The following is a 288,358-nucleotide window of genomic DNA, read 5'->3' as shown; positions in this document are numbered from 1 at the left end:
ACCGTCTCCAGAGGCATCAAGAAAGCAGGGAATTCAAGGGCTCAGCAGGTACAACTGCTTGGTTGCTTCTTGCTCCTGGGGGTGTTGGGGGAGGTTGGAGGGAGTCTCCTTTGGTTCCGCAGTCTGAAACCAGAACCGTTAAAAGATAAACTCAGGTATATTAAAATTTTAAGAGTTTATAAGAGCAAAAATCGAATGGAATTTGGCAACATCAAACCAGAAGTGGTTAGGAATGCTCCACTGCAGGAGCTCAGGGAGAGGCTTTTCTAGAGAAAAATCGGGAGAAATGTAAGAAAATTATTGATTGGGTACAGTTTAAAGCCTTGTTTCCTGTTTGTGATTGGCTGTGTTTAGTATTTTGATTTCATAACATTAAGGCATTTACAGGGTTAGATTTGGGTTTGGTTACATGGGCCACCATGGCATTAGGGCCACACCATCTAATGGTTTGCTGTTTTAATTAATTTAACACTTCTCATTTATAGGTTCAGGATTTTGGATTTTATCGCAAGTCCAATGGGTATCAGGCAAGGATCTGTTGCCAACGATATCTCTAATGCAAGTTATTTAGGTTTATAAGGACTTTGTTGTTGTTGGAGCAGTAGCTCGTTAAGCAACCATTTGAGGGCTTAGACGAGGTTGTTTGTGAGCTATTTCACACTCTTCTGATTTATATTGGGGTACTCAATGCCCTCTTGCACTAGAATACTTTGTAATTTTCTTCAGAAATGTCTATACTATGACTGTGTCCATTTCCAGTAGGCACTATATCTTGGTTAAGAAACTCTTTATGAATTTCCATGTTTTCTTCTGCCAAGAGCTGAACTAAACAAGATGTATTTTGAGCCACTGGCCAATAGTATGCAAAAAAGTTCTTTTTTTTGATATAAGTTTGCTAGCTAGAATGGCTTTGAAGGAGAAAGACCTCTTTACCCTTCAGAAGTGACAGGAAAATCAAGCTGTTCCTCAGAATTGGCTCATCCACCTGTGACTCTGACATGATTATATGAAGTGATATTAATGCAGGTTTTGTAATTCAGTTCATTGTTTCTTGTCCACTGCGATGAGGAAGTTGATCTGTTCTTCTGTTCCAGCTCTTCCCCTTCACAGCAAGTAAATCAAAGGAGAGGAGGGAGTTGGGGGGCGGTGTGATGAAGACCTGAGGGTGAGGGTTTCAAGGTGACATTCTCCAGAAAGAATGAAGAATTACGCCAACCAGTCGAAACACATTGTGGAGTTTGAATTTAGATTAGAATTTTTTTCTTTATGTCTTTTTGCTCCAGTTTCTTCTTTTAATTCTCCTTTAAAAATGTGTTATAGTACAAATTAGATTTTAAAACTCCACCTTTGTCCTAGCTGAATTGATAGGTTAAGGAATGCTTCCAGATCTCAGACCTAAATGAGTAAGGGAATGGCTTATCCCTAAATGGCAAGCCAGTAAGGAGGGCCCTCTTTGGAAAGCCCAGTCACAAGAAAGTTGATATGAAGTGGAAACCAGGAGTTTTTCTAGAAGAATAATCCTTGGGCTTCCCTGGTGGCGCAGTGGTTGAAAGTCCACCTGCCGATGCAGGGGACACGGCTTCGTGTCCCGGTCTGGGAAGATTCCACATGCCGCGGAGCGGCTGGGCCCGTGAGCCATGGCCGCTGAGCCTGCGCATCCGGAGCCTGTGCTCCGCAACGGGAGAGGCCACAACAGTGAGAGGCCCGCGAACCGCAAAAAAAAAAGAAAAAAAAAAAAAGAAAAAAAAATCCTTTAACCTTCTGCCCATAAAATATATATATATTATTTAGTTTTTACAGTGTTGTAGGGATTTTCCAGCTACTGCTAATAGTGAGGGAACAGATTTAGTCTCTGGACTAAATTGCAACATAGTTTCAGATTCCAGAAGAACCAGGGTTCCCGCCATGGATTGCCAAAATATCCATCTACAGCTTAGCTTCTGTTTAGATGATCATTCCTGTGTCTCTTAGATACTCTTCTTCCTGATCTTGGGAAAGCTGCCCAATTCCATCTGTGTTTCTATCTGGATATTATTTTCTTGTTATCATATACTAATATATAATTCAACTGGATTTTGCTGTTTAATAGAAAGAACACTAGACCAGGAATAAAGAGCTGTGGTTTAAAAGAAATGGTAACAGAACAATGTAAAGTCCTCTTACTTTGTAACTATTTAGCTTTTAAAATTATTTAAACTGCTACAAAATTATTCATAGTACTTTCATTCTTAATTACTTTTCTTAACAAGCTGCAACAGCTGCTGTAAAAATTCTGGAATCATCTTTGAGTAAATAAAACAACACATAGTAAGGATCACAATTTTTTTAAATAAAAGAAATAATAATGTAATAATAACTAACAGTTATTGCTTATTTGTTATGTGTCTGGGATTGTGATAAATGGTTTACATGGGCAGTTGAAAATAAATGAAATGTTAAGTAAGCAACACACTAGATATATATGATAATATTCAGTTTGGTTACAGAATAAAATATAAAATAAAATTATCTATGGCAATCATTAGTGTGTTTTGTTTTTAGGCATAAGTGGGAAGTATTTCAGACAATTTTTACAGCTAAGCCGAGTAACTCAGTAGGAGAAGTGTGCCTTTATTATTACTACTTTTTGTCAAGCCTAAGCATCTGAATGTCTTACTTTCACTAGAAAGCAGCTGGGCATTGCAAGACCAGTGTATTTACTATCATAGATACATAACACAGCTGAGTCATGCCCTTCATTCAGAAGCCCCAGGGAACATGGTGCTATATAATGGGGTGGAATGAGAAGCAGGGAGGAGAGGAAGCATAACTTCTTTAGAGGTATGAAGCCAAGATTCTTAAGAGGCCAGAGTAGTTTTCTCATTTTTTTAAGTTTCTTTCTGTACCTCCTTTCAATTGAAAAGAATTGAGGTCATAAACACTTTTTTCCCTTTCTATTTTCGTTATTGACTTTACATAAACATGGAGTAAGTTACTGACAAAAACACTCTGGACTTTGTCATCCCAGATCAACTCTATCGTTCAATTAAAACTCTGCACACAGGAAAGTAATTTGGATTAATAAGCAAGTGGGACAGATGTTTGTGCTAGCTCATATTTCAGCAGATAGGACACCTCCAAAATCATCATCATCATCACTATTATAGCTTTGGGTTTGTACATTCTGGGTTCTAAAATCTTGACAGCAAGAGTAAGGTAACATTGTCCCAGCCCCAAATATGGAGGAGTTCTATAACTGAGGACTTTGAAATACAATTAAAGAATTCTTCTCTTTTGCATGGCCTAAATTCTGCAAATGCTCTTCTATGCGTCTTCATATTCTGTTCTTCTGCATTCAGATGATTCTTTGTACTGAAAAGAAATTAACCATATATATGTACATCCTTAGTGTTCAGAATTCACTGTACATATCCAGGTGTATATGTGCAGTGTCCCTCTATTTGCCCCCTCTGTCTCTCTTTCTCCCTGTGTGTGTTGACCACTGCCTGCACCATTTAAAATGCACTTCTCTTCCCAAAAAGAGTGTATTATTCATGGAGATCTCAAATGAAAAAGTTCCTTCCATTGGACAGAAATGTGCATAGAATATCTTCCTTTGGCTGAAACAGTTTAGAATTGTTATTGTTTAACCATTTTATAGCCCATAACATGTTAGGGATGTATGCTTATTTAGTACATCTTCCCTATATTCTTGTTTATTTTTCATTCTGTTGTACTTTGTGAATCTTATTTTTTTCCTAGTTTTCTTTTTAACAGCTTTATTGAGATATAATTCATATATCATTCACTCATTTAAAGTATACAATTCAATGGTTTTTAAATCTATTCACAGAGCTGTGCAACCATCACCAAAATCAAATTTAAAGCATTTCCATTATCCCAAAAAGAAACCCCATACTCAGTGACAGTCCTTAGACCCCATTTCACCCAAACTCCACAACCCCCTTATAAGCCACCTCAAATCTTTTTTGGTGGGACTAAGTCTAGAAATGTGTCACTTCTATGCTCCAGCCCAATTTATATGTGCCTGTTCTAGGTTGAATATGTTTCCCCCAATTTTATATATTGAAGTCTGAACCCCTAGTACCTCAGATGTGACCTTCTTTGGAGAGGGGGTCTTTACAGAGGAAATCATGAGGCCATTAGAGTGGGCCATAATCCAATATGACTAGAGTCCCTATGAAAAGGGGAAATTTGGTCATAGACGTTCATAGAGGGAACATGTCTTATGAAGAAGAAGGCCGAGGTCAGGGTGATGCTTCTACATGCCAAGGATGCCAATCCTTATCACCAACAGAAGCTGCAGGAGGGACACGGAACAGAGTTTTCTCTCACAGCCCTCAGAAGGAACCGACCCTGCCAACATTTTGATTTTGGGCTTCTAGCCTGCAGAACTGTACCAATAAATTTCTGTTGTTTAAGCCACCCAGTTGTGGAATTTTGTTATATCATCCCTAGGAAACTAATACAGCATCTCTAGTGAAACAACTGTCTTGTTAACTGCAGATTTTTTTTCTTTGGCATTTCTGCTCTATACTGAAGTAGGCATTCATCAGGAGAAGTAAATTTGCTTGTCACATACTTTACTCTGTGGTAGTTTTGTAAGGGATACAAAATATAACATGATTCCTGACTTAAAATATGAAATTTTTTAATCAAATATCTATTGAGTGCCAGATGTAATTATGTAACAGGAACTCAGTCAGGATATGATCTCACAGTGGTGAGCACAAGAGCTGGTGACCCCTACTCTCATGGAGGAAATAGTTTGGAAGATGGCAGTGGGGTGAAGCATTAAGAACATATGCAAGACAAAATAATTGCACGTTATTATAAATAGTTTTAAGGAAAATCACATTTTTATAATAGTAATTTCAATGTATACAAATATGTGATCATGGCCAAGTAGGAAAGAAACAACTGTGCAGAGAGGAGGGAACAGTGATCATCCTTGCTGTGAGATGGTCTGGGAAGCCCTCCAAGGGAGGGCATTTGAGCTCAGCTTACACAGATCAGTTGACTTTGATAGAGGGTAGGGGGAGACCCCATTTACAGTGATGTACACTTGATTACATATGATTCCCAATATGGGAATAAGCATGAATCTCTGGGTCACTAGTAGTCCACTTGTCTGGAACATAAAGAAATAGAATAAGCAGAATGATATGGTAATCATAGCTATTATTATTTTTTAATGCTTACTAAGTGCCAGGTACTGAAACAAAGGTTTACGTTATCTTATTTACATTCACATTTTTTATGAGGTGGCCTGTAGTTGTCCCAGTTTACAGATGAGGATGTTGAAGTTTGCTCAACCATTGCTTTGAACTCATGTTATCATACCACACAACACACCACCAAGACTGATTCATAGGAAAAGCTGTGATTTGGAATGAGGTCTCTAACTCCAACAAACTGTTTATTCCATGAAAGAGGACTGTATCCCCACATACAGTCAGAGGATGGGTTGCAGGCATGTTTTAGAATACTTTGTATTCCCAGCTAAAGACTGCAAAGTTTATTTTAAAATAAACAAAGGGAGAAATAGAACTTTGGCAAAGTAGTTACATGAACTGAAATGTGTTTTAGTATATACATGCTAAAACGTTGAAGCAGGAAGAAATTGGGGAATATAGAATCCCTTAGCCCTTAATAAAGGGAAGATCCAGATGAGAAACACAGATGTATTATTAGGATGGCTTAATGTGCACAAGAAGCATCTGAGGTGCCTCTTAATAATCCTTCTTTCCAGGCACTACCCCAGGGGAGTGTTGATGTGAGGAAGCTTGAGACAATATTCTGTTCTCACTCAGCCCAAAGGTTAGGGAAGCAATGTGAGCCAAACTTCCCCCTTCACAGCAAGCCTTTGGCCTGCAGGGAGCAGAATTCATTCATCTTTTCATTCCTTTTCCCATTAGGACCTGAGATCTTGCTCATAATAAGCATGTGGATGAATTGAATTGAACTGTCGGAGCGAAAGACTTGTCAAAGAAGAATCATTAGGATTGTTTGAATTGAAAAAGAGAACAAATTCAAGAAAACACGATTTGTAAGTCTGGAAGAGGGAACACGTGGGCGTACAGGGATGCTTATATGTGACCAACAAAACAAAATTAAATGAAATCTCTAGCCTATTATATCTGAGTGATCTGCTGCTTAGGGTGCGTGATTAAGTTCCTAGCAGGTTTTATGTCTGTTGGGTACTTTTCCTCTACAGACTCTGAAAGCACTTCGAAGAGGCTGCGTCACCATTAGGAGGCAATATAGAGCACCATTTGATTAGAGCCTCCTGCTCTGGAAACACGCAGGCAGCGTTCTTTCTGATGAGTGCCAGAGAGGAAGCAGAGAACAGTTTCTGTCCATTGAAATAGCAGGAAGATATGTAGGGAAGCACAATATTGTTTTCTGAGTTGGAAATTGGCTAGAACATAGACATGTGAGTGCCCATCTTCTCTAAAACACGCTGGATTCCAATACATATGAATGGGGTGAAACATTAAAATAAATGGCAGGCTCTTTAGTATATCTTTAGATACTAAAGCCCTTATTTATGAAGTCCTCATTTATTGACCTGAAGGTAGTTGGCATTCCAATAAATATCTGTTGAAATAAAAATATCAATAACAAATTTAGGGCATACATGCTCTTAAGAGGTAGCTGGCTTGTTTCTAATACCTCTTCTGTTGCTGGACCTAGATGTAGAAAGGTTGTCTGTCCTTCTTTCTCCTAGTTGACACTTCCAGATCATTTTCCTTCTGTTCTCCTTAAAACTCCCCCAGCATAATGCTCATATCATTAGATTATGTTACTTATTACTCTTATTTATTGCCTTAAGATTGTATCATATATGTCTTTACAGCACTCCTGTGTGTCATATAAGTTTTTCTAACACTCCTGTCATAACTCATGATAAATGTCCATGGATTAAATTTCCAAAATCCTGACCTCTCCTTCAGAGAACTTCCATTCTACTTCAGCTACTCAGGTCCTTGGTTGTACCCTAGAATAATCCGTAGTTAGCTCCTCTGTCCTGCTGCCACCACATCAACTAACCTGTTCTATCTGCACATGAGTATTCTCTCTGCACATGAGTATTCTCTCTTCTTTCATGCTACTAGGAATGAACTAACCATGATCCTATATGCTAATACTTGTACACTGGGTCTCACTCCCTTTCACTTCAGCAATTAGACTCTCTCTCTCTTCTTTTATGCAATATTACTCTGTCTCAACCAGACCATTACCAAAATCATGCAAACATACTATAATATCTTTTTTTTAAAAAAACCTTCTTTAAATAATCTGCAACTACTACTTGATTTCTCTGCTTCCCTATGTATCAGAATTCCTTGAAAGAGGTTTCTTTTACTCATTCTGTCCCCTCTCTCTCTTCCAGTTCTGTCTTGAATCTACTCCAAAAGGTCTCCACAATAAACAAAAAGTAGGCCTTCTCAAGATTATGAAAGACTTCCATTGTGCTAAAATCATTGGTAAACTCTCAGTCTTTGTCTTAATTAATTTCTCCATAGCTTTGAAAAAAAATTTTTTTATTGAAGTATAGTTGATTTACAGTGTTGGGTTAGTTTCTGGTACACAGCAAAGTGATTCAGTTATACATATACATATTCTTTTCCATATAGGTTTTTACAAGATATTGAATATAGTTCCCTGTGCTAAACAGTAGGTCCTTTTTAGTTATTTACTTTATATACAGTAGTATATATGTTAATCCCATCCTCGTAATTTATCCCTACCCCGCTTTCCCCTTTGGTAACCATAGTTTGTTTTCTATATCTGTGAGTCTGTTTCTGTTTTGTAAATAAGTTCATTTGTATCATATTTTAGATTCCACATATATGTAATATCATATGATATTTGTCTTTGTCTGACTTACTTCATTTAGTATGATAATCTCTAGGTCAATCCATGTTCCTGAAAATGGCACTATTTTATTCTTTTTTATAGCCATGTAGTATTCATATATATATGTATGCTACATCTTCTTCATCCATTCATCTATCGGTGGACATTTGTGTTGCTTCCCTGTCTTGGCTATTGTAAATAGTGCTACTATGAACATTGGGGTGCATGTATCTCTTTGAATTACAGTTTTCTCCAAATATATGCTCAGGAGTGGGATTGCTGGATCATATAATAGTTCTATTTTTAGTTTTTGAAAGAACCTCTGTACTGTTCTCAATAGTGGCTGCACCATTTTACATTCCTACCAACAGTGTAGAAGGGTTCCCTTTTCTTCACACACTCTCCAGCATTTACTGTTTGTAGTCTTTTTAATGATGGCCATTCTGATTGGTGTGAGGTGATACCTCACTGCAGTCTTTATTTGCATTTCTCTGATTATTAGTGATGTTGAGCATCTTTTCAAGTGCCTATTGTCCATCTGTATATCTTCTTTGGAGAAATGCCTATTTAGATCATCTGTCCATTTTTTGATTGGGTTGTGGATGACTCTTTCCTTGAAATGCTTTCTTCACTTGGCTTCTGGAAGCTTCCCTCTCAGTTCTCCTATTCCCCTTGGTTGTTTCTTCTAGCTCCCATTGTTGACTCTTCTCATCTCTCCACTGGGGTTCACTGGGGTTTGGTTCTTAGATCCCTTCTCTTCTGTATCAACACTCATTCCCAAGGTGATATCATCCACTCTTATGGCTTTAAATATTATCTGTACGTTGATGATGTTCAAATGTTCTTTCCCCTGAACTTAAGATTCTATTCAACTGCTACTGGACATCCTCACTTGCAAAGTTAATAGACATCTCAAATTTAATACATCCTAAGTTGGACTCTTGATACCAGCTCCTCCAAGCCTGATCTTTCTGTACATTTCCCTATCTCATTTAACGTCAACTTTTTCCAGTTGCTTAAGCAACTTGGAGTCACCGCCCCTTCCCAAGTGACTTTTCTCTTTTTCTCATACATATTCGATCCATCAATCAATACTGTTAATTATACCTTCAAAATGTATAAATAATCTAATTATTCCTCTCCCAAGGCCAACTCTTCCAGGTGGCCCTGATCTGGTTCCTGGGTAAATACGATACTCTACTTTTGGTGTCTCTGATTCAGCGCTTGCCTCCCTCCTATGGTCTGTTCTGAACATAGCAGCTAGGTCAGATTGGGTAATGTCACCCTTGAACCCTAAACTCTACAGTGGTTTCCCACCATCCTCCTTACAATGGCCAACAGACCTGCGTGATCTGGCCACCATTTTTTTCTTCAGACCTAACTTATCCTTCTCTTTTCAGGCCTCATTCATTAATCACACTGTCCTCCTTGGTGTTCTTCACACTCAACGCGTGCTTCCAACACAGAGTTTTATTGTGCCCTTTACTTGGAGCACTTTCCCCCAAATACCCACGTCTCCCTCCATAACCTCCCTCAGGTCTTTGCTAAAATGTCAGTTTCTCAGGGAGGCTTTCCATAACCACCATATTTAAAATTATACTCCTCCCAGCACTATCTATCCTCCATCCCTCATCAATTTTTCCTAATAATATTTATAGCCATCTGACTTACAATATATTTTACTTATTTATTTATTGACTTTTCTCCCCTCTAGAATGTAAGTAAAATGAGGGCCTGGCTTTTGTTTACTGTTCTATCTCTAGCACCACGGAGAATATCTGATACATAGTAGGCACTCAGTAAATAACACTTGAGTGTCTCAAAGTCAGACAACTCTGGTTTCTGTCCCCCAGCTCCTCTACTTACCAGATACAGAAATAAGAAATATTGAGAACACTAGGAACACCCCTGTGTTATTGACCAGAAACAGTAACATACTCTTTTTCCCTACAAGGACCAAGTTGATCAATACTGAAGAAATATCAGTGACATTCATACTCATGAAATTAAATTTAATAAAAATATATTTGGATGCTAGATGCTTTTTGATAGATTTGAGAGAATGAATTGAGACCTTTTGCTTTTTAAGTCAAGTGGACTTCCAACCCCTTTTCAGAATTAAGTTAAAAAGGTCTCATTTTCTCTGAAGGTTTCCTGACTTCCCAGTCAGTCACTCCTTCCTCATCATCCTTTCATCAGCATATTTTTACATATCTTAATTTTAGCCCTTATCACATTTATTATAGTTCCCTGTAACGAGTTTATTTCTCCAATAGGCAGTGAGGTTCCTGAAGAAAGGGGTAATAGATATCTACCTTTGCTAGAACTGTTTCTGTCATGTAGTAAGTTCTCTTAGGTCTTTCTGAATAGATTATGTAATTTAGGTTCAGATGGCGCAATACTGGCAACAATTCACTGTTATTAAAAAGAAAATTACTATAAAACAGAGCTTTGTTTATAGACATATTAATAAGAGGGGATCAATGAAAGACTATCTTCAAAAATTTTAACATACTTTCCAAATTTTGGACTTAATAACCCTAGAAAAATGTTAATAAACATAAATACAAAAGTACTTTATTTTTATTATTCCTATATTTTGTATTACCCTGATTTAGACACCAGATGTCACTAGGAGACTGTGGTCCATGTCACTCTGTAAACAAGAAGGAAACAAAGGCTTGACATTGTAACATGAAGCAAAATCTAGTTCCTTGTAGAAACTCATCTGAATGTAAATCCTAGTAGCTGTAATATTTTATTTTTGACCTGATTTTGACATAATCTAGGTTAGAATAAAGAACACTGGACTGGGAATCAGAATCTTGGGTTTTAGCTCCAACTCTGACATTTTCTTTCTTTTTTTAATCAAGATTTTAAGACTTTTCTTTAATTTTTGAATTTTATTTAATATTTTTTTATACAGCAGGTTCTTATTAGTCATCCATTTTATACACATCAGTGTATACGTGTCAATCCCAGTTGCCCAATTCATCACACCACTAACCCCACCCACCAATGGCTTTCCCTCCTTGATATCCATACGTTTGTTCTCTACATCTGTGTCTCATTTTCTGCCCTGCAAACCAGTTTATCTGTACTATTTTTCTAGGTTCCACATATATGCGTTAATATACGATATTTGTTTTTCTCTTTCTAACTTACTTCACTCTGTATGACAGTCTCTAGATCCATCCACATCTCAACAAATGACCCAATATCATTCCTTTATATGGCTGAGTAATATTCCATTGTATATATGTACCACATCTTTATCCATTCATCTGGTGATGGGCATTTAGGTTGCTTCCCTGACCTGGTTATTGTAAATAGTGCTGCAATGATCATTGGGATGCATGTGTCTTTTTGAATTATGGTGTTCTCTGGATATATGCCTAGTACTGAGATTGCTGGATCATATGGTAATTCTATTTTTAGATTTTTAAGGAACCTCCATACTGTTCTCCATAGTGGCTGTATCAATTTACATTCCCACCAAAAGTGAAAGAGGGTTCCCTTTTCTCCACACCCTCTCCACCATTTGTTGTTTGTAGATTTTCTGATGATGGCCATTCTGACTGGTGTGAGGTGATACCTCATTGTACTTTTGATTTGCATTTGTCTAATAATTAGTGATTTTGAGCAGCTTCTTGGCCATCTGTATGTCTTCTTTGGAGAAATGTCTATTTAGGTCTTCTGCCCATTTTTGGATTGGGTTGTTTGTTTTCTTAATATTGAGCTGCATGAGCTGTTTATATATTTTGGAGTTTAATCCTTTGTCCATTGATTTGTTTGCAAATATTTTCTCCCATTCTGAGGGTTGTCTTTTCGTCTTGTTTATGGTTTCATTTGCTGTGCAAAAGCTTTGAAGGTTCATTAGGTCCCATTTGTTTATTTTTATTTTTATTTCCATGACTCTAGGAGGTGGATCAAAAAAGATCTTGCTGTGATTTATGTCAAAGAGTGTTCTTCCTATGTTTTCCACTAAGAGTTTTATAGTGTCCAGTCTTACATTTAGGTCTTGAATCCATTTTGAGTTTATTTTTGTGTATGGTGTTAGGGAGTATTCTAATTTCATTCTTTTACATGTAGTTGTCCAGTTTCCCAGCACCATTTATTGAAGAGACTGTCTTTTCTCCATTGTATATCCTTGCCTCCTTTGTCATAGATTAGTTGACCAAAGGTGTGTGGCTTTATCTCTGGGCTTTCTATCTTGTTCCATTGATCTATGTTTCTGTTTTTGTGCCAGTACCATATTGTCTTGATTACTGTAGCTTTGTAGTATAGTCTGAAAACAGGGAGTGTGATTCCTCCAGCTCCGTTTTTTTCCCTCAAGATTGCTTTGGCTATTCGGAGTCTTTTGTGTCTCTGTACAAATTTTAAGATTTTTTGTTCTAGTTCCGTAAAGAATGGAATTGGTAATTTGATAGGGATTGCATTGAATCTGCAGATTTCTTTGGGTAGTATAGTCATTTTCACAATATTGATTCTTCCAATCCAAGAACATGGTATATCTCTCCATCTGTTGGTATAATCTTTAACTTCTTTCATCAGTGTCTTATAGTTTTCTGCATACAGGTCTTTTGTCTCCTTAGATAGGTTTATTCCTAGGTATTTTATTTTTATTGCAATGGTAAATGGGAGTGTTTCCTTAATTTCTCTTTCAGATTTTTCATCATTAGTGTATAGGAATGCAAGAGATTTCTGTGCATTAATTTTGTGTCCTGCAACTTTACCAAATTCATTGATTAGCTCTAGTAGTTTTCTGGTGGCATCTTTAGGATTCTCTATGTATAGTATCATGTCATCTGTAAACAGTGACAGTTTTACTTCTTCTTTTACAATTTGTATTCCTCTTATTTCTTTTTCTTCTCTGATTGCCATGGCTAGGACTTCCAAAACTATGTTGAATAATAGTGGTGAGAGTGGACATCCTTGTCTTGCTCCTGGTCTTAGAGGAAATGCTTTCAGTTTTTCACCATTGAGAATGATGTTTGCTGTGGGTTTGCGGTATATGGCCTTTATTATGTTGAGGTAGGTTCCCTCTATGCCCACTTTCTGGAGAGTTTTTATCATAAATCGGTGTTGAATTTTGTCAAAAGCTTTTTCTGCATCTATTGAGATGATCATATGGTTTTTCTTTTTCAATTTGTTAATATGGTGTATCACATTGATTGATTTGCATATATTGAAGAATCCTTGCATCCCTGGGATAAATCCCACTTGATCATGGTGTATGATCCTTTTAATGTGTTGTTGGATCCTGTTTGCTAGTATTTTATAGGATTTTTGCATCTATATTCATCAGTCATATTGGTCTGTAATTTTCTTTTTTGTAGTATCTTTGTCTGGTTTTGGTATCAGGGTGATGGTGGCCTCATAGAATGATATTGGGAGTGTTCCTTCCTCTGCAATTTTTTGGAAGAGTTTGGGAAGGATGGGTGTTAGCTCTTCTCTAAATGTTTGATAGAATTCACCTGTGAAGCCATCTGGTACTGGACATTTGTTTGTTGGAAGGTTTTTAATCACAGTTTCAATTTCATTACTTGTGATTGGTCTTTCATATTTTCTATTTCTTCCTGGTTTAATCTTGGAAGGTTATACCTTTCTAAGAATTTGTCCATTTCTTCCAGGTTGTCCATTTTATTGGCATAGAGTTGCTTGTAGTAGTCTCATAAGATGCTTTGATTTCTGTGGTGTCTGTTGTAACTTCTCCTTTTTCATTTCTAATTTTATTGATTTGAGTCCTCTCCCTCTTTTTCTTGATGAGTCTGGCTAATAGTTTATCAATTTTGTTTATCTTCTCAAAGAACCAGATTTTAGTTTCATTGATCTTTGTTATTGTTTTCTTTGTTTCTATTTTATTTCCTTCTGCTCTGATCTTTATGATTTCTTTCCTTCTGCTAACTTTGGGTTTTGTTTGTTCTTCTTGCTCTAGTTCCTTTAGGTGTAATGTTTGATTATTTATTTGAGATATTTCTTCTTTCTTGAGGTAGGTTTGTATAGCTATAAACTTTACTCTTGGAACTGCTTTTGCTGCATCCCATAGGTTTTGGATCATCGTGCTTTCATTGTCATTTGTCTCTTGGTATTTTTTGATTTCCTCTTTGATTTCTTCACTGATCTCTTGGTTATTTAATAAAGTAGTGTTTAGCCTCCATATGTTTGTGTTTGTTACGGTTTTTTCCCTGTAATTGATTTGTAATCTCATAGCGTTGTGGTCAGAAAAGATGGTTGATATGATTTCAATTTTCTGAAATTTACTGAGGCTTGATTTGTGACCCAGGATGTGATATATCCTGGAGAATGTTCCATGCACACTTGAGAAGAAAGTGTAATCTGCTGTTTTTGATGGAATGTCCTATAAATATCAATGAAATCTATCTGTTCTATTGTGTCATTTAAAGCTTCTGTTTCCTTATTTATTTTTATTTTGCATGATCTGTCCATTGGTGTAAGTGAGGTGTTAAAGTCCCCCACTATTATTGTGTTCCTGTTGATTTCCTCTTTTAGAGCTGTTAGCCGTTGCCTTATGTATTGAGGTCCTCCTATGTTGGGTGCATATATATTTATAATTGCTATATCTTCTTCGATTGATCCCTTGATCATTATGTAGTGTCCTTCCTTGTCTCTTGTAACATTCTTTATTTTAAAGTCATTTTATCTGATATGAGTATTGCTACTCCAGCTTTCTCTTGATTTCCATTTGCATGGAATATTTTCTTCCATCCCCTCACTTTCAGTCAGTATGTGTCCCTAGGTCTGAAGTGGGTCTCTTGGAGACAGCATATATATGGGTATTGTTTTTGTATCCATTCAGCAAGCCTGTGTCTTTTGGTTGGAGCATTTAATCCATTCATGTTTAAGGTAATTATCGATATGTATGTTCCTATGACCATTTTCTTAATTGTTTTGTGTTTGTTTTCGTAGGTCCTTTTCTTGTCTTGTATTTCCCACTTAGAAAAGTTCCTTTAGCATTTGTTGTAGAGCTGGTTTGGTGATGTTGAACTCTCTTAGCTTTTGCTTGTCTGTAAAGCTTTTGATTTCTCCATCGAATCTGAATGAGATCTTTGCCGGGTAGAGTAATCTTGACTATAGGTTCTTCCCTTTCATCACTTTAAATATATCATGCCACTCCCTTCTGGCTTGTAGAGTTTCTGCTGAGAAATCAGCTGTTTACCTTATGGGAGTTCCCTTGTATGTTATTTGTCGTTTTTCCCTTGCTGCTTTCAATAAGTTTTCTTTGTCTTTAATTTTTGCTAATTTGATTACTATGTGTCTCGGGGTGTTTCTCCTTGGGTTTATCCTGTATGGGACTCTCTGTGCCTCCTGGACTTGGGTGGCTATTTCCTTTACCATGTTAGGGAAATTTTTGAGTATAATCTCTTCCAATATTTTCTCGGGTCCTTTCTCTCTCTCTTCTCCTTCTGGGACCCCTATAATACGAATGTTGTTGCATTTAATGTTGTCCCTGTGGTCTCTTAGGCTGTCTTCATTGCTTTTCATTCTTTTTCCTTTATTCTGTTCCACAGCAGTGAACAGTGAATTCCACCATTCTCTCTTCCAGGTCACTGATCCGTTCTGCCTCAGTTATTCTGCTATTGATTCCTTCTAGTGTAGTTTTCAGTTCAGTTATTGTATTGTCCATCTCTGTTTTTTTGTTCTTTAATTCTTCTAGGTCTTTTTAAACATTTCTCGCATTTTCTTGATCTTTGTCTCCATTCTTTTTCCGAGGTCCTGGATCATCTTCACTATCATTATTCTGAATTCTTTTTCTGGAAGGTTGCCTATCTCCACTCATTTAGTTGTTTTTCTGGGATCTTATCTTGTTCCTTCATCTGGTACATAGACCTCTGCCTTTTCATCTTATCTATTTTTCTGTGAATGTGGTTTTTGTTCCACAGGCTGCAGGATTGTAGTTCTTCTCGCTTCTGCTGTCTGTCCTCTGGTGGATGAGGCTATCTAAGAGGATTGTGCAAGTTTCCTGGTGGGAGGGACTAGTCTCTGGCATTTTCTAGTTCTTTGACTAACTGGTAAGTTTCTTCACCTTTCTGATCTCTGAAAGCTTTCTCATCTGAAAATAAGGATAGCAAAAGAAGATGATCCCCATAAACACTTCAGCTCTAACTTCTGATGATTTTATTCCCTCCTCTTGCTACTCCTTAGGGCATAGAAAGGAGTTCCCCCCCTCCAGTGATGACTGGGAAGTCAGCTCACATGAGAATTCTGGGTACATTTTTCACACTCAATTTTATTCTAAATGAGGGCTTTCATGGATTGTGACCTACTGTGAAGCTGGAAAACCTTCAGGTTCTCATTGCCACACCATCTCCAGATGTTGGTTGACATGTGTGAAATTCCTTTTCCCTCTAGAGAATGTTCCATTTTTATTATAAAAATGTTGCACAAAATTTGTTTAAGATGTCAATATGTAAATATGATACTTTTAGCAACAGTCATTTTGGGGGTTTCATTCTCACTGGGAAATGAATTATGTACCTTAGGTATTTCTGAATACTAATCTGAATATTCTTTCTCTTTGTTACCAGTTCTCTGTTCTTGCCTACCCATCCACCTACCTAAAACTCATACAGATTAATCTTTTATTTAAGGTGTTACAAGCAGCCTGCAATCACAAACCACTTGTAGAAGACTCAGACACTGTTGTTGTATGAGTGCCTCATTTATCTCTTTTTGTGAATATTTATGCATTGGTTGATATACACATTTCATACGGTTCTTTTTTTTTAAACATCTTTATTGGAGTATAATTGCTTCACAGTGGTGTGTTAGTTTCTGCTTTACAACAAAGTGAATCAGCTATACATATATGTATATCTCCATATCTCCTCCCTCTTGTGTCTCCCTCCCACCCTCCCTATCCCACCCCTCTAGGTGGACACAAAGCACCGAGCTGATCTCCCTGTGCTATGCAGCTGCTTTCTACTAGCTATCTATTTACATTTGGTAGTTCTTTTGATGGTGGGGGTCCAGCAGTCTCAAACCATTCCTTTGTAATTCTTTTACTATGGATTAAGCCATATAGTAGTATCTTTGAGAATAACCTCAATTAGAGGGAGCCCTTAACACTTAGAGCCAATAATCCACTACCCAATATACATGAACCAAGTTTACAAATGTTTTTGTAGAATTTATTCATTCCTGAAACTTATGTTGAGTATTTACTAAGCGCTTTGCACTGTTGATGGTCTGAGATTTAGACAACAAATAGTACATCGGGTAGCCTGGGCACAGCACGAATAGGTATGGACACAGCAAAGTGATGGACGTTGCAGTGGAGTTATGTCAGTGGGCAGTGGGGGGCTAGAGGAAGGCAAACCTAAGCCGTCTGGGGGAGCCCAAGAAGGCTTCACAAAGATTTACAAAGTTACCCTTGATCTGCATTTCAAAGAAAAAGTCAGCAAGTTTGGATGGGAGGTTGGGAGAGTATTTCAGGCAAAGGGGGCAGCAGAGGCAAAGAAACAGAGACACAGAACTGTATATTAAACTGGAGAACTGCCTGTGTGTGGTTTGTGCTTATTTGTTAGTGAGGGGGTGATACACTGGGAGGTGAGACTGAATTAACGTCACCCAATTGATTTCTCTTTGAAACTTATAAAATGTTCTCTTGCCTCTCCCTCTTCATGTATTTTGATAACTTTTCAAGGGTCAGTTCAAGTGTTTCTTAGAGAACTATTCTTCGTGATCTTTGTTTCAGTGAGTCATTGCTACTCTTTATTTATATGTTGGTGGTTTGACAGGTACATGGGCTCTTGCCTCAGCTAGACAGTTCCCCTGGGTCATGTTTGTACTTAGCAGTCACATTGAAATGTTATTATTCAATATATAGAGGATGGAAGGAAGAAAAGAAGAGAAGAACAGAGGGAGGGAGGAAACAATGGAGAATTCTACCTACTGTACTTCCTTAGCAGCATCATATGAGGTAATGTATGAAATGTTCCATCCAATTCGGGGGGTTTCCAGGTCCCCGAGGTTGAGTACCCGTGTCTTGTTCTGCCTGACAGCCTAGGACTGATCTATTTGCAGACTTTTAGTGCTCTGGTTGCTCAAAACAACATCACATGGCTCTGTGCAAAGTACAGTGCCCATGGGTTTATGGAGGCATATATGCCAAAGTTGAGAGTCTGACTGAAAACTTAGCAGTCCTCTGTGGTGTCTTACAGTACTTTGCATTTTGAAAGAAACTCATGACATAGCTATATGGAGCTATATGGAGTTTGGTTGTCATGGTTATTGTAAACTTCCATGAGTGTCTCATATTGTGTTATTCATATGCAGGTTATTTATACAGTCATTCTACCCACTATTCTTAAAAGCTGATATGATTTAAAGATAACACTGAATCTTTACGGTTCTCTTTCATTCTTGTATCTGCAATAAAAGCCAGATGCACTAGCATCTGTTTTCCTTTGTTAATGCCAAATGTGACTTCCAAAAGTCAGCTTTCTTTTGACTTTTTTCCTCAAATCATACTTTAGGGCTTCAAGAAAACATGGAGGCCACCAAACCAATACTCACTCTTTACAGCTGAGGAAACAACTCCAAGCTCACATGGTGTTAGTGGAAGAATGCTAAGTCTTCTTGTTTATATGTCTTTTCAGATAAATCATATTATACTTGAAAGTAGAGTCATTTTAAAAATTTGGTTTAGTTCAGAAAGTTTTCATGAAGTATGAAGTTGCTTGATATATAATAATTATTTATATTGTTACAATTTGTTTTATTTTATCTATCATAATTCATCCAATCATTATAAGCTTACTTTACAAAGTAATTCCACATTAATCATTTTGTTGTGTCTCATTCATACTCATTTGAAGAACACAGGTAAATATAACTCTATTATTAATCTCATGTCCCAGATGATCACATTGAAGTTCAAGGATTTGTGGCCTCACTCATGTCACATAGCTAGTAAAAGTAGGTGCCAATATATAAATACAGGTCTTCTGACTCCAAGCTTACTCCAATCCACCAAAAGTAAATCAAAGTATTAATTGTCTACAGAAAGTAAACTTGAAGAAATAGGTTAGTCAGTTTTAAGCTATTTCTTTGCTTGGAAGCAGAGGTGATAATTTTCATTCTCTTTAAAGCACTTGTTGATGGTGAAACTGGACACTTCCTGTGTCTCCTGAATTGAAATTTCATTATTTAATTTGAAGTATTAATTTGAAGTATTGTTAATCCTCAAGACATTAGATACAGTCAAGACATTAGATACAGTCATGTTTACGCATAATTTTGTAAGCTTAGTTCAGAGTTAGATGTAACATAATTGTTTTTAGGTTCTCTGTGCTAATGCTTCTATCCATCAGAACAGATAATCGAGGAGTCCTCTATATGTATCATATGCATGGACTTCTTCAAATTATCAACATGGCACTTAGCTTTCTTACCTTGGAAATCTCTTAGTTCTTTTACAATATTGCAACAGTACAACTTCCAGAGGAAAATGTAATTTTGATCATTTTGTGTTTTTATGAAGAAATGATTATTATTAAATGTTGGTTCTATTTATGTTGAGTTACTGTTAAAATGCCATATAGTGACTATTTAATTATATGCTACATCCTCTTAAAAACACTTGAAAATAGGATCACATATGCTATAGATTAATAATATATAAGTACATATATATTACTTATATATTATTTATATATTTCTTCAACCACGGTTGAAGAAAAATCAACTGTGGTTGAAGAATGATGCATGATGCTTGAAAAAGAGAACAAAGAAGGAAAATTTCCCCCAATTCAGCATTTTTTATTCTTCTACAATCATATTCTTTTCTAAATCAAGAGATTCTTGGAATTTGTATTATTGAATACTTTTTTTTTAAGCTGAGGAAACTACAGATCTAAGTGTTTTGCCAAAAATCACACAGTCAATTGGTAGCAGCACCAAAACCAGAACATAGTTATTTTTCAACTATGTGCCAGAATCCCCCCAGCACCTGACTTCCTTAATAATGTATTACTTAATAATTTAATTTCACTTGAACTTCTCCTTTTCAATCCCCAGAGTAGATTATATTATAAAAAAGAGGAAGTTCTGAAAGAATATATTTATGATCAAATTTTAATTTTCCTTTTTTATATAGCATTTAGCAGTGTGCTCATCCAATGTGCATTGCAAATAACTATCATAAATATTGTAAACACCTGATTAAACTTTCTCTTTTATCACTCCATACAAAGACATAGGTGGGGGACCCATGCGAGCATCTTCCCACACCATGGTTAGATTATTGGCTAGTACAACTCTGAGCCCTTCTCCCCACTCCCAATCATTCCCAGCCACCATATCCTATGCTTTTCCAATCCAGCTGACCAGACCATCTTCCTAAAGTCTTTTAAGTTCTCAGAACAAAATCCTCAGTGATTCATTTCAAGAAACATTAAATCTAAATTTCTCTAACAAGGTTCTACAAATCTAAATCTATTCACTAGTATTGTGATGGAGAGGGAAGGTATGCATGAGGCAATTTTTTTTCACTTCTTATTTTTAAAATAATTTTTATTGGAGTATAGTTGTATAGTGTAATACAGTTGCTTTACACTGTATTAGTTTATAGTGTAATACAGTTGCTTTACACTGTATTAGTTTCTACTGTACAGCAAAGTGAATCTGCTGTAGGTATACATATATCACCTCTTTTTTGGATTTCCTTCCCATTTAGGTCACCACAGAACACTGAGTAGAGTTCCCTGAGCTATACAGTAGGTTCTCATTAGTTATCTATTTTATACTTAGTATCAATAGTGTATATATGTGAATCCAAATCTCACTTCTTTTTAAAAGTTTTATTGAAATATATATAGTTGATTTACAATGTTGTGTTACTTTCCAGTATACAGCAAAGTGGTTCAGCTGTATAGATAGATAGATAGATAGACAGATAGATAGATAGATATAAAAATATATATATTCCTTTTTTACATTCTCTTCCATTATAGGTTATTACAAATTATTGCATATAGTTCCCTATGCTGTACAGTAGGTCCTTGTAGTTTATCTATTTTATATATAGTAATGTGTATATTTTAATCCAAAACTCCCAATTTATCCTTTCCTCCCCTCCCCTTTGGTAACCGCAAGTTTTTGCTATGTCTGAGTCTATTTCTGTTTTGAAAATAAGTTCATTTGTATCATTTTTTAATATTCCACATATAAGTGATATCATATGATATTTGTCTTTCTCTGTGTGACTTACTTCACTTAGTATGATAATCTCTAGGTCCATCCATGTTGCTGCAAATGGCATTATTTCATTCTTTTTATGGCTGAGTAGTATTCCACTGTATATATGTACCACATCTTCTTTATCTATTCCTCTGTCAATGGACAGAGGTTGCTTCCACGTGTGTGAGGCAATTTTTAAAATTTTAAGCTGTGGAGGAGTAAGAACTGCTTGTGTGTAGGGGGCATTGATCTTAATATTGAAGTCAGAGGCATAATCAATGAGGACAGGGGGCAATCAGAAGCAACAGAGGCAAGAGGCAGTCTTTTCCTCAGAGAAGAAGCTTGAGCTGTCAGAACACTCCTCTTGGAGGAAAAAAAGCACAGGTGGAGGCTCCCAAGAGCTCTTTTCCCTATAGTGACGAGGCCACCTGGCAGTTCCTGAGGACTGGGACCCTGACACCTCAGTCACATGCAGTTGCGCCAAGTAAAATGCACACTTTACCTTTCTTCTTAATCTCCAGAATTTTCCTGAACAAGTTTCACTGAATTCTTGATCTGTAACAGTTTTAGGCTGTTTGAAAATTTTCTCTTGATCTGCGTACTTCTTAATGCAACATTAAGTAGAAGCCACCCCAGTTCGGTCTTTTACCGTGAGACCAAACATACCTTTTTTAGGTACTTGTTGGGATGGTTCTTTGAACAAGTCAAAAAAGAAGGATGCTCTCTGAGGTTATGAAGACAGTGCAAGTGTGTCAGGGACAGACTTAGAATGAACACGCTGTGGCATTCTGAACTAAATTCAAGGCGATCTCTATTCAAAGGCACTTTAAGAATTATGCATGACAATCAATTGTAACGTAAAAGGAATCTCTTAACACTTCTGCTAATAATTATTTTATCTAAAATTAAAATAAAACATGATTTAGGTTTATTCATATTTACACAAATGTATATGTTAATATCACATATGTATAATATGTACTTCCAATGTATGAACACATATGGATGAATGTATATATTCAGTGAATATACATATTGTTCATATATTGGAAATACATTCGCCAAAATTTCCACTGATGGGTTGAAGCATTGAGGAAGTTTGAAAACTGTTGCTCTAGCCCTTCTCCTCATCTGCTTATGAAACCTGAGGAGCTATTCACCTCAGTATTTTGCAATGACACAAGTAGGTTAGAGATGAATTTGTTTATCCCCCCAGAATAGCTATAAATGTCGTTGTAAAGACAATGTGGGTTTGCTGTAATCAGTGAAACTGAGGGAGCAAAGAGAGGATACTAAAATGTCTTGCTTTTGTCCTAGAATGTTGTCAATAGACAACAACAATTTTTTAAAAAGCAAAAACTGAGGCCCAGAGAGGTTTATTAAATTGCTTAAGATGACAGATCTTATTACAAGCAAAGTAAGCATTTGAATTCAGGACTATTTGTCTTTAAATCTTGCCTCTTGCTATAAGAACTTGCTGCATTTGCTCTTTTCTTTATATTATTCTAGGACATCATGGCCTTTTTCTCCATCCTTTCCTTTATCCAAATTCTCTTTATCCTTCAAGACTCAGCCCCCATTCTCTATGAAGCTTTTACTGATGATTCCAGTGCTTATTAATCAATCTCTTTTCCAAACTCCCGGTGTGAGCTTCATTTACTGAGGGTTTACTCTGTGTCAGATACACAGACATTTAAAAGTATCTCCTCACATATCATTATGAGTCATTGTGATAGGCAGAATAATGGCTCCCAAAGATGTCCCCACCCTAATCCCTGGAACCTATGAATATGTTACATGGCAAAAGGAATTTGCAAATTAAGGTGATGGACCTTAAAAAAGAGGGGTTATCCTGGATTATTTGGCTGGGCCCAGTCTAATCACATGAGCCCTTAAAAGTGGAAAAAGAAGACACTAAAGGCAATCAGAGGTGTGACAGAAGATGCAGGAGAGATCCACAGCATGAAAGGGACGTGACCCACTGTTAGTATCTTTGAAGACAGAATAAGGGGGCCACACACCAAGGAATATATCTGGTGTCTAGAACCTGGGAGCAGCCCTCAAATGACAGCAAAGGAAAGAAGACCCTAGTCCTACAACTGTAAGAATCTGAATTCTGCCCATATCCTGAATGAGCAGGAATGCATTCTCCCTTAGAGCTTTTAGAAAGGAATGCAGGCTTGTGGACACTTTGATTTCCACCTGGTGGGATCCGGAGCCCAGAATCCAGCCAAGCCCACCTGGGCTTTTGACCTAGATAACTGTGAGATAATAAATGTGTGTTGTCTTACGTTGCTAAATTTGTATAATTTGTTACAGCAGTAGAAAACCAATACAGTTGTTACCTACAATTTCCAAGTAAAAATTTGAGCCATAGAAGAGTTATGCTCACACAACTCCCAAGTGTCTGAACTGACTCAAATATACTCTACTTCCTCTTGAATGGGCATGTTACATAGTCTCTTCTACTCTCTACTCAAGCGAGAGAACCATATCTTAAATATTTTATGCATCTATCTTCTCTATATTACCTGCTGTAGTCTTGGACACACAGACATTCTAGAGGGTGGACATTTGATGAGCTTTCCAGATGCCCCATCAGTGAAGGACTCAATACCCTGACAGCTGAGAGGGTTGTCAGTCGTGACCGTGAATCACAAGCCCCTTCAGAGATCATCCCAGCTATGGCGCCACCTTGCCCAAACACACACTCTTTGCGGGGTGGCCCATGTGAAATCTCTAGTACATGTCAGGGCATGAAGATCTGGCTGTGTTGACCCAAGTTGGGACAATGCTGGAGGACCCTTATAACTACAGAGCTCCCCATGGGGTCAGCTGTGACTGTTGTTAAGTTTACCTTGCATATCCATTTCTCCCTACCCCATCCTGTTTCCATCTCCTTCCTTCCACAGACCCATAGGTGTGGATCCCAAGGGTACTTTTTACTAAACATTTTGCAAGTTAATCTGCTTCTCAGAATCTGCTTCCCAGGGAAACTAACCTGTGACATCTAACTTTTGGTTGGTTAGCATATCTAAATGTTAGATAAAGTTTATTTTACCTATTAATTTAGGTAAAATATTAGCTCCTTGCCACAAATTTCCAAAGTGTGCAGAAGACCTATTGGAATTGTTCTTGTAACTTCTATCCCTCATTTGATGAATTTGAGGGCTGCAGGTGGCAAATTTTATAAATAGCTTCACGTTGGTTAGTGTTTTAATATGCACGTGTAATATAAAGTAGGGTGCAATATAAGAAACGAGGCAGTATTCTTACACGAGGCATGCATCAGGCACTAGAGGGATAGAGGTACATTAGCATGCTTAAACAAAAGCCACAAATTTCATGATAAGCTGGGAGAATTATATAGAAAATTGATGAATACCTACCCTATTTTCCTCCCTGCCTCTGCAGCCTTGCTGCCATGTTCCTGGCCTGTGAGTTAATTTACTTGGGAGTGTTAAAACAAAAAGAGGTTCTTCAGCTGTGACTTTATTCTTTCTTTTAGAAATCACCAAAGCCGGGCTTCCCTGGTGGCACAGTGGTTGAGAGTCCGCCTGCCGATGCAGGGGACACAGGTTCGTGCCCCGGTCCGGGAAGATCCCACATGCCGCGGAGCGGCTGGGCCCATGAGCCATGGCTGCTGAGCCTGCGCATCCAGAGCCTGTGCTCTGCAATGGGAGAGGCCACAACAGTGAGAGGCCCGTGTACTGCAAAAAAAAAAATCACCAAAGCCATCTTCCTGGTACCCATGATGAGTTCTCTCACCTCCTGGCCTTTGTACTTGTTCTATGATCTCTGTACCTCCTGCCTTCCAGGAATTCACTGGCCACAAGGTAGCCTTCTGCTGTTTTCCAGTAACCTTATGTGCTCTTAAAATTTGTGGTCCAGAAGTGAAACCCTCTTAAGTGTCATAGCTTGAGATAACTGCTTCTTTTATTCTCGTTGTTGTAATCTTTGTTTCTCCCTCTACCATTTTTTAAGAGTCCCCGTTAAATTCCCTTGGGAACATTTCTTCTCACCATCTCTTCAAGGGCCTCTCTTTCCTATAGTACAACTTTATTAGATATTTTATATAAGTTTTCCCCTGGAGTATTGCAGTTCATCATTAGGCTTTTATTACATTCAGTTTCTATTGGTATTCATTTCATCTACTTTTACCAGTGTTTTATGCCACAAAAAATCGTACTAAGCATAGTGATCTTTTTAACTCTAAGAACTCCAAGGTAGCATTGGAATGGGTGACAGGCTTAGAGTCCGTGAAGAAGAACTTTTAACAACATATAGGTCTTTGATGCAGTGGTGAGCACTTGTCCCATTTTACAATAAGGATGGAGAATCCTCAGACCTCAAGTCAAAGTCCACATTTAAATCCTAACTCTCAGCTCCCTAGGATGCATACAGACATCCTTGCCCTTTGAACACAATGCTTCCCATAATAGTTGTTTTGCAGTGAATGCACATTTCCTGGGGAATTGAGGTTGCTTGCTAGCTAGCCTTCTAATGCCTTCTACAATAAGTACATCTTCATGGGCAAAGTTTTTGCCTTTTGTTTCCAGTGTCGAAGCACAGGCAGGACTGTAAGTCATCAGGATAGCATCCTAAAAGCACCTCTGTTTCTTCCTGTTGGCATCATATCCCAGCAGACTAAATTTTATCTGTTGTTTCATCTTATACTTGGCAAATCCATTCTGCAAATGATATATCTCAACCGGAGCCAAACACAAGCAATCAAACTCAGACATATATTCTTAATTCCACTTCACCCCTTGATACAGCCATTTTGGCCAGATTTACACTGTGATGAATGTCTGCTTGTGTTCTGTTTGTTTGCCATTGTCTCAGTTATCTACAACTTTAAGATTCATTAAATTATCTTTTGCTTATTTCTCCTGTTCACCTGTATGCAGTCTATGTTTCACTCATTTCCTGATAACATCTCTACAAATATTTTACTTCAAATTGCCATGGATAAATTTGGTCAGTGGCCTTATTGCATCTATCAAATTCTCTTCCCACTCTTCATGCTCCAGCTCCCTTTCCATGGATAAATTGAATGCAACAGGCATGAGCTACTGAGTACAGGTGCTGCTGACATGCTGGAATCCTGGAGGCACCAAGCTGGCGCCCGGTATAGTCTTCAAAGACAATGACCTGAAGTTGAGCTGCATTTCTCACGGAGGAGTGGGGAGAGTACCTCTCTCTTAATTTTAGTATGACCGTTCCACATGACCATAAAACATTTATGTTTGTTTCTCAATAATTTACAAAGTTTATAGTGAAATAGCTCTTTTAGTGTTTTACTTATACCACGTCTTAGCAAAACTATGAGTCCATAGGACATTGAACGAGAGACGAATCTGAGAGTGAAACTAATCTAAGTGTAGATAGCTAACAGTCAAAATGTTTCTTGATGGAGTTCAATTTGGATTAATAGTCAGCAAAACCTGTTTGCTTAGGTCTCTCCTTTATGATAAGCTCAGTCTAGCCCCACTCCTAAGGGAAACTAGCTGAAATTCATGAATTGAAAGTTAGGGGTAGAGCATGGAGGAGATCTGGATGGAAAGTGACCTTGGAGGAAGTCATAGGAGCCTGAGAAGAAGGACAGATAGAGGGGTGGTATGAGTAGAGACCCAGAATCATCATCAAGAGACTGCCAAGTACATTTCAGTCACCAGTGCTCACAGCTCCATGGATGCCAGAGAAAGCTTGTAGTCCTATGCTTGTGACCATTTGCAGAGGTACTGCACATCACCTATGTGAGGTTCCGTGTTAGCTGATCTCAGAACTCTTAGACAGGATAGCCCATCATCACCTACTTGCTCCAAGTCTGAGAACCTTCCAGGAGAGTTGCTGATCAGCCAGAAGATTTGTTGAGTACACCTGAGCTACCTGTGCTGTGGCTACTCCTCTCTTAACTGTCCAGGACACTCCTAAGCCCTGGAAACAGAGCATGGTGTCCTTGAACAGTAGTGGTTTGGAAAGGTATTCCCATTCCACCGTCAGCACTAGTATGTGGAAAGAACATGACTGTAATTAAAATGAAGTCCATTACACAAATATTATTTACAAATTCTAACTCTTCCTGAAGCAACTAAGAGCATTACATTTGCTTTGAATTTTGAAAGATTAAGATTTGTTCTCACCAACGTGCATCATGTTCTATTTGAACTGACAATTTTAGCGTTGGCTTTAATCTTGTTTGAATCTGAAGTGGGGTTTCTTTCAACCTTACCCTCACTGAAAGGAGAAAAATATGACCGTAAAAGCAAGTGTAGCACTTTTGTGTTTATCTGATTACCATGTCAATGTACAAGAAATCAAAGAGTGTGGCAAATCAAATACAACATAAGGCAGATTAAGTTTTTATTACAATTTAATTTCTTGGCAATAGTTGTTTCTCCCTGGAGAGTTACAGTCTGCCATTTAAGACTTAATCTAATGCTTTTATAAATCTTCTCTTCCTTCTTTCCTTCTTTAGTTCTTTTTTCTTTCTTCCTCCCTCCCTCCCTTCTCCCTTTCTTCCTTCCTTCCTTCCTTCCTTCCTTCCTTCCTTTCTTTCTTTCTTTCTTTCTTTCTTTCTTTCTTTCTTTCTTTCTTTCTTTCTTTCTTTTGCTTTCTTTCTTCCTCTCTTTCTTTCTTTCTCTCTTTCTCTCTTTCTATCTTTCTTCCAAATATGACTGCTTGCTGGACAATGCAAGTGACACCCTTGAGCTTAACTATGGTCATTACTCTAGTTCTTGTTAGCCTGAAATGCAGAATACTTAAATGAAAATTTTTACTTATTTTCAATATCCTCAAGAAGCCCCCTCCATTAATTCACTTGTTGTACAAACATTGATTTTGTACCTACTTTGCATCACACTTGCAAAAGGTGCTGAGGATACACAGTGAGTAGGGCATAGACTATGGTATCAAACAGCCCATAGTCTGTTGGGGGCTAGGAACATGGATGATAATAGGCTATGTCTGTGCAGTCCTAAGAGGATGGCCTTGTTGGGTTTGTAGTAGTTACTAAATAAATGTTTATTACATGGATGTTACTGAAAGATTTAGTTGCTACCATTTATCACCATCACCCATCCCAACTCTGTGAATGTGAGTACGCCCAGTTCACTTTCAGACTGTTTTAGTGGTGAAATTTTCCTTTGCCTTGTCAGTACCATCTCCCACATGGGACTCTCTGACCTTATTTGCTGCCCTTAGTAAATGTCTCAGTATGAGACCATTGCTCGAAGCAAATAGGAAAAGGCTGTCTTTTCTTTATTTGTCCCTTTTAAACTTACTGACTTCTGATTTGAGGATTTATTCGAGTATGTAGATAATAGGTTAGAAAATTAGTATATCTCTTTTTTGATGTAGGTCTGGTTTTTTTTTTTTTTTGCACAGGCTCCGGACGTGCAGGCTCAGCGGCCATGGCTCACAGGCCCAGCCGCTCCGCGGCATGTGGGATCCTCCCGGACCGGGGCACGAACCCGTGTCCCCTGCATTGGCAGGGGGACTCTCAACCACTGCGCCACCAGGGAAGCCCGGTCTGTTGGTTTTTAACTTTAAAAAGTTGGTAACATATAGGCTAATATATTAGTCTTCAGTCAAAAAAGGCAAAAGAAAGGAAAATTAAGTCAATTTTTATTCTTTTCAGAGTGCATTCACACATGTAAGCTAGGGTATTCTCAACAACCCCCATGGCACTGTGGACCAGAAAGAGCCTGGAAAAAGGGAAAAAGCACTGGGCCAGGTCTTGTCTCAGCTCTGCCTTTAATTAGCTCTGGGAGCAACAATTGTTATATGTAAAATAGAGCAGACCTACTTCCATTCACCAAATTACATCTGTTTGTGCAAGCTTAGCCAAGTTACTAAAATTCTGTGTGAACTGGTTTCCTCCTATGTAAAATAGGGATACTATTACCACTGTCACACATTTTCTGGGAAAATACTCTTATTTAAAATATATAAAGTATTTAGACTAATGCCTGACACATATTGCTATTGCCATGTTAATCATTATTATTTCCTTTCTATTAACGTAGATGGGGAATCTGGAATTAGAGAAAATCGCCTTCATTTTCTATAGCCTTTCACGTGCAGGCGTGTTGTCATGGGTTGGTTTCCAAGGTGCTAACTTTGGGACAGAGTTTAGTGCACAGCGTTTTAGTAGGAAGTGCCCTTATGATCAAGACCTGTGGAAAGGAAGGAGATAAAGCAGGACTGGGCAGGAGTCAAACTGCAATGCAGACCTGGTAAGATCCCTGACAAATTCTACGGGTAGCTCCAGAGCTTAAACGGCCTATCAAAATGCTCCCCTTTGGGACACAATGGTTGTGCCATTACAACCCCAACTCCTGTAGTCATTGGATTTTTGTTGCCCCAAAAATGACTGTGCTAGGGAGAGTCTCTGGTCTGCGCACTTCCCAAAGGGACTGACTTCTTCTACCCACTTTGTAGAAGTCTGTCTACAGACAGCACTCCCAGAAATGAGGGCACACATCCTTCCTTGAAGGAAGTCTGGATGGTTTATCCCTGTGTCCATCACATGTACTAACAGAGTCCAAGCAGAGAGGCAATGCAGGGTAGAGACAATGGCATTGACTCTGGTGCCAGATTTAGAAACTTACTATATGCCAGTTACTTAATTTTTCTGTGTCTCTCTCCCTTAGCTGAAAAATGTAGATGATAAAACCTATCTGATAGGCTGTTGTGATAGTAAATGAATATTTATAATTATACCTAACAGTCTATTCAATATGTTAGCTGCATTCTGCAGAAATGTATTCTGCATTTCAACATTCTGCATTTTCCCAGACAAATTTTGTCCTGTTTTCAAATCAATTAAAAACACCTATTCTAATTTTTGTTTAGAAAATGGAGTTACCGTAGTTTCTCTGTATATTTGCTTTAAATTTCATTCTTATATTTTACACTAACCCCATTTACTTTCTCTACAGCCAGTTGGAAGCCCAAGATCTCTTCCTTGGACCACTACAGTATCTCACATTTGGATCTTACAGCTACAGTATCTCACATTTACTCTGTAGCATAACATGTAAAATGTGACAGCTCCACACCAAGCCAATCTTTTGATATTTTCTTACATTTCAAAAAAGTCATCATTTCCTAGCTTTAATATTACCTGTATATATCATTAATATAAGGGTGGAAAAGGATATGTATATTCAGCATTTCTCTCAAAATCCAGTCCCTTAGTAACTCAGCCATTGGTTTTCTAGAATGTGTGTCACCCAGATGTGTGACACTACATTTCAGCTCTGTTTCAGTAGACTCCAGATGCAAACATGCCCTGAAAACTCTTATAGAGTCCAAGCTTATACTACTCACCACATGGCAGGCCAATAATGCAAGAGGCGAGGTGTTGGGGCAAGGAATAGCGACTTTATTCAGAAAGCTGTCAGGCCAAGAAGATGGCAGACTAGTGTCCCAAAGAACCCTTTTACCCAGGTTAGAATTCAGACTTCTTTAATACTAGAAGGAAAGGGGATGTGGCTGGTTGTTGCAAACTTCTTGGTGCTGGCCAGACCCTGGAGGTGTTAAGGTAATCCTTTGTTCTCCAATCTGTCCATGAGGGTCTGGTCACCATGTTCCTGTAAATCTCCCAACAAGGCAAATGTTATTTTCTGTTCTGCAACTTTTTAACTCTATATGAATGGAAAGTGTTAACATGTTTAAAAGTCAAGCCTGGGAGGCAGAGCCTTGAGAATGGGCTATCATGTACATTTCAGGCTAAAGGCAATATTCTTTTACAGAGATGCAGAGCCAGCATGACTAAGCACAAGCAACAGAGCACAAAGGTTAGAGCTAAAGGAATAGATACAGTATGGAGTCAGGTTTGTTCCTCTTTTTTTTTTTAATTTTTATTTTATTAGGTTTGTTCTCCTCTGTTACAAAACCAACAGTTGTAAATCAGTCTTTTCAGAAAGTAGGGTGAGACAATGTGATCACAGTTTGGACTTTGTTTTAAAAAAAATATCCAGGGAAATTTACTCTAGGTTTATAAAATAAATATCCCTGAGTTTATACTGATACATATAAATGATTGAATAAGTAAACAAAGGGAGGGCATAGACTAATCTCTCATGCAGAAGAATTCCAAATAATTTATGTAGATACTCCACTTTCAAGGAGGTGAAGCAAAACTCCCTATTCCTTAAGTACTGGGTGGGCATAGTAATATTTTTTCAAAAAGTTCCATATGGAAATGAGGAAAAAGAGGAACTTTACAAAGGAAAAATCTGACAAACGCTACTTTGGCCAGGTGATCAAGGTTAACATCAATAGTGATTAGTCATGTTTATAGTATGTATCCTTGATGTGATGTGATAAAAATGGTACTTCACTTCTACGATCTTCATCTCTAAGAACCATATAAGTCTTCTGATTATGATGAAAACATCAGTAAAACCTCAGTTGAGGTACATTATACAAAATACCTGACCAATATTCCTCAAAATAGTCAAAGTCATAAAAAAAAAATAGTCTGAGAAACTATCACAACCGAGAGGATCCTAAGGAGACATAATGGCTAAATGCTATATGACTTCCTGGATAAGATCCTGGAACAGAATATGAATACTGGGTAAAATCTAAGGAAATCTGAATAAAGTATGGGCTTTAGTTAATAATAATGTAATACAGCTTCCGTAGTTATGACAAATGTACCATATGAATATATGATGTTAACAGAAGGGGAAACTGGATGTGGGTGTGTTGAATTCTCTGTACTACCTTCACAACTTTTCTATAAATCTAAAAATATTCTAAGATAGGAAGTTTAATAAAAAATAAATTGAAGTCCTCCAAAACATTTGTTTACAAGAGCATTCTCTCATCTGTCCTTTTGTTCTTACCAGTCCTTACAATTCCCCCTACCATGCTCCTTACTTATGGTTAATGAGCACATTTCCTTTCCCAGTGATCTTGGCCTTGGGCCCATGACTTGACCTGGCTAATGGAAATGAGCAGAATGTGCATTCATGGTGTGGCTCAGTCCCTCTAACTCTGCGCTTCCACCATTAAAACAGTCAGTCCCAGATAGTGGTTACTCCATTTACATGCCTTCTAGAATGAGAAAACAGGTGGAGCTAAACTGAGCTGAGCCAAGCCAAGCTGTGTGTCATTCATGAGAGCTGCAGCCATATCATAGTCTTCAGGCAACCTAAGAAATAAATGTTTGTTGTCATAAACCACTGAGATAATGGGAATATTAGTTACTACAACAAAAGTAGGTTAGTATACTTGCAGATATCTTTCAAATAATATTCAGTTCTTGTACTGTGTCCTTCATGAAGCCTTCCCTAATTGTTCCATGATTCATCTATGATTTACAGATTTAGTAAATAAAAAGAGGACTTAATGCATTTTAAAAATGTGTATAGACTAACTTGATTATAATCTCTTTAAAGCAAGTCTCAATCTTATTCATACAGTCATAGATTGAGCAATATATATTGGACCCCTAATGTCCCAGGCACTTTATTAGGCTTTGGAGATATAATGGTGTATGAATATAAATAAGAGCCCTACACTTTTCAAGCTTTTAAGCTACCAGAGGGGACAGAAGTTAAATAAATCATCACAATAATAAATGCAAAACTGCAGTTCTAACCAGTGCTATTTAAAGATACCAGTGCATGTTCTTCTGAGGATCTATATATGGGAGATTTGAACAAGTCTTAATTGCAAGGCAAGGAAAGTTTTCCTTGACAGTGAGTTAAGAGGTAGAATGGCCAAGCCTCTAAACAACCCATGTATAGAAGTAGTCAGTGTGGCTGGAGAAGAAAGAATGAAATTGGTGTGAAATGAGATTGGAGAGGTAGATGGGAGACAAACATAGCATCTCTACCCCTAACACTAACCCCAGTGTCACACACTTAGTATGTGCTCAACAAATAATGATGATCATATATGGCTTGATACAGGCTAGCTAAACTTTTTTTTTAATTGAAATATAGTTGACGTATTCATTTCAGGTGTACAACATAATGATTTGACATTTATATACATTGCAAAATGGTCACCACAATAAGTCTAGTTACTATAAAGCTAGTTCAACTTTTTAACAGACATACTGAATGCCTGTGGCCAGATGATGGAAGTGCAAATGTGAGTCAGACATGGCCCTTATCTACAAGGAGTTCATATGCTAGAGGCTATAATAATCCAGTATCCATCAGCTATAGTTGAGTTCTATGTGACAAAAAAGCCAGAGCCAACTGACTGATTGCTTTATTGACTTATAAAATCAAAATACATGTTCAACAACTAAGCTACAGGAAGGACAAGAATATAGCTAGTCTTCGAAAAACCTGGAGCTAGAAACTCAAATGCTTCCAGGATTTTTTGTGTCCTTTGTTCTTTCACCTTAGACTAGCTTTCTCTACTTTAGGATATAGTGCTATCTTCAGTTTGTTAGTTCTACATTTCCTGACTTCAGACATAGAAAGAGATATTCTAAAACTCTTTTTGGTTGAGCTTGGCCCAGTGACCCATCCTTGGACCAATCAATCAGAATTTGGGTAACAAAATCATGTAAAATCAAGGTCATTAAAACCATGTGAAAGGAAGAAATCCTGACACACAGGGCAACACAGATGAATCTCAAAAAGTTTACGGAAAGTGAAAGAAACTAGGCACAAAAAAAAACCCTGTATATTATATGATTTCCCTTATATGAAAGGCTGGGAAAGGCAAAACTATAGTGAGGAAAAGAAGATAAATGGTTGCCAGAAATGGGGGGAAGAGATTGAATACAAAGAAACGTGAAGGAAATGTTGGGGTGATAGAAATATTTAATATCATGATTTTGGTGGCAGTTGCACCAATAGCTTTAGCAAAACTCTTTATATTCTTAAAATTGGTAAATTTTACTGTACATTAATGATATCACAATAAAGCTAATTTTTAAAAAGCAATAAGAACATGTGGATGGGTGACAAGCAGTTCCAAGAGAGAAGATGTCGGACTGAAAATACCAACAATATCCACCAAAAATACAGTTTGGTAAGTGGTGTGCCAATATCGAAACAAAGAGCTATGGTGGGGGCATTGAGTGAGCGTATTAATTTATATACAAGTGAAGAGGTCTCAAATGTTTGCTTTATCTGTGATTAAGAACAAGAGTAGAAGGAGGCTGTTCCCATGAAGATTCCTAGATATTTGAAGTTCTGCAAAGTAGGCATTTCAAATAATGTAATTAGTTTTTTAAAATGTGTGTACGGGGAAGGACATGGTGGGGGAATGGAAAGTGAAATGGTTTGGAGAGCCAGAAGGGAAGAAGATAGAATGAACTGAATAAGAGAATTTCTATCCTATGAAGAGGAAGAAAGACTGAACATTCTCAGGCAAAAAGGAATGAAGAAACCTGTTCCTTTCTATAAAAGAAGACCAGAAAATGAGAAGGCAGAGTTGTAGTGTAAAAGACTCCAAAGCTACAAACTAGTTCTTTTTCTTCCAGTTTTATTAAGATATAATTGACTTACAGCACTGTATAAATTTAAGGTGTACAGCATAATATTTGACTCACATACATCATGAAATCATTACCATTGTAAGTTTAGTGAATACTCATCATTTCATACAGATACAAAATTTACTAAAGGAAAACGTTAATTTTTTCCTTGTGATGAGAACTCTCAGGATTTATTCTCTTAACAACTTTCGTATTTAATATACAACAGTGTTAATTATATTAATCATGTTGTACATTACATCCCTAGTACTTATTTATTTTATAACTGGATGTTTGTACATTTTGACCACCTTCATCACCATACAAAGATATTACATTGTTAAGATATTACATTATTATTGACTATATTCTCCAAACTGTACACTTTATCCTTGTGACTCATTTATTTTGTAACTGGAAGTTTGTAGCTCTTAATTTTCCTCATCGATATTCACCCACCCTCTTCCCCACTTCCCCTCTGGAAACCACCATTTTGTTCTCTGTATCTACAATTCTGTTTCTTTTGTTTTTTAGATTCCACATGTAAGTCAAATAATACAGTGTTTCACTTTCTCTGTCTGGCTTATTTCACTTTGCACAATACCCTCTAGGTTCATCCATGATGTTGCAAATGGTAAAATTTCCTTTTTCAGGGCAGAGTAATATTCCATTATATATATATGTATGTGTGTATGCATGTATATGTGATATATATATATATATTACATCTTCTTTATCTAATCATCTATCAGTGGGACTTAGGTTGCTTCCATATCTTAGCTATTGTGAATAATTTTGCAACAAACATAGGGGTGCATATATCTCTTTGAATTAGTGTGTTTGTTTTCTTCAGGTAAATAGCCAGGAGTGGAATTGCTGGATCATATAGCAGTTCTATTTTTATATTTTTGAGGAATATCCATACTGTTTTTTATAGTGACTACACCAAATTACTGACCCATCAATAGTACACAAAAATTCCCATCCCTACACATACTCCCCACCACTTGTTATTTGTTGTTTTTGATAACAGCCATTCTGACAGGTGTGAGGTGATATCTCATTGTGGTTTTGATTTGTGTTTCCCATAATTAGTGATATTGTGCATCTTTTCATGTGTGTGTTGCCCATCTGAATGTCTTCTCTGGAAAAATATCTATTCAGGTCCTCTGCTAATTTTTAATCAGTTTTTCTTTTTTTTTTGCTTTTTTTGAGGTTAATTTGTATGAGTTTTTGGTATATTTTAGATATTAACCCCTTATTGGGTATACTGTTTGCAAATATTTTTTCCCACTCAGTAGGCAGCCTTTTTTTTCCACTGTGCAAAAACTTTTTGGTTTGATGTAGTCCTATTTGTTTATTTTTGCCTTTGTGTTTATTACCTGAGGAGACAAATCCAAAAAAAATATTGCCAAGACTGAAGTCAAAGCTTGTATGTTTTCTTCTAGGAGTTTTACAGTTTCAGGTCTTATATTTATGTCTTTAATCCATTTTGAGTTTATTTTTGTATATGGTGTGAGAAAGTTATCCAGTCTGATTATTTTACACAAAGCTGTCCACTTTATCTAACACCATTTATTAAAGAGACTGTCTTTTCCCCACTGTGTATTCTTGCTTCCCTTGTCATAGATTAATTGACCATATAAAAGTACATTCATTTCTGGGCTTTCCATTCTGTTCCATGGATCTACTGTCTGTTTTCGTACCGTTTTGATTACTGTAGCATCGTAGTATGGATTGAAATCAGGGAGTGTGATACTTCCAGCTTTGTTCTACTTTCTCAAGATTGGGCTATTCAGGATCTTTTGTGTTTTCATACAAATTTTAGAATTATTTGTTCTTGTTTTGTGAAAAATGCCATTGGTATTTGAACAGGAATGGCATTGAATCTGTAAATTGCCTTGGGTACTATGTTCATTTTAACAAATTAAGTCTTCCAATTCATGAACATGGCATATTTTTCCATCTGTTTGTGTCATCTTCAATTTCTTCCATCTGTGTCTTTAGCTTTTCAAGTACAAGTATTTTACGTCTTTACTTAGATTTATTCCTAGGTACTTTATTACTTTTGATGCAATTGTAAATGAGATTGTTTTCTTAATTTCTCTTTCAGATAACTTATTGTTAGTGTATAGAAATGCAACAGGGGCTTCCCTGGTGGCGCAGTGGTTGAGAGTCCGCCTGCCGATGCAGGGGACACGGGTTCGTGCCCCGGTCTGGGAAGATCCCACATGCCGCGGAGCGGCTGGGCCCGTGAGCCATGGCTGCTGAGCCTGCGCGTTTGGAGCCTGTGCTCCGCAACGGGAGAGGCCACAGCAGTGAGAGGCCTGCGTACTGGAAAAAAAAAAAAAAGAAATGCAACAGATTTCTGTATATTAATTTTGCATTCTGCAACTTTAATGAACTCATTAATGAGTTCTAATAGTTTTTTGGTGTCATCTTTAGGAATTTCTATATAGAGTATCATGTCATCAGCACACAGTGACAGTTTTACTTCTTCCTGTCCAATTTGAATGTCTTTTATGTCTTTTTCTTGTCTGATTGTTGTGGCTAGGGCTTCCAGTACTATGTTGAATAAAAGTGATGAGAATGGACATCCTTGTATTGTTCCTGATCTTAAAGGAAATGCTTTCAGCTTTTCACCATTGCATATGATGTTGGCTGTGGGTTTGTCATATATGGTTTTTATTATATTCAGGTATGTTTGAGAATTTTTATCATAAATAGATATTGAATGTTTTTAAAAGTTTTTTTCTGCCATAAAGTAGTTTTTTACAGGAAAGCCAATATTTTCCTTCTAACTCTAACCATACCCCCCAACTTTATGACTGTTAGCATAAAATGATTGCTATTGGGTTCTGCCTCATTTATTTACTTAATTTTCACCGTACTTAAAAATCAGCCAGAGAGTAGCAGTGACTTTCTTCTTAGAGTTACAAACATTCCAGCAATTAACTCAAACTTCCAATTTATGGCTAACACTTCTTTTCTTTCCTTGCTTAGGGAATGCCCTTTCTCATTAGGCATCAAGTGTCTAGTAGGGGCATTGCACAGCCGGGAAGTGAGCTCTATAGCCAGGGTGAAATTGTTGAATTTTGCTATTCCTGCACTGTTTGTGGTAGTAAATTAAGCTTGACATTTTTGTCTTTTAATTTTTTTGGACTTTGCTGCACTTTAGTAAAATTGTGTGGTGTGATTTAATGAGCTCTGGTGCAGGAATAAAAATACGGACTGTACCAGTGCTCATTTTTTTCATTCAATAGATATTTATGGAGCACTTACTGTGTCCCAGGCACTGCTAGGCATACAGTATAGTGGTGAAAAATGCCTACCCTCATGAAGCTCATAGGCTAGCAGGCTAACAACTGGGTAGACAAATTATACATATATAAGCCAAGAGCTATGTTTGTGCAAGTACAGGGAACTGCAAGAACTGATGGCAGTAGCAGCTAACAGTGGAAGGTGTTAGAAAGGCAGTTTAAATAGGTAAGAAGATTTCCTGTTGAAGTTAAAATTAAGAGATGAAAAGGAGCACACCAAGGGGGAAGAGTTAGAAAGCCTGGAGATGAGGGAAACCATCATCTTAAGAACCTGAAAGATGCTTACAGTTTGAAGGGTATATCTAAGAGAATAAAGTAGGTAAACTTTGAGAGACTACCTGGAATTAGATTATGATAAATCTTATGATTCAACTAAAGCAGATTAAACTTTACACTAAAGGTATTTAGTTCCTTTAATTAGGGTCACTAATTTCTTTAATTTCCTTGGGCTTAAATTTGCTCATTTGTACTTTGGAGGTTGTATTAGAAATACATTATTTGTTTGCCTAGTATTTCTTTCCTTGAAAACTTAATCCTTCCTTATGCAACCACTCCCTTCCCCAGCCACAGGCATATAACCACATGGCAGTCAAAGTGCCTCATCCTTTTGGATATAGTGACTGATTCAGAGATGAGAACCGGACCCAAGCAAGGCCACTTGGAGACTATGAAATTTGATATGTGCGTGTAAGAAGAGCTTTTGGAGGAAAGCTATAGTATGGGCTAAGGACTGCTGCAGTGGCCATATATTTTAACCAATGGAGAGTGAACATGAACCCAAAACACAAAAGAAAGCACTGAAGGGAAGGAAGGAGAATTACATCCCTAAAAGGTCCTGGCTCCAGCCATGCTTGAAGCAGCTACAATTCTTGGACTTCCTAGTTTTATGAACCAATTACCTTCCTTTTTGTTCTCAAAGTACTTTGATTTCCTTGAAATTAAAATATTCTTGATTAACACAGAGTTGATTCTGTCTGCTTTCAAGCAAGGCTATTGGGAGGATAAACTTTTAAAATAATATAAGAATAAATTGTAAACTCTAAAGAGTACCTGAGTCATAATTACACATTTAACACAAGTTCATTTGCCCATGGAGAAATAATTTTTAAATAATTATTTCCACTAAATAGGGCTCTTCTTGGAATAAACACACAGTAATAGACTTTTGCATATGCTATGATTTGGAATCATAAGTGTTTCTGTGTTGGGCTTAGTTCTGAACACTGTTTGTGTTTGTTTGTTTTTACTAGTAAATGAAGCCAGCAAGTATTATGCTTATTCAAGCGCTTATGGCCAAATATATTTAACTACTCAGGAAAAAATTGTTTCTACTCGAACAATGAGTTTTAATAGACTGGGGCATTATTTTTCTTTAGTACAATTGTGGTAATAAAGCTGGAAATATGTTTCACAGCCGAGCTTCCTCAGAGTTATTTATAATGGTTTGATTGCAAACTTGACTCCCTCTGTTTCCTGCTTCTTTCTTTGTGAATGAATTAGGGGATTCCCTGGTAGTACAGTGTATTTACTCTCCCCATTTGCTATCTTACCTCCTCTTTCAAATATTTCAAACTCTCCTTGCCAGTGCATCAGGAAAAAAACTGTTTATTTTGCTCCTCAAATGGTATATTATTGCTTTTATCATATTCTGGGATGCTCACAGTACCTTCCTGAGACTCAAAGGCAAATGTGCCAGCTTTTCCAGTCATTCTGATGACATTGTTAGGAAACAGGTTGATAAACTATGGCTGAATCATTCACTGTGCCAGATGTTCCTGGCAATTTTTCTTATACGAAAATATATCTGATATATTCCAGAAATGGAAATTACCCACAGTTTTTCAGTATCTGATGTATTTTTACCAGGTATTTCTTCAGTAAGCTACTTGAATGGAATGAGTTAAATAATAACAGCATTGGTTTTTCACACAAAAGTTTGGAATATTCCCTTCAGACACAAAAGTATTTTTTTCTCATTCTCCCTTGTTAGAAATTCACCACAGTGGTGAGGCTGAATGTTTCTTTTAAGGGCTTATTACATACATTCTGAGAAGTCAAAGGAAAAATGACAATTTACAAAGCAAACTGTACTATGATTTGCATAACAATCTGTACTAAATCATAGTATGCAACACACACAAGCCCAAATTGATTTAACATCACCATAGACCCATATGTTCCAAAATAAGACCACAGATGAATTGGCTTACCCTATCTCTAAACTCACATATTTCAAAAAGAAGACCACTGACGGTCAGCAATTTGCCTTGTTTATAAATTCTGACCGATCCCTGCCCAGACCAGGCTTATTAACTTCTGTTCTAAAAGCACTACGTCTATCTATCTCCTTCTCTCCTAAATCCTATAAGTACCTTTCTCTAAATTTTCCCTTTTGAGAGCTACAGATACTCTTGCTAATGTTGTGCTCAGCAAGCTTAATAAATTCAGCTTTGTGTGATCAACAGTTATCCCTGGTGATCTTTATATGGGGGATTGGATCATTCATACACAGTGACATTATTTTCCTCATCATCCATCGTGATACCCACACTGTGCTCATTGCTCCTAGAATTTAAATCCTTGTAATGAGGGATGTAACATTTACTCCTCTCCTATTAGTTAATGGAAAGGCATCTGAAAGGAGGTGGAGACCAGGGACTTATTCTTGTTCAAACTCCATATTCCTTTATTGAAGTCAATCAAAACCAGGTGGTAAACAATTCTTTTAAGTAATGACCCTGGTTCTACAGAAATTATAAAAGAGCCTCAAAAGACAATGATGTACTCATGTGCTCTCAACAAGCAAGCACTAGCTTCCGCTGTTGTTGCTGTTGTTTCTTAGAGCATGCTCCCAAGGTTGGAACAAAGGAGAAATGTGCAGAGACTACATGAAGGGGGCCCAGGACAGCTATGCAAGCAGTTGCAACTTGCTTTGATCAGCACATAAAATCTTCTTGCTGTGAATTACTATCCTTTTCAATATAAATAACATGCCACCTCCACCATGACTTGTGGGGTTGGGCTACATGTTTGTTAGGTCCTTTCCAAACTCAAGTGCCCTGGAGGTCATAAAAATTGCAAAGTTGGTAAACTTTGACTTTAATGATTTTTCAGCTCATCTTTTTTATTTCCCACTCTCTTCACATTGGTTCTGTTTTGCTACTCTTCACCACTGTTCACTGATGTTCTTAGAGTTTTCCTGTTGTCCTCATTTGCCCAGGATCTTTATTTTAGGCCTGCATCCAAGAGCAAAACATCATTCTCATTCATGTGATGTTATTTCCTGTGTTGGAACTAAAACAATCAGAATGAAGTTTTAATATTTGAAGTTTATAACTCTAATATTTGAAGGCATAATTGATTTTATCATGATATTCCTGAAAGAAACAATCACTGAATCAAGGAATGGATGTTGGTATTCCATGTATCATCTCTATAGCAGTGACCTACTTTTCATTTGCATCAGGTCAGCCCTGTGCAATAGTATTTTCTTATTTACATGATGAGCACATCAAGGATGCCATCAAACATTATGTCTTTCAATCTATTCCCCATCAGGCATTTGTCAGCCATTATAGTCAAAAACTGCATATAAAATTAACTGACTTATAATGAACATAATTAAGTGCTAAACTATGTATTTTACATGTATTTTATCTCATTAAATTCAAGTAACTGGGAGAGAACGTATTTATAACCCCCATTTTCCAGGTTTTAAGAGGTTAAGTAAATTGCTCAATGTCACACATTGAGTAACTGTTGGACTTTGCTCTCAAGAAGCTTTCAATCTGGCTGAGTAAATAACGATAGTCATGGAACAGTTACACAATAACATGAGTACAAAAGACATGCCACATGACATTACCTTATTAAATGCCCCCTAACCAATTTGTGAAATTTAAATTTCCTGAATTTAAAGAAAGGAGAGATCCTGATGAAATGGACTCTAGTTAGAAAGTTTCCTAAAGGAGATGGATAATTACACTGGAGTTCAAAATATGTGCAATGGCAGAATGTTTTGTGAGGACAGAAGTTGTGTCAAGTAGAGGAACAATAATTTGGATAGTCAAATTACCAAGTAAAGTTTCAATAGCTAGTGAGGTCATGAATGGGGAATGGAGAGGGGGGAAATCAGGAATGAATAGCTATCAGTGTTAAGGGAGGTGAAAAGTATAATTTTCAGCCACACTATCCCTTCTCTCCAGGAGCCACTTGGAGCTATAAAGAGATTGGCAGCTCAGGTTTATTCTAGTGGAATTTATTTGTACCTGCCTGAAGAGTTGCAAGAGCCATATTTTGAAATAGAGAGAATTTAGAAGGATGTTCTGGCAACTTCCAAACATCAAGCAGAATCATTTGTTTATGAGTTCGTCAATATGTTTGTTGATTGCTTTTTTCGGTCTTTTGAGAGGTAACAAAATGGAAATATGTATAGTTGGGAGTGCAAGAAAGAAAAATAAATATATGGCTATATATGGATATGGTAAATGAGAAGAAAACATATTTATAAGTGGATCTCAGACTGTGGATCCTGAACTGTGCTAAATTTTTTCCTTACTTATTTTTAATCCTTACAACAACTGTAAGAAGTTGGTGTTATTTACCTTTTTTTTTTTTTTCCAGAGAGGGAAGCTGAGCTTTAGGAAAGTTTAATACCTAGCTCAAAGTCATATAGTTACTAAGGAATAATGTCTTTATTTTAGCCAGATCTCGTTGATCTCTAAGTACATGCATTCTGATCAAATGAATCTCATCAAAAACAAAAACGCAAAATTTTAGTGAGCAAGCATCCTTGGGAAATTTAAAAGACAAAATATTCAGATAATAATTAGTGTTTCAATTATATATTGCTGTGTAACATACCACCCAATACTTAGTGCGTGAAAATGACAACTTTTAATTACTCTTCATTATTCTGTGTTAACTGGGCTGAGCTGGTTGGTTCTTCTGCCATACTATACCAGATGTCAGCTAGTTCTACAGTCATCTGGAGGCACTGCTAAGCTAGAATGTCCAAGACAATTCACTTAAATGGCTGCATTTGCTGTTGGCTGTTGTCTTGGATCTCAGATGAAGATGAGGCTGCTGCCCAGACTATCATGATTCTCTTTCACACAGCCTCTCCATGTGGCGTGGACTTCTCACAGCATGGTAGCTGGTTCCAAGAGGGAGCATCCAAGTGCTCAAAAGTATAAGTTGTAGATCTCTTTAGATTCAGTCTTGATATTTCCACAGGGCTTCTACTGCCAAATTCTATTGGTCAAAACAAGTTATTGGGTCAGCCTAAACTAAAGAGGTAGAGAAAGAAATTCCACCTCTCAAAAAACGTGGCCAGGGATTTGGGGGCACGTTTAATCAACTACAACTAAATTGTTTGTTGTGATAATGGAAGTGGGACCCCTCTGCAACTACATGTTTCTAGTTAATTTTTTTTTTTTACATCTTTATTGGAGTATAATTGCTTTACAATGGTGTGTTAGTTTCTGATTTATAACAAAGTGAATCAGTTATACATATACATATGTTCTCATATCTCTTCCCTCCTGCGTCTCCCTCACTCCCACCCTCCCTATCCTACCCCTCCAGGTGGTCACAAAGCACCGAGCTGATCTCCCTGTGCTATGCAGCTGCTTCCCACTAGCTATCTACCTTACGTTTGGTACTGTATATATGTCCATGCCTCTCTCTCGCTTTGTCCCAGCTTACCCTTCCCCCTCCCCATATCCTCAAGTCCATTCTCTAGTAGGTCTGTGTCTTTATTCTTGTCTTACCCCTAGGTTCTTCATGACATTTTTTTTTCTTAAATTCCATATACATGTGTTAGCATATGGTATTTGTCTTTCTCTTTTGACTTACTTCACTCTGTATGACAGACTCTAGGTCTATCCACCTCATTACAAATAGCTCAATTTCGTTTCTTTTTATGGCTGAGTAATATTCCATTGTATATATGTGCCACATCTTTATCCATTCATCCAATGATGGACACTTAGGTTGTTTCCATCTCTGGGCTATTGTAAATAGAGCTGTAATGAACATTTTGGTACATGACTCTTTTTGAATTATGTGTGTCTATATATTCAGCCATTGATATTATAATGTTTACTCTATGTGGGTAGGAGCACAGCACCTGTTTTCACAGCACTGTATTTATTCTTGATGCTTAATAAATGTAGTTGACTTGCCCATGGATTCAACTGATGCGGACTGTTGTAAAAATAAATGCTGCTCAAGAGAGTTCTCCCTCCCACCCTCAGGTGACCTCCTAAGCAAAAGTAAACAGAATGAAATCAGCCAACCATTTTATTTCACAAAGATCACTGTCTAGTTATGGCAAGCAACAGCCTTTTAGTTAGTATCCTCAGTGCAGAAATCTGCAGCCTAAACCCAGGTGAAAATTTTATTCTGCCTTGACCTATCTCAGGGACAGGCAACCACTTGCTGAAGAAGCATGTTCTTATTATTAATTAGTAATTTATTATTGCATGGTTGCAAAGGAACCTTATGACCTGTTGAGACTTAAAATGGGCACAATCATCAATGTTTCTGTCATTTCAGAATAGGAAACAATTTTAGTCTAAAGTGTGTGTTTTCTGGAATGTATTTCTAAATACTTCTTTTTTTAACAACATTTTTGAAAGCCATGTTAAAAATAAAACTTTTCGCCTAAAATAATTACTTTTCCCAAACATTGACACTTAAGTAGTGTCTACTACACAATTAACATTTGTTATATTTTGCTATAAACATAAATTTATTTGAATCAGAAAAGGTCAAGCAACAAAAGTTTAAACTCAATTCTTTCAATTTTAACAAGATTGTATATTTTTGTTAAATGTGGTATATGTTTGGCAGAGTAAAAGCAAATGATTGTTTATTCACTACTGAGAAAGTAATTATAATCATGTGGAATCATATGATAGGAACAGGAAGCATGAGAGTAGATACAAGAAATAACAAGGAAAGCATTTGTTATGCTTTTTCATAAATCAGAGGGCGTGTTGCAATGAGAAAAATAAAGTTACTGATGATTGCTTTTTTTTTTTTTTTTCCCCCGTACGCGGGCTTCTCACTGTTGTGGCCTCTCCCGTTTCAGAGCACAGGCTCCGGACGTGCAGGCTCAGCGGCCATGGCTCACAGGCCCAGCCGCTCTGCGGCATGTGGGATCTTCCTGGACCGGGGCACGAACCCGTGTTCCCTGCATCGGCAGGCGGACTCTCAACCACTGCGCCACCAGGGAAGCCCTGATGATTGTATTTTAATGTTAAAAATCATTATAAAGTATATTAAAAATGTAGCTATATGTTCAAAATCTAAAATTAACGCACATCCAGGGATTTATTTCCCTGGTGGTCCAGTGGGTAAGACTCTGCACTCCCAATGCAGGGGGCCTGGGTTCAATCCCTGGACGGGAAAATAGATTCCGCTGGCATGCCGCAACTGAGACCTGGAGCAGCCAAGATAAATAAATAAATATTAAAAAAATAAAAGTAATGCATATCCACAAAAAGAGAAAAACCTAAAAGTAGAGTTATTTATATTGATATACATATATAGGGATATTTTGGTACAAATCAATATAAATGTATTCTACTGTTTGATAAACAAAGTTGGACACATAGAAATAGTTTTAACTATTTAACTATTCAACTAATTATTAATTTCTTACTTTTTGATCTTCTTTATCTAAATCCTTTACAGTCTCCTTTGCTAGATGCTAGGTCCTTTTTCTCCCCAACTTGTGTTCCAGGTGTCTGTCTTCACATCACCCATTCTCACCAAAAGGTAAGTCCTTTTAACTCTTGACTCTCAGAATCTCTGTCTCTGGAAATCCTCTCTTTAGTATCTGGAATTTCAAAATTAATTTAATTAAAAAAATTTAATTTCAAAATTTAATTAAAAAAATTTAATTTCAAAATTAAGCACATTATCTTCTCCCCAAAAATGTGCTTTTTCTCCTTAATCAATTTACCCCTATAATGGCATCACCACTTTAACAGTCTTCTCAGACAGAAATCTGAGTCATCAAGATGCCTCTATTCTTCTCCTTTCCATACTCCTGCATACATTTCTAAATTCTCATAATTCAACTTCCAGTATTTTTCTTGAATGTATTCTTTTTGCACTGACCCCGTATGGTTTCAGGCATTTATTCAGTCTTTTTCCTCAACTCTTCGTATATCTCCCTTGTCTCCCTGCTCCCAAACTTTGTCATTTCCAGTGTCTTGGGAGCGTCCTCCTTCTAAAACATACACCAAACCATAAAACCCTATAACATATCTCCATTTCCTACAGAAAACTATCCAAATTCCACAGAAGTCACTCAAGATTCTTGAAGATATTCCTTCTGCCTAAATGATAGTTTCACCTCCCAGTTCTGTGTTCTCTAGCAGTAGAAGACCGTGCAGGTTGAGGTATATTTCCACACCTTTGCACATGGTGTGTCTTCTTCCTGAAATGTCCCTTAAAATTGTCTTCTACCTAGTCAATTTCAAATTGTTCTTTAAGATTAAGCTGAATTGTTGCTTCATCTGTAAGGATTCCTGTTTAAAAAGTTAATAATTTTCTCCCATTTGTTACCATGTTACCTTGTGTTTTCCTTTATTATTGCATTATGTTGTTTTGTATTTATTTGATTGTATGCAAGCTTTCACCACCAACTAACCTCAATTTTTTGAGGAAAAGGTTTGTTTCTTATCAATCTTTGTATTCTCAGGGCCCAAAATAAGGCCTGATGTACACTAACCTCCGAGTGAGTTTATCTTAAATGAGTTAAGTGCATTCTCCTGCATAATGTGCTTTGGAGCTTGACAAAGCTATATTCAAATCTCATTCTGACACTTAGTTGAATGACTTTTAATTAATTTTTCACCATCACATTTCCTTCATGTGAAGATAATGGTATCTACCTCACAGAGTTGTGAGAATTGACATTAAATAATGCATTTGAAATACTTAGCACAGTGTCTGACACTTAATAAGTACTCAATAAATGATGCCTGCTACTCTTATAGGGCTTAAGTTGAATAGGAGAGGAAGTAGAGACCAATGGAATACAATAGTCTGGGATAAAATTGAGGGATAAGGGGATGAGAGCGTAACCAGACTGCATGGAACTTTTGGTAGCAATAAAAGAGGGAGAGAACTGGAGGAAAATGAAGTCGTAGTGAGAGAGTGGAATGTCATAGTTTAGTATTCTGCTGTAGAGCATTTCACTGTGATGAAAAGATCCAAGATACAGTCATAAGTAAAGGTAGAGGAAATGGATTGTAAGTAAGGATAATCAAAGTTATGATACACAAGGAATTAAATGACATGATATTAAATTCTTGCCTTCAGAAATTTGGATAGTAAAAGATTGCCAGGGAAATCAAAGCCAGTGTTGTCTGAAACCTCAGGTGATGCCAGAAACTTGACAGTGCAATATTTGGCTAGTCAACAATGGTGAAGCTTTGGTTGGGATCACAAGCTTGGGGACGTGAGAGGATAGAGGCGGTGCCACCAGAAATAACTTAAAAACCCCTAGGCCACAAGGCCTTGCATGTCCCAAAGGTTACTAGACTACAAACAAATAATGAAACAACTCATTGCATATGAGTAAGCTCCCATTTCATTTCACAGTATAGTATTCTAGAGTCAGATTGACAGATCAATAGATCAATAAATCAATAGATAGATAGAATGAGATAAATAGAAGTATATATCCATTTATATGTACACATACCTGTCTGTCTGTCTGTCTGTCTATCCATCTATCTATCTATCATCGTTAGTCATGTATTTTTAGGTAGAGAATTTTGTTTTGGACATTTTAACTGCTGAATTTGTTGAACTACACACTGCTACTTAGAAAAATGAAAACAAGACTGTGCTATTTAAAATATAAAATACACATTACTTCCCTATAAGTGGTTACCTCAGTCAGCTTAAGACTGTCCATCGTTAACTGACATGCAAACCACTGAACCGCATGTGAATTAAATTACCAAAACTCAGCAGTATATTCATTATTGGTGCCATACACTTTCAATTTTATTTATTTACCACAGGTTTCAGACCACTGTTACTACATTGTAATAATATTTGTTAATGTGGTAGAGTAAAAAGTAATATAAATCAGGGCTTCCCTGGTGGCGCAGTGGTTGAGAGTCCGACTGCCGATGCAGGGGACACGGGTTCGTGCCCTGGTCCGGGAAGATGCCGTGGAGTGGCTGGGCCCGTGAGCCATGGTCGCTGGGCCTGCACGTCCGGAGCCTGTGCTCCGCAATGGGAGAGACCACAACAGTGAGAGGCCCGCGTACCACAAAAAAAAAAAAAAAAAGTAATATAAGTCAATTTAAAAGGCTAATTACCTATGGCGTGAAACTGATAACAATAGAAAATAAATATATATCCATCAAATGTATCTATAAACATAGAGAATGTGTCAAGGGCAGCAAATTTAAATCCAAAGTTACAAAACACAGTGAATAACCTTGGAATGATGCATAAAGATTCACATTTAATATTCACTTAGGGCCTAGATAATACTAGAAGAGAAAATGACAATACAATGTGATAAGCAATGATAGAAGTAGGAATAAAGTCCTGCCCAAGGGAATGAAAGAGAAAGGCTTCACATAATTTTACATTTTTGTCCGAAGAAGAATGAGTAAGAATTCACTACCCCAAAGAAGATGCAGTGTTTGGCTTACATTATGTCTGCCATAAAGACACCAGAAGAAAAGGAAGAATGCAAAAGTCAGGTTATTTTTCAAAGGCATTGCTGATTTTGAACTCTGACTCAATTCCAAATATACATTCTGCTCTGTGTTGATACAAATATGTATTTATTCATCTTTCCTTCATGTATTCCTTTATCTTATTTTTAAAACAGTATTTATTGAAACCCTGCTGTGTGCAAAGCACAGCAGTAGGTTCTGGGTAAACAAAGATGCAACCCTTAAGAATGCTCACTCAGGTGGGGAGACAGACAATTGAGGGACCAAAGCAATACCTGAGGTAATGCCACAACAGAGATGGGGAGAGGGCTAGTGATAGTACAAAAGTCATCAGCGTAACTCAGGGGAAAGTCTTCACTATGGAGGAGGCAACTTATTACAACAAATTCATTATAATATTATTTCTATTAGAAACTATTTTATGTTCCTCTCAGGATAAAGTTTTGCTATTAAAAAGGCTACCAGCAAAAGATGTCAAAAGAAATTTTCTGTTTGCTGCAACAGGAATAGATGCAGTCAAGTTTTTCAGATAGATTGCCTAGTACCTCAATGTGGGAAAGGAATTAGCTTAGCTAATCAGTTTATTTTAAAAAGGTTATAAGTTTACTGCAGTTATTCTATTCAAAAAGGAAATTATTGCTGACTTCTAAAGTCTCTTCCAACCCTGATGGTCTGTTAGTTAATAACCATTGGAAATGTTAAAAATAAACAATATTAAGTTTCACCTGAGTTTATGCAGTGCTGAGGACAACCTTTCTCAGACATCAGAATATGTTATATTAAAACTACCTCTGATTTCTCTAAGACCTTTTGTCATATTTTAAAAAGCAATTAGCTTCAAGTACACATTTTCTGATCATGTTTAAGCCAACTGACTTGTCATTTAATATTGCTATGCTAGTTTGATAAAGCATAAAAAAGAAGTGTTATTTTGCGTATGTATTTTTAAATTTAGCGGGGTTATTTTGTGTGTTTTTAAATTAAAAATAAAGACTGCTTTCATGTTATATTCAGTAACATCTTGGGAGCTGCTTGTATATGGCTCAGTTATTTATAGCAGTCTGGGACCAGACCAAGAAAAAAGTCTTCCTATATAGGAGCAGAGGCACTGAGGATAGAAACTGAGTGACAGGCGCTGAGGGGAAGGGCAGTCTAGAGGACAGAGTGTAGGATTCAGAGAAGTGCCCTGAAAGTGGGGGTGGGGAGAACCTTTAAGTAGCAACATTTAGATTTCCAGAAGAATCTCCTGAAGAACACCTGTCAGCAGGTGACTCTCTGGATTCCAGGCACTGGCCTGAGTTTCAAGGTTGAACTCTAACTTCCAGCAGGGACCTTGGAGGAGAAAGGCCACAATCTCAGAGAAGCTGGGGTCTGAGACATGTGACAAAAGCTTTTCAGGCACAAGGAACCATCCAAGGGTCCAGTTACCAGGTCCAGTATATTGAAAGGATGCTAGATTTAAAGAAAAGCAGCGGTTGGCTTATTAGGTGGTTAGTCTACCTTTGAACCATGACCTTTCCATTCCTTCTGTTGCCTCTTTCCTATCTACTCCTGCTGTCTAACAAAGGAGGTTAGAGGAAGAGCCCAATCAGAAGTAGTAAATCAATGGTTATTTGGATCAACTCAGACTTGATTATTTTAAAACCAATACTTCTAGGGTTCTTAAAATTATTTTTTAAATGATTAATAGAAGTACCATTCAATTATTCTTTAGTAAGCATTTATAGAATTTACACTGTGTACCAGTTATGTATTAAGTGCTGAAAATAACAAGATGAATAAAATGACATCTGCTTTTGAGGATCTTATGGTCTAAAGGGCAAATAGACATGAAAATATATAATGCAGTAACATAAATTTTATTATCGCAAAAGAGATGAAACATTCATTTTTCTGAAGGGTATCTTCTTGCTCAGAAACTTTCAATATCTTCAATATCTCCCCCCATCAAATTTCTAACTGAATGAAGGACTAACATTCACTTTTCCATGTCAGAGCCCTGTAACAGGGAAGAAATTGTATTGTATTACAAGTTAATCACTGAAGGGATGTTGCCTATAAGCTAAAATTACACATAATAGCCCATCTCTGGGAACCCTGCTTCCCAGGATATGAGCATTAAGCTAAAATGCCTTTGTTTAGCTCACAGGAAACATCCTGATCAGGCCCACCTGTGAATGACTGCAGGAAGGAAAAAATGAACACATCCCATCCAGAGGCAGACAGGAACCAGGACATGTTTGACTTTACCCCTTCCCCTTTTAGTAAGAAAGAAGCCTGAATTCCAACTCAGGGAAGATGGCTCTTTGGGACACTAGTCCACCATCTTCTCCATTTGCTGGCTTTTCAGATAAAGTCTCCATTCCCTGCCCCAACACCATGTCTCTTGATTTATTGGTCTGTTGCACAGCGAGCAAGCAGTATGAGCTTGGATTTGGTAAGAGCAACACAGGACTAACCCTTATCCATAATTTCCATAAAAATTCTCCTTTCCACTCTGTATTCAGATCCCTGTGATCTAACCAAACTGAATCAACTGTCAATCCTTGGACATGACTTACTCTTTTCTGTACCTCCATCTGTGTGAAAATCCTTTCTACCTTGAAGTTCCACTTTTTCCCTCTCCATCTTTCAAATTCATTTAAGCCCATTGAAAATATTGCCTTCTCCACAGAGACATTTCTGAATTTTCTAGACAGAGGCAATTTCTTCTTAGTTAAATAAGCACAATAAACTCCATGTTTCACACTTATTACTTATAAACATTAAGCACTGACTAGAGTTACACTTGAATTATCTCCGTGCCATTCCATATTATCATTGGACTATATTTAAGGATTCAGAGCAGGAACTGTATGTTGTTGTCTTATTTTGTACCTACCTTACAGTGTCTAACCCACAACCCAATGTACGATACGCACCCAAAAAATACCGTAAATTCCTGAATATAATATAATCCCCCCAATAGCGTAAGCCTCCATATTCCGAATGGGAGTTTTACAAATGAAAGGGTTTTACCCAAGACAAATATACATTTATTTATCATATATGAGATAGTCTAATAGCTAGTTGTTTTGCTCTAGTTATTAAATTAGTTACACTTACATATTTCAATCACATTTTGTTCAAACAATATAATATTTAAGAAATAGCACAATCTTTCTCTCTCACATTATGTGAAAAAATATACTCAGACTCTTACATGAATCCATCTTACATGAGTCCATCATGGAATCTTCATCTTTTACATTTATAAACATCATCATTATTTTCCAGGATATAACAACTTCACTGGAATCTAAGAATTTTTAAAATATGTGGTTTTATGGTCTCTGGGAATTTTATTTCAAACAGCAGAATCCATTTGCATATTTTGTAAATAGTCATTTTTTCATTTGATCTGTGGTGGTATACTCATGATCTCTACAACATTGGCATCTGCTATATTTTTTAAATTAATAGACTAGTTTTTGAGTAGTTTTACATTTACAGAAAAATTGAACAGAAAGTGCAGAGTTCCATACTCCCCCCTCACTCCCTCCAGTTTCCCTATTATTAACATCTGGCATTAGTGTGATAATTTTGTGACAGTTAATAAGCCAATATTGATACGTCATTACTAACTAAAGTCAACAGTTTACGTTTGGGTTCATCCTTGTGTTGTACATTCTGTGAGTTTTTGACAAATGTATAATGACCTGTGTCTATAATTATAGTATTATTCAGGATAGTTTCACTGTCCTAAAAAAAACCCTGTGCTCCGTATATTCATCCCTTCCTTCTTCCCCTCCCACCCCTGAACCCTTGCCAACCACTGATCTCTTTTCTTCTCTCTATAGTTTTGTCTTTTCCAGAATGTCATATAGTTGGAATCGTAGAGTATGTAACCTTTTCAGATTGGCTTATTTCACTTAGCAATATGCATTTAAAGTTCTATGCTTTTTCATGACATCACAGCTCATTTCTTTTTAGTGCTAAATGATATTCCATTGCATGTTAAGTACAAGCTTTTTATTCAACTATTGAAGGGCATCTTGTTTGCTTCCAAATTTTAGCAATTATGAATAAAGCAGCTATAAACAATGTGGGTGCAGGTTTTTGTGTGGATATAAGTTTTCACTGTATTGTTTCTAAAGGAAGCTTTGTATATATCAACATGTAATATATACAATTTTGAGATCATACTTCCAGAAATAATTACTGAATTTGATTTAATTGTGTTTACATTTTTAAAAAATATTTCCCTTTGATTCAGTAAGTCTATGGAGCCAACACTGACTGACTGAGGTTGTTTGAAGCTATGGCATCTTCACCTTAGAGTCAGACAGCTTTGGGCTTGTTAGCTGATTGTACTATTTACAAGCCATGTGATCTTGTATAAGAAAACCTTCCTGTATGTCAGTTTACCTAACTGTAAAATGCCAATATCAGTACCTATATTTCACGGTTGTTGAGAATATCAATTGTAGTAAATAAATGGCAGCTATATTTATTAGCAATAATTTAAGTAATAATTTGGAACATGAGGCACATGAAAAAATTCCAGCATATTTGTCAAAAAGAGCAGGCTTGGGACATTCAACTGTGAAAATCAGTGTGGGTCACAAAAACTCATTTTCCAGAGCCCCAAGAATACATATGGTATTGCGTAATTAAGATGTCCAAGTGTCACGAAGCAAATTCCCACAAAACTAACAGATATGCATTAATACATAATCTCAAACTTAGTTTCCATCAGAAATGTGCAATTTACAGATTACAAAATCATACATACTCCTCAGAGTATTATATATTCTTAGGAAAGTAATTCTCCTGGATTTGTTTTTAAGTAACTTACTGATATGTGGACATTTTTAAAAACTGATATGTGAATTTAGTTCATAAATTATTTCATTCCTATACTTCCAAACATATTATAATCTAATTGTAAAGGTTAATATCTACATAGTGACATACTGAGAGAAAATTCTGTATCATAGAATGGAAAAAGTTTGTGCTCTCTGGTCATAATGAGCTGGAACTGAATCTCAGCTCAGTGATTTACTAGCTGTATAAATTTGGTAATTGATTTAATCTTTCTGAGTCTCAATTTCCTCATACCTAAAATTGAGATAATACTTCTTATCTTTCTGGGTTATCTCATGAATGACAATAATATTTGTAAAGTTCCTGATTCATAATAAGTGATCTTCAAATAGTAATTCTTGCTTGGATCTCTTTTATCTAAATCCTTTATCCCAGCCTTTCCAGCATTCTCTTTTTCAGTAAGATATGTAAGTGGCTTAAGAAAATTGGCTCATACAATAGATTTTTTAAAAATCTAATTTTCTTGTATATCCTGTGACTTAATCTTCTAAATCTATCTTATATAGCATCACTCAGAATTAAATAAATAAGAAGAGATTATCAAAGCTCAGAATTGTTTTTATGTGATTTAAACTTAAATTATTTAAATTTATCTTTCCCTTCAGTAGAACTTTCCCCCCTTGGCAGCAAAGTTGACTGCAAGTAATTGCTATGTTTTACATCTTACAATTTGACCCCTAGAAAGAGTTACTAACTGCTGCTATATCTGGTTCTAAGTCCAAACATTTCAGAGAAGAGAATCATTTGGTCAGCTTGGATCATGTGCCTAAAACAAGACCAACAATTGTGGCCAAAGATACAGATGTGTATGAACATGGAGAATTCATAGACTTATAGACTGTTGGAACAACAAGACATATTAAATGTTACTTTTCTAATGACTTTTTATTTTATAGGTTAGTCAACTGTGACAATAAATGTTTGGAGACTTTCCCAAGTGACAAAACCCAGATTGGAATAAGGATCCAGTGGTTTTCTGATACTTAAAGGTATTAAAGGGACAATGAAAATAGATGAAGAGGACGGAAAGGTAAAGAAGGAAAAGGACAGGAGAGAAGGAGGAAGAGGGGGGAAAGAAGGAAGGAAGGCTGAAAGACAGGGGAAAAGGAAAGAACCGCTATAATCATATTGATGGAAGGAGTGGGAGAAACCGTTTATGATATACATGCCTGGGTGTTGGGAAGCAAATGCCATATTTTCCCTTTATAGCTACCTGCAACTGTAGGCAATGAACAATGCCTTACATGGTATGTACAGCAAGTAGAATCAATAAATGTTTCCATTTAGTCTAAATTGTCATGTTTGTCCTTATTTTTTCTCAATTTTGCAGTAGATGTGCTTCTCCATTTTAACTTTTCACTCATCTTCTCTTTTATCTTAATATAGATCTGCAGGTTGCTGCTCATAAAACTGGTTCTTGGGTGAAACAAACTCTTGTACCATCACAGAGAGGGAAAACATTATTTGGTTCTGCCCAGTTTGGGAAGTCAGTGTAAAATATAACCCTTATTACAATACACTTCAATTCCTTAACAAGCACTTAGCTTCATTAGAAATGTAAATTTCAGTTATTGCTATTAATATCTTTAGTGACTTGTTGGCACTAGGTAATTACTTGAGTTATTCAAACACTGCCATAGAAACACTATGTTCTGTCTTCACCAAGGCTTACCTCTAAACATACGGACCTCTGAGATAGCACTATTTATGTATTGTGGTATTTTCCTTGGAGCTATTTGAGTATGGTGAATGATTTATTTATTAAAACTGACTTTTTGCCTGCTAAGTCCAAGGCAGGTACTTAAAAGTGCAAAGAAAAATAAAATAACTCTTAGGCAACTAGTCTAATTATGAGAAAAAGACTTATAAAAGGTATTTATTGATATTTTATAGTAGCATGCTAAATATTTTGAAACAAACTTCTGTCATAAAATAACAAAAATGTTGAAAAAATGACATATTCTTAAAGTTACCAGATAGCTAATAAAATAATAATCCTAGCATCAACCTCTGAAAGAAAACAGAAATCCAGAGAGAAACCTGGTTTTTTGAATTGCTTCTGCTCTGTGGGCATCTGCCAATCTAATATAGGTGTCTGACAGGTTGAGCAGTACTTTTGGAAGCCAGTGTTACCAAATAAGGTGGCCCTGATAAGTCCCCTGTGATTGGGGCTGGAATCAGAGGGGATACACTCTAGGTCTAAGGATGCATCAGAAGTAAAACAGCTAGTTTGAGTCCTTTGGGTGGCCAAGAAAATTTCAGTTCCTGAAACTCGGTTAAAGCAACAGCAATGATAAAATATGCAGGTAAATCTAAGTGAATGTTGAATGTGTAAAACATTAATATATTGTCTCATGGGGATTAAAATATATAATTAAAATAAATGAAAAAAGCATATAAGTTGAATGGGGAGGTGTTCTAAGGTGCTTGCATTGCCTGGGAAGAGGGTAACTATCAATTAACTCAAGTACACATTATAACATCAGTAAAACTACTAAACTGTAGTAAAAGAGGATTAAATAGAATTAATTTAGGGGAAAATAGAGGATAAACCTAATCCAAAAGAAGTCAAGAAAAGACAGAAAAAAGCATAAGACTAGGTAGGACAAATAGAAAATGTGGAGCAAGATTGTAGATATAAACCCAAATATAAAAGGAATATTGACTGTAAATAGACTATGTAACTAAGAGACAGTTGTTATCTGCCTGGATGAAAACAAAACTCAATTATATTCTGTTCAAAGAGATATATGTAAAAAAATACAGATACATTGAATGGGAAAAGATAGGAAAAAGATATAAAAGGCTTGATTTCATCGGCATATATAAAACACAACAACAGAATAAGACTTACAGAATGTAATTCTGCAGAAGGCACATTGTTTTTATTCCCACAAGGAGCACTTAACAGCAATTAACCATGTACTGGCAATAAAGCATACTCATCAAATTCAAAGGATTGAAATCATACAGATATGTTTTCTGGCCACAATTCATAGAAGGTAGAGATCCTTAGCAAAAATAAATCAAAATAAGCAGTAAAACAAAACAAAAATTTTTAAACCTTTAAAAAATTCCCATATGGGGGGCTTCCCTGGTGGCGCAGTGGTTGAGCGTCCGCCTGCCGATGCAGGGGACACGGGTTCGTGCCCCAGTCCGGGAGGATCCCACATGCCGCAGAGTGGCTGGGCCCGTGAGCCATGGCCCCTGAGCCTGCGCGTCTGGAGCCTGTGCTCCGCAATGGGAGAGGCCACAACAGTGAGAGGCCTGCGTACCGCAAAAAAAAAAAAAAAAAAATTCCCATATGTACAGAAATTAAGCAATACACTCCCAAATAACTCATGGGACTAAAGATAAATCAAAATAGACACAAGAAAATATTTTTGAATGGCATTATAATGAAACTACTATACATTATCCTGTGGCATATAGATAAAACAGTGTCTCCAGACAATTTTATAGCTTTGAGTGCATATTTCAAAAAATAGAAAAGATTGATAAAACAATGAGCTAATCAATCCTCAATAAATTAGAAAAGTAACCAAAAGATTAAAAAAAGGAGGTATATAATAATAAAAAAAGAGCAGAAATTACTGAAACAAGAAAAATATATAATAAAGAAAACAAACAAAACTAAAAGATAGTTATTTACAAAGAGTAATAAATTGATAAACTCTAAATGAGACTGATGAAGGAAAAAAAAAGCACCAATAATCAAAATCAGGGATGAAAAGTGGTCATTAATACTATTCTGCAGACCTAAAAAGATAAGGGAAGAGTCTTGAACAACTTTATGAAAAATATTTCAAAATTTAGATGAAATAGACAAATTCTTTTAAAAGATACAGCATTCCAACTGACACAAGGAAAAAAATGAAAATATCCTCACGGTTTTATATTTATTAAAGCAATCCAATCCATAATTAAATAACCTTGCTACATCTCAGTGCAAGAACAAACTGAAAATGGAACAGAAGAGAGAGTCCAGAAATATAACGTCATCTGATTTTTGAAAAACAAACACTGGGCTATAGTGGAAAAAGATGGTCTTTAAAATAAGTGGTGCTGGATCAATTGGAGAGCCATTTGGATAAAATATATTTATTTTGGGCCTATCTCACACCATATACAAAATTTTTTTCTAGTTAGATAGAAGAGTTAAAAGTGAAGGTAAGCCATATATGGTCTAGGCTGTGGTCTGAAGGTTTGTGTCCCCCCAAAATTCAAGTTGAAATCTTAATGTATGTGATGGCATTATAAGGTGATGCATTAAGGAGATGATTAGGTCTTAAACATAAAGCCCTCATGAATGGGATTAGTGCTTTTATGAAAGACATTCCACAGAGAGCCCTAGGCCCTTCCAACATGTAAGGATAAAACCGCAAGTCTGAGACCCAGAAGAGGCCCCACACCTGACCATGCTAGCATCCTGATCTTGGACTTCCAGGCTCCAGAACTATGAGAAATAAATTTCTGTTTTTTATAAGCTATGCAGCCTGTGGTATTTTGTTATAGCAGCCCAAGTCAACTAAGACAATATCCACAGGCAATTCAAAATATGAAAAATACTTAATCTCATTAATCACCATGAAAATGCAAATTTAAATCACCATGAGATAGTGCTCTGCACCTATCAGAATAGCTACACTGAATACTCTCTAGCAATGAGAATAAACAGTGCACAAAATATGTGTATAAAACATGGAAAAATATGGAGTAATCTCATGAACATAATTAAGCAAAGATGCTGGACCAAAAAAAAGAGTACAGAATCTGTGATTAAATTATATAAAATTAAAGCAAATTTAATCTATGATTTTAGAGGTCAGGATAGGGATTAACTCTCCATCCCCTCTAGTATAAGGTAATGACTGCAGGGAGTATTGAGCTACACACATTGGACTGAACTTTTTGGACATGTATATTTTTTTAGGTTCATAGCACATTAAGAGGAAGGCACAGTGACTTCCCATACACCTCCCACCGGGACACACCCATTGCCTCCCCCATTAGCAACATTCCCCTTCTAAGCGGTATGTTTTTTACAATTGATAAACCTACATTGACACACAATAGTCATCCCAAGACAACAGTTTGCCTTAGCTTTCACTCTTGGTGTTGTACATTCCTTGGGTTTAATTAATTTGCTAACAGAGCTCCAGAATTCAGAGAAATATTTTACCTATTAGATTACTGGTTTATCATAAAAGGGTATAACTCAGAAACAGTCAGATGGAAGAGATTCATAAGGCAAGGGATGTGGGAAATGGCATGGAGCTTCATTGTCTGCTCCAGGTGTGCCAGTCTCCCCACATCTCCATGTGTTCACCAACGAAAAAGCTCTCTGAACCCTGTCATTTGGGGATTTCATGGAAGTTTCATTACATAGCTGAGGGTGATTAAATCATTGGTCGTTGCCCATTCATTCAACCTTCAGAGGTGGAGTGAGGGAGGTGGTTGCGACTGACAGCTCCAACGCTTTTTAATTTAACCCAAGGAAAACCCCTGATCTACAGCTAGTTAGTCAGAAGTATAGGTAACAACCTGGGCTTGCAATTGCCATCTGAAGGGGGTGGAGGAGGGTCCTGTAGGACTGAATCCTTAACCTGTGGAATGTGATGCTGTCTCCAGGTACAGAGTGTCAGAATTGAGTTGAATTCCTAGACATCCTGCTGGTGTGGGATTCCACTTTTCCCCCACAAACACACAGTGTGGAATTGGGTTCAGAAACGAAAAAAGAATGGGTGATAAGAAATGTGTGTTTCAGGCTGTGTAAAACTGTTACACAGGAAAGAATCAACCCACTATGTAAACTGGGAGAGAAAATAAGAAAAATAATCCAAAAAGTCTCTGATTTGAAATTAGGCAGCAAACCCAAATTACCAAACACCTTAGGTAATGAATGTTGGAGGACAGGATCAAGATGGTGAAGTAGGAAGACCCTGAACATACATCATCCCATGGGCACACCAAAATTACAACTACTTACAGAGCAACTATCTATGAGAATGACCTAAAGACTAGCAGAAAGAATTTTCCACCACTAAAGATATAAAGATGGAGCCACAACAAGATGAGTAGGAGGGGTGTAGATGTGGTGTGGTCAGCACCCCCACCCTGGGGTCAGTGACCCAAAAATGAGAGAGATATTAACCTCAGAGTTCCTTCCTGAGGAATGGAAGGTCCAAGTCCCACATCAATCTCCCCAGCTCAGGGGTCTGCCCTTGGAAGATGAGCTGTAGGAACATCTAGCTTTGACAACCAGGGGGGCTTATATTTGGGAGAGCCAGAGGATTATAGGAAACAGATTCTGCTCTTAAGGGACACACACAAAATCACACACTCCCAGTCCCAGTAGAGGTGGTAGTTTGAGAGGTGCCTAGGTCAGACATGCTTGCAGATCTTGGAGCCCCTCCTGGAGAGGTAGGAGGCAGCTGAAACTTCCCTGAGGGGTGGAGATGCTCATGGAAGCCATTTTTGTGTTCTGGATCTACCACCCTGACACTGGCACTGGAAAGCAAGCACTATTTTGGAATCCTCCCTCTAGCCTATTAGCACCAGGAGGCTTGCCCTGCCCAAGACTGGGAAGTGGGAAGAAATAGAATATATTAACAGACCAATTACCAGTAATGAAATTGAATGAGTAATTTAAAAGCCTCTTAACAAACAAAAGTCCAGGAACAGACAGCTTCACAGGTAAATTCTACCAAACGTTTAAAGAGTTAACACCTCTTTCTCAAAGTATTCCAAAAAAATGAAGAGGAAGGTATGATTCTGAACTCATTCTAGGAAGCCAGCATCATCATGACGCCAAAACCAGACAAAGATATCCACCTCAAAAAAATTATAGGCCAGTATCACTGGTGAGCATGGATGCAAAAATCCTAAACAAAATATTAGCCAAACAAATTCAACAATACATTAAAAGGATAATACACTGTGATCAAATGGGATTTATCCCAGGGATGGAAGTATGGTTTAATATCTGAAAATCAATCAGTGTTAAACACATTAACAAAAAAGCTTTTGAGAAAATTCAACATCCATTTATGATAAAAACTCTCAATAAAGTGGGTAAAGAGGGAACATACCTCAACATAATAAAGGCCATTTATGAAAAGTCCACAGCTAACTTCATACTCAAAGGTGAAAATTTGAAAGTATTTCCTCTAAGATCAGGAACAAGACAAGGATGCCTATTCTCTCTATTTTTACTTAACATAGTGTTGGAAGTCCTAACCACAGGAATCAGGCAAGAAAAAGAAATAAAAGAAATCCAAATTGGAAAGGAAGAGTAAAACTGTCACTGTTTGCAGAAGATATGATAGAAAATTCTAACGATGACACCAAAAAAACTATTAGAACTCATCAATAAATTCAGTAAAGTTTCAGGATACAAAATTAATATACAGGGGCTTCCCTGGTGCCGCAGCGGTTGAGAGTCCGCCTGCCGATGCAGGGGACGCGGGTTCGTGCCCGGGTCTGGGAAGATCCCACATGCCGCAGAGCGGCTGGGCCCGTGAGCCATGACCGCTGGGCCTGCGCGTCCGGAGCCTGTGCTCCGCAGCAGGAGAGGCCGCAGCAGTGAGAGGCCCACATACTGCAAAAAGAAAAAAAAAAAAAATTAATATACAGAAACCTGTTGCATTTCTATACACTAACAATGAACTATAAGAAAGAGAATTTAAGAAAATAATTCCATTTACAATTGCATAAAAAACAATAAAATACCTAGGAATGGAATAAACCTAACTAAGGAGGTACAAGACCTGTACTCAGAAAGCTATGAGACAATGATGAAAGAAATTGAAGACAACACAAACAAATGGAAAGATATACCATGATCATGGATTGGAAGACTTAATAGTGTTAAAATGACCATAGTACCCAAGGCTATATACAGATTCAATGTCATTTCTGTTCAAATACCAATGACATGCCTCACAGAACTAGAACAAACAATTCTAAAATTTGTATGGAAACTTAAAAGACCCCAAACAGACAAAACGATCTTGAGAAAGAACAAAGCTGCAGGTATCATGTTCCCTGATTTCAAACTATACTACAAAGCTACAGTCATCAAAACAGTGTGCTATTGACACAAAAACAGAAATGTAGATCAATGGAAGAGGATAGAAAGCCCAGAGATAAACCCATGTGCCTATCATCACCTAATCTATAAAAAAGGAGTCAAGAATATACAATGGGAAAAAGACAGTTTCTTCAATGAATGATATTGGGACAACTGGACAGTTATGTGCAAAAGAATCAAACTGGACTGCTTCCTCAGACCATGTACAAAAATAAATTCAAAATGTATGAAAAACTTAAATGTAAGATCTAAAGCCATAAAACTTCTAGATGAAAACAGGCAGTATGCCCTTTGACATTGGTCTTGGTAAGGTTTTTGGGATATGTCTCCCCAGGCAAGGGAAATAAGGGCAAAAATAAACAAATGGGACTATGTCCAACTAAAAAGCTTTTGCACAATGAAGAAAACTATCAACAAAATGAAAAGGCAGTCTACTGTATGGAAGAAAATATTTGCAATTAATCCAAAATGTGCAAAAGAACTCATACATCTCAACATGAAAAAAAAACCTGATTATAAAAAGGGCAGAGAGGTCCTGAATAGACATTTTCCCAAAGAAGACATATAGATGGCCAACAGGCACATAAAAGAATGCTCAACATCACAAATTATCAGGGAAATGCAAATCAAAATATCATCTCACATGTGTCAGAATGGGTCTTATCAAAAAGACAACAAATAGGGCCTTCCCTCGTGGAGCAGTGGTTGAGAATCTGCCTGCTAATGCACGGGACACGGGTTCAAGCCCTGGTCTGGGAGGATCCCACATGCCGCAGAGCAACTAGGCCCGTGAGCCACAACTACTGAGCCTGTGTGTCTGGAGCCTGTGCTCTGCAACAAGAGAGGCCGAGATAGTGAGAGGCCCGCACACCGCGATGAAGAGGGGCCCCTGCTTGCCACAACTAGAGAAAAGCCCTCATACAGAAACAAAGACCCAACACAGCAAAAATAAATTAAATAAATTAATAAACTCCTACCCCCAACATCAAAAAAAAAAAAAAAAAGGACAACAAATAACAAGTGTTGGTGGAGATGTGGAGAAAAGTAAACGCTGGTGCACTGTTAGTGGGGATGTAAATTGGTGCAGTCACTATGAAAAATAACATGGAAATTCCTCAAAATATCTAAAATAGAACTACCATATGATCCAGCAATTCCACTCCTAGGTATTTATCTGAAGAAAACAAAAACACTAATTCAAAAAGATATCTGTACCCCTATGTTCTTTGAAGCATTATTTATAATAGCCAAGATATGGAAGCAACCTAAGGGCCCAGCAACTGAATGGTTAAAGAAGTGGTATATGTGTGTATATACAATGGAATATTACTCTGTCATTAAAAAAGACAAATTGTGTCCTTTTGTGACAACATGGATGGATCTATAGCGTATAGAAATAGGTAAGGAAGATTAAGAGGTACAAACTTCCAGTTGGAAAATAAATGTCATGGGTATGAAATGTACATTGTAGGGAATATAGTCAATAATTAGGTAACATCTTTGAATGGTGACATTGCATCTAGACTTATCATGATGATCATTTTGAATGTATAGAAATATTGAATCACTACGTTGTGTAGCAGGAAGTAACATAGTGTTGTTGGTTAACTATACTTCAAAAACAAACGAAGAAAAAACTCATAGAAAAAGATCAGATTTTTGGTTACCAGAGGTAGGGGGGAGGGGGAATTGAATGAAGACAGTCAAAAAGTACAAATTTCCAGTTATAAAATAAATATTAGGGATGTAATGTACAACATGATAAATATAATTGACGCTGCTGTATGTTATATATGAAAGTTATTAAGAGAGTAAATCCTGAGAGTTCTCATCACAGGGGAAATTTTTTTCTCTATTTATTTAATTCTTTTATCTATATGAGATGATGGATGTTTACTAAACTTATATGGTAATCATTTCATGATACATGTAAGTCAAATCTTAATGTGGACACCTTAAACTTGTACAGGGCTGTATGTCAATTATATCTCAATAAAACTGGAAGAAAAAAAAGAAAATATTGGAACGGCAAAAATATACACAAGAGAGACCAAATGAAGTTGGAGTTGAGACTTAGAGGGAGAGTTAGTGATGAAGCTGGAGTACATCAATCTCTCAAGGAGTCACTGCTCAAGCTCAGAACCTAGAAACCAGGCCAAAACTCAGAGTAGCACAAAATCTCCCTCCCATACACAAACTATCTCTTCCATTTTCCTAAAGAGTAAAAACTTGTGGTAATTTAGCAGGAAGGTATTTTAGGTTGTTACCAGAGATATCAAAAGCTGAACAAAATTAAGGTAAATCGTTTGACTTTACACAGCTCCTCTTTATGCTGACAGCCTCTTTTCATTCTCTTGTTTTCCTAAATCTCATCCAGATCCCTAGTTTCTACCACCCTCCCAGACTAACAACCTTATCACGGCCTTTCTCTTTCCCCTACCCCACCATGACTGTGTCTCCACAATTTTCTATTTGAATGAAATTCTTACTAGCGTTAAATCTATTACTTGCTTTTCATTCCTCCTCACTGCCTCTAAAAAAAAATTTCCACTGAATTTGAGTCTAACAAGTTATCTTTTACAATATTTACAAAGAATAATGAATAATTCAAGATCGGAATTTAGGTTTTGAGTCCTAGTCCAGCATTCTTTCCATTAAAGTGAACTTTTATTTTTCAGTTGAGTTTGCTCACAAATGAGTTTGATACATGGCTTCTTATACTTTTTTCTCATGAAAACAAATGGACTAGAAGGCAGTGTGTTGATGTGTAAATTCAAGTTGGTTATTGGAAGCCCAGCATGGGAGGACTGTCAGCTTCTGCCAAGGCAAGCACACTGGCTGTAGCTTAGCAATCTTCCTTGTGAAAATGTCTATGGTTTGCATGAAGGTGAATTAAACTAAAGTCTGCAAACCTGGGAATTACTATGTTGAGGTCTTGATTAAATTTTCACAACCTCCTCCATCCCTACATATATTACGTGTAAAGACATAAAATTAGACAGTTGCCAAAAAGTCAATTTATTACTTATTCTTTTGTGTCAGAGCAAGGAATGAATAATCAATTCAATACTACCATTTTGCAACCAGTAATGTCATTGTCTTTCCAGGAATTAATTTCTCTCCATGGCTATCTTTATGACTCTAGTTTCAGTCCCAATGTTCAAGTACATGTGAAAGTTTGCCGAGCTTATATCATGTCTCTAACTGATAGAGTGGAAGTGTAGCATGCAGGCACACTAAACTTCAAAATGATCTTTGTTTGTTCACAATGATCTTTGTTACAAACCAGAGGTCTAACTACTTATCTATTCATTGTAATTTGTTTTCAATCTCTAGCCCTTCACTTCATTTCATTTTATTAGTTCTTTCTTTACTTCTAAGACTATCCTTCTCTAGATTCTTCTCAAGGTTATTGTCAGTGGTGTATTCATTACTCATTTCTTTGACTAGAAGCCATTAGTGCCTTCCTAGCTGTATCTGACTGCTTCAAGATTAACACTTTCACTTGATATGCTACTTAGATGGCCCTGGACTAATTTCTCTATCCATTAATTTATTCAAAAAGTATGTATTAAGGTTCAACTTTGTTCTAGGAACCATGCTAGCTGAAAACGGTGTATGGAAAATAAAACATGGGAGCACTTCAGAAAAGATTATGTTCTCATGATAAAGACAGAATCATAAACAAATAAATAAATCATAGGTGAAAAGTACCATAATAGCACTAATGTCACAGGATTATGTATGAAGGAGTATTCCATTCTACAGGGGATATCAGGAAGGGCTTCATAAAAAAATTCCTCTTTGAGCTGGGCCTTAACAGATGATAAGGAACAAACCATAGTTCCATGTGCTTAACTCTTAGACTTCATGAGGGTAAAAAACAGGGTTAGAAATTGAGACCAAGTTTTTATGAATCTTATTAATGATATTAAGTACTTTAGACTGGAGGTAATAGGATGAAATCAATGGATTTTAATCAAAGAGGAGAGAAATATGGACAGCTTATTCATGTTGGCATTGATGGGTGGTATAGATGGGAAGAGGCCCAGATTATAGATAGCGAGATTTGTTAGCTGTAAAGGAAGACAGTCCAGAATCTCTGCAGGTTAGAACTAGATAGAAAATGAGCTTTGGCTCAGTTTCCCTGGAGATCGTTTTCTATTTGGAGTTGTCTTACTTCAGTTACTGCTGCTACCACCAGGCTGGCTTCTCTGTTTTTAATTCCTTACCCCAGACGCAGACAAAGACCTCTTTCCTTTTTCCTTCCTTCACAACAGCTGAGATAATATGGAACTTTCAAAGAGTCTTTGCTAAGTATCAAGAAATAGTCTATACTAAAATTAGCATACTCCTGGGTTTTTGAGTTCTATTCTATCTGCTGTCTTGAGATACCTGTATTAGCCCCAGAGGACAAAAACAAATGGACGATCCCCTAGCCTGAAATTTTTTTCTTACTTACTCTTTTCTAGGTAAAGGAATTCACTGAGAAATGGCACATGAAAGAAAATACAGAGCATGAGAGCATATCTGTGGAAGAGGAAGAAATAATACTCAGTCCCACTGAGGGGTTTCTATAACCGAAACACCACTGCCACTGTCATTTGGCATTTGTGATGCTAGAAGGCCCAGAAGCCCACTGCTTCCCTATAAGAATATTGCCCTCCGCCACAGCTTTTTTCAGAAGATTAAATGTCCTACATGCTACCATTTCACATTGCTCATATATACCAGTGATAAATTCCTAGGACAGTGTAGTCAGTGGTGGAATCAGGGAGAGGTTGGAGAGAGGGAAATTATTAACGAGGCTATTTTAATGATTTATGTGTGAGGTTGGTAAAGTCCTAAGCTCCTGAACTTGACTAGTGATAACGAAAAAAGATAAGAGAAGAGGGAAGGGGAGGGAGGACAGAAGAGAGACTAGATGGATATAAGAATTTCGTAAGGAGTTATTGATTAGCTGAGTGCTTGAGTGGGTAGAGAAGGAGAAGGTTGGGGACAAGGAGTGGATTGCCTACAATGGTCTTTCATTCTTCCAAGATTTTATTTGAATTGTTCCTTGAGACACCTTTCTAAGTTCTCTACCCCAGCCACTGGAATTTTATATTCTGCTTCCCACATGAAATCTTCTGTGGAATTTAGTCATGGGCAAGTTTCCTAAGGTCCCATTCTTTCCTTTGACCCTTTCTAATTTCCCCCAAGCCACAGCTGTTTTTTTACTTTTCAGTTATATTTCTCATGTGCACTTACGTCGGCATTGTTATTGTTTTCACCAGACTTTATAAAGAGGAATATTTCCAATTAATTGAACATTAAGAATATTTAGCATGTAAGTGACTATAGTTGCTTATTAATTAATGTTTTTGTTGAGGATGTTCTAATGCCCAGAGGTTTTTGGGAGTAACTCTTTTTTTCTCAATCACACTCACCTTGTTGTTTCTCTAACAAAATGGGCACTGCCTCAGTTCAGAGCATTTGTACTTTTTCCTTCTGCCTGGAATGTTCTTCCCTCAAACATCTACGTGGCTCATTCCTTCATAATCTCCAAAATCAGCTTGTTCCTGACCACTTTATATAAAATAGCAAAGGCCACTTCTCACCCTCCTGCCACTCTCAATCCTGCTTTGTCCTGCTGTTTTTCTCCATAACACTTATCACCATTTGATGTTCTTTACAGTCACTTATTTTTTACAGTCAGTCTCTTCCACTAGAATGTAAGCTCCACAAAGATAAGGATTTTGTTTTCTTCACTGCTGTACCTTTCCAGCACCAAGGACAGTGTCTGGTACAGGGTAGATAGATAGTTATCAAGCAAATGAATAAAGAATATGTCTATAAAATGTATGCTGTATAACAGAGATTGTAACAACATTGTAAATCAACTATACTTCAGTAAAAAATTAAAAATAAAAAAGAATACATCTATAAAATGTAGAGGAAAGAATTTCACATGAAGAAACTGAAGCCTAGAGAAATTAATCAACGTAATGAATATAACATGAGTAACATTAGCAATTATTACTCTCACTATCATTATTTTAGTTTCATTTTTAAGAACCTATGTTTTGACATCCACATTAGCTCCAATCATCACAGCAATGCTGCAAGATGGATATCTGGGAGAACTACATAGATTGTACTAATGGGTGGAGAAATAATCTTCTGACAAAATAGTGATTTGTTATACTTGGACAGACTCCATGCTTCCTAGCTATTTACCTGCTGGGTTGCACTCTGTCTGCCTGTGTCCCTTTGCTTTCTTCCACCTTCTGCTTGCATACTGAAGCAGCACAGAATGTCACTGTAGCTTTACCTATTGATTAAATGTATTTTAATTCTTTATGAAATGGTCATCAGAGGTATTGAGAGTAGGCTAGAACAAATTTTAAAAGACAGGTAGTGTATTAGTTTCCTAGGGCTACTGTAACAAGGTACCACAAACCAGGTGACTTAAAACAACAGAAATGTATTGCCTCATAGTCCTGGAGAATAGAACTCAAATGTATCAGAATTAAAGGTCCAAAATCAGTGTATTGAGGGCCATGCTCCCTCTGAAACTGTAGGAGAGAATCCTTCCTTGTTTCTTCCTAACTTCTGATGGTGGCAGTCAATCCTTGGCCTTCCTTAGCTTGCAATTATTTCTCTCAGTCTCTGTCTCTGTGATCACGTTGTATTCTCCCTATGTCTTTATCATCATGTGGCCATCATCTCTGTAGGTAACTGTGTCCAAATTTCCCTTTCCTATATGGACACCACTCATATTGAATTAGGGCCATCCTAATCGACCTTATCTGAGTTCAATTACATGCAAAGACCCTATTTCCAAATAAGGTCATATTCACAGATACCAGGGGTTGGGACTCCAACATATCTTTTGGGGGAAAAAAATTCAACCCATAACAGCTGGGGAGCATCCGCATGGTAGGATTGCTAATAATGGGCTTAATACACGGAACTCTTTCTCAATTCAGACATTTCCCGTATATTGTCTCCTTTGTCTGCATCACTTTTGTGCCCACTCTTGGCTTGCATTCCAGTTGTGTGCTGCAGCCAGCTCATACCAGCTCATGAGAGGCCCTTTGTAAATTTTCAGGAGTCAGTTCCTAAAAATAGCAATTATTAAATATTACATTATATAAACTTACTAAACTTACAATTAATTCAATTTAAAACAGAGGCAATAAATTCTCAAAACTGATAATTTTCTAATTATTTTGCTACATTTGACTGTTATTTATGTTTTTTCAGTGACTTACATCTGTTAAATCTGCATATTAGAAACATAAAATAATGGTGTTCATATCTCTTCCAAAGTCCACATTCAGTGACATCAGCTTGGTAGTTTGAAATTGGCCACAGTGGGAGTATTTATAACACAGAAAGCTATTAATGCTACAAATTAGGGTTTCTATGTTCCATGCAAAGTCGGCTGTTAAACGCTTACTGATATCACTAAGTCCTATAATTCCTATACTTCTTTTAGGCCTTGTCTTCATTTTCTCAGACTGGCTTTCCATAGCATTCATCTAAGTTAGGCTCCTTCCTCCAATTATTCTCACTTTCTCAGTTCCTTTTTCTATTCCTCATTTGTTATTGTCTGTATGATATACGCTTAGGTGAGAGGTTCCTAGAATGTAGTAAATTTATTCTAATCATAGAATCTGGAAATAGATGAAAGGAATGTAAATTAGCCCGTGGCATCAAAACCTAGTTGCCATGTGTCCCTGGGAATCCTTGGGTGACCTCAATGTAAGGAGCTGCATGAAATGAAGGTGGGCTAACCATAGGCATTAGAACAATAAATACCTTCTCTGAAAGGATAGATCATCACACCTGAGGTACACTTGGGCTCCTACTGAACCCAGGTGATAATGTAGGGACGGCAGAGGAGGTAAGCATTATTGCTGGCTTCCAGGTAAGTACCTACTAAGTACCTACTTGTAGGCAGCATCGTCTTTAGTTAGGGAGCAATTTATTCCAAACCAGACTTAGTTACCAAAAACCCAGACTCAGAAAGTATGATAGAAGAGAAAGAGCAGGGGTCTTGAAAGTAGAAGCACTAAGATATTAAAATCAACTCTCCATTTACTAAGTGGCCTTCAGAAAGTTACTTCAGCTCTTCACAGCTTGATTTCCTTATCTCTTAAATGGGGGTAACCAGAAAAATCTCATGGGGTGGCAGAGTCACTGCTAACCTTTAAGGAAGTTTTCTGTGAATTAGTAAACATCAACCCACTCTGAGCTGATACACTTCCTCTGGTTAGTGGCTTGACAAGGTGATGCCCTTTTTTCGAACAAAATAGGTATCTCCTCTTTCCAATAGTCATAGTCAGGGTACGAGACCACTAACTCCAAATACAGGAAGCAAACTGCACAACCATTCATCATAGTCCTGGGGTTGAGGTAAAGATTAAACAAGATCATATATTAACCTGAGCTTTGTCTGAAACAGAAATCTGTCACATCTCTAAAAACTCCCTCCTCCCCTTTGTTCCTCTCCTACCTCCCCCTGTGGCAAGTATCAAGTTGGATTTTCAAGTCAGATTTCCTTGCCCTTAGAGACAGAAATGTCAACCCTTTTTTTTCTACAAAAGTCTCTGCTTCGGAACCTGAACGGGATAACTGAGAGTCATGTATCCTACTTTCAAGTAGGTTCCCCCTCCCCTAAAGAATAGCTCCCAGAGTGTTCTCTGCTTTCAGGGGTATCCCGGCTAGATGTTGTGGGAGACTAAGTTCAAGTAGCATGAAATACAGACTACCTTTCTGCATGTGCCAATAAACTTAGTCAGTCCCAGCTGCAGAAAAAGAAGGAGTAAAACCTATTTTTTCTTGTTCCTTAAATTATGTCAGTACTTGGCAGTTGTTTATGTTTAAAGAGTCAACAGAAGGCAGGCAAGGGACCAGGGAACGTGATAAGTGTTTAAAGGATGTGATTTACTACTCAGAGATGTGTCAATGATGCAGCACGAAAGTCTTCCAGGAGAAAAGATTTCTTTAGAGATGTAATTAATTGACCTGGCTTGGGTCTCTTCCTTCCCAGAGAAGTAGTCGTCAGTGAAGTGCTTCCAACACTACCCTGGCTGTAATTGTTATTCAAGTTTATGCTGCAAAGTCATTTTCACTTAAGAATTCTAGCATTCACCACTGAAAAATTCATAGGTTAGGCTTTTGTATTGCCACACACCTTGGGATTGATCCTCAGAATTAAGAAGCAATTACAGCCAGCAATTATTTTAAACATTTGTTTTCAGAAATGAATTTTTCCCATGCTTGTCAGAATTGACTCAGAGTTCTTTGTCAATTTAATCTTTGTTAGCAGCATTAAAAACTTAAATGTGCAGGCATAAGCAAGTCATTACTCCACATCTGAACTCTAGAGAACTACTGGTTGTCATGGTAATGTGACTGCACGTTTGAAGTTAGCATTGGCAACCTCATATTTTCATTAAAATATCATGCACATTTGCATGAACTCCTGCCCAGAGCATTGTTACTGTGTTTGGTTCTTCCCCCACCCGCATTGTCCCATAATAGTGCCAAGAGATTTCATATTTCAAAGCCAAGCTTGTTAGAGTTCACTGCATTTATTATTGATCTGTCTCGAATGGAAGTTGAGCTGTATTGAAAGCTCAACGTATATGAATAGAGAGCTGACTAAATATATATATATAGTTAATCCTGCCAATTACTCGTCTCCTGAACCCCATTTTTTTAATGAATGGTTTTAATTAATTTCTTTATCTTGCCTCCCCCCCAATATTAGAATGTTTTCCTTCAAATTTCTCCCTCTGGACTTGTAAAGTTGCTATTACTCTTGAAGATGTACGTTTCTTTTCTCTTTTCAACCCCTCATCCCCATGCTTTCCTCCCAGGACCTCCATCGTGTTCCTTTTAGCTTAGGGCTATGCTCATACTTATTCATCCATTTGTTCATTTTGTTTATTTAGTTGATAAATATTTAGTCTATGTTAACTATATGGTAGGCTAGCTGCTGGGTCTAAGGTACACAAGGGCAATAATTAGTTAATAAGAGATATAAGCTTTTGCTGACTGTCCTATTCTTGATTAAAAAGCCTGTGTATTTCAGAGATGACAGCTATCTTTCACAAAGGTTTTTAGCACACAAATTTTTTGTTGAGTCCTACAGATTATCAAATAATGTGTTTACTTTTTGTTCCCACATCATTATTTAAACATTCTTTTGTTGAGCTAAAGTCTTGAATAAATAAACCAACCACTAGAAGTGTCAGGGCAGTATGAGTATGGTAATATGCAGATTATAATGCCTATTAAATAGTATATAATACATATCTACTCCCTCTACTTACACACACACACACACACACACACACACACATTCACACACTAAAGCCAAGACAAGACTCCTTATCAATAATTGAAACATTTTATTTTGGAGAATCTTATAGAACTTCTATAAGATGCCTCATTGTACTTCTGTACGTACCTCTGTTCGTCCTGTCCCTTACACTTGGCATGTCTTTCCCGTCCCAAATTCCCACAGAATACCTGGAGAATAGCTTGTCTTTAAAAATTCTATTCAAGTATCACTTCTTCTTTCAAGGGTTTTATAATGATAACAGGAACTAAAAGGGTAATAAATAATACTAAAAACATTTTTAGAACTCTAGAGATAGATTTCAGCACATACACACTTATACATACATGTATATGATGTATTAATATAAAGAATGTATTGGGGTGTAAACTGTATTTGTTGTCATGGTTTGGGTTTAAAACAAGTTTGACAATGCAGTATTATATAATACATGTAGAGCATTTCACATGATACACACAGGAAGAGAACACAGTTTGCCACAAAATACTATGACAGGAGAGTTTCAAGGATGGGTTGATTAATGGTGTGAAATACAGCAGAGAACAAAAGAGGGTGAAATCAGAGAGGAGGTTATTGTTTTAAAAATAATTAACTTGTAAAAAAATCAAAGGTGATCTACAAAACATGACTTAGTCTGCAAAATATCTATTGTTAATAACATATACAGTAACGATGCTTTATAGTGCCAGATGACAGTAAAAAATATAAAGAAAAACTATACATGTAAAGAAACAGACAAGATGATTTCTACACAGAAATTACAATAAACAATGAACAGCAGCTCTATCCCTTTAAGTATGTTCTTTAAAAGGAAATAAACTACTTACATTATGTATATAATGTAAGACAAAAACAGTCTTGGAACTTGGGACACATAAAACCTTTATGAGACTCCCTTTGTTTTTGCTGTCTGATATGAATTGAAACTTTGGTTGAATTCCCAGTGGGGGAGGTGAGTCTGGAGGTAAGCTTTATGGTTTCTCCAGCAGGTGTCTGTAGACTACAAACACAGCAGTGGTTCCAATTCACCATGTATCTGCTGCAGCTACCATTCCACCCACATTTTCATTAGAATACCGGAGTTTAGTGAAGGTTCTTAAGCTGTTCAAGTAATTAGTCTCCAAGTGTCTGGAGGAAGTGGAATGGGAGGGCAAAGCATGAGAATCAGGGTAGGTAGACAGAGAAATCTTACAACATTAGAGGGAAAGCCTCACTTCCTGGCCTCACTGTGAGAGTCCCAGTGCACCTTCCTTGTGCTCCCAGAGCCCTGATCTCTTCTCCACACCCTCCAGACATTAGTTCTTTTTTGCTACTAAATTCCACCTCTTTGCATTTTCTCTAGAATCAGTCATGCGTTCCTACAAAAATTATGTATGCTTATTCTCCCTCTATCTCATCTAGTGTCTTGCAAAATGATCAACTGCCAGAAGTTAAATTTCTAAGCTTTTTTGTCTGCTTAGTTACTTTTGCTCTGTGGAAGGGTAACCATGTCTCTTTGTTCATAACTCCCCCGCCCCTGTCCTGTGGGGATAGGGTGATGAGAAAGACCCGTATATTCTTGGTCCCATGCATGTAGTGGTGCAGAGGAATACTGGGAATTTTTTGCTATATACTATAGTTGTACTCCCCCAGATGTGACTCTCAATCATGGCTGTGTATTAAGGGAAGCTTTAAACAATATCCATGTCTAAGCCCATCTCAAACCAATTAAATTAGAGGGTGGGTTCCAAATATCATTTGTTTGTCCGTTTGATCATTTTCTTTCTAAGCTGCTCAGGTCATTCTAAGAAGTTGCTTTGACACTACTCTGGAGAAGGAAAAAGCTAAATGGTATTAGTTCTTCCCCTCACAGAGTTTATAGTCTAGGTGAGTGGCACAGGCAATGAATAAACACATAAAATGGGAAGACAGACCAGGAAGATGTAAACTAAGCTAGGGTGCTAGTAATAAGCTCTCGAAGACAAGTTAAGCAGGGACCTAAAGGAAGAATGAAATAGTTTTAGCACAGTAGAAGCTAAAAAAATATTTGTTGAAATGCATTGAGATACATTTAACCAAATCAGTGCCTCTGCCTGGGCCAGAAATTTTAGAAACGTAGTCCTAATATTATGAAACAGTCTGCAGTATTAGAAAAATGGCAATTATGATTTCTTTTTTATTTTCAAAATAATGCATCTATAAATTCATAAATGAAAGCATAGAAATACATAAAATGAAAAGGAATGGATTTCCCTTCTCCTTTCCTCTCCAGCCACACTCTCTGGAGGCAATTATTTTTAAGCATTTCTAATTTTATTTCTCTTAGTGGTCATCTCTATTGTGCTTAATAAAATGTTTCTAGTTCTATTTCTTGATATATTAATTCAGATGGTATCTATTTACTTTACACAATGGAAAGTGAGTTGTTAACTAACTCATGCTGCCATCTTACATCTGACTGTTTTTGATAATTGTATTACTATATATCATAATTCTTCAACTACTTATATAAATTCTTATACTAAATCCTATCTCTTTTTCAGTGTTTTTGAGGTAAATTGACAAAAAATGTGTATATTTAAGGTATACAGTTTGATGTTAGATATACATTGTAAAATATTCATCACAATCAAATTAATAAACATATCCATCACCTCACATAGATATCATTTTCTTATCTTTTCTTTCTTTTTTTTGTGATGAGAATACTTAAGATCTATCTTTTTAGCAAATTTCAAGTATGCAATACAGTATTGTTACGTATAGTCACGTTGCTGTACATTCGATCACCAGAACATCATCTATTTCACTCCTATAAAATAATAAGCCACAGGGATGTAATATACAGCATGAAGAATATGGTCATGTAATAACTATGTATGAGAACAGATGGCTACTAGGTTTATTGTGGTGATCATTTTATAATGTATGCAAATATCAAATCATTAAGTAGCACACCTGAAAGTAACATAATATTGCTCATCAACTGTATTTCAATAAAAAAATTAAGCTCACTTATGATAAGCTGGAGGAGAAAAAAGGAAATATATGCCTATCTTTAGTACAATTCCTTATATAATAGAATATGTGTAAGGGTGTTTATAAGTATTATATAATAATACAATTCAAGGGATATTTTCCCTGAAAATATGAGTATGCTTTTTAAATTGACATCTTATTACATATTTTCATGCCCAATATGAAAAAATCAAATAATATATTCAGTAGGTCATAATGTTTGCATAACATTATTTTAGAACACTGTAAAAATAAAGCAACTCCCAGTTTTGACTAAGGACGTTGGCTGACATTTTACTTCCAACGTGTTACATTCTGTCTTTATATTTTTAAACAATGGCAAAAATTCAGAATATGAAGGGCCAAGCTGCTCTTGTTGGCTCTGGATATGCCTTGCTTTTTTTGGGTTTCAGTCAAATATTTGACACCAGTTCAGTTTACTTTTAGATTGTTAATTTCAGAAGTAGACATAATCCCATTTATGTAGTTTAGATGTACATCTCCAAGTTCTTCAAGAACTATGTCATTGTTTGCAAAATGAAGATTTGCACAACACACCCTTCTCATTCATAATGGTAATGGTATGGAAGAAAGAACAAGGTTTTAAGTCAGAATGCCTGGATTTCAGTTCTTGCTTTATACCTTTTAATCTTAGGCAATTGACTTAAACTGTCCCAGTCTTATTTCCTTAAGGGAAAAATGAGGATGGTAATACCCATCCTATGCTAGCTATAGGATCTAGCTAATCAAAATCTGAACCATAATCTGAGTCATAATGATAATCATAATGAGGAGGAGGAAGAAAAAAGTAGTAGTTATTGAAGAAGGAGGAATAGTAGTAGAAATAGTGCTAATAGGGCAAGATGTGATGTGAATAGTATTTACAGTAACATTTATTGAATTGCTTTTGACGTACCAGGTATTATTTAAAGTATTAGAATGTCTAAAGCGATTTAATCCTTGGAACAATCCTACAACACTAGATCTTTAGCTAACTGTGGTGGGAGTGGAAAAAGGAGGCAAGGGAGAGAGATCATGAATTATTATGAAACTGCAAAGGTAGAGAAGGATAAGATCAAGAAAAACTGCCAAGAACATTGGACTTTATTGAGTGTGTGACAGGGTTCTGTCCAAGGTGATTAAGCAGGACAGTGATGTGATTAGATAGATAATTCCTGGAACAGCCGGAATGCAGCTTAGTCAAGTTTTCCAGATAAGAAAAAGTTCAGGTCTGAACTAAGAGACTGTAATGTGTTCCTTTTCACTCTGATCTTTCATCTTTGAAAATTAATCTTCCTCCATGTCTGGAATAAATATGTTCTTCTTTTTTCTATTGATTTTTCAATGTTTTTTTTAGAAAAAAGTATCTGTAATATATTATGATGTAGTAGGGCTATGCTTTTTTATATGGCTGCTATCTAGTTTCTAAAAAAATTTGTTAAAATTGTTAATTTAGAGTCTCTTTAAATACTGTACTATTTAGTTAAAATTTTGTTTAAATTCTATCTTATCCATCTCTTTATCTTCAGATATTATTAGCACAGTGCCTACTCCTGGAAGATAAGAAAAAGAGAGATAGAGAGAGAGAGAGAGAGAAGTGGGAAAGTAAAAAGTAGAAAGGAAAGGAGGAAAGGCTGATCATGATAATAAATTACCTTAAGGATCTGATGAAGATTTGTGTTACAGCATCTGGTGGTTCATCGTTATTTAGATCCTTTTTGACAGCAGTAGAAAAAAAAATCATTTCTCCCTCCTTTAGTGGATAAACTAATGCTGTTTATTGGACAATTATTTCGTTTTGGGTATCACTCCAAAGTTGGTAAGAACCCCCTTGGAGAACTTACTTATGTATCTCTTTACTCAGGTATTTAGGTGAAAGGCAGGTGAAGAGCAAATAGTCAAATAACTAAAACCCCAAATGGTGTAGGATAATTAGTTACAATAAAATTTAAGAATACTATGTTTATAATTTTGTCTGTAACATCTGTATTCATTTAAAAGATGGCTCAAAGACAGTAGAAAAATGCTAACATTTCTTGTTGTTGGGTGCTGAGATTGAATAATTCTTGTATTTGTTTCTTTTTCCCCCTGCAATGTGTTCACATGACTTTGACAAAGAAAAATGTAACAAAAATAAAAATAAAAATATTCTAGGGCTAAAAGATCAAACTCTTGCAAAGAGAGCTCGATTTAAGTCACTTTTCAGTTTTATAAAATTAGATTCTAAATTCAACACATTCGAGCTGGGAAGGAGTTAAAATCCAAGATCATACTTAAAGACCTCTCTCTCAGAATTAGTAGTTATCAGCCCCTCCTATGCACAAGCAGGCATAATGCAAACACCTCTATGTGCAAAATATGGTGGAACTGAACCAAAAACGATAGAAGTATACTATGAAGAAAATCCAGTAAGGACAGCCAAACTTGCCAAAACACCATGTCCCAAATGTTCATCTAGCTCAAGTATATTTCCAGGCAAGATTCCTGGGCACCCAACCTACTGGGTAAAAATATTCAAAAGAGCAGAATCTGGGAGAACTCTGAGACTATTCTAAGCTAATTTCCTTTTCTAACAAGACTTTCACTAACTCAGAGAATTAGATCTATCCCTAGGGAGAAAGCTCTGGAAAGAGCTGAACAGAGAAACCTGAACCAAGTCCTATTGGATGGGGTACAGGACAAAACAAGATTCTGCGGGAAATCTGACTATTATGAGAATGAACCACATCAGTGATGGTGTGTGTGGTGTGGAGATGGTGGTTGTTTGTTGAAGAGGAGGGGCAGTGGAAAGGAAGATGGGGAGAGCAAGGAGAAAAATCAAGTCTGTAGACTGTGCCAGTACAGATAAAGAGGAATTAGGAAACACTAAATCAGAAAGGTAAGGTCTATGCTTATGCCCAGAACAAAAGCCATTCTTCGGAACAGTTAGGAAAGAGTCATCCTGTCTAATCTAATCACAGAGCAGTGTCACTGAGAGTGAACATGACCAATGTGTTTTTGGAGAATTAAGAAAAGGATAAAAACAAGTTGAGACTTGGAGTACGTGAGAAAATGGAATTAAATCTGCCTCTTTGTAATAAGGACTTTGTTCTATTTGTCCTCCCAACATAGTTGGGCAGCTGGAGACAAGACAGACACTGTGAGGTGAGTCAAGTGATACAATCAGACATCACCATGGGGGCCTGTGCTGGGGAAGGGTGTGGAGAGTGGTCGGAAAGAGCAACCTGGGATGATCAAAAGGAAGGAGTTAGGACAAGCTATCTAGAATTCACAACCTTTAGAGCAAACACTAGTCAGGAATTTGTGAAGAAAAGTGGTTCCCGAGACTATGTGCAGGAATTTGTAACCTGGGGGCTGTGTTCAGAAATGGGGCTCTGGTTCTTGGGAGTTCAGTTAGTCATTGTAATTAACGTTCGTTTTTATAACAAAGAATTCCCAAATCTTAACCACTTAATGGAAACGAATTTTATTTCTCACTCACAGTGAACCGGTTGGAAGCAGCTCTAACAGCTCTACTGAGCAGCTTTTCTCCAAATAATGACTTAGGGAACTGGGGCACCAGGTAATTTTTTCTGAATCTCCAGTCTGAGTGAGATATTCCTACCTGTGTCACCTTAGCACGGGGGTTTTCCCTTTATAGTAGCACCAGCCTGCACTGTCGTATCTCTGTAAGATTTCTCCCACTAGACTATGAACCCTTAAAGGCAGCAGTTATATCTTTAGTTTGTGTTTTTGGTAATCAAAGATATTTGAGGGGGAAAAAAGAAAGGAGGAGAAAGGAAAGGAAGGAAAAGAAGGAAAACTCTTTTAAAGGAAGATTATATAGCAATTACATAGAAAACCAATTTAAGGAATTCACGTAGATGGCAATGACACTTATTAGCAATAAGGTCAGAACTGTGACGAGTAAGAAAAAAATACCATTTACTGAGTGGCTACTATTTGTCAGACACTGTGTTTAGCACATTACATAGTTCTTTTCTAGTCCATAAAACCATAATTTGAGATACATCGTATTATCTCCATTTTTAAAAAGCTAAGGTTTAGTGAGAGTAAGTCATTTTTTCAAAATCGCTCAGGCAGCTGGCATCTGCGATTCAAATTCAGGTCTGGTCTACCCAAAGTCTGTGCAAGTCTTAATGTTGATTCTTTTGAATTAATGCTCTAGGAGAGCGGTTCCCAACCTTTTTGGCACCAGGGACTGGTTTTGTGGAAGACAATTTTCCACAGACCGGGAGAGGGAGGATGGTTTCAGGATGATTCAAGCCATGATTACATTTATTGTGCACTTTATTTCTATTATTATTACATTGTAATATATAATGAAATAATTGTACAACTCACCGTAAAGCAGAATCAGTGGGAGCCCTGAGCTTGTTTTCCTGCAGCTAGATGGTCCCATCTGAGGGTGATGGGAGACAGTGACACCCTAAGTGTGTTGCTTATGTCCAGTCTCCTCCGTGACCTCATTTTGGTTGCTGTCACTGCAGAAACCCTGCTTCACAAAGATAGGATGTTGGAAATGGAAGCAGCCTTTTCAGTGCTTTGGTGGCCATCTCAGGATATTCTGCACTGACTTTAATCCAGAATGTATGGAGATTTGAAGTTGTCTCAAACATACTTTCAAGGCCACTGTCATTTGCGACCTCAAGCAGTTGATCCTCTTCTAGCACAGAGTCGATTCACCTGGCTTATTCACAAATGGGTCACGGATCCATTCCTTCCCAGTTCGGGGATCTTTTGTGGTTGGGAAGTAATGCTCAAACTCTTTTGAAAGCTGAGATAGGTGATCATGCCCCAGCTGGGAGAAAGAAGGCCCCGGCTCAGTCTCTTTCAAAATCTCTGCTAATGTTTGAAACATGTAAAAAATCCCAGTGTTCACTAGTCACCCCCATAATTCCAGTTTGGCTTTGAATGCAGCCACTTTATCTGCCGACTTGAACACAGTTGTCGTTCTCCCCTGAAGTGACAGATTGAGTTCGTTGAGCAGGTTGAATATGTCACACAAATAAGCACATTTTGCGACCCATTCTGTATCACTGAAATGTGCTGTCAGTGGTGACTGTTTTTCTAAAAGAAATCTCTGGAGCAGCTCTCGTAACTCAAAAACTCTGGCCAGTGATCTACCTTTAGAAAGCCATCTCACTTCTGTGTATAAGAGAAGAGGTGTGTGCTCTGTGCCTATCTCCTCACAGAGCTGCGTGAACAGACATGAGTTAAGGGCATATATTTCAATGTGGTTGATAATTTTAAAACATTGTTAAGTTCAGGTGACACTTTTTGGCTGACCAGCATTTCTCTATGGATGACACAGTGCGTAGACTCACATTCAGAAGCGACCTCTTTGACCCGAGTAGTGAAACCAGAAAGCTGTCCGGTCACGGCAGCCGCTCTGTCTATGCATATACCGACACACAATGACCAGTTCAGTTTTCCTGATATGTAATCATTCAAAGACTTGAATAGTTTTGCAGCTAGGGTGTTGGTTGGCAACAAAAGTGCACATAACATATCCTCATGCACACCCTCCTGAAAAATATATCACACAAAAACAAGCATTGTTGCCTTGTTGTCAACATAGGTAGACTCGTCAACCTGGATTGTCTATCATGGTGACTCATTAATCCTCTCTAACAATTGTGCCTCAATATCCTCTGCTATTTCATCAATTTGTCTAGTTATGGCGCTAGCCGAAAAAGGAACATGTGCCACCTTTTGAACTGCAGCCTCTCCTAAAAGTTGTCCTTAGCAGCAGGCAGGATCAACTCTTCACCAGTAGTGAAGGGCTTCTTAGCTTCAGCAATGCAGTTAGCCACTAAGAATGATGCTCTCAGGGCAGACACATTTGATGAAGTGGTGGCCTTCAATAATTGCTTCTGTTCTTCGTGTTCACGTTTTCTTTTTCTTTTGAAAAACTCCAAAGGCTCGTCTTTTAATGCAGGGTGCTTGGTCTCCATGTGGCGAAGCAGTTTTGAAGGTTTCATGGCTTTGTTGGATAGCTGGTCACCACGTGTTATACAAAGCGGGCTTGGAGGGCTTCCCTGGTGGCGCAGTGGTTGAGAGTACGCCTGCCGATGCAGAGAACGCGGGTTCGTGCCCCGGTCCGGGAGGATCCCGCATACCGCGGAGCGGCTGGGCCCGTGAGCCATAGCCGCTGAGCCTGCGCGTCCGGAGCCTGTGCTCTGCAACGGGAGAGAGGCCACAGCAGTGAGAGGCCCGCGTACCGCAAAAAAAAAAAAAAAAAACCCGAAACAAAGCGGGCTTGGAGAATGTGAATCACCTGTTGCAATGAACCCGTAATTTAAGTAACATTCCTGGTATTTTCTTTTAAATGCAGCTTTCTTTTTCTGGCAGTCTTAGAGTATTCTGCTGTCTCAACATTGGGTCTTTCCCCCTTTTCAAAGAAGCTCTCCAGCGACGTTTGTTTTTTTACTCATTTTGTCTAGGGTTAGCTTGTGGGCTTACCAAAACTGTGACTGAGACAAATGTGCAGTGGGGGAAAGAGGCGCGGAAGGAAGTAGTAAATAAAATAATGGGCGGGCCACGTGTGGACTAAAATAAGTGTCGGGTTCTGACTTAAAGCCTGACAGCAGATGCAGCTGTACAATTGAAGTGCATCAACTCACTTGTCACTATAAAGCCTGACACCAGATGCAGCTTAATTGTCATTTGCCACTCGGTTTTGACATGAATCTGCAAGCAATTGATTTATTATGGTGTCTGTGTAGTCAAACCTCTCTGCTAATGATAATCTGTATTTGTAGCCGTTCCCCAGCACTAGTATCACTGCCTCAGCTCCACCTCAGATCAACAGGCATTAGATTCTCATAAGGAGTGCACAACCTAGATCCCTCCAATACACAGTTCACAGTAGGGTTTGTGTTCTGAGAATCTAATGCTGTCGCTGATCTGACAGGAGGTGGAGCTCAGGCGGTAATGTGAGTGATGGAGAGCGGCTGTAAATAAAGATGAAGCTTCGCTTGCTTGCCGGCCACTCACCTCCTGCTGCACAGCCTGTCTCCTAACAGGCCATGGACCGGTACCGGTCCATGGTCAGGGGGTTGGGAACCCCTGCTCTAATATCTTAAAATCAGTGTTGCCTGGAAAGAGGTTTGGTCCTCGGTATGTGGGTGGGGCTAAATGTGTGGCCTCAGGGGTCTCATAGAGAAATGCAGAGTTAGAGGTTTACCCAGATCTTTGTAAGAAAAGATTTAAGCCCCTAGGGGCAACTTGATCTTTGAGGTCAGTAAAATGTTGCCTGTTTATCCTCTTGATGAAAATCAACTCTGGCATGTTTGGTATTAGAACTTTTGGATTGCAATAAAGAAAGTCAGCTGGAGCTAACTTAAGCAAAACAGGACAACAAATTATGGTGGAACAAAGGGATGACGTCATGGAACCCAACGGGAAGAGTGCAGCTGGGCCCCAGGAAGGACTGGGATTGGGTGCTGGAAATAGAAACTATTGAAAGCCCAGGCAGCAATCTCTCTTTCTCACTTTTACTTCTCTTTGTACGTATGTTTCTTCTTTTTCTCTACAGTTTGGCATCCTCTGCTTCCCAGTCTACAAAGCCACATGTCACTCTTAATTTTACCTCTTGGTCATTAATTTCACTTCTTTGTCATTCAAAAAGCCAGAGGAGGGACCCCAGTTAGCTCAACTTGTATCAGGTATCTACTCATGAACGAATAAACTCTGACCAAGAAGGAAAGAAGTGGTATATATGAAGTAAAGAATTGAATGGTAGTCTAAAAAAAATAGTTTTCTAGAAGAACCAGTATCGATTAAATATGAATGTGTGTGTAGTAGAGGAAGTGAGGGGGAGGTAATTAAGGATTCTTTGTGTGCTAGACTGACACTCTGCAGGGTGTACTACATTGACCATGCCTATAGCCTCTGGCTGAAAAGAATATGGGATTTGGAGCCAAGCAGATCTAAATTTGAGTATTATCTCAGCAACTCATATAACTTTGTACAGATCATTTTAGCTCTATACTTTTTAGTTTTTACTTATAATATTGGGTTTATAACTCATATTTTCATAATTACTGTGATGTTTGACAATACAGTATGTGAAATAACTAGCATATAGTGGGTGCTCAAAACAGATATTTGCCATTGTTAGTTCTTCTCTTATATTTTCATTTCTTTTGTGTGTTCTAGCTATATGAAAGTGAGCTCCATCATCCCCAGAGGAGATAGGTTTTATAACAATAGGCTTTATAACACCTATCCCAAGAACATGGGAGCCCTTGTGCTATAAATGTTTTCCCCACAGGTTTCTTTATCATGTCCAATATTTGTACATTGTATCTAATTTGGTAAAGAACTCTGATTTATTTTCCAGTCTTGGATATATTTACCAATGAAAGATTTCCAATATGTCATTGAAAAAATGAAAGCATTAAACTGTCTGGAGACAGGATTTTAAAGTTTGTATATTCCCTCTTGTCACAGTTTATCTTTTATAAAGTGATTGGTGGTTGATATTTTGTGTTCTGTTCTTTTTATAGGTCCTTCAAGAATCTTGAGTTTGTAAACATCTCAGGAGTTACTCTGGAATGAACATGAAATAAAGTATCCGAAGATCGTATTTGTGGCTTTTAACAAATAATCCTTGGCTTCAGGACTGTCTAGGATCTGTTCCCAGGTATTTTACCTGCTTAAATGTCTTCTAATATTATTGTTTATTTGGTACACTGAAGGTTCATACATTCAGTCTGCTTTTCCTGATTTCCCCAATGCATTCCTTTTTTTTTTTTTTTGTCACCTCTTGCAGTGACACTGGTTTTAGTTAACTTGATTATGGTTGTAAATTGAATATATTTGTACTTTCCTGTTCCTACCTTAAAGCCATCCTCATCACAAAGTCACTTAAAAAAAAAACTACTTCTAAAAACCCTTGAAAAGAATGTAAATCTTTACTGAGGGTCTCTTGAGAAAACTGAGAAAGGTGTTAGATGGAACATCAAACACAAAACTTTCAAAAGCACAGTAATAAATACCATACATACATTTTTTGATAGTATGGAGATAAAAATATCAGTCTCTCAAATGTATATGTGTATATATATATATATATATATATATATATATATATACATACACATACACATATACATGATATTATAGAGAAAGAGACCAAAATTCACAGAAACATGCTCAATGTCATATAATTAGGAAATAGCAAAATAGGATTCCAACTCAGGTCTGTATGATTCAAAACTCCATGTTCTTAATCACTATATATAGTTCATACTCACATTCAAATATGAAAAGGTGTAGAAAATATTTACTGCCTTTTAATTTTACTCTAGAGATTCCCTTACAAAGGAAATTTCCTTTCCCCAAACACCTTCATCAGCTCTGGAGGCATCAGGAGGCCCTAAGTACTCAGTTGACTGCAACTGAGGCTTCAGAGAGGAAGAAATATATTGTGTGCTGAATATTCCTATTTGGAAGAATTTTTCACACACCAGTTTCTGGCTCCATGCATTTCAAACCTTTTTTTTCTCCACTGTGCACATTTCTACCAAAGTTAGAGTAAGATCACATCGTAGTCCCTGCGCTTGTACCTTCAGGTCACAAAGTTGGGTATATTGACACAGTAGACAGAGGAATAGTCCTACAACAGGAGAGCTTACAATAAATTAACTATAAATGAAAGTGAACTACTAAGGTATTTACTGCTAAATTCCAACCATATGAATCCTCAAATCAATGTTACCTTAGTTAGTTGGAAGACATTGATGAAAGAAATTGAACATGACATAAATGGTAAGATATACTGTACTCATGGATTGGAAGAATTAATATTCTTAGAATGACCACATGTTCCAAGGCAATATACACATTCAATGCAATTGCTATCAAAATACCAATGGCATTTTTCACAGAACTAGAACAATTAATTCTAAAATTTGCATGGAAAAACAAAAGACCCTGAATAGCCAAAATAATCTTGAGATAAAGAACAAAGCTAGAGGTAACACACTCCTTCATTTCAAACTATTCTACAAAGCTACAGTAAAAAAGACAATATGGTACTGGCACAGATACAGACACATAGATCAATGGAACAGAATAGGGAGTCCAGAAATAAACTCATGCTTCTATGTTCAATTAATCTGCAAAAAAGCAAGACTATACAATAGAGAAAAGACAACCTCTTCAATATACGGTGTTGTGAAAACTGGGCAACTACATGTGAATGATTCAAACTGGACTTCTTTGTCACACCATGCACAAAAATAAACTCAAAATGAGTTAAAGATTTAAGTGTAAGACTTGAAACCATAAAACTTCTAGAAGAAAAAAAAAAAGAAAACATAGACAGTACACTCTTTAACATCAGTCTTAGCAAGATTTTTTTGGATCTATCTCCTCAAGCTGGGGAAAAAACCCCAAAAATAAACAAATGGGACTACATCAAACTCAAAAGCTTTTGTACAGTGAAGGAAACTATTAACAAAACAATAAGGAAGCCTACTGAATGGGAGAATATATTTGCAAATGATATATTTGATAAGGGGTTTATATCCAAAATATACAAAGAGCTCATACAAATCAATGTCAAAAAAACTAAAAATCCAATCAAAAAATGGGTGGAAGACCTGAATAGACATTTTTTAAAGAAAACATAAAAATAGGCTATGGGCACATGAAAAGATGTTTAACATCACTAATCATCAGGGAAATGCAAATCAAAACCACAATGAGATATTACCTCACACCTGTCAGAATGGGTATCATTAAAAAGACAACAAATAACAAGTGTAAGTGAGGATATGGATGAAAATTTACAATCCCACCCTTGTGTGCTCTTGGTGGGATTATAAATTGTTACTGCCACTGTGGGAATCAGTATGCCTATTCCTCAAAAAATTAAAAGTAGAACTCCCGTATGATCCAGAAATTTCATTTCTGGATACTTAACAGTCCCCCACCAAAAAACCCACTAATTTGAGAAGACATATATACCCCTATATTCATTGAAGCATTATTTACAATAGTCAAGACATGGAAACAACCTAAGTGTCCACATATACGTGAATTGATAAAGAAGGTGTGGTGTATATATATGTATACAAACACACACACACAATGGAATATTACTCAGTCATAAGAAAAAATCAAATCTTGCCATTTGTGACAACATGGATGGATCTAGAGGGTATTATGCTAAGTGAAATTAGTCAGACAGAGAAAGACAAATATGTTTGATCTCACTTATATGTGGAATGTAAAGAACAAAAGAAATAAACAAACAAAACAAAATGAAAACAGACTCACAGATACATGGAACAAATGGGTGGCTGCCAGAGGGAAGAGAATTGTGGGGGGCGGGGAGGGGCAAAAGAGGCAAAGAGGAGTAAAAGGTACAAGCCTCAGTTATAAAATAAATAAATCATGGGTATGTAATTTATAGCATAAGGAATATGACCAATAATCTTGTAATAACTTTGTATGGAAACATAGTTACTAGACTTATTGTGGTGATCATTTCACGAGGCACACAAATGTTAAATCATTATGTAGCACACCTGAAACTAACATAATATTGTATGTTAACTATATTTCAATTTTTAAAAATTAGAAAATTAAAAAGTTAAAAATAAAATTTCAATAGTATTACTAAAAAATGTTAATTTTTCTCAGATTGATCCAACGTTTCAACTAGATCAAAATTACAGTAGTAGCAAGATTTTCTGGAGAGAAATTGACAAGCAGATTCTAAAATTTATATGGAAGTTCAAAGGACCCACATCAGTCAAAAATTTTAAAAAAGAAAACACAAAGCTGAAGGATTTATACAATTTGATTTCAAGACTTACAAATATATATTAGTCAAGACAATGTGATATTGGTATAGAGTTCAATGGAAAAGAATAGATGGTATCCGAAATAGACTCACATATGTATGGTAAATTTCTGACAAAGATGCCAATATAAATGAATGGGGAAAGAGAGCCTTTTAAATAAATGGTGCTAGAATAACTGAATATTTCTGTGGGAAAAAAATGAACATCAATCTTTACCACATACCATATAGAAAAGATCAAATTGAAATGGATTTTATACATGAATGTGGAGTCTAAGATATAAAATTTATAGAATAATATGTAAGAATAATCCTTGAAACCTTATAGTAAGTATATCTTATCTAGCAAACAAAAATTATAAGTTCCCAAAACTGATAAATTTAACTTTAACAAAATTTAAAACATTTGCTCCTCAAAGACACCATTAAGGAAAACAAAGTACAAATTGTAAAAAAAAAATTTATAGAACATATATCTCATGAAGGACTTTTATCTGCAATACATGAAGAACTCTTTCAACACATTAAGACAAACAGCACATTATAAAAATGGGAAAAATATTTTAAGTGATGCTTTACAAAAGAAGATTTTAAATGGTTAATAAGCACATAAAAAGTACTCAACTTCAGGGAAATGCAAATTAGGACCAAAATGAAATACCTATGGATATAGCCATTAGGATGGCTAAAATTTTTTAAAATAAAAATACTATATATTTGCTAGATATAGAGTATATAAAGCTTTTATTCACTGCTGTTGCAACTGGAAAACCATTTGGCTTATGAAGTTTTTTATAAAGTTAAATATACATCTATAATATTATCCAGCTATTCCACAGGTAGACATTTAACCAAGAGAATAAAAAGATATGTGCACATAGGGATTTGTACACAAATGTTCATAAATTTTTGTTTGTAATAGTTCCAAACTGGAAACTAGGACTAATCTAAATATCGAGCCAAAGGTGATTATATTAAAAATGCAGTATATCCATATGACAGGCTACTCAGTAATTAAAAAGGACAAATTTCCTATACAGGTAGCAATATGTATTAATTATAAACTGATTATGCTGAATTAAAGAACCAGGCACAAAAGAATGTGATTTTATTCATATTCTTTTTGAATATAAAAGCATGCATATTCAGTATAAGAATACAAAAATTTATATTCAATATAAAAATATAGAAGTTTGCATATAAGAAATTATAAAATATTCTATCATGAGAGAAATAAGGTTAGTGATTGACTAGGGCCAGGCATTGAAGCAATTCATAAATGGCATAAAAGAAATATATGGTGTAATGAAAATGTTCTATATGTTGCTTGTGATAGTGATTGCATGAGTAGATAAATCCATTAATTTTCATTGGAATGTGCACTTAAAATGGATACATTTTACTGTACATAACGTGCACTTCAACATGTTAAGTAAGCAAATCTTACATAAGAATGTGAGGCAGTTCTCTGCAATGATCTGAAAGCCAGAGGAAATCAGATAAATTTTCTGAGCCTTGGGTTTTTTCACTTTTAATATAGATTAAATTAGACATATTTCATTGAAATAAATGATATAGCATAAGTAAACATTTATACTTAATAGCTAATGAGTCCTTGTTAATTTCTTTCCCCTTAGGTTCTTTTAAATAATTGTATCTCTTGCCTTTAATAAGTATCCTGTCAAATACTGTTCAGGAAAAAAATACTTAGAACTTGAACCTACTTGACCTTTTTAGTCACTAGGCCTTAAACAGTGCTCTGCTTTGTGTTTAAGGTTAACAAATTTTCAGAAATACTTTTTGGGGTTTTGGGTTTTTTTTCACTTTTTCTCTTTTTTTAAATTGAAGTACAGTTGATTTACAATGTTGTGCTAATTACTGCTGTACAGCAAAGTGATACAGTTATTTATATATACATATATATATATATATATATATATACACACACACATTTTTTTAATGTTCTTTTCCATTATGGTTTATCACTGAATATTGAATACTGCTGCTTGTGCTATACAGTAGGACCTTGTTGTTTGTCTATTCTATCAATATATATACCAGTTTGCATCTGCTAATCTCAAACTCCCAATCCACCCCTCTCCCATCTCCCTCCCCCATGACAACCACCAGCCTATTCTCTATGCCTGTGATTCTGTTTCTGTTTTGTAGATAGGTTCATTTGTGTCATATTTTAGATTCCACATATAAGTGATATCATATGGTGTTTTTCCTTCTCTTTCTGATTTACTTCACTTAGTATGATAATCTCTGTTACATCCATACTTTGATTTTTATATTCTCATTTATGTCTCTTCTCTCATCATGGGGGTGTCTTTTGTCCTTCTTTGTGTTTATCAATATGCCTGCCACATGACAGTCACTACTTTCTCATACTGGGTCTAATCTATTTTTTACAGGTAATCCATGCACATAATTTAGTTAAGCTCATTATAAGTGATGCTAATATAAAAAGACATGAAACTCTGAGTGAGGCTTTCCTGTTACCCAAGAGCACAAGTTCCAGAGACATCTAGTTTACTTTCTTGAAAGACTGTTTTTCTTTTTCCTACTTTCTGGGTAATTGGTTGTTGAGAAGTACCCTGTGATAAACTGGATAAACTACCATGGATTGATTCTACTTTCCTTAGTAGATATTATTGTTACATTCAAGAAAATTAGGAATTTACTTCTACTTTGTGGAAAACATTTAAAAAAATCCTTCAATCAATTTCTTAAGTAGTTTTAATGGTTCTCATTCAAAAGCTCTAATAATTTCATCTCATTTTTTAGTATTTTTCAAACATTTTCATCCCCCATTTTATTTATAGAATTCAAACCATTCTTTTACATCTGGTATGTGTGTTTATGTTTGCTGATGGGGTTATGTAACAAAATGTTATTAAATGCTAGACATTTACAGGAATTATTAGTATGTTTCTTTTTAAATCAGTAAATATTTATCAAGCACTGACATGACAGTATGTACTTTTACATGTAGCAAAGGGGAAAATAAGGCTTTTTACCAATTTTTTTTTCTCAAATCCTCAGGGCAACAACCGTAGGGTATAAGTCTTTTCTCTACTCAGAATCACCCTTCTATTAGAGAGCTACCCCTTCCTCAACATTTCCCAATTCTAAAGATGTCATCAGTCACAATGCGCTGTCTGTAGTAGTCCTGTTCCTTATTTCAGGATTTGGTAAGTGACATTGTTGGCCACTACGTAGCTCTTCATAAATCTCTTCTTTCAGGAGTGCTTCCCCTTGTCTTTTGAATATCAGTTGATATGCCACAGCTTCTTTGCAGATATCTTGATTTCCTTAGTTGGAGGAAATTTCCTCTTTTAAAATGATAAAAATTTGTATAGGTCACATTTTATGTCAGTTTTTACTTCTTATCCAATGTTTCATTTACCTACATTTTATCTTCTGTTCAAAACCATAATCACCTTAAAATTAGGGTGTTTTTTTGTTGTTGCAGCATCTCTCCATAGAACATAGCACAGTTTTATATAGAAGATATCATTTGCCTTGAAAAACTTTCCCTAATTTCCTGAAAACGAAGTGAAGTGATTTTCTTTTGTGCTTTTACAATACTTTGCATTTATTCAAGTGATAGCACTTCTTATAAGGTTCAAAGTTTTTCTGTTGGCCTGTCTCCCTTATTTCTTTATAATTTAATTGAAAACTTGAAATGTGTTGATTACTATTTCATATCCACAGCCTAACCCAGTACCTAGGAACATAACAGACACTTAGTATTTACTGAATTAATGAAAAAATGCAATGCAGTGTAATCCTATGTAAGGACTACAAGATATTCTTTACAACCTTATAATTTTAAAAATTTACTCCAATACTTGTCTTTTTGGTAACGTTTTAGATCATAATCACAGGTGGATCTTTAAGTGGAAAATTATTTGAATGACAAATTAGAAAACTATAAAAAACGGAATATATATTATGTGTCATCTTGTTGAGCCTCCTTGCTTAGCCATTGAGAGCACTGATGCCCTGTTGCCTAGTGAAATACTCCATGTCACACAGTTCATTAAGGACAGAGCTTCTCATTTATTTTTCCATTTCTTCCTTTATCATACTGTACAGCTTTTTGTTTAGTATTGGATTATCCAATTTGGCAAAAATACTGGGCAGGGATTTCAGGTTTTTGTTTCTTAGTGGAGGGAATGCTGCTGTGGACTCTTTTCTGTTACCAGGGATAGAGGGATAGAGTTAACCCAGACCAAAATGCCTTTGACATCATCTTGCAAGGAACATCAAGATGGCTACTACATATATATATATATATATATATATATATATATATATATATATTTTAAATATATATATATATGAGAACCATTAAGATAGAATCTCAAAATAATCATATTATTTTAGTTTGTGTAGCCACTAGTTCTGATTATGTTTTCTTCTGATTTTACTGTTTTTATCAACAGCAAGTAACATTTTTGCCCCCAACTCCCATCCCACTGATTTTCCATAATCATTATAAGAACTTTGATAATTGAATTCTTGTGATTATTTTCTATAGATGTCCAGAAAACATTTCCAAATTTTACTGGTATGAATTTATGATCTGCTCCTATTAAAGCACAAGGAGTTTGTTCTTATTAAATTCTTGTCTCTTCCCCAAAAGACTTGTCTTTTTTCTTATTTCCATTTTTTACTTATTCCTAACTGAAAATTCTTATGTGTGTCTCAACTTCCATGTTGCTTTTCTTTCAATGTTAAAAAAAAAAACAAAAAAAACCTTAACTCTATTTAGCCAGTTCATTTAATCTTTATTATTTGGGGATTTTAAATCCAATGTGATTTAAAGTCAAAAGATTCTATACTATTGATGTTTGCTGGAATTGCTTCATTAAGACTAGAGATAATTTTTTTTTTTTTTTTTTTTTGCGATACGCGGGCCTCCCACTGCTGTGGCCTCTCCCGCCGTGGAGCAACAGGCTCAGCGGCCGTGGCTCACGGGCGCAGCCGCTCAGCGGCATGTGAGATCCTTCCGGACCGGGGCACGAACTCGCGTCCCCTGCACCGGCAGGCGGACCCTCAACCACTGCGCCACCAGGGAAGCCCAAGACTAGAGATAATTTTAACTTCACGTTTTATAAATAGTTTGCCAGCGATTTTATTTTATTCACTCGGTCAATATGTATTCAGCGCCTATTATGTTCCAGCCATTGTGCTGGGTGCTGGTCATACAGTGGTGCACAAAACAAACATAATGCTAATTCTTTGATGCTTATATCCTCATGAAAACAATATATATATTGACGTAATTATAAGGCAGATAAGCACTAAAATAACATACAAATGCTTTCAAAGCACATAAAAGAAGGAACAGAAGGATTACTTGGTCAGGTAATACTTAACCAGACATCAATACATTGATGTGGTCAACCAAATAATTTGAAAACTTGATGAACAACTGGAGTTGTACTTAGCAAATACATAAATTTTATAAACTGAGTCAAATATTAAAAATAATTATTTAAATTCTTAAACATTACAAAAAACAAAAGCCACTGGAGTTTAAAAAAACAGCAGCTGAAAAGGACAAGAAAGTCAAGTTTTTTGGCAGAGGGCATTCCCCAACTCATACACAAATATTCATAGCAGTTTTTTTCATTCTAACCAAAACTTAGAAGCAAACCAAATGTCCCTTAACAGGTAATGCATGAAAAATGTTATGTTATTCACATACAAGAGAAAAAAAACAACAAAAACAAATGAACTATCGGTACATGGAGGAGCACAGATGAATTTTAAAAATAGCATGCTGATCCAAAGAACAGGAACAGAAGAAAATATGCTGAATTATTCAATATATATGACACCTTAGAACAGGCAAAACTGATGTATAGATGTATTCAAGAAATGCAAGTTTGATTTATCATACGAAAATCAATCAATGTAATATACACATCACCTTAATAGAATAAAGAACAAAAGCTATGTGACACATCACAATAGACACAGAGAAGCATTTGGCAAAGTCCATCACCCCATCATGATAAAACAAAACACAGCACAAAACAAACAAACAAACAAATGAACAAACCAATTTATCAACAGTTTAGGGATAAAGGGAACTGCCTTAACCTGACTAAGGGCACCTATAAAAAACTCACAGTTAACATCAAGAGAAAGACTGAATGCCCTCCCCCTAAGATTAAGACTATGAAAAGGTTGCCTGGTCTTGCCACCTTTGATAAACATTGTACTACAGTTTCTAATCAGGGAAAAAACAAAGAAATAAAATGCATACAAATTGTGCTGGAAGAAGGAAAACTATCTCTTTTTGCAGATACATGATCATGCATATAGGAAATCCTAAGGAATTCACATAAAAATTATTATAGCTAATAAATGGGTTCAGGAAGTTTGCATGGTAAAGTATCACTGTATAAATATCAATTAAAATTCCATACACTAGCAATGAATAATCTGAAAATGAAATGAAGAAATCAATTCCATTTACAATAGCATCCTAAAAATAAGATACTTAGAAATAAATTTTACAAAGCACACTTGTATACTAAAAATTATAAAACATTGTTGAAAGAAATTAAAGAAAATCTAAATAAATAGAAAGATATTCCATGTTCAAGCATCAGAAGACTTAATATTTTTAAGATGACAATATGCTCCAAATTGATTTACAGATTTAATGTGATCTGTATGAAAATCTCAGCTGGTATTTTTTGCAGAAAATGACAATCTGATCATAAAATTCATATAGCAATGAAAGGGACCTATTATAGTCAAGACAATTTTGGAAGAGAACAAAACTGGGGGCCTCATACTTTCTGAATTTAAATCAAGATAATGTGGTACTGCCGTAAGGAGAGACATATAGATAAATTCACTAGAAATGATAGTCTGGAAATAAATTTATGGGCAGTTGATTTTTAACAAGATTGCCAAGAAAAATTAATGGGGAAAGAATATTCTTTTCAAGAAATAGTGTGAAGACATCTGGCTACCTACACACAAAAGAATGAAGTTGGTCCTCTTGCTTATACCATACACAAAATTTAATTCAAATGAACCATAGACCTAAATCTAAGAGTTAAGGTTATAAAAACTCTTTGAAAATAGGAGTAAATCTCCATGACCTTGAGTTAGACAATGGTTTTGTAGACATGACATCAAAAGCACAAGTGGTAAACATGTACACGTGTATACATACGTACATAAACATACATATATACATAAATTGAACTATATTAAATTAAAAACAAATGATCCTATCAAGAAAGCAAAAAGACAGCCCACTTAAAATATCTGATAAGGGACTGATGTCCAGAATATATAAAGAAATTGTACAATTCAATAATAAAGACAACTAACTCTATTAAAAATGAATTTGAATAGATATTTTTCCAAAGAAAATGTACAAATGACCAAGAATCATATGCATGGATACTCAACATTATTATACATTAAAGAAACGCAGAAGAGATTTCACATTCTGTTGGATGACTATAATAAAACAGACAGATAGCAATGTGTTGGCAAGGATGTGGAAAATTGGGACCTTCATACCTTGTTGGTGGGAATGAAGTGGTGTAGTCACTTTGGAAATAGTTACAGCAGTTACTCAAAATATTAAACAGAGTTATTGTATTATCCAGGTACCACTATAGGTATCTATCATTAATTTTGGGAAATTCACAGTCATTAATGCTTCAAATTATTTCTACTATTCTTTTCTCCCTTTTTTCTCCTTCTAGTATTCCCATTACATGTATGTTACACAATTATAATTGTCCCACAGGGCTCAGATATTCTGTTCTGTCTTTTTCACTTTTTTTTCCTCTTTGCATTTCAGTTTGGAAATCTCTATTAACACTTCTTCAAGCCCATTGATTTTCTCTTTGACCATGTCCAGTGTATTAATGAGCTCATCAAAACCATTCCTCATTTTTGTTACAGTGTTTTTGATTTATAGCATTTCCTTTTCATTCCTTCTTACTTTCTATTTCTCCACTTATACTGCCCATCTGTTCTTGCATGTGTCTACTTTCTCCATTAGCACCCTAGCATTTAATCATAGTGGTTTTAAATTCTCAGTCTGATAATTCTAATATCCCTGCCTTATCTGAGTCGGGTTCTGAGGCTTGCTCTGTCTCTGCAAAAATTTTTTTTTCTCTGTTAGTATGTTCTGTAATTTTTGGTTGAAAGCCAGACGTGATGAACTGGGTAAAAGTAACTGAATTAAATAACATTTAGTATGAGGTTTTATGTTTATCTGCCTACGGATTAGACTATGTTTACCGTTTGCTGTAGCTGTAGATGTCAGAGGTTAAAATTTTCACAGGTGTCCTTGTTATTGTCTCCCTATTATCTTTGGGTTTCCCTAGAGACTTCTCAAATAAAACCCGGGACTTGCAGTTCTTTTAGCTGTATTCCCTGTTATTATGCAGGAACCATATGATGCTGTGGTAAGGTATAGGGGGAAGATAAGCCTTCCATAGCCTATGGTTTGGTCTCAGTCTTTTAGTAAGCCTGTGCCCCTAGGCTGTGACTTTCACAAGTACTTTTCAGTCCCCCGCACCTTTAATTGAGACAGGAAGGAAGGCTATAGAGGACTAGTGTTGGATATTTGCCAGCTTCATGTCGAAGGGCAGAGTAGGCTTCAGTTGGGTATGTCCCTTCCCGAAGTCGCTTAGGCTCTGGTAAAATCCCAGTTGGTTAGGCTCTTGTAAAACAGTTTCTTTTGAGGGCTGGTCTTGTTAAGAACAGAATTCTCCAGGAGTATTTCAAAAAGGCAACTTTCCCCCTCCCCCTGCTAGAAGTGTGAGGAAGCGTTTTCCTTCATTGTGAGAACTTCTCAAGACTTCTGGAGGTAAAATTTACCCAAGTGGGGGAATCCCTTTAAGACTAGGACCTCCTGAAGTTTTTAACTTTCTGACTTGTCTACCCTGAGCCTCTAGCAATTTAACAATTACAGTTTAGGTTTACCCACTCTGGTACCAGTTCACAGAGATTTCAGCTCATGGGTTTCTGCTCCACTGAACTGTGATTCTCTATATCTACCTGCCTGTCCCTCCAATTTTGGAGTTAGTTGTTTGCCCTGAGACCTCAGTTCTCCAATGGATGCAAAAAGAGTTGTTAATTTTTTGTTTGTTCAGCATTTTTCTTGTTGTGTGGAGAGAAGTGACAACTTCCAAACTCCTTACATGATGGACAGGAAACTGTAAGTCCCACTCTAAGTATTATACCCTAAGAGAAACAAAACATGTATGAATGTTCATAGCAGAATTATTCATAATGGTCAAAAAGTGGAAACATGTCAAATGTCTAACAAATAATGAATGGATAAATAAAGTGTGATACATCTATACAGTAAAATAATTCACAGTAAAAAGGAATGTAGAACTGATGCATACCACAACATGGGTGAATTTTCATTTATGGTAAGTGAAATAAGCTTATCCCAAAAGACCATATATTGTATGATTCCATTTAGATGAAATGTGCAGAGTAAGTAAAAAGTAAACTAGTGTTTATTGAGGCCTGGGGGTGGGCAGGCTGGGGAAAGAGTAAAGATAGGGACTAATTCTTAATAGGTATGGGATTTCTTTTTTTCTTCTTTTTTTTTTTTTTGCTGTATGCGGGCTTCTCACTGTTGTGGCCTCTCCTGTTGCGGAGCACAGGCTCCGGACGCTCAGGCTCAGCAGCCATGGCTCACGGGCCCAGCTGCTCCACGGCATGTGGGATCTTCCTGGACTGGGGCACAGACTCGCGTCCCCTGCATTGGCAGGTGGACTCTCAACCGCTGCGCCATCAGGGAAGAGCCCTGGGATTTCTTTTTGAAGTGATAAAAATGTCCTAAAAATGTCCTAAAATGTCCTAAAAATGGAGTGTTATAATTGTGGCACAACTCTGTGAATATACTAAAGATGTTGAATTGCATGCTTTAAACAGCTGAATTTATGGTTATGTATTATATTCAATAAATATGCAAATTTTTAAAAAGTAAAACCATCTTAATGACTTCCTGGAACCAGGAGCAGAGGAGGATTGACTGCAAAAAGACATGAGGAAACTTATGAGGATGCTACTAATATCCTGCAACTATTATGCTGGAAATATCTTAATTGCGGTGATGGTCCCATGGGTGTATATATTTACCACAGCTCATTGAACTGTACTATTAAGAGAGTGGATGCAGTTTATTGAACATAAATTATATCCTAATAAATTTAATTTTTAAAAACCTTTCGAGTAGCAGAAAAAATTGAATATGTTGGCAGAAACACAGATTTATACCATGGCATATTTATTTAGTGATCTTGGGCAGATTACTTACCCACTTTGTACTTGTTTTCTCCTCTGTAAAATAGGGAAACTATACCTCACAGAATTGTTCTGATGATTAAATAAAATAAAAATTTTAAAGTGCCTCATTTATTTTATGTCAACTAGGAGGGACTTACAAATTGTATTTTTTTCCCTAAGAATGTCAGTTTGTATTTCAGGACAATTTATTTTTAAACAGCATTCAAGTAATTGCAAAAATTAAGATCTTTAATCAGGTTCTTTGTATGATGATGGATGTTAATGCATCTTATTGTGGTGATCATTTCCCAATATATACAAATATTGAATCATATGTTGTACACATGAAACTAATATAATGTTATATGTCAACTATATCTCAATAAAAAAAGCCTAGAAGTTCTAACTTAAAATGAACTGCTTTAACGACTGAAAATGCATGGAATTTCCCTGCCTGACATCATAAACTTTGTATTCTTCAGAAAATATGTAATTGAGTTATGGAAGCCTTAAACATATGACTTGACAGTGATATTCTTACCAAGAAGTTTTTCAATTTCCCATATGCAATGACTAATGAATTTCTTAATAAAAATGATCATATTGAAACCACAGCGAAGTTTGAATAGCATCAATACAAATCATTATATTGAGGGTTTTTATAAAGTCTCCAGCTTCTTGGATAAGGAAAGTAATGAGAAATTCCGTCTGGTATTTTTAAAAATAATTAACATGTGGTACCACCTATGCCTTACATATCACCAAAATATCAGCCTATACTTTGTGATCAGTCATTTGTATACACTGCAGGGAATGCTGCAAGGATCTAGGGTCTCTTGAACCAACCCTCTGAAAATTATAGTTTTTGTGATCCAAATGACCTGTGAAAAATCAATATCACCTAAGGGAAGGTAATATTACCTGCCACTATGATTCTTAGACCTTACTCTAATGAAGAAGTTTTTAACATTTTTGACTTAGAAACGGAGACAAGGAAACCATGGACTTTCTCTGTAGTAAAATGTACTTAGACACACTTGAAAGTTTTGCTCAGAATTTCAGGAGGTTTATGGACTTGATGAAGCTAATCCATGACCCATCACGTTAAAAAATCCTGTTATAAAGAAATTTGAGCATCATTTTCTCTAAAGATAGCCTTTAGGTTGGACAAAATATCTGTTCTGCAGTCTTAAATCTATGGCACATAAATACGTAATCATCCAGAATTTAAATAGGGATTTATAATGTCTGAAAAACCTACATTTCTTTTGCAGGCTACTTTATTTATTCAGCTGACTGCATTGCAAACATTGTTTTGCTTATGTTTGAAAAATTATAAACAGATCCCTTAATTTCTGTGGCATGTCATTGTGAAATCTCACTAGAGAGATGAAGCTAGAGAGCTTTTCATTGTTTTGAATTTTGTTCTGTGTTTGGTTTTCAATGAGATTTGAAGTCAAGTTTTCCAGGGGACCCAGTGAGTTAAGACAAAGCTCTTTTGGAATTCCTTTCATCAGTGTGGTAATATAATAACAGAGTTTCACAAATATTCCTCTGAAGATTTCAGTAAATTCATTTATTCAATATATTTTCAATGTCAAGTATGTTCTGGGCACTTTGCTAGATGCTGGTCATGCAGTGGTGCACAAGTCAGGACAGACCCCTACCCTAATGGTACTTGAGACCTACTGTGTAGCACAGGGAACTATAATCAATATTTTATAATAACCTATAAGAGAAAGGAATCTGATGGCACCTGCATATCTGTGGTGCCTATATACAGACCAGAACTGCAAGTGTGATTAGTGGGAAGGAATCATAGAATGATTTAGAAACACATGGTAGGTTAGGAAAAGATTCAATGGTCAAGGGGTGTTTCACTTGAGATTAAAATGAACATATTGGTTTAATCAAGAAGAAATAATGCAATATATAATGAGATCCTACAAAATATCAAGTAAAACATTTCTTTTTAAAAGTGCTCTGTTGAGCTCAGTGTCAAGCTCAGCAGTAAAAACACCCACTAATGATGTTTATAATCTCCAAACGAAGAAGATTGGTGGTCTTAGTGAGAAGATGTTCCTTTAATACGTTTATGAGTTCATTAAACTGTGATGATCTTAAGAGAAGTAGGGTCTGTTTGGAAACAAGTCTGAGGTATGTGTGGACCCCATGGAAAACCTGGAGAGTGGGTCTTCTCTTTGGAAAACTTTACTTTGTCCAAATAAATGTAAGCCTCAGAGAATATGAATACTGGAGAATACTGTAAGTGGTTCTAAATCCTTAAATTGTGCTCCAAAGAAGCACTTTTAGGAAGGCTCTACTCCAGCTTCAACGTTGATCAAATTCAGTATTATTTGAGAGAGGACTGTTTTCTGATACACAGGTATTTGTAAACAGGAGCCTGCCCATGATGTTTGCAATTAGACAGGCTGAAAAGGACTAGCCTTAAACAATAACCCTTACTTAGGGAGTTTATACCAGAAAAACCTTCCCCAAACTCTGCACTAAAAGGCGATGTGGACTCCAAAAGAGCCTTGGTATCATCGCTGCATACTAACATAACACAAATAGTTATTTCTAGAAAAAAAATAATGCTACGTCAAATAATCCAAAAATGTTTACCTGGGACCAGTGAAGCAGCAGCAGCAGAAGGACTGTATTAAAATTAGATGAGACTTTATCTACCCTGAGATACTGAAGGGAGTGAACTACAAACCCAAAGAGAGGCAATCACTTATTGATTTCTTTTAGGAGTGAACAAAGTTTAAATCCTGGAGTAGAAGTTTTGCAAGTTAAGCACTTCCTGGATCCAAGTCAGTATTCCTCAAATAATATGCCTACACAGCATGTAAACTAGACGCATCTTACTGCTAAGATGGAAAAATGATCCTTTTTCAGAAAAATGTATCAAACATTTCAGGCTTATGTAATGTTCTTATTTTTTCATTTTCTCTGAATTTTTCTTAAACTGTTGGCGTCTGCTATTATATATCAACACTATACTCAAGTATAAAACAACATCTGATTCAGTACAAAACTACATGGTTTGATAGCAGTTAAACATACAATCTTTCATGTTCTTTTGTAGGAAGTACTATGATTTGGGGGCACTCTCCCATCTGCACAATTTTGAGAAGCATTGAGCTGTAGTAGTCTCTGTCTATCACACTCATAGGCAAAATGCGATCCCAGGTATATGGAAGAACATTCTGTAGCCTTCACATTTTTGTCTAGGGTGAGTTTGCCTACGTTCAGCCTAGGCAAATAGAAGCTACATCCTGAGATATTTTTTATCTCTCAACAGCAAACATAGGCTTTTTGCTCTGCATGATTTATGAGGAATGTTCCTTGTCTTTTTCCCTAAGTATCTCAAATGGTCATTCTATGTAGAATCGTAATGAGGAGGGCGCCTCCTAGGATAAACCTGAGGGTGTGATCACTTTGGCAAGCCTGGCCATCTCTATCCCAGCTAGAGTCCCAATAGGTGCATTGCAGGTGGCTCTTCATGCCTTCTGATTAAACCAAGGGTCCACAGGTTCCTAGGAAGAAAGCAGAAAGCTGTCTTTCTATTTACCGCTCTGTAGATTCTAATCATCTCCGTTACAGGAAGTTGTGGCATTTCTACTACCAATCACCCACAGGTCATCTCTCTGATTTATGAGGCCAGCAGAGTCTACCATAATGGAGGTAGAGAATTGTTTGTCAGTGTTGTTCATCTTTATACAGAGTAACATCAGAGAAGGGCTGTTGGTTAAAATCAGGAGACACTGACAGATCCGTGGATTAGTTCTCCCTCAGTCCCCGAACAAAAGTGTGCCCTTGGACAGGTTACTGAACGTTGCTTAGTCTAAAATGGTTCACTTTCTGTCCCAGCAGATCCTTTCTCCATGCTTTCAAGGCTGACTCTGACTGATACATTATTTCTTCAGATATGTTGTAAGATTTAGTTTACATTCAGTAACAAACACAGTTCCAGAGGTCATGATGGTTCTCCAGGGTGGTTTTGCACACTTCTATCCTGAATCGTTATGTATTTGCTTTACAGTTGCTACTCATTTCCCTAGTGTGTGAATTCTCCATCCCCCACCCCACTTTTATCTCCATCTAATGCAAGTTGGGTCTCCTGGATAGGCAGAGCCAGCACTAGGCAGAAGGATTTTGTCTGGCTTTGTCATTCCAGACAATCGGTGCTTCTACAAGAACGATTACAAATGGCATTTGGGGCTGGGCAAGGCAGGCAGCCCACACTGACCCCTGACATTATATGACACTGACCTTTTGTTCCTTTGTAGTCAATTTTTATTGGAGATTGAGACTATTTTCAATTAATTGTGCTAGTTAATGTCTAAGAGACACTATCTGTTATATTAGTAATCAAGATACATTGTTTCTTTTATACTTCCATTATCTTTTGGTCATGTAATTCTGTTGGAAGAAAGAAAGTAATTAGGTTTGCTCAGAATGATTTATTCTTTATAAATATATTCTGCTTATTGTTTCTGATTCTATTATTTCTTTTATTGAGGAGCAGAATCATGTCATTCATCATTTTAAAAAAATAAAAGCAGTATAAGAGACATATTTTCATAAAGTCCTCAGTGACATCGTGATCTGAATTTGGATCTGAATTTTGCTTCTTGAATAATATGAAAACACTAAATTTTTCCTGTATGCTGGATCTTTCTGTCTGGAAGTTTGGATATGGTAAGTATTAGAGAGCTCATAGTTGAGTTCAGTAGAAGTAAGCTCCTAGAGGGAATTATTTCTCTCCCAAGAATAGCAATGATGGGACTTTAAAAAAAAAAATGATTTCTTAGAAAAATCACAGTTAATTCAAAGGTCAAAGAATCTAAATAACTTGAAAATAAAATCCAATGGATTTTATTGGAAACCCTATGCAGTCATACAACCCTGGGTTTAAATAACAACGTTACTTTGTTGCTTTCTGAATTCCTCAAGTGGCTTAACATTTCACAGCCGCAGTTTTTCTGTCTATAAAATAGGGGTAATAATAGCTACCTTACAGAATGTTGTGAGTATTGTATAATACAGCATCTATAACAGGCCTGGCATGGTGCCTGGTAGATTGTTGATATTAGTTTCCTGTCCTCACTCCCTGACTTCACCCTCATAAATCTTTCCCAAAAAATGTCCCTACTTCGTCAGTCTCTGGTCAAGTCTGAGAGAATGGGAATCTTATGACATGTCATTGGTCATATGATTATGTCTGTTTCAGTAGTTGGAATCTGGTTCAGTCCTAGGTGTATAACAATCATAACAATCATTTTTAAAATATACATTACTACCTCTGTTTTCTCAACATGAGTAATCTTAGGGAGGCTAAAGAAAACAATGGTTCAGAGGTGCTGATGACTAAAGTTACCATCAGGTGTATTTGCAAGCTCTGGGCTGTCTGCCCCCAGGCCAGCCAGAGAGCAGCACTTTTCAGAGAGATAGCGCTCACTCATGGGACATATCACATCTGTAGTACAGACATGCCAACTGTGTGACCTTGGGCAAGTCACTTTTGAGCCTCGTTTTGTTCTTCTACATAATGAAGGTTTGGACTGGTGGCCTATAAAACTGCATGTTATTAAGATTCTTATATCTAACAGTATCTTCGGGGTTAGGGAAAAGTTAATTTGTATATCAATAGTTATTGCATTGTACCATTTTAAAAGCATGCTTATGTGATCTCCCTGGCTTTATACATTCTAAATGAGTGGGTGCTTAGAATAAAAATAAATCTCCTTCTATATAAACTATGAAGGCAGATACAAGGTTTGAACTGGTTTAAGTGAGAGAGAATGCTTAACTATTTGGATTTTATTTTCAAGTTATTTAGATTCTTTGACCTTTGAATTAACTGTGATTTTTCTAAGAAATCATTTTTTTTTTTAAAGTCCCATCATTGCTATTCTTGGGAGAGAAATAATTCCCTCTAGGAGCTTACTTCTACTGAACTCAACTATGAGCTCTCTAATACTTACCATGTGCAAAACACTAACTTGAGCACTGCAGAAAATGAGAGAAGAGTAAATTAAAGTAACTGCAATAAAGCAGACTGTTACATAAGAGACATTCAAAGTGAGGTAGGCCCATCCGTTTAGATACTGATTTGCAGAGAGGGATAGATTTGAGGATGACTTTTAACACAAAGTCACCTATATACCTATACACACATCTTTAATCTCCTTGTAATACATATACAGGCATACCTCGAAGGTATTGTAGGTTTGGTTCCAGCCCACCGCAATAAAGCGACTATCTTAATAAAGTGAGTCACATGAATTTTTTGGTTTCCCAGTGCATGTAACAGTTATGTTTACGCTATAGTACAGTTTATCAACTGTGCAATGGCACTGTTTCTGGAAAAACAATGTACATATCTTAACGTAAAAAAATGCTTTGTTACAAAAAATGCTGACCATCATCTGAGCCTTCAAAAGTCAGAATAATTTTGTTGGTGGAGGGTCTTGCCTCCATGTTGATGGCTGCTGACTGATCAAGGTGGTGGTTACTGAAGGTTGGGGTGGCCATGACAGTTTCTTAAAATAAAGCAAAAATGAAGTTTGCCACATTGATTAACTTTTCCTTCCACAAACGATTTCTCTGTAGTGTGCAATGCAGTTTAACAGCATTTTACCCACATTAGAACTTCTTTCAAAATTGCAGTCAATCTCCTCAAACCTCGACACTGCTTTATCAACTAAGTTTATGTAATATTCTAAACCCTTGGTTGTCATTTCAACAATCTTTGCAGCATCTTCACCAGGAGTAGATTCCATCTCAAGAAACCACATTATTTGCTCAACCATAAGAGACAACTCCTCATCTGTTCAACTTTTACCATGAGATTGCAGCAATTCAGTGACATCTTCAGGCTCCACTTCTAACTCTAGTTCTCCTGCTATTCTCACCACATCTGCAGTTAGTTCCTCCACTGAAGTCTTGAATCCCTCAGTCATCCATGAGGGTTGGAATCAACTTCTTCCAAACCCCTGTTCATGCTGATATTTTGATATCTTCCCATAAATCACAAATGTTCTTAATGGCATCTAGAATGGTGAGTCATTTCCAGAAGGTTTTCAAGTTACTTTGCTCAGATCCATCGGAGGAATCACTATGTATGGCAGCCATAGCCTTATGAAATATAAGTCTTAAATAACAAGACTTGAAGGTCCAAATTACTCTTTGATCCATGGGCTGCAGAATGGATGTTGTGTTAGCGGCACGAAACCAACATTAATCTCACTGTCCATCTCCATCAGAGCTCTTGGGTGATGAGGTGCATTGTCAATGAGCAGTAATATTTTGAAAGCAATCTTTTTTTCTGAGCAGTAGGTCTCAACAGAGGCTTAAAATATGCAGTAAATCATGTTGTAAACAGATGTACCAACATCCAAGCTTTGTTGTTTCATTTACAGAGCACAGCAGAGTAGATTTAGCATAATTCTTAAGGGTTCTAGGATTTTCAGCATAGTAAATGAATACTGGCTTCAACTTAAATCACCTAACAGGAGAGGCAGTATGTCCTTTGAAGCTTTAAAGCCAGGCATTGAATTTTCCTCTCTAGCTATGAAAGTCTTAGATGGAATGTTCTTCCAACAGAAGGTTGTTTCATCTACATTGAAAATCTGTTGTTTAGTGTAGCCACCTTCATTAATTATTCTAACTACAATTTCTGGATAACTTGCTTCAACTTCTACATTAGCACTTGCTGCTTCACCTTGCACTTTGATGTTATGGAGATGGATTCTTTCCTTAAACCTTATGCACTAATAACTTCTGCCTGCTTCAAATTTTTCTTCTGTAGCTTCCTCATGTTTCTCAGCCTTCATAGAATTTAAGAGTTAGGGCCTTGCTCTGGATTAGGCTTTGGTTTAAGGGAATGTTGTGGCTGGTTTGATCTTCTATTCAGACCACTAAACCTTTCTGCATATCAGCAGTAAGGCTATTTTGTTTTCTCACCATTTGAGTGTTCACTAGAGTAGTATTTTAAATTTCCTTCAAGAACATTTTCTTTGCAATCACAACTTGGCTAGTTGGTGCAAGAGGCCTAGTTTTAGGCCTTTCTTGGCTTTTGACATGCCTTCTTCCCTAAGCTTAATCATTTATAGGTTTTGGTTTAAATGAGTGATGTGCAACTCTTCCTTTCACTTGAACACTTAGAGGTCATCCTAGAGTGATTAGTTGGCCTAATTTAAATATTGTTGTGTCTCAGAATATAGAAAGGTTAAAGAAGAGGAGGAAAGATGCAGGAACGGCCTGTCAGTGAAGCAGTCAGAACACACACAATTTTTATTGATAAAATTTGCCATCTTACACTGGCGTCAGAGGTCAGATCCCAGGGAGAGGATTGGGGCTGGCTGTGTGAACACAGCCTGAAGGAGGGTAGTGAGCCACAGCTAGCCAGGAGGGAGTCCAGGAGAAAGTCTGGACCTGCCTAAGGGGCAAGAGACCATTGTTTCAGGGTACATGAGGAGAGGGGATTCAGAGCACAGCCTAAAAGAGCTCCAAAAAGGGGTACGAGCTGTGGCTATTAGTGCGGACATCAGAGACAGGCATGAAACTCTAAGGCTACTGCTGCAGCCACCAAGAAGCCTATGTGCAAGGACAGATCACTATCCACACTTCCCCTCCCGTGAGCCTGTGCAGCCCGCCACTGCTAGGGTCCCTTGATCCAGGGACAGCTTCCCTGGGAGAACACACGGCACGCCTCAGGCTATTGCAACATCATGCTGCCCTCTGCAGCCGCAGGCTTACCCCACATTCTGTACCCCTCCTTCCCCCTGACCTGAGTGAGCCAGAGCCCCTTAATCAGCCGCTCGTTTAACCTCATCCTATCTGAGCGAAGAGCAGACACCCTCAGGGGATCTACATGCAGAGGCGGGGCCAGATCCAAAGTTGAACACCAGAAGCTGTGTGAACAAAGAATAGAAAGTGAAATTTCTCCCAGTAGCCTCAGGAGCAGCGGATTAAAGCTCCACAATGAACTTGATGTACCTGCACCTCTGGAATACCTGAATAGACAACGAATCATCCCAAACTGAGGTGGTGCACTTTGGGAGCAACTGTAGACTTCGAGTTTGCTTTCGGCATCTAATTTGTTTCTGGTTTCATGTTTATCTTACTTTAGTATTTAGAGTTTATTATCATTGGTAGATTTGTTTATTGTTTTGGTTGCTCTCTTCCTTTTTTTAATATATAGATATACATATATTTCCTTCTTCTCTTTTTATGAGTGTGTATGTGTATGCTTCTTTGTGTGATTTTGTCTGTATAGCTTTGCTTTTACCATTTGTCCTAGGGTCCTGTCTTTCCAGGTTTTTTTTTAATTTTTGTATAGTTTTTAGCACTTGTTACCATTACTGGATATGTTTTTTGGTTTGGTTGCTCTCTTCTTTCTTTTTTTCTTTCTTTCTTTTCTCTTTTTTTAATTACTTTTTAATTTTTTTATTTTTAATACTTTAAAATATTTTTATTTTAATAACTTTATTTTATCTTCTCTTTCCTTCTTTCTTTCTTTCCTTCCTTCTTTCTTTCTTTCCTCCCTTCTTTCTTTATTTCTCTCTCTCTCTCTGTCTCTCTCTCTCTTTCTTTCTTTCTTTCTCCCTTTTCTTCTGAGCAATGTGGCTGAGACGGTCTTCATGCTCCGGCCGGGTGTCAGGCCTGTGTCTCTGAGGTGGGAGAGCCAAGTTCAGGACATTGGTCCACCAGAGACCTCCCAGCTCCATGTAATATAAAATGGCAAAAGCTCTCCCAGAGATCTCCATCTCAACACTAAGACCCAGCTCCACTCAATGACCAGCAGGATACAGTGCTGGACACCCTATGCCAAACAACTAGCAAGACAGAAACACAACCTCACCCATCAGCAGAGAGGCTGCCTAAAATCATAATAAGGTCACAAACACCCCAAAACACACCACCAGATGCGGTCCTGCCCACAAGAAAGACAAGATCCAGCCTCAACCACCAGAACACAGGCACCAATCCCCTCCACCAGGAAGCCTACACAACCCACGGAACCAACCTTAGCCATTGGGGGCAGACACCAAAAACAACAGGAACTACGAACCTGCAGCATGCAAAAAGGAGACCCCCAAACAGAGTAAGTTAAGCAAAATGAGAAGACAGAGAAACACACAGCAGATGAAGGAGCAAGGTAAAAACCCACCAGACCTAACAAATAAAGAGGAAATAGGCAGTCTACCTGAAAAAGAATTCAGATTAATGATAGCAAAGATGATCCAAAATCTTGAAAATAGAATGGAGAAAATACAAGAAATGTTTAACAAGGACCTAGAAGAACTAAAGAGCAAACAAACAATGATGAACAACACAATAAATGAAATTAAAAATTCTATAGAAGGAATCAATAGCAGAATAACTGAGGCAGAAGAACAGATAAGTGACCTGGAAGATAAAATAGTGGAAATAACTAACACAGAGCAGAATATAGGAAAAAGAATGCAAAAAATTGAGGACAGTCTCAGAGACCTCTGGGACAACATTAAAGGCACCAACATTCGAATTATAGGTGTCCTAGAAGATGAAGAGAAAAAGAAACGGACTGAGAAAATATTTGAAGAGATTATACTTGAAAACTTCCCTAATATGGGAAAGGAAATAGTCAAGTGCAGGAAGTGCAGAGAGTCCCATATAGGATAAATCCAAGGAGAAACACGCCAAGACACATATTAATCAAACTATCAAAAATTAAAGACAAAATATTAAAAGCAGCAAGGGAAAAGCAACAAATAACATATAAGGGAATCCCCATAAGGTTAACAGCTGATCTTTCAGCAGAAACTCCGCAAGCCAGAAGGGAGTGGCAGGACATATTTAAAGTGATGAAAGGGAAAAACTACAATCAAGGTTACTCTATCCAGCAAGGATCTCATTCAGATTTGATGGAGAAATTAAAATCTTTACAGACAACAAAAGCTAAGAGAATTAAGCACCACCAAAACAGCTTTACAAAAAATGCTAAAGGAACTTCTCTAGGCAAGAAACACAAGAGAAGGAAAAGACCTACAATAACAAACCCAAAACAATTAAGAAAATGGGAATAGGAACATTCATATTGATAATTACCTTAAATGTAAATGGATTAAATGCTCCAACCCCAAGATATAGACTGGCTAAATTGACGCAAAAACAAGACCCGTATATATGTTGTCTACGAGAGACCCACTTCAGACCTAGGGACACATACAGACTGAAACTGAGGGGATGGAAAAAGATATTACATGCAAATGGAAATCAAAAAAAGCTGGAGTAGCAATTCTCATATCAGACAAAATAGAATAAAAAATAAAGACTATTACAAGAGACAAAGAAGGACACTACATAATGATCAAAGGATCGATCCAAGAAGAAGATATAACAATTGTAAATATTTATGCACCCAACATAGGAGCACATCAATACATAAGGCAAATACTAACAGCCATAAAAGGGGAAATTGACAGTAATATTCATGGTAGGGGACTTTAACACCCCACTTTCAGCAATGGACAGATCATCCAAAATGAAAATAAATAAGGAAACACAAGCTTTAAATGACACATTAAACAAGATGGACTTAATTGATATTTGTAGGACATTCCATCCAAAAACAGCAGAATATTCTTTCTCCTCAAATGCTCATGGAACATTCTCCAGGATAGATAGGATCACAAATCAAGCCTTGATAAATTTAAGAAAATTGAAATGGTATCAAGTATCATTTCTGACCAAAACGCTATGAGAGTAGATATCAATTACAGGAAAAAATCTGTAAAAAATACAAACACGTGGAGGCTAAACAATACACTACTTAATAACCAAGAGATCACTGGAGAAATCAAAGAGGAAATCAAAGAATACCTAGAAACAAATGTCAATGAAAACACGATGACCCAAAACCGATGTGACGCAGCAAAAACACTTCTAAGAGGGAAGTTTACAGCAATACAATACTACCTCAAGAAATGAGAAACACCCCAAATAAACAACCTAACCTTACACCTAAAGATATTAGAGGAAGAAGAACAAAATAACCACAAAGTTAGCAGAAGGATAGAAATCATAAAGATCAGGTCAGAAATAAATGAAAAAGAAATGAAGGAAACAATGGCAAAGATCAATAAAACTAAAAGCTGGTTCTTTGGGAAGGTAAACAAAATTGATAAGCCATTAGCCAGACTCATCAAGAAAAAAGCGAGAAGACTCAAATCAATAGAATTAGAAATGAAAAAAGAGAAGTGACATCTGACACTGCAGAAATACGAAGGATCATGAGACATTACTACAAGCAACCCTATGCCAATAAAATGGACAACCTGGAAGAAATGCACAAATTCTGAGAAAAACACAGCCTTCTGAGACTGAACCAAGAAGAAATAGAAAATATAAACAGACTAATCACAAGCACTGAAATTGAAACTGTGATTACAAATCTTCCAACAAACAAAAGCCCAGGACCAGATGGCTTCACAGATGAATTTTATTAAACATTTGCAGAAGAGGTAACACCTATTCTTCTCAAAGTTTTTCAAAATATAGCAAATAGAGGAACACTCCCAAACTCATTCGATGAGGACACCATCACCCTGATGCCAAAATCAGACAAAGATACCACACAAAAAAAGAAAAGTACAGGCCAATATCACTGATGAACATAGATGTAAAAATCCTCAACAAAATACTAGCAAATGCAATCCAACAGCACATTAAAAGGATCATACACCATGATCAAGTGGGGTTTATTCCAGGAATGCAAGGATTCTTCAATATACACAAATCAATCAAACCATATTAACAAACTGAAGGAGAAAAACCATATGATCATCTCAATAAATGCAGAAAAAGCTTTCAACAAAATTCAGCACCGATTTATAGTAAAAACCCTCCAGAAAGGAGGCATAGAGGGAACTTACCTCAACATAATAAAGGCCACAGCCAACATCAGTCTCAATGGTGAAAAACTGAAAACATTTCCTCTAAGATCAGTAACAAGACAAGGTTGTTCACTCTCTCCACTATTATTCAACATAGTTTTGGGAGTTTTAGCCACAGCAATCAGAGAAGAAAAAGAAATAAAAGGAATCCAGGGGCTTCCCTGGTGGCGTAGTGGTTGAGAGTCTGCCTGCTGATGCACAGGACACGGGGTTTGTGTCCCGGTCCAGGAAGATCCCACATGCCGTGGAGCGGCTGAGCCCGTGAGCCATGGCCACTGGGCCTGTGCATCTGGAGCCTGTGCTCCGCAACAGGAGAGACCACAACAGTGAGAGGCCCACATACCACCAAAAAAAAAAAAAAAAAAGAAAGAAAGAAAAAGGAATCCAAATCAGAAAAGAAGAAGTAAGTATCATGTCATCTGTTTGCAGAAAAAAAGAAGAAGTATCATGTCATCTGTTTGCAGATGACATGATACTCTACATAGAGAATCCTAAAGATGCTACCAGAAAACTACTAGAGCTAATCAATGAATCTGGTAAAGTAGCAGGATACAAAATTAATGCACAGAAATCTCTAGCATTCCTATACAATAATGATGAAAAATCTGAAAGAGAAATTAATGATACACTCCCATTTACCACTGCAACAAAAAGAATAAAATAACTAGGAATAAACCTACCTAAGGAGACAAAAGACCTGTATGCAGAAAACTGTAAGACACTGATGAAAGAAATTAAAGATGATACAAACAGATGGAGAGAGATACCATGTTCTTGGATTGGAGGAATCAATATTGTGAAAATGACTGTGCTACCCAAAGCAATCTACAGATTCAATGCAATCCCTATCAGACTACCAATAGCATTTTTCACAGAACTAGAACAAAAATTTTCACAATTTGTATGGAAACACAAAAGACCCCAAATAGCCAAAGCAATCCTGAGAAAGAAAAATAGAGCTGGAGCAATCGGCTCCTGGACTTCAGACTATACTACAAAGCTAGAGTAATCAACACAGTATGGCACTGGCACAAAAACAGAAATATAGATCAATGGAACAGGATAGAAAGCCCAGAGATAAACCCATGCACATAAGGCCACCTTATTTTTGATAAAGAATGCAAGAATATACAATGGAGAAAAGACTGCCTCTTCAATAAGTGGTGCTGGGAAAACTGGACAACTACATTTAAAGGAATGAAATTAGAACACTCCCTAAAACCATACACAAAAATAAATTCAAAATGGATTAAAGATCTACATGTAACACCAGACACTATAAAACTCTTAGAGGCAAATATAGGCAGAACACTCTATGACATAAGTCACAGCAAGGTCCTTTTTGACCCACTTCCTAGAGAAATGTAAATAAAAACAAAAATAAACAAATGGAACCTAATGAAATTTAAAAGCTTTTGCCCAGCAAAGGAAACCATAAACAAGACGAAAGGACAACCCTCAGAATGGGAGAAAATATTTGCAAATGAAGCAACTGGCAAAGGATTAATCTCCAAAATTGACAAGCAGCTCATGCAGCTCAATATCAAAACAACAAACCACCCAATCCAAAAATGGGCAGAAGACTTAAACAGACATTTCTCCAAAGAAGATATACAAATTGCCAACAAATGCATGAAATGATGCTCCACATCACTAATCATTAGAGAAATGCAAATCAAAACTACAATGAGATATCATCTCACACTGGTCAGAATGGCCATCATCAAAAAATCTACAAACAATAAATGCTGGAGAGGGTGTGGAGAAAAGGGAACCCTCTTGCACTGTTGGTGGGAATGTAAATTGATACAGCCACTATGGAGAAGAGTATGGAGGTTCCTTAAAAATCTAAAAGGAGAACTACCATACAACCCAGCAATCCCACTACTGGGCATATACGCTGAGAAAACCATAATTCAAAAAGAGTCATGTACCACAATGTTCATTACAGCTCTGTTTACAATAGGCAGGACATGGAAGCAACCTAAGAGTCCATTGACATATGAATGGATAAATAAGATGTCACACATATATACAGTGGAATATTACTCAGCAATAAAAAGATACGAAATTGATTTATTTGTAATGAGGTAGATGGATCTAGAGTCTGTCATATTGAGTGTAGTAAGTCAGAAAGAGAAAAACTAATACTGTATGCTAACACATATATATGGAATCTAAAAAAAAAAAAAAGCGGTTCTTAAGAACCTATGGGCAGGACAGGAATAAAACGTAGATGTAGAGAATGAACTTGAGGATACAGGGAGGGGGACGAGTAAGCTGGACAAAGTGAGGGAGTTGCATGGACATATATACACTATCAAATGTAAAATAGATAGCTAGTGGGAAGCAGTTGCATAGCACAGGGAGATCAGCTCTGTGCTTTGTGACCACCTAGAGGGGTGGGATAGGAGGGTGGGAGGGAGACACAAGAGGGAGGAGATATGGGGATATATATATATGTATAGCTGATTCACTCTGTTATAAAGCAGAAACTAATACACCATTGTAAAGCAATTATACTCCAATAAAAATGTTAAAAAATTTTGCCATCTTATATGGGCATGGTTCATGTGCCTCAAAACAAATACAATAGTAACATCACAGATCACCGTAACCAAAAAAAAAAAGAATAATAATGAAAAAAGTTTGATGTGTAGTAGTATTTCATTGATGTTTTACATATGTTATAAACTTCACACTACATTTTTCATATTTTTGTTCAAAGTATCCATTTATATTTTAAGGAGTTTTAAATAATATGAAAAAATTTTTATACTTACCCACAGAGTTCTCATTTCTAATGTTTATTATTCTTTGATATAGACATAATTCCAACTGGTATCATTTTTCTTCTGCCTGAAGGCCTCCAGTAACATTTACTGTAGTGTGGGTCTGATAGTGATAAATTCTTTCAGCTTTTGTGTATCTGAGTAAGTATCTATTTCACCTTTATTTATGAAAGGTATATTTGCTAGGTATAGTCTTGCATGCCTGGGTATTTTATATTAGATGCTAGACATTTTATTTTACCTTATTTGATGTTGGACAGTTTTATATTTTTCAGAGGATTTTTTTCAAGGTCACAGTTAAATTACATGGAAATAGTGATCCTTTTGTAGATTGATTTTGTCTTGTACTGTGGAGCAACACGGTATTTAATCTAAGGCTAATCCACAACTGATCCTTCTGTGTACTCTACTCAAAATCTTGTGTATTACATATTTTCCAGGCTGATTTTTGGGAAGAGGCACTATTCCTGGCTCTGTTTGACCAGTGGATATCGTTCCCTTTTATCTTTTTGTAGTTCTTTTCCCATTCTCATGTGGTTTCTTTACATGCATATACTGATGAGTACTCGAGGGTGGCCTCTGCAGATTTCTGTAATTCTCTATTTGTGCATCTTCTCTTCTATGTGAAACCCCTTGGTCCCCCAGACTCTCAGTTTCATCCTGTCAATTCAAGAAGTCTCTTGGGCTCCATCTGTATCCTCACTCCCCACACCTCAACCTAGAAACTTTCTGAAGAGAATGGCTGAGGCAATCATAAGATTGACCTTGCATTGTTTCCCACTTTTAGGGATCTCTACCCTTCATCACCTGGTGTCCAATATCTTGAAAGCATTGTCTCATATTTTATCTGGTTTTTCAGTTGACTCAACAGGAAAGCTAATTCTATTCCTTGTTTCACCATTTTGGCTGGAAGCAAAAGTGCAATGAATTGTATTTTAATATTTTTATGCTAATTACAAATGGCGACCCTATTTGTAGAACTGGTAATCAGTCAAGTTTTTGTTGCACTAGTAAGTTATCCAGTTTCAAGATCCCTCTGCTTTCCTAACTTTACGCTTCCATCAAATAACACAACATGCTCCCTCTCTTCACTGAACATTCCTTCCAGCTGTCTCCTCAGTAGGTGAACTCTAGCCATATTAACATGCTAACCCTGAGACCTCTCCCATGCTACCCTCTCTTTCTGGAATATCCTGAATCAAAATCTTCACCTAACTAAATTCTACTTAGTCTCAGCTTAAATATCAGGTTTTTAGAGAGGCCTTTCCTGACACTTGCTTCCCATTATTCCCATACTATTCTTGATCAAGCATTTTCATTTTTATTATGATCTATGCCATTTCTAATTTTATTTGTTTACTCATTTAACAGTTATCTGTCTCATTTGAGTTTAATCTTTGTCTACCCAGTGGTTTTTGTTTGTCTTCCCCCCTTGTGGTCCCAGTTCTCTTAAGGTACTTTATATCTAGCAGGGAAGACAAACATTAACAATTCTAACCTAAAAAGCACCGTGAAGGAAAAAATTAAGGCGAGACAGGAGTTTATCATGAGGGAACTTAATCTTCCTGTGTTAGGCTTTTCTGAGAGAGTAGTAGTTAATCTAAAAGACCTAAAAGATGAGTAACAGCTAGTAAAGAGTGACTGAAGACAGGAAGAAAGAATTCCTATACTTAGCCTGGGGAAAAGAGGCTTGTGGAAGCAAGCTGGGCATAGAAGGAAAGTGATATGCAATATTTCTACCTTGTTATGTTTGAACTCTTGCCATGTCAAAGAGAAATTAATCATAGTCTCTATTGTTCTGAAGTTCAGAGATAAGACAAGGGAATTAAGATGATAATTAAAGTCGGGATTTTGACACAATATCAGTAAGATCTTTCTAACATCTGGAAATGTCCAAACCAACTGTCTTTAAAATGTAATAAATTCTCTGAAATTTGAGGTGCTCAAAGATTGTATGATCATTGTTTAAAGGTATACATAAGCATAGCTTTGCAGTAGTTCCAAATGTAATATTCTAATCACAAGTACCCTGAAATACAATTTATGCTGGGACTCAGACTAGCAGTTGAATTTATTCATTCATTTATTTGACAATTATAACAAATACCTCCTAGACACCAAGTATTGTTCTAGGGACTAAGTGAACAGAGGCATTTAAAATAAGTCTGGACCCCATCCTTAAACCTGTAATCTAGGAAGTATCAGTCCAGATATAATGGCAAGGCTTCACATTCAATATTCCTCATTTGAGCACTGTTCTGAAACATCATTGTGTTGCTCAGGGTGGCTAGTATAAAGCTTTCCTTGAATGGAAGGACAGTTTATAAATGAATGTTAGATTTAACTATCTCTCCCATGCCTGTTCTTCTGTCTGGAACTTTTCCTTAGAACTCCTTTTACCTTACTAACTAGTACTTACCCTGTAAGACTCAGCTCACATGTCACGTCCTTCAGAAAGTATTCATTGAACAACTGTCAATACTCCTAGCAAATACTTTAGTGTTTTCTCCTCCTTGGTCACTGCTGTTCCAGGACAAATGGTCATCCTGGGCAGGATGATTTGGCATCACTTCAAAATAAGCTCTAATTTTTTGTTAAACTTTTGTTTAAGGCTAGGAGAGACTGAGCGCTTCATGAGGCAAGAGTAAAGGCAGAAGATGCTTCTCTTATCCAGTGGTGTCCTTTTCCATTTCATTGCCACCCTTACTATGTCCACCAACTGGTCAGTTACACTGCTCAAAACTGCTCTAAGTAGAAAAACTAATTCTGTAATCCTCTGACCACAACCTCCATTGTTTTGGAGATTAGCTTCCTAGTTATTTATATTACATCTCTTCTGCTATCCAGAATTCTATAGTATCCAGTTAATTGTCCTATTTTTTCTTTATTCATCAGCCTCCTCTTCTTCACTTATATACATGACATACATTCTTTAGTCCCCTGTTTCAAGCACTTTTGCCATCTCTAGATTTCCTTGCCCCTTTGCCCAGAAAAAAACGTCACACTTGAGTTAATACAATTCTCTCCCTGGGTTAATGGCTCCATGTTCCTGAAATTCATTTAACTACAACTGCACAATGAAGCAGAGAGGTTGTTTTATGATTCAAGACTACCTATTTTAACTGTCTCAACAGGGACTGGCAGTATTCCTGTGTTTCTCTCATTAGCTGTCTTTCCTACTTTCTAAAACTACTATTTTAAACCTTCTCTATTCGCTTCAAACCTCTGATCTTTTGCCTCACTTCCAGCAGGTAAAAATTTTTCTATTTTGCAGAAAAAAATGGAAGCCATCATAGGGAGACCACTTCAACTTCCTGTTTCCAACTTTATATATCTTCCTGTGTCTTTACCATCTTTTCCTCCTTCCCTTCTGTTAAAGGATGTATCCTTTCTCCAATTAAACTCTACCTGTGTTATGGATCTCCTACTCTTCTATCTTTTTAGAAACACTTCCTATCAACTAGCTTCTTAATTTCTTCTTCTTTTTTTTTGGTACCACCTACCTTATATTGGATCCTTACATTGCCATTTAAACATATCCTGCCATCATTAAAAAAAAAACAAAAATCCCTGAAATTTATCACCTCTTTCAGCTACTGTCCAAATCTCTTTTCAGCACTTTATAGCTAATTATCTGAAAAGGTACCCATCTCCATTTCTTATCTTCAATTAATTTCTCAGTTTATTCACTTTTGTTTTCTACTACCCAACCCAGACTACTCCTCTGAGCACTCCAATGACCCCTGTGTCAATTATATTAGTAGGTACTTTCAGTCCTCACTTTATTTGACTTTTCTGCAGCTCTTCATATAAGTGATTGTACACTGTTTCTAGAAATACCATCTTACTTTGGCTTCTTGACACTAAGTGCTTCTATCCCACCTCTACCCCCACCACCTCTGCTACTTCTCTTATCACTTCTCCATTTCCTTGGTTTTTCTTCCTCTTTTCTATGAGTCTTATATGTTAAATATCTTCAGTGCTCTGTCCTGGGCTTTTTCCCATTCCCTTTCCCTCCTTCTCTCTTCTCTCTTTTCTTGTTATGTTTTCTACCTTGAAAACTTAATCCACTCTCATCATTTTAAATACCATATGTGTTATATGGAATCTAAAAAAAAAAAAAAAAAGGTTCTGACGAACCTAGGAGCAGGACAGGAATAAAGACGCAGACATAGAGAATGGACTTGAGGACACAGGGAGGGGGAAGGGTAAGCTGGGATGAAGTGAGAGAGTGGCATGGACATATATACGCTACCAAATGTAAAGTAGATATCCAGTGGGAAGCAGCTGCATCGCACAGGGAGATCAGCTCGGTGCTTTGTGGCCACCTAGAGGGGTGGAATAGGGAGGGTGGGAGGGAGACTCAAGAGGGAGGGGATGTGGGGATATATGTATACATATAGCTGATTCACTTTGTTACACAGCAGAAACTGACACAACATTGTAAGGCAATTATATTCCAATAAAAATGTTAAAAAATTAATTAATAAATGAATACCATATGCGTGTTAACTGCTCACTTTATAATACATAAAACAATATATATTATATATCCCAAAAATGTCTATTAATATTTAGACCTCTGTATCCAAATGCTATTCAACATTTTCTTTACGTACTGCATAGCCAGCACAGACTCATTATTCCAAATTGAAATCCTGATTCCTCCCTTCTCCACAGTGATCATTTCTCTGGTGTAATCTAGTTTAGTATACGTTATCCACATCTGCTGGCTGCTGAAGGCTGAGAATACAGTATGACCTTTGAAATCTCATGCTTCTTCAATACCAATATCCAAATTAATCACAATTTTGGTAGTTCCTAGCTTCTAAATATATCAAAAATCTATTCATTTATTTCCACGTAAACTATAAAATCCCTGTTAAATTCACCATCATCTCTCACTTATCTGCTACAGTAGCCTCTGACTGGTCTTCTCATATCCACAATTGCCACTTCCAGTATTCCTCAATGATAGAGTAATATTTTAAAAGCAAATCTGATCAGATTGCATCCTTACTTAAAATCCTTCTATCTCTTTCTGTATGTCTTTGTAGAGTCCAAAATTCATACTATGCTTATCTTTAAGGCTCCAAGTGACCTGACCTTGCCTCCAACTCCAATCTTATTTTGTACCACTTTGTTCTCACTCTGTTTGCTCCAGCAACACTGGTTTACTTTCAGCAGCTTAATTGGATGGAGAACTCTCTTCCATCACAGGGATTTGCTCATGCTATTTCCTCTGTCTGTACTTCCCCTCTAATCCCCCTCCTTTTTGCCTGGCTATTATCCTTCAGGTATCAGCTTAAATACTTCTTAATCAGAGAAGATTCCCTAGCACTCTAGACTAAAGTAAGTTTGTTTATCTTATATCTTACATTATTGTCTACCTTTCTCGGTAGAACTTCCCACAAATGCAATTAATTATTTAGTGTTATAATTATGTGTATATTTTTCTATCCACTTCACTGTAAGTTCCAGAAGGATAGAGATCATGTCTGTCTTAGTCCTTTATCTTCAGCTTTGGTATAACGTGGTATCTAACACAAAATATATTAATGTATTTCGGAGGAGTTTTTAATGTTACAGGATAGACTGGGAAATTTATAGAATCAAAAAACTCTAAAACCAGAAAATACCTTAGTAATCATCTAGCCCATCCTGCTAATCTTATATATTAAGAATATAAAGCTTGGAAAGGTTAAATTACTCATCCAAAGCCTTCTAACTACAAATTCACTGCTCTGTCCAGAATATTAGACAGCCTTCCTAACATAACATTTTCAGTTTCACAATCTGATGTTTTTACTTACTGAGGAAAACAGTACAACATCTAATACTAATGAGCTTGAAGGAGGAAATACAATTTGGTAATAATCAAAGAAATGAGCATCACTTTTCCTTCTACTGTGTTGAATATTATGGCCCAGTTATATTATTCCAGTGTTCTCCACACATATTTCTTATTTATATTCTGTTAGAGACCATATTAATGAGTGTTGCCACTCAGATAATTATCACAAATTGAATTGGCTGCTTTTCTTATTTGAATTAAGTCTGTGTGGGAGAGATTATTTGAGGACTTATTTCTGTGTGACCTCATAATTTTTTGGAATACTGCAGTGTAGTATGGAATTTGCCACTGAAAATTTGGCTGTGGGTCTACAAAAATATAAAAAGGAAGTTTTAAATCTTCTGCTAACAAAGCACATCTCCACAATTACCAAATACTTAGCCTACTGTTGTTGTTTCTGAATTTGCTGTTAAAATAAATGATTAGAATTTTATAGGACAGATAAATAGGGATCAAGGGCATTTTTCATTTAGATAGGACAGATAACATGAGTAATATAATTCAATTCAAATCTAGTACAGGGTTAGACACTAGGGAAACAAGTTCAATTAACAGGTAAAGGAGGCAGAATTAACATTCGTTTAAAAAGCTGTTTGAATCATACAACCGTTCTTACTTTGCTATTGTCATTATGTGAATTATTTAATTAATAAATGAAAGCAATGTGTGTTATCATGTCAGGCAATGGGATAAATATTAGGAATATGAAGATTAAGATGCAGTCCCTTACTTATCAATAAATTAAGGTGTAATAGAAACATTTAGAATGTTAATATGGCTGTGTTTCTCAATATCAAAAATATTCCTCCATTATCAATCCATATTTTTACAATCCAATTATAACACTTAGGGTATAGACTAAGCTACTGTAACAAAAACACAGTGAGTTCATCAAGGTGGTAATTTTTTTTCTCTCTCATATAGGAGTCCATCCAATCTTGGTTAGCAAAGATTTTGCTCCAGGAGGTCATTCAGGGGCCAAGTCTCTCCTGTTGGGTTACTCAACTATCTCTTAGAGTATGGTCCTCATTCTCCTCGTAAAAGACAGTTCATAGTTCATCATCCATTTTGTTCTAGTTCTGAGAAAGGGGAAAGAGAGAGGAAATGAAAGGTAAGTGATTTCCTATTTAGTGAATGTGACTAGAGTTTTAACACATTACTTCTACGAACATCAAGTTGTCCAAAACTTAGTCACATGCTCTCTCCTACCTCAAAGGTAAGCTGGGAAATGCAGTCTCTTGCTGGACAGTTCAATGTTTGGATAAAAGCCTGGAGGTTCTGTTATTAAGTGGAATAGGGGAGAATGAATATCCATGGACAATTAGCAGTCTCTGTCTCAATTTTCTCTTTTAGTCACCCAGGTATCTATGCACCCTCGTCTTTCCTCACAAATATACTCAAACCTTCTACTACAAGGGAGCCCACCTAAAATCCTATCCAGTAACTGCAAGCAACTGAAAATCCACAACCATAGGTAGTCTTTTGTATCAGGTTCTGGAAGTGGCTCCTTGTAATCTGATAACCCATCAACTAAACACAACTCATATGTCTTCTCTAACTCCGATATACAATGATAGAATAGAAACAGGATAACTGAATTTAATACACCCCAGTTGTGATACCCTGAGAAGGATCACAACATCACTTGTGGAAATTCCAGTCAAGAACACACACAAAGGAATATTATTCAGCCATAAAAAAGAATGAAATTCTGACATGTACTACAAAGTGGATGAACATTGCTAAGGTTGAATTATGCTAAGTGATGTTATGAATGAATTATGCTAAGTGAAATAAGCCAGACACAAAAGGACAATTATTGTATGAGTCCACTTATATGAGGTACTTAGAATAGTCAAATTCAGAGAGAAAGGAAGTAGAATGGTTGTTACCAGGTTCTGAGGAGAGGGGAATAGAGAGGTATTGTTTAGTAGGTACAGAATTTCAGTTCAGGAAGATAAAAACGTTCAGGGGATGGATGGTGGTAATGTTTGCACAACAATGTGAAGGTACTTAATGCCACTGAATTGTACACTTAAGAATGGTTAAAATGGTACATTTGTGTTATATATATTTTACCACAATGAATTTTTTAATTAAAAAAGGAAGAAAGAAAACCATCCTTTCAGAAATGTATAAAATGGAAAGCTCACAGTAGTTTTTGTCCGTAGCAGATATTAAATTATCCTGGGCAGGAACTGCGAAAGCTTCTTGCAAGTGGAGTAGGTTCCTTGGTTAATTCATCTGCCAGCCCTGAAGTGTCTCCCCTGTTCATTGGCCCCTGAAGCTTTGCTTTTGTGCGTGGTGGGGAGGTTTTTCCCTGTCCACTATCTATATCAGAAAGCAGCAAGAAAGAGTGTGCTCCACTTAGGGCAGCTTTAGGAGACTGAGTATTGCATTAGAAATTTAACAATCATAGGCTCTTGTACACCAGGCTTGTGGTTTCTTTGGTAATGAAATTCCCTCAAAACCTTAGTAGAGAAATGAAAACACTAACTCAAAAAGATATCTGCACCCTCATATTCATAGCAGCATTATTTACAACAGCCAAGACATGGAAGCAACCTAAGTGTCCATTGACAGATGAATAGATGAAGAAGTTGTGGTATATAGATACAATGAAATATTATTCAGTCATGAAAAAGCAAGGAAATCCTGCCATTTGACATAACATGGATGGATCTTGATGGTGTTATGCTAAGTGAAGCAAGTCAGAGAGAGAAAAACAAATACTGTATGTGATCTCATTTATACATGAAATCTAAACAAAACCAAAACACGCACAAAAAACAAGCTCGTAGAAAACTCATAGGTGGGGGGGGGCAGTGAGGATGAAGAGTGCTCATTGGCTGAAGGTGGTCAAAAGGTACAAACTCCCTGTTAGAAGATAAATCAGTACCAGGGATATAAGTATGACATGATAAATATTATTAACTCTGCTGTATGTTATATATGAAAGTTGCCAAGAGAGTAAATCCTGAGTTCTCATCACACACACACAATTTTTTTTTTGCTTTTTCTTTTTATTGTATCTATATGAGGTGATGGGTGCTAATAAACTTATTTTAGTAATTATTTCAAAATATACAATAGTAAAGCCATTATGCTGTACACCTTAAACTTATACAGTGATGAATGTCAATTACATCTCAGTAAAACTGGAAAAACACAAGAAAAATGTCAGTTAGGTGTTTTGTTTCTAGACAGTTCCATGTGGAATAGCCACACTCGAAGACGTCTGCTGGACAAATTTCTGTAGAGCCTATAGACACTATTTAAAAATTTTATTGTCTCCTTTGCTCTGCTCAGCTCTCTTTCTCTTAACTTAATGTCAGCCACCCTAATGCCATCTGAAACTAAAGTCTTGGCAAGTTGGTTGGGAAGCTAATACTCTTAAACTTATCTTTGCCCCGTGGCTGGCTCTAATGAAAATGTTATGTCATGCTCTTTGAGGAATAGAAGCAGTTGACTTTTCCAACCCTGTAGGGTCCCAAATGAATGGCACTTTAATTCATTAAAGTGCAGGTCAAGGGTAGAAAGACTCTCCATTAGTAGAGCTCTATTCTCTTTCATCTCAATCTGCAAATGGGCCATTTCTTGTCTAACTTTATCACATGTCTCTTGTAGCACTTTGCTAAAAATTCCAAGCAGCAGCCAACATGCACCAAAAATCTGATATCCTTTTAGCCTATTCCTCTAGAGCTACAAGCTTGGTAGTAATGTGGTCTGTTTCCAAGTTAGCTTGTATTTTCTAATGGCATAACAAAGGGCACTTCTTTCTAGCCTGGATATCTCTTCACCTACTATGCAACTTGCTAAACTAATGCCACATATTTTGATTTTTATAACGATGGTGTCCCACTTCCAGGAGCCAATTTCTATAAAAATAGTGTACAAGCCAAGCAGATGTAACCTAAACTATAGTGTGTCAGAATTTTATTTCTTTCTCTCACAACAATCAAGAAGCAAGCTATATAGGCGGGCAGCTGTGACTCACCTACAAGGTAATCAAGATTCTTAATATCTTATTTCTTCGTTATCGTTCAAAGTGTTATCCTTACCTTCATTATTTGAAGTGTATTTCCAGCTGTAGGAAAGGGGAAAAAAGAAAGTGGAGTGAAAGCAATTTCCTTTGTGATAGGGATGTACACATTCCTTCTGCTCACCTCACATTTGCAGAAACATAGTACCTACTACTAGCTGCAAGAGAGGCTGAGACATGTAATTGCTAGCTGGGTGGGTTTGATCCAACTGAAAATCAGGGTTATTTATTATGAAAATGAAGATGAGGAGAATAGTGGAAGATTTGCCAACCCTGCCACTCCAATGAAATCCATTGATATGGAAATATTTGGGTAGCAAGTAATTGCGTCACAGTTCAGTAATTGAACATATGTAAATAACTGAGCATATGTAAATCTGAACTAAGGACTATGAAAGACCAGTGGAGGCATAGTGCTGTCTTCAGGGGGAATCTGATTCAAAAGAGGCTCCAGATAAAGAACTGATAGAACTTGGAGAAAAAGGGAAAAAGGAATTAAGGATGTAAACCTTTCCTCTTCACCAAAAGTTCCAACTGTAGAACATGAATCTGGCACCCCAAGATGTCAGATCATTATGCTTTTTAACATTTGATCCCATACAATATTTTTCCAAGCTATTGATTACTTCTAATCAGCTAGGCTATGCATAATTGCATATGGACATAGAGACATTTAAGTTGCTTTGTCAGTATAAGCAAGAGTGAGTCACTAGGTGAGTATGAGAATAAGAACAAGAAATGCTTTTGAAATTTCCAGCCTCAGATATTTGGAGAGTAGGAAAAGAGTTTGTCTGAAGGTTAAATTACATGGAAAGTTGTTGAGGAGGAAGAAAAGACAAAAGTCAATTTGTTTTTCTTTCATGTTCCTGAACTTGTTTTCCATCAAGTCTAGCATAAAATCTTTGTTACTGTCAACTGAAAAAAAAATGCACAACCTAAAAGTTGGGAATTATGTTTTATTCAGCGGATTTTCTGAGGAATTAAGCCCAGAAGACAGGCTCTCAGATCACTCTGAGGGACTGCTCCAAAGAGGTAAGGGAGGAGCTGGGATATATAGGAGTTCACAAACACAAAAAAACCCAGGTAGCTGAACATCAAAAGACTACTGCTAATTAAAGAAAACCAGGCATCTCAAGTTAATGAACTTAGTGCTTTTCTCTGTATGGGAAGATGAAAGAGTTGGGCTTATTGAAATCATTACTTTGATATGCACCCCTAACTATCTAGGGACTGTATCCTTCTTTTCTCCATCCTAAATCCTCTCAGGGTGCACAGTGGCTACTGGCTTGATGGCCACCACATCCTTTGTTTACTGAAATGGCAGACAACATTTTTCATCCACATTATACTCTGGGCAAATAGAATAAAATTTTGTGAGTGCTGATTTTCCATTTGGAAAATAACCTAAACTGTTACTGCATGCTAGAGTTTCATCACTGATTCATTCACTAAATATATTTTGAGCTCTTACCATACACCAGGATTTAGGTAATGAAGAAAAATTTCCTGTTTTCACAGTGCTCACAGTTTTAGTTGGAGAAACAACCCAGAAAATACATCAACAAATTCAGCCTGATAACTACTCTGAGAGAGGGCTACACACAGTGGACACAGGCTCACAAAGAAGAGGTTCCTGATCCCGCTGGGAGAAATCCATGTGAGCCTCTAAGAAGGAAGGATTCTCATCTTGAGTCTGGAGACTAAGTGAGTATCACTAGGTCTGGTATGCCAGGAAGCAAGAATAGCACGCACACATGGATGAGACTGTGAGTAAAGAGGATATATTTGGGCAAGAGAAAGAATTAGAGAAGTATGAAATCCCATGTCAGTGTACAAAGGAAAATAGTGTGTAAAGATTATTGGAAGAGAAGTTGGGAAATTTATTCTCCTCCGGGCTTTCATTTCTTTCCCTCAAAATAATTACTGAGAACCTACTCATGTTTCAAGCCCAGGGAAATAAGAATGAGTAAAACGGAAATGTACCTGCCTTTGGGGAGTTCACATTTTATGAGAGAAATAGACATTAATCAAATAAACTCATGAAACAATATATAAATACAGGCTGTCAGGCTGTGCAATGGCCCAGGGGTAGGGGTTGATGGGGGAGGCTGGTGAGCTCAAAGGGCTGAGAAAAGGGTTTCAATCTCCTCTCTAACAAATTAAATGGAAGTTATGATGCTCTCCAAAGCCTTTCCTGTTCTGATGTTTTTTATGACTCTAAAACTCATATTATTTAACATGGATTGCAATAGTTACGGCTTAAGATTTTTATAATATGTTTAGAAAGTGAAGTGAGACTAGGAAAGAAGTCCAATCTTATTTCCTTAGCATTTTAAAGCTGTTTGAGGGTGCAACCAGAAACATGCAAGCAGGTGTTAAGATAATTTTTTTTTGGCCTCCTGGGACACTTCTATTTAAAACTTTAAGAACAATAAAATAACGCAAAAATCCAGGAACTATTCTGTTAATGGCTGCATTCAGGAAATGCCACACAATAAAAAGACAAATAATATAAATAATAGACAAACCCATCCTTTGAGAATGTGTACTGTCTTAGCAGCACATTGGTAAATTCCTACACACCTCAGATTATTGGGGGGAGTTGCCAACCATGGCTCCATTTGGGGTCTAAAGCTTTACAGCTCAGAATGCAGGGAAATTCTAGTTCAACAATGGCTCCATGGTGTAGAGGAGGAGCGTGGGTATTGGCTTCTGGGAATCTACTACTTAATGCCTCTGAGACCTTGGGCAAATTTGTTACTGTCCATGTGCTTCAAATTCCTCGTGTATAAAATTAGGATGAAGGCAAGAATGGGCCTACCTATCTTACAGAATAGATCTGAGGATAAAATAATGAAAAATAATCAGAGAGGGGAGAGAGAGAGGGGAGAGGAAAGGTAATGAGTTTCTGTAGAAGCTGAAGGTAATCAGTATTTCTTACAGTTATTTTTGTGTTAAAAGGAAATTTTCTTTAATGAGCACAGCAATGGTAATTTTGTTTATTTGTTTGTTTTTCATTTAAAACATTGTCCTTACTAGCAGTAAAATTTGCATAGTCTGTGTTGGTTTCCATTTAGTTTTTGCTTTTTGAAATTTTATTTGTCTATGATATTCAGAAGTTTGGAAAAGGGTTCTATGTAGGGCAATTCCGAACCAAAGTTCATTATCATTCAGTTTTATTCAACAAACTTTTATTGAGCCTCTTCAGTCTGGCATTCTTAAATTGCCTTCACATTCGCAAGCCTTATTTTCCAACAAAGTATCTGATCCTTGAGGGTTTCAGCTTCTTCAGTATTTCTCAGGGAATTGACCCAGCTGTGTGAGTGCATGGTAGACATTCCTAAAGGCCTGAATCAGAAGATGGTCTACACTTGTTTTTGTGTAGAAATGACAATGAGTCACTGTCTGGAACTTGTCCCCAGGCTTGTGAATGTTAAGCCTTTGGGCCATTTCTTGCTGGTTCCCTGGGGGCCCTTCTTCCTTGCCAAGGGTCCCGGGGATAAAGTGTAGCTTCCTTTTCTCTTTAATATGGCCGTCAGCTATTCACAACTTTAGGATTCTTTTGCCCACTTTACCAGTTATGCTGCATACTGGGACAGAGTTTTCCTACTTTCTTCTTTTCTGTTTGTAAGAAAAACACACAGGCTCTTTTCCATTTTTGAGTTTAATACTAATAACTCCTGATAATCAGATATGGAATAACCAAAATACTAAACTCAGTCTAAGTCACAAAGGTTAAGAAAGCTTGCTGAGTTCTCTCTGGCATGGTTCCTGGTCTATAATTTTTGACTTCTTGACAGAAAAACTTAGTAAAAGTTCCAACTTTTATGTCTTAAGGTGAATTTCCTCAAAAATCCTTCTCTCAGGCTGGGAAATCAGGGAAAGAAAATTAACATCACTTAAGTAACTTTAGGTACTAGAGTGGTCTGAATAATGACCACCCAGATATATCACATCTTAATCCCATGAACCTGTAAATATTACTTCTTATATAAGGCAAAAAGAGTTTTGCAGGTATAATTAAGTTAAGGCCCTTGACGTAGGGTGATTATCTTAGACTATCTGTTGATCCCTAAATACGATCACAGGAGTCCTTATAAGAGAGAGGCAGAGGGTAATTTGACATACACACAATGGAAGAGGCGAGGCCACGTGATCACTGAGGCAGAGAGCGGAGGGATGCAGCCATAAATCAGGGTACGCCAGCATCCAGCAGAATTGGGAAGAGGCAAGGAACAGATTCTCCCCAAGACTCTCTGAAGGGTTTGGGGCCCTGTCAACACCTTGATTTTGACCCAATCACCTGATTTGGGATTTCTGACCTCCAGAACTGTGAGAAAATACATTTCTGTTGTTCAAATCCACTAAATTTGTGACAGTTACCCCAACCCCAGGAAGCTAATATAGGTACTCACTTGTCCCAGCTGCATATCCTGTGACTAGTGGTATAGGTGACACCCATAGCAAGAGTTCCTGCCCTGTTGGTTCTTTTCTGGTAGTTAATTATCGAGCTAAGCAGAAACTTTTCTTACATTATTGGAAAGTTACATTTGAGAAACTGGAGTTTGAGAGAGGCACAAAAAGAAGGATAATATACTTAACTGTTATTCATTCATATATCAAACATTCTGAAGTTCCTACTATGTAACAATCTTTTTCCAAAGTCCTGGAATAAAAATTAAATAAGATAAGATCCCTGTCCTTGAAGAGGTCAGTTGATGAGGGGAATTAGACACACACACTCACATGCATACAACTAAAATAATATGTGGAAAATGGAGTAATGATCATGTGTTTGGAGTATTATAAACACATTGAAGAATGCAGACTACAGGATGAGTCTGTGTGAGCATAGAGGTGAGGTGGGCCAGGGAAAGCTTCATGGCAAAGGTGCGCCTCTGAGCTGATACATAAAGAAGCCAACTAATGAAGCAGACCAAAGGGGGAAACTTTTATCATTTTTTCCCCATGGATTTCATATTTTGAGGGACACTGTCTACCAAAAAACAAAGCTTCTGTATTTAGTAAGTAATAAATAATAGACCAAGAACATCTCAAACTTCCAAACAGAGTTTGTAATCAATGTAGGATGATCACTACTATTTTAACATTATTTTGGCCAAGAGCAAAGGTATTTGTCGTTTGATTTTTTCCTGTGAAGTTTTTTCCTGGTAAAAGTGTGATTTTTATTCTTGTTGTTGTTGTTGCTATGATGTTTGGAATACTGATACAGTTACAGGATTCTCTCTTCATTACTTTCAAGGACAGCGTTCCTTATCTTGGGAAAGACAGTATCTACTTGCACTAAACAGTAGGGCCTAGAGAAAATTCTATTGAAAAGAACCTCATTAATGAGAGTTCCTGCACAACATGGCAATAGCTCTGTCCCCTGGGGATAGCTTGCAGTACTGTATCCTTGTAAGGCAACATAAACAGTTAGGACCTAGTCCCCTTTTACAGAGCTCCTATAAAATAATAGTGATAAATATAATAATCAATGTTTGTATAGCATTCTATCATGGTACAAAAGAGTTCAGAAAAGGATCTGATTATGGGTTTTTTTGAACTATAAGCAAAAGCCTGTTTTGTCATCTCAGACAGATTTCTCTTCTCTTTTAATTTATTGTTTTTCATCTTTATTGCGATGTTCGTATTCTTCCAGTTAACATAATGTTTTTCCAGCTTTGTTGAGATATAATTGACATGCAACATTGTCTAAGTTTAAAGTATACGTCATGTTGATTTGATCCATTTATATATGGGGAAATAATTATCATCTGAGCTTTAGCTAACACCTCTATCACCTCACATAGCTACATAGCTACCATTTGTGTGTGTGTGTGTGTGTGTGTGTGTGTGTGTAGAGAACATTTAAGATTTATTCACTAAGCTACTTTCAAGTATATAATACAATATGGTTAACTATAGTCACCATGCTGTGTATTAGATCTCCCCAAACTATCCATCTTATAATTGGAAGTTAGTACCTTTAAACCAACGTCTGCCCATTCTCCCCACCTGCTCAGGCAAGTTTCTTAATCTCTTTTAGCTTCGGTTTCCTCAACTCTGGAGTAAGGGCACTGACATCCACATGTAGAGCTGTTATGAGAATGAAGTGAGATTCTGTACATGAAGTACCCAGGACAGTGACTGATACAGTAAGTACATAGTAAGAGCTGGATCCATTATTTTTGTCTTTTTTTTTTTTTTTTTGGAAGTAGTTAAACTTAAAAAAAAATTGTCTTTTATTCTACTGTTCTTCAGTTGCTTCCCTCCTCTCAACTCATGAGAAGAACCAGACCATTGTGCCAGAATCTCCCCACCTCCCATCGATTGAAATTGTGGCTGGAGGATGGTTTCTTAGGGGGGAATTTGAGGAACACCAGCGTGTCTCAGAATTTGACCTGCCTCCAGTGGTGACACCCCTGGGTACTCCCTGTGCTCTTTTTCTTGTCCTCAGGTATCACATGGTCAATAAGAACAGGGTGTTATTCATAAATAATACACTCCCTAGCCCCAGAAAGATCTGAGGCAGTTTTCAGGTTTAGATCATGCATGAAACAGGAACGTCGTATGTCAAAGAGATGGCAGGACTATTAGAGCACTTTGTGAATTCTAACTGGGATTTGATACTGATTTATTCGTGTTTTGAACTGGGGGTTGCAGTCATTAATCAGTTCACGAAATTGAGGTAAGTACACTGCATGTAGTAAAGGAAGTATGATTTTTATGAAATTATACATTATATATTATAATTTAATATAATTATATATCATAGCACGTGTTGTAAAATGTATTTCACTAAAATAAAAGAGAGGTTGAAAGCCATGAGATTAGGCTACTAGTGGTTTACTTTTTCTGCCACTTATTAGTTGCTAGAGTTGAGAAAGTTCCTGATTTAACAAACATTTATCCAACACTTACTTTGCGTTGGACATTCTTTCACATGCATGATTTTTTGTTTTTTCCCTAATACTGATATGTTGCAGTGTAGGCTAGGTAGCCTGTGAACATTCCACGCTTTAATCACCCTTCACCGGGCCTCTGGTACAAGTTTGAGAGGATTCTTATTACTTAACAGACTCTGATACTAGGTAGTAAAACACACATTTCTAAATAGAGTGAATCTGAGCTTCCCTAGAGCCCCTGAGAATTACGTCAGTTTTAACCATTAACTCCCCTGGACTCTTTATTTTTTTTTATTATTATTTTTTCCTAAAATAATGGGTTTATGAGATGTAATTCACATACCATAAAATTCACGTTTAAAGTGTACAATTTAGTGATTTATAGTACATTCACAAAGTTGTGCAATCATTACCACTGTCTAATTCTCCGCAGGACTCTTTATTCAGAAGTTTCTTATAAGCTTTGCATCGGTGTTAGGGATGGGGGGTAGGAAGGGGTAGGTAGAGGGAGGCTTTAGGTAAGGGTTGTGACGGGGGCGTTTGCTTGGGGGTGGGATGAGTTGCTGAGGATGGGCGGGAGAAGGGGGACGCTAGTACACAAAAGACAATTTCCGGCTCAAATTTCCTTACCAAGGCTTTCAGAGAGGAACCTTTGGGGGTGGGGGGAACGCCAGTGCAAAAGGACTAGGTGTGTGTGTGTGTGTCCAAGGGTGCAGCGAGGGTGTCCACTCTATGTCTGAGTACCAGTCTCCACATCTTGGTGGGTCTTTCGGAGCGGGGCAGGCCGGGCTGAGGCTGCTGGGGGACGCCTCCTAGATCCAAGCCCAGGACATCCTGCACTGCGGTAGCCACAGCAACAGGCTCGCCCCCAGACAAAGGGGCCGGCTCGGCGGGGCGGACTCGCGCAGCCGGGGAGCGCGCGCTCGGCGCAGGGGGTCCTGGCGGCCGGAGGGCGCAGCGCAGACCCCACGAGGGCCGAGTCCGCGGCGCTCGGGAGACCCGGTACCGGGGCGCATACCCCGCCCGGCCTGGCGCGGCGCCGGCGCCGGGCTTCCATTCAGTCTTTGACCCTCCGTCCCCACCCTGCCCCCCCCGCAGGCCGCACGCACCACTGTAGCCGCTGCCCCGGCGGCCGCCGCTGCTTGTCGGGCTGGCGGGCGGAGAGCGCGGCGCGGCGGGGCCGGCGGCATGGCTGTGTCCTGGAGGAGCTGGCTGGCCAACGAAGGGGTTAAACACCTCTGCCTGGTAGGATGGCGGGCGAGGCTCTCCCGGCGTTTTGTCTCTGGGACAGCGATTTTGATTCATTCTCTGAGCGAGCGCGGGTGGGGAGCTGGAAGTTTTGCCTCTAACGCAAACATTCTCAACTAACAAAAACTTTCTGCCGGGAATACCTGGAGATAATAACCATCCGCTTCCTCCCTTCCTCCAAGTGCTGGGCAAATTTCCTACACTTTTGATGGGAGAGCGGATGTGGAGGAAGGGAGAAGAGATCGCTGTTAGTGAACACAGCTTTTTCCTTAACCATTTAAACATCCCCCCCCCCGCCTTTTGCACTTTTTCCAGATTGCTTCTGTTGGTCTTATTTTATACAGCAAAGTCCTATTTTTCATTATCTATTGTTCATACAATTGATATTTTTGAAGTTTAACAATATGCAACGCCCGGGACGTGGTGATGTCGCTCATTTCTTAGTCTCATTTTGTCCTGCAAGGGGATAACTGCGATCTTCAGGAGACCTGTTTGCATCCCAGATGCTTAATCTCAGGTGTGCAGGGGCTGAGTGAGGTCAGATAGGTTTTCCTCTGAGTGGTTTTCAGCTTGCTGGTAAATTGAGAATCCTCTCCAAAGCCTTTCCTATTCTGATGTTTTTTATGACTTTAAAACTCATATTATTTAACATGGATTGCAATAGTTATGGCTTAAGATTTTTATGATATGTTTAGAAAGTGAGTGTGGGAAAGACCATTTAAGGCCTTTAGGAATGTCTACCGTGCACTCACACAGCTGGGTCAATTCCCTGAGAAATACTGAAGAAGCTGAAACCCTCAAGGATCAGATACTTTGTTGGAAAATAAGGCTTGCTAATGTGAAGGCAATTTAAGAATGCCAGACTGAAGGGGCTCAATAAAAGTTTGTTGAATAAAACTGAATGATAATGAACTTTGGTTCGGAATTGCCCTACATAGAACCCTTTTCCAAACTTCTGAATATCATAGACAAATAAAATTTCAAAAAGCAAAAACTAAATGGAAACCAACACAGACTATGCAAATTTTACTGCTAGTAAGGACAATGTTTTAGATGAAAAATAAACAAAAATACCATTGCTGTGCTCATTAAAGAAAATTTCCTTTTAACACAAAAATAACTGTAAGAAATACTGATTACCTTCAGCTTCTACAGAAACTCATTACCTTTCCTCTCCCCTCTCTCTCTCCCCTCTCTGATTATTTTTCATTATTTTATCCTCAGATCTATTCTGTAAGATAGGTAGGCCCATTCTTGCCTTCATCCTAATTTTATACATGAGGAATTTGAAGCACATGGACAGTAACAGATTTGCCCAAGGTCTCAGAGGCATTAAGTAGTAGATTCCCAGAAGCCAATACCCACGCTCCTCCTCTACACCATGGAGCCATTGTTGAACTAGAATTTCCCTGCATTCTGAGCTGTAAAGCTTTAGACCCCAAATGGAGCCATGGTTGGCAACTCCCCCCAATAATCTGAGGTGTGTAGGAATTTACCAATGTGCTGCTAAGACAGTACACATTCTCAAAGGATGGGTTTGTCTATTATTTGTCTTTTTATTGTGTGGCATTTCCTGAATGCAGCCATTAACAGAATAGTTCCTGGATGTTTGCGTTATTTTATTGTTCTTAAAGTTTTAAATAGAAGTGTCCCAGGAGGCCAAAAAGAATTATCTTAACACCTGCTTGCATGTTTCTGGTTGCACCCTCAAACAGCTTTGAAATGCTAAGGAAATAAGATTGGACTTCTTTCCTAGTCTCACTTCACTTTCTAAACATATTATAAAAATCTTAAGCTGTAACTATTACAATCCATGTTAAATAATATGAGTTTTAGAGTCATAAAAAACATCAGAACAGGAAAGGCTTTGGAGAGCATCATAACTTCCATTTAATTTGTTAGAGAGGAGATTGAAACCCTTTTCTCAGCCCTTTGAGCTCACCAGCCTCCCCTATCAACCCCTACCCCTGGGCCATTGCACAGCCTGATAGCCTGTATTTATATATTTTTTCATGAGTTTATTTGATTAATGTCTATTTCTCTCATAAAATGTGAACTCCCCAAAGGCAGGTACATTTCTGTTTCTGCTCATTCTTATTTCCCTGGGCTTGAAACATGAGTAGGTTCTCAGTAATTATTTTGAGGGAAAGAAATGAAAGCCTGAGGAGAATAAATTTCCCAAGTTCTCTTCCAATAATACTTTGTTGCAATGACTAATTGAGGTTCCATTGAAAGTACTGTGTCCAATGAATGTACTTGAGGTGTCCATTCATCAGGTAATGTTTATTTTTAATTTTTTTCTCTCACCCTTCGTATGATTTAGCTTATCTGGCTGTCCCTGAATGTCCTGCTTTTCTGGAAAACCTTCCTGCTGTATAACCAAGGGCCAGAGTATCACTACCTCCACCAGATGTTGGGGGTAAGTGGGACTTGGTTGACCTGTGGAATGGCTTTAATGTGGGCAGAGGATGCTACAAAGCTTGGTCAGTTTTTACATTCATTAAAGAAACACCAGGAGTGTTGTTCATTTCAGAAACATTTGTTACTGTCTAAAGTGGTCAAGTTTTCATGATTTATCATTTATACCGGTCCAAGTTAAAACGTCTGACTCTTTTAAGAGCCAAAGATAGTATCTTCTAAAGTGAACTGTTGGGCTAGCAGTATCTGAGAAAAGTGCTACTCCTTGCCAGCTGCAAAGAGTCCTGAGGTCTCCTTCACTTGGAGGACCAACCCATGACAGGATTTTAGTTTTTACTAAATCAAGACTTCAGCCCGCCCATCAACTTACAGAGAATTTCTGCACTGTTTCCTTTTACTGTCAGTTCTCACAAAGTATGTGTCTAAGGCGGTTTTTCACTTCTGGGCATTTCTCAGCGGCTTGCCCTAGGTTAACTGCTGCTTGTGGTTCCAGTGCTCTGGTGTAATAGGAGAACGATATAGTGCAAAACTTTTCTCCAATTTATCTCAGGTCGATATTTTTCTTTTCTCCATTCCATGATGTTTCTGTTCTTATTCTTCCTCTCCTTCCCCTTCCTACTTGTCTCCTGAACAAAAGGCAGTGGCACTGAGGACATCTTACTTTGTACAATACAAGGAGACAGCTTTTTCTAAGCAAAAGCAAAAAATATAAAACATATTGAAAAATCTTAGGGCATCTGAAAAAGCAGATTTTGTCATTCCTTTTCACTGGGGAAGAAAATACATTCTAAATAGGAGATGCATTTTTTTTTCATGGTTTAATGACTATTTAAAATTCTGACTAGTTCAGATGAATTTAGTGGAGCCAGCCTTCCATTTCCTGCTTTACAGTTATAGATCTCATTTATCTTTAAACCTCAGCTCCTATAGTAGTGCTTGGCACATATTAAGATTGCAATAAATTGAGGCTGAATTAATTGATGTATATTTCATTTTATACAGTAAGGTACTATCTTCAATATCTGTTGTTCACACAGTTGATATTTTTAAAGTTTAACAACTGTTTTTTTAAAGAATTTTTTTTAGAGCTGTTTAAAGTTCACAGTAAAATTGAGGGGAAGGCACAGAGATTTCCCATATGTTCTCCTATCCCCACACATGCATAAGTCTCCCATTATCAACCTTCCACACCAGAGTGATACATTTGTTACAATTTGATGACCTACATTGACACATCATAATCACCCAACATCTGTATTTTCAACTGATGGACTGATAAACATAGCCTCAAAGATTAAACTCATTTTATTGCAGATTCCTAAATCTGAACATTTCTTTCTTTTGTCCAACCACCCTGACATCCAGCCATCCAGAAAACTGTCATGAAACCTTTACTTTTCAAATGGGCACATAGAGAGTAACACCTCCCCTTTGCCCTCAGGTTGCTTACAATCTAATGGAAACTCCAACAACTAATTCAATAAACAAGTTAAGAAAAAATTTTCTCTAAGGAACACAGGAAGGTTTACTGGCCTATCATGTTACTTTGTTTCCTAAACATTCCCCCTTAGGTATAAATTAGCAAACATGAGGTTTTTCAGTGGGAGCTATATCTGACCTATTATATAACTTATGAACAACTTGGAGAAAACTCTTGAGAGTTACGATGGTAAAATTTGCCTTTAAAAAATGGTAAATCTTGATCAGGACGTAGTTGTAATAATATAAAATCTAAGCCTAGACAACTTGGAATGTCATAATTGAACTTTGGATTTCAGCTCTATGACATTGTATAAGCTAAAATGATAACTTATTGAAAAATTAATTATGTTGGAAACCAACAAGTTTTTTTTTATGAGTTTGGATGCTGTGTAACAGCTTCAAATTTATTTTGGTGACAAGTCAGATATGAAGAATACACACACACACACACACATATAACCCAACTAATTAAAAAAATATATGTTTCACCTCTCTCTACCTCATCCCACTTCAAACTACTTCAGTGGTTTTGTTTGAATAATATGACAGGCTAGTGAGGTTCAATGGTGAGGCCTACAGAATAGCTGGCACATAGTAGGGGCTCAATAAATATTAATCAGTTGAATGAAGACAAAAGTGATAAAAGGACTCAATGGAAGACTATGAGTAAAAAATGAAAGAGGCAGACTGAAGGAGAGAAAGGTCATTGTAAATTAGTTTTCATGGAAACATAAGAATGATCATAGTTGAGTTGACCCTCAACCCATCAAGTCAGGAGTCAACATTTTATGAAGAGTCATAGTGGAAAGGAATAGCTTTTCTTCTTGGCATCATGGCGGAGGAAGAAAGATGACTTACAAAGTCTCACTTTTCAGTAATCACCTATCTGAATTTTCTAGTCATTAATTTATCTACACCATTTGGAATAGATATCATCTGTACTTTTACTGAAAAAGGAACTCTATCTATAGTTTGACTATTGTTTAATGAAGGAGTATTTAATTTTATTTGTCATTGGCTTATCTTTTCTAATCTTTTGATGATTGTGGCATTGTTGCATAGTATAAGAATTTGCGGGCATTTTTCAAATTGCAAAGAAATACAGTAGAACGATGAGATATAATTAATTTTAAAATAAATATTGCAGGCTCCCATGTTTTACATGTTTAATAACTATATATTATGAACTTAATGCCTTAGAGCAGTTTTTTAGAGCCTACCAAGCACTCACAAGAACATGGTCCCACCATGATAGAACTGTAGGAATCCTGAAAAGGACATAGGTACTCTGATATTATAAGTCCTTTTTAGGTAAATTTTAAGTTCATAAAAATTATGATGGTATTTCTGGAAATGAATTTGATTGCTACCACTTTAAAACACAAATGGAAACAGTACTTCCATTTGTTGAACATTTTGATAATAGCCTTTAGTCTAAGGTTGCTGTTATGCATCTGTAAAATGTAAGGTAATAATAAAGTTGTACTAGTCTTATAGGAATAAAGGGTCCACAGGATATAGCTCATTTGCAGGAAGACATAGACATTCAGAAGCAGTAAATTCTTTGTAGTGGTCTGAAATCTCTGCTTTCTATTGAAAGATGATTTATTCAACTGTTTATTTATACTGATGATATACTAGTCACTTTACAAATGCTGTGTTTGAGCTAGGAAACTATTCTTCCCATTTGCACCTGGGGAAGTATAGGCTGAGGAATCTGAATGAATGATTTGATAAGGTTCCTTTGGGTGGTCAGTGTCAAAGCTAGGATTTGAATGCAGTGCTCTCTGGCCTTTTGCTTTTCCCTCATACTACACAGATTTTCTAAACCACTTCACTGGCCCATCTCAGATATTTCTGTTACTGGTTAGTATTACTCTTTATCAGTGCTGCCCAATAGATATATAATGTGAGTCATATGTAATTTAAAATTTTCCAGTAGTAATTCAAAAAAGTAAGAAGCCAGTGGCATTTAACTTTAACAATATATTTTATTTAAAATAATATATCCAAAGTACTGTAATAGATTGAAGCATTCAACATGTGGTTAGTATTTTTTAAAACTATTACTGAGATAGTTTACATTATTTTTGCCTGTTCTTGAAGTACAGTGTACATTTTACACTTATGTACATCACAATTCAGTCACTAAATTTTCATCAGAAATACTTGACCTGTGTTTAAATTTCATAAAATTTTACAGATGAAAACGTGTATTCACATACCCAAGTTGTTCCAAACATATTTAAAGATTTTCCTATAACACAAATGAATATCAGCTTTTAAATTTGAATTAAGGGACTTACCTGGCAGTCCAGTGATTAAGACTTCGTCTTCCAATACAGGGGGTTCGGGTTCAATCCCTGGTCAGGGAGCTAAGATACCACATGCCTGGCAGCCAAAACACCAAAGCATAAAACAGAAGCGATATTGTAACAAATTCAATAAAGACTTTAAAAATCGTCCATATGAAAAAAATCTTCAAAAAAAATTTAAATTAATGAAATCAATGAACCTAACAGTTCAGCTCTTTTGTGGCCCTAGACACATTTCACATGCTGCATAGCCATGTGTGGTTAGTGGGTACCATTTTGGACAGTATATGTGTTGGCTGTGGTGGGGGGAGATTTTCCTACCTTCATGGCCAAATGCATTTATCGTTTTGCTTTAAGGCAAGCAACTAGTCACCCATCAGCCCAATAAAAAGACATCAGCATATGGGTAGTCCTCTTGTTCCCTCTCTCCTGAACAGGATTTAATATTGGGTAGGAAGTTGTGCACTCTAGTTATTGGCATATAACTATAAAAATATCTCTGGCTTCTCCCTAATCTTCCTAGCTTTCTGGGGTGGGAGCCTTTGAGAATGAAGGTAAAATTCAGAACTGGAGTATCCATTTTTATTACTAGTAGCCTTGGTGACTGTTCTCAGACCAAAATTAAAGGTTAAGGGAAAAGAAGATCTTAAATGATGGAAGATAAAATAATGTTGGGATTTAATATGTCTTAGTAGGAGTTTTCATCAGAATTGTTTTTTCCCAGACTAGGCTGACCCAGGCCTGGAGGCAACATGGTCACGGCTGGTTTATGCCTGAGTTAATGTGCTAATCAGACTGTGCACTTCCTAGGAGATGTTTAATTATGACATGCTGTGAATATTGGAATCTTAAAATTAGCTAAGAGGGAAAAAAAAGTGTTTTGAGGAAAGCCAAAACAAACACCCAAACAAACAAACCAAACAATAACTTTCCTCACTTTCCCATAAGATGTTTTAAACAAAGGACTCCATTGATTACTTAAGTTGAAATCTGTGTTGATTTATTTATTTTCAAAGAATGGAAAATGTACTTAGTACTTTAATAGCAAATACTAATGTGTTGTGACAGACTCTGAGAAATTCATTTTCCTAAATTTTTTGAAAAGTTGGGGCAATTTAACTCAGGATACTATCTATAGTATAGAAGCCTTCATATTCATGTTCACCTATTTCTGAGTTCTATTTCTGACATTTGAACAATTAAAGGATATAATTTAATTGATACAAACATTTTAATTTGCAAAGAGAATGCATTTTATGGTACCAGATTCAATTAGTCTTTGTTTTATATATTTTTCCCCAAAGCTAATATTTGGGGAAGAAAAACCTAGTTTTTCTCACGGTGCCATGATGAGAATTTAATTTTTTTTTTTTGCTTTATCTCACAATTATTATTTTAGATCTGCTACATGGTCATGAGGATCTTTTCTTTCTTGTTTTTAAACTCTTATTGAGATACCTATGTTGACTGGTATCTCAGTAAGAAGTTGTGAAGCAGAAAGTTGTGAGCATTGAGGTTTTTTTCTAATCTTACAATGATGATCTTTCTTTGGTCAATCATTATGCTTCAAGTGATTTAGAAACATTAACAATTTACCCTCTCAAGAGTCCTAAGACTTGTATCATAATTAACATTTTTCAGAGACAGAAGTCTGATGTCATGTGAGTTTCTTAAGGGTGGAGATTGGAGTCTCTGGACAAACAGACCTAGGATTTTAAGTCACTGTTGGTTTTACAGCTGGCCTAGGCAGCTTTAATTTTGCTGAGAAGGAATATATGCCTCCTGTATGCCTCCTGTCATTTTCAGAAAAGGCTTGATCATTAACTCTTTCCTTCTATTGCACAGAATATTGTGGTTTCAATTCAGAGGATGCTTTTAAATAAGTTGGTTTTGTTTGTTTATTTGTGTTTATTCTTAACATTCTGCTATTGAAAACAATTTACTTCTTGTTTATTGACAGGTGAAATGAGTTACATTACATGATGCAACCATTATGTACTTAATCCATTTACAATAGAGACTCATATAATTTTACACTTGAAAGAGAGCTTTGTAATCTTTACTTAGATTTCTTCCTCATTTTCCCAAATAGAAAAATGAGGTTGAAGTGATTTGCTCATTATTACTCACTCGATTAGTGGCTTGGTCACTATCCTGGTTCATTGCTCCTCTCAGTCCAATATTCAGCCTGTTATAATGAACAGCTCTATAGATATATGCAAGACACATTAAACGCCATACTCTGTAGACCACTAGTTTTTCATCTTATGTGAAATGATATTTAAAGATGTTGAGCAATTCAAGAAGTTATGAAAAATTATTGATTTACACCCAAGATAACATATATTTCCAGTATTACAGTTGTTTTTGACAAATTGTTAAGGATTATGAAATTTATTTTTATTTAAATTTTTTCTGATTCTATGATGTTTGGCACAATTTTAGCACAATGATTAACCTCTTTGTTATATTCACCTAAATACCCAATGTATAATTCTCTTTTATCAATACCATCCAAAATAGCATAGAATTGGAACTTGGCATTAATTTCTTAGATTTTCAAATCTACTTCCTTCATTTCCTTATTAATAGTATCAATAGCAGATTGCATTCATTGAGGACTAAGTACCAGGTATTACTCTAAGAGTTTTGCTTGGATTAATTTAATCTTTTCACCCATCCTATGGAGTAGATATTTTTAATTCTTAATTTTCCAGCTAAGAAATTGAATTAAAGAAGCTCTGTAACTTGCTAGTGAGTGACAGAGCCAGATCTCTAGCCCAAACATCCTGATTCTAGAACTTGTACTCTTAACCATTGGGCTCTTCTGCCTCTAGGCAACATTAGTATTACTGTAGGCTGAACCATATGTAATTGTCATTTTGATAGAAGAAAAATAATCCAAGGGATTCCCTGGTGGTGCAAGGGATTCCCTGGTGGTGCAGTGGTTGAGAGTCCGCCTGCCGATGCAGGGAACACGGGTTTGTGCCCTGGTCCGGGAAGAACCCACATGCCGCGGAGTGGCTGGGCCCGTGAGCCGTGGCCGCTGAGCCTGCGCTTCCGGAGCCTGTGCTCCACAACGGGAGAGGCCCGCGTACCGCAAAAAAAAAAAAAAAAAAAAAAAAAAAAAAAAATCCAATATCAGCCATTGATGTGATTCAACCTAATAACAACTATAACCATTTGTAAATCACATATTATGTACCAGACACAGTCATTTCTTTGCTCTTTTATAATCTCATTTAATCCTTACATATTTAATTTAATCCTTATAATAACCCTGGAGGATAAGAATGATCACTTTACAGAACTGAGAAACAGATTCTGAGTGGTTAGGTAACTTCCCCCAGGTCACATAACTAACAACTGGAGAAGCCCAATTTGAGCCCACATTTGTCTCATACTAAGACCACACCCTCAATCACGCTGCTCCTCCAAGGAGGTTCTGAGACACAGAGGGTTAGAGCCTGGAATTTTCTACTCTTATCCAAGGTTCTTATGCATCCCACCACGGTGGCTCTGGGTAAGACTGTTTGTATGTATGTTTGTGTGTTTTTGTATTAATAAGTAAAGATAAGAATATAGTGTATAGATTATTCTTAAACCTGAAGCAGACTTATATACCTCATCCTAACTGATTCCTACTGCATTAATTTGCTCAGGCTTCCATAACAAAGGACCACAGACTGGGTGGCTTTAACAACAGAAATTTATTTCCTCATAATCCTGGAGGCTGTATGCTTTTTCCTAGGGATCACCCAACCTGAGGGAATGAAGCTTGTAGAACTGCAGAATGTTATAGGCACCTTAGGTATTGTTCTAGTTCATTTATCTCATTCGATAGACAGATTTAGTATTGGGAAATGCCTTCTTTATGGACTCAGTGCAAAGTTGAATGTGGACAGTAGTTCTTCAAACTCTAGTCAGTGTTTCTAGTTCATCATGCTAAGCATTGTGTTGATCATAAAATTGACTTTAAAAATGCCTAGGTAATTCTATGGAGGAAAATCAATCATCCTTAATCCCTTATTGACAATATCATAAGCTTTGGAGCTATATGGATATGAGTTTGAACCCTGGCTCAGGCATTTATCTCCCTTTATGATTTTGGCAAATTACTTCTCTGAGACTAAGTTTAAGTCATCTTCCTCTTAGGTTAGTTGTGAAGATTCCCTGAGAAAATGCAAGTGAAATGTTTAGCACTTGGTGCATATGTGCTTAGCAAAAGATAGCATTACTATAAATATTAAGTAATATTAGTTAGCATTAATGGTATTAATACTATTAATAGTAAATAGTAATAGAAATTATTTATGCTTATCAATGAAAATATTAAAAGGAATTCAGAGAAATATAAAGATGGAAGGAATTTGCTGAGCAAATGGCAGATGGCATTAAGACAGAGACTTTTCCTTTCCTTTGATTGGCCTCTGGCTGACCCCCAATCCTTGTGGACAAAGGAAGCCTGTCAGTTGCTATTTGTAATTGGCACAAAATTTGTAGCAACTTGGTTATGATTGCTGAGTGGAATTTTATCTTGAGGTAGAACGCATTTTATTCAGAAAAGCTTATATTAATCTTCATTGAATTTTGGAGTCTTCAGCAGATAAACAGGGTAATAATGCCTATTTCACAAGATTACTGTGAACCTTAAAGACAATTAAAAGAAGTAACCTCAATAATATCTAGAGCCAACATTCACTGAAATGTTCTCATGGGCCAGACATGATAAATTCTTTATACATTCAGTGTCAGAGTCCTGACTAGTCTACAAGGTAGGTTCTATTACAAAAGAGGCAGGTAAAGCACAGAAATTATAAATAATTTGCTCATGGATTAAAGTACCTTGCACAAAGCCTATGATGTAATGAGTTCCAAAAATGCCAGCTTTCCTCTTTCCTTCCCTTTTCTCTCATCCTTCATATTCATATACAGCAATTCACTTAACTGTTCTGTACTCCCATTAAAACAGGATGAAATGATCCCACTTATCTCAGAGTGTTGTACTGAGGATTAGGTATGACTTAACAGGCAACTACTCTGAAGAATTGAAAGCATCACAGTTGTAAAACATAATGGTTATTATTAGATATTGTTTCTGTCTCCTATTCATTCCTGCCAGCTTTTAAGGCTCCAGCCATTGGTACTCTAACAGAGCTCCTTTGGGACTCGTAAAGGACAGTTTGGACAAAGAAATGAGATTTCCTTTTCATGACAGAAAAGCAACAAGTGGCCCTTAACATCTAATATGCTTTACTCCAGTATTGATTATTGAAGTGGGATCTTAAAGGGCTGTGACATGTTGTAATTAATAATTGCCAAGGCGTGAACTAAGAGTGAGACTTTAGTATAAGAGTAAATTACCTAAAGGCAGAGTGAGCCTACCTTACTTCTTAGTATCCATGTCTTAATGCAGCTTTGTGATGTGATAAATGTCGATGTAATAAATAGTCTTGTGAAATGTAGTTTCTTTTCAGTTCTGGCAATGGGATTAAAGAAAAAGTAGATAAAGAAGAAGATGGTTATTCCATGATCAGTAGAATTTGTTTACATTTTTAGAAGCTGGAAGGTTGAATTTGACAATGACTCCTATCTATGGATAGATGAATCCAACACAGATTTTATAGGGAGAAGTTGCATGCTTTGATGATTTTCATGGATTTGGAAATTGTTAAAGTCTCCAGACGCATATCAGGAATCCCAGAGGTCTGACATAGTTTAAGGCAAGAAGAGATGAATGATGTACACATCTTATACACCTGAGATTTTTAAAAAAATAGGTACATCAACGCCAAGATAAATTTAAGAAATGATTTATGGCAAATGCCTTTCTGACTATGGTCATTTTTCCTATGATAGTGTTATCAAAACAAGCTTCTAAACAAGTCCCCCCCCCCGCCGCTATACTTTTGGTTCTCTTTGTTGACTTCCATTCCCCCAGTATACCCTCTGTTATGCGCCTTTCAATTAGCATTTTATCCTGAGTGAACTCCCTGTCGCCCCACCTCATATAGGAACATGATTTCAAGGATGCCCTAAGAAGAGACAGTTGTGGAGCAAGAAAATAAGAACTGTCTATTGAAAATACTGATGAGATAGGGTGATGAGAGAGTTTTTAGTTCTCACTGATTTTCCTTGGCCTAGTTACTTTTGTTAAGTTACTTTGAGCCTTTGAGCTTTGTTAATTCTCTTGGTTTGAAAAGCACAGGCTCCAAAGCACATTTGTAAAGTGCTTAGAGTTATGCAAACATAGGTGAAGATACATTTTTCTTTTTTCTTTTTCCATAGCTCAGAATATCTAAAGGGAAAACCAAGCAAATATCATCAGTGGTCTATACTAATGGATTCCAACTGGAAAAAAAAATGACTCATATTAAACCACAAGAATGTAGAGCTTCAGTAAGGAAGTTCTTCTCCCATCTGAGAAATGGCATTTGTTGTTGGGCATTCTCTGTATTACGTTTGTTACCTACAATAGAATTTTCTGGGGTTAGGGCCTTAGCTTGGACTATGTAGAACCCATCATTGAACTGTTCAGTTATTTTGATCTTGTTTGTACATTTTTTAAAACTTAAGAGAGTGATAAATGAGTCAAATGAAAATCTTGGAAAAGTTTAGTTTCCTGGATCATAATGGATCTACAAGGTTTCCTTAACTTTGGTTTGCCTGAAGAAAACTAGTCTTAGACTTGTACTGGTTTTAAAGCTTGAGTGTGTCATGCTTAAAGAAGAAAATATACTTTGTTCAACCCACAAATTTTATATATATGAAATTTAATTTGTTAAAGTCTTGTGTGACATTCATTCTAATTCTTATGAAAACCAAGTGCCTGCTATTGCTTTTTCCTAGCACAGAGCGACTATTAGCTTAAATTTCAAATAAAAAGTAATATCTGTAAAAATTTCAGAGTATCAATGGCAAAAGTATAATGTAGTGAAAAGAACATGGATTTTGTGGACAAATTGACCCAAGTTGAAATCTTGACTTTACCTCTCAATAACTGTATCTTTATTGAAATCTTCAAAACCTAGTTTCCTCAATTTTAAATTGAGAATTATATTATTAGATTGAACTACATGAAAATTTCAATATTGAAACATTTTGACTTACAAAAATGGCAATTTGGCATAATTTAACCTCGTTTCTCTCTTTTAGGATTATTATTATTATTTTGAGGGGAGGATTAAGTAAGATGAAAAAGAAATCAGTGTGAAGACCACAGATTGTGTTACTTCCCTTCTTTCTAATGGCAAGTTATAGTAGACAAATTCATGACAATGCTAGACTCATTTCTTTCAGGAAACACTGTTGAAGTTAAGAATGTTTTGATATTGCAATCTCCTTGTAAATGTTTGCTAATGACTAAAAGTTTCCAGTAACTAAGAGAAGTGTTAAGGCCTAATTTTGTGCAATGTATAAATTCTGAAGTATTTAAAAAGATAGTTTGCAAATTATAGTATACATTTTTTCTTCATTATGGTTTCAGAAATATTTAAGCTCACAATTAATTGCTTTTCAATTGGCAGTAGTTTTCAAATTTTAGCTCCAAATTTCTTGGCCTTTTTTAAACTTTCCATCAAGGAAACCAAAGTTTGAAGTTCACATGAAGAGAACAAATTTTATAGGACACTAGCAGTGAATCCTCTCTGTAAAAACAAAGGAGTTAGAAAACTATGTTTCTGATGTTAGGTACAGAGTGTTTAAACATGTACCTCAGTTCACAGCACACTGTCTTCATGGGTCTGTGCAAGGCCCCTGTTTGCTTTCTTCACCATTTGTTTGGCAAATTTTTTTTTTTTTTTGCGGTACGCGGGCCTCTCACTGCTGTGGCCTCTCCCGTTGCGGAGCATAGGCTCCGGACACGCAGGCTCAGCGGCCATGGCTCACGGGCCTAGCCGCTCCGTGGCATGTGGGATCTTCCCGGACCAGGGCACGAACCCGTGTTCCCTCCATCGGCAGGCAGACTCTCAACCACTGTGCCACCAGGGAAGCCCTATTTGGCAAATTTTTTTAATAATGTGAAGACATGTATCATTCTATATTGAATGCTGATGACACAGAATTAGAAACTTCACTTCTAAGAGATAACCAACTGTATATATAAAATCTATGTCAATTTCTCTATCTATATTTATGCCTGTATATGTAGATAAACATTTATATGCATATATATTATTAATTCAAAAATATGTCACAGATATTATTATTTCATTTCCATTACACAAGTTTAATTTATCTTATTTTTAATGGCTACATAGTATCCCATAATGTGTATGATAATTTGTTTTATATTTCTCCACTGTTGGCCTTTTTAGTTCTATTCTTTGTATCACAGATTGTACTGCAGTGAGTATCTTAGAAATTTACCCTTGGTTTGCTATTTTCCTTTTTTATGAAAGTCCAAGATGTGATATTTTGGTCTTATTTAATGTTAGTTTTTTAGGGAAAAAAGGTTAAACTTTATTTACATCTTCTCTCTTATACCAATATATCATCTTGTATTTGATTTAATGTATTGTTCTACCAGCAGATGAGCTAGTATGGCCACTGTAAGTTGACCAATTAAACACTGAAGACTTTGTCAGAAGTGTCTAATACTTAAATATGTGTGTATCAGAATGTTTAAGTAAATGGTCTGTAACAAATGATCTATCCATCCAGTCCATCTTTACTTTACCTACTCTGTTAGGTATTTGGGCCATTTTAATGCATCTGGAGTTCTTACTCTTAGAATTGATAACTTCTTGGAGACAGTGTATATATATATATATATCTTTATATTTATACATATATATTTTTTTTCTTCAAAGAAAGACTGGAAGACAGTGAACTTGATTCAAACTTGGAAGTTATGGTTGAAAGATGCTGAGTTAGCTAACAGTGCTAGTATTTCAAAGACAAAGATAGAACTTAAAGACACTTTTATAGTTTCAATTAAAAATGTTATTAACTAACAGGATTGAGTTCGGCAGTTATAAAATAGATATGTTTAAAAGTAGGTTATGCTTGACAGACGTGCGAGAGAAATCTTAATTTTGAATATCCTATATTCAATATATGAGTTTTAATACATGCCATTATGGATATTCTGATTAAAATTCTAACCAAGTGAATGGGTACTATTGCTATGAGTATTGTTTCCTTCCAAAAATTACTCCATATGCTCAGGTTACTAGTATATCTGTTTTGGCTTCCAAATTTTAGGAGGAATATTGAGAAATTGAAAGTGGTGTGAAGATGAAGAAGAAAGATACAAGAATGATTGTTTCTGATGAAGAGTAGCTTAGAGGTGGCTAAATACTCAGTAATTGTGATTAGATATGCTGGACCTGTGATGTAGGAGAAACAAGGCCTTTCTCAGCTTTTTAGCCAACCAATCTCTGCAAAATACATTTCACTCCTCAGTGCTTTCCCCTGTGCATGGATCATTTCTGTAGGAGGAGGAAAATGTAACAATGACGTGCAATCAAATGCTCTGTAACTCTTGAGGCCCTTGTTGTTGGGCCTTAGAAAGGAGTAGAGGAAAAGGGATAGGTGTGAATATCCACAGGGATGTCATAGATGAATTTTAAAAATTCCATTTTAATAATGTTTGTCAGCTAAAGAGGTCAGATAATTTTTACTTTATATGTTTTTACCTTTTAGAACAATTCCATGAGGGAAAGTAGAGGACATTTTTATTACTGTTCTGTTAAATTTTTCAGTGCTAGGTTTTGGAGACAAGTGACCTTGGTAGAGGTCACAGGTGTTAGCTGTGGTAAGAATTTCATACCTTTTAATCTGGTGACTGTTCAGTAGACAGCATTGCCTTTAGAAACCTATGAACGTGTTCATATGCAGTTCTGACTGCCATTTATATTGAAGTTTAACTTTTTCAGACAGACACATAGTCTAGAAGTGAATCTCTTCTGCTCTCTGGGCTTTTGGTACAGGAAAGACTCGGTAGACAAAATCAGGACAGAACTATACCATCTATCCATCTTGCTTTCATCTCTCTCTGTAATAGCTACATTTCCTTCCAATTCATAATAGATGTCTAAGAAAAGACCAAATTCCCACTGAAAATGAAAGAAAGTTCATTTCTAGAAAAGGTAGAAGGAAGGATGGTGACATATAAAAGGGAAGATTTGAGTTAAGCATAAGGATATCTGGATAAAGTGTCAGGATGGACATTCGACTTTTGGTGGTCCCTTGAGCTATATGGAAAAAATTTTTCCCCCAGCTTCCTTCTTTGGAACTGATAGCTTCTTTTAGAGACACTGTTTTTTTTAAAAAAACCAGTTTATAGATGGGAAGAAAGGTCAACTTGAGTCAAAAATTACATCATAGTTAAAAGTCTCCAGGGCAGTTAGTTGACGGAAACCAGCTAGGATCATTTGGAATGAATTACAGTTTTTTATTATGGCATGAAGGGACATTCTTGAGCTTTTGGATATACCCCAAGAGCACTGAATTGGTAGTCTATATTGGGATTATGTTAAAAAATAATTACTCCAATTACTATTAACGACTTTCTGGTTGCTCATGACATGTTATTCATTATTGTTTCCGTACGAAACCTTATCAAAATAGTTAGGTAATCCACTTTTGAAGTAGCCCTTCGTTGAAAGGTCATTTTTTTATTCTTAAGTGCAATCTTGCCCCCATGGAATGCTCATCATATTCTATATTCATATCCTTATCATAATATATTAATGGTACAAACTAAACATTTAAATTAGAACCACAGTTTTGATTTATAGATAGAGGAAAAATAAATTGTTCTGATTTTCTGCCATGAACCCTTTTGGTTACTATAAAGACAATTAAAAAATTCCTACCATTGCCTTGGAACTCATATAGACTACTTTATGGGGTTCTCTCTTCTTTTTTTTTTTTGCGGTACGCGGGCCTCTCACTGTTGCGGCCTCTCCGGTTGTGGAGCACAGGCTCCGGACGCGCAGGCTCAGCGGCCATGGCTCACGGGCCCAGCCGCTCCGCGGCATGTGGGATCTTCCCGGACCAGGGCACGAACCCGTGTCCCCTACATCAGCAGGCGGACTCTCAACCACTGCACCACCAGGGAAGCCCAGGGTTGTCTCTTCTTGCTCCTGTATTTGCCTCATGACCACTTTCTTTGGCTTTCACTGCTAAAGGAATATTTTCCCCAAGGAGTATTTTTTTGAAATAATTTTCTTTAGTATTGACCATGCGTTTTTGAGGTTCCCAAGGGTAAGAGGCAGTTTGGGCTTGTCCACTTACTATGCTGCCACTTGCTAGCTTTGTGGGGGAGATAAGGATATGATAAATAGGTAAACCATTACAATATAGTGGGTTAAGTGTTCCAGAGGAGGTATGGTGAAAGGCAGGAGGGAAGCTTTGAGAAAGATGTTCCAAATTTTTCAGGATATTTGAAAAAGGGAAAAATTTGGAGGTGTAAATGAGGATACTGTCGGGGATGTGGCCCTAGCAAGGCCTAAGAGAGTAAATGACCCCGGGCTGAGACTTGAAGAATAATAAAGAGTTCATCTGGTAGTTAGCACAGAAGTGGGTGGAAGAGGTGGAAAGCCATCACAAAGCGAAGGAATGGCCACAGCATGAGCTGTGGGTCGGCGACTGAGACACGCAGGGAAAGCTTGGAAGAGCTGGTCTGGATAATGCATCCAGGAGCTGAACTGAGTCATAGAATAGAAAGTATAGCTGACTGGCCTTATGGCATCATCAATTTGGCTTATTTACAGGCTTCTAATACAAGGTGGATTGAAAAGAAGGTTGGACTAGGTGACTTATCCAGTCTTATCAGAGAGCTAGAGTGTCCCTGAGGGTTTCCTTCAAACTGGGTGTTGCTCAGTTCCATACAGTTGATCCCAGTCTCTAGAAGGGTGGGTGCTGGGGGCGTGGAGGTAGAGTTGATATCCTGGGAGATGTGGTGTGCAGGAAAGAGCAGGTCCTGTGCTCTGGTCCTGGATGTTAACCAGATCTCTTTTGGTTTTGATTCTTTTTTCCTTTATTTCCAAAATGAGGGCATTGAAGGATCCTCTCAGAGGCACACTCATTCATCATCCGCCATATACTTATTGCACACCTACTAGTTACCTAGAGCTCTCTTTGTCTTCTTTAGATACAGTTGAGTGGAATAAAGCTCAGCTCCCATAGCTCCAACTATAACGAGAGGTGAGGATGAAAAGACAGGCTTGGAAAGAGTGATTTTCAGGAAACCATGCCATAAGAGCATTTAAATTCTGTAACTAGACCTAATTTGTGGATGGCCAGGGACCAGGATGATAGCTTCTATTTACTTCTTACTATATGCTGAGTACTACACTTAGTATATATATATTCATTTAATACCATTACCCTTTGGGGTGATTATTTTCATTTTATAGATGAGGAAAATGAGACAGAAAGGGTAAGAAAATTACCTAAGGCCGCACAACGAATAGAAGTGCTTAAAACTCAGGTTTGTCTGACTTCAAAGTGGATTCTAAAACAGTGATGGCCAAGCCTGCTTGTACCTCCTGAGGGCCCCACTCCAGATCTAAGGAATCAGAATTTCAGGAAGTACAACAGAGATATGTTTATTTTTAAATAGTCCATCAAGTGAATTCAATGTGTAGTTAGATTATGGAAATCTTAGGTAAAGATTTACACAAAATGACAGGAAAACCTACTGTTTGGATAAGAGGCTAAGCAACTGAAAGAGTAAGAAAGTATTATGGTTTGGAAAGAGTTATATAAGGCATCTGAATTCACATCTCTTGTTTGGAGAGTGACCTGTCCTGTTCTGTTCTCAGGGAAGTAACAGCAAAAGGATAAATGGAGGCCTGGGTTCTAGTCCTTTGTGTCTTTACGAACTAACAGTGCAAATAGAGGCAAAATGGTTGGCCTGGATGATATGCAAGGCCTCATGAAAGAGCTAAGTTCTATGATTATAAAATATGTAAGAATTAGGTGTTGAATTGGCTTCATTTGGTTTGATTAAAAATATTTCCTTGGAGGAAAAGAGTCCATAAAATTGACCTTAATGAATACAAATTTACATACTTTTTGACAAACGCAAAATGCCAAATCACAATATAAAATCTTTAATAAACCTCTATGATAACATTTATTTTAATTTTTTCCTGGAAATGACTAATTGTTGACCCACCAAGAGGTAGCTAGAAAACGGACCAATTATTAAAGCTTACTATTAATACTACTCTGGCCTTTTCAAATCCCGTTGAACACCAGTTTTGCATAGATATTTACATGTAGAATGTCATTTTATATTGCCCTAAAATTGCTGAGTTGAGAGCAAAATGTTCATTTGAAAGTTAATTTACCAGAAAAAGTAGTTTTCAAGTCCTCTCTAGAGTCAACTATTTTAAAAGAATTTTGTTACAATTTAATAGCTTTGTCAAGAACTTGGATGAAGATGAGGAAACGTGAATTTGTAAAATATTCAGCTAAGGTAAAATTGGGAAGGAAAAGTATCAAAATACGGCATTCACACCCAGTATAACATAATGGACTGACACCAATAAATTCTTACATTTATGTACCTGCTCTCTCACACCTCTCTTTCTTTGTTGCTTGATAGCAAGTCATGTGAGAAAATTGTTGCAAACACAAGATGAGCCATTATGCCGCATGGTTGCCCCACAATATAACACTGTCTTAGAATCAGCAGGCCTTGGACGGTGTCCTTGGTGAGGGAGAGCATGATCGTAAATACTGAATTCTGGTGAATGGGGAAAGGTCACTGAGATGATGTGGGAGTCTTAAATGTATATCAAGAATTTTAGAGGCCTAAAGAATTGTGTTTAGCCTGAAGGAAACAAGATTGAGCTAGGAAACCATCCTACTTTTACCTTCAGTTTTTTAATGTCTATTTAGGAATATTGTTATCCAGAGTAGCCTGGTGGGTAGAAGTTACAGAGACACGGATTTCATGTAAGTGTAAGAAAACAAAATAGAAGTTCTTGACAGTAGAACAGTCTACTGTCTCTGGACACATTCAGCAGAGGGTGGGTTACCTTTGGTCAGGGCTGTTATAGAGGAGGTTAGTCACTGGGTGGACGGTGGGATGTGGGTTAGACCCTTTTAGTTCTCCAATCTTAGATGTATATGTTTTAGGAAATTATTTAGCAAAATAAATTTACTGATAAATAAATATTTAGTTGAAACTGAATCCCTTCTATATGTAAGGCTCAGATATAATTACCATAAAATGTAGTCCCTGTCTCAAACAAAATTTCACTTCTGTGATGATTAACTACACAGAGGATTGTCATTGCCCAAATTATGTCCTTCCAACTTGTTCTCCACACTTCATTCAGAGTTATCATTACCAAATACTAATCGCTTCTTACCACCTCCCTACTCAAAACACAGTGCTCTGCATTGACTTTAGGATAAAGATGCACATTCTTAATATGACCTACCAAGTCCATCAAGGTCTAGCCCTACCTGCTTTTCCGGTTTTATGTTGTACTCTCCTCCACTTCCAATCCAGCCATATTGGCCTACTATTAATTTCTCGTGTATACACCAGGCTCCCATTTGCCACACATCCATTCTCATGCTGTTTTTTTCTGCACAAATGTCCTTCTCATTCCTAGATGACTCCTGCTCACCCTCCAGATCTCAGTTCACTTTTCACTTATCAAGGAAGCCTTCCTGACCTTCCTATTTAGATTGCATTTCCTGTTAGCCATGCTCATACTCTGTATTTCTCATTCACAGCATTGGTCACTGTGTATTGGTTACAATTTACATTTGATTATGTAGCTATTTGATTAATATCTGTTTCCCCTACTAAAATATAACATCCTAAGGAAGAAGACATTTTTTGTTTTTAGTTCACTATTGAACTCCTGGTGCCTTGTGATATGTGCATATCATAATAAATATATCTTGAATGAATAATGTAAGTGGAATAGATAACACTTACTATGGAAGCACAGAAGAGACCATTTAGAGAAAGGATGTGATACAGTGACCGTAATCAATAAATTAATTTTATATAGTGCTTGCATTTTTTAGACCAGTTTTACTTTTCACAGAAGTCTTGCAAGCTAGGATTATTATATCATATCATATTAATTTTATGGATAAGAAAATTTTATTCCCCTCAACTTTACGGATAAGGACAGTTAACTAGCCCAAGAAGAATAGTTATTAGGTAACAGATTTAATATTAAAAAAAAAGTGTTCGAGATTTTAAGAAAATGACCATGCAATTGTTATACCCAGATATTACATTCTTTTATAACTTGCTTTAAATGGCATACTTTCTTATAGGACTGGCTTCGTTCAGGCTGCTACAACAAAATACCATAGACTGGGTGGCTTAAACAACAAACATTTATTTCTTTCGGTTTTGGAGGCTGGGAAGTCCAAAATCAAGGTGCCAGCAGAGTTGGTGTCTGTTGAGAGCCCTTTTCCTGGTTTGCAGATGGCTGCCTTCTTGCTGTATCCTCATGTGGAGGAGACAGAGCAAGCTCCGGTCTCTTCCTCTTCTTAATAAGGGTGCTAATCCCATCATGGGGCTCTACTCTTATGATCTTATCTTAAGCTAATTACCTCCCAAAGGCTCCACCTCCAAATACCATCACGTTAGGTTTTCAACATATGAATTTGGGGGAATGCAAACCTTCAGTCCATAGCAAGGACCAAACTGTGTATTATTTATACATATTCATCTAAAATAGACTTATAGCTTAAAAAATTACGCTTGGAATTTTCAGTTAATTATGTTTGAGACCTTCACAGGTAAGAGGTGAAAGTAACGCTGCCATCTAGTGATAACTAACCTGAATGAGATTTGAAAACTAGAGTAGCAGGTTGAGCTCTCTAGGAATGGTAGAACACGTCATCCACATAGAATGGGCTGGGCACATAACATAGGCAGTCATTTCTTTTTAGTGAACATTTGAAGTAGCTGATTCTTATGAAGGTCATGAATTAATAATGACTAAATAAAACAAATCTTAGCTGTAGACTATTACCCATCTAGTAAGTAGATAAAATGGTTTCCTATGATTGTGTCACTTAACTGAGATCTGTCTCCATTTCCTTACCCTCTTGACTGCTTCTGAATGAGGGAGTTTTGTACTCTGATAACCTAATAAAAAGAATTTTTCATCTTGGTTTAAAGAGCTAAATATATTCAGGAATAAATATATATGAGGAAATGAGTCCTTGGTAGAATTTCCAGTTAGATGTTGCAGCATCATAAGGAAGAAGTGGAATGCCAAAATAAACTCCATTCATCCTAACAGGACACTTAAAGCCACTTTGAATTAAATTACTGTATGAGTTAATGTAAACACAGCAATAAAACACTTCCAGCCGTGCAATAAATGGCTAGAAAATGCAAAAATATAAGAATGCTCTTTAAAGCACTAAACTGCAAAGATAATTTGGATAATTTATTTGTAGCTCTTAAGCCCTGAACGTATATGGTAGAATTTAGCTGATGTATTTTAAGTGAGTTATTGTCCTAGTACATTAAAATTACAAATAAAATTATTATCCAAAATCCCTGGAGCTAAAATTTTCTTGTTACATGCAGATGCCATATCAAAAAGATATAATTATTCCTTCTCTGGAGGCCTAAACAACAAAACCTATCACTTTGAAATGATATTACTTTTGCTCATTGAGGTGAGAAAATTATACTTAACATTTTTTTAGATAGTCCAGTGAGGATTATTTCTACTTGTCCACTGACTGGTATACTCATTGAACTGTGTCCCTGAGGTGTTCAAATTCGTGGTGTAGAAATAGTCTAACTGGAAATATCAATTACTTTTTATATAACTCAATGAAAATTATGGCTTTCCTGACATGAGTTATTACTCCATCTCCCTTTCAGGAATAATAGTTCGTATGCTGACAATAAACACTGTGTAACAGAGTTGCTATTTTGCCAAGAGTTAAGCTGGGAATCTCAGGGACATAAACAATTTCAAGATAAGAAAAGCATCTGACTTACACCAGTTTCTTAGTTGATATCCTTAACATAAAGTAGTTTTGTGTTTATTTCGGGACAAGTGCACAGATATGACCCCATCTCTTGTTTTCGTGTGATACATTCATCATATGAAGAATGTGGCTAGTACCAGACAACAGTAGATGTCAATCTAGCAAGAATTTGATTTAAAATTAGTTGCCAAAAATATTGGATCATACCAAGGGGACTGATTCTTTGAAAAATATGTTGTACAATGTGATTATGATCAGCTTGGTATGAGGCACAGCTGATCTGGGATCTCTCTTGGTTTTGGTTTGGGGAAGAACTTTTAAATTTATTTTGTTAGTTGATTTACAATGTGTTAATTTCTTCTGTATAGCAAAATGATTCCGTTATGCATATATGTTATACATATACATGTATTCTTTTTCATCTTCCTTTCCATTATTTTTTATTACAGGATACTGTATATAGTTCCCGGGGCTATACAGTAGGACCTTGTTGTTTATCCATTCTACATATAATAGTTTGCATCTGCAAGTCCCAAACTCCCAATCCATCCCTCGCCCACTCCTCTCTGCCTTGGCAACCACAAGTCTGTTTTCTGTCTGTGAGTCCATTTCTGTTTCGTAGATAATTTCATTTGTGTCATATTTTAGATTCCACATATAAGTGATATCATAGGGTATTTGTCTTTCTCCTTCTGACTTACTTCACTTAGTGTGATAATATCTAGGTCCATCCACATTGATACAAATGGCATGATTTCATTTTTTATGGCTGAGTAATATTCCATTGTATATATGTACCACACCTTTATGGGTCAGGGGAGAACTTTAGAGGAGGAGTGCTTAAGATGAACCCTGAAAGATGGGTAGAGTCAGTAAGGTGAAGAGCTTAAAGGCAGCTGCTGGTGTGGAAGGGAGTTGTGGGGAGGCTCGGAGTGTTCTAGAGAGAACACAAATGAAAAAGCTTTGTTTTAAATTCTTGGTACCCTACCAGTGAACAAAGGATTCAACACTGCACCTGTGTGGAGGTACAGAATATACTGAAGCTCTCTAGGGCTCTTAACACCCAGAACAGTCCAGGGTGGGTACAATAAGAAATTGACCTTGCACTGAAACAATGTAGTGAGGTGATTGGAACACTAGTAGAAATGAGAGGAGGCTAAGTTTTATGGCAGTGCGGAGCAGAAAGAGACCGGTTTCTCTTTTGGTGAGAGAGAAAGTGGAGGGTTATTCAGGTCTCTTGAAGGAGTTGGCACCTGCCACAGTCCTGCCGGGTGAGGTCTGCAGCATGCTTGTAGTTTACTTTTGTCCTTGACTGTGTTTTGCCCCTTGCCTTATTTGTTCAGCTAGGATTGTGTCTAAGCAGAGCCTCCGCATCAGTTCTTAACCTCAACTGCAGCCTTATCCTCTTACCCATGTGCCGGATGCTCCTGGCTTACCTTCGAGGATCCCAGAAGGTAAGAAAAAAAATCCGTCACTGATTCCAGCATAGAAATCAAGTGTAAAAGTGGCACGTTAGTCCTACTTAGTTTGCATGGTCTGACTTTCTGCTGGAGTGATTTCTTCAAAGATGATAGTAAAGACCACGTCGCATGTCAAGGTGATCAGTGAGCTATTCTACAACAGTAGGTAAGGGCAGAGGATAACAGAGTATCAGGCACTGTGCTAACATATATAAAATTCACATATATTGAATACTTGTGAATCCTCACATGATTCTGTGGGTACTGCAGATGAAGAAACTGAAGCCTAGGGAGTTTAAGTAACTTGACCATGACCCTGAGACTAGTGAATGGTATAGCTGAGATCAGCCCCAGTTCTGAGCTCCTTCTCATTCTTCACTGAGAGCTTGTAGTTCATTTAATTAAATTCAAGTGAGCAAACTAGAGCTGTGTGGACTTTGATTAATATACAGGATGACTGCTGGTATTGGTGTTAGTTTCTTAAAACACATACCTGTTTTGTGCTATGTAAAAGGCTTGAAATAGATTTCTTGATTAAGATGTGATGTCATATATGATATTTAGTATAAAACAAAGGATTTAAGACAACAGAAAAGCCCTTTGAAAGTTAAAATTCATCTGAAATTGTTTTTTGTTTTCTCTTATCCTCGTGTGTGTGTGTGTGTGTGTGTGATATATGTGTGTTTATTCCTGTCTTCAGTAAGATAGTTAGGCACTGCTGGATCGATACTGATATTTTAAAAGGAGTTGTTAACATGAGGTCATTTTGATGTTCTGTGAAGTTCATGTGAGTGGATTTACTGTGGTAAAACTTCTCAACCTTTTCACATAATTATATTTAGAAACTCTTTGCTTTTAATGCAGTAATTTGTGGAAATAACTCTTTCTGTAGGTTGCCAACTATTGTGAAATGCTAGGTTTTGATCCCTGTGGCTGGCCATTGGCTTGGTGTGAAGAAAGAGAAGATAAATGGCAGGAAATGAAAAGTGCCCACATAAGTCTCTCAGTATTTAATAAGTCTTAAAGAATTATCCCCCAGTGTGAAACATAGGTACTCAAAGATGCTTGACATTTTATTTTTGTGTAAGATCAAGCAGGCATTTAAACCTGTAGATAAAATTGCTTTATTTAAAAATAATCTTATTTTTTGACCACAAAAGGAAATTGTATATATTGTAAAGTTAAAACATTCCAGAAATATGCAAAGTAAACAGTGATGGTTCTCCTAAATGTTACTCGGCCAGAACAACCATTATTTGAGATAAATGCCTGCAGATATGTTAACATACATAATGTCATTCATTTTAAACAATACAGGATCATAGTTTAGTTTATGTGTTGTAACTTTTTTTTACCTAACAATATATCTTGTGTATGTTTCCATATCAATAATAAGCCTTCTCACATTCTCTTTAATGATTTGAGTGTTCCATTGACTAGATATAGCATACTTCATCTCACCAATTTTTAATTGATAAGCCTCTGCCGTATTTACAAAGACTCATGCATATATCTTATTTGCTGCATCATTTTTATCATATTAAATGCTTTTTATTTAGGTTCCAAGCAGGAGAACCAGAAGATTGTTGGATAAAAGCAGAACATTCCATACAACCTGTGGTGTGACTATCTGTATTTTCTCAGGTGAGAAAACCAAAAGATGTTAAATATTATGTTAGAATAGCACATTTTATGAATGATATTTTTATTGTTTATGGTTTTCTTATTATATAACTTAATTTTCTCTTCTGTGTATTTAAAAAGATTTATCTAGTGATGCTACAGAAAATGGGTGTGTTTTTTATATATATATATATATATATATATATATATATATATATATAAATGTGCAAAGTTTGGCCCCCAAGCTGGTAATGATTATTTTCTAAAAGTAAGTAATTTCATTTAGAAAGATTGGAAGAAAGTAATTAAAAGGTTTTAACCTCTAAAAGTAATGATATGATAGAAACTTAAATGTGTGAAAATTAGAATGTGAAATGTGCATTCACAGAATATGATTCTATCAAAAATATATTTGTTAAGTGTTACTTTGATATTAACGCTTGGGCAGAAAAGCAAATGTCAAAATTTGTGGAAATTTATCCTTCTCAATTCCAAGTTACAATATGAAGTGAGAATCTTGTGGTTTTTAAGAGTCATTTTAAAATAAATTTTTATTCTGTGCGTTTATATGACACTTTTCAAATTTTTGAAACAGAAATTAATTAATGTATTAAGTACAGGTACTCTGGAGACAGATTTTGTAGGATCTATCCCCAGCTGCCCTTCTGCCTTACCAAGTGACATAATCTCTCTGACCTTCAGTTTGTTGTTAACTGTAAAATGGATCAACAGTAGCACCTATCTCATGGTTTTAAGACTAAAGTAAGAACATGCCTATGAAGTTCTTAGGATAGAATTAGTTATTATAATTTACAACCTCAGGGGTAAATTATCTCAGTGGCATAGCACCTGACATTTTCATCTGTTCATTATTTGATAGGACATAGGTGTTTTGATACTTGGGACATTTGATCTGGATATTTGTGTATGGCCATTTTGAATCAGAAGAGTTTTGCTATAGCTATTGCCAAGAAATCATTAAACTTTAAGCTTTTCAAAAATTGCCAAGTATTGTTAAAACAGGCATCTTCCCAGTGTTTTATCCCTGAACATCTTCCCACTGGTAGTTCCCACCCTGGAAGTGAGAGATGGGGAGAGGCTCAGGGATGGGCTGAAGACTCCAGTATAGCTCAGGTCTAGGAATGGAGTAAGAGTCCAGGATATGATGAGGACCAAGGGTGTGGCCAGGGTTAGGGTTGGATTACAGCTAGAGAGAGTGAAAGGTCAAAATGGAGAAGGATCGGGAAACGCTGGCACATTCATAACTTGATTTGTTCTAAATGGGAGTTGTGTCCAAATATTCTGTTCAGTTGGAGAACAGCTGAAAGACTCAGATAGTGTGGAGTATTGCCATGAATGAGTATGTGTTCCAGAGGGTTTGCCTTCTGCCACTCACTAGGGGTCTGACTTTAGGTAAGTCACCTTTCTTAACCTTAGTTTTCTTATCTGTAAAATAGGGATGAGGGAATTCCCTGGCAGTCCAGTGGTTAGGAGTCCATGCTTCCACTGCAGGGGGCCCGGGTTTCAGCCCTGGTTGGGGAACTGGGATCCTGCAAGCCGAGAGTTGCAGCCAAAAAAAAAAAAAATAGAGATGATTCTGCCTACCTCATTGTTTTGTTCTGAGAATTAAATGGGGAAATCCATGCAAAGTGCAATGCTTTCTCTTTCCTAAAATTAGAAGCCTTGAAGTCTTTTAACCTAAGAAGCCTTTTAAGGAGGTGAATGTATCCCTTAAGGCTGTATCTCATACAGCTGTTACCTAGAACTTTTTTTCAGGAGAATTCAGAAAGAATGGTAATTCCTTTAAGGATGCCCTTGCACTTTTGAGCCATATAATATGTAATGAACATGTAAACCTTTCACTTAAAATGGAGTTTTTTTCCTATAGATTTTAGAAGTGCTGAAGCTATAGGACACAGACAGTTTTGCTTCTATAATGTTTTATATCTGTGCCATAGTTGAGTCTCACCTAGACACCCTTTGTTTATTTCTTTGGAACCCTGTCCTTGCTTGTTAGTTAACCCACTTTCAGTTTCCTGTCCATTTTTTTTTTTAACATCTTTATTGGAGTATAATTGCTTTACAATGTTGCGTTAGTTTCTGCTATATAACAAAGTGAATCAGCTATATGTATACATATATCCCCATATCCCCTCCCTCTTGAGCCTCCCTCCCACCCTCCCTATCCCACCCCTCTAGGTGGTCACAAAGCACCGAGCTGATCTCCCTGTGCTATGTAGCTGCTTCCCACTAGCCCTGTCCATTTTTTATGGGACCCTTTTCCCTCCTCTAATTTGGTCACTGGCAGGAATTTAATCCTTTAAATAACTTTTAGGTTATTTAGCATTCTAGCCCTTCTCTCTCACTTTCATTTGTCTTTGTGTGTAATTTGGAACTCTTGGCTTACCTATGTACATGTCGTATGTTAGGTTGGAGGGGTCATAGAATTTTCTAGTTTCCAGGCCATGTCTTCTTTTGAATCTCAGCACTCCATGTATCAGTGTAAATTGTGATAGTTTCCTAAGCAATGTAGGTTCACTTATCTCATTAAGTCTCTTATTTCTGTCATCACCATTTTACAGAGAAGTAAACTGAGGCATTAGTAGGCAAGCAATGTGGCCAAGAAAACAGGTTCTCTGGCTAATTAAATATCGTTCTTTCCCATACATTACAATGTGCTGTTGATGTTAACTTTATTTCACCTACAAGGAAAGGCTGGGAAGGGAGGAGGGTATTACATTTCTGTGCAAAATGTCATTAGCTTCTTTCTTGTCCAGGCTTCTCAAGATAATTTTCTTTTCCCTGACCATGCCGAAATGGATTTGTCTTCAACTCTCTAATAACTTCCTAACACTTTTATCTCTAAGTCAGTTGACTACTCATTACTGTGCCATTGTAGGTAGGTTATTAAATGCTGATCATCATCTTCCTGTGTTTTTGTCCCATGAAGTGGTTACCAACACTTTTGCTATTGGGTTTAAACACTATGACTTGAATCTGTGGATTGTGAAAAATGTTAACTGGTTAAAAGCCTTTTCATGGACCTATATTTTAGGTTGAGTGTCAGTGAAGTATACAAGATATATAACAAGTTTGGAGCTATGGGAAAAGTGAAAGATGTGGAAAATCTAAAGTACAGCGGTTCCCCCTTATCCATGGGGGGATGCTTTCTAAGACTCCCAGTGGATGCTTAAAACTGAGGACAGTACTGAATCCTATATACTGTTTTTTCCTATACAAACATACCTGTGATAAAGTTTAATTTATAAATTAGGCACACTTAGAGATTAACAACAATTACTAATGATAAAATATAACAATTGTAATAAAAGTTACATGAACCTGGTCCCTCGTCTCTCTCAAAGTATCTTATTGTACAAATTTAATGCCTTTTCCATCTTAACTAAACATGAGTTGCAGTTTGAGGTGTGACAGCAAAGTGAGCACGAATTTCTTTTTTCCTTCCACTTTCCCGGATAGACGATTCATTTGCTAAGGATCTTAGCAACCTCAACAAATGAAATCTTGTCCTTTCCTTATTAAGTCGAGAACTTTCACCTCTTCATTTAAAGGAAGCACTTTACGGTTTCCTTTGGCATAAATGAATTGCCAGTATCACTACTCTTGTAGTTTGGGGCCATTATTAAGTAAAACAAGGATGACTTGATCACAAGCACTACAATACCCCGGAAAGTTGATCTGATAACCAAGCCAGTTACTGAGTGACCAACGGGTAGGATGTACGTGGCAGAGGGATGATTCACATGCCGGGTGGGATGGAATGGGATGGGTGGAGATTTTATTACACTCAGAACAGCATGCAATTTAAAACTCATAAACTGTTTATTTCTGGAATTTTCCACTTAATGTTTTCAGACCACAGTTGACCACAGGTCACTAAAGCTGCAGAAAGTGAAACAGTGAATAAGGGGGGATTACTGTATTCAGAAGCTGCTTAAATGAACAAATAATTCCCATATTATTATACACATAACATGTGTGCATGTGTGCCAGTGTGTGTATGTGTGTTTCTAACTCTTGACTTACTAGGGTTATTTTATTCCAGCCTTTGAAAATTCTGTTTCTTTACATGATTTCTCATACTAAAACTGTCTATAATTAAGATTCTTTGTGCTTTTAAAACTTCCCTTTTAATTGAACATTTTATTGCATACAAAGCTGTCAAATTGTGACCTGTGTTTACTTAAGGAGAGGAACTGACTCCCTCTTATAGAGCGTATGTGAAAATCCCAGTGATTGGTGTGATTCTATAGGTGTGCACGTGGCCGCCCACCTGGTGAATGCCCTCAACTTCTCAGTGAACTACCATGAGGATTTTGTTGAACTGAACGCAGCAAGATACCGAGATGAGGTGGGTGGTCTCTGTCTTCTCATTTTCCTTTCACTTGTCGTGAGATGACTAGTAAGGGTCTGTGATTTTCACAGAAAATTTGTACCTTGCTGCTCCTTTTCAGTGCTTTTAAAATGCACTTGTCAAGTTGAGTTTTATTCTTTTCAGTAGGAAATAGAGGTAATTACTATTTCACAGTCTCTCCCGCCGAAAATGAAAGTTCAGAGAGCGTCTACTTTTTATATTCTGCAATGTTCAGAAAGTTGCCACTCAGGTCTGCCTTCTGCCTCCCAACAGCTTTTGTCTAATTCCTGTCGCTCAGTGGAGACTGTTGATAGTGCCATTACAGGGTAAAACTCCTTCGGTAACTCATACAGTTTGGGGGAAAAAAGGCAGAAAAGAAGGTTGACTATTTGAGGATCCTGGACCATCAGTTGATTTGACTTAAAAATATTATTGAGTTTTAATGCTTTACTCTGTTTTATTTTGTTTTTAATCCTTATAGTAGGTGACCTTGAGCTGAATTCTATAGTGGGCAGTATCTAACTTAGGGGTGCTTTTCTCCATGTGAAGCTGCCCATGAAATGAAATTATATGTACAGGGTGCTGGGCTGGACCAATGAACAACACACATACAGCCCTAGTTAGGTGTGTGTTGCTCGGCATTTTCATCGTGTCCTCAGGCTGCCTCTGATTCCCAAAGCCAAGACTGCATCAACACCGAAATGTTCAGGGTCCCGTGAGATCAGAACCCCACCCCGTTCTGCTAAGTGCGGTACTGACTTAATGGATTGTTCTCCATCTTCCCCTTACATATCACCAGAGTTCTCTAGATTAATACTGCTGTGACCATGTGCTTGACCTCCCTCCCAAAACAAAACAGAGGTCAAAGTAACAACAAACAAGCATAGATATAAATCACGAAACCAAAATAACAAGCAGCCCTGGATAAATCCCATAACTGTACCAGTATTTTTAAAACACCAATGTAATTTCATTGATCTGGGTTAGGGCCAGGCACTAATATTTTTAAAAAGCTCACTAGTGATTGTAGAGTGCGCCTAACATTAAGAACCATGGAAAAGTCTAGCTCCTTAGCATGCCGGTGGAAGCTCTTCACATGTAATGATTTCACAGCAAAGCTTCCATCTCTCCCTGTCTCCCATCACTTCTCTCATTCCTCTCTCCTCCTCTGCCCAAATCACATGGGGTTACTTGTGTCTTACTCCCGCCATGCAGTTTCCTTTTTTATCTTTTCCTTCTTTGCTTCTCTCTTTTGCTTTCTAAATTCATGTCTTCGATAACTACAATAATCTTATCATTTCATTACAATATACTTTTGCTTAATATTCCAATATTTTAGTCATTTTAAGATTTCTAGTTATTAAATTTATTTCACTTTAAGAGAGATATAGGCTCCATGGAAAATATTTTAAAACTCCCAAGTAAATGAAAAGCAAAAGCTTCTCTTCCAAAACTAGCCGCAGTGAATGATTTTATGTTTTCTTATATTTTGAGTGGTATTTTATGATATATATTCTTCAGCGATTTGTAAATATATGTATTGTGGCTTGCTGTATCAGAAAGTATACATCTACCTCATCCTCTTCATATGAATACACCATAATTTATTTTTAGCCTTTTCCTTATTCACAGATGTTTAGCTTGATTCCGAGTTTTTGTCATGAACTGCATGCCAATAAATTTATTTTTTTGTACACTTCTGCTAGGCAGATTCATGGAAGTAGAATTTTGGTTTCAAAGTTATGCACATCATTAGTTTTGATGGACAAATTACCTTCCAAAAAAGCTTCACCGCTTGATACACTCTACCAATTTTATCAGAATGCTTATTTCTACACTTCACTTGTTTGTAAAAAAACGTTGCTGATCTGATGGATGAAAAATGCTAACTCATTTTAATTTACATTTTCCCTTTTCCCCCCTTCCTTCCTTCCTTTTCTTCCTTCATATCTTCCTTTTTTTCCCCTCCCTCTCTTCTTTCTTGTAATAAATATTTTTGGGTACCTAGACGGTACCAGGCTATGTACTAGATGAAAATGAAAAAATACACACATATACAAACACACACACACACATATATTACATATATAAACGGTTATATTCTGTGAATTGTCTCTGGAAATGATGGGTTTATGACATGCACCTTATTGTTCTGCTCTGTGCTTTCATCCTGTCTTCTCCACATCTCCAATGACCCCTCCATCCTCCAGTTTGTGATGGTGGTGCATTCCTGACGGCCTAGCTCAGTTGGCCTCATCTTGTCACCTGTGAAACAGTCTCTTACTCTTCTTCTATTCCATCTTCATTCCCTGGCGATATTAATTGTTCCATCTTCTGAGTTTCCATAGTTATTTATTCATATTTCTGGTATTACCACTTTGTTCAGCCCATCTTGTATTTTTACTAATTTTTTGTGTATTAGGTTACTCTAGATTAGCCTTTAGTCATGTTTCTAACATCAATGGTAGAATTCATTTGACCTAAACTGGATGAGGAGCTATTCTTGGGCAAATGGTCCTTGTTCAAGACCCCTAAAATTGTATCATATAAATGGCTTCCTACTTTGTATATAGCCTGGCCTGACCCCAGATTCAATGGAGGCATGAGGAAAGAAATTCAGAAGTTGTGCAATATCAGACACCCTTAGGATGAAAAATTAATCCATATTCTACTGGGAATTGATCTAAAGTTTTCCAGAAGACAGAAAAGGAGTTGACTTCAGTCCATTATACCACAAGAATGTAGTTTAAAGGAAATATTACAATAACCATATTAATGTGTTATATTTCTGAGTAGCAGGAACCTGTCTTCCTTATTTGAATATCATCACTTATTTTTACAGTAGCCTTTGAAACATTTTAGTTCTCAGTTAGTATTCTCTGTACTGAATTTACACAGTACAACCCCCCCTATATATTTTATCACTTTTGATTCTCACTGTCTTGACACTCGTTAGGTGCAGTTTGGCAATTGTGGTAGATAAAGTATATATTAACGTTTCCACAATATAGGTAAGGTATTGAGCCCCAAAATGGTCAAAGGGTGGGCTTCAGGCCACTGCCACTAACTTATAATAGCTTATAACTGGCCATGAAGATGAAAGCCTAGGCTTTCTGACTCTTCATACAATATTCTTCCTTTTTCAGATAGCTAAACTTCTTGGAATTGGGTTTTGTATGTATTATAATCTCCTGTGATATCGTAAAAACATTATGAAATTCAATTGCGTCTTATTTCCATTGGGAGAACAGTCTCTTACATACCTAATACATGGCTCTTATCTCTCTCAGACTCATTGCAGAATTTTATGCTATCAGTGTTCTATTTTTCAGTCAATTTTTTTTTTTCCTTTTTATCAGGATCCTAGAAAACTTCTCTTCACAACTGGTAAGTTGTTACTCATTTCTGCTTCTGAAGATTCAGGAAAATCTTGGAAAATAAGCATCATCAAATTACACAGCATTTAGATATATGCTAAAATATAACATGGAAAATTTGCATATGAGAACAAATGATTAGGAGTTCAAGCATACAGTTGCAATGAAAACAGAGGGACAGGGCAAACAGTCAGGGTTCAGATGAATGAAGAGTAAAAGTAAGCAAATGCATTTGCCTTTCATATATTCTTTCAAAGAAAATAACATAATGCCTTATGCTTGTTGAGGGCCTGCTATGTGCCCACTGCTTTGGCAAGTACTATTGGAGATAATACATATGGACCAGTTCTCTGTCCTCAAGGGTTAGAAAGAAACACCAAGCACTCTGTCAGTGTAGTTCTTCTAATTCAGTAATTTAGTAGGATATTTTGTGATCTTAAAACCCATGGAAAAAGAGGAGAAACAGTCATTAAAATAAGTTATCTTTCTTGAAATGTCTTCTTTCTCATTTCTAATTTACTTTTCCTTCTCAAACATATTGTCCATGAAATCTCAGTATAGACTATTCATTTGTTAAAGCACACTTGAATATCTCAAAATTTTGCCCTGATGTTAGTACAGTTCTTACTATTTTCTTCTTTTTCTCAACCTTACACTTATAATAATGAAAAAGAAACTGTATTTGAGGGATTTTCTTTTTTTTTGTGTGGTACGCGGGCCTCTCACTGTTGCGGCCTCTCCCCTTGTGGAGGACAGGCTCGGGATGCGCAGGCTCAGCGGCCATGGTTCACGGGCCCAGCCGCCCCGCGGCATGTGGGATCCTCCCGGACCGGGGCACGAACCCGTGTCCCCTGCATTGGCAGGTGGACTCCCAACCACTGCGCCACCAGGGAAGCCCTTGAAGGATTTTTAACTTGTATTTCAGGGACAAGGATGATTGTGTAGCGGAGATGGTCTATCATAAAGGCTTGGCTGTACTCCCTTATTAAGGATCAGAATTGCATATGGGACTGAGGCATGGCTCTGTCAAATGCATTGTTTTTCTTTTGAATCAATTTTATGGTGAAAATAAGAATAATTGGGGTGTTCTTTCCCTCCACGTCGCAACTACATATTTAGATTGATAATATATATATATTTTCTGCCTATCAATGTATGATGCTTGCCATTTGCAAAGTACTCATTTCAGTTTTCTCTTTAGGAACACAATTTAGTTTTGTTTACAGATTTGCTCATTGAAAACATGTTTTTATTTAAGCCTTAAGAATTGGGTGAGAAGTAGAAGGGAGAAAAAGCAGAAAAACAAAACAATGTATGAATCAATGTATTTTTTGGTTCATATGAATCATTTTAAGAAAAATAAACAAGAATTTTGTTTTAATATTATCTTGTTCAGCACAGAGTATAGCTGAAGACTTGGGACATTTGAAATGCTTAAAAAAGTTTAGTTTACAAAGATATAAGGAGATTTCTTATATGACAAAGATATTACATTAAGAAACTTAGTAAAATTAATACTTCTTTATAAGTAGGTGATCTCTCCACCTAGCTTGAAACAGCATCATCCTATGTTCTTTCCCAGTAGTTCCCATGAGTGTATTGGGCTAGGTAAAGATGATACTTAAAAACACAAATTCCTGATTCCAGCCTAGAGAGAGTCCAGGTTGGGACTTGCCAATATGCTTTATTAACCTTTCCACTACTGTTTTACCCTTTAGTGAGCATCTCATTATACTCTTGAGCATACCTTCTCACCACTACCTCCCTTTTATCTACTCTCTTACTCTCTTTTTATCACCTGGTCAACTCTTGCCTATCCTTTAAGTCTCAGTTGCCATGCCTACCATGCACAGATTTCTGCCAAATTTCACTAAGTAGAGCTGGTCTCTTCTTGCCCTGGGTCCCTAAAGATACATAGTGAAAATACCATGAATAATTTATTTCCTTGCATATACTGTAGAATAATTATTACCTTACATATACTGTGTCTTCCACTTAAAGGTGAGCTTCTCCAGGGTGGAAAAGGGATGTCCATAGGGCATGCAGAGAAAATATTTTGTGTGGCATTTCTGTCAATACAAACAACTTGAATTATCCAAAATCAGCATGTCAGCATCACTGTAGTGGCCTAGTTCCAAAAAATTTCATGAAAGAAGTACTGTGCTTGCCATCAGGTGCCATCTACTTCACAGGGACACAGACCCTCCCCTTAAGTATGAGGCTAGAGCTCCTCAGGCATCTGGTCGACCCCACTGAATAGTAGCAAGTGAGAGAGCAAAGCAGAATCTAAGGATGGTAATGGGATGAGTGACACTGTTCACTTAGTCCAACTTTGAATTCACTTAGTCCAACTTTGTGTTACGAATACATCTCTGACTGAGTCTATTTCACAGCTATCTTTGAATATTGTCAGGCACAATACCTAGGAAGAATAAAGTTCCTGATGAAGAAAGGCATGCATGTTTTTAGATGTTCTGATGATAAAGCATATTTTCTATTAGTTGATATAGTTCTTGAATTTTAATTTGTTTAATGTTACATAGAGTCTTCTCTCTCTCTGTCTTTAAAAGTTTTTCCGTGTAACCTAGGCCTAAGAAATAAGGTTGTCTTGTAGAAAATAAAGCCTGTGGCAGCACAAGTGACATAAAATATGGGATTCAGGCTCACTAAATAAGAAATGTTAAAGACATTTCAATTAAGAATTTATAGAATAAAATAAGTTTAATAGATTGAATTATTCAAACATTTTATAATGCTTACTACATATCTCCAAATTTGGTAGTACTTGTATGATGAGAATAAAATGCATAGTATCTAATTTTAATTAGAAAATCCCTCACAAACAAATATAGTTTTGTCTCCAATTATGTTTGTAAAAACAGGGTAATGAATACAAGATGATATATTTCTGACTATATATGGGTATGGATGAAAATGATATTTTAGTTTCATCTAGAAATGGCAATATAGTACAGTTATTCATTTGAAGGGCTACTAATTAATTAACCTAATATGCATAGATAAAAGAGTAATAAGAGTAAACATAACAAGCATGTTTTTTCCTAAGGAAACAAATATAGGTTTTGCTTCATAACTTGAAGACTGAGAGTTCACAGTGTACTTCACTTTGGCAAGTAACTTTCCCCAGTGAGCTTAGACTAGCGCAATAATTTCTAACCTGTGCTTCCTGACTCTTGGAATACGTGTGATAATAGAGGCTAATTTATTGGGACTTGGCTGCGCTGTCATCCAGCGCTAAGTTAGGATGCCCTTTGATGTACCTCGAAAACACTCAATGCTTAGCATTCTTTCAGCACTTAATACCCTATGTTGCAATTGCCTGCTTACACTGTCTCCCACACTGGACTGGGATTTCTTTTAGAGCAGGATTCATTTTTTCCTCTAGCACTTAACAGTACAGTACAGATGCCTAGAAAATAGTCACTGAATGGATAAAAGTCATTTATTTTTAAACTCTACTACTTGTTGCATAGATATTCTCTACAACATTCCAGATGATTGGTTGGCCAACCTGTTTGTTTAATTCCAGTAAAGAAAACCATAGCTTTTTTTCTTTTTCTTACTGAAGTATAGTTGATTTACAATGTTATGTTAGTTTCAAGTAGACAACAAAGTGATTCAGTTATACATATGTATACACGTATATTCTTTTTCAGATTCTTTTCCATTATAGGTTATTACAAGATATCGAGTATAGTTCTTTGTGCTCTACAATAGGTCTTTGTTGGTTACCTATTTTATTCAATATATATAATAGTGTGTATATGTTGATCCCAAACCCCTAATTTATCTCCCCCCCAGAATCCCCTTTGGTTTTTAAGTTACCCACCCCACCCTTTTTTTTTTGACCACCATAATTGCAATTTTTTTCATTGCTAATTATAAGTCAGTTTTTCTTCTTCATTGCTCTGAAGTCTATTACTCTATAAATTACAAACTCTGATCCTTTTGTACTTCTGGGAGACAGAAAGGAAAAATGAATTCTTTAGATAAAAAAGTTAACTTCATAAATCTAAAAGAACCTTAAGAAGCATTGAATTGATCCTCAGTTTACAGATGAGATTCAGTGAGCTAGGGGTTTGGCCTAAGCGACAGTAACAGGACCGCAATCCCAGAATATATATACATACCCCAGGCTGTCTGGGACCTCTACTTCATGTTGAAGTCAAATGACTGAGGTCAACTATTTCACCCTCTCTAAGTCTTTCCAGTATGTTTTCCATGCTCTGTTCTAAAAGATGTGCTCTAATTAAATGTTTGAGGAAGTATCTGTTCAATTTTACACTGGATTCTTGACTTTAGTACTTCTCAGAAGCTTTACATTAATGTGCCCTGTGATTCTTCAAGGAATGGTTATAACATTTTTGAGTAATAGAAATTAATACCTCAAGGAATTAATGTTTAAATAATACCCTTTGGAAATTATAACTTTGTTCTAAACATACTCTGTTTTTTCAGGTGTCCTGATGAAGTGATTTGCAGACATTCTGTAACTAATCTTGGCATGTTCAGGACTACATAGGAAACCTTGTGTGTAGACACAGTAGACATTCATGAAGCCTCAATAAAATTACTGGAAAGGCCTCTCCAACCACAAATTTTACATTTTAAGTGAAATTAGTTGAAGCCAGAGAGACAGACCTCCTTTTTTTTTTTCTTTAAATTTATTCAGTTACAATTGAAGCACTCTGAATTATACATATGTAAAGCATGCTACCTGATTGGTTTTGATATATGTATACACATGTGAAACCATGATCAAAATCAAGATAACAAATATGTCCATCATTCTGTCCTGCTCTCTACCCCTCCTAACTACAGATCTGCTTTCTATCACTAAAGAATGCTCTGAATTTTCTAGAATGTTGTATAAAAGAAATCATGGAGCTTATGTTTTTTCAGGTTGTTTTGGTGGGGGAGGGCAGCCTGGCTTTTTTCACTAAGTCTAAGAAATTTTATGATTCATCTGAGTTGTCATATATGCATAGGTGTGTATCAGCAGTTCTTTCTTTTTAAACTGCTGGTTAATTTTCCAGGTACAGACAAACAATTATTTATCCATTCATCTGTTGATGGAAATTTGAGTTGTTTACAGGCCTTGAGTATTAAAAATAAAACGGTTATGCACATTTTTGAACAAGTTTGGGGTGGATATATGTTTGTGTTTTGGGGGGTATATTCTTGGGAGTGGAAAAGCTTGGTTATTTTGTAGACATGCTGTTCTTTTTAAACAGTAGTTTTCTGCGCTCCTTGTCCTTTCCTGTGAACTAGTGTAGTTATCTTGCTCTTCTCTTACCCCCTAGGAAGTAAGTACTCACCTGGGGCAATGGGAAAGGGAGTACCCTGCGAAAGAAGTGTAGAGAAGAGATGATTTGGATTAGGCACGTCTGGGAAAGGCAAGGATTGTTAGGCTTCCAAATTTGTGTATTGGGAAGAGTGAAAGGAGAGCATACTCCAGTATTAAGTTCCAAAGACCAACTCCCTTATTTCTCATGTGTCCCTTTACAAGTGGAAACTCGTTTCTATTGTACTGGGATTTCTAATGTTATTTTCTAATGATTCTAAACCCTCTGTGATCCTAACGGTGCACATCCCTGTTGCTCTTATATTGTCCCCAGCTCGTTTGCTTCTGCTGGTGGCTTACAGTCCCTGATGGTCCTTCTGTTTCATAGGTGGTTCCTTGTCAAGAAGAAGAGTGGGGGGATGTCTATACTTTTGGAGGCAGAATTGTTTCAATACCTTTTCTACAAAGATTTAAGATGGAATCTCTCAGCTAGGTCATTTAGTACTTTTTGTTGCTTGTATGATTATAAGAGTAAATAAAGGTGACTTATAGACAGAATATTTTATTTGGTAGTAATAAGATAATAAGAAATGAGGCTATTGTGATTTTCACTCTTTGATAAAGCATATCACCTATTCATCTTGGACGTGCTGTATGAGCTAACACTAGATTTGTAGCAATCTATTATGTCAGTATTAATTTTGAAAATTGACATGTTTACACACTTTACAAAATGTTATGTACTACCAGAAGCACTGATTTCAAAATGTTTTCCATTCTGAGGGGAAATATGTCTGCAAGTGTTCTTAAAACATCAACACTGTAACTTTTTTCTTCAAATTCACCATTTTTTGTTCTACACTCGAAGTTGCAGTTTTTAGAAAGGTTCAGGTTTTGTTTATTTTTTTCTTGAAAATTATTCTAGATAGTGAAGCCCAAAAGAAATTATTTGACATTGAAACTGAAGGAGCTACTAGTTCCGTAAAAGCGGGGAGGTGAGAGTAAGGAGGGTTTAATACTATGGTGGAGAAAACCAAAACAACAAGGGAGTTGAATGTCAACCCTGTCCTGTTGTATTAATTATTGACTTTAGTTATAGTATGTCCCTATAAAAGTGTGCACATATTCACCATTCTGAGTAGAATATTTGAAAATACCAAAATGGACTCCTCTGTTAAAGGTGGAAAAGACTCTGCTTTGTCCTAAAGACCTTGAAACTTATGCTAATTCAAACAAGGCTTTTTAAAGAGGGAACATACAAGGAGACATACAATTTGAATTGGGCTTCCCACAGATCAGCCTAGTACTTTGAATTTTAAGGTAATAACTTTTTGTACATTTTTTCTCAGCATGACTTAAGTTAAACATACTTATGTACGTTTTTATAGTTCCTGGCCTGACAGGGGTCTGCATGGTATTCGTGCTTTTTCTGATGATTACAGCTTCGACATATGCAATACGGTGAGTGTCACAGCCATTATTTTGATGTTTCTTGGTCAGATTATTTAGACTTCGTTAAGATTATCTTCATTTTCATGGGTAGGAAACGTCTCGATTAACCCGAATGTTTAGCCAATGCAATATTCTGGTTACTGGACTGTTCTGTGTAACTAAGAGGGAAATAGAGAGGCATTTCTACATATCATTTCCTGTTTTTGAAAAATCTCTTTCTTTCAGTCAAATATTCTGGGTTGTAAGGAATTGTGTATGGAGACTTTCCAAATACATGTTCCAAAGTGGAATAAAAGGAGGCGGGGTGTGGCTTACTAAATATTAAAATGATTATGCTTCAGTAACTTAAAACAGGATAGGGAATTACTATATTGTACACCTGAAACTAATATAATATTGTAAGTCAACCATACTTCAATGAAAAAAACAACAACCAGAATAGGACTTACTTGCAAAAATGACCAAGACATTGAATTAAATGATAGTAGACAGAAAGCACTGTAAAAGACTTCGCTATATGTAAGAACCTGCTAAATAATAAAGGTGCCATTATAAACTTGTGAGGAAGGTAAGGCTTAAGTGAATTAAATTCTAGATAAATTACAGTTTACTGTAAAAAATTATACCACTAAAGATTTAGAAGAAACTTTAAGTGGATATTTTATCAGCTCTCATAATGGACAAGGAAAAATATAGGAAATATTTGGCTACCTAAAAATATGAAAACTAAAACTCCTGAATGTCAATATACAATATAAAAACTGAAAAATAAACATGCTATTGCAAAAATTATTACACTCATATGGAAGTAGTACATTCTTAAATTTGAATAGTTTAACCCACAACAATTGAGAAATATGCTATAGAAATGGGTAATTATTATGAACAGATAAGTCACAGGAGAATACAAAGTGAGTAACACAAAAATGAAATAATACCTAATTCCACTTATACAAAATACTGAAGATGTATAAAGTGGAGTCTGGGTTTGGGGAAACAGGCCCTCCTGCACTATGATTGGGTTTGTAATTTATAAACATGTTTCAGAGAGCAATAGGTAATGTGTATCAAAAGCCTTACAAAATGTGTGTCCTCTGATGTCATAATTCCACTTCTAGAAATTTAGATTCAAAAAGAAGCAGATCTGTGCAAAAAGGCGTACGTTACAAGGATGCTAATGATCTTGTTTATGATAGCAAAAACTGTGACCCATGTAAATGTGACTCTATTAGCTCTTGCCTAAATTGGGGGTTCTAAAGTTTCTAGGGGTTGTATCAGAATCATCTAAGCTTTTACAAATACCTGCCCGCCACCTCCAAGATTCTAATACACGAATATCTGCCGAGATATATGAAATAAAATAACTGTTCGTCTTTTTACTTCTCTCAAACATTCTAGGTTGTGTTTATTATACCCATTCCTCTTCAGACTCTTTGTCCTCCCCCAGGACAGTAACACAAGGTGTTACTTTAAAGTTATACACTGTCCAGGAAGATAAGAGAAAATTTTAATGAACACTTATTTAGTCTATCTCCATCTGAGTTTCCTTTGAACTACTCTCAAAATATATATTGGGATAGAAACATTGGTTGTCTTAGAAGTCATTTGCAAATTGAGAATTTTGATAAAAAGGACAGCAGAAGTACGTATTAGCAGACTATTGCCTGCACCTTCGCCTTACATCATAATAACTTTAATATAAACAGCTGATTTTAATTCTTTCTATGTATCTTTATTTGAAATACAAAGAACCTTCAAAATGATAAGGCGTTACTTATAATTTTTGTCAGTTCTCTCTGCAGTGGTATGTTAATACTTTGATATTAATAGATAAATCTCAGATGAACTCATTATTAAATATGAGTTAAAATATTAAATATGAGTTAAAACTCATATGTTAACTTTCAATTGTGACATGTATTTGAAAGGATGCACGATTTTTTTTAGTGAGATGGAGTGTAGAGTGGAATTGAAATTAAGTTATTTGTTTTTTCAGAGTTTCTAACTATGACATCTTCTGGTACACTCATAATCTCTTCTTGGTCTTCTACATGCTGCTGATGTTACACGTATCAGGGTAAGTTTAAACAAATGTTTTTAAAGCTATGTGTGCCTAAAAATGGGGTAATAAAAGAGAAATCTATAGAAATTTTCACAGGAAATGGTAAAATTATTTGGTTACTTGGAATTGAGGGTAGTGTCAAGAGTGGAATAAATAGTTCTATTTTCGACATAGCATGTTTTAACAAAACTAGCATAAAAGTATATTAAAATGGAAAGACAGAGTTACTTCTCCCACAATGTTGTAGTTTTTAAAGCCCCCTATAGTTATATCCTGATAAGCTCTAAAAGAAAGTGAGTAGGAACTGAAGAACTTCAAGAAGATATTTAGTGTTTGAATTTTCAGGAATTCATTATGTCTTGCTGCTGCAGAGTTTGTAACAGTGGAGTTACTAGTTTACTAATATTTGCAGAGACAGCCAGAGATTTATAAGACCCAAAGACAAGGATCTGTCAGAAACACCAGAAAATCACAAAGGGAAGAGAGATAGCATCCCAAGTTTTTACAAAGAATTTACCCCCAATACTCTGAAAAGTATGTTGACCCAAGCAGTATACGCAAATGTATGGTGCTTAAAATAATTCATTAGGTCAGAGGATGTAAATAAATAATATATTTTTGTGTATGTATATGTCTGCATGATTACAGAGTGGACCTGTGATTTTGTCTTGACACTCACACTAATATGACACAATAGGCTATTGTCTGGCATCAGGTTCACTTGGTTTAGTAGAGGGATACAGGACAGGAAACATGGAATGTCAACAGGATAATGTCAGGTGCTTCTTCAGTAGGGCTCCCTCTAGATGCACAGTAACCATTTTCCACCTTCTCTCCCTTACCTGAATGTAGTAACTCAGTTTTAAGATGAGACCATATGGATACACAAGGACTACCTTGCCTTGGGAAGGCTCATGCTCCACAGGAACCAGTCTCTTGGTAACAGTCCAAGTCTCCTCAAGGGATGCCCTCAGTTGCTAGAACACAGTGCATCAGGAAGCTGAGGTCACTCAGCATCCTCCAGGTCCAGATGCTTTCCATCAATAATAATCAATGCTGGTTGGTAACACAGCTGGCACTCCCTGTTTATCCTAACTCAAAATGTTTCCAGGGAAACAGTATTTGGAGAAAGGTTCAGACCTGCTGTTAATTTTTTCTTCAGAATGTTTTATAATGTACTTTGTCAGTACGGTAAGTCTTATCCATAAATTATATATTTATTTCAAGGTGCATGTTCAAAATGTTGTTCCCCCAGTTTTGGAGGCCATTGATTTAGACATCAGTATTATGTGGATCTCCGTCTCCTACGTCCTGGTTCAATTTATTCTGTATCATGGTTCTAGAACGTATAATTGTAGAGCATTAGACACATGGCCATATATAATCCCGACTTCCAGCTAGCCATGGCTGCCACACAGGGAAGAGGGCCACAGTCAGTGGAACCTCTGGGTTCTGTTCTTTTCCCATTGTGGGGCTAACACATTCTGTAGAGCATTAGGGCACCGAGAAAGCCCTTGGTAGAGAAAAACTGCTTTATATTCTATTCTTTAAATGGCTTGCATGCCTGTCCAGGGCTATTATCATAAAAATGGACTATGAGTAAACAGATGTGCTACTAATGAAAATACTAATTTAAAACATTTGCAAAGTGCTTACTATATGCCAAGCATAAATTCAGAATGATTTAGATGATTTATATTATTAAAGGATTATAGGGTTTTTTTTTTTGATTTTGTTTTTGTTTTCTTTTTGCGGTACGCGGGCCTCTCACTCTTGTGGCCTCTCCCGTTGCGGAGCACAGGCTCCGGACGCGCAGGCTCAGCGGCCATGGCTCACGGGCCCAGCCGCTCCGTGGCATGTGGGATCTTCCCAGACCGGGGCACGAACCCGTGTCCCCTGCATCGGCAGGTGGACTCTCAACCACTGCACCACCAGGGAAGCCCAGGATTATAGTTTTATAAGGATAAATAATATTGTTAAACCCTTTTTATGGGTGGGAAAACAGATTTAGAGAGAGTACATAATTTGCTAAAGTTTGCTTAACTGATGTATCCTGGATTCAAATCCAGGCATTCCGACTCAAAAACTTATATTGTTATACTTTTTTTTTGGAGAGTTCGGTACTTCCAAGGATTTGGTCTTAAGTTTTTTTAGAGAGGTTAATATCTTGATTTATCTGGAATTGTTCTCTCTTCCTCTCTCTCTCTTTAGCTATAACAGATGAGAGAAAAATATAATAATTTGTTAGTATAATTAGTTATGCATTCTTTTGCCTTTATGTTGTACTAAATTAAAACAGAAAATCTGTTTCTTTGTAATTCAAAGTAGAGTTATTTTTCAAAGTTTCAGGAGTTCTAACAGGCTTCTGAAGTTAGAGAGTATTAAGAGTCCTTTCTCCATTTTTTTGGAAGTAAAAGAAGGTATATTTAAAATTTGATTTTACTTCTGTAGAACAGGGGTCATAAACAGAAAGTGACTTTAATTTATGTAAAGAAATAACCAAAGACATCAACAGAATGAGTTAAATATAATCACTCTGTTATACCAACTGAATTAATAGTTCTTTACATATGATTGATTAAAATGAAGAAAACAATTATTAAAATACTGAAATAACTGTTGTGCAACAAATATATAATACTCTAAGCATTCTATAGTACACATTTTTTATAAAGTTTAATTTTTTTAATTGAAGTATAATTGGCAAATGAAATTGCATGTATTTAAAGTGTACAAGTGAATTAACACATCTATCATTTCACATAGTTTCCTCTTTTTTTTTTTCTGGTGTGAACTTTTGAGATCTACTCTCAGCAAATTTCAAGTATACAATACAGTATTATTAACTGTAGTCACCATGCTGTACACTAGATCCTTAGAACTTATTCATCTTATAACTAAAAGTTTGTAACTCTATGAAGTTTAATTTTTAATAAAACTACATAGATTATGCTTCTGGTGTAGGAAAAATTATTACTGATAAATCTTACAGCTTTCTTAAAATGGAACATTTCTCAAAATGTTCTTTTTTATCTTTAAAGGATCTATCTACAAGTAAATCTATTGAAGCTGTTATTTGTGCCAATGTTGAAGACTTAGACATATCTTTATTTATAAAATTCCTTGATAATGTCATTCTCTAGCTTTTGGTTATACAAGTAAAGTGCAGCTATTCAAAACAAGCTTCTTGAATTTATATTGAGATTTCTGTTAATGGTATGCTTTAGGTTTGAACAGAAAAGCACTATTTGTTGGGCATTTGCTTCTTTCTCTATCAATGTGGTAAGTACTATAATAGTGTGAAAGAACTATATAATATATGATACTTAGTTTCCCAGAATTAGTAATTGGTTTGACATTAAACAAAAAGGGTTGAAAGAGCTAAAGACAATTTTAAACTGCATATTTTCCAAGTGTAAACATATTTTATTTTCAAGAATTCTGGTGGCCTAGAGAATTGAAGGATCAATGTGGGCTAGAAATTTTAGAAAATTTTTGACTTCAACAATGAAGCAGTTTGAAATTGTTGACTGGTTTCCTTATATAATCAGACTTCTGTAGTAAGGACGAACAATTGCTTCATATGATTTTCTAAAGTCAATTTTATTTTTATAGAATCTCAAACTTTGAGGGAAGCTCAAAAGATGATTTTGACCAAGAATCTTTGAGTCTCCCTACAATATGTCTAAGTAAATATATAATTGTGAAAAGCCCATTCTGTTTTTGGAAAGCTCTCACTTTCACAAAGTCATTTCTCTTTTGAAACAGAATCTATTTTACTTTAATTTCTACCCAATGATTTAAAAGTCTGTGACTCTGGAGGCCATGGAAATTAAGTTCTTCTCCTTCTTTAAATTCTGTTCCTCTGTTACTTTCTCCTTTGAATAAATTAATAGTTAATATTCATTGAGTACTTATCTTACTAATGGTTGATTTCATTAAGTCCTCCCAACAACTCCGGTAAAATTTGCTGTTATTATTATTATTATCATTATTATCATTCCCATTGTCCAGGTGAGAGAACAGGGGCACTGAGAGGTGAAGAAACTTGCTGAAAGTCATGGCTAGTAAATAGAAGAGCTTGGGTTTGAACCCAGGTATCAGATTCCAGAGCCCACGTTCCTAACCAGTAAATCAAACTGGCTACAGTTTGGCATGGCTTCCCTGTATCCCTTTCAAACCTGGAAACCAAAATTAAATACGGTGTTCTTGGGATACGCAATCTATATTGGCAAAGTGGAAGTCTTACCTTCTTTGCTCAAAATATTACAACTCAATATTATTTAGGATCCAATTATCATGTTCCATGATTATGCATGCCTTTAGCTTAACCTAGTTTTCATTCCTATTACCTATGTTTTAGATTTTTTTCATTAGTATAAGCAATTCTATTGCATGGCACCCTAAAAAACCCACATTTCATATATACTAAATTCAGATGTTTTATCAGTGTTCAAATAGATCTTTAAAATACATTAATTTTTTTTTTTCCTAGGAGGTCAGTATAACATGGCAATTAAGAGCTACATCACTTAATAGCTGTATGGCCTTGCCAGATAATTTGCCCTTTCTTTTTCATCTATTTTATGGGATTAAAAATAAAATATCTATGTCAGGGTTGTCTCATGTTTAAATAAGTGAATGCAGCAATGTAGGCAGAATATAGATATATTCAATAAATGTTAGCAGGATAAAAAATTATACTGGTACTGATACTAATAACCGTGTAAGGAAGAAACTCCACATTTAATTTGCTGAAGAATCGTTTTTGTTTTGATAAAGACACTGCACTTTTGAAGAGCCCAGATTTTCCTATCAGCAAAGTAATTTGATAAACATATAACGAAAACTGCTTAGCAGATCAAAAGAATAATCCTAAAGGGCAACAGTTTTTATAATGTTGTTAGGTCTCAAAGGTTCAACTGATTTTAATGATAAAAGTTTATTTTGGGATTTGCAAGACAAGCCTTCTCCTGAGGAAATTTTTTTCTGATTTTTAATACACCTTTCTAGGAGGTTGCCATTTGTACACTGTACTAAAGATATTTCAATTCAGAAGACATTCAGAAAAAATTTTAAAAGCCAAAAATGTTCCCTCTTTCCAGGCATGAATGTAACTGGACGTTTCTTTCTTCATTTTCATTTGAAAAACTCATCAGGAGGCGAGATATACTGCCATTCTCACTTACTGATGAAAGGGTATTGGAGGGAAAAGCAATTATGAATGTCACAGAGTCTCAGCCCAGAGCCTAACCCCACTCCTTTGAAAGGCGTGTGGAGGGAAAGCATCGTAAATGAGATAGGGCACCCTTAAATGAGATAGGGCACCCTAGACTTTCAATTTTATGACAGCCAACGCTCCCACTGGCTTTAGCTCTCGGAAGTGTTGCATGGGTAGTAACTGTATTTTATTTTTTATTTACGTAAGAGAGGAAATATAATGTGAGAATTCTGGGAAAGAAAGGGGGAAGGTCCTTCTCAAAGGTGTAGATGGCAGTGAGAGCCAAACAATAGCGAATAACTGAGCCAGCTGGACTTCCCAGACTATATTTTATTACAAAAATGAGACCTGGATTATTCTTTTAAACAGAGCTTTCTGCCACTTGGGACTACTGCTGGCAAGAGTTCGTTGTAGAACATGATTTATATTCTGCTTGAATCATTTTTTTCAGAGAATTTAAAAGGAATGGTTTTCTAGGTGCATGTTTCTAAAAACATTTGTTCTTTAAACCCGAGGAACACAGTGAGCAGCCTTTGTCAACAATGACAATGAACCAGAGGCACTGTCAGCTTCATAGGTATTGAAACTCAAGAAGTTAACCCAGGGTAGACAAATACTTATGAGATTAGGCCTATTGTGTTGGTTTATCTTCCCTCTACTATGCCCTTAGGAGGAGAAAATTAAGAATATACTCTTGGGGGATGGAGGTATTTATGCAATATAGTTAAGTGTTAGAAGTTGTCGATTCCCAAGAATCTTCTCTTTTAGAAGCACTTGTACTGAGGGCTCCTTTTTGGTTTTTTTGTGGTTTTTTTTGTTTGTTGTTGTTTGTTTGTTTGTTTTTGCGGTACGCGGGCCTCTCACTGTTGTGGCCTCTCCCGTTGCGGAGCACAGGCTCCGGACGCGCAGGCTCAGCGGCCATGGCTCACGGGCCCAGCCCCTCCGCGGCATGTGGGATCTTCCCGGCCCGGGGCACGAACCCGTGTCCCCTGCATCGGCAGGCGGACTCTCAACCACTGTGCCACCAGGGAAACCCTGAGGGCTCCTTTTACCCACACTGACGTGGAAGGAGGAGAGGCTTGTGGGATATTCCTACTGGGGAGAGGCACCAGCTCTTCTTAGAATGTCAAATGGAAACTTGGTGAAGCCAAGGGAAAGGAAGGCCCAGAAGCTGTATGTTAAGCCCAAAGTACAGAATATTAAACACTATATAAAACCTTAGGTAAAAGGGAGAAAGTCAGGTTATAGCTGAAGTTGTAGTTGAATAGTGGAAAATTCTCTGCAGTCTACCCCCATTATGCATCTGCGAGTTACAGTATGAAAGAGAAAAGAACATATAGAAGAGTGACGTATCCTAGGTAAATTATAGTGTTTTTGAGGGTAGGACTGTTTCTTACTTATCTTCATCAGTGGAATCCCTTTCATCATCAATCCTAAATCATCATTCACTCAGTGTTTGCTAGATTACATGGAACTGTATTAATTGGCTTTTAGCTAGGAATGTGTTATTCTTCTAGGCCCTTCCAATTTTCCTCAAATATTAAAGTATTGCAGATAGCAATAAAAATAATCTGTGTATTTATTTAAATGTAACTTGGATTACCATTTTGGGCCTGTCACTTATACTTAGTGTTATCTAGGTAATAAGTTATTATGGCAGCTGGAATATCAATTCCTGTGCCTGAAGAATTAACTTTTAAGTCTTAACTATTTTCGTTGTGTTGTAGACTGGCACATTTTTGCTGGAGATTTTTGTGTGCTTCTGTGGCTAAAAATTCTTTGGATCATGGAGGAAAGTTTTTCATCTCTTTTTATTTGTCTTCTTTCACATTTTTGGTTTTTTAATTTTTTACTTAAAATATATTTGGGGAATAAAATTCCTGAGGGATTAAGTCTTTGTCATGTGGAATTCAAATCCCCCCCATAATATTTACATATTTTCCATATGTTAATAAATATAGTGTTCTATACAACTATGATCTTTAGACATGTATGTGTTTTTTCCCATTTCTAATTTCCCACTCATAGGATTAATTTTCCTTCTTTGTAAAAAATGATTTTTCTATGTAATAATTCCTGACTAAAGTCTTATGATTTATTTATTTTTGCTGATATTTTATCCTGAAAGCCAGGTAGGGGTGGGAATTGAGATCGTGCGGTATTTTCTCCCATAAGGAGGCCATTTGTATAGACAGAGATGTGTAGTATATTTGAAGCATTTTCATGTAAATGAATTAATTTATGCTATGAGCTATGCTTATTAATGCATTTTTAATCTTCTAAACTGTGAGTTAACGTTCTCCCCAGTTTGAGGATAGAAGTAGTGAGCTTCAGCCCAAATACTTTCTCACATAATTTTAACCTCAGTGTTTCTCCTGGGACCTTATTTATAATAACAAGTGGTTCTGGCTAGAGGTACAGGGTGAGAAAGTTGGGGAGGAAGGAGAAGGAACTAGGGCTAAATTTATGGTAAAAATATTTTCAGTACATTAATGTTTTTTATGAAATGTGGAATAATCCTTTTCTCTCCCACTGCCCTTTTAGCAAAGCCTGAAAGCAGAGGAAATAGTAACAAATATTAGATGCTTACATATTTTTTCCTTCCCAAGAGATCAAAGTCCTTTCCTTTATATACCTGTGAAGTAGAGGGTAACAGGCACGGTCTCTCGCTTTCAGCTGAGAAAACGTATTAAAATGACCTATTTTCCTTCACACACGTAGGGAGGGTTGGGATCTTGACCCTATGTCCTTAGACTCCAAGGCTTTGTTTTGCCAGCTGCATTGTGTCTGTGGCAGGGTGCTTAATTGCAGCGCTCACTGCAAAATGAAAATGCGGGGCCCTTTGGTAGAAAATTATTAAGCATTTCAAGATGATGGCAACAGAGCACTGAACCAATTACAGTGCCTTTCTAAGATCAGGGTCCCGTGAGAGCACACAGGTCACACACCCACGATGCTGGCCCTGTTTGTGTTGCCCAGTCTCGTACCTTGGGCATCACCACCAGCAAGAGCTAGACACAATACATGCTCCACTCAAGCTGCAGGTTACGAGTACACTCGGCTATCTGTAGCAAGAGCCCAGCAAAGAATGCAGAGGCAAGTATCTGGCAAGAATCTGGCCAGACCCGACAAAGTGGGGGTGAGAGTAGAAGCTTTGGTTGGATGGGTATCTGATGCTTAGGGTTTCCCTGAGGCACGCTGGATCCTTAGTTTAGGAAAGCACTCTATTTCTAGATGCTGCTAACAGATAGAATTGACTCTCTTGATGACTTGTCTACCTAGGTTAGGATGGGCTCAGGTTCAGGGCAGGGCTGAGATCTCAGGTTGGACTTTGCAGTACTCAAGGGTGAAGAGGGATGCTGTAAGTTGCAGACCTATTTAATGCTATTCCCTGCAAAGTTGAATGAACACACATGGTTTATTTTACTAAATGCCATTTGCTAAAGTCTAGACATCTTTATTGAAATCAGAATGAGTTCAAACTAACTTCTGTGTTTGTTAAAACCGGGTGACTCCTCAATCACGTGTTTCAAAAATAACCACAAAAAAAATTATTTATATACTTCTAGCCATTTATTAATCCATTCAGTGAATATTTATCGAACACTTGTTACAGATTATAGGCACTGTTCCAGACACCAGAAAAATAGAGGCACAGGACAAATCTTTGACCTTAAGTAGTGTATATTCTAGTGGATTCCTCAGAATCCAGTGAATTCCAGTGGGTTTTGCAATATTGAATTTGGATGTATTTTCTTAAGCTCTTTTTTTGTACTTGAAGCAAAGTAAAAAGAATGGTCAGAAACAAGTTGTTATATTTTTTCTGTAAAGAAAAGAAATATTTTGTATGTTATAGAATACATGGTAAAAAATAGATTCCTCATGGGACAAGGATTTTTTTCTCCACTTTAAAAAAGGATTAAAATCACCACAAACATAAAGGTCTCATAAGCAACACTGCATTTGTTAAAAATGTGTAACTTGCAGTTAAAGTAGAGATGATTTTGTGATTCTCTTTTTGGCAGGCATAGTGTTTTGTAATATTTAACTTTTGCCGTAAAAAGTTCTTATGATTTCTATGTTTTAACCTGGTAGGATTTATTCTGTGTACTATATTATTTTCTATGACTTTGTCACAGCCAGGCATTAAAAAATAGTGGTATAACTATAATGCCTAGTGAGGAAAAAAGGAAAGAAAGAAAGAAACCTATTTTGTGGAAACACTGTTGAGTGTTGAAAGCACATCTTGAAATCCTTATGAGTGCAAAAACAATAGTGTCCACAACCATGTGTTTTGATACACCATAAAATCCTTGATCTCTCATGATTGAAGGACGCTAGACATTCCAGAGATACTTCAAAATCTCTCTTTTAGAACATAATGCAATATACCTAAAATAAATTAGTAATAAGTGTTCCTATTCCCACATAGGCCATGTGCCTCCTTCCCCAACTCCCTGCCACATCACTGTCTTAACTTGGCAATATTCTCTGCTTACCATTCACTAATGTCTTTTTCTTTCACTTTCAAATGATTTTTCATTTAATTAGGAAAGGTACAACAATATAAGAATGTTCCCTTTATTTTATTATTATTATTTTTTTTGCGGTAGGCGGGCCTCTCACTGTTGTGGCCTCTCCCGTTGCGGAGCACAGGCTCTGGACGCGCAGGCTCAGCGGCCATGGCTCATGGACCCAGCCGCTCCGCGCGCGGCATGTGGGATCTTCCCGGACCCGGGCACGAACCCGTGTCCCCTGCATCGGCAGGCAGACTCTCAACCACTGCACCACCAGGGAAGCCCTCCCTTTATTTTAACTTTTAGATGCACTTGCTGTATTCAAACAAATTATGTAGTTATTATTTGCTTTTAAAATCAATTCGCTAGAAACTCACTGAAGACTTACTACATGCAAGAAACTTACAGGAGGGCTGATGAGATTTGGCAGTGAGTGTAGTTATAAGAGGGATATATAAATGCACAAGATATTATCCCTTCTACTAATTTGGGAATAAACAATGTGCTTTTGTTCATACTACTCCCTCATATTGGAATGCCATTTCCCTAGTCTCTAACATTAGAATCTCCACATCCTTCAGTTGCTTCCCTGTGAAGCCCTTTCCAGAATGTCATAATCAGAGTTCATTATCTCTATGTACTCTCCGGGGGTCACTATACGTCTATATAGCCTTACTCATTTTGGTTTTTAGTTGTTTTTGCTTTCATGCCTAATTATACCCATTAAAGTTGTGCTGTTCAATTTAGGTTAATTACAATGAAATAATATGAAAAAGTCAATTTTTTGCCTGCACTACCACGTTTCAATTGCTCAATAGCCACATGTGGCCCATGGCTGGACAGCACAGATTTAGACCATTTCCACCACCACAGAAAGTTCTGTTGGATAGAAGTGCACTAAATTCTAAGCTTCTTAAAGACAGAGGCCATATCGTTTAAATTAATACGTTTCAAAACTTAAATAATAATAAATGTGAAATAGGTGTATCTCAGTGGTGATGTGGGGCAAGGAAGAAAATCAGGATTATTCGTCAGATAGATACAGCTGTGCATTATTTAAAGTGTTAAGTAAAGTGGGCTCTGTTGTATTTGAAAAGATTGCATTAAACTCTAAAGAAAGACAAGTCTATTATGTTTGCTGAAATAAATATAGGTACTAGGGATTCAAAGAAATCACAAAGACCACATGTAATATTGAACTCAGTTTTAACAAATGTGGTCACAGTGAAGTAACTGGATTAAAAAGATGATATCTGATTTTTATCTATCAATCTAGCATCTATAATATCTAATGTACATTCCTATTCAAAATCCTTCAGAGTGAAATTATTTTATGGACTTGAAATATAATTTTTAAAGAAATGTTATATTCTAGGGTTGCAAATTCTAAGAATTTCTTCAGTAGTACCAAAGAAATTTCTAAAATTTCTAAAAAGTTCTGTACCAGTACTAAAAAAGTTTTATTTTTTACTAGTACAATGAAAAAGTAAGTTACTGCATTTATTTGAACTTAAAAAATAACATAAAATTATTGGTTTGGTAGAAATATACTACCTCCTTTTCCAGATATATCACCATGTAGAGCCATAAAGTTTATTCATTGCACACATTGGTCTTCAATTTCAGTATATTGTTCATAAGTAGAATGGGGATTCTGCAGGGGGAGCAGGTCTAGTACATGGGGAGGTATATGGCCTTTGTACTCTGACTTGGCTACAGACTGACAGTGTGGTCTTGGGCAGATTACTTAACAGTTCTGAATGTTTTCACTCATTCTGAGATGGGGCTACTGACCTTTACCACACAAATGTATTATGAAGTTTGTGGAAATAGGTATTGAAGCAGCAAGCGCCTGTCTGGCATGTACTACCTATCCTTCCAATACTAAGTTTAATACCTGCCAGTGTCCTTCCTTTTGAACCCGTCAGTATCTTTACCACCTAATTTAGCCAAAAAACCCAGAGCTTCCATGCTTGATTTTTTTCTGATGAATGATATTTTTGGTTTCTTATCATTGTTTGCCCGTAGATCTTTTCTCTCTTATCCATGTTTCTTCAATGGCAACTACAATCTGAGACAAAGAAAAGACCATTTTAATGGGCATAGACAGAGGTAACCTATGCCATTAAGCTTGATAATAGCTTAAAATAACATAAAACTCTCAAAATTAAAAGGGATTTTAGAATATTATATGCTACTTTATACACCAAGAATGGCAACATTGTTTATTTGATTGGGCTGTCCTGAAGATTTGTACTGCATAGTAAAAACATTTGTCATTCTAAGGACCATTAGCACATGGGGTGATGCCCACTTGAATGCTGTGATGACTTAGGAGAAGGAATAAATAACACACACACTCACACACACACTCACACACACACTCACACACACACACTCTCTCTCTCTATCTGACCTAATTGCCAGGCTTTTGTTTGTTTTGAACCCCTTCCCTTAATGTCTACTTCTTTAACCAACTGATTTGCTATGCACGATATAGGTTTTTGGAGTGAGGGAGCTCAGGTTTCTGAATCCCATGCTTTGACTACTACTTAATTAATCTCTGACCTAAATGATAGCCTTGTGTTTCTCATCTGTGTAATGGGAATAAAAACACCTGGTATGTTATTTTGTTTCGAATCTTAAGTGGGAAATAGATGTTTACAAAATTCCTGACATACTTTCTTAATAAATATTGACCTTCCCCTCCCTTACTTTTTCAAAGGTATGTTGTGAGGATCCAATGATCCAGTGAACTAACATGCTGTATAGTAAGAGGTGAAGAGCTTAGAATTTGAGTCAGACCTGTGTTCAAATCTTGGCTCGGCCACTTATTAGCTGTGTGACCCTAGGGTATTAATTTATTAAAATAGTTTCTTAATTTGTAAAATGGGAATAATAATTTATTTGTATTTCATGTAGCTGTGGTGAGGGTAATGTGAAATGTATACAAATTGCTCTGGACTGGACCTCATGTCTTCTATACATTACTAAGCTCTTTTTTTTTTTTTTGCGGTACACGGGCCTCTCACTGTTGTAGCCTCTCCCGTTGCGGAGCACAGGCTCCGGACGCGCAGGCTCAGCGGCCATGGCTCACGGGCCCAGCCGCTCCGCAGCATGTGGGATCTTCCTGGACTGGGGCACGAACCCGTGTCCGCTGCATCGGCAGGCGGACTCTCAACCACTGTGCCACCAGGGAAGCCCACTAAGCTCTTATCAAATCACTCTACTCAAATTATTATTTGTGGTCTGAGTTATGTTCAGCTTCTCTAAAGATATCTTCTAAACTGGATTTTAAGTTTTTGGAGTGTTAGGGGCCAGATCTGACTATCTGTAGCACCACCTAGGATACTGCCAGTTGCATTATGCCAATGTTTATTCAACTTAGCAACCAATAGAAAAACATGATCGAGATTTTTGGCCTGCCCACCCATCAGCCACTACCCTTGGGATAGTTAGTAAGAGCAACAGGTTTGGGTAACTCATTACTTGTAATAAAAGCTGCATCAAATTAATGGATTTTTCACGTATTAAAATGACACAATTGTATTATATGACTAGAACTCTATAAAAGATTACTTTTATAGAGTTTAGATTACTTTTAAAGAGTACTTGGCTCACATTTATATAATATGCATTCACTTATTCCATACCTAGGCCATATCTACTGCATTACTGAAAAAAGATGTGTGTGTGGTCTACCATGGATGTTATGTAATACAGCCACTACTTAGATTCTCCTGACGTGTTCTCTGTGCTCTCCAGTGACTTCATAAGGACTGGTTTTAGGGAAGAAAGTAAAATAAAGTGAAGAGAGAAAGGGAATTGAACATAAGTAAAAGGGGTAAAAGGGAGAATGATCAGGTTTTGAGTAGATGGTACATTCCACCAAAGACTACCTTAGTCATTGCTAAGTCATTGACCTATTTAGTGTCAGTTTTCTTGTTATAGTTTTTGTTGTTTGAAAATATCATCCTTGTAATATCATTTGTAAAATTATAGCCATGGTGAACTTAAAGATGTACTTTTTAAATGTACTAAAATTGATTGTTTGGGAGCATGAAGGGTAATTTAAAAACATACTCAGACAACGAGGAAAAATAATTTTGGAAACCAAAATTTTAATATCTCAAAATTAAAATAAACATTTTCAGTGCTTTTCAAAATCTTACTTTTTTCTTCAAGATTTGCTTATGCCAAAAAAATTTTTTTTATATAATCTATGATTTCATGCACTATCCCTGTGAGGTAGATCTTACTTAACTCCTATAAGAAATAAAGAGCACAGAAAGTTGAAGGGTTATCTTAAATCTCACAAAATATGAAATAATAAGAATGGGATTTTAGGGTTTTAAGTTCTCCTTCCTGATTCATTATTTTGAGCCTTTTATGTGGTCCTGTTTATGGAGAAATTGAAAAGTAAGCAGGTTTAGGGCCTAATTGCTGTGTATTGTTTTCAGATCACAGGAGATGCAAGCTTCCAGTTTCTGTTATGTTTGTTTAACGTTTCTCTGTAAATCAACAAGGCTTGTTTTATCTAGTCTTAGCCAAATCAAGTATGATCCCCATACTTTTCCATTTGTGTTTGAAATTATAGTGAAAGTACTCATCATTATAGTGTTTATTGAAAACTTGTATGTGATTGTATGAATGCCTAATGACTTGAAGTAAAGGCTGTCAAATTCAAGAATATTTGGAAAGATTGCAAGTGTCTTCTCTACCATGTATTTGTGGCATTTGTGGGGGGGGGTCTAAATTTTTTGATTTAGTTCCATAGTAAAGAATTTATTAAAAGTTTTAAGATTTCTCAGTTGCTCTTAAGTAAGATATATGAGAAGCATTTTTTTTGGATAAATGCTATGTAAAGTTAACAAGAAAATAAGGTTATTTTCTTGTACTCTGTTCTCTGATTTCAATCTCTTTTTCATCTCCTTGTTTTTATTTTTTTCTTAACTTTAGAGGGCTGCTTAAGTATCAAACTAATTTAGATATGCACCCTCCTGGCTGCATCAATCTTAATGGAACCCGCTACCAGAATATTCACTTACCAGAGGATCTCTCAGAACATTTTCATGAATCTTTCCCTGGAGGAGTTTCAAAACCAGATGAGCTTACCCAGAACACATTTGTGAAGATTTGTATGGAAGAGCCCAGGTTCCAAGCTAATTTTCCACAGGTCAGATTAATTCTATGTCTTTAATAGTCTCTGCAAAGTCCATGTTTCCATAACAATTGATCAACATTGTATTTAGACATGTTTTTGAAGGTAATGAAGCAATTATTCTTGCAGAAGAGAATGTTTCAGGATGTTTCAATAGCAAGTTAGTACCTATTGTTTCATTATAGGCAGCCGACAGCTCAACGAGAAAGACCTATGATATTACAGAATATAGAAAATCCCTGCTTAACTGATCATATGATCTTTGCATACTGTGGCACTGGTACTTGCCACAAGAAAGGTAGCAAAGATATTTTCCTTATGCATTGAGAAAAATAAGTTGAATAAGGAAAACAATAGTGAAAGAACTAGTACTACTACTAATAATTATTATGGTATATTATAATATTATGGTACAATATTATATATAATATTATAAATACTAAGCTGTAAAATCAATTTATTGAATGCTTAATATCATCTGCTAGGAACTATGCTAAAATATATTATATGCATAATTTCTTCAGTATTCACAACTCTTTGAAGTAATTAGTATCATCCTCAATTTTCTGATGAGGAAATTGTGGCTTAAACACATAAAATACCTTGACCAAACTCTACAGGCTAACACGTGGGAGAAGTAGAGTGTAAAACCAGGTTGTTGATTTGCTCTTAGAAAACTTCTTTCCCAAAGACCCAGCCAGTAGTTTGATAAAGGTCCTAATCTTCCCTTGTGGCCATGGGAGCTGTCCACATGGGTATTATGCCCTGTATTCTTTGTCTGTAGCAAGTGAAAATCAGGGAATAGTGATGTTGAATGTCTGTTTTAAGAAGAAGAAAGGGGGATCAAAAGGTCGAGTTTGTAGATGACTTTGGAGTGAGTGAGTGTTAGTCTTGTGTTTATTATTAATAATAACCCTCTAGATTTCTATTAGACTTTACAACCTTCATTGCTTTTCTGGGCTTCACACAATACTATATGTTAGGGAGGGCAGGTATTGGGACTCCCACTTTACTTGTGTGCGACCTGATGCTCGAATGGTGACTGCCCCAAAGTTGCAGAGCTTGTCCTGTGATGCTTACTCTTTACACAGTTTCTAACCAAATGTGAGGAAGAGGCATGATTTGCGTGGAAGAATATAGTTCTGGAATAACTCTGTAAATAAGGTTTAAAGAAGTGACCATGAAAATAAGTTTGGGTTGGAGGCCTCCAGGTTTTGAGGGAGGTAAAGTATGCAGCTGTAAGAGAAAGGTTGGCTACACAGGTTACGCAGTTATCCTGGGATCAGGGCTATCCCTCCAGCACACATGCAAAATTGTCATGGTTTCCAAATTCTAAATATTATCTGCTATTCATATTACGTAAAAGTAAGTTGTGAACAACACATGTGGTATACCCATATTTAAAAATATGTGCATATCCGTATTTTACGTTGGGTATACATTTTGTATATGTACATTATGCATATACATTGTGTGCATTATCAATATCTATGGTTCTCATTTTTTTAACAAACATTGAACTGGTACATTTTTGTTAAAATCATCTTCAGATTTATTTGAGCTTTTACTTCCCTTTCTTCTCTTGTTAGATAAAGATATTGTATATATATACATTATATATTTCTGGTGTGCACAGAAGGATATATGAAACAACGTATGCTTACCTGTTAATGGTAGTTATACCCTTAGCAAGGGCTAGAGGGTAGGGTCTTGATATTACTTCCCCTTTTATTTCATACTTTACTCTTGTTTAAGTTGCAGTGAGCATCTGTTGTTTTTTACGCATTTTTCTTTACACTTTGTTATTTAAAATACAGATTAAAATATTATTACTGTTCTCACTTCAGCAGCACATATACTAAAATTGGAACGATACACAGAAGATTAACATGGCCCCTGCACAAGGATGACAGGCAAACTCATGAAGCGTTCCATATCTTTGGCCATGTAACTTGCTTTGGCCAATGGGATGCTAGTGGATGTGATGTGAGCAGAGGATATGATGTGTGTGCTTGTCTGATTGGGCTTGTCCTCTTATACTTCTACCAGCACCATGGCAAGAGCATACCTGGGGTAGCCACTGCTCCTCAAGCTTTGGTCCTATGATGTGACACATGGAACAAACACCCCAGTTGTCCTACAGATATGTTACCAAGAAATAAATGTTTCTTATTGAATGCTAAAAAATATATATTATTACTGTATTATTACTGTAATGTGTCAAATAAGCAGCTGGGCAGGATATAAAGATTCTTATAATACAAGTGTTTCTTAAAGTGTATTTCAAAAATTCTCCGTTAGACCTGGCTTTGGATTTCTGGACCTTTGTGCCTGTATTGTGCTGAAAGGCTTTACAGGTGTATCCGGAGCAATAAGCCAGTCACCATCATCTCAGTCATAAGTCATCCCTCAGATGTCATGGAAATCCGAATGGTCAAAGAAAATTTTAAAGCAAGACCTGGCCAGGTGAGTCAGTGTCCGGAAACTTTTAAAATACCCTTTATCTTTACATATTTTTTGAAAATTAGCATCATTAGACTATTTGGATTTCTTTTCTGGTCATTTAAAAATTGTTTGTTGCTTTTTAGTATATTGTTCTACATTGTCCCAGTGTGTCTGCATTGGAAAACCATCCATTTACTCTCACAATGGTAAGAAACTTGTTTTTTGATTTTTTAATTTTTAGAATGAAATGTGTCTTTTTCTTTTTGTGTGTGTACACTCCACTCCACTCCATATCATTCAAACCTGTCACAATATCCTTAATGTTTAAGTAAACCATCTTTTTACAAAGAAATATAATTATTCAGAAACTTTTAAACTATTTATTATTTTCTACAACTTTAAACTTCAGGAAATAGTATATTTAATTCATTAAACCTTGTTGATTCAAAATGCAGAAAATTTCCTGAATATTTGGACTCTTCCTTTTATGAATTATGTACCAAAATATAATATGTGCATGATTTTCTTTAGAGAGATTAAAATTATAGAAAAGGAAATTCCTCTGGGTTGAGGTGGAAGCATACGAAAATGTTTAGAAAAGAAAAAGCCCAGTATAATTGGCACCCAGGTTGTGTATGGAGAAAGGAAAGGAAAATAAGGTCAGAAAAATAAAATGGAATAATAATGAGGGGAAATCTAGCTAAATAACGGCATTATCAAATATTGTTAGCCCATTGTTTAACATTATTTTTTTCCATTATACAAATGGCCTGAACCCATTATAAAAAAGTAGACAATTCACAAGCATGTAAGATCACATTATGACTTTTCCTCATTTCCCCACTCCCCAGTCCTTTTCTTGAGTTTGACCTATATTCTTCCAGGTATTTTTCTGTATACTTTGGCATATATAGGTGTCTGGCATTTGTTTGCTGGATCCTTTGTTTTATCATTTTCTCTTTTTACACAACAATATGTCATGGACAACTTTCCATGTTACTGTATTTGTATATGCCTCGTTCTTTTTGATCACTGTATAATATTTCACAGTAGGAACGTACTGTAATTTATTTAATATTCCCCATTGATGATAGAGGTTAAGATTTTATTCAGTTTCTAACAAAGGTAACTGAGACAGGGACCACATGTTTAAAATATATGCTAAGATATGCAAATAAAATTGAACAAATTATGGGGGAGAGGCCAGAAAAATAACTGGTGTCAAAGTGCTAAGGTTTAGGGATGAGGCTGTGCTGGGATTGGAACCGCTGTTAAATTTGATGTATTAGTCAAGTTGAAAACTTGGAAACCTTGGCCAAGTTACTTCATCTTTTTGTACATTCATTTCTCAGTGTAATATTGTGATAAAAGCAACAGCTATTCACACATTTATGAGTTTAAATGAACTACTACAAATAAAGTATGTAGAACACAGCCTGGAACGTGAAGTGTCAGGTACATGTCAATACATGTTAGCAAGTATTATGACTTTTATTTTCAGCGTGAACTTGTCCCTTGAGAACATGTACTTGTAAAGATGGCTAGGCCAGAAAATTTTGTATTTAAAGGATAAAACAAGCAGAAAAGAAGTGTCAAACGGTTAGAGAAAAAACAGAAGTTATTTATCCAATAGCAATTCTTTAAAAAGAAAGAGAATTTTTTGCTTCATTTGCTCCAAATTTTGCATTCCATTTGTATGTAGCAAATTTATTTATCTATTTATTTATTTTTAATTTGTCTTCCAGTTTATTGAGATATGACTGACATATACCACTGTATAAGTTTAAGGTATGCAGCGTAATGATTTAGCTTACATATGTCATGAAGTGATTAGCACAATAAGTTTAGTGAACATTTGTCATCTCATATAGATTCAAAATTAAAGAAGTAGAAAATAAATATATTTTCCTTGTAATGAGAACTCTTAGGATTTACTCTGTTAACAATTTTCATATGTATCACACCGCAGTGTTAATTATATTTATCATGTTGTATATTATATCCCTAGTACATATTTATCTTATAACTGAAAGTATGTACCTTTTGACGGCCTTCATCCACTTCCCCCTCCCCATGCCCCACCTACCTTCCCCTGGTAACCATAAATCTCATCTTTTTTTCTTTTTGAGTTTGTTTGTGTCTTTATTTACTTTTGAAGTATAATTGACCTACAGCACTATGTTAGTTCTTGTTACCCAACATAGTGATTCGATATTTCAGTATGTTTCTAAACGATCACCATGATAAGTCCAGTTACCGTCTGTCATCATACTAAGATATGACATAGTTATTGACTGTATTTCCTAGATTATTAATTATTGAGGACATGTAGTTTGGTATCTAGTGAAATAATTAACAACATTCCATTTTATCAAGAAAGATGGCAACATTGGCCTACCTTGGAGACAGGTATAGTATAGTAGTTTATAGTCATTATGGTAGTTTACAGTAGTTATAGTATATATATATATATATATATATATATATATATAGTATATATAGTATACATATAGTAGTATATATATAGTAGTTATAGTAGTTTCTCCAATAGTGATGATAGACACCCTTTCATCTGGTGCTGTGTGGGCTGCAGGTGACAGTGAAAGGGGAAATGTGTCACCATGAGTAACAGTGGAAACTTAGTTGCCCTCATGAGATATAAAACCAACAGGAGTCCTGAGGCCATCAGGAGCCAAGTAGCCATGTCACACCCTTCACTCCTGTAGCACATGCACACCCTACAGGGTGGCTGAATAAGATTGCCCACATCCTATTAGGACAGCAGGAAGCTTGGGGAGTAAATCTGATCAAGAACCATTCAGGTGTGATGTTTCAGCTCAGTCATGAAGCCATTTTCATGTGATTGCATCCACTACAGTCAGAAGCACTGTGCTTTAGTTCTGATAGTTGTAAGACATGTTTCTATTTCTCCGCATCCCTACATCCTGTAGGCATAAAGTTGGTAACATAAAAAGAAGGGGGAGAATGAAAAAGGGAGAAATACACAAGTAAGTTTGTCTTGATAGAGTAGTTTAGGAAGTTTGGCTCAATCTTGGGGTCATATGAAAATTACTTCAGAAATTAACCTTTCTCTGTGTTTGAAACTTTTTTCCAGGTTTATTGAGGTATAATTGAAAAATGAAAATTGTATATATTTAAGGTGTACAACATGAGACTATATTTTGAAAATCGTTTCTTCATCATAGCATTAAGTAGAGAATATGGAATAAGAAAAGAAGGCAGTTGCTGAATGTCAACTACAGAGAAGAGAGGGATTTTTTCTAAAAATGTTTTTCAACATACACAAAAGTAGAGAGAATAGTATAATGAACTCCCACATTCCCATCACCCAGCTTCAATGACAAAAAAAAAGAAGATTGTTTACTTTTGAGTATATATTCTGTCACTGAAAACTTCTATGTTCTCTCAAAACAGAAAATCCAGGAACTTTTCACCTGTGTTACACACTGAGTAGATGCTTCTAGATCTAGTCTCTTTCAGCTGGCCTAGAACTTTTTCACAGGGCAAAGGAGAAATAACATAAAGTGTTGTGTAGAATCTGAAGGGCTTTAAGCAAATGCTTTATGTGGCCGGGTCTGCTGCCTGAAAGCTGATTTGGGAAGAGCTGTGATAACCCTGTAGCTGGCTTGAGGCACGGATGGGAGGAAAAGAAAAGAGGAGAAGGGAACGTAGGGAACAGAAGAGCAGCAACTGGAAATAGGAGAGAGAGCTAAGAAAGGGAGAAAGGGAGAACAAATTACATGTGAGGTCAAAGGTAGAAATATTCACACAAATGACAGGAACTTTAGAATTCGGTCCCAACTCTGTCACTTATTAGTTCTGTCTGTGAGTGGATCTCTGCTCTCATCAACTCCCAAATAGCAGTGTTTGGCTATGAATCAAAAGAAAAGATAGGGATAGCAGTCTAAAGATAAAACAAGCTAAAATGATATAAGAATTTTCTCAGGTACTTTACATTTTGTTGTGTGAATGAAGGACTATTTACATTCCCCCACCCCCACCCCGTGGAATCCTAAGGTGTAAGAATAGGAATAACAATACATTATTCTTTTTTTTTTTTTTTTTTTTTGGTACGCGGCCCTCTCACTGTTGCAGCCTCTCCCTTTGCGGACAGGCTCCCGACGTGCAGGCTCTGCGGTCATGGCTCACGGGCCCAGCCGTTCCGCGGCATGTGGGATCTTCCCGGCCCAGGGCACGAACCCGTGTCCCCTGCATCGGCAGGCGGACTCTCAACCACTGCGCCAACAGGGAAGCCCACAATACATTGTTCTTGGAGAAAGAATATTGGTTTAGTGACTACTTTGAGAAATAGGATGTACTTGGCTGGGTGCGGAGACGGAAGAGCTTCTCCTCACCTCAGTGAAGCGCTGTTAGGTATACAGTCCTCCTGAGTCTCCTTATGAGCAGCTTCCTACAGCAAAGGACCATCACCCTGACTCTAAAGGAGGTCTGGTAAGTCCTCAGCACAAGGGCTCTGTGTCCACTACAGGCTTGTTTCAGAAGATTCAGGGTTGGAGTGTGTTGGATGGAGGCAAAGAGGTTGGATGCCTGGGATTCTGTATCCATCATAGTTTTTCTTCTTTCTTACTTTCTTCAATTAAGAAAAGATTTTTCCTTTTTCCTTCTGCTTCTTCCAGGCCAGTCTTCAGTTCTCTTTAAGGAACATGGTTCTCTGAAAATTCTCTAAGAAAAACAAGAAAGAAAAGACCTAAAATAGTTTGGAAAACAGTGGTTAGTGTGTATCGCTTTAAAAAATTCATAGTTTCTCTTACCATATTACTGGTTTTAAGATGTTCTTTAATAAATAATCCCATTAAATTTTATTCACCCATTTACTTAACCCTTTTCTACTTTCTCACTTTTAGATCTTTGTCTAGACTAATCTCTTTGCCCTAGAAACCAACCACTGCTTCTTCCACTTATTCACTCTCCAAATACCATACATTCTCTTGACCTTTTCCTTTTATAAGACCCTGTATATTCTCTACAGCAATTAGTGCCATTAAATTACCTGTTTAATACCTGTCTTCCTCCTAGACCATAAGCTCCAGGAACCCTACGTTCACAGCACTGCATCTGGTACACGGAGTAACACAATATATATCTGTTGAAAGAGTGAAAAACGCTTAATATATAATTAGTGTTTGGGACTTACCTTGAGAAATACTTCATAGATGGATTGTCTTTTCCTCCCATCTCTCACTTGGAAGGTGAAGCCAGAGAAAAGGAAAAGCTAGAGGATTTAAGGAGAAAGAGGAAATGCTTATGGCTGATGTGTCTCTCAGTCAAAGAGCAGGCTTCCAGTCAGGTTCTGAGTCTAATCTTTTTTTTTTTTTTACATCTTTATTGGCGTATAATTGCTTTACAATGGTGTGTTAGTTTCTGCTTTATAACAAAGTGAATCAGTTATACATATACATATGTTCCCATATCTCTTCCCTCTTGCGTCTCCCTCCCTTCCACCCTCCCTATCCCACCCCTCCAGGCGGTCACAAAGCACTGAGCTGATCTCCCTGTGCTATGCGGCTGCTTCCCACTAGCTATCTACCTTATGTTTGGTACTGTATATATGTCCATGCAACTCTCTCGCTTTGTCACAGCTTACCCTTCCCCCTCCCCACATCCTCAAGTCCATTCTCTAGTAGGTCTGTGCCTCTATTCCTGTCTTACTCCTAGGTTCTTCATGACATTTTTTTTTTCTTAAATTCCATATATATGTGTTAGCATACGGTATTTGTCTTTCTCTTTCTGACTTACTTCACTCTGTATGACAGACTCTAGGTCCATCCACCTCACTACAAATAACTCAATTTCATTTCTTTTTATGGCTGAGTAATATTCCATTGTATATATGTGCCACATCTTTATCCATTCATCCGATGATGGACACTTAGGTTGTTTCCATCTCCGGGCTATTGTAAATAGAGCTGCAATGAACATTTTGGTACATGACTCTTTTTGAATTATGGTTTTCTCAGGGTAGATGCCCAGTAGTGGGATTGCTGGGTCATATGGTAGTTCTATTTGTAGTTTTTTAAGGAACCTCCATACTGTTCTCCACTGAGTCTAATCTTTAAGGTCATGATGACTATTTCTCTTTAGCTGATAAGAGGACTGGGAAATGTACTTATGGCGGAGGTAGTTTGGGAAGAACCACCAAAGACAAAGGGAAACAGTTTACTGAGAACATCTGGTTAGAGACAGCAGGTCAAGTTTTCACCTCCACTGCCCCATTCTCAGGGCTAACAGTGGAAAATTACTTGCTCCTAATTTCTGTTGCTTATTTGACAAATGTTATCAATATATCTTAGGTTTGCCTAGCAACCTGCAGGTCAAAATGGATCTTGACTTTGCAAGTTTCGGTTTTGTATTCACATTTATCCTTATTTTAAACATCAGTTTTTGTATGTTTTGATTATGCCATATTAAACCTCAAAGTGTTAATTGTTTTAGAAAGAATTTTATCTCATAGATATTTTAAATTGCAACAATAGTTGGCTTCCAAAAGAAATTTTAAGACAAAGGAAGATTCTTCTCACCAGACCATCTGTGTACCATGTACTTTGTGTAGGCTTAGGAAATGGTTTATAACCCTCCCACATTTGGGGGAATTGCTAGCTGTCTCACTCATACCATGCCCCAAGGGAGTCTCTGTTTTTGTAAGAGGGAAAAGAGGTGAACTGTACTGCTGCCTGGAAATGAATTTGAGTAAAGCAAAAACATTTCTAAGCTAAATTTTACATTATGCTATTATGTTAATTTACTGTCTTTTCCTGCCATTTCCTTCTGTTTGGCACTTACATGTAAAATACATGCTTTTCAAGCATTTTCACTGGATAGTTTTAAGGGTTCCTTTGAAATAAAACAAAGCAAAACAAAGTGACTTAGGGCTTCCCTGGTGGCGCAGTGGTTGAGAGTCCGCCTGCTGATGCTGGGGACGCGGGTTTGTGCCCCGGGCCGGGAAGATCCCACATGCCGCGGAGCGGCTGGGTCCGTGAGCCATGGCCTCTGAGCTTGCGCGTCCAGAGCCTGTGCTCTGCAACGGGAGAGGCCACAACAGTGAGAGGCCTGCGTACTGCAAAAAAAAAAAAAAAAAAAAAACCAAAGAGACTTCCAATATGCCAATTCCCACTAAAATTGTATACACATCCCATCTTTGTCAAGGATAATAGTACCTACTAATTAAATGCCTAAACAAACTTTGAAAATATTATATTATTTAGTTCTATATTTCTATGTGATGTGTACTGTTAACTCTCTATGATACAGAATATAATGTGACTCAGAAATATTAGATAGCACACAACTAATTAGTGGCACAGGTGAGATAGAAACACAGACTGCCTGGCTGAAAGGTGTATTGTCAGCTATTCGGTCCTGTCTTTCTCATGCCTCACCACCTAGCCATGTTCAGGGCATTCATATTTCTAAAACTCCTATTGCTCTTAGACATACTTGTTGGAGTCAACAAAAAAGAATTACCATTTAAAAGAGAAATTTATGAAACTATAAAAATGTATTTTCAAGAGAAATATGAAGTTGAAAGTTTTATATTGCCCACACTACTAAGCTCTTCAAATATTGTGGGGAGTTGAAAGTCAAATTCCCCTGTTAGAAAAGTCTAATATTTACTTTAATATATTGTGTCAGTATAAGGAAAACTCAAATCTATAAAATATCCATTGATCCCAGATTCAGTAGCTTGAATTTCACCTCATTTTTTAAACAGAGATGAAGCTTTTACAACTGAAAATAACAAAAAAAGTTGGTGCAAAGATAAGGTACAGAAGCACTATAATATTTTTCATAATCTCAGTCAAAGTAAGGCTAAGTTTTGACTACTGATTTAATTAGGAACTCAAAGGTTGACTTTTCATTGCTTAAAGTGCTTCAACATTTCTTATACTTGACACTGACTTTCTTACACATGGAAGCCATGCTTATTTGGTGGGTGTTCCCAGAAAGTTGTGATTGTTTTCTGCGGTAACACTTGCATTCTCTCAGGGTGTAACCAGCAGGAACGTTTGCTGACAAAGGTTGTTGGAGATCAGAGGCTACTGTACAGTATTAGACCATAGATTTTGGAATCCTGGACAGCTGGGATTGGAGACCTGAATACCCCACTTATTAGTACTGTGACCTTGAACAAGATAACTAACACACTTACCTTTGGTTTACTTCTTTATAAAACATGGATAATAATAGTAACTTCTCTATGAAGCTTTGAATATGAATTAAAAAGATATAATCAAGCTAAGCAGGGTGCTTGGCACACAGGAGGTTCTCAGTCAGTTAGAAGTTGTTTCTGTTGTTGTTGTTGTTTTTCTCACTCCAATCCCACAATTAAAAAAAATTTTTTTATTGGAGTATAGTTGATTTACAACGTTGTATTAGTCTCAGGTGTACAGCAAAGTGAATCAGTTATACATATACATATATCTACTTTGTTTTTAGATTCTTTTCCCATATAGGCCATTACAGAGTACTGAGTAGAGTTCCCTGTGCTATACAGTAGGTCCCTATTAGTTATCTATTTTATATATAGTAGTGTGTATATGTCAATCCCAATCTCCCAATTTATCCCTCCCCCCGGCTTCTCCCCTGGTAACCACAAGTTTGTTTTCTACATCTGTGACTCTATTTCTGTTTTGTAACTAAGTTCATTTGTACCTTTTTCTTAGATTCCACATATAAGTGTTGTCGTCTGATATTTTTATTTCCAATAATGAGTGGACAATCAAAACAGGATTAAACTGATTTTTTTTTTTTTTTTTTTGCTTCCTTCTCCAGCATGCAATAACTAACTAAGCTCTGGCCACAGACTGGTTTAGAAACAGTCATTTGGGGGACTGATGATTTGCCTCTTGTGGTTTACTAGTCCGTGGGATGAAGGATGTTTCAGGTTGGGTTTCCAGGGAAACAGACTGGGAGTAGAGATTTGCGTGCCAGAGGTTTGTTGGTTAGTGTGCTCAGATCAACACCTGGTAAGGAGTGAGGGACTAAGGAGGCAAGGCAGAAGTTGAACTGTGATATAGTCTCCACAGAGACCTCAGCAGCTCACACAGGAGAGCTACAGGTAAAATGATAGTTCAGAGTTGTCCTGTCTTGAAGTCAGGAGGTCAAATCTGTGTACTCCCAAATTACAGTCATTGGGTTTGACCCTTAGACATGGGTGGGGAAGCGTTTGTCTGTGGATGGCAATTCCTGGGGAGGGTCTCAGAAGTAGCTCTCAGCAGTCAGCACTTTCAGCAGCTGGGAGATTGGGGAAATGAGTGTTTTAATACTGAAAATTGGGAAAAGGGAGAAGGGACGAAGACCTGAACAGGGCACCACAGTTTCCACTACACACAACACTTAGATAGATGTATTTAAATTTATATATTTATATACATTTATATACCTATAAATATATAAAAGGTGTATTAAAATATAGCTTTTGTGAGATAATTCTATTTTTAAAACTTAAACTTGAGACACATATAAATTCTAATAGTTTATCTAAAGTTATTGAACTTTAAAAATTTGTAGTCCAAACAGCAGATTTACTTGTTTCTTTGCTGTGAGGGAAGGAGGTATCTAAAACATAAATTGTTTAAAGGATCAAAAAACCAAAGTAACACAACTGATGACAAAGTTGGAACCAAAATTCAAGTTTTCTGATTCTTTTCCTTCTTTAAACCTTTATTGACTTAAAACCTGGGTAGATTTTTCTTTTCTTTTTTTTTTTTTTTTTTTGACTATGTAGTTGATCTCTTAAAGTGTTTTCTAGCTGTGCTCTGTAATTACCAAACTTTGGATTTTCTACCAAAACAAATGTATTAAGGTATGCTCTCATCTAATTTGATATGTAAATCAGAGATGATTTTAAAAAGCCAAACTTAAGAAAGCATGAAACCTACTGTTTACTACAGAATGTAACATCTCTTTGTATTTAACTGAGGTAGATATTATTTATGTTTATTAATATTTTTCATGGATTCTCAAGTAAAGAATGCAGAATCTGCTTTTGTATAGCAGTAATTGATTGAAGTTTGAATAAATATCTCTGTATCCTTTCATTATTATTTTTATTCAGAAACACACGTGCTTTCCTGACATCTGTATTTTAAGTTGTATGATTCATTATTTTTAAACTTGGATAACCTGATTTCACATATTTTTCCATGAGTCACAGGAAAGTCTAGTTGTTAGTTTGTTATTGTCTGTACTTTTACATAGCATGCCTGCACTTGCCATCGTTTTTCTGATTTTTGTTTTTCATGTCTCAACCAGTCACTTTGGGAATAGTCCTTCCAGTTTTCAATGAAAACCAGACAAGAATGGCCATGGATTTCTCAAGACTGGCAAACTATTTTTGTTATTATTTGTTTAATTCCATGGGTTTAAATATAACCAGGAAGTCTGCATCAGTTGTTTTGATCTTGGGTCTTGATCTCATCTATTTAACTCTTAAAAATTACTTTTCTCTAGGGTTTCACAAATCTTTTGCTTGGACAATTTAGAAACTCAGCTGGGATGGATGATACATTAGCAAGGCAACAATGTGTCTTAACCATAGAGCAGGCACAGTGGTGGAAATTGCTCCAGAAGGTCACTAATGTTCAGGAAACTTAACAGGGCATCTGAATTCTCTGAAAATTAGACATTATCTAACTGCTCTAGTTTGACTTTTTTCCAGGTGAAAAGAAAATATTCCTTCGGTGCCTAATGTGATCCTGCATGATAAATATGAACTTAAATAGGTCAATGTATTCAGAGCAAACCTGTTGTTTAATATTAAACTTGGTTTATTCAATTGGTATTTTTGGATGCCTCCTTTTACCTAGATACCAAAGAGAAGATGATCAATAAAAGTTCCTTTCTTGACTTAATATCTCCTTTCTGCTACTTCCCGATTTCTCAGTTCTTCCTTTCCTCTTATTCTCTGTTAAATCCACCAACTTTGCCCATACCACTCTACTTAAACATTTCCGAGGTCAACAGTGACCATGTTATTGCTAGGTCCAAGGGTCATTTCGCAGTCCTCAGTTGGACTGACCTCTCATCTCCATTTGGCACAGCTGATCTCTTGCTTTATCGATACCCTGCTTTCATTGTGCTTCCAGGACATCCGCTCACCTGGTTTGTCTCCTAGGTTTCTGGGTACTTTTACTCGGTCTTTCTTTCTTCGCTATTCCTTGTCATCCCATGACCTCTAAATATCAGAACACTCCAGTGTCCATTCCTTGAACTACTTTTCCTCCAGCTAAATTCATTTCTCTGGTGATCTTTCCTATTGATGTATCCGTATGCTATCATCTCCCAAATTTATAGTTCCGGCCCAGACCCCATCTCTGAAATTCAGGATCCTGTGTCCCATCGTCTACCAGGAACTTCCACTTGGATGTCTAATAGACATCTTAAATTAACATGTCTAAAATTGAACTAACCTTTGGCCTTCCAACCTCTTCCACCCACCATCTTCTCCCACTTCAGTTAATGCCAACTCAGTTGTCCATGTTGCTCAGGCTGAAAACCTGAACATCATTCTTGACTTTTACCAGTTTTTAAAAATATAGGCAAAAATCCATCCACAAATTTTCTTGGCTCTACCTTCAAAATATGTCCACCATTTCCACCGTTGCCACACTGGTCCAATCTACTACCATTGGATAGCCTCCTGACTCCTCTGCATCTGTCTGCCCTTACTCAGCTACCATTTTTTTTTTTTTTTTACATCTTTATTGGAGTATAATTGCTTTACAATGGTGTGTTAGTTTCTTCTTTATAACAAAATGAATCAGTTATACATATGTTCCCATATCTCTTCCCTCTTGCGTCTCCCTCCCTCCCACCCTCCCTATCCCACCCCTCTAGGTGGTCCCAAAGCACCTAGCTGATATCCCTGTTCAGCTACCATTTAATCTTAACAAGCTGCCAAGGTGATTATTTTGAAATGAAAATCAGATTATGTCATTTTTCTGTTAAAAAAACAGGCAGTTTTCACCTTGAGCTATACTTGATATCTGTTGACTTGTATCTGCGTGAGTGTGTGTGTGTGGGGAGGGGTGTGAGTGGAGAAGGGAGATCAGAGGTCAGAGTGTCTGGAATAGACTAAGGAAAAGGAAGGATCGTAGGAAATAATGTCAGAGAAGTCATGAGGAGTCAGATTATGTAGGGTTTATATGACACTGCAAGGGCTTTGGTTTTTACTTTGAGTGAGGAAGGAGCCATTGGGTGGTTCTGGGTAGAGGAAGGACATGACTTGGCTTAGTTTTTAACAGGAGTGCCCTGGATGCTATGTTAGGGTTAGATGAAGGGCAGAGCAGAGAGACCAGTTAGGAGGCCGTTGTGGTCATCCACCTGGGGTATGATGCTGCTTGGACCAGGATGGTGACAGTGGAGCTGGTGAGAGGTATCCGGTTCTTCATATATTTGAAAGAGTTAGCAGGATTTCTTGATAGACTGGGTATGGAATGGGAAAGAAATACAAGAGTTAGGGTTTTTATTTTATTTTATTTTTTTTCTTTTGTTTTTTGGTCTGAGCAACTGGAGCTGCATTATGTGAGATAGGGAGGGCCCTCCCTATCAAATTCTCATCTACAAAAGCTCTCATTCTGATGAGAATTTGTAGAGCCCAGTTTGGGATATGTAAATGTGATATGGCACTTAGTCTACTTTTATCAAATATTTCCTGAGCAAATGAATGACATCTCAGCCCTACTTTCCACTGTACAGACTATTCCTGTATCTTGAGCCCTTTTTGTCCCACCTCTACTTGTCCTACTTGTGTTTGGATTTGTGGGAGTGTAGCTGCCTGGCTTGTGCTTGGGGTGAGGTAATTTGGGGGTCAAGTTATCCCATATACAGACATGAACACATTTCTTCTCTTTTTTAAAATGATAAGTCCAACCTCAGCTTTCTTCTGTTGTCTGTGAGGTCTCTGAGACCTAAGTTTTCCCAGTGAGGTGTGAGAAAGATGGGTTTGCTTCTCAAGGTGATCCCTTTTCTGAAGGTTGTGCGATTTCAGCTTTGGAATTTTTTCCAGTCAGTTCCCAAACCACCATGTCACCCACATTTCGTCTTTCAAAATGTGTTGACACCTCTCTATTGTTGTTATCATTCCCTGTGTTACCTTTGATATTGCCATGTGTATTTTTATATTCATAAATTGTTATCTCAGTGTTTTGGTTTTTTTCTTTTGAGGGAGCTGAGATAAATGCACATATTCCATTGTAGTTAGCAAAAATCTCACTTACATACTTTTCCAGGATCTTTCTGTTTAATATTTAGCATTTTTTTCATGAAACTATACAAGTAAACACTTTTTCCTTCAAGTAAACCAGTAAATATTGAAATGTTATATTTGTCAAAACGTTTAGAGTCACGATGTTGCACTAATTGTGATGGATTTTGCACTCCTGGCACATTATCTCCTCTCTTACTTTTAGAACAATCCTCATTTGTGAAGTTACATGAGCTCCTAGTATAGTCTGTGAAACTTTTTAATACTCAATACATGTTTGTTGAATGTTTGAATAAATTGTAGAAGAATTGCCCATTGTTGAAGTCCTTATTCATTCTCAGGTTAATTCTCCAATATTTTATTAACTGATATTTGAATGCCTACCCAATAAGGGTAAGATGCTATGGAATATATGATAATGATTTAGAAATAGTTCTTGATTTCAAGACACTTATAGTATATTAATACTGGAAAAATTACACAAAATTAAAGAGGTAAACTGTAATAAAGGGCATAAAAGTCAAATAATTTGGAATTTCAGAGAAGAGAGGGATTTTTGTAGCATGGGAAATCAAGATTTCTTCATGAAAGTGGTAGCATTTGAGATGGGCCTTAAAGAATTACCGGTGTCCAATATGAGAAATGGGAATGAAGTCATTCTAAATGAGTATACTAGTAAGTGAGAAAACGAAGAGACAAGAAAATATATTAGTTGATCTATGTTGGCTTAGCTGAATTAGAGTGAATCAAAGAGGAAAAATGGGATATAAAATTGGAAAGAATTTGGGACAAATGTGGTTGGTCAGAGACCGTAGGAAAGAATGTTCGTGTTTTCTCATAAGAGGATACGAAAGGTTAATCAATAGGAGATTGCTGTGATCAGACGTTTTCTTTGGTAATATTATTTGAAAGGACTTGAAAGTTGATTGAATGCTGGCAGGAAGAGAAATACCTGGTATTACTCTGAGATTTGAACCTCTGTTCTGGTGGGATGTAGTTTCCATGTCCAGACCTAGGGGAATTAGAAGGAGAAGATAATTTAGGAAAGAAGAGAACAGCAATTTTAGATATATTACATTTAGAGCGAATTTCAAGTAGAAATTATCTAGCAGGCATAGAAAATGTGAAACTAGAGCTTTGGAAAAGAGGGTTAAAAATAAAGACCTGACAATAATGATTAAAGAACATCATATTCTGTGATCATTTTCTCTGGTTTAAGAAATTTGTTACATTGAAAATTTAATATTTACCATAGTAACATCCATTTTAGAATTATTTTTATTTATTGTTGCAAAGCTCTTGATTTAAAATAAACACATTGTGGCTTTTAAATTCATTTTCCGTGTTGAATAAATTCTTGTGCAGTGACATCATTTTTACATTTTGTTCTCAAATGTAAGATGATTATGTAATATCTGTTTATATTTTTGTGGGACTGTTATAAAATCATTAGTCATTTGAGCACATTAAAAATCCAATGCCATTTTGAACAAATAATTTGAAAGAAAAGGTTGTTTTTCTCCAGGATATCAAAGTACACATTCCTCCAGGTTTCTTGCAAATTCTGTCATTCTATTTTCTTCTCCTTAAACTAGGTGATGAGTATTCTGCTACTTATATTAAGGTCAGTAACAGCCAAACTCCATTCTCTTCATCTAGGAAACTTAAGTGAGACTAAAGTAAGACTCAGGAATGTTTTAATGTTTATATTTTAAATTAAACTTTTAAAGTATGTAAATTTATAAACATTAAAAACCTTAATAATAAATTTTAAAAATAGATGTGTATGAGATGAGTTATTTTCTCTGTCTTCAATTTTACTTCCCAGAAATTAATATTCTTAACAATGTATCATATAGTCTCATCAATGTATTTGTGTATAAAGGAAAAACACTAATATCTGTTTTTTAAATTTTATTATTTATTTATTTATTTATTTATGGCTGCATTGGGTCTTCATTGCTGCACGTGGGCTTTCTCTAGTTGCAGGGAGTAGAGGCTAGTCTTCATTGTGGTGCGTGGGCTTCTCGTTGCGGTGGCTTCTCTTGTTGCGGAGCACGAGCTCTAGGTGTGTGGGCTTCAGTAGTTGTGGCACGTGGGCTCAGTAGTTGTGGCTCTCAGGTTCTAGAGCACAGGCTCAGTAGTTGTGGTGCACAGGCTTAGTTGCTCCGCGGCATGTGGGATCTTCCCGGACCAGGGCATGAACCCGTGTCCCCTGCATTTACAGTTGGATTCTTAACCACTGTGCCACAAGTGAAGTCCCCTAATATCTGTTTTAATTTTAAGAATGTGAACTTTACTACATGTCCTACAACATATTTTAACTGAAAATTTGTCATTAGCATATTTATTTTTAATGTTCTAAGAGAAACAATATAGCCAGAGATATGAATACTTTATTATTTCTTCCCTTTGAGAAGTTTTCTAAACACTTAAAAAGATAGTGAAACAACATTAAGGAATCACTACACTGTGCTTTAGACAACATTAATGAATCTGAACATTATAAAATGCAAAGGTACTAAAATGTGATTCTAAGATTTTCAGTCATTGTTTCAAACCACACATGGTGAAGTCATTCTGTGTGCTATTCTATGCAAGCCTCCTTCAAATCTGGGGTGATATGACTGGGCAAAGACTCTGTTAAAATCTGTCTTCTTCATTCCTAGCTAGTTTGAGGAAGTATCAGTAATTTATAAAGGCATCATTCCCAAGAGTTTGAGAGGAACAATATTGTGTTCTACCTGTTCACAACCAGATCAACCTTAAAAGCTATCCTGATACATTTGGCCAACACTTAGAAGAAGGAGGTTTATAGGCTCCTACAAGGCCTGAGGGAATGTTAAACATCATATGTAATTATCTTTTACAATGTCTGCACTGAAAGAATAGAACAGAGATATGAATATTTGGCAAAATGTACATTTTCCTTTAGAATACATTATAAGATTAACTCAAGCCAGATGCGTACTCAGGCATACAAAGACTAACTTTGTTGCTCCCTATTCTATCTTCTTGGCTTAGATCTACTTTTCATAACCTAAGATTTAGTTCACAATAAGGGAAACATCAAGAGACATGGGAACAATCAGATTGGTAGCTTGGAACTCTGTTGGGATTCTTGCTTTCTGGCAGCTACAACTTTTACAGCATAGAGGCTCTGGCCAGCGTTAAGTACTGATAGTACGAAGTAAAAGTGGTGGTGGGTTTTTACAGATCACATCATCTTATTTGGAGATTTACTAATGACAAAACATTGCTCTTGGAGTTATTAAAAACTAGAATGTAAATTAAATAATTAAATGTTAGATTGAGAATTATAAATGAAGTAATATTTTAATAGTATAAATAATATTTAAGTAATATGATTTTTATATTCTTTTCATTTATTTCAATATTTTAAACTACAGTTAGTAGTAATAATCCTATTAGAAACACTGATTGTGAAATAGTGGTTTGGAAATTCCATGTTACAATAAATCTCAACCCTGAACATGTGCTTTTTAGTTTGTTTATGATTTGTCATGAAGAAATGATTAATACCTAACTTTTTATTTAGTGTTTTCACTGACCTCCAAGCTACTTATCTTCTTTGATGAGCTGTTTACATATCTCCATGGTGTCTTCACCTTCCTTTATTTCTTTTCCTTAGAGCATCCCTATGTGACCTACGTTAATTAGTCAACATAGTGAGCTCGAGGATCTTCAACTTACTTCATGTAACCTATTCTCTATCACAGGGCCCTCAGAGCCACTGGCATAGTCTTTCACCTGTGCTTTAACTTCAGCCCATATTTCCCCTTAATTCATATTGTTGTACATTGATTCCACTAATTTTCAACAAATCCTTTTTTTCCCTCTACTCCATTTGACTTCTCATGCAATCCTTAGCCATTTTCCATATCTTTGCTTTAGTGGAGACAGTGGCCTGCCATAGTTACGAACTGTGTAGGCAGACAAACCCAGACCCAAATTCTGTCTTGGGCAAGTGATTTTTTTTTTTTCCTTTTTTAAAATTTTTATTGGAGTATAGTTGATTTAAAATGTTATGTTAGTTTCTGCTGTATAGCAAAGTGAATCAGTTATATGTATATATCCACTCTTTTTAAAGACAAGTCACCAGGGTTATTGTGAGCTTTTAGAAATGAGGCACTTAGCCCTGCCCTTGGTACATGATATTCAATGAACACTGGCTAGTCACATGCAGATGATCCCTTACCCATAACCCTTATGCTAGATGTATTTTCGGAATTCAGAATTTTGAGGGTTGTAAAAGGTATGCATAATTAATATATTACCTAAGATGTCTAGTAGGATATGAGGCAGCATTCTTAAACAAATGGGTATTTCTGTAGGAAAATAGTTCTGTATGAACTTTTATACAGAAGTATTAACCTCCCATCATTACCTTCCCATCAATTCAGGTCTGATAGTGCCACCAAATGTGTTATGAAAAAACTCATTTTTGAAAATCTCTGAATTTTAGAATTGTGGAAAGGGATTGGGATTCTGTAAAATAAAGGGAGATACTGCATTTTCTTATTGTGAACTAAAAATTATTCTCTCATTTTTACTGTGTGGCTGTTTCCTATATTTGCTAAACATGGGACCACAGATACTTTTTCTTACCTCCAGTACCACAGCTTACTCCCCTCCTCAGGTACCCTTGCCACTTTACTCCAGATTTCTTCTGAGAATTATGGGAGGGAATGAAATAAAACTCTTTCAGTAGGAGTTTCTTCACTGGACACAGAAAATTCAGGTCACATTGATAATTCTTTTTTTCATTTCCCCGGAATTTGTTAGGATGTGAATCGTATCAGAATATCTGCAAAGAAAAAGACACCAAAATCATTAGTCTCCATTTCTTCCTTCGTGGTTAAAAGCTGTGTCCTCTTAAATATTTTAACTCAAAATATATTTAAGTAAGATTTATGCTTAGATGTAATATACTAGCCGTTTTAGACTATGTGTATTTTTTGTTTTATATAATAAATATGGGCTTTTCGAGAAACGTATAATGTCTTATTGACTGGTTGGCATTGCTTTTTTTCTCCCACTAATGAGGATCTGTATAGATTTTTTTTAGTCCATTCCTTTCCATTTCTTATTGATTTTGGAGATTTGCTCTGAGAATAAAAGTAGTAATTGAATCATACTCTGGTGCTACATAATTATTATTCAGAATTGACTCCAGTATTTATTTATTTTTTTAGTGTCCTACTGAAACCAAAGCAACATTTGGGGTCCACCTTAAAATAGTAGGAGACTGGACAGGTATGTAGAACATAAAGTTTTAAAATATATGCTTTGAAAATAATGGGTCATACAATAATGTTGATGTCTTAGTAGTGGAATGACCAGCACGTATAGAAATGTGTATGTGTTCTCAAGCTGTTGTTTTGTTTTCCTTCTTTGCTTGTACAGTTTTAACATTCATGTGTTTTTTTTTTCTTCTGTAAGATGCATTTTTGGAATTGGAATACCTTGGATATCAGTAATTGTTAATAGTGTGTTGTTCATGTGATTGTAAATCATAGATTTCTACCTGCCTGTCAGATGTACTGGAAGTAGTGGGAACACTGAAATGTCTTTTAGAAAACGTCATTTTAAAATTAGTGGTTGGTTTTACTTTCAAAATAATCAACACCTGGGATTGAGATCACACAAATCTTCCAGTTCTTACATGATTGTCTGCGTGGTATTATCTATATATATAGCAACTCTACAACATCTTTTGAATAGTGGTCATTTATAATAGCAGGTCTGTTGGTGATGTTTTACTCTTTTATTGATAATTTTTTTTTTATTATCTGAAAGGTGCATTGTATTAAGAGTTCTGAGTAAATAAACATTATTCATTCTTATATTCCCTTTGCCCAACAGAGTGACTGACAAGTGAGTGCTCAGCAAACGTTAGCTTGTTGGCTGGTTGTTTATTTTGGCTATTCAAAGGAAAGGATGCAAATGTAAATAAAAAATAATTTTGAATTGAATGCTAAACTAGGAGTTGGTTTGTGAAAACTATACAGAATCAGAAAAAGGCAGATTCAGTGTAATCTCGGGCAATAAGAGAAGTTTCACAGAGAAGATAAAATTTGAGCTGAACATTGAAAATCAGACAAATGAAGAAAGAAGAAGGTCATTTAAGTGAAATCCACAGCACTGTCAAAAAGCAAGGAAGGTAATGATTAAACCTTATTTGAGAAGTGTGAGTCAGTCAGTCTAGCAGAAGCAAAGATATTGTTCTGGGGAGTAGTGTGGAAAAACCATTTACGGTCAGCATGGTAAAGATCTTGAATGCCTTGACAAGGTGTTAGAACAACTTAGAGATGTTAGGGAATCTTTGAAGGATTTGGAGCGTCGTAATGTACATGGTATTGATAACTTGGTAGTTGATTAGATTAGGATCAAGGGAAGACTTATTGGTACTGGAAGGCAGAGGAGAAGGAGTCAACAAAGGAGTGAGGATGGAAACTGAGGACTAGAAGAAATGTATTTGCAAATGCAGCTTAAGAAGTTAGTATTGGAAAGGGGGGGACTAATTGTTGTAAAAATTAGGAAAGGACAAGATGTTATGTAACAGGGAAGAGATATTTTAGAAAGGACAGTGAAAGAGCTTATCTTATACAGTTAAATAATAATAGTGTGTATAAAATCCTTTGTCTCTAAAAAGAGCAGTCAGCTTGGAAATGGAGATGAGAAGAAAATGGGGAAAATATGCAACATAGGATTTAATGGGCAAACAAAGAAACTAATCCAAAGATCTTTGAGCAGTGATGACCTATTTGGAATCATGAAAAATCAGGCTTAAATTCATATTATTCATTTGATAGCTTTCGAAAGAGATCCTTGTAGTCCATTGTTAGAAGAATACTGGTGTAATATAGAAATAGTAATTCTCATAAGCCCAGAACTAGTTGATATAATAAAAATTGTTTTGCACTGTTTGGCAAATAAAGAATGAACTGAAATTCTTCTCTGGTAAGAATCCCAATATAGTAAGAATTAACTTCAATAATGAATGGTAATTGATAGAATTCTATATCTGAAGGGTAACAAGCATAATGAAGTCATAATTTAATTCATCAGGTTAAGCAGAAAGTTCATCAGGGCTTTTTTTTATTTTTATTTTTTAAACATCTTTAATGGAGTATAATTGCTCTACAATGGTGTGTTAGTTTCTGCTTTATAACAAAGTTAATCAGCCATACATATACATATATCCCCGTATCTCCTCCCTCTGTCATCTCCCTCCCACCCTCCCTATCCCACCTCTCGGTGGTCACAAAGCACCAAGCTGATCTCCCTGTGCTATGCGGCTGCTTCCCACTAGCTATCTATTTTATATTTGGTAGTGTATATATGTCGATGCATCTCTCTCACTTCGTCCCAGCTTACATTTCCCCCTCTCCGTGTCCTCAAGTACATTCTCTATGTCTGTGTCTTTATTCCGGTCTGGCCCCTAGGTTCTTCATAACCATTTTTATTTTTTTTTAGATTCCATATATATGTGTTAACATACGGTAATTGTATTTCTCTTTCTGACTTACTTCACTCTGTATGACAGACTCTAGGTCCATCCACCTCACTACAAATAACTCAATTTTGTGTCTTTTTATGGCTGAGTAATATTCCATTGTATATATGTGCCACATCTTCTTTATCCATTCATCTGTCAATGGACAGATGTCTGGGCTATTGTAAATAGAGCTGCAATGACCATTGTGGTACATGACTCTTTTTGAATTATGGTTTTCTCAGGGTATATGCCCAGTAGTGGGACTGCTGGGTCATATGGTAGTTCTATTTTTAGTTGTCTCAGGAACCTCCATACTCTTCTGCATAGTGGCTGTATCAATCTGCATTCCCACCAACAGTGCAAGAGGGTTCCCTTTTCTCCACAGCCTCTCCAGCATTTATTGCTTGTAGATTTTTTGATGATGGCCATTCTGACTGGTGTGAGCTGATATCTCATTGTAGTTTTGATTTGCATTTGTCTAATGATTAGTGATGTTGAGCACCCTTTCATGTGTTTGTTGGCAATCTGTATATCTTCTTTGGAGAAATGTCTATTTAGATCTTCTGCCCATGTTTGGATTGGGTTGTTTGTTTTCTTGATATTGAGCTGCATGAGCTGCTTGTAAATTTTGGAGATTAATCCTTTGGCACTTGCTTCACTTGCAAACATTTTCTCCAATTCTGATGGTTGTATTTTCGTCTTGTTTATGGTTTCCTTTGCTGTGCAAAAGCTTTTAAGTTTCATTAGGTCCCATTTGTTTATTTTTGTTTTTATTTGCATTTCTCTAAGAGGTGGGTCAAAAGGATCTTGCAGTGTTGTATGTCATAGAGTGTTCTGCCTATGTTTTCCTCTAAGAATTTTATAGTGTCTGACCTTGCATTTAGGTCTTTAATCCATTTTGAGTTTATTTTTGTGTATGGTGTTAGGGAGTGTTCTAAATTTGTTCTTTTACATGTAGCTCTCCAGTTTTCCCAGCACCACTTATTGAAGAGGCTGTCTTTTCTCCATTGTATATCCTTCTCTCCTTTGTCATAGATTAGTTGACCATATGTGCATGGGTTTATCTCTGGGCTTTCTATCCTGTTCCATTGATCTATATTTCTGTTTTTGTGCCAGTACTATACTCACTTGATTACTGTAGCTCTGTAGTATAGTCTGAAGTCCGGCAGCCTGATTCCTCCAGCTCCATTTTTCTTTCTTGAGATTGCTTTGACTATTCAGGCCAAAGATTCAGTGTAATCTTTTACACTGAATCTTGTTTTTCCAAGATTCCAAACAAATCGTGAAATATTTTCTAGTTCTGTGAAAAATGCCATTGGTAGTTTGATAGGGATTGCATTGAATCTGTAGATTGCTAGGGGTAATATAGTCATTTTCACAATATTGATTCTTCTGGTCCAAGAACATGGCATATCTCTCCATCTGTTTGTATCATCTTTAATTTCTTTCATCAGTGTCTTGTAGTTTTCTGCATACAAGTCTTTTTTCTCCTTAGGTAAGTTTATTCCTAGGAATTTTATTCTTTTTGTTGCAATGGTAAGTGGGAGTGTTTCCTTAATTTCTCTTTCAGGTTTTTCATCCTTAGTGTATAGGAATGCAAGAGATTTCTGTGCATTAATTTTGTATCCTGCTACTTTACCAAATTCATTGTTTAGCTCTAGTAGTTTTCTAGTAGCATCTTTAGGATTCTCTATGTATAGTATCATATCATCTGCAAATAGTGACAGCTTTACTTCTTTGCCAATTTGGATTCCTTTTATTTCTTTTTCTTCTCTGATTGCTGTGGCTAAAACTTCCAAAACTATGTTGAATAATAGTGGTGAGAGTGGACAACCTTGTCTTATTCCTGATCTTAGAGGAAATGGTTTCAGTTTTTCACCTTTGAGAACAATGTTGGCTGTGGGGTTGTCATATATGGCCTCTATTATGTTGAAGTAAGTTACCTCTATGCCTACTTTCTGGCAGGCTTTTATCATAAATCGGTGTTGAATTTTGTCAAAAGCTTTTTTTACATCTATTCGGATGATCATATCATTTTTCTCCTTCAATTTGTTAATATGGTGTATTACATTGATTAATTTGCGCATATTGAAGAATCCTTGCATTCCTAGGATAAACCCCACTTGATCATGTTGTATGATCCTTTTAATGTGCTGTTGGATTCTGTTTGCTGGTATTTTGTTGAGGATTTTTGCATCTGTGTTCATCAGTGATATTGGCCTGTAGTTTTCTTTTTCTGTGACATCTTTGTCTGGTTTTGGTATCAGGGTGATGGTGGCCTCGTAGAATGAGTTTGGGAGTGTTCCTCCCTCTGCTATATTTTGGAAGAGCTTGAGAAGGATAGGCGTTAGCTCTTCTCTAAATGTTTGATAGAATTCTCCTGTGAAGCCATCTGATCCTGGGCGTTTGTTTGTTGGAAGATTTTTAATCACAGTTTCAATTTCAGTGCTTGTGATTGGTCTGTTTATATTTCCTATTTCTTCCGGTTCTGTCTCGGAAGGTTGTGCTTTTTTAAGAATGTGTCCATTTCTTCCAGGTTGTCCATTTTATCGGCATAGTGTTGCTTGTAGTAATCTCTCATGATCCTTTGTATTTCTGCGGTGACAATTGCTACTTGTGCTTTTTCATTTCTAATTCTATTGATTTGAGTCTTCTCCCTTTTCTTCTTGATGAGTCTGGCTAATGGTTTATCAATTTTCTTTATCTTCTCAAAGAACCAGCTTTTAGTTTTATTGATCTTTGCTATTGTTTCCTTCATTTCTTTTTCATTTATTTCTGATCTGATCTTTATGATTTCTTTCCTTCTGCTAATTTTGGGGTTTTTTGTTCTTCTTTCTCTTATTGCTTTAGGTGTAAGATATGGTCATTTATTTGAGATGTATCTTGAGGTGGGATTGTATTGCTATAAATTTCCCTCTTAGAAATGCTTTTGCTGCATCCCATAGGTTTGGTTTGTCATTTTTTCATTGTCATTTGTTTCTAGGTATTTTTTGATTTCCTCTTTGATTTCTTCAGTGATCTCTTAGTTATTTAGTAGTGTATTGTTTAGCATCCATGTGTTTGAATTTTTTACAGATTTTTTCTTGTAATTAATATCTAGTCTCATAGCGTAATGGTTGGAAAAGACACTTGATACTATTTCAATTTTCTTAAATTTATCAAGGCTTGATTTGTGACCCCAGATATGGTCTGTCCTCGAGAATGTTCCATGAGCACTTGAGAATAAAGTGTATTTTGTTGTTTTTGGATGGAATGTCCTATAAATATCAATTAAGTCCATCTTGTTTAATTTATCATTTAAAGCTTGTGTTTCCTTATTTATTTTCATTTTGGATGATCTGTCCATTGGTGAAAGCGGGGTGTTAAAGTCCCCTACTATGATTTTGTTACTGTCGATTTCCCCTTTTATGGCTGCTAGCATTTGCCTTATGTATTGAGGTCCTCCTATGTTGGGTTCATAAATATTTACAATTGTTATATCTTCTTCTTGATTTGAGCCCTTGATCATTATGTAGTGTCCTTCTTTGTCTCTTCTAATAGTCTTTATTTTAAAATCTATTTTGTCTGATATGAGAATTGCTACACCAGCTTTCTTTTGATTTCCATATGCATGGAATATCTTTTTCCATCCCCTCACATTCAGTCTCTATGTGTCCCTAGGCCTGAAGTGGGTCTCTTGTAGACAGCATATATACAGATCTTGTTTTTGTATCCATTCAGCCAGTGTATTCATTTTGGTTGGAGCATTTAATCCATTTACATTTAAGGCAGTTATTGATATGTATGTTCCTATTACCATTTTCTTATTGTTTTGGGTTTGTTATTGTAGGCCTTTTCCTTCTCTTGTGTTTCCCATCTAGAAAAGTTCCTTTAGCATTTGTTGTAAAGCTGGTTTGTTGGTGCTGAATTCTCTTAGCTTTTGCTTGTCTGTAAAGGTTTTAATTTCTGTGTCAAATCTGAATGAGATCCGTGCTGGGTAGAGTAATCTTGGTTGTAGGTTTTTCCCTTGCATCACTTTAAATATGTCCTGCCACTCCCTTCTGGCTTGCAGAGTTTCTGCTGAAAGATCAGCTGTTAACCTTATGGGGATTCCCTTGTATGTTATTTGTTGTTTTTCCCTTGCTGCTTTTAATGTTTTTTCTTTGTATTTAATTTTTGATAGTTTGATTAATATGTGTCATGGCGTGTTTCTCCTTGGATTTATCCTGTATGGGACTCCCTGTCCTTCCTGGACTTGATTATTTCCTTTCCCATATTAGGGAACTTTTCAACTATAATCTCTTCAAATATTTTCTCAGTCCGTTTCTTTTTCTCTTCTTCTGGGACCCCTATAATTCGAACGTTGTTGCGTTTAATGTTTTCCCAAAGGTCTCTTAGACTATTGTCAATTCTTTTCATTCTTTTTTCTTTATTCTGCTCTGTGATAGTTATTTCCACTATTTTATCTTCCAGGTCCCTTATCCATTCTTCTGCCTCAGTTATTCTGCTATTGATTCCTTCTAGAGAATTTTTAATTTCATTTATTGTGTTGTTCATCATTGCTTGTTTGCTCTTAATTCTTCTACGGCCTTGTTAAATATTTCTTGTATTTTCTCCATTCTATTTCCAAGATTTTGGATCATCTTTACTATCATTACTCTAAATTCTTTCTCAGGTAGACTGCCTATTTCCTCTTCATTTGTTTGGTCTGGTGGATTTTTGCCTTGCTCCTTCATCTGCTGTGTGTCTCTGTCTTCTCATTTTGCTTAAGGGGTGTCTGTGACCTTATTATGATTTTAGGCAGCCTCTCTGCTAATAGATGGGGTTGTGTTCCTGTCCTGCTAATTGTTTGGCATAGGGTGTCCAGCAGTGTAGCTTGCTGGTCATGGAGTGGAGCTGGGTCTTAGCGTTGAGATGGAGATCTCTGGGAGATCTTTTGCCATTTGATATTACATGGAACCAGGAGGTCTCTGGTGGACCAATGTCCTGAACTCGGCTCTCCCACCTCAGAGGCACAGGTCTGACACCCGGCCGGGGCACCAAGACCCTGTCAGCCACCTGGCTCAGAAGAAAATGGAGAAAATAAGAAAGAAAGAAGAAGAAAATAAAACATAATAAAATAAAAAGTTATTAAAATTAAAAATTATTAAAAATAAAATTTAAAAATTAATAAAATGTTAAGTAAGAAAGAAGAGACCAACCAAACCAAAAAACAAATCCACCAATGATAACAAGCACTAAAAACTGTACTAAAAAAAAAAACAAGCGGACAAACAGAACACTAGGTAAAATGGTAAAAACATAGATATATAGACAAACTCACACAAAGAAGCATACACGCACACAAGATCTATAATCCTCCCAATGCAGACCACTAGCGTTCTCAGCCACACATGCACTTATAAATGTTAGTCACTGGCTTCACCTATACGCTTGTGTGAAGTTTGCGTGACATGGACATCTTCTTAGTAATCTTCCAATTACTGGCAATTTTCAAGTACACTGAAGAAGATAAAACACGTGGCAGGCGAAGCAATGGTCCCCCAAAGACACGGACATCCAAATCCCTGGCATCGCCTGGCTGCTGTGCAGCGATGGGGACCCGGAGCCCCATTATGGCTTATTACTAGCTATTGTTACTGAGTTTCTTCATAAAGTTATTTTCTATTGTCAGTGGCTCATTAAAATAAATGATTATCTGATTATCTCATCATTTATTTCAACCTTCTCTATTAGGAACACTTAATAGTTTTAATTTTTTCCTCTTTTTTAATATACAGTGCCATTGAGGGAGAAACAAGATCATTCTCTTCAGAGAGTTCAGTTCCAATTAGATGCTTTTCAATTAATAGACTTTCTTGGTTGTTGACTTTAAATATTTGTTGATTTGGAAAAAAATGTCAGGCATTCATGCAGAGAACCACTAAATAGTTCTGCCACTATCTGGCACTTTAATTCAAAAGACGTTTTAGCTGTCTTAAAAAAATGGAATTATAATTATGAAAGGAAAATTGGGAATATCATTGCTGAAATCAAGGGTTATTGGGTTTTTATTCTAAAAGAATTGCTTATTAAGTATTAGTATTAAGAGTAGTAAGTATAGAAAACACCAAAGAGATGCTTAAGAAGTTGAGTATCAAAGGCTTACTTCTCTAAACTGACTGAGAGATATTTTACAGTGACTATTTCTTCCCTGAAATATGTTCTGCCTGGGCACTTCTAAAGAACAGGTTTAATACCACCTCATGGGTCTAATGTAAGACTAATCAGCTACACCGAGCTGTAGAGTACCCAAGAAGCAAATGAAGCAGCCAGAAGAAGAGACCTGTAGTGACCTGAAATACACTTCTTGTTGTTGTTGTTGTTGTTTCTATGACTAGCAAATTATAATGGTCATATTTGTGGAAGATAACATTTAAACTATGTGTAATTTGGGGTAATAGTCAAATGTTTATTAAGCACTTACTCTATGCCAGACATTGCACTAGTCTCTGGAGATACGGTGCTGACCAATGCTGTGTTCTAACCAGTAGAGACCTCCAAGAAACAAAAAAGCAAATCAATACATAGTGTGTTAGTGATGAGTGCTATGAAGAAAAATAAAGAAAGGTAAGGGAGTAAGAATGATGAAGGGTGGTAGTGCTATTTAGATAAGGTATTTAGTTATGGACTTTCTGAACAGACATCTAAGTAGATGAGGGAATAAATCAGGTGGATTTCAGAAAGAAGTGTGCTTAGGCAAAGGAAACAGTAAGTGCAAAGTCCCTGAGGTGGTGGTAACTTTGGATAGTCAGGGAACTGCAAGGATCCCAGTGGGGCTGGAATACAGTCAGTGAAGGGGGATAGTAGCGGAAAATGAGATCAGAGAGGGGAGTTGGGGATCAGACTCTGTGGGTTACAGGAGGACTTGGATTTTAATCTGATTGAGATAAAAGGCATGACTTTGAAGTCTACATTTGAATGATTAGCTATTTTGTTCTAATATATACTACCTAGTGTTTTCCAACCCAAGGGTTGTGTGTGTGTGTGTGTGTGTGTGTGTTTTGTTTGTTTGCTTTGTTGTTTCAAAAATAATACTGAGTTTAGGGAGAAGGAGGAAAAGGGGATACTTCTGAGCACTGTAGAAAACATATCAAAAAAAAACCAAACAGGTCAAACTTTTTTGGTGAAGGGGGAGGTGTATCATCATTTCGAGATACCTCGCCTCAGTGGTGGTTCTATCTTCTGCCATATGGGGCTGGTTTATGGGTTCTGGTAGCCTCACCTACACCCTATATCCCACTAGCTTGTATGGATGGTAGTAGCTTCCTGCTACTCTTTGGATTTCTCCCCTATCTTTAATATAGCCTCCCAATTCTTACCTCACCTGAGTTCCTTACAGCAAATTCCTTTCAATTAAATCATATAGAGCCCTTCCTGGTTTTGGCTGGACCCAGACTTAGAAGGTCAGCAAATCCTCTCTGAACAAACCATTGAATCACTGAGAGGAGTGGTGTATGGGAAAGGTAAGAGAAAGTGTAAAAGTCCTGAAGCCGTCAAATGTTTACGTTCAAGGACCAGTAAGAAGTGCAGTGTTGCTGGAACTGAGTAAGTGGAAATGTTATAGGGAATAAAGTCTGAGAAATACCCGTGGACCAGACATGATAGGCATTTGCAGACTTCAATTTTATTATAAATGTTATGGAGAACCATTGGAGGATTTTGATTAGGGGATGACTCATATTTTAAAATGGTAATTCTGGCAGCTATGTAGAGAATATGTTGGGTGAGTCAAGAGTGGAAATCAGGAGATAAGTTGAGAAGCTCTTGCTGATGTCTAGACAAGAGGAAATGCTGGTTACGCATAGGGTGATAGAGACTAGGTCTTGAAAAGTGGATGTATTTTGAAGGTGTATCTGACAGGTTCTGTGGACGCATTGCAGGTGGAGTATAAAAAAGTTAGGAATCAAAGATAACTCCAAGGTTTCTAGTTTCAGTAAGTAAGTGGACAGTGTTGCTGCTTATTGAGATATAGAACACTGTGGCATACTGGGGGGACAAGAGTAGACATTCAAATTTCAGTTTGTACATTTTAAATTTGAGAGGTCTAAACTAGAGATCTAAACTTGGGAATCATTAGTATCTTCATGGATTTAAATCCTTGAAGCTGGACAGGATTTAGGTGTTTTTCCAACTCCTTGTTTTATAACATTTTATATGCCCACTTTACATTCTTAAAATTCAGTTTACAGGTATTATATACACAAATGATTTATAAAAAAATCAATATATCTTAGTATAAAGGAGCTATGTAAATAATTTATAGTAAATGATTTACATTCAATATTTAAATTCTTAAGCATGACTACACTAGAAGTCATAAGAAATAGGTGACTTGTACCCACACACAGAATCATCATGAATAAAACAGTTCTAAATGCAGGCTCCCAATGCAAGTCAAATACTGTGAGCCCCAGTTCTTTTATGATGTGCTTTTCCAAAATGGTGAACATCTTTTGGTTAAGTTCTAGACACAATAGAGTACAATAGTATTTAGTTTACAGGGTAGATGCAATCCCAGAAATTCCAGTGCATATTTAAATCATGCAAAAACTTTGCATTTTTCATGTACGTGAATGTCCAGAAAGTCATTTAAAAAGCATATGGGGAGTGAGACAATTTCTTGTTGCACAGTATTCTCCACAAATTGCAGGATGTCTGTTGTCTCTGACCCCTACTCTCTAACCATCAGTAACTTCTCATCATCATTGTGAGACCAAATTGCCTGCACAAGCTCTCAAAAGTCCCCCTAAGAGGTGGTATTCTTCCATCAAGAGTAACTAGTTTGGGCTTCCCTGGTGGCGCAGTGGTTAAGAATCCACCTGCCAATGCAGGGGACACGGGTTCAAACCCTGGTCTGGGAAGATCCCACTTGCCGCGGAGCAACTAAGCCCGCGTGCCACAACTACTGAGCCTGCGCTCTAGAGCCCGCGAGCCACAACTACTGAGTCCATGAGCCACATCTGCTGAAGCCTGCGCACTCTAGAGCCTGTGCTCTGCAACAAGAGAAGCCACCGCAGTGAGAAGCCCGTGCACCACAACAAAGAGTAGCCCCTGCTCGCGGCAACTAGAGAAAGCCCGCGCACAGCAATGAAAACCCAACACAGCCAAAATAATAAATAAATAAACAAAAATAATAAATAAAATAAATAAATTAATTTAAAAAAAAAGAGCAACTAGTTTAAGAAATGTGTATAGATAGAGAAGAAATCTAACGCAGGACTGAGTCCTGAGGCATTTCAACACATAGAGCTCAGCAAAGGTGACTAAGAAGGAGTGGCCACTGAGGTAAAAGGAGAACCAGGCAAGTCTGAGTCCTGGCACCACAGGACAGTGTTTCAAAAATGAGGAATGGACCAGCTGAAACAAAGGCTGCTGAAAATCGGAGTAAAATGAAGGCTGAATTAATGACCTTAGGAATCGTGTTTTTAGTGGAGTGCTGGGAACAGAAGCCTGATTGAGGTGGGTTCAAGAGATAATAATAGTAGGAGAAGAACTGGAGATGGTAAGTATAGACAAATCCAGTGTGTTGGGGCCAGCTCCTATGAGCTCACTGGGTTATAGGGTGCTTATTTTCCAACTCTGTGTTCACTGAAGTCAAGTTTGATAGCTTTAAATCATCCACAATGTGAGTATTCATTCCATAGAAATTGAAAAACACCATAAGGTAGGGATTAAAAACATTTGTTAAAGACCTGTCTATTAAATATTTGCCAAAATATCTCTGGACAAATTCTAAGGAGTTGGGATATAAAATGAAGTAAAGAAATAGGGCAGTAGTTGAAGGGGTGGAGGATATAGGGACAAGGCACATATGAGTTTAGAGTACATATAAAATAAATATATATATGTATTTTATATATACACTTATATATTTAATGTGAACTATTATGTTTATATATGTCTAAGGACAATATGAATAATAAGATTAAAGTAGAGATGGAAACATTGATAATGCTGGAGAGATAGAGGTTATAATTATAGGAGCAAAGCCCATGAGGGTCTCCTAATGGGTTTCAGGAGGACTAGATTACAATGTACAAGTGGAGGCGTTGACCTCAGGTAAGGCAGCTGGGCAGTTCATGCTTTATAGGAAGACAAGAGAAGATGGTTATAGAGCATGGCTACTGATTGGTTGGTGGACTTGGAGTGAGAGGAATGGGAGTTCTCGTCTGATTCCTTCTGTTGTTTTCTTTTTTGAAATAAATTTATTTAGTTAGTTAGTTTTGGCTGCGTTGGGTCTTAGTTGCTGTGTGCGGACTTTCTCTTATTGAGGCGAGCAAGGGCTGCTCTTCATTGTGGTGCACAGGCTTCTCATTGCGGTGGCTTCTCTTGTTGCAGAGCACGGGCTCTAGGTGCGCAGGCTTCAGTAGTTGTGGCTCGCGGGCTCTAGAGCGCAGGCTCAGTAGTTGTGGCATGTGGGCTCAGTAGTTGTGGCTCATGGGTTCTAGAATGCAGGCTCAGTAGTTGTGGCGCACGGGCTTAGTTGCTCCACAGCATGTGGGATCTTCCCAGACCAGGGTTCAAACCCGTGTCCCCTGTTTTGGCAGGCGGATTCTTAACCACTGTGCCATCAGGAAAGTCCCTCTTTCTGTGTTCTTAGTGAAATAAATAGTAAGGTTTTCACTGAGAATGAGGAAGGGGGGAAGTACTTTGAATTTTGAGGAGAAGGAAGAAAGTGTAATGTATCACTTTAAATAGTAAATTCATGAGTGAAGCATGATGGCCTTTCTGAGTTGTGCCAAGAGTCCTACTGAGATATGTGGTCCAAAATTTAAAGTGATAGAAGTGAGAATAATTGTGAGTTTTTTCCTGGCATGGCCCACTTCTTCAGATTAGCTATTGAGCAGGTGGGGAGTTGGATTTAACCAGCATTGGTCCACTCCTGATTAAATTCACTATAGTTGTCACTTCCAATCTATTCTCTGCACTGTAACCATAGAAACTTCAAAGCATGAATCCGATTAAATCACTGCTTTGGCCTCAAACACATTAATAGCTTTCCATTGCTCATTGGATAAAGCAAAAAATCCTTACAGTGGCCTAGAAAGGCATCCCTGCTTGGACCCTGACCTACTCTTATCTTGATTCAGTTTTTTCTTCTCTGCACAAGAGCACCTTGGCTTTTCTGCTCCTTTTGTTTCCCTTGTTACCTCCCACCATATATATATCATGATCCATATACCCGTAATACCCTCCACCACTTCTTCCCACCCCTACCCACTTAGGTACCTAGCATCTTTAAATCATAGCCCGGGAGCCACTTCATCTGAGAAGCCTTCTAGACACCTCAATTTGGGGTGTTGTTTCTTATATGCTGCCATCACTGTATTTCTGGTTTTGAGAAATTTATCTCCATTGGTAACTATATATTCAAAGTGTGATCATTGGTGTAACAAGTTTTCTTCGATATACTATAAGCATTATCATGATAGAGGCCTGTATCTCTTTTTGCTCACCGTTGTACTCAAGGGTCCATTAAAATGGTTGTTCCTAATAAATGTAAATATTTGTTAAGTGAAGAGAGGAAGGGAGGGAGAGAGGAAGGAAGGAAGGAAGGAAGGGGAGAAGGCAGGTAGGCAAGCAAGAAGGTGTATCCTCTGCTTTGTGAAAAATCACCAGTAAGTGGGGCAGGGTTCAGATACATAATGTCATGCTATATTCACCAAAATGGAGGATGCAGATGCATGGGGAGGGAGATTTGGGAGGCTTTCTGGGCCAAAGTGAGTGTAATGGAAAAATAGGACTTGTCTAGAGTGGGAGATTTTTCCAGGGAGAAAAATAGCTTGAATAATAGCACAGAGGGGTGAAGTATCATGGAAAGTCAGGAAAATGTCATGCTGTTGGAAGGCAGGCTGGGACCATATCCAGAGGTCATGTTATAGAGGAGCTTGTAGGAATTACTAAGAAACTTGGTCTTTTTTCCTAAAGATGTTGGTGAAAAACTGAAGGGTTTAAAACAGGAACTGAAATCAAATTTGTACTTTATATGGGTCCCCCTGCTGGTTTTTTATACAGATTGGAAAAGAGAAAGACCAGGTTAGAAACAAAGACACCAAATTAAAGGATTGTCATAGCATCAAGGAAGCTGAGGAGATAAAAAGTTCTGTGGAGGGAATGATCTATGGTGACCAAAGAAGTAGGACTGAACAATAACTGTGAGAGGGCATCACTGCTAACCTGATAAAAACCACCTTTTTGGGAAAATGCAGAGAAGAGGTTTGAGGATGGTAGAAGTTGCTGTGAATTACTGAGTAAAGTGGAGACCAGTAAGTAGAGAGAGTTAGTATACAAAGAGAAGCACATAGCAAATGGTCCTATTTCTAAATTCTTCCTATTTCTAAATTGCCTCAGAACTCTGATAGGGATTGAATTTATATTGATCTGTCCTTTAATTAGCGGGGGGTGTTGAGTAACAAATACATATGCAATTACTTGTGTATCTATCTAGGTAAATAGATAGATACCTGTTTACCTAGGGCAGGGTGAGGATTAACATATTATGTCCTAAAGTATGTTTTATTTGTATAATGAAACACTATAACTCTAGCGCCATGTAAGTCTATGTGGAAATCACTGAGGACCATTAATTAGCTAATATAATGGAATTTAACATAACTCATTTGCTATCATAATATAATAAATCATTCAATAAATATGAGCTGTGGTTAAATTGCATATTTCATAGTCTCAGAATTCAAGGAAATTTTTCTATCCGGGAAATGAGAAATTTGTATTACCATATAAATGCCCATCTTTTCTCAGGAGAGAGGATAAATTGTTTTCCCCTTGGTTTCTTCGTTTATGAACATGAAATCTATGCTGTCATTTTTTAGTAGGTGATAGTTCACTTATAAAGCCACAGAAAATATACAGATTGCTTAGTAAGTGATTGGAATCCACTACTCATTAAGTTTTATTCTAGTTCAGTTATCTTACAACACCAGAGATAGGGAAAATACAGAAATTGGGGATTTTTATCCAATAAAGAGTTTTACTTCTTATTTTTGAAAATAAGCAAATTATATAATTTCTGGACCTGGAAGTAGAATTATTATAGCAAAGTGGTTTTTCTGCATGGATTGTTACGTTTTTATTCTGAACTGTTTGTTCTTAAGTTTGGATTCTCTGTTACCTACTATTTTCTGCTCGATTTACTATATAATATTAAGGAAAATAAGAATAGTGATGGACTTCCCTGGTGGTCCAGTGATTAAGACTCCGTGCTTCCACTGCAGGGGGCACAGGTTCAATCCCTGGTCAGGGAACTAAGATCCCACATGCCGCACAGCCAAAAAAAAAAAAAAGAATAGTGAGGAATTTTATTGGTAACGTAATTTCTTAAGCAATGTCAAAAATATGACAATAATGTACTGGGTGGTCAAGAAAGAATAGGTTATTTTGCCAAGCTAATCGTGGTAAGGGACTAAATAATTCCAAAGCCAAAAAGACAAGGATTCTGTGCCATTATCATTATCACGAGGAACATTTTTAAATACTCATTTGTTTGATGCGATTGCTAAGCACTTTATAAAGGGAGCTAAAAATGAATATAGTTCCTGTATTCTAAACAAATTGTAATTTTTAAAGCAAAATTGTAACCTAATGGATTATAATCACACAGACAGTGTTCTTTAGGGTCATCCAAATGGACACACCTAAGACATTAAGTATGTTAATCCCAAAGGAATATACTTATCTTCCATGGATTCAAAGGCAATCAAGTAAGGGAACTTTGGGAATAGAGTCTAGTAAAAATGCTATTGCTCTTATTATGATTTTTGAACTTTAACAGAGGAGAAGGGTGGGATTTCATACACAAATATAAATAGAATGGGAAAACTAAACTCTTCCATGAAATGAGATTTTGAGAAAATTTGGAGGTGACAAATTGTGGACATGGAATGCTAGGGAACACCAAGAAATGTACTTTGGATAGATAATAAAGTGAAAAGGTAAAATGGTCTGTCATAGAGTGATGAAGAGCTTAAAAATAGAAGGCAATCATATTTTTTGTTGGCACTGTATTGAGAAACTACTAAAATGTCTTGGGATGTGGCTACCCACATAGCTAGAAGGAAGGGAAAGCCAAGAAGGTCCACATAGAAATCTCTGCATATCCCAATATTTTCAATGACAATATCTAGCAGAAAGTTATGCCTCTGATTGGAGCAAATAAGAAAATACATTTTAAGAGTTAGACTGTCCTTCAGGAATAGTTGAGTGATTTGTCATCCTTTCTTCGCCCAGCCCCTTCTTCTTATTTGTGATGTATTCCTCTGACATTACAATTTCACTATAATAGTGAAAACCTTTTGTTGCTGCTAGCATGGTTGACTGTTCAGTGGTGGTTTGGAATATCGTGTCCTTGCTGGTTGAGATATAGTACTCAACCATACAGACTTCCAGAGTTTGCAGAGAACATAGTAGAAAAGACAACCAAGGTTAAGATGCAAACTCAATAGAAATGAGAATTTATCTTTTTCTTTTTTTTTAGGCCTGGGAATCAATTTACATAAATAAATATTCCTATTCTTGTTTCTTCCACAGAGCAGAAACAGAGGCAATATTTTTCAAATCATCCTTTAAAAAGAAGTTCTTAATTATATTTATTATTTATTTATTTGAGGTCTTGGCCTGTATGATGTAAACTTCTAACAAGAAATTTCCTAAGCCTATCAAAGGCATCCATTTGGTGTTCACTATTTTTCCATATTAAGAGGAAGTCACAGAGGAAAAAGAACTGATATAACTTCAGTAAGAACTGAGAATCAAGTGATGTAAAGAAAATTAAAGATTTTTTTTAAAGAATAGAAAAGTTGAAAGGGACATGCAGTTTTTCTAGATATAAAGGCAAAATATTTAAAACTCTTAATTCTTCCCAAAATAATTTACAGCCTTAATATAATTTCAATTAAAATCAGAACTCAAGATCAAAAATAATATTATTTGAAGAAAACTTCAAATATTATTTGAAGAAAAATAATATTTTTTTTTTGACTTTTTCAACCACGTTTACTGGCTCACATGAATATCTGAAAACAAATCCATCTGTCTTCCCTTTTTGTCTCCTTGGCACAATTACCCTTAGTTCTTAAAAAACAAACTACTATAAATATTCAGAAGGGGAAAATAAATTTATAAGGTGAAAGAGGTCAATAAATAACCAAATATGTCAACCACTGGAAGGACTATTTTTTTTTTAAAATTAAGCCACTGATTTGCAACTTTTATTAAAATAAATTTAACCTCTAAACACAAGATAATTGATACCTTTATCTCAACTCAAGTTTTGACAGCACTTGAAGTTTTACATAAACAAACTGCATAAGAAAACAATTAAAAATGAGTAACAAGAAAATCTAGAAAAATTTGAATAACAAGATAGGACTGGCTCTATTTAAACATGTTATAAAGTGAAATGAATTTTACAAACAAACTAAGAATTTACAAGGCTAAATAATATGCCTAGGAACATGAAGCTATTAAGTGGATGAGCTGAGATTTGAACTCAGGCTCATATAATGCTAAAGGATGTGCTAATTTATAATTTACTACACTGCCTCCTATAAAGTTCAAGAAGTTTAAGCACTGTGGCACTAGAGCAAAAGTGACAAGAAATATATTAACAAAGGAAAATAGCCTAGAAGCAGACCCTTTGATACATGAAAATATATATCATATGATAAAGGAAGGTCTGTAAATCAATATGAAGTGTTAGTTTGTAAATAGTTAAAGCATTTGGCACTTAACTATTTAAAAACATTAAATCTTTACTTCAGATGACCAAAAATTACTTCCAGATAGGTTAAGTACTTTAACATAAAAATGTTAATCTGTAAAGGCATCAGAAGAAAATATAGAAATTAAACTCTCCATATGAAAGATCATTCTATTGTGGAAGAATTCACAGAGAAAAGTAAGTAGATTTAACTACATAAAAATTTTAAAATCATGCCAAAAACTAAAAGGAAATTGAACAAAAAAAAATTTATAGTAAATACACACTAAAACCTTCAATATATAAACAGCTTGTTTAGTTCAATAAGAAATAAGCTGCAAAAAGAAATGGATAAACTATGTGAACAGAGTAGATCATAATAATATTCAAATAAGTGTTACTTAGAATAACTGTAATAACATATTTCATCTATCAATTAACAGAGATTTTCTTTATTGATAATAATAATCTATTGCTGGTGAGGATGCAAAATATTGACATTTTCTCTCATGGATAGATAATTAGAGTTCTTTAAGAGGATTTAACTTATTCTGCCTTAGGAAATCAGAAAATTTATGTGGGCATGATGAGGTGCATTTGAGCTGGAACACAGAAGTTAAAGTAGGAGCTTTCTATGCAGAAAAGGGCACTGTTGGAAGAAAGAACACATTGCCATAAAAGGCATGATGTCGTAGCAAACAATAAGATGTTAATGCAGCTGAGCTTAGAATTCATAGTTAGAAATATTAGGAGATAAGGCTGCAGAGATATGTAGGAGCTAGTTGTTTAAAGAATATTCAACACCCAGATAAACAAACTAGACTTCATTGTATAGTCCACAGGAGATTAAGAATCTCTGCTCCAGTACCTAACCTTATTATGCTGAAAATAAAAACAAAGGTTATCACTGGTAGGCATAGTTTGTGAAGGCCTCTTCAAGGAATGGGAATCTTAGTTGGTCCTGAAATCTTGGACAGGATTTGGTTAAAAGAAGGACAAGCAGTCCTGGCACCGGGAATGCACATGCAATAAAAAAGCCAGAGAGATGGGGGGACTCAAATTTATCCAATGAAACAACCTAATGAAGGAAGTGAATTCATATATTTGCTTGTTGCTCTTCCCTAATCCATCATTTCATAGGCTTGGTCTTTGACCAGGAGGTCCTGTATTTAAGAACAGAGAAGATTCCCACTGCAAGGTTGGTTTTGATAGGTTTCAAAGGACCATGTATTTCATGCCAGTAATTTTGTTTGCCCAGGGTTTTAGGTTAGAACTTCATAAAAACATTAAAAAACCCTCCAGTTTCTTTGGATAAAATTGCCTATTCCTCCTTGAATATGCACCCAGGGGGTACTGAGTTTGTGCAGAAAGCAGGGACTGAATTAGTATCAAGCTGAGCCTTCATCACTTTGAGGTGTTTCCTTTGTTGAATGCCAACGTTGTCAAAAAAGTGCATTTGCTGTGACAAATGAAAAGAAAACATTCTCCTTAAGAGGTAGATTGTGGAAAGCTTAGTAGCAATAATATGTGCAACTGAAAATGCCTCTGTTACTTGCTTTCACCTTCCTTAAACCTCTGTTCTTTTTTTTTCACCCTGTCAATTTTTGTATTTAGCTTCGGTGGAAATAGAACTCATATTTTATAAGAAAGCCAGTTACAGACATTGATTCATTGATGTATTTAGAGGCCAACAAGTCTGTTTGCAGTTCTTTCAAAAGCTGATTTTTTTTTTAAATAGTATGTTTAACAAGTAGGAACTAGAATAATGAATATTAAAGGAATAGACTTTTATCACTGGGCTTGCTCTGAAAATAAAAGCATCCATTAAATAGTTTTTCTTTGTGTAATACTGCATGGCCTACCTCCAGACCTTACACTGTTAAAAGTACCAGGTGTGAAGGCACACAGATTGTATATGACCTTGCTGCATTTTTCTCTTATTATGTAATCCTTAGGCAAGAAGAAAATAAGAGAGGGGGGAGGCCAGGAAAGGAAGTACAGTATTTTCTCTCCCAAGAATGAGGCAATATAATGCAGTGGAAAGAACACTTGACTGTGAGTTTTGGGGGTTTGTTTTTGTTTCTGTTTTTGTTTTCTTTTTAAATCTCTTTGCCTCTTGCTAGCCATATGGCCCTGGGCCAGTCAGTCAGGCAGTGTGGTTTTTAGTTTCCTCACCTACAACCTGTTGCATTGATATAATTTTCTCATTTACCAGCTCATTGCTGATGTAAGGCTGTATAATTCTTTTCAGAGAAATATATCCTAAAATGTGGATAATTTAATTCCACATAGGGTTAAGAATGATAACAGATTAATTGAGGGATAGTTGAGAAAATCTCACAGGGAATATTGTGGAGGATAAGTGCCAAATATGGGATTTTTATGTTTGTTTTCTATGTAGCACCTATTAGTGTTCGTATTCATTTATTAGCTCTGGTTGTATATATTGTGCTCTATGTTCTTAACTTCTGAGTTACAAGTATGGACTTGTTTTTTCCTCCCTTGGATAAGACAAGTATAAGATTCTGTTTTTTTGTATTCCTTTGATATTGGTCTTAATATTTGTGGAAAAGGTAGTTTTATATAACCAGAGCATGCAGCTGATTGTTTTTTTCTTCTAAAATCGCAGTCCATTTCCATTTGAATTTTATCAACAGAAGATTTGTCTATATCTTTAATAGGAAAATATTCTTGCTCTGCAGCTAGATTTTCTGATTTATCTAAAATAGTATTAATTTGAATGCCTTTGATGTTGCTTTGAAAGCAATATTTTAAATAGCAACTATTGTTATTCAATACTGAGTTACCATGGTAATAAAGAACATTTACTTGATCTGAACTTTTCAGAAAAGGAAAATTTATACTCCGTATCTTTCTAGTTGGTTTGGATGTACTTCTCTGTAAGTTTGCCCTTTAATTCTCATTTTTTGAAGTAATTTGTTTCTTCTAAGATTAGTGTGCATATTTCTTTTCCTAAGGAAAATAAAACACCGAATTTTGACAAACCATTAATTTCTTTGAATCCCTAGGAGAACAGCTTTTCTTTCCCTCTTTAAGTAATGTTGTAATTACATTCTAAATTCTTTTTCAAGTAGATAGGGGGAGGAAAACTTTTTCCTTCTTCCCTTCTAGATTCTTTGGCTGGCCTAATAATTAAATTGACCTTAGCCAGATTAACAAGAAAAAAAAATTTAATTTCGTATATATGGGAACCCCAAAGAGATGTGGCTTCTTGCCAGTTAGGCAATTGAGAATTATGTGCCATGCTGAGCTAAGGAGAAGCAGGTAGGGGTCTTCAAAGGGGAGGAAGACAATTCACAGGAAGATGGGAAGAGCAAATGTTTGGTAAATAAATGTTTCCCACGCCATGCAGATAAGTCTTTCTGATGTAAAAAGTTATGGCTGGTAATACTTCTCTTCCTGGTAAGGCCCGTTATCTAAATTCTTTTAGGTAGTTAAGGAGGAGGTAAGAAGCTCTTCTTGCATCTGTTGGGCCTTGATTGTCTTTAGCTTGGAATAATCCACATGCCAAAGTGGCACATTCTGGGGCAGCCTGCCCTGAGCCCCATCATGGCTGTAATTGCATTGCAGTTCTTTTGTTGTCCTGGCATTTCCTTGTGATAAACAGGGCTGCCCTTGAGAATTACAATTTGTTTTGTTCATAGTGTGTGACAAAAAATAGGTACTTAATGGAAGTTTGTTGAGTGAGTGAATAAATGAATAAAGGATACTTTAACTGATTATATAGAAGACAGCAAAAATGCTAGCAAAATTATTCATTTCATCTAACGTCATGGATAAGAAGGACTTCTTTTTGGTTTATTTCACTTTTTTATAAAACCTCTCTGCCTCTTTTGCTTTTTATTACCGATGTATCCAGGCAAAGCTGGTGGCTCTATTCTTCTGGACTGTTAGAGTACGCGTTTATCACTTATTTATTTGCAGTGTACATCTCTTTTGATAACACATATGCCTTCCTTACTAGACTCTTAGTTTATTGAGGACCTAACTTGGTGCCTTATTTTTAGTACATGATCATAAAGGTTTGCTGAAAAAAATTTTTTCAAATATGCAAATTTTGTTTGTATATTTAAGTAGTACTTCCTAAATATTATGGGAAATATTAATTTGTACCTTCTCTTTTAAGCAGCATGTGTGTATGTGTGTGTGCATGCATGCATGCTGTTTCTGCATCAGTGTTATGTCTTCCTCAGGAGGTAGAGGAGTGGATAGTGTTACAAAAGCTGTACTGTAGGGAGTGTAAATAACAAGTACCCTTGAAGGCGTGTGTGTGTGCGTGTGTGATAGTATACACATCTATCTTTTTAAAAATGATTACTCTTATATAAGTTCTCTTTAAAATACAAACAAGATACAGATAAAATAAAGATTAATGCCTTTTAAACTTCCATCTCAAATCCTTAACCATATTTATTCTTAACTCTTCGGTATATATGCTTATAGACGTCTTAGATATATTGTAGATGAAGTTATCCAATACCTTAGAGAGATTGGAAAGCTGAAGAGAACTTATTATATATGATGGCTATCAACCCCTTAACTAAATGCTCATGAACGATTCTTTCACTACAGCTTTGAGAAATACATTGGTGATAGGCATTCTAGAACACTTGAAAAGCTCTATGGTGACAGTTTGCAGGCTGAGAATGACAAACGAGAGAGGCTATCATTGGACTGCTTGAACTCAGTGGAGATGATGAGGTCTCTGAGGGGCAGGGGTTACAAGGCAGCACTTAACTGATAAACTCAAGCTGGGTGTGGTTACCATTATGGGCAGCATGTCCAGAGCAGTGATCAGAATGGATTGACCTGTTGAGATCTTTGGTGTTGACTGACCATGGTGTCCTTAGGACTCAAGTAGAAGGACAGTCTAGTAAAGTCTTACTTGATTTGTACAAATGAAAAGAAAACTCAAAGATTGGCAAACAGAGGCATAACCTGAATCATCTCAGTAGAGAGTCACAGCCCTTCATCCAATTCCTAGATCTGAGTCAGTTCATAGATTGTGAACACCTTTAATAAAGGGATGGTTAAGTCCCTTTGAGAAAAAAACCTTCTACATGTCAAAAATTAAACTACTAAATGATCCTCTTACCCTGTAGCCATTTGGCAGGGTGCTTGGAGCTATTTGGCAGGGTGGCTGTGCATGGGTGAAAGAAATATTCAACTTTGGGGGAACTAAACATTGACTCTAAGGTGACACCATTTTCTTAGGAACCAAAACCTTACTACAGTAGACCAGTAACTTCTTATAGGAAGTTAATAGTTTTGGCTTTACTCTGTATCACCATAGGCCCAGTGGGTCTTTGAATCCACCTTAATTCCAGAATGCATGAATTGAATAAATACACTTAGCCACTGTCAGAATCCCCTTATCAATATAATCTCCTTTTTTTCTCCTTTTTTCTATTTTTTTTTTCATAATTTACTCTTGGTGTTTTGTACTTCTAGGTAAAAAGGAACATTTCTCATGTCTTGTTGTTAGTCTTAAATTTACCTCTTCATCCATGCCATTGTTTCTTCTTTAACTCCAATAGGTAGACCCCATTCTTTTGTATTTGTGTAAAAGTTGTCAAAGTGTATGTGTTTGAAGAGCTCGCCTCCAGTCCCTACCTCACTAACCAGAACATGGACTTGACCAGCTTATTTTCTCCTGTATAATTTCCTTTCCAAAGAAAAGGATGTCTTTGGGAACTATTGATATTATTGGGTTTTTGTGATACAGTAAATGGAGTGGGTAGAAAATGACTAGAGAAGTGAGAGAGAAGAACTTTCATTGGAAGGGATTAAGTTTCATTTTTTAAAAAAAAGAGCAAGACGAAGAAAGAACAGGAAGTTGAGTGTAGAAAGGAAAGTTAGGAGAGAAAAAGAAAAATGAAACAAGTACCTGTTCTTCCTAACATGAAAATACAAGCTAGAGACCCTTGGGGGATAAACTCTGCCTTGCAGTAGAGAATGTTGAGATAGACAATCAGTGGAAGGAGGGTAAGAGAGTTTAAGATGTTTGTGGACACTTCGAATATAATCTTTTCTCATTCCAACTCACCTTCCCATGTATTAATGGTCAGTTTTTGAGCAATTCTATAAGCTTAGAACAGCTTTATTATCTTTTGATGAATAGCGTGGCACTATGCACAAAGACCAAGCCACCTGGATCCCAGATATTGTCAAATTACTTTTTTTTCATGACATGGATCACCTACTGCACCTTCTACATATTTATGTGTTAAATTATCATCATTGGACCAGTCTTTTCATAAAATAATGAATAACTTTTGAAGTAGATGCTGGTTCATTATCAACAGATTTGAGTGTTTTCATGTATTCAGTGAAATTGTTATGGCTTCCAGGGTGGATGGCAAAATACAAACGTTTTGTTCAAATTGCATGTTCATCACCAACTTTCTTGAAAAAGACAAATAAATTTAATATTTATTTTTCTAAATGTTTATTTATTTATAAATTATTTTATTTACTTATTTTCGCTGTGCCGGGTCTTAGTTGAGGCATGCAGGATCTTTAGTTGCGGCATGTGGACTTCTTAGTTGTGGCATGCGGACTTCTTAGTCGCAGCATGCAAACTCTTAGTTGCGACATGCACGCAGGATCTAGTTCCCTGACCAGGGATCGAACCTGGGCCCTCTGCATGGGGAGCGCGGAGTCTTACCCACTGGACCACCAGGGAAGTCCCAATATTTACTTCTAAATTAATCATTATCTTTTCTTAGCTTATTACTGTTGAAATAAGTTACTACATTTCATGATAAGGGACAAAACCACTATAATAAGAGAGTTCAGGCTACCCTATACATTAGACTGTTTAACCTCTATTTCCTATACATTTTTCATACCAACCTAAATTATAATTTCCTACATTTCCACTGACATTGTCACCTGAAGGCTTGATGGCCGTGTGCGTCTCATGGACCTCAGCATGGGGCATGGTGCAACTGGCTAGTATACTATGTGCCCTGAAAGGCCACTTGTTTATTTTTCCCATCATCAGCCCAGATTAGATGATATTACTTGTCCCAGGGTATGTGTGTCTGAGGGCATTTCTGAGAGCAATTCTTCTTAACAATGAGCATCTGTATTGAAGTGAAGGTGTTAGTTATGTTACCTCTGGAAAGAGCTGGAAAGGAAATGACTTATTCTGACTTAACTACACATTCATGCATCTCACCCAGTAGTAACCAAGAACACTGCAGAAGCTCTAAGTACAAAGTGGAGTTCTGTCAAACCCACCTGTTGCAGGTTGGGTTCACCAGAAACTGATTCTGAGAAGTAATTTGTGAATGTAAAATGCTTATTAGAGATCCACACCTGTGAAGGGAAGAGGAAGGCAGTGAAACTGGGTACAGGAAGAACCTGAACCACCATGTAGTCTCTATGAAGCCTCAGCCAAAGTGGCAGGAAGCTTTGGAGCAAATTTTGCCCATCAGAGTTGCCTGTGTACAGCTAAACTACCCCTGCCTTGTTCAGTCACTGGATTTGAGCTGTTCTGGGAAAGGCAATTCCCCTGCACCTAAGGCAGACTCTGATGTAACTGACAGCTGGAGGCTACCTGCTGACTGTGCTTTTTGCTTTTTCTCTTCCTTATTATTATAGTGGTAGAGAGAAGACTTTATTTTTTCTCATTCCAAGAATATATATGCATACTGTTTTTTGTTGTTATGCAAATGTTTATTGCTTTTGTTACGTTCTGCATGTTGGGGAGGATTGCAGATTGCCTATTTTCCACTAAAGGGAAAATAAAGAATTTGAGTCACAGTAAATGTACAAAACAGTTTGTTAAAATTGGAAAGATTATTTTAGTTTTCTCATCTTTGTTTTCAAATAAATAAGTATATTGTCTCACAATTGGTTGTCCAGGGAACCCAAATTAATGTAATTGTGTGCAGCATGTCATCCAGGTCTTGTTGCCTGGGAATCCTTTTGTTGATTGAATGAGAGAAAGAAACAGTGGGTGAAAGGCTACAAAAGCTTGTGTTAATTAAGATATATCCCCTACTGGTAGAAGATTATGGTCAGACATTATCACATCATTAGTCAGCTCATCAAAATATCACTTTGCAGAAAATCCTCTGGTTCTTTTCAGTGGCTTTAATGAAATTGTTCTAAGAAGCCCTGTGAAAGGACTGAGCTCTAGTTTTTGGATAACTGCCATTTTCTTAAGAAACAGACTTTGGGCCTACTGAGAAAGCAGATCAGCTGGTGTGACATTTTACTCTAAGAAAAGAAGAACTATTTTAAAATTTTTGCTATTTAACAGAGGAAACATCAATTTATTTTGGTCTTTTCCTTAGCATCAGATAAAGAATGGGATGCTAATAGCTGAAATTTAGGAGACTAAAGAAGGATTAATGTAAGCATTTGAAACAATTTTTCACTTACTTGGACTTTTCTAAGGATAATTTTTATCATTTATTTTTATCCTCATAAAGAAAAAATAAGCAATCATTATACTTTTACGGGAAAAAGTTAATTATTCTCATTTAGGAATTTATACATATGGTATAAAAATGGAAAATTTAAAAAGGACAGTTTTAAGGTACTGTGTATATTTTCTGTTTGTGTATATGTGAACTTTTTTTTTTGACAGTCGCGCTAGCTACTCAAGAGTCTTCATGTTCACTTGGTATTCCTTGCATTTATGATACCCAGATTAAAGGATGCTCCAGATGTAGGAATACTAATTATAGATTTCATAGTTTGGGTAGCGTAATAAATGATCTCTTATATGCTACTTTTGCTGTGTGTGTAGAGGGTGGGTTTTTGTTTGTTTTTTAGTCCTATCAGTATAATGTCATCTCCAGAGATTTTTAAACTTATATTAATTTTCAGCACCCAAGGATATATCACATTTAATATAACTGTTTGATTGAACAGTTCTTTACTTGATGTGTAAAGTTCATATTTGCTGTTGGGTTTTGCTTTTATTTTTCAAGACCCATTTTAGGAAAGGCATAAATGGGGGGCAAAAGAAGGAAAAAGAGAAACACTGCAAAGCACTCATTTAATGGGATGCTACATAAATTGGGAAGTAGACTGAAAAGCATGGGTCATGTCATCAGAAAAATTTACAATGAATTTCATTCATTGAAATAATCATTAATTTCGTTGATGAAAAATAGCAGCATATGGGCTTCCCTGGTGGCGCAGTGGTTGAGAGTCCGCCTGCCGATGCAGGGGACACGGGTTCGTGCATCGGTCCGGGAAGATCCCACATGCCGCGGAGCGGCTGAGCCCATGAGCATGAGCCTGGGCATCCGGAGCCTGTGCTCTGCAACGGGAGAGGCCACAGCAGTGAGAGGCCCGCGTACCACAAAAAAAAAAAAAAAAAGCAGCATATCAGTTAATAATAGAATTTAATTTTAAAAAATATGAACTCAAATTAAAGAGTAAGTGTACCTACAGGAGAGAAAAATAAAGTATGCTTTCTTGGACTTGTGGACTGTAGGGTACAGCCACCTCTGTTTGAATTTTATTAGTTCCTCTCCAAGTGTATTGTAAGAACTGTCAGAGTGGTGAAAACAAAATGCAGAGTAGAGGTCAGCTAAACATCTGATTCGATCTACTTTAATGAATATGAGGATAAAATCCACATCCTGTTTCTCAGCCATACTTGTTACCCACTGTACTCACAAATGTTTAAAGTCTGGGTATTCAGTAGCCTGGAAAGGGTGAGTCATCGTCAAGCGTAGATTTTCAGTATTTTGTGGAAATTGCTCACCTTTTGTTAGCGATGGATTTACTGCAGTGCAGCGTTTCAGCTTTGTACTCTGTTCTCAGCCTGATGGTGTGACTCTGTCCAGGCTAGCGTACAGGTCCCCTGGCTTTTTATGGTTGATCGATGACCAGTGGGGCTCTTCTAAAAGGCGTTAAGATTAACCTAGGCAAAGAGTTTTCTGTATCCAGTAAAAATGGAAATCAGAAATAGTCTTTCAACAAATATTTATCTAACACCTTAATATGTATCAGATAGTGTTCTGCATCCTGGTGGCACAATACCCATCTGCTAGGAGGAGGGGGAGGGGTGGATAGACAGATGTATATAACAGTAAAAATGTAATATGATAGATTCCATGAGAACGTAGCACAGAGTGTACTAGGAGTACCCAGCAGGGCCATCTATTCCAGATTTGGCAGGAAGAAAGAAAGAAAGAGGAGAGATCAAGGAAGCCTTCCCTAGGGATGACTCTAGAGATAGTGACTATCTAATCCTAGAAATGTGGGATCAGTATTAGAGCGATAGATTACTCTATCAGTGCAGATAGCTTTTCATTATAACTATTTCTAAGGTAGAACTGAGGATTCTTCCTTTCTCCACACTCCATTTTTCCCTTTTCTTCTTTTCTGTTTCCTGTCTCACTTCTTCCCTCCCTGTCTCTTTCTCTTCCTCTTTCTTTTCCTCCCTTTCTCCCTCTTTCCTTCTTTATGAATTCATGAGTACAGAATTGTATTAATTAGATTCTTGGTTCATGACCCACTGTCATCATTGGACAATTTCTGGCTCTCATTCATTCACTGATTTATGATGCTATAATGAATACATATGACTTTATTAACAATTTCTTTCACCTGCCTTTTTGCTTTTCTCCTATTTCATCCCCTCACTCCTTCTAAAAGGTAACCATTGTCCTGAATTGTGTATATCATCCCTTTTTTCACTGGTTTTCTTTGTTTCATATATAACATACCCAAATAACACATTGCTTAGTTAGTTTTTAACTCAACAAAAAATAATATTCTTCTATATGTAATCTGCTGGTATTTTTTTCACTCAACATCATACTAGTATGATTCACTGTGTTTTTATTTGTAACTGAATTCATTGTTTCACTTCAACGAATATTCTATTGTGTGAATATACCAGAAATTATCCATTCTCCTGTTCCTAGGCAATTGAGTTGTTTCCATTTATGTTGTTCTGACCAGTGCTGCTATGAATATTCTTTTTCTTCTGCCTGAGACATATTTGAAAGTTTCTGCAGAGTATATACCTAGAGAAGGAAATATTGGCTCATAGGGTATGCAAAAGTTAAACTTAAAAGATAATATGGAATTGTTTTCCAAAGCTATTGCACCAACTTGCATTTCCGCCAGAATTATATAAGAGCTTATGTTGATACAATCCTAACACTTGGTCTTGTGAGATTAATTTCTGTCAATTGAATGCCACATAATGTGAATGCTATCTTATGGTGTGTGGTTTTAATTCTCATTTCCCAGGTTACTAATGAGTTTGTGCATCTCTTGGTATATTTATTGGTCATATATGTTTCCTCTAACCTTTCAATTATAAGATTTTAGTATTAGTTTATACTAATTTGTTATTAGTATAAACTAATACTAAATACTTGTTATTTTTATATATGCAGTTGTTATGACATCTTAATTAGAAAAATATGCATAGTCATTAAAGTGAAATAAAAACCTATTTTGGTAGTACATAAAATGGTGGGTAAATTTCTAATACAAGATATGCAGTCAAAATAGTTAACAAATTAAAAGAATAGGAAATAATTCTATTTTGAAATTCTTTTATGACTTTTTTCATAGCCTGTTGTTTATTTTTCTTTTGACAGAACGATTTCGAGATTTACTCCTTCCTCCATCTAGTCAAGACTCCGAGATTCTGCCCTTCATTCAATCTAGAAATTATCCCAAGTAAGTAAGGAGTTCTCTAGGTATTGTGAAGGGAATGGGCATAATGATGGGTGAGCTTTGGGAGGGCAAAGAAAAAATTTTTCCATTTTAGGATTTCTGAAAAGGCCTGAAAAGCCTAACCTAACTAACTAGAGCATCTCCTGCACTATAATGTCTCAAGCTCTTCACAGCTAATCCCTCATCTGGTTTCCTGTTTTCTGTCCTTTAAATGTAAGGATTCATTTATATATATTGTTGTTGTTGTTGTTGTTGTTGTTTTTGCGGTACGCGGGCCTCTCACTGTTGTGGCCTCTCCCACTGCGGAGCACAGGCTCCCGACGCGCAGGCTCAGCGGCCATGGCTCACGGGCCCAGCCGCCCCGCGGCATGTGGGATCTTCCCGGACCGGGACACGAACCCTTGTCCCCTGCATCGGCAGGCGGACTCTCAACCACTGCGCCACCAGGGAAGCCGTATTTTTTTAACATCTTTATTGGAGTATAATTGCTTTACAATGATGTGTTAGTTTCTGCTTTATAACAAAGTGAATCAGTTATGCATATATACATATACATATATCCCCATATCTCTTCCCTCTTGTGTCTCCCTCCCTCCCACCCTCCCTATCCCACCCCTCTAGGTGGTCACAAAGCACCGAGCTGATCTCCCTGTGCTATGCCGCTGCTTCCCACTAGCTAGCTATTTTACATTTGGTGGTGTATATATGTCCGTGCCACTCTCTCACTTTGTCCCTGCTTACCCTTCCCCCTACCCATATCCTCAAGTCCATTTTCTAGTAGGTCTGTGTCTTTATTCCCGTCTTGCTCCTAGGTTCTTCACGACCATTTTTTTTTTTTTTTAGATTCCATGTATATGTGTTAGCATACGGTATTCGTTTTTTCTCTTTCTGACTTCACTCTGTATGACAGACTGTAAGTTCATCCGCCTCACTACAAATAACTCAATTTCGTTTCTTTTTATGGCTGACTAATATTCCATTGTATATATGTGCCACATCTTCTTTATCTGTTCATCTGTTGATGGACACTTAGGTTGCTTCCATGTCCTGGCTATTGTAAATATAGCTGCAATGAACATTGTGGTACATGACTCTTTTTGAATTATGGGTTTCTCAGGGTATACGCCCAGTAGTGGGACTGCTGGGTCATACGGTAGTTCTATTTTTAGTTTTTTTGTTTGTTTGTTTGTTTGCGGTACGTGGGCCTCTCACTGCTGCGGTCCCTCCCGTTGCGGAGCACAGGCTCCGGATGCGCAGGCCCAGTGGCCATGGCTCCTGGGCCCAGCCGCTCTGCGGCATGTGGGATCCTCCTGGACCGGGGCACGAACCCGTGTCCCTTGCATCGGCAGGCGGACTCCCAACCACTGCGCCACCAGGGAAGCCCCTATTTTTAGTTTTTTAAGGAACCTCCATACTGTTCTCCACAGTGGCTGTATCAATTTACATTCCCACCCACAGTGCAAGAGGGTTCCCTTTTCTCCACACCCCCTCCAGCATTTATTGTTTGTAGATTTTTTGATGATGGCCATTCTGACCGGTGTGAGATGATATCTCAATGTAGTTTTGATTTGCATTTCTCTAATGATTAGTGATGTTGAGCATCCTTTCATGTGTTTGTTGGCAATCTGTATATCTTCTTTGGAGAAATGTCTATTTAGGTCTTCTGCCCATGTTTGGATTGGGTCGTTTGATTTTTTGATATTGAGCTGCATGAGCTGTTTGTAAATTTTGGAGATTAATCCTTTGTCAGTTGCTTCATTTGCAAGTATTTTCTCCCATTCTGAGGGTTGTCTTTTGGTCTTGTTTATGGTTTCCTTTGCTGTACAAAAGCTTTGAAGTTTCATTAGGTCCCATTTGTTTATTTTTGTTTTTATTTCCATTTCTCTAGGAGATGGGTCAAAAAGGATCTTGCTGTGATTTATGTCATAGTGTTCTGCCTATGTTAATAAGTGGTTTTCAAAATAACACGCTAGATATGATTTTAGGAATTTATTCTTCTTTAGCATCTTGATAACTCTTTCTTAAATGGGACAGATGCCATTTTTTTCTTAGATGCCACAAGTGTATTAATTGGTTGAAGCAATGTGCCTCATCTTCCCAGAGAATAAGGAAGTACCAGGTTTTTATTAGGTATTCTCTTCCCTAAAAGCTGATGTACGCTGGTGTCTTGATCCTTCCTGTGGAAGCTTGGAGTACCCTCTACTTTTTGAGTAATCTGACTCTCTTTACTAGCTAGTATGCAACAGGCTAAAGAATGAGTAAATTATTATCTGAAATAGAAAAAACAGTCACCAAATTAAAGAATTAGAGCTTGGTTTATACATATTTAATCAAAACTCATCATGATGCTAAATGATTCATTCTTTGATCAGTTTGGCAGTTTATTCAAGTATTTACTGAACTTCACCTGAGTTAGTTTTTCCCTGATTTCATAGCTATGATAATATTTACTTAATTCTGGTCACAAAATAAATACATAATCTGAATTATCTGTTCATTGTTTCAGATATTAATCCAGGTTTAATCTCTAGCAGTAATCTTCCAATCTCTTCCCAGTACTCACAGGGACATACATGTGCCTGGAGAAGCCTTGCATGGGTACATTACTCATGTTCGTTTTGGCAGGGAGCATGGAGGTGCCTGAAGAGATCCATGCATGTCTATCAGTATTTTTGCCCACAGCTGCTATTTGCAGGGGCCAGTGATACTTGCTTTTCTGCCTCTTAGGCTTACTGTCTGACTGATACCATTGTTTAAAGGAGACTTACAATGGTTTCTCAACTGGTAACCTGTCTGCAGTTGTTTCCCTAGGTTTCCCTAGCTTTACAAGTATCCTTCTTGTTCGTAGATTTCTTTTCTGATAGTGATGTGATCCATTCTAATATTTAACAGACATCATGTGACAATCCTTTGTCAGTGTCTAACCCTTGGAGTAGATATACTTTTTGACATCTGCAGATTAAAGAAATAAAAATCACCCATTGATGCCACACACACCGTATTACGGCCGTTCAGTGTGCAGACTCTGAAGCAGATTGCCTTCCCTGCTGACTTGGTGACCTGGGTGACCTAACCCTCTGTGCCTCAGTTCCACCTGTGTGAAAGGAGGAAGATAATAATACTTACCACTCAAGCATGATACAAAGATTAAATGAAGTAATAAAATACTTTGAACTGAGCTTGACACAGTAAATACTGCATTTTAGCTGCAGGTGTTATTTATTGCTATTCATTTAAAATTGCATCTAGAATTAACTAGATTTGCATGTTTCCAAACACCATAGGAAATAGGTTGTTCATTTATCTTGCAGGATAGCTTTTATGTCAAGATACTTTCATCAACCCACCCTTATTAATTTTTAGGGAAGTAATATTTATTCAATATTTCTAAATTACTGCGAGATGCTGATGTGAGACACCACTTAGGTGACCACTTAACATCTTTATGAGCTTCAGTTTTCTGAACTATCAAATGAAAATACGCTAATTAAAGGATTCTGGGGCTGAAAATATTTACATAAAATGCTGGATTAAATACAATTAGTTTATTTAAGTTACAGAATATTAACCATTTTCATCTTCCCATAGCTGATTTAATGTCTAGTTTGGCAGAATTTTAGGAGATGCTGGGGGACATAGAAGGGATAATATAATTCTGTTTGTGCTATGCCTAGGCAGTGTTGAGTTGGTCCAGGAAAGAGCATAGGAGCAAAAACTCTGTGCATGTAAACAATGCCCACTTAAAGAATGTTGCGGTAGAAGAGAAAGTTGTGGTAGGGCCAATTAGTAAATACAGGTGGGCAGGGAATCTGTGTGTCTAGACCTAATTCAAACTAATTTTGTATTCATGGTTTTTAATACTCTCATTTTTTCTCTCATTTATATTCATTCTCAGATATACTCTCATTTATTCATTATTGAAGATAACTAATAGTCAAGGAGTTTGTAATTTTGTGACACACAAAGATTTCTAGAAAGCTGAAAGTTTAATCAAACCGTTAGTATTTGTTGCTTTTATTCACAATGCCGTATACCTATTTATATTAAGATTTTTTTTTAGTAATTTTTGAGAGTTTAATTTATTTGTATGTCGCTAAAATTTCAGCAGCTAGATCTGCTTTATAGTAAATGACATTATGTTTTTATATTAATAAACATAGAATTGGCTGCTGAATTCTACCAGATAAGTTTTTGGCACTTACAGATATAACCATATAATTTTTTTAACATCTTTATTGGAGTATAATTGCTTTACAATGTTGTGTTAGTTTCTTCTGTATAACAAAGTGAATCAGCTATATGTATACATATATCCCCATATCCCCTCCCTCTTGTGTCTCCCTCCCACTCTCCCTATCCCACCGCTCTAGGTGGTCACAAACAACAGAGCTGATCTCCCTGTGCTATATGGCTGCTTCCCACTAGCTATCTATTTTACATTTGGTAGTGTATATATGTCCATGCCACTCTCTCACTTCGTCCCAGCTTACCGTTTCTACTCCCCGTGTTCTCAAGTCCATTCTCTACCTCTGCGTCTTTATTCCTGTCCTGTCCCTAGGTTCATCAGAACCTTTTTTTTTTTTTTTTTAGATTCCATATATATGTGTTAGTATACGGTATTTGTTTTTCTCTTTCTGACTTACTTCACTCTGTATGACAGACTCTAGGTCCATCCACCTTACTACAAATAACTCAGTTTTGTTTCTTTTTATGGCTGAGTAATATTCCATTGTATATATGTGCCACATCTTCTTTATCCATTCATCTGTTGATGGACACTTAGGTTGCTTCCATGTCCTGGCTATTGTAAATAGAGCTGCAATGAATATTGTGGTACCTTTCTCTTTTAGAATTATGGTTTTCTCAGGGTATATGCCCAGTAGTTGGATTGCTGGGTCATATGGTAGTTCTATTTTTAGTTATTTAAGGAACCTCCATACTGTTCTCCATAGTGGCTGTATCAATTTACATTCACACTACATTAAGATTATTCTGATTCTTTTACTGACTCATTGAATATAGACTCCATTTGTGAGAAATACATTTTAAGAGCTAAAATATGGGTTAAGAAGTGACTTATTTGCCCTGAATTACATGGTGTCACAGAGTGATATTTACAGAGGATAATGTAGCTGACCTTCTTTAAGTGAGACTCATCTACACTGCTTAATATAGGCTGATGAATGGACTGTGGTAATTTGGATTGGGAGTGGGTTCTCTAGTGAGCATAGTGTCCCTATAATCTTGAGCACCTTATAGAGACACCTAACAGATAATGAAACGTGGAAAAGTGTGTCTTTTATTTAGGGAAAGAATTCATGAAGAGAACTGACTAGTTCTTGAAATGTGTGTGTACATGTGTTTTTTAAGGGTAAGCCATTTTTTAAAAAACATTACCTGCGATGATGCTGGGGAACATTGTTCTAAATTATAATCATGCTACTTAGTCACATTCTTACATTCCTGAATTCAAAGTTGACCCATTGCCAAAACCGGGCACATCCATTCTCATCAGAACGTCATAGAAGACATTGCACCATGAAAATTCGCAGAGCAGGAGTAGATGTGTCAGAAATAGATGAGTGAAAAGCAGGAAATGAATGCATACTTAATATAAAGTAAATATTGATTCATAGGTTAGAGGAAAGAAATGGAGATAATGAGCTTAAGTTTTGTTGCTCATTTCTTAGCTGTCATCCTCATTATTAACTGTGAAGGCTTTAGGTTTATAATGTATTTAGAATTGAGGGTAGCTATAAATATTCTTATCCTTGTAAATGCAGCTTCGGGATGTAAAACGGTTGAAGACATTTGGCATAATTTTACTCACAAATGACTTGCAACCATGTTGGCAATTAGGCCAGCAAAACATATTCCAATGGCTCTGAAAGTTTAATCATAATACATATAAAAATATTGTGGAAAACAGGAACAAAATGTCACGTATCTCTATTTCGTTCTCATAAAGATCAAATTCTCTGGAATGCTTAATGTCAGAACTGTTTAGAGAGGGGAATACTATTTATGACAAATTTCAGAGCTCTTTCTTTTTGGCTTGGTTCGCCACCAGAGGACAACCTTGATTATTTGGACAATAAAAGCAATGTCTCAACTTAACGTCATTTCCAATGGGCTGTTTAAAAATGGCTTAAAACAGTGATATTGAGTAATATACTTAAATTGCAGAGCCTCAGATGACCTTTCCAGATGTCATCTCTTCTCCAAATTGTCTTCCTTTCTCTTCCCAAAGAAAGTTTTGAGTTCCTCTTCCTCCAGAGACCCTCCCTCCCACTTCAGTAATTTTTGTTCAATCTGCACATTTGTAATATATTTGTTACCTGAGTGAAGTTATTCTCATTCATAATAAAAAATAGCAACATTTAACACTTTTTACATGCCAGGATTGTGTTATGTGCTTTATATGCATTATTTCATTTAATCTTTACCATCCCCTATGAGTTAGGTAGGACCATTTTCCCAATTTTACAAATTTTACAGATTAAGGGACTAAAATTTAAAGGGGTTAAGTGACTTATCCAAAGTCACATGGCAGAGCTGGGTCTCAAACCCAGGTCTGTTTGGCCCCCAAATTATACCTAATTGTGCTATACTGCCTCTCATTTATTCATCTGTCCATTTTTCCATTCTTCAAATATTTATTCAAAAACTACATGCACCAGAAGCAGTCATAATTACTGAAAATACAAAAATGATTAGGACATAGTATATGGCTTTGTGGGACCTAGAGTCCCATTGGGGAAAAGCAGAATCAGAGTTTAATGGAGAAATTAATTATAGCAATATGATAAGTCCTATAAATTATAGAGAAGTACTAAATTCAATCGGAGAAGAGAAGATAAAGTGCCTTCCTGTCTAGGCAATTCATGTAAAGTTTAATTTTCCCTTTGGGGAAAATCTTGACAAGTGCTATGGAACCAGATGAAGAGGCTTTTTATAGATGGAACAAAGAGTATAACAGCATATGGAACCGTGAAAGTGGTGGTTCATTGAGAGATCATATTTCATATTCAGGAGGGAAGTGATAAAGGATCGATTCTGTCATAATAGTAATAGGGAAAGGCAGATAGATGTCTGAGAATGTTAGGAGGCACAATCAGCAGAATGGGATGACTATTGGACAAAAAGAAGAGGAGGTAGAGGATGAAAGGGTGAGGGGAGGGGAGGGAAGAGGAAGGACTTTAAGGAAGGAATTCAAGCAGTTTCACTTGTATCGCATGCTGGCTTACTGTCCCCATGACTGAGGACAAGTGGGAGGTCTTTCTGAACATGATTTTTTTCCCCTCTATTTCAAATACAATATTAGCACTACAGGAAGAACTCCCTGTTTCTCCTTTACTCTCACATACAATACTTCTAACACCAGGTACGTGGGAGTTTTTTCCGCACCAACCAATTCTTTGACACCAGATGGGTGTCTGGCAATTCAATTCAATTCTGACACTAACCAGAGTTAGTTGCAGACCCTACAGCTTAGGGGTTCAGTCCCCTGAGATTGCTCACTCCCACTTCAGATGCCAGTCACAAGTAGTAAGTTCCCAAGTTACCTACAGCATCTGCCCAAATTAGCTACAAATCAGGGTTCCCATGATCCTCTCCTTGGATTCTGTCCTTTGCTCACAGAACTCAGGGAAACGCGTACGGATTTATTATACAATAAAGGATATGAAAAAGCATACAGACGAACAGCCAGATGAAGAGATACATAAGGTGAAGTCTGGAAGTGTCCCAAGTGCAGGAGATTCTGTCCCCATAGAGTTGGCGTGCACCACCCCCTTGGCATGTAGATGTGTTCATCAACCTGGGAGCTCTCTAAACCCCTTTTTATGGAGGCTTTGTCACAGAGGCATGGTCAGTCATTAACTTCATTTCCAGCTCCTCTCCCCTCTCCAGAGAATAGCAGGGGTGGAGCTGAAACTTCCAAACTTCTAATCATGGCCTGGCATTTCTGGTGACCAGCTGCATCCTGGAGCCCACCAAGAATTGTCTCGTCAGAACAAGAGACATTCCTAGAATCAGGAAATTCCAAGAATATAGGAACTCTGTGCCAGAGGCTCCTATCATTGAGGAAATTACAAAGGTCTTAGGAGCTCTGTGTCAGGAATAAGAGTCAAAGACTAAATACTAGAATAAAAGATTTTCCTAGTACCCATATGTAGAAGAGTTTAGGAGCTCTGTGTCAGGAACTAGGGATGGGTGGGTAGATAGACAGATAAGTACCTTCCCCCTAGTGTTGCTTTGAGGAACACACAGTGCCTGGCATAATTCTACCTCGTAAAACTTTGTGATTGTTAAATAAAATGATGTAAAGTACCTGACTTGTTGCAAATGTGAATTCTCATTAGCATCTCCATTCCCAGCTCTATCTTACCTTTTCCCAAAGCTATGCCTCACCTCAGGCCAGGGTGGTGAGGTTCTATCCCTTCATTCCAGTCTAGATCCTGCCAGAACGGACATGTTCTGCCCAACAATGATGGCTCTGGGTGATGGGATCTGATGGCACAGTGATTACTCAGGAAGGGACTCTTTCTATTGTGGGCCTGCTTATGACGGATGCACAGCTGTTCTAGTAGTTTCCACAATCACAGCTAATCATAACATTCTTCATAATGTACATAATATTAAAGGATTACTTTCTCTCATTTTCTCATCCCTAAACTTAGGTTTTCTTTTATTTAGTAGATAATATTCCAACACCTGGCTGGCAGGAGATCTAAAAAAATTGATATTTTTAGGATTCTTAATTCTTGAATATTTTCGAATCTAGGCAAGCATAATGTCAAAATTAAGCTGATCTATCCATAGATAGTAGGTCCCAGCCCCTGGGCTGGAATTCACAAGTAAAAACCCTGCCATCAGGACTGCAAAAGCAAGTTGGACCACCAAAAAAAAAAAAAACACCAAACAGTTCTACAAAAACTGAGGCATTGCTGAAATTGTGAACATTCTGCTCAGATACACGATAAGTCAAAGAACTCTGTTAGTGCAAGACTAATGGACAAGGAATAAGGATGCCTCCGTGCTGAGTGAGAGAATAACTGGTTCTGGACTCAAATAAGAACTGGTTCAAGGATGGGGCCAAGAAGAACCTGTAGCTGGGAGGTCAGGAAGCTGAAATCTTAGAACGAGTTGAGGAAGTAAACACTTTCTAGGAGATTAAGTTAAGCATATTGGTTGGGTTCTCCATCTAGTGCCTTTGAGACCATTTACTTTCTTTGTTCTGCCTCATCCTGCATTCTCAGCTGTCATACATCTTCTCAGGCATCAGCTGTTTTTAGTTTTTTAATTTTTTATTTGTCTTTGACTCAGAAATTGTCTATCAGTTGAGAGAGAAAGTGGCCTGAAGTTCTTCCTTTGTTAAAAATCTTAAAATCCTATCTTAACACCCTTGGATAGAAACAACCTCCTTTTTGCATAAGGTGATATATAGCTCCTCAACAATATTCTCAGCTCTAGAAGAGTGAGATATTATCAAAGTTAAGCCATGATTTTAGAAACAGTTTATGAACCTATAGTAAAAATGAATATTAAAAAAGCAGTTAAAAATTAATCTATTCATAATGGTTATGGTAGTATAATTTTGATAATATACTTGTTTTACGGAACTTCTAGCCAAAGAATTTTTCTCCTCGCAGCCCCTAAATTAATTAACGGTTTCTGTTGGAAAATCTTGATTAAATGATTCAGAACTCCAAGAAACAGACATCAGTCAAAGCAGTTTTTCGAACAATGTCGCTTTTATTTATGCATGAGATTGTATTATGTATTAATCACTCACTCGTTAATTACGGAGATTTCTTAGCCCTCTGCTGATGAAGTTTTCTTCCTTAAGTTGTTCCTAAAGTCTAAGCGGTGTGGACCACTACACACCACTTCCCACCAAGTCTTAACTTAAATGTTAAGGGCTTGCCTGGGTCACCATATTTAAAATCCCCACCTGCGCCAGCTCACTCTCTATCCTCCTACCTGCTCTTGTAGAACCATCAATGTCACATGGGATACTGTTAGAAACACAGACTTTACCCCAGACTTACTGACCTAGAAAATCTGGGGGTGGAGGCCAGCACTCTGTTTTATAGCAAGCCCTCCAAACGATTCTGATGCACACTAGCATTTGAGGACCATTAGAGAAAGATAGAAAGATTTGAAAGACTTTCTCAAGCTTTTTAACTCCCTCCCACTCCTTGTTGTTTTTATTGATATGATTACTTCCTGGGAAAGGAATAGTCTAAAACTGCAACTGTCCTTTCCAGGGAAACAGTTAATCACATTCACCTTTTTCCCAGAAACAACTGTTATATGAAGGATGGCTCTGAACCCTTCCATCCTGCAAAGCAGGAATTTCCAGGAGTTCCTTGATACAATGTGCCCTTTTCATATTTTGTTTTGCCTTTATGTATTATCCCTAACCAAAATAATTTCTAATTGACTGTAATCATTAATATGTGATCATTAAGAAGATGAGCTTTGGAGTCAGCCTTACAAGAAATTTAGTAACGCTTCTTAATAGAAACATGGCCTTGAGAAAATTACTTAACATTTTGAGTTTTTGTTCCCACCCCAGTAAAAGGGAGATTATACCTTCCTGTAAAGGTTGTTGTGTGAATTAAGAGTGAAGGTGTATATAGAATATTTAGGTAGGTCCTGGGTTAAATTAAATGTTCAATGAGGAGTATCTATTATTATGATACCTTATTTTAGGTTTTGGGAGGTAAGGGTCTGAGATAGTTTTTGATTTTTTTTTTAAATTAGAATCACTTTTAAAGTAAAAGTTAATCAGATGAAGATAACAAAGGCAAATAATTTTCCAGAAATGTACATTTGCATCAGCATTAAATGTATGTAAATTATAACGCTTTATTCTTAATAATAAAATCTAACATTTATCACACACTTACTATGTCCAGGCACCATGATAAAAGTTTTATCAAGTATATTTGCATTCAGCTACGTAAAACAGAAACATAGCTAAAAGTGATGAGGGCTTGTTTTTCTCATGTGACAAGAAGTACCAAGGTAAGTGGTGGCTTATGTTAATTCAGGGTCAGCATATTACATCTGAGGTGTCTGCAACTCCCCTTTCCTTCTCTCGATTGCAAGATGCCTCTTTCAACTTCAGCCATCGTATTCTCTTTCCAGACAGAAGAAAGAAGAGCAGAGGGCATAAAAGGTGCAGGCAAGCTGAGTCAGCATCCTCCTTTTCAAGGAGCTGCTCAGAACCCCAACCCCAAGCGTCTTACATCCTATTACCCTAAAGTGGGTCTTATGTCTTTGTAAGAAAGGGTGGGAAATATAGTCATTTTTTTTTCTTAAGTGGATACATTACTGTAACGCCACCACCAATTGGGAATAAGGGAGAGAAAACAGATAAAGGGTAGACAACCAGTGGTCTTTACCTTGCCTGAATTATCTCATTTAATCCTTACAGTAACCAGTGAGGTGTGTATTATTTACATAACCTTCTGTTTACAAAGAGTGTAATTGAGGTACGAAGTGATAGGTAACTTGCGCAAGGTTACATAGCTCCTAGCTGCTGAAGCCATGATTTAAACTCGATTTAGAGCCTACGTTCTAATTCACTATATTACTATGTAGTAAACACATAGTTTTATTCATCGTCCTTAAATTTTCTTTAATAGCTCTTTTAAGTTGCAATTTTCCCTCCTACTTGGATTTTAAAAGGCTATTTTTTGCTGTTAAAATCTCTGTACTGAAAGTAATTGCTGTGAAAGTTTTGAGAACAGAAAATTTTACCCTACTGTGAGCATTCTCCCCTCTAGTGAATGAGGTTGCAAGTGTATTGTCTCTAAATTAAAGGCAAATGAACGTGTTGAGCATATTTTATTCTTTCAGTACTTCTTTCAACCACAATTTTTTAGTGCCTATTGTACGCCAGCAACTAGAAATAACAACTGAGCTAAACTATTTTAACAGTGTCCTGATTTTCCTGGGTTTTTGAGTTAGTAGTAAAACCCAAGGAGGAAATCTGGTGATTCCTAGACAATAGGGCTAGCTGTATTTATAAAAATATGTTTTATTTTTTGTGGCATTTTATTGTTTTCAAAGCACTTTCATGTGTAGTATTTTGTTTGTTACACCCATGTATTCTATGAGTTTATCTTATATTTACCTCTTTTTGATTAATAGCCTCTAGTCAATCAAAGAGTAAGCATAGAAGCTAGAATGATAGAAACTTATAGCAGTAGAGTGATTATTTCTTCCTGTCTGAAAAATATTGCAGCTGGTAAGTTGTATCACAGCTGAAATCCAGCATTTTGGGGTTCTGTTATTCCAGAATCACCTAGGGAGGAGAAAAATGACGGCAGAGGAAGGTGAGACAAAACATTAAAATCCATATACTCACAAAATATGGTAATATTACACTTAATTCCCAAAGGCTGTCTAACTTTATAGTTGAGATTTTGTTGATGGTATTTCTGAACTCTTACTTTCTTGGATTATATTTTTAAATATAGTTCTGTGTCATTGTTTTGGTTTTGATTTCAGAGTCTACAGTTATATATATGTATATGACATTACTTGCCTGTCTTCCTTTTCAACCACTTTCTTTTTTTCTGTTGATATTTAGTGATCATTTTTCTACAATAGTTATTCTCTGTCTCCTGGTAATGCTGATATGAATTATGTATGATTTTATTGGCATTCCTTATTGATCGTACAATTTTGGAGACGATTCACGTTCAGGTAGCAGACATTACCCTCCAGATCTTGAAATAACTGAATCATCACTTTCTATAAAGTCACGAAGAAGATAATATTCACAGAATACAAAAGAAAAATAGAGGGAAAAGTCTCACTTTATTATCAACATTAATGGAATTCTCTGGAAAGACGCATTAGAGCCGTGCTTCTCAGACTTTAATGTGTTTACAAACCACCCAGAGGCCTCAATAAAACACAGATTCTGATTCAGTTAAGTCTGAGGTTGGATCTAAAATTCTGTCTTCTAACAAGTTCTCATATAAAATTAATGCTATTGGTCCAAGAACCACACTTTGGATGGAAATATACCACATATTAGTCAAAGCCTAATGAAAGGCTTTTCCTTCCTTTCAAGGTCAAATTTTATCACATCTGTAACCAGGGAAGAGAGGAGTGCTCAGCATGCTGTACAGAAAAGAAGAGAGTAGAATAAAGAAGTCTCTTGCCTCATGGTCACCTATCTTTGATAACAAAGGAAAATCTGAAAGCACACCCCACCGAGCTGAATTACCAATGATTAGTAACATAATATCTGTAACAATGTTTTTTCCTTAAAGTCTGGTTTATCTGAACTAAGTGTTGACTACAAATATTTTACTTTCGAATAAATTTTCCTCCTATATCTTTATTCTTTAACTTTCAACTTTTTTGTACCCTATCTTTTAGCTGATTCTCTTGAAAAAACCCATGACTCAATTTTATTGTCTTATTTTAGTCTGACAGTCTTTCCCGTTGAGCTGAAGATGTTCGTTCATTTATGTTGAATTACATTCTACAGAATTATTTTGTACTCATTATTTGTCCCACGTTTTCTGTTTCTTCCCCTACCCTCTCTTTTTTTTTTTTTTTGCCTGTGAAGACAAGATGCATAATAATGACATTTTACTTCTATTTCTTAATTGAATTGAGCTCTCTACACTAATGGAAAAGAAATGACAAAACAAAATATAGCATAAATAAATTTGAGGTTTAAGAGTTTATTCACACTAAAATTAGCCAGCAACTAAGCCAGTGAGCTATATACCTTGCTTTCAGCAGGACATAAGTTGCCATGTGGAAAAAAGAAGAAAGCTAGGAAAGGGATGGAATGATTTGTTTGAGAAAAAGAAATTGTAAAATATTTGCACCTAAATGCAGATAAGTGGACAGAAAATAAAAAGATTCGGTTATCATCTTAATAAATAACATTCCAAATTAAATACAATTTAAAAAATAGCACTCTTTGTTGGAAAGGCTGATGTAGTATAAAAGTCTAAACTAAAGATCTAAACTCAATCTTAAAGTGTTTATTTTAACCGAATATATTCCCTCTAAAAGCTTTCAGAGGTAATTTTATTTTAGTGTGGCTTGCAGATGGGTTTAAATATATGTTGGAATGGGGTGTGAAATTTGGCTAGGTGTTTTACCTGAAGATTCACTAGGGGTTGGTCAGCTTATAATTCATGTTTCCAGTTAACTACCTAGTGTGTGCACAGTTTGAAGAGCTTGGTAGCTTTTCTTTTATATTATTTGAACTAGTTTTTGCATATTAATAAGCATTTCAAGTCACATATTAGCAGATCAAGCCTAAGTTAGCCAGCACAATAAAAAAAAAAAAAATCAAAGGGCAAAAACAAATTCTCCTTAACTTTCTGTAGGAACTAATTCCAATAGTGAGGATCCACCTATATGTTCATGTATGTGTATGTGTGTATTTAAGAGTGAAAAATAAACATAATATAGCATACCAGATGCTCAATAATAATCTTACTAGTATAGAAAGCCTAAAAATCTAAGCACACAAACATTAGTAATTTTGATACATGTTTGATATGGTAGGAGATAAAAATAATTGCTTGGGGTCGTAACCCATAAGGAATGTCCTACCTAGATGAATAAGTGAAGTGAGTGCTAAAGCCTCTATTTGCTCCTAACATCATATGTATTTATCCCCAAAAGTTAGAGCTGGTTTTAACAGGCCATATGGGTGGTGGACAAGAGATAAGTCCTGGGCTCTGAAGAGGGTTGGAGAGCAGATCAGAGACCCCTGCAAATGGCCCAGTGGATAAACTAGAGATTAAATAGTCGGCTCGGCAGAAGTCAGTCGGCTCCTGACTTATTTTGTCCTTTGTTCTGAAGGGAATTAGAAAAGAAATCTCCCCTGGGGCTTCCCTGGTGGCGCAGTGGTTGAGAGTCCGCCTGCCGATGCAGGGGACGCAGGTTCGTGCCCCGGTCCGGGAGGATCCCACGTGCCGCGGAGCGACTGGGCCCATGGGCCATGGCCGCTGGGCCTGTGCGTCCGGAGCCTGTGCTCCGCAGCGGGAGAGGCCGCAACAGTGAGAGGCCCACGTACCGCAAAAAAAAAAAAAAAAGAAAAAAGAAATCTCCCGTGATATTTAGTAACCACAAGCTCCCTCTCACTTGAGTTGAAACACTGAATTCACAATATGTATATAGCCCACTAAACACAGAGACAAAAATTTAGTTTAAAGTGATTCCAGATTCATGGCATCCTTTGGTGGCCTGGAAGAGGAAAATGAAAATACTCTTTTGGAGGGACACATATTAATCCTCAAAGTATTCCTATACATGAGGCACCAAAGAGCTCGTAGTTTTTAAAAAATGAAACATATCACATGTTAGTAAAAATGTATATTTAAAAAGTATAAAGCAAATGTTTAATATGTCAAAAGAAATAAAGGAGAGTATTAAAATAATGATTAAGAGACAAAGGACAATCAAATTTCTCAAAACACTTTTGAAAAAGAGCCAATAGACCTTCTAGAAGTGAGAGATACAATATCATAAACTTGAGCAGTTTATCACAGCCATGGAGAGAATAATGAATTGTCAAGTAGAACTGAAATAATTATCCAGAATGCAACACACAGAGACAAAGGCATGGAAAATATGAAAGAAAGGTTGAGGTATGGTGGATGGAGTGAGAGGTTCATGCATTCCTTTACATTAGAGGTTCAAAAAGAGAAAAAGAGAGAGTGAAGGAGATGTAATATTTGAAGAAATAATAGCTCAAATTCAGGGATATCAATGAATCTCAAGCAACATAATAAAAATAAATTCACCCTAGGAAAAATCGTAATTTACTTACAGAAAGGTAAAAGCAGAGACCAACACTTAACATAAAAGTAGTCAAAAAAAAAAAAAAAGAGAGGGGAAGAAACAAAAAGTTGGACAAACAGTACAGGTGATATTGTGGTACGTAATTCAACATCACTGAACTAAATTCTACAGTTCAAAGGAAAAGGCTGTCAGACTGGAATAAGAAAATGAAACAGGGCAATAAGCTGTTTTCAAGAGATTTGCTCAGAACATAAAGGTAAAGACAGGCTGAAAAGTTAAAGAAGGTGAAGAATACAGCAGAGAAATTCTAACCAAAGAAATATTGTTTCAGATAAAATAGACTTTAAGGTAAAAATATTTTCAGACATAGAGTTAATATTCAGTGAAAAAAAGGTTCAATTCATTATTTCTCTGGTTGAAAGGATTAGAATGAACTCCTTTTTTAAGAAGACAGTTTTGATTTTTTTGGTTTCATAAATAGAAATGGAGTTCATTCTGGTGGTCAATATAAACCACTTCTTAGATGTGTGACCTTGAGGAAATATTTAAACTTCTAGAACCTCAGCTTCCTAACTGAAGAAGTAGAATAATGCCACTTAACTCTTGTTTAATAATTACAAATAATTCATCTAAAGCATGTAGCACTGTGCCAGTCACATAGCTCTATTGACGTCAGAATAGTCAAGGAAAAAGCTGTTGGTTTTACATTGTAGTATCTTTACATAAACAGAAAGATTAGGCCTAGAAATTTATTTTGGTTAGAAAAATAATCCTTGGGCTGTCTAATTTAGTTCAAAGATAGCTATTCTCTTATAAAAATCTCACTACCCCAGAGGCTTGTTATATTCCGAAATTTCATTAAAAATAACATTTCCTTTGACATCAACCCAGATAGAATATGTGGAGGAATGTCCATTTTTGCCAAACACAGGATTGATCTGAGATCAAATCAGAACTTTATAGAGATGTGTTTTGTAAACTTTAAAACACTATAAAGTTGTTCAGTTTTATTATCCACTTAATGCCAACTAAGAAAAAGTATTTTTTTTTTACCTTTATATACTGTTTTTTTAATTAAATTGCTAGGTTTTTTAAAATTTTAATTTTTTAATTTTTAATTTTTATTTATTTTATTTTTGGCTGTGTTGGGTCTTCATTGCTGCGCACAGGCTTTTCTCTGGTCGCGGCGATCAGGGGCTACTCTTGGTTGCGGTGCGCGGGCTTCTCATTGAGGTGGCTTCTCTTGTTGCAGAGCATGGGCTCTAGGCGCACGGGCTCAGTAGTTGTGGCTCGCGGGCTCTAGAGCGCAGGCTCAGTAGTTGTGGTGCACAGGCTTAGTTGCTCTGCATCTTCCTGGACCAGGGCTCGAACCCATGTCTCCTGCATTGGCTGGCAGATTCTTAACCACTGCGCCACCAGGGAAGCCCTGGACAGTTACTATTTTTTAAGAAAGTCTTTTTTTGTAATAGTAAAAAAGCTTGTTTTATATATATGGGTCTTTTTTTTTAACATAAAGATATCTGGAACTAGGCAGTCCATAGAGGGTATGGCAATTTTATAGTCATCATAAGTGTTTAGACCATCAAGTCAACATTTCAGGCACCAGGAAGGAGGAAAGAAGGGGACAGGGATAGAGATGCAACTTTCAACTGAGACAGCTTCCTTCAAGGAACCTTCCAGTTTTCCTAACTATACTTCCATTTATATCACATTAGGCATAACATAGTCACACAACCGAAATAGATGCAAGACAGTCTGGGAAATGTCGTATTTTGGCTGGGCACTTTGCTTCCCTGAATAACGTTAATGTTTTTTTACTAAGCAAGAATGAGACCTAAATGTCCATCGACAGATGAATGGATAAAGAAGATGTGGTATACATATACAATGGAATATTACTTAGCCATGAATAATGGCTCAGAATGAAATAATGCCATTTATAACAACATGGGTGGACCTAGAGATTATCATACTAAGTGAAGTAAGCCAGACAAAGACAAATATCATATGATACTGCTTATATGTGGAATCTAAAAAAAAATGATACAAATGAACTTATTTACAAAACAGAAATAGACCCACAGACATAGAAAACAAACTTATGGTTACCAAAGGGGAAGCGGGGGAAGGGATAAATTAGGAGCTTAGGATTAACATATACACACTACTATATATAAAGTAGATAACCAACAAGGACTTACTGTATAACCCAGGGAACTATACTCAATATTTTGTAATAACCTATAAGGGAAAATAATCTGAAAAAGAATCGATATATGTATATGTATAACTGAATCACTGGAAACTAACACAACATTGTAAATCAACTATACTTCAATCAAAAAACAAGCAAGAAAGAATGGGAGGATGAATATTGAGTGAACGATTTTCAAGTTTCATTGTAGTTAAGAAGGATTTCACACACATACACACACATACATTTGAATATACAATCACAAGTAGAGTAATCAGAGATTCCTTTGAGAGTGTGCTCTGGCTATCTCTATACTAATCAACCTAACCAGGGCAAGAAGAGGAACAGGGTTAATTTCTTTTCTGTTCACATGGTAAGCGTTTCAGGAAATATTTCTGCTGCTATCTTTACCATGGAGAATAATATTATTGAATTTAGACACAATAAAACAAGATATTTTAATTTAGTCCAATATAGTAATAAAATAGATCAAAGCCTTAACTAGTCCTTAGCTAACTATCATGGTCCTATATACATTTCCCTACACTTTAAATGAATGTTTCCCTCAAAATACCCATGCTTTGAAACAGATGTGCTTGTGTTAATATTGACAGTTCATAAACAACACTTCTTGTTCCTTTAAGCTTATCACTATGAGAAACAATGAAATGAGGCCCGAGCCATCACAAAGCCTAGACACTAGATTTATCATGTTTGCCACGTATTATAGAAATTTAATTTAACTCATTTTCATTTTTTCCACCTTTGTCTGCCTTGTCCACAGGCTCTACATTGATGGTCCCTTTGGAAGTCCATTTGAAGACTCACTGAACTATGAGGTTAGCCTCTGCGTGGCTGGAGGCATTGGAGTAACTCCTTTTGCATCAATACTCAACACTCTGCTGTATGTCATTTTGATCCATTATGTTAGTCCAAGTAGAGAACTGTCAATATTTCAGACAGCTCTCTTTCAGTAAGAAGTAATTCCTTCCAGAATTCTTTTACTTATTGTTCAAGGAACTCCATTTACTGACTGATAAGGGGAATAACTGAGTGATTCTCAATACGTGGTCTATGGCTTTCAGCGTGTTCTCTTGTAGAATAACGTCAGTATCACAATTATGCATTCCTCTGTCCTTTTCCTCTGTTAAAGTCATTCCACCAGCCTCTGTTTCTTTACTTTCTCATCAGGGGCAAGTGGCATTACTAACGCATTTAGTCAACAAATATTTTTGAGCACCTATGTGCCGATTCATCTTATAGTTTCTGGTAATACAGCAATGACTAAAGAGAGTCTCTGCCCTTAAAACGTTTACATTCAAATGGGGCAGGAAGAAAATAAACCAGTGAAAAATTCATAAATAACATTATTTCAGAAAATATTAGAACTATGATGAAGAGAATAGAGATTAATGGGATATAGAAATAAAGGGCCCGGGTTATTTTAGAAGTATGGTCAGAGAAAGCCTTTCTGAGGAGATGACAAATGAGCACATCATTCCTTGGTCTGTTACTCAGCAAATTTATAACAGACTGAAGAATAAAAATTTCAAAGGTAAGACTGCTTAACCAGGATATACTTATTCAGTTATTTTAGTTCTAGCATTATAAGCAAAAATTAATGGACAGTAATTGTCATGAAACCCACAAACAAAATCTATTCTGTTCACTTTTCAAGAAAACACAATTTGCATTAAAAGTTTGTTTTATGAAGTACTAAAAAAGAAATAATAAGTTGAAGTGATACTTGATATAAATCTGGGACTTTTTGAAGGTTCTTCGAAAAATAACTATATTCCAAACCAGAAATTGTTTCTGAAAACGTTTTGCAAGTTATTTGGACACCTAAAGTTTACAAAAAGGAAGAATACTTTCTTAACCTCAAGCCTACTTCATAATTATAAGGAGGAATCCAGACTTGGAATTGTGAGTTGCTAGAATGAATTACATAGTAGGTGGTTGTGAAATCTCTTTCTTTAACAATTATTAAGAAGGGTGTAAAAAACTAACTTTCTGGAATGGTTTTGGCTCATTTTGCCTGGAAGCCAGGGCAAGATGACCATTGGAGCCCTGTTGAGTGATAGAATTCACTGAAAATAGAGAACTTTCTTTTCCTGAGATGCAGAGCTGATATTATTTAATTCAGGAGTTTAGTTTATTGCCTTCAAATGGAAATGGGTGATATGCATATAATATCCACAAGCATGAACACTTAAATTCATGGAGTATATCATATCTTTGAGTCAGTATATTGCATTTTAAATAAATTTGGGAGTTAAAGTAAGTGGTATGTCAGATGCTAGAATGTAAATGACTGTTTTTTGTATAGGTTGCTTACTAATGAGAAGCAAAATTTCAAGTATATAGGGATTCTTAATTTTTTTGCCATCATAATCACTATCATGTTATTTTAATTTTAAAGGGATGACTGGAAACCATACAGGCTTAGAAGACTGTATTTTATTTGGGTGTGCAGAGACATCCAATCCTTCCGTTGGTTTGCAGACTTACTGTGTGTGTTGTACAACAAGGTAAAATTAGGTTTGTTTTTACTTTTGCAGCTTTCTAAATTTAAAATAAATTATTTTATTTCAAATTGTAAAAGTAATAAGTGCTCGCTAGAATAAACCAGAAAATATGAAGATAACTAGTGAGGAGGAAAAAAAATCCCTTAAACTTAAAAAAAAAAAAAGAGGTGACATCTGTTAATAATTTGGTACACATCTTTTCACATATTGGTATCTGTGAATTTGTGTGTGTATTTAGAACATGTTTTAACAGGGAATGTTTTAACATAGAAATGTATGCATATGGCTGGTGATGTATGCATATAGGATATATATGCATGCAAATGTGAATGCATATGAGATTGTGACAGAGGACAGATAGAGGAAAACATCAACAGGCAATTACTATTACACCTTTCATCCTTTGTTCTAGTAGCTCTTTTTTTTTTTTATAAATTTATTTATTTATTTTTGGCTGCATTGGGTCTTCGTTGCTGCACGCGGTCTTTCTCTAGTTGCAGGGAGTGGGGGCTACTCTTCGTTGCGGTGCGTGGGCTTCTGACTGCGGTGGCTTCTCTTGTTGCAGAGCACGGGCTCTAGGCGCACAGGCCCAGCAGTTGTGGCTCACGGGTTCTAGAGCACAGGCTCGGTAGTTGTGGCGCACGGGCTTAGTTGCTCCGCGGCATGTGGGATCTTCCCGGACCAGAGTTTGAACCCGTGTCCCCTGCATTGGCAGGCGGATTCCCAACCACTGCGCCACCAGGGAAGCCCCTCTAGTAGCTCTTATCTCTACCTTTGATATTCCAAGTTGGATCATCAGCAGACTTTTGGCACAGTATACAGAATTTCAAAAATCCCAAATTCTAAGTTTTATTCCTTACAGAGATGAAAAGCAGGCATTTTCATCTATCCTACATGTAATCTGTTACTTATCTATTAATGTATCTATCTTTATTTTTTAAGTTATTCAAGTAATACACATATGCATCTTTGCTACAGAGTTTTCTAATAATCCACATGAAGCAAAATCCCCACCCAGTCTTTGTAACCAGATGTAACTCACGAGCATTCTATACATTCTACCATACTATTTGTATTGTTCTGCACATTGCTTTCTATAAACTTATTACTATCTAACCAGGCACAAAAGGACAACTGTTGTGTGCTTCCTCTTATATAAGGCACCTAGAGTAGTCTAATTCCTAGTGACAAAAAGTAGAGTGGTGGTTGCCAGGTTTCCAGGAAGGAGAAATGAGGAGTTACTGTTTAATGGACACAGAGTTTCAGATTGGGAAGATGAAGAAGTTCGGAAAATGGATTGGTGGTGATGGTTGCACAACAATGTGAATGTATTTAATGCTAATCAACTGTATACTTAAAAAAACAGTTAAAATGATCAGTCTTATGCTATGTATATTTTACCACAATAAAAAAAAAAAAGTGCAGATTTCTGGGATTCACCAAGGGCCCGCTAAATCAGGAGAAAAAGAAAAGGGAGAGATGAGAAGCCATTGTAATGGATTTGAGCATACTTATATGATTGTAGATCATCTTGAGAGTGTGTGTGAATATACCAAGCCTCGGGGTACTGCAGTTTCTAGAGGGGCAGAAGATGAGTGATAAGTCAGTAAAGGAGATTGGTCAGAGTGGCCAGTGAGATAGTAGGAAACCAAGAGGTAGTTCTGTCCTTGAGGAAAGGGAGAAAAATCTTTCAAGAAGAGCATCATCTTGGGTATTTTTTCTAGGTTAATGCCTGAAGCTGGACTTCCTGAGTTGGAGGCTCTGAGGACTTTGGGAATGAATTTAAATTTTTAATATATACTAAAAAAATGTCCCCCAAGGAGGCTAAAATAATTTACATTTCCACCAAAGAATATAAGAGAAATTTATTCCAAACATTATATTACCAATCTTTCACATTTCTATCCATCTCTTAAACAATGGCATCTCTAGTTTTCCCTGAATGCTAGTGAGACTGAACTTCTCCCCCTATGCTTATCAACCACTTGTATTACTTCTCGGATTTCCTAATTCTACCTTTGCCTGTTTTTCTAGTTTAAAAAAATTGTTTTGAACTGATAGAGAGCCTATACTTTTTTTAATAAAAGGCTATAATTGGATCCAAGATGTGGAAAGGCACATTTGAATGATAGATGCTTTATAAGGCAAGTAGCAGGGCAGGAAAGGAGTAAAGGAAAGAAAAAAATATAAATGGCTGGACATTCGAAGTAGTTCAATCTTAAGATTTCTTCTCAAACTTTTTGGTGGATATGCTTTACCCTTAGGATTCCATGGAGTAAATAATATAAAAGCTTAAAACTAGTGTAAATAATGTGGTGATGATTATCTCTACACACACCTCTGTATACCTGTTTCCATTTTTCACATCAAGAGGATGAACAGTGGTCCTGCACTTGTGCCTCTGAAGAAGATGTTAAAAAGAAGTCTTTTTTTATTTTCTGTGTTTGCAACTGAGTTACCAAGTTCAGTGTGTTTGTGTGTGTGTGTGTGTGTGTGTGTGTGTGTGTGTGTTTCTTTAGTAGATACTATTGCTTGTTTTCAATGACAGATAAGTTAAAATGGAGACATTGAAATCATTAAATACCTTATTTAAGTCTGCATACTTCTCTCTGGAGGCTGTGGGCATCAAACACGTTATTTTTTTTCTTTTTGTTTAAATTAATTTTTATTGGAGTATGGTTGATTTACAATGTTGTGTTAGTTTCTACTGCACAGCAAAATGAATCGACTATACATATCCATATATCCTCTCCTTTTTGGATTTCCTTCCCATTTAGGTCACCACAGTGCATTAAGTAGAGTTCCCTGTGCTATACAGTATGTTCTAATTAGTTAAGAGAAAAACAAATATTGTATATTAACGCATATATGTGGAATCTGGAAAAATGGTATAGATGATCTTACTTCCAAACAGCAGTTATTGATGCAGGAGTTATTGGGGTGATCTCAGAGGAGCATCCTGGTAGATATTTAAGACAAAAATCAATGCAAGCCATGTGTTGTGTGAGGTGCTATCCATTACTGGCACCTGGAAATTCCTGTTTCCTCACAATTAAAAAATTAAAATTCATAAACCCTGATTCAATTCCTGAATGGCATTAAAATGACTTTAGTGTTTGGGTATAACTTGAGGCAGCTGCGGTATGGAATTTAATGATTATATTTTAAGACTATTATGATAAGAGAATCATCACTTATCACTTTAAAAGTAAAATGTGTTTTTATTGGGATTTTATAACTTAGAGTTTCCACCTGTCAGAAAATGTATAGTTTTAGATCCAGAAGAAACCTGTAGGATAATGTCATTCAACTCTATCATTGTCCTGATGAAGAAACTGAGGCCTTTATAAGTTGAGTAACTCCCTGGAAATCTCAAGGTTAGACAGTGATGGCAGTAGAAACAAGTCTCTAGCCACCTGCCAGGTGCCCTTACTATTATAAAGGGTGCCAGAGGAGTGATGTAACCTCACTTAATTACTCTCTATTTGCAAAATGACTTATTTTGCATTCCTGAACCTTCTATTTGGAGCCCCAATATATATTCATTAAAAAATTATTACTTTCACACTCTGTAAAAACAGTACTTGAAATCAATTGATCCTTTTTCTGCAATAAGGTCCAGCAAAGCCATACCATCTCCAGCAAACCTACTATGCCCACTGATGCTCAAGAGATAGTTTGGCTGTTGAAGAAGTGCTGGTCTCTTCTAAGCCTTTCCCCAGGTTCTACACATCAGATACTCATCTCTGTTCTCCAGAGCACACCATGGTTATTGTGTTCCTTGCTTCTCTTCTACTTCTTGTTTTTTTTTACTTTTTGACTCCTTTTCCTTATCTTTCAGCATCTCCTTATTTCAGGGTGGTGAAAGGAGGCCTTAAGAAGAATAATATTTTTTTAAATGTAGATTTCAGAAGTCAGGATTCAGTCAGAACTAGGCCAGAGTCATTAGCAGATTCATTTTTGCCTTCTGGTAAAAGGAAGCCTATGGGGACAAAACCCTTTTACCCCCTTTGTTGAATTCATTTTTCTTCAGATATTTTTCTTTGTCAGTTTATTTTTCAAGATTTCAAAATGTTTGAGAGCTTTTCCAGACTATTTTATTTTGGCAGGTATATTTGCTGCCTCATACATTTTTATACAAGGGAAACCAGTGCTGAATAGGAAGAAGGTAGGAACTGGAACCAGGTTTTGTTTGTTTTGTTTTTTGTGATTCCTAGCATGCCTATTAAATATCACTTTTTACTTTTAAAAAATCATATTCTTTCTGAGTGAACTTTTTAGTAAAATTTAGAGGCTCTTAGGGAATAAAATAAGAAATAATTGGGGAGGATTTAGGGGAATATTAGTGTAACATTTAGCGTGTTTGATTTTGTATCTATGAAGATAACAGAGAACTAATCCTGTCCACTACCTCCATCATAACTAATTAAACCAGTAGGTGACAGGTTATTAATGTTAGAATCTGCCATGTCTGTGGTACATATATATGTATGTATATATGTACATTTGCTCGTAGATGTTGGCTGTAATAAGACACGATACATCTTAACAAAATCGTAGAATCACATATGTTAGGATAGGAGAGAGTCTGTGTATACAGAACAAATTTTAATGTCTATTTACTTTTATGTCCTGTCAGTTTTGGCAAGAGAACAGACCTGACTATGTCAACATCCAGCTGTACCTCAGTCAGACAGATGGGTTACAGGTATGTGTTTGGATGTTACTGTAAATTAAACAAGCCTCTTGAGAATAGAAGATTTACTGTAGGGGCCGTGTGGAAGAAAATTTCTGCAGGTGTTTTGAAGAGATGTTTCCCAGAGGAAAGCCTGTTTTGGAATGTGTCTGGCAAACTCATGGCTTGTCCTTGAAGTCAACCGTATTCTCCCTTTCACAGGGAGCTGGAACAGACCTTTTAGTTCATCTCTCTTCTCTCCACAGTTGCCTCATCTAGAGATGAGGACATAAGCGAATACTCTTGTGATTATGTTCATCGAGGGGAGGTTTTTTTTTTTTTCTTTTTTTCAGTACGTGGGCCTCTCACTGTTGTGGCCTCTCCTGTTGCGGAGCACAGGCTCCGGACACGCAGGCTCAGCGGCCATGGCTCACGGGTCCAGCTGCTCCGCGGCATATGGGATCTTCCCGGACCGGGACACGAACCCGCGTTGCCTGCATCGGCAGGCGGACTCTCAACCACTGCACCACCAGGGAAGCCCCGAGGGGAGGTTTTATGTGGTGAGAGAAGATAAGATCATACACAATTAAGCTTGTTTCTCTTCAAGGGAAGCTAAATAAAGTAACAGTCATCACGCATTATTTACTTCACTATTAGACGCTGTGCTGAGCATTTCATATAGGTTATCTCATGTAATTCCAACATATTCAAGAGGTAAATGATTTTGCAATCCCCATACCACAGATGAAGAAACTGTTTACAAACAACATTGAAGAGCTGTATAGCCATATAGACCTGAGCATGAATGCTTTCACAAGTTTTATTGTAGTATTTTCCATCATACATTTTCTATAATAGTTTGAATACAAAATATGAATGTCAGTTACTTTGAAACTAATCTAAGCCTATTTTTTTAGTCAGATTTCTACCCTACTTGGTATGTAAAAACATTTTATTTTACACTCTTATGAAGCAAATCAATATCATTATTCCTCATGGTTTCACTGTAATTAAGGTACAGAGCATATATTACATCTGGTTCTCAGTTTGTCTTCCTGGGACTCAGACACTTTCTCGTCTCTTCTCACTTCACTCTCTTTATCACCAATTCAGATCTAATAGTCTGTTAATTGCAAGCACCAGTACATTAGAAGTTGTTTCTTGACAGATCCAAAATTTGGAGCTCTTCTGTTTTAGGCTATCATGTCCAGGATCATTTCCCCAAATTTATGGTGACAATTTATAGTATTTTACTCATATAATGAGCCAAATATGATAACTTTGCAGTACAAAAACGCTTCAATAAAGCTTATGTGCTGCGCCTTTTTTGAGAGTAGGCAATTAGAATGCATTCTCTAACGCTGCAGTTACTTAAAAATGATGCAACTAACTGAAGTCTAGGAAAATCAGCCATTTGTAATAATGGCATTCAAGAAGGTAATGGATTTTAAAGGGAAAGAGGGAGGAAATGATGCTTCTAAATGACTTTACCTAATAGGTTGCCATATGATACTTGTATTCGTTATATAACAGCAATTTGTTAGGAAGCCAGAGCACCAGCAAAGATGATGTTAGAGAACTGGGTTATTTGTCCCACTCTGTGTCATATAAAATATAGTGCTTTCTTTTTGGCAGAAGATAATTGGAGAAAAATATCAAGCACTGAATTCAAGACTTTTTATTGGACGTCCTCGGTGGAAACTTCTGTTTAATGAAATCGCAAAATATAACAGAGGGTAAGTACTATTCCTCAAAACATTTATGTGGCTAATGATCAAATTAAAATATTCCCAAGTCATCACATTAAGTTTTTAAAGGTTACTTAGTAATGGGTTTACAAATTACAGAGTCACTTAAACACTCAATTATCACTACCCAAGGAGGAGGCAAGGCAGGAACCACCTCAAGCATCTGTAATGCCAAATACTTAAAATTTGGCTTAAAAATAGTCTATTTATGAACTAGACTCTCCTACCTACTTTTAAATTTACCTAGATCCATATTATAAAGGGTGTTCATTCCAATAGCATAAATCAGGTAATCATTGGGAAAGTTTTTTTAAATCACGTTAGCAAGCGAGGGAGGGCTATATGTCTATGATCTGAAGCGATACAGCTGAAGGAAAGCATTCATTTTGGGCACAGACTAGGGAACCTGTTTGTCTTCTGTAAAATTATCATAGTGCAGGGCAATGGTCTATAAGAATTTTAAAAGCATTTTGAAAACCATATACCCATTCACACATTTTAAAGTTGGCATCAAAAAAGTTTCATCATAAGTTTAAATAGTTCCAAAGGCTATAATTTCTAACATACTGCAGATATTGACATTTTAAAATTAATGTAACTCTTTTAAACATATCTACTGGAATCTAAATATCATAGTTTCTTGATACCAACCTTGTATATTTGTATGTTTTGTAGCTTTCACTATCAGTTAGAAATTTTACATCACTCTTTTGTCTAGTTGAACTTGTATTTCTATCCTGCAGAATTTTATTAAAATTCAATATAATTTTACACTTGAACTAACCATACTTTTGTTGCTAAACTAAACACACCTGCAATAAGAATGTATATAAATAGAAGATTTAATTTTTAAAATTTTCTGTGACTCTAAGGCACCAATGATCATCGTTTTCTTCTAGATTGAATTATGCTACAATTATTAGCATATATTTGATTAATTCATAATTTTAAGAATACATTTTGATAAATATAAAAAGGGTATTTGATTGTAAGTGAATGAGATAGCTTATTAGATGGAGAGTTTTTTTAAAGCCCCGATTTATAAATTTATGGACGAATATGATCTACTGAAATAATCATGGATTCATCATGGCGTTTGGCTTCATCTTCAGAGATTTTGTTTTAGGAATCATGGTGTGAAGCCCCAGAAGCAAAATCTAAAAAGGAATACAGTGACCCATGTAATTCAGATTACAATCATGTTTGAAAGCACTCCTAGATTTCCTTCCTTGATGAAGTAATTTGGGTTAAAGAGGAAAGCATTATTTGGAAAGCAGAGGTCCTTTGTAATATTCAGGGCGCTAGTTAAAGGTGAACTATAGAATAAAAAAAAAAAGTCAACCCACTTTTTGTTATATTTCTTTCCCTTCTTTCTCCAAAATCATCCACCTTAGATGTGATCATCTTGTCATACTCACCTGGGTCTTGCTATGCACCACAGACTCCTTCCTCCCTAATGACATTTAACTGACTTCTGACAAGCGTTCTTTTATTAGTTTTCATAGTATAGTGCTGAAAACTTTGATAGCTTGTTTCTTTGTTTTGCTTGTTTGTTTTTGCTCAATTCTGAAACCAAACAGTAGAGGATCTTTTGCAAGAAATTACATTGGGATTTTTGGTTTCTTTGGTTAGTTCTCAAGAGTTCTCATTTGTTATACTGTTCATACTGAAAGGGATTTTGTATGTTTATTTGGTTGTTTGTTCATTTTCTTTAAACAGCAAAGCTTATTTAAGAAGAGCAAGTGTGCACCATCTACAGTTGACATTTTGTACACTTTCGTTTTATGTATTTGCTCTGGGCAGGCACCTCAAATGCATTATTTTTTGAAGGATTTTTATGTAGCATAGCTAGGAAAAGAATGGATCAACGTGTTAAGGTTTGTTAACTGGAAAAAGGCACTATTTAAATAGAAGACTTCATTTTAGATGTAAAATTTTGGTTAACTTCATGTACATACATTGCTGAGAGCATATAAAGAGATAAAAATAGAGAAGAGAGACATATTAATATTTGCGCACATGTATGAGAGTGGTCTCTTCCTTTTATGTCTTTTTAAAAATTATTTATTATACCTGAGGTCCAGTTTCCTGTTATTTATAGTAAAAATACATATCATACCTTAACTTAGTTGAATGTATGCATCATGGAAAGGGAGAAAGAAAGAACTTTACATGGCCTTTGGAGTAGGGAAAACTCTTCTGGGATTGATGTCTGAGATATATCTATATTTTACTGCCACATGGTGTTTTAAAAACAAAACAGATTAAGGATACCTAGGTTTGGTCTCTTACATTTGCTCCTGTGTCCCTGGGTCAAGACACTCGACCCTCTGTATCTGTAATACAAGGAGTGAATAATCCCTAAGGCGTGAATAAGCTTTCATTATATGAGATCACACACTTTAAAAATGAATGGAAAAACGATTATCGGTATAATAGGAAAATATTCACCAATATGTTGAAGATTTCTGGAACTAGTTCCCAACATCTTCCCCCAAACAACATTCTCTGCTAGCATCTAAGTCTATCTCTACCCATCTCTACAGAGTTTTTGTAGATAAATCTCTAGATGATTGTTGGATTGCAGCAACTTAATGAAAATTAGTGCAAATTAATTACAAATGTTAATTAAAAGTTGTAGGATTTCACTGTTAGTGAAAGTGACATTGGGGAACTCCTCAAATTCCACAAACAAAGATCTCCTAGAGTTAAACTAGTTAATAATAATGGAATAACAAAATGTAAAAAAAAAATGATCATATACGGTGCTTTAAAACTAATGATATTATTATGAAGAATTTAAGATAAGCCTTTAGGAAATTTGCAAAATTTGAAAATCTAACTCTATATTTGCCCTATGAAAGCCAAAAAAGAAAATAATGGTATCTTATTGTCATAATGCAGTGTTGACAGAGACTCTATACAGACAGCCAAAATGTCTCATTCCCTTTTCATCTTAATGAAAACTGCACTATGGCTTTTTTTATTTTTGGTGGTATAAATTCAGTAGTTCAGTTTTATTCATTTTAAGTAATCCATTGTGTCTAGCTCTGGTTTTGATAGTAACCTAAATTTTATTGTGTAAGAATTTATTTTCATACTTTTTTTATTATTTTCTTTCTTCTGCTCACTTTGGGTTTAATTAGCTCTTCTTTTACTAGTTACTTAAGGTGGAACCATAGGTCACTGATTTTAGATCTTTGTTCTTTCATAATAAAAGTGTTTAATACTATAAATTTTCCTCTAAAAACCACTTTAGCTACATACCACAAATTTTGATATGTTTTATTTTCATTTTTATATAGGTCAAAATAATTTTACAATTACCATGTGAATTCTTTTTTCGTTATGTAGAAGTATGTTGTTTAATTTCCAAATATAGGGGTATTTGTTCTTGATTTCTGGTTCAGATGGGTTTTAAGAAAACATACTCCTTGTTATTTCAATCCTTTAAAATTTATTGAGACCTGTTTTACTGCCCAGAATATGGTCTGTCTTGGTGAATATTCCATGGGCACTAAAAACGAATTTGTATTCCATTGGTTTGGGGTAGAATACCCTATAAATATCAATCAGTTCCAGTTGGTTGATAGTGGTATTTAAGTCTTCAGTACACTTACTGATTTTCTGTCTACTTGTTCTGTCAATTTCCAAAAGAAGAGTGTTGAAGTCGTTAACTATAATTCTAGATTTGTCTGTCTTTACAGTTCTATCAGTTTTTGATACACGTATTTTGAAGTTTTTTAGTTCTAGGGTTTAGTTGTAGTGATTAAACTATTTACATCTTACTATTATACTGCATTCATTACAAAATAAATTACATTTTATCATTACATAGTTTAAAAATATTCTTCGTTTTTCCAGCTTTGTTGAAAAATAACTGACATATCATATTGTATAAAGTATAACAATTTGATATGTATATGTTGCAAAATGACTACCATAATAAAGTTAGTTAACATATCTATCACCTCAAATAATTACAAATTTTGTGTTTGTGTGATGAGAACTTTTAAGATCTACTGTCTTCCCAACTTTCAAATATACAATAAGTATTGTTAACTATAGTCACCGTGCTGTCCATTATATCCTAGAACTTATTCCTCTTGTAACTATAAGGTTGTAACCCTTTGTCAGTCTTCAGTCATCCCCTACCTTCCCCATCTGCCTCTGGCACCCTCCAATCTGCTCTGTGTTTCTGTGAGTTTGGGATTTTTAGATTCCACAAATGTGTGAGATCATACAGCATTTGTCTTTCTTTGTCTGATTTATTGTGCTAATCACGATGCCCTCAAGGTTCATTCATGTTGTTGCAAATAACAGGATTTTCTTCTTTTTTATGGCTGAATAATATTTCAGTGTGTGAGTATCACATCACATCGTATTTTCTTTGTCCATTCATCCATCTATGGACACCAAGGTTGTTTCCATGTCTTGACTATTCTAGATAATGCTGCAATAAACATAGGGGTGCAGGTAACACTTCAAGAGAGTGATTTCATTTCCTATGGATATATACACAGTAGAGGGATTGTTGTATCAAATGGTAGTTTAATTTTTTGAGATACCTCCATACTATTTCCCATACTGGTTATACCAATTTACATTCCCATCAGTAGTGTACAAGGGTTTCCTTTTCTCCACAACCTCGCCAACATTTAAAATGTAAAAATGAATTGAATAGACATTGTAAAAATGTCTATTCAGTTGTTCTGCCTATTTTTTAACTGTGTTGTTTGTTTTTCTTTTGATATTGAGTTTTATGAGCTGTTTATATATTTTGAATATTAACCCCTTATCAGTCATATCATTTGCAATTATTTTCTCCCATTCAATAGGTGGTCTTTTCATTTTGTGGATGGTATCCTTTGCTGTGCAAAAGCTTTTCACTTTAATTAGGTCCTGTTTATTTTTACTTTTGTTTCCTTTGCCTTAGGATATAGATCCTAAAGCATATTGCTATGATTTACGTCAAAGAACGTTCTGCCTATTTTTCCTTTTTTATGGTTTCCGGTCTTATATTTAGGTCTTTAATCTAATTTGAGATTCTTTTTGTATGCGGTGTGAGAAAAGCCTATAATTTCATTCTTTTTACATGTAACTGTACAGTTTTCCCAGCTCCACAAACCAAATTCAACAATACATTAAAAGGAACATACACTATCATCGTGTTATTTATCCAAGGCATTGCAAGGATGGTTCAGTATCTTTATTTATTTTTTTATAATGTAGTGATACACTACATTAACAGATTGAAGAATAAAAATTATATGATCATCTCAATAGATTCAGAAAAAGCTTTTGACAAAATTCAGCATCCATTTATGATGAAAACTCTCCAAAAAGTGGGTATAGAGGGAACATACCTCAACATAATAAAGGCCCTATATAATAAGCCCACAGCTAATGTCTTACTCAATGGTGAAAAGCTGAAAGAGTTTCCTCTTATTGGATTATTATTTTTTTTTTTTTTGCTAGAGAGTTATATGAATTTCTTATATATTTTACATATTAACCCCTTATCAGATATGTAGTTTGCAAAAATGTTCTCCCATTCCCTAGCTTGCCTTTTCATTTTGTTGATCATTTCTTTTGCTATGTAAAAGCTTCTTAATTTGATGTAGTCCCACTTATTTATTTTTGCTTTTGTTGCTTGTATTTTTGGTGTCAGTTTCATGAAATTATTGCCAAGACCACTGTCAAAGAATTTTTTCCTCTGTGTTTTCTTCTAAGATTTGATGGTTTAAGGTCTTATATTCAAGTTTTTAATTCCTTTAGAGTTAATTTTTGGGAGTAGAGTGAGATAGGGTGCAGTTCCATTCTTTTGCATGGGAATATCCAGTTTTCCCAACATCATGAATTGGAGAGAGTATCTTTTCCTCATTGAGTTATCTTGGCTCCTATGGATTGAGTTACAGTCCAACAGTTTACTGTTGCTTTCTACTTATCTCATTTGTTCTTTCCTTTTTTCTTTCTTTCTTTGCTTTCTTTTCAATTAGTGTTATTTCATGATTCCATCTTTTTCTCCTAAAGTGACATATTAGCCATACCTCTCTGTTTGACTTTAGTTATTTCTTTAAGGAATTGTTCCCCAAGTTGCAATCCTTGGACTAGCATCACCTGGCAACTTGTTGGAAAACCAAATTCTTGGAGCCATATCCAAGATCTGCTGAATCAGGGGATCTAGGAATACGGCCTTGCTATCTGTGGTCTGTGAAGTGCCTTAGGTGATGCTGATGAAGCTGAAATTGGAGAAGCATTGCTCTAGGTTTACGGTGTACACCATTAGCTTATCACAGTGTACTTCAAATAATATTATACTACCTCATGTACTTCCATTCACCCTGCATCTCTTTGACTGTTGTTCTAGTTCATCTTTCTTCTACATATACTATAAACTCCATAATGTATTGTTATTACTTTTGTTTTAAATATCAATTATATTTTAAAGAGATTAAAAATTAGACAAAATATACAGTGTATTTATTCACAGGTTCCCCATTTTGGTGTCCTTCATAGCTTTGGGAAGATTCACATTTCTATCTGATTTCATTCTCCTTTCCTACGAATTCCCTTTATATGCCTTATAGTGCTAGTTTGCTGGTAATGAATTCCCTCACCTTTTGTTAGAAAAGTTTACATTCTATCTTCAATTTTGAAAGTTATTTGTGTTTGGTATAGAATTTGCTTGATATAGAATAGTTGCTTTTTTTTTTTTTTTTTGTCTTTCAGCACTTTGAAGATTTCACTTCATTGCCTTCAGACATAAATAGTTTGTGACAAGAAGTCTATCCTTCATCTATTTATTATTTGTCGTGTGTCTCTGCCCCCACCCTCTGTCAGCTGCTTTTGTGTTATTCTCTTTGTAACTGGTTTCCAGAGTTTTATTATAACTTGCCTTATGTTGTTATGTGTGTGTGTGTGTGTGTGTGTGTGTGTGCATATTCTCCTTGGAGTTCATTAGATCGTTGGATCTGTTTGTTTTCATCAAATTTGTAAAAATTTTGATAATTATTTCTTCAAATATTTTTTTCTCTTTCCCTCTGTCTTCTTTTATTTTGAGACTATAATTACATATATGAAAGACTGGTTGGTATTGTCCCACAGGACCTTGAGGCTCTTTTCACTTTTCTGCCCAATTTTTGTTCTCTGTGTACTTCCATTTGGATATATTCTACTGCTATATCTTCAAGTTTACTTATCTTTTCTTCTTCAGTGCCTATTCTTCTGTTAACCCATCAGTATATTTATCATTTTAAATATTTCATTTAATCTCTAGCATTTCCACTTAGGCCTTTAAAAAATCTTTTTCCTTTCTCATCATGTCGATGTTTTTCTTTGAACATATGAAACATGTTTCTCATCACTGTTTCAGTGACCTTATCTAATAATTCCATCATTTCTGTCATTCTCGTCCCATTTCTATTGACTTATCTTTCTTCTTGTATTAGTTTGCTAGGACTTCCATAATAAAATCCCACAGGCTTGATGGATTAAACAATAGAAGTTTATATTCTCACTATTCTGAAGGCTAGAAGTCTAAGATTAAGATGCTAGCAGGGTGATTTCTTCTGAGACCTCTCCTTGGCTTTCAGATGACTACCCTCTGCTGCCTCTTCACATGGTCAGTCTTTTATCTGTGCATGTGCGTCTCTAGTGTCTCTTTAATTTCCTCCTCTTAAAAAGACACTAGTCAGATTGCAATAGGGTCCACCCTAACAACATCAGTCTATCTTAATTACATCTTTAAAGGCCCTATATCCAAATACAGCCACATTCTGGGATACTGAGAGTTAGAGTTTCAACCTATGAATTTGGGGAAGGGGACAAAATTTAACCCATAACACTTCTAGTTATAGTTCATAATTTCTTGCTATACACATTCCTGATAATTTTTTATTAAATGCTATACACTTTGAAGTTTAGACATCAAACTCTAAATTTTTATTTATTCTTTTCAATATTGTTGGAATTGTTTTTGGCATACAGTTCTGTTACTTGGGTTCAGTTTGATCTTTCTTCTTTTTTAATTTATTTATTTTATTATTTATTTTGGCTGCATTGTGTCTTCGTTGATGCACGCGGGCTTTCTCTAGTTGTGGTGAGTGGGGGCTACTCTTCGTTGCGGTGTGCAGGCTTCTTGTTGCAGTGGCTTCTCTTGTTGTGGAGCTCGGGCTCTAGGCACACAGGCTTCAGTAGTTGTGGCATGCGGGTTCAGTAGTTGTGGCTTGCGGGCTCTAGAGCGCAGGCTCAGTAGTTGTGGTGCACGGGCTTAGTTGCTCTGCAGCATGTGGGATCTTCCCAGACCAAGGCTCAAACCCGTGTCCCCTGCATTGGCAGATGGATTCTTAACCACTGCACTACCAGGGAAGTCCGTCAGTTTGATCTTTTCAAGGCTTGCTTTTATTAAGCTTTGTTAGTATGAGTCCAGAGCAGCCTCCAACCCGGGCTAATTTTACCAACATCCTCCCTACCCTTTGCAAACAAGGTAATAACTTTAGTACACTATCCATTGCCAATGTATTATATTTAGAGCTTTCCATTTGGGCTTGTGGGAATATGAATTGTTGACAGCCTTGCGTAAACTCAGAGTTGTTTGACCTACTGCTCCTTGGTAGTTCTCTACCCAGTTTCACATGGTTTCCTCTCACATATGAGGAGATTAGTACTGAGCCAAAGACTTGAGGATACTCCTCTGCAGATCTCCAGAGCTTCTTTCTTTTGATATCAAGTTCTAGCTGCTTTGGCCTTCGAACTCCATTCTTTTTCTCTTTAACTCAGTAAGACCACCAGTCTCTGCATGAGTTTCCCTCTTCTGTGCTACAGCTTCTAAATTGCCTTCAGGTCACAAGAAGAGATAGCTGTCGGGCTCACCTTGTTTTTTCTTTTTTTCTCAGGGATGACAGTTCAGTGCTGCCTGTTGTCCAGTATCTGAAAATAATTGTTTCACATGTTATCTGTTTTGTCCTATTTTTTTAATTCAAGAGGGTAAATCTAGCCCCTATTTCTCCATCATGGCTGCAAGTAAAAGTTTATTTTGTAGTTCTTTGTTTCAGTTTTCAAGGTGAAAATTTTAATAAAACTTTTTTTCAGTATTTATTATAAATTTTGGTACCCATTTAAATGGATTCACTGTCTTTTTTCAGCAACAATTATTCTCAGATAATGAATACATACTGGATTTGTCCAAGATATGATAAGAATTGTCAATCATTTTTTTTTTTAACATCTTTATTGGGGTATAATTGCTTTACAATGGTGTGTTAGTTTCTGCTTTATAACAAAGTGAATCAGTCATACATAAACATATGTTCCCATATGTCTTCCCTCTTGCGTCTCCCTCCCTCCCACACTCCCTATCCCACCCCTCCAGGCTGTCACAAAGCAGCGAGCCAATATCCCTGTGCCATGCGGCTGCTTCCCACTAGCTATCTACCTTACTACGTTTGTTAGTGTGTATATGCCCATGACTCTATCTCGCCCTGTCACAGCTCACCCTTCCCCCTCCCCATAACCTCAAGTCCGTTCTCTAGGAGGTCTGCGTCTTTATTCCTGCTTTACCCCTAGGTTCTTCATGACATTTTTTTTCTTAAATTCCATATATATGTGTTAGCATACGGTATTTGTCTTTTTCTTTCTGACTTACTTCACTCTGTATGACAGACTCTAGGTCTATCCACCTCATTACAAATAGCTCAATTTTGTTTATTTTTATGGCTGAGTAATATTCCATTGTATATATGTGCCACATCTTCTTTATCCATTCATCCGATGATGGGCACTTAGGTTGTTTCCATCTCTGGGCTATTGTAAATAGAGCTGCAATGAACATTTTGGTACATGACTCTTTTTGAATTTTGGTTTTCTCAGGGTATATGCCCAGTAGTGGGATTGCTGGGTCATATGGTAGTTCTATTTGTAGTTTTTTAAGGAACCTCCATACTGTTCTCCATAGTGGCTGAACCAATTCACATTCCCACCAGCAGTGCAAGAGGGTTCCCTTTTCTCCACACCCTCTCCAGCATTTATTGTTTCTAGATTTTTTGATGATGGCCATTCTGACTGGTGTGAGATGATATCTGATTGTAGTTTTGATTTGCATTTCTCTAATGATTAATGATGTTGAGCATTCTTTCATGTGTTTGTTGGCAGTCTGTATATCTTCTTTGGAGAAATGTCTATTTAGGTCTTCTGCCCATTTTTGGATTGGGTTGTTTGTTTTCTTGTTATTGAGCTGCATGAGCTGCTTGTAAATTTTGGAGATTAATCCTTTGTCGGTTGCTTCATTTGCAAATATTTTCTCCCATTCTGAGGGTTGTCTTTTGGTCTTGTTTATGGTTTCCTTTGCTGTGCAAAAGCTTTGAAGTTTCATTAGGTCCCATTTGTTTATTAGAATTGTCAATCATTTTGATATCATAGGAAGAATTCAATGCAAATCAACAAACTTTGCAGGAAATCAATGTGAAATAGTAATCATTTTGTGGGATTTATTTATTCTATTTGTTAGCGATATGTATAATTTATCTACCAAAATTTTAAGTTAGCAAATATAGCAAATAATAAAACCTGCTTGGTATTTGTTACAATTATTGTGGCACATAAATAAAAAAGAAAATGTATCCAGATTAGTAGGCTTTTTGTTATAATGTAGAGATAAATTAGTCATTTAAAATTATCCTTTCAAATTGGTAATAGCTTTCCTTTCTTTACGCTTATTCACCACTTCCCATGAAAATCCATGGGATCTTTAGGGAGAAAAATGTCTGTAAAACATTTAGCATGAGAAGAACTGATATGATCCAGGGTGGATAGAAATCTATTCATATGTCAAATGTGGAGCAGTTGACAGCTATCAGTTGCAGCTCTTGACTTCGTTTCTGCCCTCATCAATGACATGCAGACTGCTCACTCTGTCTGATAAACAAATATGTGCTCATAGCTATATCCTTTGAATGATCTTGATCTCTGGCATGAAAAGCATATCTTCCCGGTGGTCACTTATATTTGGTAATAATTGGAAAATTATTTGTATGCAAAAAAAAATTGGAAAATTATTTGTATGCAAAGCAGCAAGAAATTAACTTTGTTAACTTTGTTAACACCTTAAACATGCTACTAAAAGATACTTCTTGTCATGTTCTGCCTAATTTTCCACGTGATTTTCCATTTCCTCCCTTTGTCTTTCCAGGAAAACAGTTGGTGTTTTTTGCTGTGGACCTAATTCAATTTCTAAGACTCTTCATAAACTGAGTAATCAAAACAATTCATATGGGACAAGATTTGAATACAATAAAGAATCTTTCAGCTGAAAACCTTTGAGATGAACAAGGACTCTAAAGAAGGAATGAGTGCAATTTCTAAGACTTTGAAATGCAGCTGGATCAAACAACTGTGTCATGCCAAAGAGTAGCAAGGTTTTCTTATTTATGATTTAAAATGGAAATGCAGAGAATGTGGCAAGATGACAGGTCACATTCCATGTTTAATCTGGAAACCAAAGAGGCCCTGAAGAATATTTGATGTGATTATTCACTTTTCACTGCTCAAATTAAAAGAAAACTATTAGATGCACACTGTTGATTTTTATGGCAGATTCAAGAACTCCCTAGTAAGGTGTTGCTCACTGAGAGGCTGATAGCTTTGGTCCTCTTTAAATTGTTTTTGGTTGAACAAATGCAAGATTGAACAAAATTAAAAATTCATTGAAACTCAGATTACATTTTCTACGTGAGTATAAACAGAGAAGCTTTGATTTAGAAAAGCTCCAGGTAAATATACTAGAAGTCTGAAAATACAGCACAGGACGCCATTGATACGGGTACTTTGTGTCAGTATCTAATCTTGCTTACTACTGATGCTAATACCTCTACTTATGTTCAATGAACCTTTTGCAGATGTAGATATAATACCTATTTTTATATTTTTCTTTCTTCTTTGTTCCTTAGTCTAGGGAAATCTGCCCTCCCTTGGCACGTGTTAGACACAATGATTTAATCGGTCCTTTCTATCCCCAATTTATTTAATCTATTACTATTGCATTTTAATGAGGAAAATATCGTTACTATAAATTATAAAGGGACATATAGACTAATAACTTTTTTCCTTTTTCAGCATTTTGGCCTCTATTATTTTTATTTACTTTTTCTCCCAATGCAGTTTATCATAGCCTCTTAAAGGGCTTTGTTTAGTTTGCACTTTGAAGACCAAAGGGTGTTATGTCTGCCAAGGTCACTGAGCTATAATTTCTCTCTCTTTTGTCGCACATTGGTTTATGCTGGAGACATTGAAAGTGTAGTCACAACCCTGAATAGGAAACCTATATTTTACTCTTTATACAGGAGGGAATGCTTTATTTGCTTATTGAAATTTAAGTGCAGAATCAAGAATATTATTGTTGCACTGTCTGGTATTCTGAGTCCTGATAAAGAATTACCGAGTTTAAAGTCACTGTTAGGACTGTGCTGTGTGATCCTATCAGTTTATGCTCCCCGGCCATTATATTCTCGGCTCAGAGAATATAATTCACTACCTTAAAAATTAAGGCATTTTTACAATTTAGTGATTTTCTTTTGCAGACATCTATCAATTGCAACCAAATATAGCACATTGCTGAAATCAGCAGTGTAGCTTGTCGTGCCTTTGTTAAAATTTTGCATGGTATAACATAACGTGATAGATGCTACTGTCATCTTTTAGCTCTGATTCACCAGTAGCAATCAAGCATGTTAAACCATCTAGCATTAAATGCCCATGAACATATTACTTACAGCTCTTTCTTCCTCTCCTTGGAACTCTTTCTTCTCCTTCTCCGGAAGGAAAGTGAGTCAGAAAAAGATATGGGAAATGTGCAATGTTCCTGCAGATTTAGCTCTGAAGGCATATTTAATAACCAGTACATCGTGGCAACACTTTCTAAAATAAAAATAATTTTCATAAAAACACATAACAGGAAAAACTGGTAAAAAGAAACTTGAGTTAGTACAGGCTTGATAGGCAACACTCTTTACTAATTATAATTTATTTATGTGATTATATTAATACACCTCATTTTAGTAAAACTGGTGGAAAAGTTTTCAAGAAGAATGATCTTTCCAAGTAGGTCTGCTATACTAGATGAGCTTCTTGGCCTATTTTAAATTCTAGCGGATGTTCCAACGTTGAGTGTTAAACATAGGTAATTTTTGCTTCTGTAAGTAGGAATGAAACGAAGACTTCGTCATGCATGTACAAGAGAGCTTTGTTTTGTTTTGAGGGATTCTTTCTCTGGGGCTAATTCTTGTCGGAGCAATCTTAAAACAGTAATTTTAATGGCAATAAATGTTAAAATTGAAAAGGTATCCTTGAAATCTCTATAAGCTGACTTTACATTTGCAACAAATAAAGCAGGCAGAGTTTCTTCACAAGATGACACAAGTTTAAGAAACATAATTTATTTGAGTGTGCACTAGCATGAGTGGCCTTAAGGATCTCAGTTCTGGGGCTGTCAGTGACACTGGCTAGTGGTGGAACTGTGGCAATTGCTCCTCACTCTGGGATGAAGACTTCTCTTTTGGACTAGGTCAGTAGTTAGCAGTCTTTTTAGTAATGTATATTTTTGAGAACCTGATTAAAATGAATACTATGACACACCTACAAAGTATTACATATAATTTTGGGGGGCCCACAATCTCCAAAAGCAAGGATTCCTTTTTAAGAAACTCTGAACAAATAATCATCATTATCGGTGCTTTTTTTTTTTATCCTATGCCTTTCTTTTCTCTGATGTTTTGGATGAAACTATCCTTTTTTTATAGGATTATACTAAGACATGAACTATATGGACAAAGGAAAGGAAATTCTCTTTATATGCCCCCAAAACAAAGAATCCAATGGAATCTTCCATGCAGTTTTTAATCTTTTTTGGATCTCCTGTTTTATGTAAGGGAATGCTGTGGTTTTCACATATCAATAATAATACTAAACTCAGATTCACATACACACACACCCCAGACATACATTTAGGGCCTGTTTTCTGGAGTTGTTGGGTTTTTTTTTTTTACTTTTTTTTGGTTTTTTTAAATTCAAGTTAAAAGTAAAATGGCTGATAGTATTTTTTATTTAGTGACTTTAAATGCCAGTAGGGTGATTGTGATAGTGCAAGCACTTAAAACAAAAAAATAAAAGCAGTGGGGCTTCCCTGGTGGCGCAGTGGTTGAGAGTCCGCCTGCCGATGCAGGGGACACGGGTTCGTGCCCCGGTCCGGGAAGATCCCACATGCCGCGGAGCAGCTGGGCCCGTGAGCCATGGCCGCTGAGTCTGCGCGTCCGGAGCCTGTGCTCCGCAACGGGAGGGGCCACAACAGTGAGAGGCCCGTGTACAGCAAAAAAATAAATAAAAAATAAAAAATAAATAAAAGCAATGTAGACAAAGCATAGGCTGAATTGACTTCATCCATATGTCCATGTTACTTGTAACCCCCCAAATCAGTGTTTACTTGGAGCATTCACAGCAGGTAATGGATTTAAATTATAAGTCATTGTTAAAGAGGCTTGCTAGAAGTAAGCGGGCCATGGTTGTCATCAATAGATAATGTTGGTGCTAAAGAATGTTCCTTATATTAAGGAGAAAAAATTTTAAGTAAAAAAAAATTTGTTTCTTTTTTCCTTAAGGATGGTAAACTCAGCTGAACAGTGATTTTTCTAAACAAACCGTGAGACACATTTTAAAGTGCTACTCATGATAAACAGATTCTTTTTCTTGTGCTGTCCAGGATACTTTCATATCTGGTTATATTATAGAAACATAAAATGCTGAAGTTAGGAGTACTCTTATTTTGCAGTTGAGGAATCTGAGACCCAAATGGAGATGGAAGCTTGCTTCAAGTCATCCACTGAGTTTGTCACAGGGTGGAAACTGGAGTCCAGCTTTTCTAATCTCTGCTACTGAAAAGGACTTTCCCCCTCCCTGTGACATAAACATCTATAAGTCACAGCTGTTAGTTTGAACCTCCTATAAACTCTATTTAGTGCTATGTGGAAAATAAAGTATGAGTGTTAATTCCAGATTCAGATACAGAAAATAAGTCTTTTTCCCTATATATCTTCTGATTATAATTTGTTAGTCTTATATGTTTTGCATATTAGAACCTATTTCTAGATAATCACTTTTAAAATATGACAATTGTGATAAAGGGATTATATTCTCCAGAAGTCTGTAGTGGAGAAATATGTAATAGTATAGTTTCTAGGAAATGCTAATATTGTAATTTTAAATTGATTGATAGATAGAAGTCATAACCTCACCAGCTTTCTAACCACCCAGGGAAATGTTGATATTAAAACAAATGACTGTTGTTCGCTATTCACGTGACCATAACATGCTTCTTGTTCAGGAGAAGAAAGTCAACTTTTTGTAAACTCTTGAGACAAGAAATAAATGAAATCAAGCATAATGAGATCGACATTTACTTCAGCTACCACAGAACAATGAGAACTCGCCACTTCCTTCTGTCTAAATCGCCCCTCCATTACCCCAACTTCTTTATTTCATTCTGTAGTATTCTCAAAGGACAGAGTTGCAAAAGCTAGCTAGATGAGGTTCTGCAAAGAAAAGAAGCAGACTTCCAATACTTAGCAAAGAAAGGTCCATTAAGGGAAAAGAGAAAAAAGGCTGTGTGAATCACTTAAAATTAGCAGAGTTAAGCAAAGTTGTTTTAGAACACACACCAGTAATTCCTTTGAAGCAGATACACAGAATTTTTATTTTCTCCTATACAAAAGTTTGATATTCTTGCTTATAGAATCTGAAAATAGATTTTTTTTATTGTATTTTACACTGTTGCAAAATCCCCAATAATGTTAATGCGGTATCTTAATACTGAAATTTAAGAATCGGTAAGGGCAGGAAATGCCTCATAGGAGCAAAACTAGGAGGGAAAACAAGGGAGTCAGAGAAAGAGAAATTGTTTAACAGATCAGGACACGATTATGCTTTTTTCCATAACGTAGATGCTCAAATGTGGGCAAAACTAGCTATTACTCTGGTTTGGGAAAATGTCAAGAATGTAGTGTTTGTTTTTAGGAATCCTTTCACATTTTCATTGCTACTAGAATTTTAGCAGAAGCTTTACTTTTGATCAGAATTATATTTGGCTTCTATAAGAATTAGAGTTTGATGAGCTACTAGTGGACCTGGAGACAACCCCAATATTTAGGTGAAAACCAATACCACATAAATGCTCTAGTATATGAGGCAATAAAGAAGCGGAGGCTGCCATGCACTGCTGCCGCTACATACACTGCACATTGATGTTCTGTCATTGCAAGGTCATATTTCTCAGCAATTATCCTTCCACACAGGGAATGAAATCTTCCTAACAACGCAGACGCTGAGAAAGATATTCTCTGTGCTGTAGCATAACAGTGTATCTGTTCAGCTATATCAGCAGATTCATCTGAACCTAGTTATCATTTTAGGATGACTATATAATTCATTTTACTGGTGAGAAATATCCACAAGGCATAAAATGGGAGCCTTGCTTGCTCCACTGGCTAGGGAGAAAGCAGTTAAATCTTCCAGGGTATCCTCTCCAGCTGAGCCTTAAGGAATGCAAAATACCTTACCACACATGTGTTGGAATGTGACCTGGGTTGCACTCCATTCTCCATGATTAGATGTGCTACACAGTTTATTCTAGAAACTCCCAGGGACTATCCAGGTCAGGAAAATACCAGCTCTTGAGTCAGCTTGGCGTCTTTAATCACATAACTGGGTACCCACTAGGTACAATTACATCCGTATTTAAAGATGGCGATTATCTGCTTGCCAAATGGCGTTAGCAGGAAACTGTCTATGTGTTCTTCTCTTTTCATGAAAATTTAATTTAAATTCAGAGTTGGGAAACATAGAAAGCACTTTAAAAAGTGGAAATGATTGGCGGCAGTTCTTCCCGAGAGTGTGCCAGTTTCATCATTTTATTTATTCAGCTACCTCCAATGTGTGGAGTGAACAGGATCCTGGGTTAGAAATCAGAAGACTTGTAGCCTTTACCCCTGGAAAGTATTAGACCATGTGCATAAAAATAGGAATAGGAATAATATTTACCTCTGCTAAACTTACAGGGATGCAGTAGGGCAAGAATGTGGGAGAGAGGAGGAAAGGGTGATGAAGAAGGATACACTTCCTGAGCAAACCTTTCTTAATAGGTTTTTTGATAGCACAGTCAAAATAAAACACTGCTCCAAGAGAGTGAAAACACAGGCTTTTCTGAGTCACACTCCATTGTAACTGAAAGAATTAGTATTTGTATTTTCAGGGCAAGTAAAGAAGTACTCACAAGCAAACTGGCACCGCTATCTCCCTTGGTTCTTCTGACATTTCCATAAACAAAGTCACCTGTCTGTCCAGTACAACTGCCCTCTGAATTCCTCTTGACTATTTTTGGTCAGGCCCAATGTGGCTGGAGATAGCTGTATTGATCTATGACAGTTGAGCTAGCAATTGCTGGAGGGTGTTGTAAGTTACTTGCTTATTTAAGGTTTGATGGAGAGAAAAGCAGGTGTTTTTGAGACCTCCTACTGGATTAAAACCAAGGCCTTTATCTTAGAACTAGAAATAATTCTAAAAAAGAAAAAAGCACTGCATCATAGCTATTTTTTCCTAGATGGAAATAAATTAAATTTATCTTTTTCTTACTCTTAACAAAGATACTTTGTATCATATATTTTCATCAAAGCTTACACTATTTTATAGATATTTGTATTTAAATTATGAATGTGCATGTGTATGTGAGAGAGAATATTTTTATGATGGATTGAAGGAAAATCGCCTATATGAAAATTACATTCTGCAATGATGTGTAATGATACTTTCCATCTTTCATCAATAAGCATTCAATGGTGGCAGGTTCACAATTGGAGGATGCATAGCCCACTCATCACAATATGAGACACTCAGCATTCTAGGTGTGGCATTTTATTCTTGTTGGGCTAAATGGAAGTGTGAGTTTACGCGGTGCTGGGGAAGAAGCACTAACTCAGATTCAATATTTGTAAAGAATTGGAAAAAATACACTTACTTTTATATGTAATTGTATTGTTGTAAAGTTATGGTACGTTTGCAGAAAAACCTTCATTGTTTTGCTAAACAAATAAAGGTTGGATAAATATTCTTAAAATTCCTTTCATTGTAAACTAATTGCTCACCTTTGGCAGTAATAATCAAGAATTTTCCAGGATTTTGAGTGTGTTAGTATTGTTTTCATCCTAATGAAAGACCAAATGATCACACTAGTCTTACTTGTGAAGATATTAAACAAGTAATATTTAAGAAATGTTGCTTTGAAAAATTTTGAACGTGGTGTAGTAACAAGCTTGTCAACACTATTGTAACTTTCAGTTCAGCAGGATGTATAATTGGGAATTATGGAATTCTAATCTCTAAATTTACTATGCTGGGTTTGGGATTTGGATTTTATCTTTGGTTTCTTTGTTTTTTGGTATTATTCTCAAATCTCATAATTGTGCTTATCAAAACAGTGAAATATTTATACAATTTTAAGATGTCAAAACTATACATATTTCTCTTCATAAAAATTAATAAAATATAATATGTACATTATGAATTCTAAATGTTGAGTTTTCATAGTTGATCATTGCGGATTTCTATTTTACCTAAACATTGACTATACTGTAAATATTTACACCTATATAGAAACTTCTGCTTAAAGGATTTTGTTTATTTTTTCCAATATATCACCATCTCCCGTTTTTGAAATTTGTGCATTACACAAAATAAAGAATAATAACTCACAGGTATGTCTGACATTTACATAGGTGTAATATGAGCAGTTTGCTCTGTCTTCTTTTTTACACCTGTGTTCCAGTACCACCTGAAAACTAGCTGTGTGACTTCCCCATCAGAAAAATGCACACCAGAATTTTCTCTAAGATTTATTCCATTTTGTGTTTCTGTGTTGGCTGTGAACACAGAATTTATTCCATTTTAGAGTGGACAGAATGAGTAAAAATGCTTCAGTATACACAATCATGGTCACATTTAGATCCTAAGGTATGCATAATTGGAAAAACTTCTTGCATCAGCAGGATGAAAAGATATTTCCTTCGGAGTAAAAGACATTATGCTATCTGCATCTCTAAATGTATGCTCGATATTAAATTATTTTTCATTGTCTTCTTCTTTTTTTTTTTTTTTTTTTTTGCGGTACGCGGGCCTCTCACTGCTGTGGCCCCTCCCGTCGCGGAGCACAGTCTCCGGACGTGCAGGCTCAGCGGCCATGGCTCACGGGCGCAGCCGCTCCACGGCATGTGGGATCTTCCCGGACCGGGGCATGAACCCGTGTCCCCTGCATCAGCAGGCGGACTCTCAACCACTGCGCCACCAGGGAAGCCCCATTGTCTTCTTTAATCTAAAAGTCATTCATGGATCACATAGGATGCCACAGTGCTCTAATTTATAGAGCTTTTAGGAGTGGTGACTTGTTTGTAGGGTTTAAGCAGGTTACTTCACTACGTGGTACTGCATTTTTCTCTCAGTCAATTCCTACCACGTTACAATCCTTCAAGTGATTTATTTTCAGGGAATCTGCTTTCCTGAGGTGGTGTCTTGCCTCCTGTATTTCACCAAGCTGTCATGCGTACTGTAATGGGCATTCCAATAGGTCAAGTTCAAATGCATTTAAAAAGCAAAATTAGCAGTTATGTGCTTGCATTCCCCATGTGCATTATTTGCTTTGTGTCACAATGGGGTCACGAGTGCATGTTTTAATAGCATTAGTGTTGTAAAATTACTCATCAGCAGTGGCCAGTGGGGAAAGAACACAAAAGATAATTGGGAAAAAATATTTTGGGGTATGTGCAAATCAAAGAGACTTTGATGCAAACCTCAATTCTGAAGATTAAAAGTTCCTCTAAAATGCCTTCCCTTATTCATATTGATTACCTTGTTGTCAGGAATGTGCTTGCCAGAGCTCAAAAATATGAAAATGTGTGACAGTAAAAGTTTCTCATCGGACTTTTTATTAGGCAATGAAATATATAAGAAATCTTTTTAAGTGGCTTGTGTTGCAGAGGCCCTGTTTGCAGCTTGGTGATAAATATGTCATCAACCGGGAGATATAAGCAAATATCCAAACCTGGTTTTGCATTTCACATATGGACCCTAAGGTATTATGTAAAACATAATTTTTGACTTAGAGTGACTGTAAATTGTGACAGATTTCCAAGTTACCTTTTATGCATTTTGACAGCGTGATTTCTGAAATTAAATTCCAGGTTTGTTCTGACAAAAGACTTTGGTGGGAGGTTTTGTTTAGTAAACAAATTGAGACTTCAAGTTTTTAGAATAGCTCTCCATTTGCCTTGGGTTTCCTTTATGGTGGTGGTGAGAAATGGTTAATTATTTATTTAAATCTCTAGGAGGATACTTGGGGAAAAATACATTTGGTCTCCCAAAGTAGATGGAAATAATATGTCTAGTAATGTGCTACAACTGTGTAGGCTCTGTTAAGCTTTGTCTTTGGAGTAGTTGCCTGTACCCTTTAACCCTTATCTGTTAGTAACAGGAAGTGTGTCCCAAATTAGATTAGCTGGCAGACGAGCCATGGGAGCCACAGCCATACTCCGAAGTTGTACTGTGACTACAATTTCTCTCCTCAGTTGTTCAATATAATTCGTTTCCTCACCTGTTTCCTTTTTTAAAATTTATTTATTTTATTTATTTATTTTTGACTGTGCCTCACAGCATGTGGGATCTTAGTTCACCAACCAGGGATCGAACCTGTACCCCCTGCAATGGAAGCCCAGAGTCTTAACCACTGGACCATGAGGGAAGTCCCTCACCTGTTTCCTTGAACTCAGCTTTAACCTGGAACATGTATCAGGAATCCTGTATATATATTTTTTCCTGTTGATTCCTTAGCTCAGCTATAGACCAGAGAACCTTGAGGTCCTGTGCTATACTCAGCATAGCCTATTTGTGTGGGTCCTTAGATGAACCCAGACTCTGCTTGTCTGTTTCCCACTCAGCTCCTGAATTAATTTATTATCCTTGGTTCCGAGGTTTCCTTTGCCTCAGGGCTTAGGCAAATCATCCATGCACTGGCTCTGTTCGGTCACAGCCCTTCTGTGCCCTTGGTTGTTGTAGCTGCCCATCACATATCAATGTACTAAAGAAACAGGAGGCTTTATGGCAGGCTTTTTGGTAGTTAAATTACGGAAGTGATGCTTGCAGGTACAATTGAGTCCTGTTTTTTTTCTGGTAGTTCTGTTCTATGAAGACCACACACACACACACACACACACACACACACACACACACACTGAATTAGTGAATATTGAACCATTGCTCCCAATTAGGTTCTTGTGAGCCTCTGATCACAATATTTTTATCAAACAATCAATACATCACCTTGTTTATGTGTATTTCTGATTGAAGACACCTTATTTAATAGATATGGTTGATTCGTTAATGTTGAATTCACAGCCAACACCACTATAACTCATGCCTGAATGAAGCTTGTCTAACACATGTATATTCTCCAGAAGGTACATCATGGGTAGAGTGTGAAATCTTTATTGGCCAGCATTTATTAATAGTAGATATGGTTATTATGTGTAAAAAAATGTGCCACACACTTGTGTTCAGAAAATGTTAGACTACCAGGCCTGAGACTGTTATTTCTCTTAGGAAGTCCTTCTTGCAGTATTGGCCATCTGGGAACATAGATTCAGGAGCATTCCCACCACACTAACAGCTAAGAGTGGCTCAGTGTACCTAAACTTTTGTGCAAACAATGAGGTTTATACTGAACACCTGCTTTCCTTCTGAGAGTCTGGAATTTTGATGAGTGCTAGGCAGAGGGTGTCTATATGATCAACCCCCAATAAAACCTTGGACACCAAGTCTCTAGTGAGCTTCCTTGGTTCATAACATTTCCCAAAGTTTGTCACAACTTATTGCTGGAGGAATTATGTATGTCTTATATGATTCTGCTGGGAGAAAGTTCTTGGAAGCTTGTGCCTGGTTTCCTCTGGACTTCACCCCACACACCTTTTCCCTTTGCTGATTTTGCTTTGTATCCTTTTGATATAATAAATCTTAGCTGTGAGTACAGTTTTATGCTGAGTCTTGTGAGTCCTCCATAAGAATCACCAAACCTAAGTCATACTGGGCTCCCCTGACACAATCTGCATGACTTTTAGTACAGTTGGCCCTCTATCCACAGGTTTTGCATCTGAGGATTCAACCAAGGTTGA

The 288,358-nt window shown here is 36.6% G+C and overlaps 1 protein-coding gene and 1 non-coding gene across 3 annotated transcripts; both read left to right on the top strand.

Annotated features, from left to right (window-relative positions):
• The first annotated feature begins 130,057 nt into the window (after window positions 1–130,057).
• NOX4 (NADPH oxidase 4) lies at window positions 130,058–279,438 on the top strand. Of its 2 annotated transcripts, XM_004271881.3 has the most exons (18): window positions 130,058–130,798; window positions 133,125–133,220; window positions 155,310–155,420; window positions 156,986–157,070; window positions 161,324–161,421; window positions 164,784–164,811; window positions 171,495–171,567; window positions 173,555–173,635; window positions 188,318–188,534; window positions 190,821–190,985; window positions 191,108–191,170; window positions 209,427–209,487; window positions 239,081–239,162; window positions 257,939–258,058; window positions 259,577–259,685; window positions 264,322–264,390; window positions 265,993–266,093; window positions 277,294–279,438. In XM_004271881.3, the coding sequence occupies exons 1-18, from the start codon at window positions 130,742–130,744 to the stop codon at window positions 277,412–277,414; spliced, it is 1,737 nt and encodes a 578-aa protein (XP_004271929.1). In that variant the 5' UTR covers window positions 130,058–130,741; the 3' UTR covers window positions 277,415–279,438. The 2 variants fall into 2 exon arrangements, with proteins under 2 accessions (XP_004271929.1, XP_033287807.1); XM_033431916.1 differs by lacking the exon at window positions 130,058–130,798 and having other exon boundaries at window positions 155,314–155,420.
• Window positions 190,354–190,460, top strand: LOC117202162 (U6 spliceosomal RNA). The gene has a single exon (XR_004484355.1). It is a non-coding gene; the product is annotated as a U6 spliceosomal RNA (small nuclear RNA).
• Window positions 279,439–288,358: the final 8,920 nt, after the last annotated feature.

Source organism: Orcinus orca, chromosome 8 (genome assembly GCF_937001465.1).
Source record: "Orcinus orca chromosome 8, mOrcOrc1.1, whole genome shotgun sequence".
NCBI classification, from domain to species: domain Eukaryota; kingdom Metazoa; phylum Chordata; class Mammalia; order Artiodactyla; family Delphinidae; genus Orcinus; species Orcinus orca.
Note: the sequence above shows the minus strand (reverse complement) of the source record. Positions and strands in the feature narration are given on the sequence as shown.

Bases quoted from the DNA above. Each gene is read 5' to 3' on its own strand.
- NOX4 (XM_004271881.3), top strand. From the start codon at position 130,742: ATGGCTGTGTCCTGGAGGAGCTGGCTGGCCAACGAAGGGGTTAAACAC. The intron at 130,799-133,124 runs GTAGGATGGCGG...CGTATGATTTAG, and splicing joins GGGTTAAACACCTCTGCCTG to CTTATCTGGCTGTCCCTGAA. The intron at 190,986-191,107 runs GTGAGTCAGTGT...GTTGCTTTTTAG, and splicing joins TTAAAGCAAGACCTGGCCAG to TATATTGTTCTACATTGTCC.